Below are 275196 nucleotides of genomic sequence, written 5' to 3'. Positions count from 1 at the left end.
CCGTGTCCCAGAACCCACCTTGCCCCTTCCCAGAATCCACCTCTCACCCCCCGACCCAGAATCCACCTCTCCCTGACCCAGAATCCACCTTGCCCCTTCCCAGAACCCACCAGGTCCCTGTCCCAGAACTCACCTCTTCCATGCCCCAGAATTCACCTCACCTTTGTCCCAGAGCCTACCTCTAGGATGTCCCAGAATCCACCTTGTCTCTCTCAGAAACCACCTCTACCATCTCTATTATTGCTCAGAATCCACATCTACTGTGGCCCAGAATCTACCTTTACCATGTCTTAAAATCCACTTCATCCCTGTTATCTCCCCCCTTAAGTCCAAAGGAGGAAGAACTTTTATTTTTTTCTCTTTTATTCCGGATGCATACATTGGGAAACCATAAAATGCATCCGGATTTGCTCCAAGTGTGGGTAATCGACACAGGCATCAGATTTAGAAACATTAAACATGTTGTATCTTTTCACTGCCAGCCTCGGAATGGCTGAGCCTGGGTAGGGTGGAGAAGATGGGAGGGTATTTGGTGCATCTCACATTCAGAAAGTTGCTCAAATTTAGAGTTCTCCAAAGACACATATGTTCAGTCACTGCATCACACTGACAGGGATGAAAAAGAAAAATATTCTTCATACAGTTGTAAATGTGTGCTCCATTGCTGGATCACACCATCCGTAGTACATTATGAATTAATATTGTCTATAAATCTTGTAATTATCTTTGACCAGTGCAATTATTTCGCTCTGTATTTGTTAAAAGCATTTATTTGTTCAACGGCAAAATTACCACACACACACTTTGCTAACCCTGCTTGCCATTCTTTCCTTTGGGAGACCCTGGGAGGTGAATTCCCCCCAGAAAAGGGTATATGGGCCTTCCAGAGGGGGCTTTTGGGTGAAAGCTCATGACAAATTTTCACTGTGTTAATGGAAGAGTTGAGATAAGGGCCAAGTGCTTATAAATTGCCTGGCTTCAGCTTGGCTGTTACCCGCGTCCTCCTCCTCTCCCCGTTGTCTCTAGCGCAGTCATTCCCGACCCACTCTGAGGCTGCACAGCCTATCTTTACGCCATCTTGTACACTTGTGGGGTCCACCCAACTCCCTCCTCCTACAGATGGAGTCACTAGGGGTCCAGAGAGAAAACATGCCTTGCTCAATCAAGGTCACAGCAAGTCAGTAGGGGAATGTGTAGACCATCGACAAAATACTTGTTTGGTGGGTGAGAGAAACTGGTATAGTCACTTTATAGAGCAATTTGGTAGTATTTGCTAAAACAACAGCAACAACAAATATGTTTCCCCTAAGAACCAATAATTTCACTACAAGAGAAATTCTAGGGTAGATAAAGTAATAGTAGCATCTTCATGTTATATAATACTGGGCAGCTATTAAAAAGGAAGAGCTAGATGTATGTATAACAATATAGAGCTCCTGAACAAATGATAAAGCAAAAAAAAAAAGCAGAATTCTACGTGCAGTATAATTTCATTTACATAATATGCACATATATAACACAAAACGTTACTCTATGGTTTCTGTGGATGTATACACATATTTCTGTAAAAGCAGGAGAAAAGCACTGGAAGAATACCCTAGTATGCTGTCCTTTTTAAAACTTAAAATAATACAATGTTTGTAAATATAAAGACTATCCCTCAGAGAAAGCAACTTAGAGGGACGTCAAGAAGGAATGAGAATTGGACACAGTGGACAAAAGGAATTCCAGCATTTTCTGTAATGTTTTAACTTCATTTGATATTTTCAAAAGGATTTAAATGCTCCTGGAACAAAAAGCAAAAAGGACAAATGACTTATTAGGACTACCCTTCTTCCCTATCCCTCAACCACTCAGTTCCCTTTCCTTGAGAAAATCATTATAACCAATTTCTTACCCATTTTCCCAGGAAAATGCTATGCATTTGCAAATATACAGAAGTATTTTAACTTTAAAAAAAGGAAAAGACACGGATGGTCACTCTCACCACACCTACCCAACATTGTACTGGGCCTTCTCACCAGTGCAACAAGGCAAGAAAAAGAAATAGGAGGCATTTGGAAAAGTAAAAAAAAAAACATTCATAGTAGCAACAAAACAAAACTGTAAAGAACTCAGGAATGAATTTAACTAAAATGGGAAAGATGGGGGAAAAATGAAATAAAAATATTGAAGGGCACAGAATAAATTGTGAATAATGACAATGTACGCAAAAACTCCCAAAGAGACAACATCACAAAAATGTCAGTTTCCCCAACTGACCTATAAAATTTAAATCAATTTTTATGACAATCCCAATGTTTTTCATGCAATGAGATAAACTGATCTTAAAATTTATAGAGAAAAGCAAAGGGCCAAGAAAGCTAAAGACAAAATGAAATTATCTAATAAAAAATGAGCCAAGGATAAGAGCAGGCAAGTCACACAAGAGGAAACACAAATGGCCAGTAAACAACTGGGAAGGTGCCGTGCCCATTGTTCATCATGGAAAGGCAAATTAAAACCACAGTGAGATGCTCTTTTGCTTTCATCCTGTTGGCAAAAATTGAAAGGCCAGTTGACGCCAAGTATTGGTAAGGCTGTGGAGCAACAGGTGCTCTTGTACACTGCTGGTGGAGTGTAAATTTGCACAACTACTTTGGCCCTGTTTTGTAAAGTTTGAAGGTGTGCGCACTCCCCAATCCTGCCATGCTACTTCCTGGTATATGCTCCAGGGCACTGATTTTCAAACTGGGGGTTCCACTGATGGTTGTAGAATTGACAGAGTGAGTCATGACCACGATTTGAAACAACGAAATAGACAACAGACAATCAAAAATTACGGGAGTGTTTCTGAAAGTGTCCTAAGAGTACTGTGTGTTTGTGTGCATGCGGGTGTTGCACTGGGTCCCAGTGTAAAATGCATTTCTGATAGTGGGTGGCAGTCAGGTCAATTTGAAAGCCTTTGCCCTAGAGAACTTTGCAGAGTGGGACGCGTACAAGAATGTACATTGCAACATTTCGTGAAAGATTGGAGGCAACAAACATTATCAAGAGGAAAATGCACACATAAACTCATACAAAGGAATATGATGTAGCAGGTAAAGTGCTTGAGACAGAGCTAAATGTTTCAACATGGATAAATCTCCAAAATATAATGTTGAGCTGGAAAAGGAAGCAACAGATTGGTATTATAGCATAATATTGATATTAAGTGTGAACTCATGCAAAGAATACAATATGCTGTTTAGGGAATATGTATATAATATTATATGTTACATATGTGTACATATACACATAGATACATTCAGGAAAAATGCATATATTAATGTATGTATTAATAGTAAAAACCTTGCATGGGGACAATTAATGCAAATTCAGGATAGTGGTTATTTCTAGGGAGGGAGTATAGAGGAGAGGGAGTAGGATTGGGGAAGGGTACGTGGTAGGGGGGCTTCAACAATATTTTAAATATTTTATTCCTTTCAAAAACCAAAGCAACAAAGCAAAATGTTAAGATTTGCAAAGGAAAGTGGTAGGTACATAAATGTTTATCCTGTTATTCCTATGAATGTTTGAACTATTACACAATTATAAATTATAAGGAGGCAATTTTTTTTTTTTGTGGTACGTGGGCCTCTCACTGTTGCGGCCTCTCCCATTGTGGAGCACAGGCTCCGGACGCTCAGGCTCAGCGGCCATGGCTCACGGGCCCAGCCGCTCTGTAGCATGTGGGATCTTCCCAGACCGGGGCATGAACCCGTGTCCCCTGCATCGGCAGGTGGACTCTCAACCACTGCGCCACCAGGGAAGCCCAAGGAGGCAATTTGATTAGGTAAAACTAACTTTGTTTTTAAAGGTCTGGGTTGCAGGTTTCCAATATGACTTGAGCTACTTGGAGATTTTCAGAACAGCTGCTTCAACTGTGTTCCAACTTTGAGGTTCCTAGTAGCCCTGGTAGGGGCAACAAGAGAAAGGGGATGAAGGGAGTGGGGTGACAGGCACACGCCCAGGGTCTCTTAGTTGCTTGCCTCTGAGCAGCTGGCTTTTCATTGGCTTCTGTACTTGTATTTTAGTTCCTAAAACTAAAATAAGTTTGTATACCATTGCCCTAGGTTACCCCAAATAAAAACTAGGAAGCTTTGGGGGGAGTGGGGGAGGGAAGGATTGGGAGTTTGGGGTTAGCAGATGCAAACTATTACATATAGGATGGAGAAACAACAAGGTCCTACTGTATAACACAGGGAACTATATTCAATATCCTGTGATAAACCATAATGGAAAAGAATATGAAAAATAATATATATATGTGTAACTGAATCAGTTTGCTGTACAGCAGAAATTAATACAACATTGTGAATCAACTATACTTCAATAAAATTTAAAAAAAAAAAAGCTGGGAAGCTTTGCTCTGAGCAACATCAGGATAAGCCTGAGTCAGAAATCCTAGGGAATGAGTTTGCATATCTCTCCAAATAGCTTTATCGCATTGGATGATACACTTTGGTTGGTTAGCATATACAGAGGAGTAATTCTATCTGTCCAGAAAGCAGAGCCACACTTCCGCGTTATCAAATGCTTAATGGATTCCAAGAGCAAATCTAAATCACCTTGAGCTGATCCAATAAAGTGCTGCTAACATCTCTTTTGCGTCTGAACAGACGGTGAACTTCCTGCTTACAGTGTCAATAGGTAGAACCAGACGTGAGCCTGCTGCTGTGAAGACGGGGATAGCTTGCCTTAGACACTGGAGTAAGTGACTTAATTAAAATTTCTTCCCAAAGCCATCACCTGTTTCTGCCACTGTCTTCCACTGGGTCACCACCCAGCCCCCGCTTGACCTGGCTCACTGCCTTCATCTGGACTACACCAGTCATTCCTCAATCTCCAGAAGCTTTGGAATAGCTTTGGCTGGGCAGGGAAGGTAGGTGTGAGAAGCTATCAGCCTCTGCAATGGAAAAACAGCCATTAGAAGCATGAGCAGGTTTATAAGATCTTTAAGAGAATCAGCCCTCTACCAAACCTGGAATAGACTTCAACCTCTAAATGAACTAGAGTGTGTTTTGCTTCCTTTCCCACCTCTAAGAGCCTTTGTTGGTCACAAACTGTGACCAATATAGCCTTCCATTTGTGCACCCAGTGGGGGTTGATACTAAAACTGTTTAACAATCAGTACATCATGGCACCAACCATCAGAATGGATGCAGACTATTAAAAAACAGCCACGGCCATATCAATGCCACATCAGCCTCAGACCAAGTGGTAGAGAAATCTCATATTCATGGAATTCATCCAGGCTGCCTCTGAGCTCAGGAGCAGACATATCTTGAAACTCCCAGCTAGAATGGAGAAGCGTCCTCTCATTCTGAACCCACTTTTTCTACATTCCCAACAGAGGGAAGCTGAGAAGTCACCTGGGAAGACTATTTATTCTACACAGAATTGTTGAACATATACTCTGTGCTGTGCCCACTGAATATATGGCAGTGATTGAGTACTGGTGGCCTCTGTGTTAAATCCAGCATGAATATACATTCAATGTGGCCCAAAAGGAGCTTTTAAAAATTGTCAAACTGAAGGCAGAAGACCTAAATAGACATTTCTCCAAAGAAGACCTACAGATGGCCAACAGGCACATGAAAAGATGCTCAACATGGCTAATAATCAGAGAAATGCACCTCAAAACTACAGTGAGGTATCACCTCACACCAGTCAGAATGGCCACCATCAAAAAGTCTGCCAAGAATAAATGCTAGAGAAGGTATGGAGAAAAGGGAACCCTCTTACACTGTTGGTGGAAATGTAAATTGGTGCAGGCACTATGGAGAATAGTATGGCGGTTCCTTAAAAAACTGAAAAAGAGTTGCCATATTATCCAGCAATCCCATTCCTAGGCATACACCCAGACAAAACTCTAATTCGAAAAGATATGTGCACCTCTACGTTCATAGCCGCACTATTCACAATAGCCAAGACATGGAAGCAACCTAAATGTCTATCAACAGATGAATGGATAAAGAAGATGTGGGGTGTATATATATATACATACACATATATATATGAATATTACTCAGCCATAAAAAGAATGAAATAATGCCATTTGCAACTACACGGATGGATCCAGAGATGATCATACTAAGTGAAGTCAGTCAGACAAAGACAAATATCATATGATATCACTTATATGTGGAATCTAAATATGATACAAATGAACTTATTTACAAAACAGAAACAGACTTACAGACATAGAAAGCAAACTTATAGTTATCAAAGGGAAAAGGGTGGGGAGGGATAAATTAGGAGTTTGGGATTAACAGATACGCACTACTATATATAAAATAGATAAACAACAAGGACCTACTATATAACACAGGGAACTATATTCAATATCCTGTAATAACCTACAGTGGAAAAGAATCTGAAGAAGAATATATGTACTGTATACATACATATATATACACATATATGAAACCAAATCACTTTGCTGTACACCAGAAACTAACACAACACTGTAAATCAACTATACTTTAATTTTAAAGAATTGTCAACCTTAAAAAATTAGGAGATACCACATACAAACCAGGATTTCCAGCTTCTCTTGAAAAATGGCAATTTCTGGTCATACTGGGACTGATTTCTGCAAAACAGCAAACTGGCTGGTAGGAGGTTTGCTGCAGTCACCACCCGCTGTCTACCGCTCCCCAACACCAAGGAGGACTGTCACTTGCCCCCACCACTGACTCTGCACTGTGTGTGTTTTTATAGTAAGAACCATTTCTCTGCTTTCATGTCTCTGTCAAAAGTGGGAAAACAAAAGCCAGACCAAGAGAGCTGAATGATTTTTATTAGGCTTGGCCACTTCCCCTGTTTATGTTACCTGACATGTTCCACAGGCACTTGAGTTTGTAGCTCCCGGAACGAAACGATGCCAAAAAAAACTTTAAAAAATTTTAAAAATGAATTTCTGCCTCTGGGAACTTGCAGGAGTGAGGATTAAACTTGACAACCTTGGGACCTGGTAGCAGGCAGAGGGGAGGAAGGAACAGTGAGTGCAAAAGGCTTATAAGTGTGAACAATCTCGGCATGTTTAGGAAATGGCAGAAAGCCCATGTGGCTGGGGGAGGGGACAGGGAGCGTGCAGGGAGAGGGGTTTGGAGAGCAGGCTCAGGCCTCGTAAGCCCTGGGAAGGAGCTTGGGTTTTATTCTAAGTGGCTTGGCATGTGTTCTGCTCGACAGCCACAAAGGCGCCAAAGGCTCCTGAACAACACTTGGTTATTAGTCCTTGTAGACGGAGGTAGGTTAGAGGAGCAGTAACAGCAGGGGAGAAGAGGTGTGGGTCAAGCTGGCTTTTACCTAAGTGATTGGTATCACTCAGGTGCCCAGAAGTGGGGAGATGGCACACTCTCACTGGGTTTCATACCCACAAAAACAACTAAGTGAAGTGGAGCTAGGCAATCTACCTGAAAAAGAACTCAGAGTAATGATAGTAAAGATGATCTAAGATCTTGGAAAAAGAATGGAGGCACAGACCAAGAAGATACAAGAAATGTTTAACTATCAGCTAGAAGATTTAAAGAACAAAGAGAGATGAACAATAATTGAAATGAAGGGGCTTCCCTGGTGGCGCAGTGGTTGGGAGTCCGCCTGCCAGTGCGGGGGACACAGGTTCGAGCCCTGCTCTGGGAGGATCCCACGTGCTGCAGAGCATCTGGGCTCGTGCACCACAACTGCTGAGCCCACTTGCCGCAACTGCTGAGGCCAGCGCGCCTGGAGCCCGTGCTCCACAGCGGGAGGGGCCACCACAATGAGGGGCCCGCGCACCCCAGTGAGGAGTGGCCTCCACTCACGGCAACTGGAGAGGGCCCACGTGCAGCGGCGAAGACCCAACGCAGCCATAAATAAATAAATTTATAAAAAATAAAATAAAATAATTGAAATGAAAAATACACTAGAAGGAATCAATGGCAGAATAAATGAGGCAGAAGAACAAATAAGTGAGCTGGAAGACAGAGTGGTGGATATCACTGTCCTGGAACAGAATAAAGAGGTGGGTTTGATAAAGGGAGAGGGCAGAGTTTAAGGAAACCTCAAGGATGGTGCAGTACCCAGAGCTAGTAACAGGGGGAGCTGTTACCCCCTTAGGCTGGAAAGGACAGGGAGAGTGGTTACCAGAATCTAGAGATAGAGATATTGTTTAGAGAGGGTTGTACTCTTCCCATAAAGGACCCTGTCAGCCTGTGGGACCCCGCATACAGGAAGCTGGGAAGAATGACCTCACTCTCTGCCTGCCTTCTCATCTCCTGCTGGGGCTCTACCAACTGGACACCACAAGAGAGGGAGCCCATTGATGGAGATCACATAGGTCAGCCTCCCCAGGGGTGAGAACAGGGAGAAGGCCAGGGAGTGGATCTGGAGGTGCAAAAGAAAAATACCCAGTTCACCCTCCAGGACAAAGGAAATGGAAATTGCATCCCGATGTGGATGAGGGGCCAGACTCAGGTGCAGTGTTTGCTGACAATGGCTATCACCCAACATCTCCAACTTCAGGGCAGAAAAACCTCCTGGTTTCAGGAAGCCCAGGGACCCACCCATGCAAGGAAAACCTTCAGGATCTGCTTTTGAAGGTAAGCTATTTGGATGCGGACTCAGAACTGCCAAAATGGAGCAAGAGGCACTTTCGATTGGTTGGAAGTCCCTTGAGAGATGTCCCTCAACTGCTGTTACTGGAATTTGCAACTCCTGTAAAAAGCTGCCCCGGGCATGACTCACTGAGTTGATGTCCAAACCACTGCCTCCACGGCTCTCCAACCCAACCCGCTAGTCCCCTCCCTCTTTCTGCAGCTGCAATCTGAGAGGCAAACTTTGCTCCCTCCAGGGAGGGGCCCCCAGGACCTGGTGCCAGCTTCCTTGCCTGGCCAGCTGCCTTTGCACACTGCAGGTAGCCAGGATTTCCTGGATTCCAGGGAAAAAGAAGCATGTTGGAAGAGTCCAGACAGTAGACGTCTCCTCGTCGCAGGTCACATTCCCAGAGGGAGGAGGTGAGTGCCGTGGAGCCACAACTGGAAATCACCTGATCACTGTTACAAGCTCCGGCTCAGTAAATGAGTTTAGGACAGCTCCATGGAGCTAAGTCTTTTTCACATTTCTTTGGGGTTTTTTTGGCTGTGCCATGTGGCTTGTGGGATTTTAGTTCCCTGACCAGGGATTGAACCCAGGCCCTCAGCACTGGGAGTGTAGAGTCCTAACCACTGGACTGCCAGGGAATTCCCCTTTTTTGTATTTATTAACGAATTTGGTTTTCATGCATCTGGGAATTTGCAACAGCTTGAACCAGATGCTTTAGGGTTTAGTTTAGGTTTGTTTTGTTTTGTTGCAAGCTTCTTTTTTGCTGTCTTTTGGTCTGCATTTTTCCCCTGCTTCTATCAGCCCTGCCAGATTCTATCTAGCTGACCTGGCAGTGGCATGGGAGCGTGGTCAGGTCACAACGTGATTGTTATCAACTCAACCTGCTGGTCGACACATATGACCTACCTAGAATTGAAGGGCTGTATTCCAAGTTCCTCTGAGTCTTCAGCTGGCAAAGTTGTCATGATTTCCCTTAACCTGAGATGCACTGTTGAGAATTTTTTCCTTTATAAACTCACACTTCACTTGATGGAAGAAAGCAAGGAGCTTTAGACTCAGATCCAGGTTTGAATCCCATCTCCATCCATCACTGGCTGTGTGGCCTTAGACACAGGTTACCTAAGCTCACTGAGCCTCAGTTGTCCACCTGTCAAAATGGGCTTAATACCAACCTCATAGTATTGCTATAAGGATTCAATGGGATGACATGAATCCTTTATACGGTCTCGTTTAGCAGGTATCCGGTGTCTTCCTGTTCCCAGCCTCCTTATTCACACATTTTAACCCTTTTCATCCAGGCTGCTGCCTTCAGGATCTTGCTTAACCACAAGAGGAGCCGGCATGATTACGCAGTTTATTGCCGTTCACAGACTTCCCTACTCCTTGGAGCTCCAGCATCATCTAGCCCTTGCCAAGCCTTCTGCAGGTTGTGTCCTACAGAGTGTGATGTTTGGAGCACCATGTTGACTTGGGAAGATGGAAATTCAGAGCAATGGATCGGAAGTACAGTGGGTGGGGAGGGTGTGGGAGAGACTTGGGCGATCAGCAGGGGCTGTGAAAAACCATGGAACTGCTGAGAATGGCAGGAACAAAAACAAAGCAACCCTGATGAGGCTGGGCAGCAGGTGCTGCAGAGATCTTACTGGCACGCAAGACGCCCTCAGTATTGGTGAAGGAATGAATCTGGAGGATGAGGAAGAACTCAGGGAGTGGGCAAATCAGCCAGCAGTCTCAGGGCACTTAGAAAGACTGGGTTTCTGCTTAAATGCCACTGATCAGAGAGGACCTCCTTGTCCTTTGATATCCAACAGCACTTGACCCATCGTCCACTTGAGCCACTGTCCTTCCTGGCTCCCCTGCAGTGCTCATCACCATATTGCATATTTACTGTATATTTATTGGTTTGTTGTTTGGCTACTTCACTAGGATAGGAACTCCAGGAGGGCAGGGACTTGGTCTCTTTTGTTTTCTCCTGCATCTTCAGCCCCTACAACAGAGCATGGCACACAGCAGAGACTCCGTACATATATTTGAATACGTACATGATTGAATACATGAGAGCCATTACAGGGATGGGTGGGGTGGGGATGGGAGGACCGGGGAGAAAGACTTGCCATGGTTCTCAAACTTAGGATGCCTCAGGATCACCTGGGGCTGGATTAAAATGGGGATTGTCTGGTCCCACTCCTGACCAGCTGAATCAGACTGTTCTGATGCAGATATTTTGAGGACTCCACTGAGAAGCACTGGACTTGCCTTAGAAACTGCTGGATTTCCCCCACTCTCCCTCCTAGAATGATCCTCCCTTCACTTATCTCAGAATCACTTTGTGATATCCAAGCACTCGACTTAATAGCTCTTCTATATATATATGTCTTGATACATCACGTTGGTGAAGCCCACCCAGAATAACTTGATGAAAAAGAAGAGAGAACTTTCTCCAAACTGCTCCATCCCAAGATGATGCTCTTGGGCTCCCCAAACTCTCCTTCCTAAGAGTTCTACTTGCTGGCACACTATGAAAACACTAAATTTTAACCTTTAGCCATTTACTGTTCAGTACTTCATAGCCTCTAGTGTCTTATTTCTAAATCATCTTCTGTGTTTGAATTACTCACGTTAGGGAGTACTCTCGGAGGACGGGGACTGCAACTTTTATTTTCCATCTTTCCCTTAGTGCTGGCTGTCTGAGAGTCTGCTCTATGAATGCTCTTAACTCACTGGCCAATTAACAGCCACAGCTGGGCGCTGCATAAGCGCCTGAAACATGAAAATGATGATGAGAGCGATAACAATAACAGCTTCTTGGATATGAAGCCTCCAAGTGCCTTCCTTTCTAGAAGACCAATGACTTGGTAGAAGAGGAATTTTCCTATTGTTATGTAACTTTCACTGTTTCTTCACTACTCTTTGGCTTTCCTTCCTGCCCCAATAACATGATCTGTCCCTAAAGGAATTTATTCAGTTAGCCCCAGGAAGTATATGCCCACAGTATGAATGTTTAGGTCGACGCAGAAAGATGGGAATTTGCAGGGAGAACAAAGGGGGAGCTAATACTTTCACCTCTGCTGACTCACCTTACATTGAAGCAGAAATCGCAGGACAGATGGCTCTTGCCCTCTGAATTTGCAGAAATGTTATTTTAGTCCTGTGCCCATTGCTCATGATAAAAACAGTGGCAAAACAAATGAAAGAACCACCATGGCTTGCTGTTCGCTCTTGCTGCTGGTGGTGGTGGGGTGTGTGTGTGTGTGTGTTGCAGCAGTTTCATCTTTTATGAAAATGCTTCTGACACTCCTTCATCTCTGCCTCCCAACCCCAAACCAAAGATGACTCCTGTCTTTACAATTTCCATTGCCGGCCCCACTGTTCTCCCAGAGACCTTGTTTTGAATACTAGAAGCTAACGCTGATTTCTTCCACTCCCAAGTGCTTGCTGCGACCAGTGGACTCTACCTCCACTGTCTCGCCCACAAGCATCCCTCTTTCCCATTCTCTTGGCTACCACAGCAATTCTGATCCGCACCATTCCCCAATCAGTATCCCCTCCCCCCACATATCATAGACAATTTCAGCTTTCTAAAGCAACTCCCTGGTTTCAAAGGCTCCCAATTTATCTACCGAAAAGATATGCAGACTCACTGGCTTGGTTGTCAAGCCCTTGCAAGAGAGCCCCGACCTACCTGGCCAGGCTTATCCCCTCTACTCTGGCATCTAGGTATTTTCTCAGGTTGTCTCTATGTCCAGGGACGCTCTCCTTTAGTGTTATGTCTGTAGAAATCTTGTGTACTATTTTAGGCCTCACCAAGTGAGCATCAATGGGCTCTTCAGTTTAGCCAATCTTCAGTGAATCTCCAGACACAGTGCTAGGTGTTGCGGATTACAGAAATGAATAAAGCATGGCCCCTGCTCTCAGCGGAGTTCACTGTCTAGTAGGGGAGAGTGATGGGGGAGCATTCAATAAAGCTAATGGTTTCAATAATTCAGATTTTTGTGGAAGTAGAGAGAAGGGGTGCCTGACTTTGAACTTGTTTGTGGGGCAGGGATGGTGGGAAGATAGGGAAGCAGATATGGAGGGAGTGACACGTGGGCAGTTAGGTGATCATGAGAGGGCAGCACATAAGCCACCAAACGAGATGAAACAAGTGCAAGGAGGCTGTGGAGAAGCACAGCCAGATGCTCTATCACATGGGACATTTGTGAACAGGCTGTACAGAAACCCTGTGCCTCAGACCAGTTCACTGAGAGGAAGAGAGAGGAATTTTCTTCTGGCTCTTGATGCTCATTGGTCAAAGTTTATCCGACAGGGCATTGAGTCCCCACGTAGGCTTTTGGGAAGCTGCTGGGGAGGTCACATCCCAGGTCCTGCTACATGGAGCTTCATCCAAGCCTAGACGTGATGGGGAGGATCAGAGTCTTCAAGAGTCTGGTGTGCTCGTGGACCTGGGTACCAGAGCTGCCAGGGCTCCTACCATGGCAGGTACAACAGACGCTGTGTCTGATCCTAGCCTCAATCCAGGGGAGGCAAAGAAGCCAGCACTGGGGGGCAGTGGAGACTTCAGCTGTGGTGATGGTGGCTGGGCTTTCCATGAAGCAGAGCATCAACTGTGAGTGGTCCAGTCTACCTCTTGAACTTCTCATGTATACGTAGGCCTTCCCATGATACCTGGCTTCCAGACCATCATATCTGGTCTCAACTTTTTTGGAAGACAAGGCTACTTACTACATGGAGGGCAGATTTAAAGGGGTAGATTTAAAGGGATTTAAAGTCTGGGAGCAGAGAGATTAGCTAGGAGGCTCTTCAATTGTCTTAGTAAGAGATGATAAACATCTCAACTAGGATAGTGGTAGTGGTGATGGAGAGGAGAAAAAGAACCTGATAGATATTTGCCACTGCATTGTGGCCCCCCAATTCATACATTAACCCCAACATGATGGTATTTGGAGATGGGGTCTTTGGCAGGCAATTAGATTTAGATGAGATCATGAGGGTAGGACCCTCATGATGGGATTAATGCCCTTATAAGAAGAGACAACAGAGCTGTCTCTCTTCCTCTCCCCCTCTCCCCCCAGCCGCCCCCCTCCTCTCTGCCATGTGAGACCAGAGCAAGAGGGTGGCTATCTGTAGGTCAGGAAGAAAACTCACACCAGAACCCGACTATGCTGGCACTCTGACCTGAGACTTCCAGACTCCAGAACCAATAGAAAATGAATTTCTGTTGTTTAAGCCACCCAGTCTATGGTATTGGTATTCCGTAATATCTTATGGGAAATCCTAATGAACTTTCTGGCCAACCCAATACTTTGTTATGGCAGCCTGAGCTGACTAATACATGGGGGTTGAGGGAGAAGAAGGAATCAAAGTTTCCAAGAAACTTGATTCCAAAGTTTCTACCTTGGGTAACTGGAAGGAAAGATGGCGATTCCAACATGTGAAATGGAGAAGGCAGACGTTTCCCACTGTTTGAACCATGGGAAAAACCAAGAGAACAAGGCCACCATTTTTGAATGGCCCAAACAAAATCCAAAGTCCAGAATAGGAGGATGTAGTTGACACTTTTTATATCATAAGAGAAATTTCCAAAATTCCAGTTTGTCTAATTATTTTCTGAATCTATTTTTTTAAATTAATTGAGTATCTTCTTTAGGAGTTTAAAAGAAAATCTCATCTTCTGGTATGCCAATCTGACAAAGGTTAAAGAGAGGCATTATCTTTCATTTCACATTGCCGCCTTACAGACTGGATTTAAAAAATAGATATATAATCATCTGAGTTGCAAGGCTCTTTTTTAGCTCAGAGAGTAGGAGGTAGATTGGCATGCAAGAGGTTCATTTAGCAAGTATATTCCGAGTTATGTTGCCACACTGTCCTGTCAAGATTTAAATGCTGAGAACAGCAAACAGGCTTGCCATCCATAACAAAGTCATGTCTCAAGTCAGGAGCCCATGGATCACTGAATCTGCTTCACCCAATATCTCCCTGGGACCGATTTTTAAAAGGATAGAATCGAGATAGGATGTCGGGATCTAGAAATTATGTCAAGCCATTCTTATTATCATTCATCTTCCGTTGTCTTCTTTGCCAAGTTGTGCCATTGTTTCTCTTTCAAATCAGGTCTTAGAAAAATATATTGCAGGGACAGTTTTGGACATCTTGATTTGAAATTTCCAGCAGCTCTTTCAGTCAGTGCTTTTTCTGTTTCCATGGCAACCAGCAACGTTTTGAAGAGGCGGTGACAGGTTCAGCACAAACCAGCTACCATGGGGAGTATGTGTCAGTATGTCAGCTAAAGTCAGTGGCAAAATTACCACCTTCTGGGGCTTTCTCTGACATGGCCAACTTGACCTTCTAAAGAAAGAGAAACAGAATGATGATGACAAAGTCATTTCTGCCCCCCAGAATTCCGGGTCTGTATTCTGTTCCTCTCTCCATCACCAAGTCATTCAGTACTCCCACTTTGAAGCCACCAGCAGAGCAGATGTGGTGACTGCTGTCTGCAAAACATGCATGATCACAGGGCTAGAGAGAGGAGATAGCTCTGGTAAGGTAGGTGACTTGCCTATTGGCTGACATTTCCTGCCTTGTGGAATTCATTCCCAGGAACCCTAATGTGTCTTGCTAGGAAATTTCAGATTGGGTTCATTGCTTTAAGAATTCATGGGTTTTTTTTGTTTTGTTTTTTGCGGTACGCGGGCCTCTCACTCTTGTGGCCTCTCCTGCTGCGGAGCACAGGCTCCGGACGCGCAGGCTCAGCAGCCATGGCTCACGGGCCCAGCCCCTCCGCGGCATGTGGAATCTTCCTGGACCGGGCACGAACCCGTGTCCCCTGCATCGGCAGGCGGACTCTCAACCACTGCGCCACCAGGGAAGCCCAAGAATTCATGGTTTTTATCACATCAAAAAAATAAAATACTTGGGGATAAACCTTACCAAGGAGGTGAATTGCTAAGAACTATAAAACAGTAATAAAGGAAACTGAAGATGATTCAAAGAAATGGAAAGAAATCCCATGCTCTTGGATTGGAAGAATTAATATTGTTTAAATGGCCATACTACCCAAAGCAATCTACAGATTTAATGCAGTACCTATCAAAATACCCATGACATTTTTCACAGAACTAGAACAAATGATCCTAAAATTTATATGGAACCATAAAAGACCCAGAATTGCCACAGCAATCCTGAGGCAAAAGAAGAAAGCAGGAGACATAACCCTCCCAGACTTCAGACAATACTACAAAGCTACAGTCATCGAAACGTGTGTTACTGGCACAGAAACAGACATATGGATCAATGGAACAGAATAGAAAGCCCAAAAATAAACTCACACACCTATGGACAATTAATCTTTGACAAGGGAGGCAAGAATATACAATGGGGAAAAGACAGTCTCTTCAGCAAATGGTGTTGAGAGAGTTGGACAGCCGCATGTAAATCAATGAAATTAGAACACACCTTCTCACCATACACAAAAATAAACTCAAAATGGCTTAAAGACTTAAATATAAGATAAGACACCATAAAACTCTTAGAAGAGGACATAAGCAAAACATTCTCTGACATAAATCATACCAATGTTTTCTTAGGTCAGTCTCCTAAGGCAATAGAAATAAAAGTAAAAATAAACAAATGGGACCTAATCAAACTTATAAGCTTTTGCACAGCAAAGGAAACCATAAACAAAATGAAAAGACAACCTACGAACTGGGAGAAAATATTTGCAAATGATGTGACCAACAAGGGCTTAATTCTCAAAATATACAAACAGCTCCTACAATTCAATAACAAAACAAACAACCCGATCGAAAAATGGGCAGAAGATGTAAATAGACGTTCCTCCAAAGAAGACCTACAGATGGCCAACAGGCACATGAAAAGATGCTCATCACCGCTAATTATTAGAGAAATGCAAATCAAAACTACAATGAGGTACCACCTCACACCAGTCAGAATGACCATCATTAAAACATCTACAAAAAATAAATGCTGGAGGCGGTGTGGAGCAAAGGGAATCCTCTTACGCTGTTGGTGGGAATGTAAATTGGTACAGCCATTATAGAAAACAGTATGGAGTTTCCTCAAAAAAACTAAAAATAGAGTTGCCATATGATCCAGCAATCATATGATCCAGAAATCATATAACTCCTGGGCATATACCCCAGGAGTATAAATTATAGACAAAACTATAATTCAAAAAGATACATGCACCCCAATGTTCACAGCAGCACTATTTACAATAGCCAAGACATGGAAACAATCTAAATGTCCATAGACAGATGAATGGATAAAGAAGATGTGGTATACATATACAATGGAATATTACTCAGCCATTAAAAAGAATGAAATAATGCCATTTGCAGCAATGTGAATGGACCTAGAGATTATCATATGAAGTGAAGTCAGAAAAACAAATACCATATGATATCACTTATACGTGGAATCTAAAATATGACACAAATGTACATCTACAAAACAAAAACAGACTCACAGACTTGTGAGTCTGTTTTTGTGAGAGTTGTGAGAGTTGCCAACTTGTGAGAGTTGCCAAAGGGGAGGGGGTTGAGGAGGGAAGGTTTGGCAGTTTGGGGTTAGCAGATGCAAACTATTATATATAGGATGGATAAACAACAAGGTCCTACTGTATAGCACAGGGAACTATATTCAATACCCTATGATAAACCATAATGGAAAATAATATATATATATATGTATAACTGAGTCACTTTGCTGTACAGCAGAAATTAAACACAACATTGTAAATAAAAAAAATTCATGGTTTTCACATAGTTGCATGTAGCGGAGAGGGGCACACATTTCTCACAGACCCTGAGATTCTGCTGGATTTGGGGAGACATTCCTCGTAGGTGTGTGACCCACCTGTAAAAGTCCAATTACACGTGGGCTAGGTATGGGGCATTGTCAGCAGGAGAGCTGGTGACCCCCGTCTCCAGCTTCCTAAGGAGCTGGGTGTGGCACGTGTTTAAAAAAAAAAAAGAAATCCTCAATGAGATTCAACAAACACCTTGCCACTCTCACAAATGCAAAAGGAGAAACTGTTATATTTATTTTGCTCTAGATTTTATCAGCCATTTGGCCACAGAAGAAAGGCCTCTGTTTGCCTTGTCAGATATGCTCAACTTAGAATCTGCAGGAGATGCCACTATCCTCAAGGCTCTTACCATTTCTCTGCGCTTGTGTTCCTTGTCCTGCAGGCTTTCTCTGGAGCGCCCCAGCTATTGGCACAGGTGACAGGCCAGTGTCAGGGAATTAACAAACTCTGAGAGCTGCCATCATCCAACTGAAGGGAGATACGGGACAATTATCTCTGCGCTTGGAATGGGGAGATTAGGTTGTGTGTCTACACTGGCTCCAAGGGTTCCCAGGTGGAAGAGAATTTCTTTTTTTATAAATTTATTTATTTAGTTATTTTTGGCTGCGTTGGGTCTTCGTTGCTGCACGGCTTTCTCTAGTTGTGGCGAGCGGGGGCTCCTCTTCGTTGCGGTGAGTGAGCTTCTCATTGTGGTGGCTTCTCTTGTTGCGGAGCACGGTTTCTAGGTGTGCGGGCTTCAGTAGTTGTGGCGCGTGGGCTCAGCAGTTGTGGCTCGCGGGCTCTAGAGCGCAGGCTCAGTAGTTGTGGTGCACGGGCTTAGCTGCTCCGTGGCATGTGGGATCTTCCCAGACCAGGGCTCGAACCCGTGTCCCCTGCACTGGCAGGCGGATTCTTAACCACTGCGCCATCAGGGAAGTCCCAAGAATTTCATTAAGCAAGTTATGCACTTATTTAATGCACCTTTTACTGACTGCCTCTCTTCTCCTGACTCATTTCCCTACTGACCTGTGGACAGTTCCTGGGTGGGCTTTTTATATATTTAATTTTATTTTCCCACCAATTTTTAAAAATGAGGTGAAATTCACATCCTAACATAAAATTAACCATTTTAAAGTGAGCGATTCACTGGCATTTAGTACATTCACAATGTTGTTGTGCAATCTCTGATTCCAAATCATTTTCAGCAGTGCAAAAGAAAGCCTCACACCTATTAAGCTGTTACTCCCCCGCCCCACCCCCTCCTCAGCCCCTGGCAACCACCAATCTGCATTCTGTTTCTATGTATTTACCTATTCTGGATATTTCACATAAATGAAATCGTATAGTATGTGACTTTTTGAGTCTGGCTTCTTTCACTTAGCATAATACTTTCAAGGTTGAGTCACGTTGTAGGATGTGTCGGGACTTCATTCCTTTTTAAGGTGAATAATATTGCATTGTATAGATGCACCAGTTTTGTTTATTCACTTGTCTATTAATAGGTATTTGGGTTGTTTCCACCTTGTAAGCTATTGTAAATAGTGCTGCTATGAACATCCATGTACAAGAACTGGTTTGAGTCCCCGGTTTCAATTCATTTGGGCCTATATTACCTAGAAGTGCAATTGCTGCATCTTATAATTCAATGTTTAACTTTTTGAAGAACTGCCCAACTATCTCCACGGTGGTTATACTGGGGTTCAATTTCCCCACAACCTCGCCACCACTTACTATTTTCTGTTTAAAATTATGCCTATCCTAGAGGGTGTGAAATACCTCATTAAATACCTTTTCCGTGTGCTCGTTCCGAAACACATGGAAAAGTTTAAAAAAAGAACACAAAGCACAGAACACCCGTGTGCCCTCCGCTTAGCTTCAACAATTTGGATTTGCCGGAGTAGTTCCTGGTGGTGTCATTTAACCGGTTCGTCCATCTTGGGTATTTTCTGTAAACTGGGAGTTTTGTCTAAAAGCCTGAATAGGTTCAGGTGAAACATCTCAACTTAACATTTTAAATAATAATAGCAGACAAGAGTACTAGGCGCGTAGTAGGGGCCCACTGTTCCACGCACATATTCTTACCGAATCTCAAAATGACTCTGGGTAGAGGAGGCAGCAGTTGTTTCTACCTGTCAGGAATCCACAGCTGTCTCTTCTGGCCGCAACACTTTGATTTTCTTCTCAGAAACCACCATTCCTCCTTTGGTCCTCCGGCTAGGAGATGCCGACCGCAACCCCTAACACCACAGGTGCCCCTGACTAAGGCGTAACAACCAGAGTTGCAGTGATTGGCCAATGAGAGGCACGTGATCCGCTTGGGCCAATGAGAGCCAGCCTTTGTGCTACCGCAGTTCATGGAATAGAAGGCTACGCCTTTGACTGTAGGACTCACTGTAAAGAGAGTACTGCCAAGTAGTTGTGAAAGGGCATCATTTGTCAGATACACCCTGATTTCAGAAATGTTCAAATGTGAAAAGGAAAAATGTCTTACATTGCTGGCCATCTTGCCCTCCCTGGAGGAGAGCCTGTCTGAAGAGTGGAGAGGTGTTTCCTGGGGAGAGTTGCTTAACTCCCCACGTACTCTTTCCTCTCTTCTAATGGCCTAGGGACAAGCATTGGGAGGCTGCTGGCTGAAGCTCTGGATGCTCAGGAAACCGACCCAGTCTCGCCCAACACTTGCAGGAAATGCCCTCTACTCACTCATCTTTCCTGACGACCGGGGTCCTTTGGGTCCCCAAATTTACAGAGACTTCATGGATTCCATTGAGTGGGGGAATGGGGGGTGAGCGGGGGGGAGGCAGCACTAGAAGCAGCTACACACACAGTCCACAGAGACGGGTCTGTGATGGACAAGACATTCCCGTGGGGACTACAGTGGTGGTCAGGGCACTGGGAGGGAGGTCCCAGAAACCACCCTCCCCCAAAGATCTCCAGGCACTGGGCTCAGAAATCGGACTGTTTGAAGGGTGACCACTTAGCTGTGTGACACTGGGCAAGTTACCCAGCCTCTCTGAGCCTCAGCTTCCTTATCTATACTGGCTTGTCATTTACAAGGCTGCTGGGAGGCTTAAATGAGAACATCTCTACAGAGCTTATCACAACGCCAGGCACACTGTGAGCACTTACCACTTGTTAGCTGTCGCTCTGCCCAAGATTATCCAGACCTTATGTGTCTGGCCAGCCTTGAACCTAGGGATGTTTGGCTCTCCCGCTGTGTTCTTAACACCTCCCCAGGATCCTTTCACAGCCTAGATCTCCTCCCCTTTTCCCCACTCTTGTCACTCTCTTAAACTCACAGCTAAATTGTGACAAAAGAGGGATTTGTGGCAAATGGCTCAGCAGGATTTAGAAGCAACTGCTGGGCACATCTGCTGCACACGCTGACAGACTCCAGAGAACAAAGCTGTGACCACCTCAGCTCACCTCCGGAGTCTAGAGTGGGGGTGGGAAGGGAGGAGCTGGAGGACTGGGTGTGGGGCAACACCCATGGGGACCTCCAGGGGCCTCCCAGACCCTCCAGTTGTGTCTTTCAAAATCACAAAGCTTAGGAATGAGGTGTGTGTATGTGCTCTTTTCGTTGGAATCTCAAAAGTCAAAAGATATTTTTAACAGAGGTGGACACTGGAGAAATTCAGCGATGGCTGTGCAAGGCAGGCTTCCAGGCAGCCCAAGATGTGCGCAGCCTGACAATCTGGTCCCTGGGAGACGGAGCTGGTGCCGGGATGATGTGGGGATGGGGGCGGGATACAGACAGAGATGAAGAGAGAAACAGAGGGAGGAACAGAGAGATAGATACAGAGGGAAACAGAGACACAGAGAAGCAGAGAGGGAGAGAGACAATAAGAGACAGAAACACACAGAGAAAGGCAGAGAGAGAAAAAGAAAGAGACAGAGAGACAGAGACAGAAAGAATCAGAAGGAGAGAGAGGACAGAAAGGAGAGAAGAGGACATTTGTTAAAGAGAAAGAAAAGAGAAAGGCAAGAAAACGGAGAGAAAGAGCGGGGGCAGTGAGAACTTGAGGCGAGAAAGAGAAAAAGATTAAAGGGAAAAAGTAAACAGACGAAAGAAAGGCTGAGGGGAGCAGAGAAAGGAGGTGGGAGGGGGCGGGAGGGATCTGATTAGCCAGTGAGGACCTTTCCCCATTTCTGTCTCCTGTATTTTTCCTCTGGCAGGTGGAGCCCCAAATTAGCAATAATCTCATGCCTGTGGAAGCCCTGAACCCCAGCCCAGAATCCAGGCTATGTTAGAGGTTTATGGATCTGATTTTGTACTAGCTTTTTTCCCCACCAGTTTCCGCCCCAAAGTAGACCCTTCTCCTAGGCACTCAACGCTTGTTCATAGGCCACAACTTTGGGAAGACCCTGGGAGATACCGACAGCCTGGAACCGGGCACATAATTTTCAAAATGCAAACATGGGGCCCCTTGTTCAAAAATTATCAAGACCTTGACAGCCGATCATTAAACCAAGCATGGGGCTCTTCCAAGGGCAGGGCACCTACTCCCCTCACTTAGATGTGAGTGAGTGGGAGAGCAAGGACCCCAGGGCCTCTGGGAATGGCAAGAGGCAATGACTCTACCTTGGGTTTCTCTGTTAACTTCATTCATTCATTCAACAGATATTTAAGACTGTTAGCCTGTAGCTAGAGTCTTAAATATGGCAACAAACCCCTCCATTTCTCAAGTACTTTTCTGTGCTAAGCATTTTATGTGTATTATCTCATTTCATTAATAACTAGACAGTATGGCTGTTATTATCACCAGTCCCATTTTACAGATGAGGAAACTGAGGCCACTGGCTTAAGTCCCAGGGCTATTAAGTGGTAGAGCCAGGGCTGTCTGCCTAGAGCCCTCATTCTTTACTGTCAGGCCTGTCTGCCTCTATTCCTCTTCTGAAAGGAACAGGAGACAGAAAGTGAGGCTCAGTAGAAAGGAGCACCTGCTTCATGATTTCTGGTGAGCAGGGAAATTAGAGGGAGGAAAAGGGGAGTAGACTTTAAACAGCAGGAAGACTCTTCCACATAAATGTAGGAGTTTTCACATACTGGGGTATGGGCAGAATTGGCAGGAAGCAACAAATCATGGCCCCAAAGCACAGCCTGCCTGTGCCCTAGGGACACGGGAATGAGCAGAGTTCAGAAATTCAGCATCTGATGTGTAGTGAAAGCATCCGGTGCAAGGAATTACGGTTTTGTAAGTTTGGTTTTTTTCTCTGAAGTCGCTAACACACCGTGTCAGTTTGCCCTGCAGTGGGCACCACTTGATGGATGTGTCACGTCCTCTGGAACGGGGGTTCTTAGCCTGGGGGTGGGAGTGAGCTCTGGTTCTCCTGCATCTGGATGTAGCTTTCCTGGTGGGCGCTCTCCAGAAGCAGACCCTGAGTTAAGATGCCACTAAAAGTGGTTGTTTGGGAGGTGATACCAGGAAGCACCAAAGGACAGTGGGTAAGTAACCCTCAGAAGGGAAGGAAGACCATAAAAAAGTCTTATTATTGAGCACTGGGAACTCTGGGGACAGGATAGAACATACCTCACAGTTGTTCCTCCCAAGGGAAGTAAGAGCTGGGATAGTAATCCCTCAACTCCATCCCTCATTGGCTGAGAACTGCTCCCACGTATATCCCTCTAGCGCATCCAGATGCCCTGTAAGCCACGTAGAGTATATAATTCTTACCTGTGGGTCTTCACATTCAGTATACGAGTTATTACTAAATATAGAATTGTCGGTACACTACACAAATATTACAAATTTTCAGATGTAGATAGATGCTTTGTGAATATGACTGCAGGTGTGTGTCTGGGGGGAGAGGCACCTACACAAGACATATTTTCTCAATTACCTGACATACAAATAATAGTCCACTAGTAGTATACCTCTGAGTTTCAAGGAACAGAAACCCAACTCAAACTGGCTTTATCCCAAAGAGAAGTTTTGGTTCATATGATTGCAAAGGCAAGAGGAAGTGGGTCTGACTTTCAGTCCAGCTGGATCCAAGAGCCTCAATAACGTCACCAGGAATCTCTTTTTTTCCATTTCTGGGATTTGTTTTTCTTGGTCTTTTTTTCATTTACAGCCAGCTTTGTCCCACGTGACAGCAAGATGGCTGCCGGCAGGTCCTGGCATCCCTCCAGCAGCCTGGCAACTCCCACACAAAGAGTGAGCCTGTTTCCCATTGGCCCAGATTGGGTCATGTGACCATCTCTGAGCTAATTCTGGAATCTCTGATTGGCCAGACTGTGGTCACGTGCTCAGAGTCAGGCGGTAGGATGGCTCCACCCAAGCACGTGGACTGAGATCCCCTCTCTCTCGTGGTTCCCCAGAGTAAAATGGAGGAGCTATTACTAAAAGAAGGGAGCCTAGATTTCCATTACAACCAGCATGTGGAGTGCCCGCCACGAAAAAGGGACCTTCCTTTTGGAAAATGTTGGGATGTAGACCAAAATATACCAAGATCTTCCTAAAGAGACATACGGTTGGTTGCCATGATTTGGGGATAAAAGTATGGTTCTTGCAACATAATTTGATGAAATCATTTTGATTATATAAACCGCTGAGAGAATCCTCCAGTAGAAAATAGTTGAAATTCAGGAAGGAGGGAGTCGGGGGGGGCAGGGATGGGAACTGAGGCAGAGTGGATAAATATCCACTGTAGAGAAGAGGTCCAGGTAGAAGAGCCTCCCTGCAGGTGGGATCCCGCAGTACCGTGGGTTAGAGCCCGACTGATAAGAAAAGTGGGATTCTGGAACTGCTGGCAAAGCCTTTCAGATAAATAAGCACAATGGTTCCCTACTGATTGTCCTTGGCGTTCTTTTTAGCTTTTGACACAACACATTCTGCTGCAATAAACAACCTTGTACAAACATCCTCTCCCCGGTGCCTTGTATTTCTGTGGGATAAGTGGAACAAATTATGATGTCGCACACCATGGGCTATAACTCAGCTTTAAAATAATAACCTGGAGCTTTGTACAATGACCTGGTGAGATGTCCGGGATAGATATGTCCTCTCTCTCTCTCTCTCGATAAAAAAAAGCAAGGTGCAGAATTTTTTCTTTTTTTGAGGAAAACTAAAAACTTTGTGTTTGTATGAGCAAGGGGAATAGTGTGGAAGGACACTCATCCAACAGTGAATATTAATATTTTAAGGACATGGGACTAGAGGGCTTGAAAAGGTGATTAGCTTGCTTACTAGTCCAGTGGGCTATTTTTATACACGTATATATTTCACACGCAATCAAACAAAAATGTAAAGAGGAAGCCTGCCTTCTAAGAGGGTTGAAGATTGGCCTGCAGGTTGGGGGTTAGGGAAAATTGAAAAGGCATATATTGCTTTTATAGAAGAGGGAGGTAGGGTTGGTAGATAAAATGCCCAGTTAAATTTGGATTTCACATAAAGGACAAATAAATTTTAGCATAAGTATATCCCAAACATTGCACTCTCCCACTGGCCCAGCTTGGGTCATGCAACCATCTCTGAACTAATCATGAAACCTCTGATTGGTCAGAGGTTAGGTGCCCATAGGGTCAGAACTTATACTACAGATTTACACATATTTTTCAAAATCTGATTTTCAAATTTAACTGGGTGTCCTATAGTTTTCTTTTCTAAATTTGGCAACCCTGTGTGGAAGAAAGTAAGCTGTCTGGGTAGGGGGTGGGGGTAGTGAGCAGGGGGCCCCAGCTGTGTAAGTGGGAGAGCACTGAAGTTTGGAGAGGGAGAGAGATTACAACAGGAACCCAGGAATGTGAGACTCTTGAGGACAGAATTGGGGAAAGAGAATTTTAAGGAAGTTTCCTTGGGTGATGTGCCTCTCACTCAGTTCCCTTGAGAGACCATCAGTAAAAATTCGATTCTTTTAAGTCTTCTGTGGACTTAAGAGTGGTTGAGGCCTACACTGTGTGAGCCCCTGGTCCAAGGTGAGCCCATTTTTTAACCATAACACCTTCTGCCTGGATCTATTTCATGGGCAAGGAGGAAGTACCAATGAAGTTCGTTTCTCTTTCTCTGTCAATAGTCAAGGGCAGTCCACTCATCCTCCAAACTGAAAACTGTTGTATCAGAAACAATCCATTTCATCAGATGACTTTGTCCAAAGGGAATAACCCTTGTGAGGCAGTGAAGTGTGGCTGAGGCTGCCATCTGGTGGTTGAAAGGGACTCAGACGCTGGCAACCTTGGCCATGCCTTGCTTGGGCTTCCCTGTTTGGTTGATATTCATTTCTTCACAAATATTTAAGAATGCCTATATGTGCCAGGCAACCACGTTGCAAACAGTAGTATTAATAGCATTGTTTTAAAATGGGAATTTTTTAGTTGAGTGCAAATAAAAACTTATACTGGAAATGTAAGGAAATAAAAAGTAGGTCTTTAAAACTTGTAAGCTATGAAATTCATGTCTAAACTACTTTTTCTATCCTACGCCATCTTTTAGGGTAGAGGGTTCGTAAATCTTGGACAGAGTTATAACATGGAGAGGGAAAGAGTGGGGATCAGAGTGAGGAGAAAGGAGGGAGGGTGAGAAACTGGAAATGGAGGTTGGTGGGGGCACAAGAGCTGAAAAGTTGATAGAACTTTCCAGAAAGTGGCATTCATACCTTATCTTTGCTTTTAGATTCCATTTTGGTGAAATATTTCCTCTGTTTATACTGTTGCAGAACATACAGAACCATCACCTGTATTTATAGAGTTGGTTTCATGCATTATTATGCTTTACACTTGGGACAGATAGGTTGATGTTGGTGCCATCAGCGGGCCAGGGTTTTCTATCCACTTAGTGTCCATTCTTAGTGGCTTGCTTTTGTCCTCACGCTGGACTCTTCTATTGCAAGATGAACACTCAGGTCCTGAAGTATCATGGCTGGGTTCAGAAAGGAGAAAAGGGGGCTGGTGCTGTAGCAGCTGTGTCTGTCCCCTTTTATCAGGAAAGCAAACACTTTTTTAGGGCAACCCTCACTCTCCACACACACACACACACACACACACACACACGCACACAGAGCCAACTTCAGCTAATGCTTGTTGACCAGAATGGGTCAGAAGATCAACCCTAACAGCAAGGGAGGCTGGGGAACTGGGTAACAGGATTGTCATAATTGAAACCAACCATGACCCGTTGTTGGAAGATGGTTCATGGCTGCTCTGAACAAAATTAGGGCTTCATTAGCAGAGAGAAGAGAAGCAGATACTGGATACTGTCTGCCCCAGCATTCCATCACTTTTAGGACAGTCAGTAACTTTTCCTTCCTCTTTTATGCAGGGATTTGGAAGCCCCATAGCGAGGAGCTTCGCAGGGACACAGGAAGGCGACTCCCCGTTGGGGTGCGTCACTCCAAGACGCTGCTAATTGCTGATGGAGTCAAGATTCAGACCCAGAGTGGCAGCTCCTCACTGCTGCCTAACACAGCCGAACACCTCCCAGGACAAAACCCAGTGAGGCCGAGCCCCTGAGCTCAGGGCGGCCACAGGATCAGAGACTGCGTGGGTTCTGCGTGCCCCGGGAGGGAGCGGCACTGCTCAGGCTGGCTCAGGCAGTCCTACCCAGGACATCGACCAGGATCCAGACCTCCTGGGTCCCCTTCCCTCATGGATGAGCTATGTGGACTTGGGCAAGTGACTTAGCCTCTCTGAGCCTCAGACGCCACATCTGTAAGAGGAGAATGATAATAATTTTACTGACAGGAGTAAATGAGATATTAAAGGGCATCAAATAACTAGGAAATCTAAAACTATTCTAAAAGAGAAAGTGCGTTTAAAATGTAGAAAACAAAACAAAAAGAAGCAGCCAACGAATGCCAGCTACTAACTATTACCATGATTGTTATGATTATTACTATGTTATCCTGGCAGGGATCTCTTTGGTCACTGCTTTTTTTTCTCCCTCTCCTGGCCCAGGGCTGCCCATTCTGCTCAGTTTGTCTGAAGCACATTTACTAGTGCAGGTGGGTTCATGGTCTCGGGGGAAGCTCTGTCTCTGCACTATTGTTCTAAACTTGTAGGCAGCCAGGCCTGGGAAACAGAATCTTGGTTTCCGAAAGCATCCCAGGCACCCTCTGCCTTTCCGTTTTCTTTCTTCACCTTGTCTGTCCTTTCTCGGAATCTCCTCCGTTCCAGACCTGATTTTGAGTGACAGGCCCATGGATGATTCAGCCCCACCCTGGTCCTGCCAGTGGCCCCGCCCCACTGGTGAAACTGCTCTCCAGGAAACCTATCAGAAGTCCCACCCCTTCATTTTATAACGGAAGATGATTGGATAGCTGCAGGGAAGGAGCACGCCCGACGTCCACCCAGGATGCTGCCCTACGTGCCTCCCCCACTCCGTTCTCCATTTACTGTGAGTTGTCCCAGAGATGATAAGGCGAACTTGGAGCCTCCTTCCCCCTGATCCTTGAAAATTACCTAAATTTTGGATTGGATTCCCCACGTGGCCACCAGAGGGAGCATTAAACACAAAGTCCAGTCCTATCCCTCCCCTCCCTACCTACGTGTGGTCTGCCCCCTTCGGCCTCTCTGCCCGCCTCCCACCATGCAACCCCCTCTCTCCACCCTCCAGCCACACTGGCTGTCCCTCAAAGGGGACAAGCTCCCACTGGCCTCCCTCTGCCCCGAAGCTTCCCCAAACATCCCCGTATGGCTTTACTCTCCTTTCCGTCCCAGCTTAAAATCACCTCCTTGACCGCCCACCCCTAACCACAGCCGCACCTGGCTCATGCCTGCACTTGTCATTCCTGGCTCGTATCCTTGCTTGTGGTCATCTATAAGGATTTTACTCCTTTCTTCTGGGTACCACCTGGAGGATTGCCTTGTCAAATGGAGACAGGCCAGTGATGGCTAATTGTATGTGTCAATTTGACTGGGCTAAGGGATGACCAGATAGCTGGACAGACATTTTCAGGTGTGTCTGTGAGGGCGTTTCCCAAAGAGATTAGCATTTGAATTGGGAAACTGAGTAAAGATCATCACCCTCACCAAGGCAGATGGGCATCTTTCCAACCCACGGAGGGCCTGAAGAGAACAGAAGGCGGAGGATGGAGAATTTGCTGTCTGCTTGAGCTGCAGCATCTCTGCTCTCCTGTCCTCGGACACTGATGCTCCTGGTATGTCCTGCATGGTGGTATGTGACGATGGCAGTGGACATGTCTTGTTCCAAACATTCCCCAAATGTTCCTGGAACCATTCCGAGTCAGCAGTCCTGTCTTGGCATTCAAAGTCTCAGTAGGTGTCATCCCAGCCGAATCCCCAGAAACGGGGAACATTCCACTCATTGCCAGCCTGGAGCGTTTGTAACAAAAACCCCATAGCTTTGACTCTTTTTCATTTCTTTTATTAGCATCAATATATACAAAGTGGAAAATGACTTCATTTCATTATTCTAGCTTAGAAAGTTTGTTTTGCGTTTAATTCTATTTGGGCATAAAATGGAAATGAAAACTTCCCAGGAGAAAGCCTCCCTTTGGGGGTTCTGAACAACTCAATAAAACGTGACCTCAAATGACCCAGCGACCTCAAAAACATAGGAAAGTCATACCCTTTGGATTGACCAAAAGAAAGGTCATTTTTGCCCAAGGCTCACGCTCAAGCCTACATCTACCCACGTATTTGCCCAGTCCCGTCCGTCTGCTTATACAACCATTTGGATCACATAGCCACTTTGTTTCCTGCTGGGCTGTTTGGCAGTTTCCAAAGCTATCAGCCTGAGGTTCTGCAGGCTCGCCAAGGAGCTGGCTTCAAAAGATCATTTTTAAAGCATGTCCGTGGAACTAAATAAGGATGGCCATCAAGTAGCAACCAGAATACTTATGTTGGCTAAATAATTCTACCCTCTACCACCAATAAAAGCAGAAAGATGAGTCCCAAGCTGAAGAGGGTTGAGTGTGTGCATTTTTAAAGCACAGGGTGGTAGCTGGCAGATACAGCTTATACGAATTAGCATGTAATACGCACCATCACATGCATTCTTTGAAGCTCGAAATCTCTGTAAACATATTTCCCCGATGTTTTACAAAGAGTAGCTTGTAGGAAGGTTCAGTCTGTTCTCAAGTTTAAGATTGTATCCTGTTCAAAAATATTTAATCCCAGCGGGTTGTAACATTGAGCTTATTAAAAACAGACATGACATGAGCTGAAATGAGATGCCTGGTAAATTTTTGGCACGATTATTATGATCTGTTTTACCTTTACATATTACAAAGACACATTCAGGTATTTTAAAAAGAAAAATAGACACCAACCTGTCTTTCCCATCACACTGTACATTGTCAAGCTTGCATGATCCATCTTTTGACTAAAACAAACTTTTAAAACATGGTCACAGGTGCTGTATGACTAGGACAGAACTAAGACATTGGAATCCTGGAAAAAAAAGAAAAATCAACACCTCTCTACCCCATCCAACAGCCAATAAGAACTCCTGGGCATGGCCTGGCCCGTTTTAGGGAACAGGGTTAGAATAAAGATTTTATATTTTGTCAGTCTTTATGAAAGGCAAATATTTAGTGTTCATGTAACCACAGTATGTTCTAAAATTAAATATCATTAATAGAGTTCTTCATTCTGGATGACCCAGGGTTAGGATTAGAATCAGCATCAAATAGATATAAAAGCAGATTTGATTCTGCCTTCAAAAAAAAAGTGTGCATTATTTGCATTGCTGGTCTTTCTCCAGACATGACATTGCTCACTAATGGTCTGGAACACTTCTCCTCTGGTTCTTTCATAAAATGGGGTGGGCTTTGGGCAGCTGCACAGCAGCCTTTTATGATCTCTTGCTGTGCATCATGAATGCATGCTTGAAGGAGCAGCTGTGCAGGATTCTTTTCTGGCAGAAGGAAAATATTTGGGCCTCAGATCCCCCCAAGACTGAGGTCCACGGTCCCGGCTGGGAGGAGGGGATGTGCGTGTGTGTGCGTGGTGTGTGTGTGCGCGCGTGCGCAAAGCCAACCACCATATTCTGTTTCAGATGCTTCCTAAGCAAGCTACCAAAACATGGACTCCCAGCCATTCTCCCAAAGGCATGGCAGCCAGAAAGGTCTTGTTTGAAAACCAGCTGATTTAAAACAATTCTAGAGAGCATGGGAAGGCTCCAAAGAGTACCCCAAAAGCCACTGGGCCGGTGTGCCTCTCTGAGCCACTGGCTGACACTAGGGAGATGAATTAGCCTCACATGAACTTTTCCTTCCAAGCATCCTCACCCCTTGCCTTCTCTTTACACCTATATTTAGAAAAGAATCTTCCAGATAATCACACACTCACCAGTCCTACTGGGTTGAGGTGAAAGGGCTCTGATAAAATACCAGGATGCAGGATTAATGAGATGCTAAGAGTTCCTTTCTGGCCTAAAATTCCTCCTTCTCTCCTCACTGGAGTTCAAATCGTGTGATGTGGATGCCGTCGTGGCTTTAAGCCCCCCGTTCCTGTTCCTCGGCACCTCTGTGGTCAAGCATTCATGCCACCATCCAACATCCGGGCAGAGCTTCAGAGAATAGAAAAGTAGTTTCTTCTCATAGGACCCTCCCTCCCTCCAAAATACTTGATTGCAAGTGTATTCTGAAGGTGCCACCTTTTAGAGTGACAGTGCACTTGAGTCTCCCCTATTTTGAGGGCTCTGGCAGTGCAGCACCCCGGGAGGCAAACAGAGCTCACCCCTGGATTTCTCCCCTGCAACCCAAAGCCTCTTAACACTATGGACGGTGCTGCTCACGCCTGCAAAGACTACGGATCTATCATCGCAGCTTGAGGGTGGCCTTGTTGAACAAGGTGATCGATTCTGGCCCTTGGAGCATAAATTACCTGCCCTTTCATCGTTGAAAGAGTATCACGGAAAAGAACATTTTATTCTCTCGATTCCCTTAGCCAGCTTTCCCCCTCATCCACTTCACTGGAACTCTCAGATCTCTCATCTTCTCTGAAAACTTTCCTTCGTCATCTGTCACCTTTATAGAAAGAAAACATTTTCTTAGTTTGCCAGCATCCAGCAAGGCCAGGGTGGTGAAAGAGAATGTTTATGTAACACCTTTGCTGCCTTCAGAGGGGCCGTGGGAGGGAGGGGACGGGGCAGGTTCTTTTAGAAGCTGGGGAAATTGGAAGGGAGAAAACAGACTGGTTTTGGAGTAGTGCTGTTTAAGTCTCCGTGCTAAATTTCAACCCAAGTTAATCCAACAAGAAATACCCTTTCCAACCTAATCTTGGGACTTAGATTTGTATGAAAAACACCATGGGCATGGATCCTGAAGATGCATGCAATTTGATGCAGCCGTAGCATGGCATTGCTGATGGGAGAAACAGCTTGTTGTTGTTGTTGTTTCTCCTCTTCCCTCTACTGCTGCGTTTGCTATTTTACAGGTCCTCTACCTGCCTTCAGGATTGAAGCTGTACCACAAATTTGGCTGCAGCTGCAATACATTCAACCACATCTATTTCGATTTTAAATATAATAAATACAGTGAAGAAAACAGAAAGTCTTCAGTAAAGAGTCTAAAGAAAAGACAGCCGGCACTCTGGGCTTTCCATCAAATGCCACATGGTCTCTGGATGAATTTCTCGAGGAGGTTGTAGTTGAGTTTGTATTTGTAAGTTCCCTTCTCACGTGGAGTTCTCTCTAGATGGAAACTTCATACTCTCTGGTTTCCTGTGAGAGAGAGAAGCACAGATCTGTTGACCCCGTGTGGCAGAGTGACTCATGAATCGTTCTGGATCTTCACCCTTCTCTGTATCCAAGATACTGGACATAGGACTTTGCAGTGCTCTTTACTCTAAACTTGACTTGCTTTTACCAATGGGCTATGGGAAAGTGGGTCATAAGAGGGGCTTGAAAAGTGCCTGTTTCTGCTGCTGGTGTCCTGCCCTTCTCCCTTCACCATGAGTAGAGCATGCCTTGATGGTCTTTAGCACCAGCAAGAAGATGAGAGTCATGGACAGCAGAGCTGAGTCATCAGCCAACCACAGATGTGTGAGTGAGCACTGCCAAACCAGGACTACCACCCAGCTGAAACTACCTGGAAACACTGTCCCATGGACTGATGAGCAAATTAACGCTTGTTACTTTGAGCGACTGAGTTTTGGGATTGTTACTCAGCATTAACATAGTGCTAGGTGACTGATACATATACGAATAAGTCTTAATAAGGTCTAGTTTCTAAAGTGCTATTTTTCATCAGCTTGACCTTCTCTGAGGATTCAGAAACAAGCTATACACAATGTAAAATAACATATGACCTTGTCTTACCAGTGCCATATCTAAAATGACCACAACATGTAGGCAGCAACCAGTTCAATTTCTCCAATACTCATTGGAGTGTGTGTAATATACTCCAGGCCCCCAGGGCAGAGGAGTAGGGAGATATAAGAAGTCATAGGCTCGGCCCCATGTCACTGTCACGTGCTTTAATGGAGGTCTACAGTTCCCACTGGGGCAACACAGATAAGCAATTCTGTCTGTGCTTCATGGTAGATGGAAGTTTGGGGGGCAGGCTCCAAGGTGGGCCTCACGGTCCCCAACCTCCTGGTATTCACATTCCTTGTATGATCCCTTCCCCTTAACTGTATGCAGAACCTATGATTTGCTTCTAAGCAACAGAATACAGCAAAGGTGCTAGGATGTCACTTCCATGTTTATATTTTGTAGGATTGTGACCTCTCTCTCTCTCTCTCTCGCTGACTCTGAAAAATCAAGCTGCCATGTTGTGAGGTGTTCTATGGAGAGGGACACACAGAAAGGAACTGAGGTTGACAGCATGCAAGAATCTGAGCCCCTCAGTCCAACGACCTGCCAGAAACTGGATGCTATCAACAGTCATGTGAGCTTGGAAGTGATCCTTCCCCAGTCAAGCCGCAGATGAGACTGCAGCCTTGACTGGCACCTTGACTGTAGCCTGTGAGTCCTGGAGCAGAGGACCTACATGAGCTGTGCCTGGACTCCTGACCTACAGGTTCTATGGGGTAATAAATGTGTGTCCTTTAGGCTCCTAAATGTGCACAAATATTGTTACACATCAATTGACAACCAACAGGAGGTCAGAGGAAGCAGGAGTGAAGGAAGGTCAGCACGGACAAGGAACAAGTCAAGTTTACGCCCCCAATATTGGGAGATGATTGTACGTCATCACACAGTGAATTTGAAGGGTTGTGGTTTTGCAAACTCATGACCAGCCTTCTTGTTCTTCACACATGCCTCTGGGCCTTTGCATGCGCTCTCCTGTCTTCCTGGGGTCTTCTTCAGCCACCTTATATGACTCAGCTTTCTCAAAGATGAGATGAGACGGCCTTCTCCCACCCCATCATACACTCATAGCACCCTGTCCAATTTCTTTCATGGACCTTAAAAATTATGGTTTGTCGCAATCAAGATATTCACTGGCATATTTGATTGTTTGAGGTTCAAGGAGAGGCAAGAGAGTCTAACAGAGTTTGCATCCTGGCTGCAGGTTGTGTGTCCTGACTGTGTGCAATCTTTTTTTTTTTTTTTGTGGTACGCGGGCCTCTCACTGTTGTGGCCTCTCCCGTTGCAGAGCACAGGCTCCAGACGCGCAGGCTCAGCGGCCATGGCTCATGGGCCCAGCCGCTCCGCGGCACGTGGGATCCTCCCAGACCGGGGCATGAACCCGCGTCCCCTGCATCGGCAGGCAGACTCTCAACCACTGCGCCACCAGGGAAGCCCTGTGTGCAATCTTGATCAAATCGTTTTTCCTCTCCCTGAACCTCAATGTCCTCATCAGTCAATCAGAAATAACTAGAGAATCCATCACAAAGAGAGTTACAAGGATTCAAGGGGATTATGCATTTAAGGTGCCTGGCCCATAATATTACTATTACCATTACTACTACTACTACTACTATTGATATCTGTCTCTTTTGTGAGATTATAAGCTCATTAACGGAAGGACTGTGTCTATTTGGTTCAGCCGTGTCCCTAGTACCAACACAAGGCTGCTGCTCAAATGTGTGGGCATGGTGCACACTGCCATTCAATAAGGAATGTAGTTTAATAAGATGTTGGGAATGCTGCCCACTGCCACCAGGCCACTGCTGGGCTCTGACCCATTTCAGCTGTCTCTCCATGGGTCTCTGGTGCAGCCCCTTCTTTCTGTGACCATTCTGCTAAGAACAAAGAGTTACAGGCTTGTCATCAATTCCTAGAACGAGCTGAGTTCTCCAGCATTTACTTCAATAGGGGTCTTGGCGGGGATGAGACAGGAGGACCACTGGCCATGCCTTTCTGCCAGCAGCATCGTGAGCAAAAGGAAATTAAACCTCCCGTTTTGATGTCGATGGATTCAGAGCAAAGAGGGAGGCACCAGGGAGAGAAGAGAGACCCACTCACCCCTGTCTCATAAATGGGGTTGTCGAACTCGGTTTCCACGGTGATCTGGCTGTAGGGGTGGGAGTACATCAGGGGCAGGCGGAGGTTGGAGTAATAGCGGCATCTGGAGAAGAGACGGTGAAGGGAAGAGAAGTTACTTTTCCTGGACGAGGAGGCACCTTACAGTCCCACGGGGGAATGGTGGGTGCCACTTCCTGAGCATGGGCACCTCCATGGATAACAAGGAGGATGTGTGGAGACGGCCTCTCGTAGGTTAGAATCCGAGTGGGGTGAAAGCTGAAATCATAATTGCTCTCAATTTCTAACCCAGTCAGTGATCCTTAAAGCCCCGGACCTCCCCTTACTGGAGCTTAATGTGTTTTCTCCTGTAAGATGATGCAAGTCCCTCTTTAATGCAAAGAGCAAGCGCAATAATAATGAGCATTTATTAAGCATATACTGCGTTGCCTCAGAGCAGCCTTCCCTGACCGCCTATTTAGATCTGGTCTCTGTTCCCACACCGTCTCTTTCCTTTATTGTGTTTATTATAGTGTGTGATCATGTGTGTATTTCTCCTCTCCCCCTTCCAGACTGTGAGCTCCACAGGGACCATTTAGAGTAGGCAAATGCCTGCCTCAGGGCCTTTGCACATGCTGCTTCTCTGCCTGGAATCCTCCCCTCCCAGATATCTGCATAGTTTACTCACTGTTGCTTTCAAGCTCGTACTCAAATGTGATTTCTCACCGGGGCCTCCTCTACCCTCCCCCCACTTAAAATGCAACCACTGCCTCACCCCAGCTCCCTTTTTCTCTCTTCTAAGTTTTCTTTTTCTCCCTGCATTTTTCACCTTCTAATGTACTACTTACTTCTATATTATACTTTACTTATTGTCTCTCTTCCCCCATTAGAACCTGTGCCCCATATGTCAACGATTTTTTTGTTTTGATCACGACGATGGTCTTAGAGCCCAGAAAATGGCCTGGTACAGAGTCGGTGTTCAGTAATTGTGAAATTGAATGAATTAGTGAATATGCTAGCCACAGATGAATACCTTCCTTCCTTATTAAAGGCACATTCTATGATCCCCGACACCTGGGACACTGACATTAGACTGTCAATACATACGTGTTGAATAAGTGAGGGAATGAATGAGTGAATGAAGGAAAGAATGAGTCAGTGTGCCTGGCGATAGGAAATGTTTCTCTCTCCCATTAAACATTAGCTCTGTGAGGTCAGGAGAGTGTCTGTCTGATTTGTTGCTGCATGCTCAGCCCTCCTACCATGAAGGGTTGGCAGGCGCACGATCTAAATATTTCTCAGTGTTGAATTGAATCACATCATCCCTTCAATCACACAAATGCCACTGTCCCCAAGAGTGGAGACCCTGAGGCTCAGGGTCCAGTGACGAGCCCAGCCCCCCAGCACGCTGGTCGCTGAGTGGGTGAGAGCCCCACTCCCACCCGAAGCCCCATACCTGGTGATGTAAATGTAGGCTCCTCCCAGCAGTAAGGAGATGATGAGGACTGGGATGAAGATAGCCAGTGCCATGTTTCCCCCTTCCAGAGACGTCTCAGCTGCTGCTTCTGCTACTAAATGCACAAGCCAGTGAGGGCACCTGGCTCCCCGGGGAGTACCCGCCCTCCCAGCCCTGCACCCACTCCAAGACCTAATGTCACAGAGCCAGCCAATGGAGAACCATCTCCAGAAGGGAGAAGAGGCAGAGAGTAAAGGAAATGGTGCTGGTTCTTGGCAACAGAGCCCCAGACCCATTCCTGGATGGGGTGGTCATCACTTGAAATCTGGTTAAAATCCAGTTCCAGGGAAGACTTGGAGAAAATCCCCCATGTGCTAACTGGAAAGGCAGATTTGCTTGACAGTCCATGGAGAAGACAGAGTTGTGTCTAGACTGGCAGGTCCCTCCCAGACCTGCTCAATCAGACCCTCCAGCAGAGGGCGCTGGGCAGCTGGGTCAGCGCTCGGTACCTGCACACCTCATGACACCCCAACTGCACACCCCATGACACCCTAACCGTGAAGACAGTTTTCATCCTCAGAGGCCACGGCTGCACACTCTCAGGCAACCCTCTTGGCCTCACCTGGGGCCTCCCGCTACCTCCCAGTGGTTAGAGGAAATCACAAGAACTCTGATGCTTATTGTGGAGGTGGAGGGGGGGAAGGGGGCGTTTTCCGAGCAAGGCTTGAAGGCAGACTCCACATCCCTTCTGGACACATTTTCCTCTGCCGTTCTCCACAGCCACGTCTAACAGAGCTCGGCGTTATGCAAATCTGCAATCCGTTAACCACCACTCCTTGGGTCTGAAAAATCAATCTTAATACCCATGATGAATGTGCGAGCCCAGAACTATTATGATGGCCTCACACCCTCTGAGCAACCCAGGCCTTTGAGATGTTCTCATGGTCCACTGGCCGGTGCAAGACAGCAAAGGAAGGGCCTGCGTAGAGCCTAACACCACAGATGCCCTTCTTCTTCTAGCGGAGTGACTGATACATGCTCCCCACAGCCTACACATATATTTGAACTCCGGCTCTGTCTGCTTGGATTAAAATGTCATCTGTTGCAGAAGAGAGCAACTAATGACATGTAATTTCCACTGCCCCAGATTCCGAGTGAACAATTTATTGTCAGAAAGATAAGTGGCTCCAAAAATAATTTAAAAAACTGTCCAATTGGTTAAAACTTTTTTTTAACAAAACATGTTATTTTTTTCCTGATACGACAGCCCAGTGAGTGGTTTTGTACCAAACTGAACGAAGGTTATACAGAAATGCAGAACATTTTATGTGTGGGATGCATTGAAAAGGGAAGATAAAACAAAATCCTGGATCACTTTTAGCATCTGTTCCACATTAATATATCTCACTTGGTAATTTCTAACAAGAACAGAAAACAAGGGGGATCCAGGGACAGCTATTTTGGGGAAGAAAAAGATGGAGGGGAAAACAGACCACAGAGCATCCCCTGGGGAAGACCTTTCCCTTCCAAAACCAGGAGCTTGCTCAGCATGAAAGGTGAGGCATCTCTGGCTTTAGCTCCCCCAAAGAGCACCACATGGCTGAAAAGTTTTACAAGAGGGTATGTGTTTCTCAGGCACGTGAACTACCAGATGTTTTTACCTCGTCATCATGAACAGAACGGGCGTCAAATCTCTTTTGGGTCATAGTTAGGACTATAAGTTGCAAATTCAATGATTTTTTTTTTCTTTACAGTGTCATTTGTTTTGAAATTATCTTCAGCAGTGTGAAGGTAGAATTTTTGCTTAATTTTCTGTTAAGCGCCTCGATAAGGAGCTCCAAGGACCTTCCCTTGCTTTCTGCTATTAGCTTGATTTATGGGATTTTTTTCTTCATGGGACTCACCTTCTAAAGCATGTTCAAAGCTGTCTTGATTAACTGAAAGAGAAATTGGAGCATTGGTCAATGTCAAGTGAATTGACTCTGTTTGCATGAAGCACCCCCCAAATTAGGTGCAAAAGTCCACTCCATGCTTTGCTGTAGTGCTGTGGTTTTGTTTGTTAATTTTTTTAAATCTTAGGCTACTGGAGTTAGTGGAAATGCCTCATTCCCTTCCTAAGTTCCTGAGAGAAGATGAGACAGATATGAAAGGAAAAGGACAATAATTACTGAATACTCACCAAATGTCAGATACTGGGCATCAAAAGCTTTATATGTATTTGCTCACTTAACACTCACAACAATCTCATTAGGTAGATATTATTCTCATCCCCATTTAACAGATAAGCAAACAGAGGTTCAGAGAAGTGAAATGATTTCTCTGACACCACACCGCTCCTAAGTGATGGAGGCAGGATTTAAACTTGCTTGGCTTTCTTGGGCCTTTGCTCTTAACTACATAGTCCTGGTCTCTTCAGTGTTTTTGTGTTGGACCAAGGCTGATGAATGGCGAGGGGCAAGACAAAATTCCAAATCCGAAATCCTGAGCCCAGCCAGAGGTGAAACTGTTTTCCTGTTTTGAAATATACATTTATATGAACCTTTCTAATTTCACTTTTATTCCATATTGATTTGGAATATAGGGTTTTTATTCCATATTTTCATTCCTTCATTGCCATAGACTGGAACTCTCTGGAGTTGGTTTATTCCCCTGGATTCCCTGTACAGCTTCTCCGGAAGTTCAGGATGATGGGGGCCGGTGTCTTCACACTTTGGCATCCAAGTCATCATGATAGCTGAGCACAAAAACAGACCCACAGGGACGGGGTTCAGGAATGCAAAACCCCCCGAGTGAAGGGCTTCGATGCAAAGATTGCATGATAAGGTCGTGGGAGGAGCTGGCCCCCAAAGGCCCAGCAACAGCCGTGTCCTACATAATATGGAGATTTCCTAGTTAGAGCTTTGGTCAAAGTGACTCTCTGACTTTCATCGTTATCATGTGACGATAACAAAACCAGCCGACAAAAAAGCTAACTAACTAACTGACTGCAGACATCTCTGGAGCCAGGGCATCAGGAAAATGGAAAGATTAAGGCAGATGCTTCCTACCCAAGACATGAATGGGACCTTGATTACGTGTCTGGGAGGGCATGAGCTTCCATGAAATCTTAGAAATGGAAGGAAATGTTGAACCTCTGAGTGTGATCAGTGGGCCCCGGGGGCATGTGCTAAGAGGCAGCTTCCTGGGCCCTTTCCTGGACCTGCCAGGGCGGCGTCCTTGGGAACCCAGGGCCCCTGAGTCCCAGGGGGTGGCCTCACACTGGCGCTCTGTCATTTCTCCAACTCCAGACCACAAACGATGGACCCCACTTTTTTGGGGAAGAGGAAGTGATTTATTATTTCATTACAGAGTTGGCAGGGTGGGCCACAGGAGTGGAAGTGGAGAGGAGAGAAAAGGGCAATGGTCTCCCAAGACAATGTCTTTCCTGCTAGACGGTCTGTCGTACCTGAGGGGCCAGGACTGCCTCACCTGGTGGGGTTTCAAAGGCAGGGAATTTATAATTAGCAGAAGGGGGTTCAAATCCTAGATTTGTCTTGTACCAGTTGTGTGGTTTGGGGTAAGTCACTTAACCTCTGTGAGCCTCTCTGTCCACATCTGTGAAATGGGTATGACGGCCCACCTATCTCAGAGTATGGTCAAGAGGCTTCAATGAGGTGATGCAGGGAATATCTTTTTTTATGGGTACAATTCACATGACATAAAATTAACCATTTTAATTCAGTGTCCAATTCAGGGGCATTTAGTACATTCACCATGTTGTGCAAGCATCACCTCTATCTAGTTCTAAAACATTTTCATCATCTCAAAAGGAGATTCAGTATCAATTAAGCAGTCACTCTTCCCTCCCCACCAGCCCCTGGGGAGCTCTGAGTTCCATCTCTATGGATTTACCTGTTCTGGATATTTCATTCAAATTGAATCATACAATATGTGACCTTTTGTGTCTGGCTTCTTTTCACTGAGCATAACCTTTTCAAGGTGCATCCATGTTATATTATAGCATTCCTTTTTACGGCTGAACAATATTCCCTTATATGAACATGCCACATTCTGCTTATCCATTCACCAGCTGATGGACATTTGGGTGGTTTCCATCTTTTGTGAATAATGCTGCTACGATCATTTGTACAAGTGTTGGTTTGAATACCTGTTTTCAGTTACTTTGTGCCTACACCCAGGAGTAGAAGTTCTGGCCGGGAAAGTACTTTTAAGCCTTAACGCTGAACTTCACGAATGAGCATTTGGGGATCCGCTGAAGTTACGGGTTCCCAAGTAGACATGTAAAACTGCATGTTTTGGTCCCCCCCGAGGGAGGGAATTCAGAGCTTTCTGCCTGATTCTCAAAAGGGTATTAACACCATAAAAGGTTAAATCCACTTGCCTAAAGTGTTGAACATACTTAGGATATGATTATGAATTTCACACCTCAAAAATGCGGATAAATGGATCCAAATCTCACTAGGCGTGCCCTAACTTAATTTCAATGATGAGTGGTTCACTGATTCTAAAATACACTTCCCCCCCTTTTCACCATCTCTGAGATGGGGGGTGTCTCACAACCAAGTGGTTGTGAGAAGGGGGTGCAGGAGGCGGGAAACTTTTCAGCCACGCTGTCCAAGCAGGAGTCAAAAGCAGGCTGCCTCTCCTTTATGATAAAAACCTAAGCTCTTTCAGTAAGTAAAAACAAAAATGCTAAGCAAGGAGAAGGCACTGTGTCATAGTTTAATTGGCAGCCATGTCCTTTCTCAGCAGTGCAGAAAATAACGGTGGTGTCTTAGATTTAGTGAAACACAGTAGCCTGGCTTTTTTGAGCAAGTTTAGAATCGCTGCAAGTCAGTCTTTACACCTCTGGGTCCCTCATCCCCCGGGACTCCGGGGGTGGGGAGGCGGTGGTTTCTTTACCTTTACAGACGGGCAGTGGCCCATTCCAGTGGGATGGCTGTCCCAGGATGCATCGAATGGTCACTTCACCCATGAGCTCGAAGCCCTCATAGCACATGAAGGTGAGGGACTCTCCTGGCAGGTAGAGTCGTTTGTACAGGATTTGGTACCCATTTTCAGGTAACCCTGGGTTGTCACATGCGAGGGACTCCTCCGCTGAAATGCAAGCCAAAAGGAGCTCTGATGAGACGATGTAAATCTCTGGGGACTCCTACTCAGAGCCTGTGTGATCTGAGGCCAGTCTCTCCAGCATCATTTCTCTGCATCCCCACCTTGCACTGAACTGTTGCTCACTCCTCAAACTCACCTTTCCCTCTCCCACCTCTGGGCATGGGTTACACATGGGCACAGTACGATATACTAAGCTGTGGAATCTGGGTTAAAAATCTGGGTTCTGCTACTTACTAGCTGTGTGACCTCCAGCAAGGGCCACAACCTCTCTGAGCCTCAGTTTCCTCATCAGTAAAATGGCAATAACAGCAGTGCCTATCTCACAGGGACTTGGAAGATTAAACAAGATAATGTGCGCAATTGCTTAGCACGCCCTTGAAATGTAAGTACTCAGTAAATAATGGGCGGTGGTGTTGCTACATTATGAAATATTCCTCCTGCTTCTCACCTTATACCTCACCTGCCCACACAGCCTGGATATGTCTTGTTTTTCAATACTCAGTCCTCATATCTCCTCCTTCAGGAAGCCTTCCCTGACGCCCCCGACCCCTAATTGAGTCACTAATCTCTCCGGCTCTTCCTCCACCACAGCACTGCATACACCGTATTGTATTTAATTATTTACTATCAGTCTCCCTCACTGGAGATGAGCCTGTTCAGGCATGCTGGAAGCTCAGGGCCTGGTATACAGTAGGAGCATAAATGACCCTAACATGTACAGTAGGAGCATCATAAATGACACCTGCTAGCTTAAGACTTATTGGAGAGTCGAACCTGACAGTCTGACCCATTCCAGGGCCAGTGTGTGATCTAGTTCCTTTTCAGCACCTGGATAGACTGGAAAGCCAGCAAAAACTGCTGTGCACGCAGGACTACACGTCCTGAAACGTTAAAAGTTCTTATTATTAAAAAATTTAAACTGGGTAAAATCTACATAATATAAAATTTACCACCTTCACCATTTTAAGTATACAGTTCAGTCGTGTCAAATACATTCCCACTGTTGTACAATCTCCAGAACTCTTTATCTTCCCACATGGAAACTCTGTCCCCATTAAACACTGACTCCCCATCTCCCCTCCCAACCAGCCCTTGGCAACCACCATTCTACTTTCTGTCTCTATGACTCTGACTACTCTAGGGACCACACATAAGTGGAATCATCCAGTATTTGTCTTTTTGCGACTGGCTTATTACACCGAGCATAATGTCCTCAAGGGTCATCCATGCTGTAGCATGTGTCAGAATTTCCTTCCTTTTTAAGGCTGAATCATATTCCATTGTATGGCTGGACAAGCATTTTGTTTATTCATCCATCCACCAATGGACACTTGAATGGCTTCCCCTTTCGGCTATTGTGAATAATGCTGCTATGAACATGGGTGTGCAAATAGCTCTTTGAGACCCTGCCTTCAATCTGTGGCTAGATACCCAGAAGTGGGATTTCTGGACCATCCAGTAATCCTACATGTCACTTTCTGAGGAGCCACCATCCCGTTTTCTACAGTGGCAGCACCATTTTACATTCCCACAAACAGAGAACAAGGGGTTTTCTACGCCAAATCCTAAAACATTTTGTTCCTTCTGGATCTTGCTTTGCTGTACAAAGACCCAAGTCTTTACATATCACAGCTGCACCTGCCATACATGTTTCAGAGAAACAAGCTTCTGTCCACAGCTTCCAATACTCACTTGATTAGTGAAACTCGGAAGAGATGACATGCTGTCTCTTTTACCTGAAGGATTCCTGTAATATGAGTGATTTTTGCAACTTACTAGTGGAATCCCCCAGCTTGCCATCATCCTGACTCTGCAGGCCCTCGATTTAGAACGTGGAGCAGGTGGCTCTTTTATTATTTAACACCTGGTGATTCCACTGCGCTTGGAGAAGAGGCAGGGTCTCCAGACTGGGCTATTAGGGCTTTGTCCATCTGCTTCCTGCCTCCCTCTCAAATGGTTCCTCACTTTACATCGAACTAGTCACATTTTGCCAGATGGGTTACTCTGTTTCACCCCTTTGTGCTTTGCCTCTGCTGTTCCCTCTGTCTGAGATGCCCTTCCCCTTCCTATCTAAAGGAGAGTGACATAGATACACTACCATGTGTAAAACAGATAGCTAGTCGGAACCTGCTGTATATAGCACAGGCAGCTCAGCTTGGTGCTCAGTGATGACCTAGAGGGGTGGGATGGGGAGGGGGGTGGGAGGGAGGTCCAAGTGGGAGGGGATATGCGTATACATGCAGCTGATTCGCTTCATTGTACAGCAGAAACTGGCACAACACTGTAAAGCAATTATACTCCAATAAAAAGTAATAAAAAAGGAGAGTGCAGTGGAAAGGCTAAGACAGCCCTTGATAATCTTCACCTGCTGGTATTAACGCTCTTTGCAGCTCTCTGTAGCAGGACCTGGGACTCACTTCCAACCAATAAAGTATCGATACAGCCGAGACGAAGGGCTGTCACTTCCGTGAAGATGTTATATAAGACTGTAGTTCTGTCTTGCTAGCAGACTCTCCACTGTCTTTGGAGTAGGAGCTCCAAAGCTTGGAAGTGGATCCTTCCCCCGACTGAGCCTTCAGATGAGACTCCAGCCCCAGGTCTCTCTTATGAGAGATCCTGAACCAAAGGACCCAGTTAAGCTGTTCCCAGTCTCCAGACCCATAGAAACTGTAAGACAATAGATATGGGTTGTTTCAAGCATCTTATTTTACAAGGCAGATCTCAAGAATTCCCCCAAGGAGCCAGATCTGTCCCCAGCAGCATGAACTCCCCTGTCCTTGGAACCCTGTTCTATAACCTTCACAGACCTCCATCGCAGCTTCAGAACCTTTTATGGCGCTGTTTGAGTCTCACCTTGCCCACTCACTCCCAGGCTGGAAACTCATCTTACGTTCAGGTCAGGAATTCCAGTGCCTAGCACCTTGCCTGCATCACAGGAAGCACTCATTCATTCATTGGGTCAATGAATGTTTACTGAACACCTATTATGTGCCAACACATAAGTAGCACTGAGGACGCAGAGGTGAATGAAACAGATATAACCGCTTGCCCCATGGAAATGGTGGATGGCACATAGTAGAACAGAAGTCCCAACTAGACCCTATGTCTCTGTGAATTTGACCTACACATGGGCTCTACTTAGCTTGTGCAAATCAGGGTATTTCATGTAATAATCTGGATCTCTGGCTTCTTCTGAAACATTGGAAGGTAAGACAATACTGGGTTCACATAACTACATGGCAATGATTGTGACCTGGAGCCCAAGCACCCAACTCACATGGCGTTGAGTAGAAGCTGTCCGCCTTAGATAAGAAATATGTTCCCCAGTTAGACACAATCCTTACCACTCCCTATTGTTCTACACATGGTACCTGCCTGACATTTAGGAAGGCATTTTAATGTATCACCTTTCCAAGGAACAAATGAATGAATGACTATGTTTTAGTGACAGTAATCACCACTAATGAGGAATTGGGGCTTTGATCTCTTTGAATGGGTGGGTCAACAGGGACCTGGCTTAGAAGGTTCCTAAGGTTCCTAGGGTTCCAACCTCTTGAGGTTGAAAGATTTTTTTCTTTCTAATTCAATAGCAGCCTTCATCAGGGGTGAAGAACTGTTTTCCTCCCATACCTGCAATCCAGGAAGCCAGCCTGTAGAAAGGGACTTGCTGGGTCGCTGGGTGGCTAGGGGTGCATCTTGCACGACAATGCAGATGCACCTTGGCAGGTGCTCATGCTTTTATTCAGAAAACATTTAGCAAGTGTTTATTGCATGCCAGACAACGCACCCAGCAGCGGGGCCAGAAGGCGAATCAGACACCATTCTTGCCCTCCAGAGACTGTGGTCTCAATGCGCTAAGCGGGCAAACAAATGTAAACGGACAACTAAACAAAAAGAGACGGCAGTTGCTGTCAGAGAGAGAAGCTCAAAAGAGTTAGGGGCACCTGGAGGAGACCCCCTAAGTCGGCGGGGGCGGGGCTGTGAGAGCAGCTGAGAGAGAGGAAGAGATATTGACTAGCCTTCCCCTCAGTTCACACTCCCAGGAATGAGGTGCCAGGTGGTTCAGCCGATGCCTGACCAAAGCTCATCCCTCCACTAAACCAAGGTCATCTCTATGGTTGAAGTTCACCCACGGGCACTTGAGAACAGCCAATGTTACCATGTCTGGGCCCCCGGTCAAACCACAATGCCTTCCTTCAATCAATCACAGGGACCCTTAAAGACAGCATTGTATTATGTGTCCATGGAAGACACCTAGAAGGACTGGTAAGGTATCATTAACCTTGCAGAGTGTGCCTGGGGTATGAGCTGTAGTAAGGGAAAATTTTCCTTTTACATTTTATAGTCCTATATAGCATATTGATGTATCGTTTTAAAAACAGGTTGGGCACGCCTTACTTTTATAATATACACAGGTAATAACATCATGACCCAAACCCTGCATCCATGTCCTAGTGATTCCTCTGAAAGTTTGCTCTTCAACCTGGCTGGGCTCTGTGGAGCTGGGGTTGGCTTTTACTCACTGCTGTATCTTCAGCAGTCTGGCACACAGTAGGTGCCCAATAAATGTTTCTTGAAAGACCTTACATTAATTCAACTGAAAGATTACAGAATAGAAGTTCTTGGGCTCAAGTGCCTAATGGCCCGGGATTCAGATCCTAGTTATGCACCTGTGGGTAAGATATTTGACCTCTGTGAGCCTCAACTTCCTCATCTGTGAAATGGGATAGCTCATAGGGTTGCTATGATGATGAAATGAGCTCATGCATGTGAGGGTGAGCAACATATAGTAGCACCCAGTAAACGATGGTTATTTTTCTGGGTTTTACAATTTTGGTCATACTTTCAACCCAACTTTATTATTGTTTACTTAATCTTTTTAAAAATTTCTATTAACTTATTTTTCCATTTAAACAGTGTTACATAATTTAGCCTCACCCCCAAATAATAACATTCTTATAATCACAGGTTTCAAATGTCAGTTTTATTTTTAAAGATTTTCTTAACATTGAAAAGTTAATCTGGGCACTGTCTAAAGCCACACGGGTATCGCCAGTGGAGTATATAATACTCCTTGGGAAATGCAGCCCCATGCACTACACTTCACAGTTGATGAACTTCCAGAGTCTAAAATTCACCCTTTGGGTTTAAAAAAAATTTTTTTTCAGTCCAGCAGACATTTGCTCTGTCCCTATGTTCCAGGCTTGTGCTAGGAGCGGGTACAGAGCAGGGAAATAAAGAAGCATGGTTCCTATTTTCCCAGGACTCAGTCTAGTGGGGGAGAGGAACAGTTATCAGGTAATTGCAACCCAGTGCTTGGCAGCAGCTGTGATGGAAGAAACACAGAGCAGAAACCTCACTGAGTCAGTCAGAGGTGGGAAGGTCAGGGAAGGTTTTCAGAGGAAACCTGGAAATCTAGTGCTATACTGGGAGAGAGTGAAGACTCAGACCCCAGGTAAGTGCTGATCTGATTCCTTGGCTTCTCACCCTCCTGGGAATCCAGCTTCCCAGTAAGTGATCCTTAAGAGAAGATAAATCCTTAAGACAAACAAAACAAACAAGTGTATCACCTGCAGTGTAGCAGAGTGGCCAGCAGGTGGCAGTGGCAATGCAGAAGGATTTCCCTACAAACTTTCCCTGGAATTTTCATAAATGAACAGATTAATGAGTATAACAAATATTTCTTGAGCACCTTCTATGTGCCAGGCCCTGGACATACAGCAATGAGCAAGACAGACAGGGCCCCCGCCTTCATGTAACTTAATGTTCATGTATTCCACAGTATTTCCTGTACCAGGCAGTGTCCTGGCCCTGCGGAGATAGAAAGTGACAAAGGACAAATTCTTGGACCTGGAGGTAAAGGAAGAGACTGACAGCAGGTCCAGGAGGATGAAGGGGAGGTGTCCTCAGCTGTTCTCACCTGGCTTCATAGTAGAATCACCCTAGGTTATTCAGTGAGCCGGCTCTGCCCCCTAAGGAATTTTAATCAGTCCCCCCCAAATATTCTTATTAAAGCTCCCCAGGTGATTCTAAAGTCCAGCCAGCAAAGAAGACATACTGATGGCCAAGAGGCACATGAAAAGATGCTCCACGCCGCTAATGATTAGAGAAACGCAAATCAAAACTATAATGGGGTACCACCTCACAGCGGTCAGAATGGCCATCATCAAAAAGTCTACAAATGGGCTTCCCTGGTGGCGCAGTGGTTGAGAGTCCGCCTGCCGATGCAGGGGACACGGGTTCGTGCCCCGGTCCGGGAAGATCCCACATGCCGCGGAGCGGCTGGGCCCATGAGCCATGGCCGCTGAGCCTGTGCTCTGCAATGGGAGAGGCCACAACAGTGAGAGGCCCGCGTATCACCAAAAAAAAAAAAAAAAAGTCTACATATAACAAATGCTGGAGAGTGTGGAGAAAAGGGAACCCTCCTACACTGTTGGTGGTAATGTAAATTGGTGCAGCCACTATGGAAAACAGTACGGAGGTTCCTTAAAAAACTAAAAATAGAGTTACCATATGATCCAGCAATCCCATTCCCTGAGCATATATACCCAGAGAAAATTGTAATTCAAAAAGATACATGCAGAACCATTTACAATAGCCAAGACATGGAAGCAACCTAAATGTCTATCGACAGATGAATGGATAAACATGTGGAATACACACACACACACACACACACACACACACACACACACCCGCCCCCCATGGAATATTACTCAGCCATAAAAAAGATGAAATAATGCTATTCGCAGCAACATGGATGGACCTAGAGATGACCAAACAAAGTGCAGTCAGTCAGACAGAGAAAGAAAGATACCATATGATATCACTTATATGTGGAATCTAAAAAACTGGTACAAATGAACTGATTTACAAAACAGAAATAGACTCTTAAAGTCCAGCCAGAACTTTAGGGCTGAAGGGTTTAGGGCTCAGAACTGCAGCTCTGGTGTCTTGACATGGTTAAGAAATTAATAATTTAATCCACTGATTTCCAAAATATTCAAATACCCATTCTGTACCAGATGACTTGCAAATATTATTTCTAATCCTCCCCTAAATCTTTAAAGATGGTAACAGTACTGACCAGAATAGCCAAAATTTACTGAGAGCATCCTATGAGCCAGGCACTATTTGGAGTTTTTGTATCCATAAACTCAGTTAATTATTCCAACAACCCCAGGGCACAGACATTGTTATGACTCTCCCCATTTTATATCGGTGCAAATGAAGCACAGAACTGTTGGGTATCTCGCTGGGTAACCTGTCAAGCTAGTTAGTGGGAGAGATAGGATTCAAATCCAAGTGGTCCAAGTCCACTGTTAATCACCGCACCATACAGCCATTTTACAGATGAGGAAACTGAGGCTCAGGAGAAGGTCTCTTGTGAAAGGTCCCACAAGAAGGAAGTGGCTGAGTTAAGATTTGAGTCTTTCCCTCCAAAGTCAATCCAATTCAATTTTGACCCGACCATCAGTAAGAGTCTGAGAAGAATTCCACATGGAATTCCACCTCTGGCAGAAACCAGCTGTCTTTGAAGGCATCTGTATTTATCTTCAGCTCCCAGAAGATGGCAGGAAAGTGATGAGGGAAGTGACTTGAATCTGAAATTGGAGGCCGGGATCCACTGTGTTACCCTGGGTGAATCAATTCATGTCTCTGGACTTCGCTTTTTCCTGCCTGCTACGTATACAGACTGGACCAAGACCCCACTCTTAAGCTGAGATGTGGCTGGTCAATGACATTCCTACACCGAGGAGGCACCCACACTTTGAAATAAGATGGTTTAAGGCAGGTTTTCTCAGCTTAGATGCTGCTGACATTTTGGGCTGGGTAATTCTTTGTGGTGGGGTTGTCCTGTGCCCTGTAGGATGTTGGGCAGCATCCCGGCCTCTGCCCACTAGATGCCAGTAGTACTCCTCTTCCCCTGTTGTGACAACCAATAGATGTCTCTAGAAACTGCCTTTGACAATTGTCCCCTGGGGAGCAGATTCACCCCTGGTTGAGAATCACGTGTCTAAGGTTTAAACAATTCTGACGGCAATCCGTGTGATTTCAACCTGTTCTCTCCCAGGAATTCAAGTGGCTTGGACTGATGGTCTTATAGACATAACCACAAACCTACCCTCATTTTTATCTTCCTGCCATTTCTCCCCTCCCTTTAAGTACAGGAAAAAATGTACATTTTTAGAGCACATTTGTACGAAACGCTCAAAATCAGGTTTCTTGGTTATTGCTATGAATGATTTGTAATACACTCTACAGTAGTGGAGCAGTGAAACTGAGTGGTAATTAGCAACCAGTGTTAACTGAGCACTTATTAGACACCAGACACACTGTTATGAGTATCTATATTGATGGTTGGCATGATCATTCTTTCTGATGAGGACACCGGCTTTGGCTTCTTCAAAGTCACGCAGCTGGCAAGTGGCAGGGCTGAGATGCAAACCTGACCTGCTGGATTTGAAGTCCTGTGCACTTAACGGTTCTGCTATAATGAAGGGCCCTTCTCCTGCCCAAATTCCCCGGGCTATTGTGAATTGCTCTGAGCTACTGCTTCCTCAGAGACAGGAATTTTTAAATGAAGAAGGGCACCCAGCTAGGGCCTGGCATGCTGGCTGAGGTGAGGCCGCTGGGGATGATTCATCAATGGAAACTTTTACTGTGGCCACCATCTGGCCATGTGGCTTCTATCCAGGTCAGGAAATCTCCACATCTCGTATTTGTGGTGTTCTGGGGGCAGGGCTGTGAAGGGCCAGAGCCTCCTGGGGAATCCCTACATGCCTCCCTGAAGAGCCACCCATAAAACCCTCACTGTCTTTGTCAGAGCCTCATTACTTTTCATGCTGTGGTTTATGTCTTCTGGATGGGACCCCCAGCAGCCATCTACCATGTCGCCACCAAAGAAGGGAAGCTGCAATAAAGCCACGAAACTCAATAAAGACTGCATTAGTATTGCTAACAGGGACGATGACAGTAATAGTAACAAATACTGTCATTTTTTGAGCCTGCTGGGCCCAAGGGATACAAGAACCAATTGGATACATTCCTAGCAAGCAAGGTATGTGTTTGAGTCTCTGAACATATAAACAGATCATTTTGATAAGCTGCAGCAAGTGCTGTGTAGCTATAGGAGCCATGGGAGTGCAGATGAGAGAAACATGACCTAGCCTAGGCAGTCAGGGAGGCCCTTCTGGAGGAGGTGATACTGCAGATCCATTGTTATTTCTTTCATAGACTTGTTTCTCCTCCCCCATCTTCAATAGACCCCAGGCTCCCTGACAATGCAGATTGTGTCTGTTTATATATTGCTGCATTTCTGCCATATTTTCAGGACCTAACACCAGTGTTCCCAAACTATACACCATGATGCCCCCGGGTGCCACCATGAACTCACAGGGGTGCTGTGAGATTTTTAAAAAATGTTGAGGAGACACAGTGACATCTTCCAGCCTCATGTGAACTCTTAGCTTGAGAAAGTTCACAGTTTTAACATCAGATTGAGCTACATTCTTTTTTTTTGGGGGGGGGTGCATATAGATTGTAGTTTATTTACTTTTTTAAACATCTTTATTGGAGTATAACTGCTTCACAATGGAGCTACATTCTTTTTGATGATGCCCCATCTTTGCAAAGGTAGGTTTTCTGTGGTTGCTGTGCTAAAAAGCAAGAACTGTGACAAAATCAGTGTGGAACAGGAGATGCAGGTGGCAGAGTCCAGTTTGATGCTAAGAGTTTGAGAAGTTTGGCAGAGCCCAGCAGGCACACACACTCCCGCAGCAGTAGTTGGATTATTACTGTAATTGTAAATAAGTGTTACTTAAGAACGAAATAAAAATTTTACAATCTTTTCTCTCAATTTATGTGCATTCCTTTTTCAAGCAGCTCCTAAGTTGTCAGGATATAGCTGCTTATTAAGTGATTTGGACCTAACTGCTTAATAAATAGAATTGTTAGGTATTCTGGCCTAGGAAACCTACGAAACAATCCTGACACTCCAAAGATACTGTGAGTTGAGAAAGTTTGGGAACCTCTGTCCTAGCATGCACCTGCAGATAAGAGGACTTGTTAAATGACCAAATTACATCCAACAAACCTGCGTGGTAGGAAGCAGTAATCCGTTTTCACAGATGGGGGCCCTAGGTCCAGAGAGAGCAAGCTACTGGTCCAAGGTCACACAGCAGAGCTGGAGGTGGGTCTGACAGCAAATTTCAGACTCTTCCCTCTACCTATGCCTGACCTGTCTGTTCTTGAAGTGGCCTGGGGTAAATGGACCAGGAGTGAAAAGACATGGCTTTGAGTCCCAGCTGGACCAAACGATGGCGTTGGCAAGTGACTGTGAACAGAGGCTGCAGATGTCCAGAGCTTATACGATTTGCTTGTTGGTGGAAAGTCTTGGTCAATGGTAGAGCCCCAGAGCTTCACCCGGGAACCAGGGCTGCAGAGTCCGAGGTAGGAAGAAGACACTTTGGGGGTTAGGCAGGCTTTAGCTGGAATCCTGGGTTTTCCCCTTCCCTGCTGTGTGACCTCAGGAAAGCTGCTCACCCTCTCTGGGCCTTCTCTGCCTGCTTTTAAGTGGACATGCAAACCATTCATGCAGTTTTGTGAGGGTTAAATGTGTGAATGTTGGGGAAGGGCTGGGCACAGCCAAGGTGCTCGTCAAATCAGGGCTGTTTCCTTGGTTCAGCAGAAGAAACATTTTAAAGCTGTTTTATTGGACTTCCCTGGTGGCAGAGTGGTTAAGAATCCGCCTGCCAATGCAGGGGACAAGGGTTCAAGCCCTGGTCTGGGAAGATCCCACATGCCGCGGAGCAACTAAGCCGTGTGCCACAACTACTGAGCCTGCGCTCTACAGCCTACTAGCCACAACTACTGAGACCGCGTGTCACAGCTACTGAAGCCCACTTGGCTAGAGCCTGTGCTCCGCAACAAGAGAAGCCACCGCAATGAGAAGCCCACGCACCGCAACGAAGAGTAGCCCCTGCTCGCCACAACTAGAGAAAGCCCATGTACAGCAACGAAGACCCAATGCAGCCAAAAATAAATAAATTAATTAATTAAAAAAAATAAAGCTGTTTTATGTCCAATAACCTTGTTAAAAATACTCTCAGAACCCAGATACAACCACCCCCTCAGTCTGGGCACCTCGCTGCTAGAATCTGACTATCCTCCTGCCTCGTGTGTCATCTCCCGTCGGCCTCACCTGCCTGGATCAATGCTGGAACCCCATGCTGGGTTCTCCTGACATCTGAGAGGAGGATGGCGTGCCTCCTGACATCCAGCTTGACTCGTGAACTCATTAGCATGGGTGTCAGGAACAACTTCTCACCAGAGCTCTGCAGATCTTGGGGAAAGGCAGCGGCCCCGGAGGGACCCGGGCTGCTTCTCGGAAACCCAGCAGGTGCTGCAGCCCAGAGGGTCTTTGGAGGCTGTGCCTCATTAGTAAGGTGCCTTTTCTTTCTTTTAAAAAAATATTTCCACCTTTCAGTATTTTAAAGGGGAAATGGGAGTTGTATTTGCTTCTTGGGCTGCTGTAACAAAGTGCCACAATCAGGGACCGTAGGACAACAGTCATTCCTTGTCTCATAGCTCTGGAGGCCAGAAGCCCTGCTCCCTCTGAAACCTCCGGAAGGCGGATGCTTCCCTGCCTCTCCCTAGCTTCTGGTGGTCTCTGGCAATTCTTGGCATCCTTGACTTGCAGGTACAACACTCCCATCACTGCCTCTGTCATCACGCGATGCTCTCCCTATGTCTGTGTCTCCATGTGAGTCCAAATTTCCCTCTTCTTGTAAGGACACCAGTCACTGGATTAACACCCACCGTAATCTGGTACGACCTCATCTTAACTTGATTATATCTGCAAAGACCCTATTTCCCCAAACCTCATGGTTACAGGCCCTGGGGGTTAGGACTTTGACATTGTTTTTTGGGGGACACAATTAAGCCCCAAACAGGAACCAACCAGTCAGTGTCAGAACTTGGCCCAAAGGTCTGGGGACTGGGAAGGGATGTGATGGTGGCTAAGGGGTTAGGACCATAGACTACAATTCCACTGGGACAGCCCTGTGTGAGTTTGCGCCCTGCCACCCATGGTGAAATGATGGCGGCGCCAGGCTGGTGGAAGGGATGCTGGCCTTGGAGATCAGAGCCCTAAATCGGAATCCTAGCTCTGCCCACAAAGAAGTTTGTGACCTTAGTCATACTTCCCTTTGAGAATCAATTTCCTTTACATACCCCCCTCCACACATGCATTTATATGTGTGTGTGCACATATATACATTCACAAAAATACATATATATATATATATATATATAATCTAGTTAGCAATGTATTTTACACATGATAACTACTGTTATCTGTATTTTCCTCTGAGTTTTAGTTTCCTTAATGTATACGTGCATGTATATACACACATACTGTACACATATATACATATATGTTCACAAATACATATAACATGCTTAGCAAAATGTCTTACACAGTTGATAGATAACAACTATTTTTATTATCTGTAAAATGAGGGCAGCTGTGTTTTATCTCAAGGTTATCCTCAATTGCATTTTATCTCCCAGATTCCCTTCAGCTCTGAAATTCTAGGACTCAGACTAAATTCTAGGACTCACTCAGACTAAATTCTAGGACTAAGGGTTGTGTGGTCCAAGATTCCCTGTTACTTGTGCAAACAGAATAATAAGGTCTCTCCTTTTCTGTGCAGAGCTTTTTACTGCGATGAATTCCCACTTGTCTATATTTGCTTTTGTTGCCTGTGCCTTTGGTGTCATATCTGTGAAATCATTGCCAAGACCAATGTCAGGGAGCTTTTCCCCTATGTTTTCTTCTAGAATTTTTACAGTTTCAGGTCTTACATTTAAGTCTTTAACCATTTTGAGTTGATTTTTGTGTATGGTGTCAGATAAGGGTCCAATTTCAAAGAAAACAATCAGTGAGAGAAATCTTGAATGTCCTGAATGAGAGAACATATTTGCAAACCATGTATCTGATAAGGGGTTAACTTCCAAAATACATAAGGAACTCCTACAACTCAATAGCCGACAAACAAATAACCCAATTAAAAAATGGGCAAAGGACTTGAATAGACATTTCTCCAAAGAAGATATACAAATGGCCAACATGTACACGAAAGATGCTCAACGCCATGGTCATCAGGGAGATGCTAATCAAAACTACAATAAGATATCACCTCACACATGGTAGGATGGCTATTATCAAAGAAACAAAAGACAGCAAGAGTTGGTGAGGGCATGAAGAAGAGGGAACCCTTGGTGGGAATGCAAAATGGTGCAGCTGCTATGGCAAACAGTGAGAAGGTTCCTCAAACAATTAAAGATAGAACAAGCATTATGATCCAGCAATCCCTCTTCTGGGTATTTACCCCAAATAACTGAAATCAGGATCTTGAAGAGATTTTAGCACCACTGTGTTCACTGCAGCACTATTTCCACTAGCCAAGATGTGGAAACAAACATCACTGATGGATGAATGGATACAGTAAACGTGGTGTATACATACAATGGCATATCATTCAGCTTTGAAAAAGAAGGAAATTCTGCCATATGTGACAACATGGATGGACCTCGAGGATATTATGCTGAGTGAAATAAGCCAGTCACAAAAGGACAAATACTGTCTGGTTCTACTTATAGGATGCATCTAAAATAGTCAAATTCAGGGACTTCCCTGGTGGTCCAGTGGGTAAGACTCCACGCTCCCAATGCAGGGGCCTGGGTTCGATCCCTAGTCGGGGAACTAGATCCCACATGCATGCCGCAACTAAGAGTCCGCATGCCTCAACTAAGAATCCACATGCCACAATTAAGAAGTCCGCATGCCGCAACTAAGAGTCTGCATGCCACAACTAAGAGTTCGCGTGCCACAACTAAGAAGTCTGTATGCCGCAACTAAGAGCCCACATGAAACAACTAAGAGCCCGCATGCTGCAACAAAGATCCTGTGTGCCACAACTAAGACCCAGCGCTAAGTAAATAAATAAATTTTTTTAAATGGAAATTTATTTTAAAAAATAGTCAAATTCTTACCATATGATCCAGCAATGCCACTCCTGGGCATATATCTGGACAAAACTATAATCCAAAAAGATATATGCGCCCTTATGTTCATAGCAGCACTATTCACAACAACCAAGACATGGAAACAACCTAAATGTCCATCAACAGATAAATGGATAAAGAAGATGTGGTACATATATACGATGGAATACTACTCAGCCATAAAACAGAATAAAATAATGCCATTTGGGGCAACATAGATGCAACTAGAGATTATAATGCAAAGAGAAGTAAGTCAGAAAGAGAAAGACAAATACCATATGATATCATGTATCCGTGGAATCTAAAATATGACACAAATGAACCTATCTGTGCAACAGAAACAGACTCATGGACATAGAAAACAGACTGGTGGTTGTCAAGGGGGTTGGGGGAGGGATGGGGTGGGAGGCTGGGGTCAGCAGATGTAGGCTTTTATATATGGAGTGGATAAGCAGCAAGGTCCTACTGGATGGCACAGAGAACCATGTTCAATAGCCTATGATGAACAATAATGGAAAAGTATAAAAAAAAGACTGTATATATATGTATAACTGAATCACTTTGCTGTATAGCAGTAATTAACTCAACATTGGAAATCAACTATGCTTCAAAAAAAAATCTTTTTAAAAAAGGTCAAGGGGCTTCCCTGGTGGCGCAGTGGTTGAGAGTCCGCCTGCCGATGCAGGGGACGCGGGTTCGTGCCCCAGTCCGGGAAGATCCCACATGCCGCAGAGCGGCTGGGCCCATGAGCCATGCGTGTCCGGAGCCTGTGCTCCGCAACGGGAGAGGCCACAACAGTGACAGGCCCGCATACCACAAAAAAAAAAAAAAAAAGGGTCAAATTCATAGAACCAGAGAGTGAAACGGTGGCTGCCTGGGGCTGGAGGAAGGGGAAATGGGGAAATTGCTTATCAACAGGCATAAAGTTCCCATTATGCAAGGTAAGTAACTTCTAAAGATCTGCTGTACAACACCATGCCTCTGAGTTAATGATACTCTATTCTACACTCAAAGATTTGCTAAAAGGGTCCATTTCATGTTGTGTTCTTACCACACCCTCCCCCTTTTTGAGAAGAGAAAATGGGAACCCAGAAACATAAATCTTCCTCTAATAAAGGAATCAGATGTCAATTAAGGAAAATCTATGAAGTAGATGATGTACACTTAAATTTTTCATTTATTTGGGTCTGTGTGATAAATCCCTTTTGTGGGCTGAGAAACCTGAATTTATGGACTACCACAGGGGACCCTGGCCTTGGCTGCCTCACAAATAGAAGGAGAGGAAGGTCTCCTCAGAGTTTGAATTTGACCATGTTCTGTTCTTTATCAGAAGCAACGAACATCTCTGCTATTAATTAATTATGTGAATGTGAATTAATGCATGTGACTGCTCAGAATGTGCCTGGCATACAAAAAGTGCTCAGTAAGTACAGGCATACCTTGTTTTATTGCACGTTGCTTTACTGTGCTTCACAGATACTGGTTTTTTTTTTTTTTTTTTTTAACAAATTGAAGGTTTGTGGCAACCCTGCATGGTCAGATGAGGGTTAGCATTTTTTTTTTTTTTAAGCAATAAAGTCTTTTAAAATTAAGGTACATACTTTTTTTTTTTTTTAGATGTAATGCTATAGCACACTTAATAGATTACAGTATAGGCTAAATGTAACTTTTATATACACTAGGAAACCCAAAATTTTGCTTTATTGCAATATTTTCTTTTATTGTGTTGGTCTGGAACTGAACCCACAGTATCTCTGAGGTCTGCCTGTATCTGTTTATCCCATGGAAAAGGACAAGGATTTTCTTGCTTTCCAATTGTCTTCCAAACAGTGAATGCTTTTGTCCATCTAAATGGCAGGGCTGCTTGTTTGTGGCCATGAAAAAACTCCACAAAGCCTGTTTTGATACTTGTGAGAAGTGACAAAACACAGCTACTTCAGGAGAGAGTCACGTCCTTAAGTTACACGCTGTTCATCACATAAGATGTAGTTTACAATAAACATAAACATACAATAAACATCTATTCTTTTGTTGTTGTTTAAAGTCTGATTCCCCAGCACTATCGAGACCTCAGTGCAGCTCTGGGAGCTTGGGCTGCCTGTGCCCTTAATGGATCTCTTCAAAAAACACTCATAAAATAGCAGTGCAGCTGACATCTCTAAACCCCAGGTATCGTGTGAGGCTTTGTTCCTTCTGCAGAGCCTCACGCTTTTCTTAAGCAATGGGTCCGATCCCTGTCAGCACATCAGAAACCTTGGGAAGCTTTTGAAACTCATGATACACCCCAGACCAATTGCATCCGAATCTCCAGGGTGTTTTAAAACATCCTAGATGATTCCCATGCGCCATCGAGGCTGAGACCTCCCACCCTCCGCCCCAGACCCCTGCTCTCCACCTCCTCTGCCTGGTGAGAATATGCAGTTACTCTTCCATTCTCAGAGTGACCTTGGAAGCCTTTTTTTGAGTTCTTATGGTAGAGAACCCCCCAAAGTGTTTTTTTAACCAAACGTTTGCTTTGATGGCCCCGTAGAAGAGGTCAAAGAGAGTCTAAATCACTCTATTTACTGCCCTGCGGACTGCTCAATTTTAATCATTTAGAGTCAGGCAGGCCTGGGTTTGCCTCTGGCCTCCTTCTTAACTGACTAGCTGTGTGATCTGGGGCCATGATTTCACCTCTTTGAACCTTAGTATCCTCTTTGGAAGATGGAGACAGTACTGCCATGCTCACAAAGCTACCCAAGGAAGAAGAGAGGGAAATCTGGTAAAGGACTCAGCACACTGCCTGATAAACTTACCATAACTGTTAGAGTAGCCATGCCCTCAATCCCTGTTAGCTATTGTTGGGGGACAGCGATAATAAACGTTCCCAAGAGTGGGTACCGCCTCCTAGGAGCCCAGCCCTCCACCAGGAGTAAGAAGAAGCCAACCCCCAGATGCATCCCGGAGGCTCAAGCCAATAAAGAGGACTCACAAACACAGTGGGGCAGGCGAGAGGTCCAGATGGGCGTGCCGGTTTCACGGCTGTAGCAGGTCAGGAGGGAGCTCCCTTCCAGCACGAAGCCCGTGTTGCAGGTGTACTGGATGGTGGTGCCCACCAGCAGCACGGGGTCCGAAATCAAGCGGGTCGAGTGGTCTACTTCCCCGGGATCGGTGCAGTACATAACTACACGAGATAAAACCAAACCAGGTGGGTGTTAGGGCCTGATGACCACTGGTTTGCTGAGAACTACAGAATGATCTAGAACATTTCCTCACTTAGTTCTTTCCCTGTTTGAAAGACACTGCATGCGGCTGGAGAACAGGCCAGGACAAAAGAGACTTGAATTTAATTTTCACTTTTAGGAATTTGCCCAAAGAAATGTTTGCATCAGGGCCCAAAGACCCACATCCAAGGCTGCACATTGCACATAATAATATTATACTTGTAATGGTTAAAAAGCAATCCTTTAACAGAAGAGGAGTTAAATATCAGGCAGCAACCATTCCATGAAATCCTGACCAACCACGAATGAGAACAAAGTGCTCTTTCCCACTGCTTTCTTTGTAGTACTTAACTATAGGAAAATAAGCATCCATTACATTCTTTCATTCATTCACTCATTCATTTATTTGGTCTCACTGTGTCGCTTGTGGGATCTTAGTTCCCTGACCAGGGATCGAATCCCAGGCCCAGGGCAGTGAAAGCACGGAGTACTAACCACCGGACTGCTAGTGAAGTCTTAAGTGTCCATTACTTTTAAGTTAAAAAGTCAATATAGATAAAAGGAGAATAATAAACCAATTAAAAAGGAATGAAGTATGGAAAAGAGAGAAACTGAGTTTTAAATTGACAACTGTAATGTAAATTTTGCACTGTGACTCATGATACACTATTGTTAATATTTATGCAGAGAGGAAACATCTTAAGACTAAATAAAACCTATTTCTCATTGTGCTGCAAAAATAAAAATAAAAAGGAATGAAGCAGATCACATGTGTGATATGAAAAGATGTCTATTTCTGAATTGAAGAAAAAAGCTGTTGCAAGGCAGTTTCTAGAAACTGATGCCTATTATGGTAAAATATCTGTATCTGCAGCTATTTCTATATGTGTATCCATATATATCTCAACATACACAATACACACACACATGCGTATTTACGAATGTGTGTAACAGACAGATACATACATATGCAATTGGAGTAAGACAGAATAAACTTTTGAGAGTGGCCTCATTGCTAGAGAGCAGACCATAGGGATTTTCACTTTCTACCTCATTATTTTACTACCACTTGATTACCGTATATTTGTTACTGGCACAATTTTAAGATACAGTTATATATTTACATCTTTTAATGTCAAGAGTGGAGCTTAACCAATGAAAGGTGGTTATAACATTCAGGGACTTCTAGGTGGGACCCCACTGTTCTAGGAGGTTCTTCTGCTCTCATTTCACTAGAAGAGAAGCATTTTGGTGGGTCTGTGTCTTGAACGCAGAGTGAGCGTGGCACCCAGCCTGGGAACATAAACACACAGGCACACAACAGGCCCAATACACATTTATTTGCTCTACTTTGGGCCTTTTCTTGGCAAAAATTGAGGCAGGGGAGGGGACCCCCCCCCCCATAGAGAGCTAGTTATGTCCCCTCCAAGCCTTTAAAAATGTTTAAAAAATAATGATGATGATGTAGACTGCATTAGTGGGTTCGTGATGGATCTCTCTTAATTGTACATCTCACTGTCCATTTTTATTTTCTATCACAATCCACACACATACACACACCCCACATTCTGTTGCAGAACAAATCGATGTGTTTGTGTAGCTGGTTTTATGGACCTTCAGCGAGTTCTTTCATGTTTCCCACCATTATAATTTTCCTTGATGTTGGAATGTTTATGACAGGAATTGTATGTAGTCCCCCCATGCTCTCCTTCCCTGACAGCCTCTTTCTCTGCAGTACTTAATATTTCTTCTTGGGCAATTGGTGACTTAAGTCATGCTGAACAGATCTACCAAAGTATCACCAAGGATCCAAGGATTCCCAGGAAGAAGACTGCAGACTAGAGTTTTATGTAGGAGGTGGGAAGCAAATGGAGGAGGGGAGAGGCCAAATTTAGCTCCCCCCACCCCGATACTAAGACATCAGGGTAGAAACCATTAGAGGCACTTCCTGTCGCTACCCCTCTTCAAGACGCTAAACTCAGCTATCACTAGACCCACTTGGCCTGCACTGAGGCCAGCACTCAGGGGAGCAGGCAGAAGGAACCAGGGGACAGGGGGGGATGCTGTCTGGATAAAGTCAGCTACCTACCAGTGTCTACTTCAATGTAAATGCAAGAGAAAGACCACTGAAGGTTTAGAAACAAGGAGAAGTTTTCTTGTTTCTCTAGATACCTTCACTAAGGCATTGCCAGAAAATTCAAGCTACTTCTTTTAAAAAATTATCATCGATCAAACTATTTCCATTTTGGAAATGCTGAGAAAATAAAACGTGCCTTAAAAAAAAAAAAGTTGGCTTCCTACCATAGGGGTTTTGAACTGGGGCTCCTAGGGCCAACTTAGATTTGTTTTGCTTGGCTGCTGCAGGTATTTAACGACTTGAATTTGAATGATGTTTTTACACAGGCTACATATATTCCTGCTGACTGCAGTCCACACCATTCCCTAATGTCTCACACCCAGCCTGCTTTACTTATTTCCATTATCTGCCAGGCTTTTGAAACCACCTGAGTCTGAGATCCCTGCCCTTGGGCTACAAAACGACATTGGTGAACAGCACCGGTGTGTTGGTGGAATAGAAGAGAGGCCAGATTCTACACTGAATAGCTCCTCTGCATCCATGCAAAAAAATACTCCATGGGAGGGATTTTCCATCCAATGACCTAGAGGAAAACAACAAGACTACTCTTACTTTTCTCACAAAATGGGGGATCGCTGCTCCAGCTGAGGTCCCACTGGCAGGTGAGGGTGTCGCTCCCCACGATGTCATAGCCGGGGTCACACTGGTAGGTGATTCTGGCTCCCCTCACGAGCTCTGTATGAGAAGTGGTTTTCCAACCATTCTGGATCTCAGGCAAATCTGAGCAGGAGTCGTTCCTTGACACCTCTTTAAAACAAAAACATCATCCTTAGATGCGGAGGTGGCCTTGTTGCTGGGGGTTCCTTTTATGAATGTCAGACGAAAGAGAAAATAGAAGAAAAAGCCCCCAGAAGTAAGCAACACAACTTCTGAAATCCCTTAACCTGCAAGAACTCTTCTCTAGGGGGATTTTACAATGACTTCTTCCCATTTTGGATGTGGAACCTCCAGCCAAGCCATCAGAGGACTGCAGCCCCAGCTGATATCTTGACTATAACCTCATGACAGGCCCCAAATCAGGACCGCCCAGTATTAACTCCTGAATTCCTGACTCACAGAAACTGTGAGATAGTGAACGTTTATTGTTAATTTGGGGGGGTCATCTGTTACGTAGCAATAGGTTGCTACTATACTCAGCCTTATCCTAAGAATGTCCATAAATCTATGGGTTTGATGGATTAGTCATATACATTTTTGTAATGTAGACTAAGATAAACACGTAGCTATTAAGAAAGAAATAATTATTGGTTGCATTCTTCAAATCACATCGCCTACCATCAGCGAACATTAACCATACTCCAGAAAATGCTACACACAGCTTATCGTCACAGAATCTTCCTCTGGAATAATTCTGTTTTCCCCCTGCAAACTTTTGTTACTAAGGTAGCAATCCAAAGCCCACTATTATCACTCTCGCTTCTAAGTGCGCACTGCACAGATTTTGAGAAGAGGGCTAATTATGCCATGTAATTAATTTGCGGCTCTTATGTGCTTCTGGGGAAAGCAAAGCACCTCCATTGTCTGCAGGAAAGTCATTCTGAGAAACAAGCAATGGCTTTTCCCGGGATTTCATCATGATTTTATTTGGGGGAAGGAGATCTCCTGGGTGTCCGCAAGAAGAAGGGGAGCGGGAAATGGCTTCTAGAATTGCTTTGTGGGGAACAGGAGCCTCTATTTTTAGGCCTTTGAAAAATCAGCCAAGCCCTGGATTTGGGACACAGCTGCAAATGTTCAAACTCTGGATGAAAGAGGAGAAATGGGGGCAAATACGGGATATGTGGTCTGCCTTGTGCCAGATGCTTTGGGACTGAGAAAGGTTTGCTTGTCTGACTTTTCAAGATGAGCCGGCATGGCTATACATTTCCATGGGCCCTCCCGTCTCCTCCGTAGCATTCATCGCATTTGTCATTCTCAGCGGCTGCCACCATGCAGCAGAGCCTTGATTCAAACCTTGGCCCCACTGTCTACTAACTGGGTGGTTTTGGCTAAGTCACTTAACCTTCTGTTTTTCAGTTCCCAGACTCTACCCACAGAGACCCTGATTCAGGAGTCTGCATGTTCACCAAACACCCTAGGCAGAGCTTCTGGAATTATCTGTTCCTATGAACCTTTGTTAACTTTGCTTAGAATGAGAAAACTGGCCCAGGAGTCAGAGAACTTCCCTTCTAATCCTCTTTCTTTATTTTAGAAGCTGTGTGACTCCAGTCATGTCAATAAACGTCTCTGAGCCTCACTGTCCTCAATCAGAGAATGGAGACAAGAATCATGACCCTGTCTATCCCTAGAGGCAAGATGAAAACTAATTAATGTGCAGGATACGAGAGAATAACACTAAGACAAGTTATATGGTTTCATTGATTTGTTTGACTAAGATGTTGTGAGTGCGTACTATGTGCCAGGCACCAGGAATATAGAGATCTGAAGTCATGGTTCCATGCTCACAGTCAAGATCAGCACCATGGTACAACTTTTGGGCAAAAGAAATACCTAAATGTACTGAATACATACCACCACTTCACAGTCTTATGCTCATGGCAGACATCACTAATCAACCATAGCAATCTCTGTCTTTGAATCAAGCTGAAACCTCCCAATCCTTCTCAACACAACATTCCAGGGAGCTGGAATTGGAGCTTGATTGGAGTTGACCTACAATATGGAACTTATTTATTATCCTGGGATTAGAGGAATAAACATACAAGTGACCAATATCTCTTTGAAAAACACTGCTTGCTTATCTCTGCTTTTTAATTCCCTTCCCTCCCACGCACTTGACGACAGACAACAGCAAAACATAAGAAGCAGTGAGAAGAATGGGCCTTTGCTTCTGTCTGTGCAAAGGAGAATTATGGGAAGTCAGAACCATGTAGGCCCAGTGTTCTTACATGGAAGGTTCTGACAGCAATCAGAGCAGATAAGCCTCGGCCACTTTCCAGAGCTGGGGTCAGGCCTTGAGATCAGTGTAGGAGCTTTAGTATTCTCTAGATGAGGGGCTTCCCTGGTGGCGCAGTGGTTAAGAATCCACCTGCCAATGCAGGCAACATGGGTTTGAGCCCAGGTCCAGGAAGATCCCACGTGCCGTGGGGCAATTAAGCCCGTGCGCCACAGCTACTGAGCCTGTGCTCTAGAGCCCACAAGCCACAACTACTGAAGCCCGTGTGCCTAGAGCCCGTGTTCCAGCACAAGAGAAGACACCACAGTGAGAAGCCTGCACACCGCAACAAAGAGTAGCCCCCGCTTGCCGCAACTAGAGAAAGCCCGTACGCAGCAACGAAGACCCAACGCAGCCAAAAAAGAAAAAACGAATTCTCTAGATGACAGCAGAAACCCCTAACCCTTCCATCTGATCCCTCTACTGGATGGGAGTTGCATCTGTGTCTGGTTAAATCTAGACCCAGGGTAGCAAATACCTCGCCCGTGCCCATGACAGACATCACTAATCAATCACGGCATTCTTTTCCACTGACTTCAGGCATGGCCTCCTCTGAAAACAACATGGTCTTCAATCCAGGTAGTCACTGGCAATTGATTGACATCAGAATTAAATACAAAGGCCCACTTTCCTTCTCTGTGAAATTAACCTGTGTTTCTTTAAGAGAAATAAGAAAAAAGTTGAGCTGTTCTCCCTTTTTGTGTTACCCATATTAGCCAGGCTGTGTACCCCTGGGAAGCACTCTCTGAAATCCTGTGCTCATCAGCATATGATCCTGATATTGTCTGTTAATGGGACTCTTCCATTTTCACTAACTGGCTCAAGGGCAGGGAGAGAATTCTATTCATTCCTGTATCCTGATGACTAGGACAGGGCCTAGCATGAAATTTTGTGAACCAAACTCTCTGGAAAATGGAGATAATGCGTTTGAAGATGAAATAAAATAATATATGTAAGAGTGCTTGCTAACTGCAAATTGTCACATGAATCTAAGTTTCAGCTTCAATTAACAAGAGCACCTCCTCTTCAAAATATTGCCAAACTGAACAATGGCCAGGCTTTCTGGTCAACCTTGGGCAGCCTTGGATAGAGTCATATTTCTGCCATCAAGCTGAATGCAGTTTTGCAAGACTGACTCGGGCACCAGAGGAGACAAATGAGCAAAAATATGACCTCATCTTCCAGTAGGGAGGGAGGCGGGGAGGAATGGTCTATGGAGACAGACTGAAGCCAAGTCACCAGAAACTTTCCCTCCAAAGGCAGCCGACTCTGGAGGGCACATTGCCTGGACAGCCTCTGCCCAGGGCATCCCCCAGTGAACAACGCGTGGAAAGTGGCAGCAGTTACACTCTGAACATACCCAGCATCGCCATCAAGGGTAAAAAGACCCCTGAGTCACATAAAAAAAAAAACAGTGCTTGTGATTGCTTCTCTGAGAGGTACCTGCAGAGCAGAGCGGGGACAGGAAGTGTCCACCAGCTGGAAATAAAGAAAAGCAAGAGACTTATTTTCATATGCATGAGGCTCCTTGAGACAGCCAATGGTCAGGGAACTAGCCTGTATTCTGGAGGCAGGAGGAGATACAAAGAGAACACTTTGTATGAGCTAGAGATGGGCAAATCTTCAAGCCAAGGGGAAGAACCAAAGACACGGAATCGTGCTCAAGCCAGAGGGTCTTTGGTGGTGGCAGAGAGACTTGGCAGGATCAGTCCTCCTTTTCCCGGTTCCATCTTGGAGACCAAGACGTCAACCTCTTCCCTGGGGGGTGCAAGCAAGTCCCCTAACTGCTGGCTGAATCCTGCCCATTGAAATCCTCAGGAGGCAAGCACCCACCATCCTGGATGCCAAAAGAAGTTAGGTCTTCTCTACCTAACACTGTGTCTCCCAGGTTCTCTGCTATTGCCAAAAATATTGGGGGTAGAGAAACCCTAAGAGCTGGAAGCCTGGATGTGAGCCTCAGGTCCGCCCCTGATGATCAAGTCCCTCATCCTTGGTGGTCCAGGGCTTCTTGTGCTGTGACGAGACAGGGCTGGACCAGACACTGTCAGTTCAAGTCCCTTCCAGGGCTGGGATCAGTGGGACTTCACAGTGTTCTGGTCCCGACTGCTGGCGAGGATAGCAGCTTGGACTAGGGTGGTGGGCGTGGATAGACGGAGAAGAGGACTTGGATCTGAGACAGATTGTAGCAGTAGAGCTGAGCGGAGGGAATGGATACAGGGGAAGCAGCCTGAGAAACCAGGAGAGTCGTGGTCCCGCCTCCTGGGCTGGGCAGACAGCAGGAGCAGTGAGAGGTGGTGAGGGCAGGGGGGCAAAGAGGTCGCTCTGCTCTGTCCGTGCTAAACCCGAGCTGCCAGTGAGACGTGCAAGAGCGCGGTGAGCAGGGAGCTGGAGAGATCTGGAGTTCACGGGAGAGGTCAAGGCTGTAGGTACAAACTAGGGGTCAATGGAATATAGATAAGCATTGTTTAAAACCATGGGCCTGGATGACAGCACACAGAAGGCAGGACAGGGTCCAGGATGGGACCCTCCAAGGTTTAGAGCTTGAGCAGAGCAGAGGAGGGGGATGGAGCCAGGAATGAATAAGGGGGAGTTTCAGGGTGAGGAGTGAGGAGGGAAGGGTGTGGGTGGATGAAATAATTAAGAAGGGGGTACTGGATGGTCACGTGTGAACTTAGTTTGAACTTTATAGCAGGATTTTTTTTTTTTGTGGTACGCAGGCCTCTCACTGTTGCGGCCTCTCCCGTTGTGGAGCACAGGCTCCGGATGCACAGGCTCAGCAGCCATGGCTCACGGGCCCAGCCGCTCCGCGGCATGTGGGATCTTCCCAGACCGGGGCACGAACCCGTGTCCCCTGCATCGGCAGGCGGACTCTCAACCACTGCGCCACCAGGGAAGCCCAGCGGGAATTTTTTTTAAAGATGATGGGAAGAGAAAAGGTTTGGAAGACACATTGAGCAGCAAGAAAGAATCTAGAGTACGGGAGAAGAGTATGGAGGTTCCTTAAAAAACTAAACATAGAGCTATCATACGATCCAGTAATACCACTCCTGGGCATATATATGGAGAAAACCATAATTCGAAAAGATACGTGCACCCCAACGCCAATAGCAGCACAATTTACAATAGCCAAGATGTGGAAGCAACCTAAATGTCCATCAAGAGAGGAATGGATAAAGAAGATGTGGTGCCTATGTACAATGGAATATTACTCAGCCATAAAAAAGAATGAAATAATGCCATTTGCAGCAAAATGGATGGACCTAGAGACTGTCATATGGAATGAAGTAAGTCAGACACAGAAAGACAAAAATACCACATGATGTTGCTTATACGTGGAATCTAAAAAAAGGGTACAAATGAACTTACCTACAAAACAAAAATAAAGTTACAGATGTAGAAAACAAACTTATGGTTACTGGGGGGAAGGGGGGAAGGGATAAATTGGAGATTGGGATTGACATATACACACTACTATATATAAAATTGATAACTAATAAGGACCTACTATATAGCACAGGGAATTCTACTCAGTACTCTGTAATGGCCTATATGGGAAAGGAACCTAAAAAAGAGTGGATATATGTATATGTGTAACTAATTCACTTTGCTGTGCACCTGAAACTAATATAACATTGTAAATCAACTATACTCGAATAAAACTTTAAAAAAATAAAGTATGGGAGGTAGGAGAGAAAGGGCTGTCTTGGTTGGACGGGGCTTCAGGAGAAGAAGAGTCCTTAGGGGAGAGCCAAGCTTCAATTCAGGCAAGATGGCATAGGTAATGCTTTGAGAAGTTGCAAATATGGAAGAGTGTGTTGACGATATAAAGTCACAGCTGGCTGCAAATGAAAAATGATGAATCTTAAAGTTATGAGACATTATCTACTAAGTCCTGATATCAACCCTGTGGAGGAGGTATCACTATTTCCATTTTACAGATGACAAAAAAGAGGCTCAGAGAGGTTAAGTGACTTGCCCAAGGTCACACAGTCATCAATGATAATCCTAAGATTTGAACCCTTGTCCTTCCGACTAGAGAGACCAACCTCTTAAAAAAAACGATGTATATTTACCGTGTCAATATATTGAAAAACTCATGTAGCACAACCCTCCCCAAAAGACATATCTAGAAGAAATTGTCTTAACTTGCACCTAAACCCAAGGAGAAAAAGTGACTGGCTAGAATACTTACCTATGTAGTTCATGATGAACCCCTGGCCCTTCCCAAAGATGAGCCCGGCAGGGTCTGAGTGGAACTGGATGGTTAGGTCCGGCGTGGACGAGTACAGCTTCTGGGGTCCGCTGTTTCCAAGGTACTGCCCCAAGATGTGGGGCATGACCTCATCACCGTCGTAGATGGTCAGGATGTCGCTGTTGCTTAGGTTCAGGCTTGGGGGGCAGAGAGAAGAGGAGGGGTCTTGTGAAGCCAAGTTACAGGCATTCAACAAGCCTTTGATTTCTTTTTTCAAGCAACACTCATTTTCTTGAGATATACTATGTGTCAGATCCCAAGCTAGGAACTGGGGGTGAGGAAGGCACAGACCGAACCCGTGAACAGGATGTGATGGTCCTTCCTAAAAGCATCGCACACAGATCCGTGGATGAATTGGGCTTTTGAAGACTCATTCATGAAATGACCTTCCCAGCATGGAGCTCACTGCAGAGTCAAGTGCTGCATTGTCTGTAGAATTGCCTTCAATACCCCCGTCATTAACAACATTTTTTCCTGGGTGAAACTAAGTGCTGGGCATTGAGCCACCTGCTGGGGGTGTGACCTGGGTCTTCCATTTTTCTGTGATGCAGAGCACGCTGACTGCTTGCTAATGACAACTTGCATTCTTATAGTTGGCAAATTCCTCAAAATCAACCAGCTAATCTATTATGTTTAGGGGATGGAACAGAGAATGGGATGGAGGCACCTTATTCATGCACTATGCTCCAACCTGCCATCACTATTCATAGCATCACAGGATGACACACTTTTAAAGACCCAAACACAATAGAGTACCTTGACACTAAGTATTTGGACAGCGATGGACAGTTAATAATCCAGAAAGCACTTCAGTACGGCAAAGAAACCTGTGCTATGTTAGGTGTGCTGGATAAAATTGATCTGTGATTGTAGGAACGCCAGACAATTCAACTCCGGCTGCATCAATCATGGATAGATATTAACTTACGCCTCTTTCCTTCCTTTCTCCTTCTCCACTTCTCTCTTTCTTCCCTTTTTCTCTTGTGTCTTTCTCCTTTACTTGTATCCCCTCCCTAATATTTCCAAGCACCTACTATGTGCCAGGCACTGTGCTGTGATCAGAGGACACAAGGAGTCACAGAGCAGTGGTCTGTTTAGACGAGAAAGCCAGGGATTGTGGTAGGAGTTACAGTCAAGGTAGGTGCAGAAAAGTGTGTCTAACTCAGATGGGGGGCATCAGAGAGGCCTCCCTGGAGGAGGTGATCCTCAAGAAAGAGAAGGGGACCACTAGGCAGATAAACAGGAGGTGGGTGGAGAGGGCAGCGCCTGAGGCAGAGGGAAGAAGGGAGAGGGGTCACAACTCCTGAAGGAACTTGCCTGGTGGTCAGTGTGCCCGGCTTTGGGTACAGACATGGAAGCAGGAGTCAGACCATGAAGGGTTTAGAGAGACAAGTTTAGGTCACTTGGATGTCACCTTGCTGGGGATGGGAGACAGTAAAGGATTTTAAACAGGAGCATCCTGACTGAGCAATTCACTGCCAGAGGAGAGGCGTTCCAGGAAATGGCCTCCAGAGAAGTTCTTGGAACTGATGCAGAACCACAACCTCCTCCCACCCCACCCCTCATGCCCCCGCTTCATCCACTGCCCAAGGGCGGTGTCTGCTGCCACTCCAGGAGCAGGGAGGAGATGTGGAAACCACCCATGTTGTTGGTGCTTCAAGTAGTAAGAACAAAGCAACAGAAACACAAGGCACACTGCTGAAGGTCTGTTTCCAGAGCGCAGGGGACATATTTTATCCACCATAATTCCTCATGTCAAGTTGTCCCAACAGGTGGCTTAGGAAGATTCTAATTGTCCCCATAACCTCCATCAGCTTCCCCGGCACCACCCCCAAACATCCTCTCCTAATAAAAGCTGTGCGCTTGCTTTGCACACAGGGCTTCCAGACTAAGCTCCGAGACTCCACCTACTCCCCGCCAGTTTACAACCAGGCGACAGCCTCTAAACCCCTATTACATTGACATTCTGGAGTCGCCACCTTCTCTTGAACACAGTAGGTGCTCAATAAATGCTATGCTATGAAAGAGTCTGCTGGAGACCCTATCTGACAACAGAAATAGTAGGGTTGATGTCAGTTTTTGAACTATGGAAGAGCCTCTTAACTCTAAGTACCATGAAAACATCAATAGCTCATGAAAGTGCGGATTAGGCTAGTGCGAAACGTTGTAGATGACAGATATTTATTCCATAAGCCAACTTCACAGCGGATCTGCGGGTAACAGTGGGTTGCAGACAGTGTACAACTTGGCTTTATTCTATCATTCATTTCAGTGATCTCAATGCAGTAGAAGCATCTTCAAGGGTGCAAACAGCTTTCATGTGAAAACCCTAGCACAACTCTCTGTTCTTTCTAAAACAGGAAGGAGCAGTGCTCTGGAAAGAGCACACAGCCTTGGAAGTCAGAAAGCTCTGGTTTCATTCTTGGTCCGACACTTTCGTGGAGGGCATGTGTTTTCTCTGAAGTTCCTTGTGAATAGGGCTGAATATTTCCAGTCTATGTCATGGGCTTTCAGAGTGAGGTAAGGCAGGCAGAAGATCTGGGATCAGACTCTAGGTTCACTGATAGCACCTGAGCAAGTCTGGTCAAGTCATTTGAATGTTATGTCATGTTGTCATGTTACCATGTGCATCATCACCACCGTCACCAACATCATCATCACTATCACTGCCACCATCACCACCACCATCACCATCATCATCATTCTCTTTTTGGATTGCCATTTACATCAAATGACATCAGATGGCTTACGTCTGTGATTCTCAGCTAGAGGTGGTTTTGGCCCTTGGAGACAGTTGGCAATGTCTAGAAACATGGTTGTCCCAGTGGGGGCGGGGGAGGTATGCCACTGGTGAGTCCATGTCAGGGAGACTGTTAAACATCCTACAATGCACAAGATAGCCTTCTCCCACGATACAGAATTTGGACCACAATTATCTGGTCCAAAATGTCAACAGTGCTAAGGCTGAGAAACCCTTATTTATGAGAATGCATTTTGTAAACTGTGTGCAACAAACTATTAAATGCAACTACTCCTGTCATCCTGGAATTTCAAAGTCCCCTAAGCTAAGAATAAGCCAACAGGGACTAAGCATTCCTACTTTCTAAAGGAATAGACATGGCCATCGTTTAAGACTGGGTTCTGGGGACTTCCCTGGTGGCGCAGTGGTTAAGAATCCACTTGCCAATGCAGGGGACACGGGTTCGAGCCCTGGTCTGGGAAGATCCCACATGCCGCGGAGCAACTAAGCCCGTGCGCCACAACTACTGAGTCTGCGCTCTAGAGCCCACGTGCCACAACTACTGAAGCCCGTGCGCCTAAAGCCCATGTTCCACAACAAGAGAAGCTACTGCAATGAGAAGCCCGTGCACCGCAAGAAGAGTAGACCCCACTCGCCTCAACTAGAGAAAGCCCACACACAGGAATGAAGACCCAATGTAGCACAAAATAAATAAATAAATTTATTAAAAAAAAAAAAAAAAAAGACTGGGTTCTCCAGAAGTTGAGCCTGAGCAAAGATGTGAGTGTCTCTTGGAGTCTGGCTTATCTGGGAGGCCACCCCAGCCAGCACTGGTGGGGAAGTGGCACAGAAGGAAGGGAATGAGCCAATGCATGGTGCATAGATGGGCAAGTTCCACGGTGGGCAGTGGGCTCAGTCCTGCAGGAACTGTGAGAAATGGTGCAAAACATACCTTGGGGGAGAGGGAGCTGGGGTATTTATCTTCCAGCTCCCATCCCTCATTGGCTGAGGACTGCTACTAGGGATACTAAATCTCCAGCACTTCTGACTTGCCCATGTGGTACCAGAGAAAGCCTTCAGGTGAAGAGGGTTGCAGTAGGAAGCCATCATGAGTACACAGTGGCAAGGGCTACAGGGCTTGGATAAGACACCAATGGCATCTGCTACCACCATCTATGCAGCTCTTTCAATATGAGCCCTTCACCCACTTCTAGCTTAATGAAGGCAAGGAATTCATTGGGCCATCAAAGAGGCTTGCAGGGGGCTCCCCTGGTGACGCAGTGGTTGAGAGTCTGCCTGCCGATACAGGGGACACGGGTTCGTGCCCCAGTCTGGGAAGATCCCACATGCCACGGAGTGGCTGGGTCTGTGAGCCATGGCTGCTGAGCCTGCACATCCAGAGCCTGTGCTCCGCAACGGGAGAGGCCACAACAGTGAGAGGCCCAAGTACTGCAAAAACAAAAACAAAAACAAAACCAAAAAAGAGGCTTGTAGGAAAGGCTGCCTTAAGGGGCAGGTCACTGTGGGAGGGGAGCCAAGGGGAAGGGAGGAGGTATATCACCCTCATCTGTTGAACAGGGCTTCGAAGAAACTCTTGGTGGCTTGACAGTGACTGCATTTGATGTTCACCAAGAAAAGAGTAATGAGAAAAATCAGCCTGGAGCTGCCTGCCTACCTGGGGCGAAGCAAAGGGAGAAAGGGGGGGTGTTGGGAGTGAGCTACCCATCACTGATGGGAATGGGGATGCTTCCTAGGTCTAGATGTGAACCCTGATGAAGGCAGCCACTGTGCATCCCCTTAAAAATGGTCGCACTCTGAAAGGGCAATGGAATCCAGCAGAGGGGAAGGTCAAGTGCATCCAGGCTCTGCCCATATCAAGCATGCCCCGTAAGAGAGAGGAAAAAAAAAAAAATCAGCATTCTACATCTTCCATAATATAACAGTGCAGTGACATTAGACTGTCCTGTGAGAAAGAAGCAGCCCACAAGGCCCTTTCTCATTGCAGAATTCCCAGCCCAAGAAGCCCTGCTGAGGGAGGCATGAGCTTTTGAATATGAATAATGTTTAGAGCTGTATGATTATCAGACTGAACTACACTTCTTAGGACCAGAAGACCCATGAAAACAAAGCTTTCAGCCTGAGAAGCAAAAAAAAAAAAAAAAAGAGAAGGTATGGGAAGGGAAGTGGGAGAAAGAATGAAGTTACTCTCTCCTGTATCCTTCTGGATCCATCTTTTTGAGAGGCTGGTTCCCATGATATATACAAATGCTGATAATTCATTTTCCATCCCAATCCAAAGACGAGCCTGCATTTTTGCTGGCCCATCCAGCTGTGTTTGATACACTGAGTACATCCAGGGTCCCTGCCGCAGGGCCATCCTCAGCAGCTGAGAGGAAAAGGCAGAGACTTAACGGCAGAGAGACTGGCCAAAGGGCAGAGCAGGGTTTTCTGCCCAGGACGGAAGAGAGATGTCAGCCAGATACAATCTGAGGAGGTGCCAAGAAATCAGGGTGTCAGTTTTACTCCAGAACTAATGGGAAATGGAGTGGTTCCGGCAGGCAGGTGGGTTTGATCTGACTGGAATTGGGTGTAGCAGGTCCCCCACAGGGAGAATTCCACGGGAAGACAGAGCTCCCCAAGGCCAGCCCCTGCATGTGCCAGCCCCTCTTAACTGCCAGAGGGAAAGGCTTTCCTCGGGCACAGGGTCTTCAGCTCCTGCCAGAAGACCTCAGCCTCTGTGTCTCTTCCTACACCACGAGCCACTCCTTTTTCCTTGGTCTCTGCCATAGGCTTTTCTCCATCTTTCAGCTGGATTGTGGGGCAGGACCTCACGGCTTACTACCTCCATCCTTCCCTGGTCCCAATCCCTCTCCCATCAGCGCTCAGGGAAATCCTTCCGAAACACAAAGCTGGACCCTTCACTTGACAGTTCAATAGATGAGCAAACATGGTCTATTCATACCATGGAGTCTTATTCAGCCATGAAAAGGAATGAAGCACTGACACACGCTACGACATGGATGAGCCTTACAAAAGAGACAGTTTAAAAAAAATCACTACATGTTGTGTGATTCCATTTATAAGAAATATCCAGAAGAGGTAAATCCATAGAAACACAAAGCAACTTGGTGATTGCCAAGGGCTAGGGAGACAGGTGAGGAGGAAGGAGTGTGATTGCTTAATACATAGGGGTTTGTTTTGGGGATGATGAAAATGTGGTAGTTACACAGCACTGTGAATGCACTAAATACCCCCGAATTGTATGTGATAAAACGGTTCACATCATGTTATGTGGATTTCATCTCAATTAAAAAGAAAGCTACCTTACCTTAGGTAAAGTACAAGGTTTTGATCCCAGTGTCAAGGCTGTATCTATGTTTTCATCCCCTCCCCTCCTCACAGCCTCATCTCTCCAACCCAATATTCCAACCCAAATATTTTACCCTCCAGCCAGACTGAATTACTTGTCAATCTCGCCAAAGAATGTGGCCCTTGCCCACCTCTGGGGCTTTTGACATGCTGTTCCCTGGACCCTGTATCCTTCCTTAGCCTTCCCTCTCTAAACCTGGGTAACCCCTCCCATCTTTTACTCTCAGTCTTTCAAGATTCGCTCAGGCATAGAGCTCCCCCACCCGCCCTTGAGTCCGGACTGGGAGCCCCTCCGTGCTCACCCCTCATACAGAGCTCAGCACTTGTGCCCCAATGGCCTGGCATGTCTGCACGAGACCAGAGGCTCCCTGAGGCTGGGGAGCACGTGTGCCTGCTTACAGCTGTGTCCCCAGCTCTTGGCACAGTACTGAGTGTGTGCTGGGTGAATCAGCAGCAGCCCAGAGCAGTTGTCGGGTCTCAGCCTCAGCTCCCATGCAAGGCGGACTGTGGCTCTGATCCCGTCTCTGCCTGGGACCCTGACCCCAGGTGGATTCTTACCTGTACCAGCCTTGGGAGCGGGACTTCTCTGGCCCTGGCTGCTTTTAGGACTTGCTCCCAGAGGTTAATTTGAAAGCCCTAAGTGATGGGAGCTCCCCCAATGATTTCTGCCCCACCTGCCTCCTGGAGCCCTGTTGCCCACACCCTCCATTCTTCTTAGATATGCAGGTCACCAGAATCAAGCCTGATACCACGTCCCTATATGCCTGATAAGCCACTTCAATGTCAACCCATGACCCTGACCAGCTGGGTTCTAGTTTCCTCCCCTCCCCCACCTTGACCCTGCTCCAGGCACATCCCGAGACCCATCCAGTGCCTGAGCAAGCATTTGTGGGCACGCCATCCACCGCTTCCACTTCTGAATTCCTCTTTCAACTCTGCCCTGTATCAGAGCTGTAAAAACACCGGTCCCATGGGTGTTTTGGGACAAAAGGTCTACCAAGACCTCATTTAGCTTTTGAACAACAACACTGCCTACTGAGTATTAAGCACTCAAACAACAATAACCCTGCAAGCTAAGACTTACAACCATCCCCATGTTACAGATAAGGAAACTGAGGCTCAGCCAGGAGAAGCCACCTGTCCAAGGTCACGTAGGAATCAGATTCAGGACTCAAACCTAAGTCTGCCAAGCCAAAGCCTGAGATAGGAGCCACTATTTCATACGATGTCCCATGAAAGCCACATATACATGTGTCCAAAAAGTGTACCCAGACAAGGACCTACTGTATAGCACAGGGAACTATACTCAGTATTTTGTAATAACCTAAAAGGGAAAAGAATCTGAAAAAAAAATACAACTGAATCAATCTGCTGTACACCTGAAACTAATACAACTTGTAAATCAACTATACTTCAATAAAAAAAAAAAAAGTGTGCCCAGGTTCAGTCTTACCTCAGAAAATGCAAATTTAAAATTACAAATAAAGCCTGCAGGATGAGGAAGCCCTGTTTCACTGACACCCTGGATCCTGACATGTCTTTTGTTCTCATGACGTCATACCTAAAGTTCATTTGAATAATGAAAATAAAAACAAAAATAAACAAATGGAACCTAATTAAACTTAAAAGCTTTTGCACAGCAAAGGAAACCATAAACAAGACGAAAAGACAACCCTCAGAATGGGAGAAAATATTTGCAAATGAAGCAACGGAAAAAGGATTAATCTCCAAAATATACAGACAGCTCATGGAGCTCAATATCAAAACAACAAACAACCCAATTAAAAAATGGGTGGAAGGGCTTCCCTGGTGGCGCAGTGGTTGAGAGTCCGCCTGCCAATGCAGGGGACATGGGTTCGTGCCCCGGTCCGGGAAGATCCCACATGCCATGGAGTGGCTGGGCCCGTGAGCCATGGCCGCTGAGCCTGCGCGTCCGGAGCCTGTGCTCCACAACGGGAGAGGCCACAACAGTGAGAGGCCTGCATACTGCAAAAAAAAAAAAGGGTGGAACATCTAAATAGACATTTCACCAAAGACGATGGCCAAGAGGCACATGAAAAGATGCTCAACATCACTAATTATTAGAGAAATGCAAATCAAAACTACAGTGAGGTATCACCTCACACCAGTCAGAATGGCCATCATCAAAAAAATCTACAAACAATAAATGCCACATTCTTGGTGGGAATGTGAATTGATACAGCCACTATGGAGAACAGTATGGAGGTTCCTTAAAAAACTAAAAATGGAACTACCATATCACCCAGTAATCCCACTTCTGGGCATATACCCTGAGAAAACCGTAATTCAAAAGGACACATTACCCCACTGTTCACTGCAGCACTATTTACAATAGCCAGGACACGGAAACAACCTAAATGTCCAACGATAGATGAATGAATAAAGAAGATGTGGTACATATACACAGTGGAATATTACTCAGCCATAAAAAGGAATGAAACTGGGTCATCTGCAGAGATGTAGACGGACCTAGAGTCTGTCATACAGAGTAAAGTAAGCCAGAAGGAGAAAAACAAATACTGTATATTAACACATATATGTGGAATCTAGAAAAATGGTACAGGTGAACCTATTTGTAGGTCAGGAATAGAGACGTAGACACAGAGAAGGACATGTGGATACAGGGGGAGGGTGGGACGAATTGGGAGATTAGGTTTGACATAAATACAGTACCATGTGTAAAATAGCTAGCTAGTGGGAACCTGCTGTATAGCACAGGGAGCTCAGCTCAGAGCTCTGTGATGACCTGGATGGGTGGGATGGGGGGTGGGGTGGGAGGGAGGTCCAAGAGGGAGGGGATATAGGTATTTTATATATACCTATATATATATATATATATATATATATATATGGCTGATTCGCTTCATTGTACAGCAGAAAATAACACAATATTGTAAAGCAATTTTACTCCAATAAAAAAAATTTTTTTGTCTCCTAAACATTTTACATTTCTTGGTAACAACTTATTTCATTTTGTTGCCAATCACATAGGACAGAGAATGTGATAAAATCAGCATTAAACTGGTTGCTTAGTCTGGGTGGCTTTATTAGTGGAATGAGATTTCTGTTATGGTTTTGGAAATATTTTAAAAGAGTCTGGGAAGGATGCTTAAGAAACTGGTATAGCATTTGCCTTGAGGGAGGGGGCTGTTTGCTGGGAAGGGTGGGAAAGGACTTTCATAGTAGACCCTTTTGTACCTTTGGGTTTTGAATCATGTGAATGCTTTACCCTTTCAAAAGGGATAAAAACAGCCCGAGGGACCCTCATTATGGCTTTCACTAGGGTCTAGAGAGCCAAAGAGGTGAGGATGGAAGGCAGATTTGAATCTGACACACATTAGCAAGTATATCTTCTCTTGGCCAGCAGAAGGCAGTGTGCGCCTAAGCAAGGCATATGCTGCTATTCCTCTGCAGGGCGCCCCTGCTTTCCCATCCTTACCCCAGCTAACCAGGACCCTGGAAGTGGAGAGAAGGTGGTAGGTGAGCTGCAGTTAATATTCCACAGAAGGTGTAGAAAGAAATGATGGGCACCTTGCTTTTCTTTATTCCCCTCCCAACAAACATCTGACCCTTGCTTAGAAATCTTGCCTTTAAAAGTCTTTCCCGAGTAGTATTCATAAGACGATTGTAGGTAGACAAACAAATTTGGAAATGTCTAATGGTTATGCATTTATTTAAATGTGAATTAGAAAAATATATAAATATATGGTTTGCACATCCAACTTCTAATTTCACGGACATTATTTTGTTTAGAGGAAGCCAAGAGAAAAAGGCAAGCCAATTTAAAGGGGAAAATAAAAAGCAGCTGGTAGTAGATTTGGACTGTGGAAATAGCAAAAATTAGCCCACAGAATACAGCTCAGTTTCCCAGCCTTCCAAGACTTCCGTGAGCTCCACGGACGGGCCCCAGCCCACCTCTGCTGTCTCAAACATCTTTGGATACCAGATCCTTTGTAGCCCCTAGACCTGCCTTCGCCAGGCTGGTCCCCTGTATCTGGAATGCCTCTCCTCTCCTCTCCTCTCCTCTCTGCCTGACATCATTTTATAGGTCCTTCTGTGCTCCTTACACCCTCCTGCATTTATGGCCATATAATAACTAGCCAAGGCTTTCATAAGGCTTCCTCGGTGCCAGGAGCTGTTCCCTGCACTTCAGATGACCATTTCACTTTATCCTTAGACGAACACTCTAAGGACGACTATTCTCACCTGTTTCACAGATAAGCCAACTGAGCTACCCAGAGGTAAAGAAACACACTGAAGCTCAAACAGCTAGTCATACAGGAGAGCCAGAGTCTAAACCCACGTAGTTGGAAGGCAAGACCCCAGCACTGAACCACAGGACTCTACTTGCCCATGTCAGCTCCCATGTCGGGCTGCAAGCTCCCTGAAGGCACATGCCCTGTATCTCTGGAGCCCAGCAGGGCTTGGCACAGGTGAAATAAATGTCATTTACACGGATGAATTACAGTGAATTTATCTGTTTTTTCCAGGTGAGCAAACTGAGGGATTCAATGACTTTCCCAAGAAAACACCATCTTGCAATCAAGGCAGGACCTCCACGGGACAGCAGAGATTGGTGATTAAATACACCAGATTTAAATAAGGGAAAGAAGAGAAGCAGAAGCCATAAATGCAGCTGTAAGTGCACCAAAACTTTTATAAAACACTTATATTTTTTCTGAAGGCCTTAAAGACCTGTTTAGAATTCCTTTGTATTTTCTCATCAAATCCCCTCAGCCACATGGTGAGGTGGTTCAAGAAAATGTACTAATCCCATTTCACAGACGAGTAAACTCACGCCAGAAAGGCCCAGGTCCCAAGGCCTCTGCGCCTGCATGAAGCCACACAGCCAGCACCAGGTGCTCCTCCGCACCGTGGAATTGCTGAGGGGCCCTTTGGCCCAGTGCTAATTTGGTTTCAATTTAATTTGATAAAATGGCAGGCGGGACAAGAAACCATGTCACCTCCAAGGAACACAGAGAAAACCAATCTCTTTGGCTCCCCAAAAGGACCCATTAAAGCGTAAAAAATGAACAGTTTTCTCATTTCCTCTCTGTCCTTCCCCATGTCTTTTCCTTCCTTCCTCTCTTCTTTCCCCTCCAGATACTCCCCAAGCGCTGGTCTGTGTCGGGCTCAGACCCAGCCCTCGCCCAGTCCTGGCTGCACATAAGAATCTCTGGGGAGATTTTAAAACTCCCAGTGATGTCCAGGCTGGACCCCAGGCCAACTGGACCCTCAGCATCTCTGGGGGTGGGTCCTGTGCATCAGCGTTGCTGAAATTCCCGAGGAGGTTGTGCCGGCTGCCAGGACTGAAAGCCACTGCCCTGGAAGCTTCAGTGTGGATGAGACCCCACCTCTGTTCTGCCTTTCTTTCCTCCTTTCCCTCCACCTTCTTGCCCCTCCTCAACCAACTCCCCCAAAGAGACAGAGAAGAAAGAGACCCCCTCACCAGATGTGCCTTTCCTCTGGGACCACCTCACGGGCTGAGCTGCCACATCCCTGGACTGGGCCATCTCAGAATGCGGTGGGCAAAACTGCAGCAAGATCAACAAGGCACTTCCCACCCAGCACTGCAGACCAGGGGCAAACCCAACAACACTTTTCAGCCGCTTTGCTGCGAAAGCAGAAGGAAATCAGTCCTCAGCCACCCTGGTGTTTTTGCTCCATCTTGAGAGGCAGTGCTAAGAGAATGGACTCTGGGTTCAAATCCTAAGTGTGCTGGTTTCTAGCTGGGCGACCTTGAGAAAGTGACTTAACCCCTCTGATCCTCAATGTCCTCACCTGTGAAATGGGGATAATATTTTTGAAAGCTGCAACTAACATAATTAGTGCCAGGAATTCAATTAACATAGCATTGTTTGTCTTTGAAAAAATACATTTCCAATGAACTATACAGCCTGCTCAAGGGAGACAAGGTGTGGTATCAGGAGATCTCACTGAGGGCTCCTCCCCGCCCCCCCCCCCAGCACTTCTCTGCTCTGTGACTATGAACAAGTCGCTTGCCCAGCCTGGCCCTCAGTTTCCCCAGATGAAAATCTCAGAATCCACGAATTGTAAAAAAAAAAAATATATATATATATATATATATATATATTAACAATGGCTACAGTTTCCTTCTACTCAGAAGGTTGGACTCCCTACCCCCTCCTTCGATAGTAGTTAAGGGATGGATTTGGGAATTCAAGGATTCAGACACAGGCTGGTAAAGCTTGGGTTTCTCAGACCCAAGGGTGGTCCTTCCCTGACTTTCCTCTGTGGAGATGCCCACATCTCTCCCTCTTTTTGGATATGAGTTTCCCCAAATTTATAAAATTAGTGGGTGGGACCAGAGGCCTTCTTCATTTCAGGGCCTCTAAGTCAGGGTGAAAGAGCTGAACTTGAGAGAGTATAATTAAAGCATAATTAAATTAGAGCTTAAATAAGGGTATGTGTTGTGTGTGTATGTATGTGGTTTGTACGTGGTGTGTGTGGTTTGTATGTGCTATGTATGGTATGCGTGTGCATGGTGTGTGTGAGGTCTGTTCGTGGTGAGTGCTATCTGTGTTGTGTGTGTGTGGTGTGTATGATGTAAGTGGTGTGTGTGTGGTGTGTGTGATGTGTGTGGTGTGTGTGTGTAATATGTGAGTACACGCACACGCACACACACATGTGCAGAGGGAGGTGGGCCCAGGACTCTGCAGCACTGCAGGAAGATGTTCCAAGCTGTCACCAAGCAGGAGCTGACAGCCTTTGCATATGTGTTTCCTGTCACTCCGAATTCCCATCATGACACGTATTCTTGAAGGCATCACCTTGGACAGCCTGGTGTGGCTCGTCTGAGCTGCCAAAACACTCCCTGTTCGACAGAGCGCAGTCTCAGGGAGTGGGAGGAACTGTCCTCCAGGAAAAAAACAAACCGTTTGGAACCTCGAGGGCTCACCTGAGCTCTCCCTGGAGGCACAAGATGGGCGTGCAGGGGTTCCCCAGGCAGGGCCACACATCACAGGACCACGCCCAGGGCCTCTGGCGCCACCTGGCTGCCTGATCCCTCCCTCCACCCTCCGCCTATTGCCAGGGTGTGCAGTCTAAACCACAGGTCCGACCATGTCACTGGCCTGCTTAGAATCTCCAGGGAGGCTGGCTGCCATCAGGACAACGTGGTCCCACTACGTGAGGCGAGGCGGGGCTGGGAGGTGATGCAGGACGTGGGCTCAGTGTCACACAGCCAGGTCCAAACCTGGCAGCCACTGACCCTCCAAGCATCTGTGTCCTCAGCTATGACATGGGGAACGTCATCGTGTGAACTCATCAGTTGTTTACAGAAGTAAGTAAGTTGATGCACTCAGAAGAGTTTGGCACGCAGTGAGTTATTGTTATCTCCAGGCCTCGGACAACCTAACGCAACACCAGGCGCATGGTGGTGGATCCTCACTAAGCACTTGCTGGAGGGTAAGTGCTGGGGTCACTGTACGTCAGGTAGTTACCAGACAAGCAGCTGCAGCTCCCAGGATGTCACATCTAATTGCATCCGAAGGCCGTGGGCTCCTAGGTGTGCGCCAGCAAAGCAGGGGCCTGGCTCGAGACAGGGGGTGGTCCCCTCCCAGAGCTGCAAACACCAAGGCTGGGAAGAGCCTGGCATGGCTGAGGAGCAGAGAATGGGCATGTGCTGGGGGAGGACCTGTCCTGGAGCTTGTGTTTCCAAGTTACCACTAACCACAACAATCCCTTGCAAATTGGGAAAGGGGAGTGTTCAATCAGGTAGGGTGCCTGGAGAGTGCCTTAGGATGAAGCCACTTCATCCCTCAGTGTCAAACCAAAACCCCATGGTCAGGGGCAACGCGCGCACGCGCGCGCGCGTGTGTGTGTGTAGTTGTATAATGGAGCCCTATTTGTTCACACATCATGGAAGGAATTAATCACCCTCATCATCAGAGCTGCCAATTAAAGTACTGAGTGTGTGCACGGTATCAGGCCCTTGCCAAGAGTTCTACCTTTTCAAGAACTCTAAGAGGTGGGTACCACAGTATTACCCTCCTTTTAAAGATAGGAAACTGAAGCTCAGAGAAGTAAAGTGACTTATCCAAGGTCATACAGCCAATAAGTAGAAGAGTTAGGACCTGAACTCCAGACCTCCTACCACTGGCAAAAAAAGCCTATTCCTCTTCCTGAAAAAAACTCAGGATCTTCCCAGAGTGCCTCCCACAAGTAGGAAGCATCAGGTAGAGAAAGAAACATTTTCTGAGCTTTCTTTATGCCAGGCACCAAGCTCTGGGTAGAAATCTTGTCTCCTTCACTTCCTAGCTGTGGGACTGTAGGCAAGTTACTTCACTTCTCTGAGCCTTGGTTTCCTCATCAGTAAAATGGGGATAATGATGGCCATCTCCTAGGGTCAGTTGTGCACAGGGATGTCATTTGGAGCTTTGGACTAGGACCAGGAGACCCGAGTTCTAACCCTTATTCCTCTTTGGCTGAGGTAGCTTGAGTGTGAAAATGATTTCAAAGCTCTGCCCCTCTGTGTCCATACCCTTTGCAGGGAGGCTTCCAAGCATCTGCCACCAAGAGGTGGAGTCTGTTTCTCCTCCCCTTGAATCTGGTCTGGCCCTTGCTTTGTGACTTGCCATAGGATATGGCAGATGATGCTGAGAAAATTCCTAGTCTAGGCTCACTCAAGAGGCCTTGAATGCTTCTGCTCATGGTTGTGGAACCCTGGCCACTCGCCACAGGAAGGAGCCCAAGCTAACTGTTGGAGAATGAGAGACACGTGGAGCAGAGGTGAGCCATCCCAGGCTAGGGCTGATTAGACTGTCTGACAGCCAACCCAGCCCAAACATGTAAGAAAGGCCAGTCACGATTCACGGAGCCACCTACCTAACCCGCAGCTGCCCAAAGACATGGGAGTGAGCCACCTCAGACCAGAATAACCACCTTGCTGATCTGTATCATGAGAAATAATACAACTGAGTTTGGGGTAGTTTGTTACACGGCCACAGCTGACTGATAGAATGGTCTTGGGACAGTCTTTTCCCATCTCTGGGTCACAGTTTCCTCATCTGCAACAGGATGGAAATTGGGCTCTATGAACTGTGTTGTTCCTTAGATTCCCTAGAATGGTTCTCAGATTCCCTAGAATGTTTGGCTCTGGGGAAATCCCTTCTCCCTCCACTAATGGATTGGAAAGCTTTCATTTCTATTGTGGCCATTTCTCCCATGATTTCTGTTGGTGTCTGGATATCTGTGCTCCTGGGGGGCTGCCCTCAAGTCTTGACTCTCCCTTCTTGTCTGGCTCTTGAGCTGAGTTCTTTCCATCCAAAGCAGCTATATCTCTGTTTGATGGACAGAAGTGCCTCCGGACAGGCACTTAATTTTTAGGGCTTGGAATTAACTTAGCACAGAACAGGCTGGCAGCAGCTGAAGAGAAATATTCCACAGCTATCAATCATATGGTTACTGGGGTTTGTTATTAGGTTCTTTTATTTCCTGGTTGGAGGACTGTGCTGGGGCCCATAAACAGGGAGATATTTGGGGCTGTGCCCCACAGTGGAGCTGAGAAAGGCAAGCTGGAGCTTGGCTGAAATTCTGTTCTTCCAGAAACGTATGTAGGTGTCCAGGAAATGGGAGGAGGGCACCTCTCTGAGCCTCAGTTTCTTCTTCTGTAAGATGGGGCAAGGGATTTCTCCCTTGTGGAGCACCTCATTACCATTTATTGGGTGGTTATAACACCAGCTTTGGCCTCAGAGACCTCAAATCCTGACTTGGCCTCTTTATAGCTGTGTGACCTTAAGCAAGTGACTTCACCTCTCTGAGCCTCAGTTTTCCCATTTGTGAAATGGGGGTAATCATAATGTTATCACATAGGTTTCTTGGTGAGAGTTAAATGACTTTACATGGGGAAAAGCACTTAGTGACTGGCAAACAGTAAGCGCTCAATGAATTTAGACAATGATCTTGATGCTGATGATAACTGCCGTTATCATTCATGTAATAATTCCTGCCAAATGTTTAGCCGAAAATCTGGCATATAGTAGGGATGGTTATTTGCCTATTTTATGCCAGAAACCTTACTAAGAACTTTACGTGTTGTTTACTTAACATACACACTCACCATCTCTCTCTCTCTTTCATTCAACAAATATTTATTGAGCACTTACTGTATGCCAGGCCCTGGGGAGAAAGTAAACAAAACATCCCATTGTGAGGCAGGGATCACCACCTTCAGTCATCTGCCTGAGGCCGCAGACCCAATAAGAAGTACAGTCAGGCTTTAAAGGCAATTCTTTTTTGACTCTAGAACCTTCAGGTCTCCTCTGGCATGTGGCATCTTCAAGGTTGGCCCCTGGGCTCGGCTCTTGTGGCCACCCTCAGGCTATCTTTCAGGTCCTAACTCTGACTTGCTGTATGATGCCAGGCAAGTTACCTCCCCTCTCTGGGCCCCTCCCAGCTCTTCCATTCTAGAATGTCTTCTCCAACCATTCCTTAGTTCTTTTATTCTCCTTTCTATGTTTTACACTTTGAGAGAGCAAGAGTAAGGGAAAAGAGAGACTTAAGAAATCCTTAAGGATGTAAGAGATTCATGCTCGGTTGCATTTTAGGGTAAGCAGCAGATTCCTGATGGAGCTGGGAGGTACCTGGTGGGTTAGGGACTAGGCATTTGGGGTGGGAAGGAGGTTTAGCCTGGGGGCTCCTGACTCACCTTATGCACCCACCCCTTCTTATCTGTAATACTGACAATACAAGGCAGAGGGTTCTAATTAAGGCTGCAATTCAGGGCATCCACTGGGTACTTATTGGTCACTGTAACACTGTTTGAGTCCTTTGCTCACAAGGGCCCCTCAGGGAATGCCATTCCCCCATTACAGTTTGACCAATTGACACTCTTCAGAATCCTGCTTGGATGTCACCCTCTCTGTGACATTTCCACAATGTGCAGATAAATCCAGTGCCCCATACTGGCCCCACCCCCCACCCCCGCCCCACTCCTCCAGCCACAGCACTTTGCCTGCATCTTGCCAGATTGTTCATGGCCCTGCTTCCCTTCCTGACCTTTGAGTTGCTGGAGGCCTGGGAGCCTTCCTGCTTCATCACCGAGACATATAGCTGGTGCCCCCAAAGGCTGTTCCAGTCAATGAAAGTAGACGCTACAGTGTGTGCACAAACCCTGGCTCTGCCCTTCATTAGCTGTGTGACCTGGGGAAGCCGATTCACCTTTCTGTGCTGTCATTTCCAGATCCATAAAGCGGCGATGATAACAGCTGTCTCATGAGGATTCCCGGCAACTGCAGTCTTCATTTACCAAGTGCCAACTAGGTGCCAGACCCCACGTGATGTGGTTTGCATACATTATCTCTAAATTTGGGTAATTACCCCTCTGTAATTATCTCTACTCACATTAGCGCTAATTTATGTAATTATTATCTCTATGTAATAATGTTCACGTTCATTATTGCTCATGGGTATAAACGATGCAGCTCAGGGCCTAAAACACAGTAGGTCTTTCATAAATGATGGCTAATTAGAACCGTTATCCTAACACCCACAGCACCACAGACCTGCCCAGTGGATGAGGGGGAGAAAAGTCCCCTCTCGCCTGGCACACTCGGCTGATATCCTCATGACTCAGCAAACATTCCAGCACCTACTACGGGCCACCTACCCAGCTCGGTCAGCAGTGCAAACTCCTTCCCCTTTGCCGATGTGATAAATAACAACTGCAAACACTTAGGCCACGTGAGGGGCCCCAAGGACGGAATTATTTTTACTATCAAACCCAAATTGGTTTACTAAAACTGTCAGCGGAAACCGAGCAAGATAAATTAAACCCAGCAGCTCCGGGGCCTCATGCATTCTTCACTGGTGAGACGCTATTTTCACTCCCTCAGTGGGAGGAAGGGGGTGCCGGGTCCAGATGCCGCTCTGCCAAGCGTGAGCCAGGGTTTGCTGGGGAGCCTCGGGCTGGGACCCAAGCGTTCAGCTCCCTTCTGCAAAGGCTTAACCCTGTGAGCTCCTAAATCCCTTCCCCTGCTGCCGAGTTTGGGCAAGTCCAGACTCCCTCATGTGGCCTTCAAGGCCCTGCCTGATCCTACTGCTTCCTTGTTGATGCCACGCCTCCTGTATCTCTGAGCTCCAGACACACAGGGCTTCCCTTAGCTCCTCTCATGAGCTGGTGAAGAACACAGACCCTGGAGACAGGGCAAGCGGAGTTGGAATCCCAGCCATGTGATCATAGTCACTGTTCTACTCTATAAGCGTCAGTTTACTCCTCTGTAAAATGGAGATAATAAGAGGACCCACTGCACGTGCTTGTTGTGAAGGTGCCTGGGATGTGAACGCCTGGGATGCATTAAATGCTCAGCATATATTCCATATTACAGACAAATAACAAGAGAGTCACGCTTTCCTGCTTCTGGACCTTAGCACATGTTGTTCCTTTTGGCTGGAACACTGTTCCCTCCATCTTTGCTCATCTTCTATCTGTCCTTTGGTCTCAGTTCAGCATAGATCAGGGTTTTTCTGCTTTAGCACTATTGACATTTGGGGTCCGCTAAGTTTTCGGTGGGGGCAGCCCTGTGCATTGAAGGATGTTTAGCAGCATCCCTGGACTCTCCCCACTAGATGCCAGTAGCATCTCCCCCCTCCCAACACATACCACTTATGACAACCAGAAATGCCTCCAGACATTGCTAAGTGTCCCGGGGGGAGGCGCGCAAAATCATCCCTGGTTGAGAACCACCCACTTAGAAAAGCTGCTTTCTCAGGAAAGCTTTTTCTCCACGTCCTGCTAATTTATTTATTTATTTGGCTGCGTTGGGTCTTCGTGGCTGCTTGTCGGCTTGTGGGGGCTACTCTTTGTTGCGGTGTGCGGGCTTCTCACTGCGGTGGCTTTTCTTGTCACAGAGCATGGGCTCTGGGTGCGCGGGCTTCAGTAGTTGTGGCTTGTGGGCTCTAGAGCGCAGGCTCAGTAATTGTGGCGCACGGGCTTAGTTGCTCCGCGGCACGTGGGATCTTCCCGGCCCAGGGCTCGAACCCGTGTCCCCTGCATTGGCAGGTAGATTCTTAACCACTGTGCCACCAGGGAAGCCCCCTGCTAATTTAGATAAGGGTGTTGAGGGACATCTCAGAGGAGGCAATATGGGAGCAGAGACCTGCAGGAAGCTAGGGAGTGAGCTATATGGATATTCAGGGCAGAGCATTCCAGGGCAGGGTGGGGGTGGGGTGGTAGGAGACAGCCAGTGCAAAGGCCCTGAGGTATGTTTACAGAACAGCAAGGAGGCCAGTGTGGACAACAGGAGAGACCAAGGAGGAGAGTGGAAAAAAGCGAAGCAGGAGCCGTAATTAGGGTCAGATCACATAGGGCTTCTGTAAGAACTTCAGGTTTTACTCTGAAAAGAATGAGGAGCTATTGCAGGGTTTGAGGCAGAGTATGATGCGATCACTCAGGGTGCCGGGTTAAAAACAGCCGCCAATGGGACAAAAGCAGGAGCAGGGAGACAAGTGAGGACGAGACAGCGGAGGCTTAGGCCACGGTGGTGGTGGCAGTGGGGGTGTCAGAGATGCTTCAACTCCAGGCAGATTTAAGTCCTGAGTAGAATCAACAGGATGTACTGAGGCTCTGAGTACAGATGAAGGAGAAAGGGAAGAATCCTGTTCACAGGGAGTGTGCTGGAGCCGGTGGCTCCTACTGGGCCATATGGGCTGACTATTAAATGTCCAGGCATTTGGTGACCCTGTTGGCTTTGTGTTGGTTGCTTGATATTGGCCACAGTGGGAGTATTTACACCATGGAAATTGGCAAATGTTGCAAATCAGGGAGTTGCTCCCCACCCACTTGTCAAGGAAAGCCGTTGTGGAACGCTGACCAGTGTTCTCCTGCTCTAGAATAACTCCACATCTTTTGGGTCTGAGCAGCAGGCAGGATGGATGACTCCTTTCTGAGATGGGAAGATGAGGCGAAATAGGTTTGGAGAAAGAGAATCAAGGGTTTAAGTTTGGGGACACGTTGTTGGAGATGCCTCTTAGACATCCAAGTAAGAGGTAAGAAGGCAGGTGGAAATAAGTTGAATATAATAGCTGCATCTTCCTTCTAGGATAACTTTGAGGAGTAAATTAATTAACGTTTGGAAAGAACTCTGCAAACAGTGAGTGCTCAATGATGAAAATGGCTTTCTTTATCACCTCCATTAGAAAGGATTTAGACTTGTGGTCCCTCAAGTCTGAATCTGACCAGCAGATACTTTTTGGAGAGGAGGGGGCATTATTTTAACAAATTGAATTTATGTTAGAGAAACGCAAATCAAACTACAATGAGGGACTTCTCTGGTGGTGCAGTGGTTAAGAATCTGCCTGCCAATGCAGGGGACATGGGTTCGAGCCCTGGTCGGGGAAGATCCCACATGCCGTGGAGCAACTAAGCCCATGCGCCACAACTACTGAGCCTGCGCTCTAGAGCCCATGAGCCACAGCTATGGAGCTCACATGCCACAGCTACTGAAGCCCGCGCGCCTAGAGTCCGTGCTCCACAGCAAGAGAAGCCACCACAACATGAAGCCCGCGCACAGCAACAAAGAGTAGCCCCTGCTCACCACAACTAGAGAAAGCCCTCGTGCAGCAACAAAGACCCAATGCAGCCAAAAAAGAAACTTAAAAAAACCTACAATGAGTTACCACCTCACACCGGTCAGAATGGCCATCATTAAAAAATCTACAAATAACAAATGCTGGAGAGGGTGTGGAGAAAAGGGAACCCTCCTACACTATTGGTGGGAATGTAAATTGGTGCAGCTACTATGGAGAACAGTATGGAGGTTCCTCAAAAAAACTAAAAATAGAGTTGCCATATGATCCAGCAATCCTACTCCTGGGCATATATCCAGACAAAACTATAATTCGAAAAGATATGTGCACCCCTATGTTCATAGCCACACTATTCACAATAGCCAAGACATGGAAGCAACCTAAATGTCTATCAACAGATGAATGGATAAAGAAGATGTGGTGTACACACACACACACACACACACGTACACACATACACACACAGTGTATACTACTCAGCCATAAAAAAGAATGAAATAATGCCATTTGCAGGAACATGGATGGACCTAGAGATTCTCATACTGAGTGAAGTAAGTCAGAAAGAGAAAGACAAATACCATATATCACTTATATGTGGAATCTAAAATATGACACAAATGAACTTATCTATGAAACTAAACCAGACTCATAGACATAGAGAACAGACTTGTGGTTGCCAAGGGGGAGGGGGATAGAGGAAGGGAAGGATTGAGAGTTTGGGATTAACAGATGCCAACTATTATATAGAGAGAATGGATAAACAACAAGGTCCTACTGTATAGTACACGGAATTATATTCAATATCCTGTGATAAACCATAACGGAAAAGAATATGGAAAAGAATGTATATAGGGTAGCCTATACATATATATGTATATATAACATATATACGTGCATATATACGTGTATATGTATATATATACACATATACATGCACATATATATGTATATATATACACATATATACATATGTATACATACATATATATGTATATGTGTATATATATGTATATATGACAGAATTACTTTGCTGTATGCCAGAAACTAACACAACATTATAAATCAACTATACTTAAATAAAATAATTTTTTAAAAAATTTGAATTTAAATGATGTTAGGTGGGGATGTAGTTCCCACTTCACCACAGTTCCCCCAGCTCTACATTATCTCACACAGCCCCAATTCCCATTTTATGATACTTGCCTGACCTTGCAGGAGTCAGCGTTTGCATCCTCTCTGTTCAAGGCAACCTGTCCCTTTGCAGAAGAGTGTGAAGCCCAGAGAGGCTGGGTGACAGGTCCAGGGTTGCTCAGGGATCACTGTCAGGGCACAGAGGAGGGAACCCAGGGGTCCTCTCTCCTAGCCAACACTCACATCTAGAGTTGCCAAGATGATCAGAAGAAAGTGCCCCCTGCAAGGGTTCCTTTTCTGATGCTAATGCTGGTGGTGGCCTGGCTTTGGGGAAGTATTTCTGCTTAAATGTTCCAGTTTCCTGGATGGGCTGCTGCATCGTGTGCTTTGTAGTGGAAGTAAAACCCCATCCCATGTTGAGATGAAGGTTAATTGAATATTTGATGCCTGGAGGGGATGAAAGCAGGGTTCCCATTTTCCTGTTTCCTCTTCCAGGCCTCTGACACCAAGGGGAGACGTGGGTCAGTCTTGGTGAAGCAAAACCACCCGTAAGGGATGCATGCTGTGAGGAGAGGATGCTGAACTGGTCAGAAGGGAGGGGACCACAGACTATGTCTTGGGGCAGGGAGCTGGAGGACCTTCAGCAGAAGCCAAGATATCAGGAGTTGATTTCCTCTTCTCCTGGCTGAAGACTGAGGTGGTTTGCCCAGCAACTTCTGGTGGTGAGGTGCTCATCAACTGGGACCATAAATTTATATTTGTCATGAGGGCAGTGGGGAACCATGGAAGGCTTCCTGGAGGAAGGAGCTTTAGAATGGGGTTTCCTACCACCAGAAAACTACTAGAGCTCATCAATGAATTCAGTAAAGTTGCAGGATATGAAATTAGTATGCAGAAATCTGTTGCATTTCTATACACTAACAACAGAATATCAGGAAGAGAAATTAAAGAAACAATCCCATTTACCATTGCATCAAAAAGAATAAAATACCTAGAAATCAACCTACCTAAGGAGGCAAAATATCTGTACTCAGAAAACTATAAGCCATTGATGAAAGAAATTGAAGATGACACAAACAGATGGAAAGATATACTGTGTTCTTGGATTGGAAGAACCAATATTGTTAAAATGACTACACTACCCAAGGCAATTACATATTCAATGCAATCCCTATCAAATTACCAATGGCATTTTTCACAGAACTGGAACAAAAAATTTTTAAATTTGTGTGGAAACACAAAAGACCCCGAATAGCCAAAACAATCTTAAGAAAGAAGAATGGAGCTAGAGGGATCACAATTCCTGATTTCAGACTATACTACAAAGCTACAGTAATCAAAACAGTATGGTACTGGCACAAAATCTTGAAAATAATTTCCCTCTCGCCAGGCTCCTCTGCAAAGCCAAGCAGCACCCACCCAAGTCATGCTTCCCAGACAAGCGGGTTTCTACTTCAGGTTTGAGGGGAGAGCTGACCCCCAGGGTGCATCCAGAGAGGCTCTTCCAAACTTGGCATCCCCCCACTGTCCTAGCCACATGTCTGGATCTGCTGGACAGCCCTTTCTTCTGCTTTTCTAGCCACCACTGTGTGTCTCTGTCCCCTTCTCCTGATTCCTGGGGAGTTAGGGAAAGTTCTGGATGGAGCATCTAATAGGTACCCCCACTGAATATTGGAAACAGCCATACAGCCAAGTAAATCCATTCATGACAGCATTTCTTCATTCAGCAATCATTTTCTGAGCATCTACTATGTGTCAGGCTCTGTGTTAGACCCTGAAACAGAGATAAATCAGACCAGGTCCTGACTGCAAGGACCTTCTGGTCTAGTTGAGAGAGAGAGATAGGAAAATAAACTACTGTGGTACAGAGTGTACATGTTATATTTCTCTCCTCCTCCTGACCATACTAGCCATTCGGTCCTCTGAAAATGCTGTGCCTGCTCTTGTCACAGGGCCTCTGCATACTCTGCTCCTTCTTGGATGACTTCACTCCAATTCATCCTTTAGTTCTGAGCTTTGTCAGATCCTCAGCGAAGGCTTTTCTGACCTTCCTCTTTATATCAAATCCCCGTTATAGAATCTCATGGCATCAGGCACCTTTCCTTACAGCACTTAACAAAGCTACATCGAAGCAATTCCTCACTTAGTGCCCGTTTCCTTAGACAACTGACTTTCCTGAGGATAGGAACCCCTTCTGGGTGTGTACGATGTTGTCACTTCCTCACCATAGGGACCCCAGTTCTTTGCACAGTCCCTGACACGCAGTAGATGCTTAATTAACATTGGTTGAAACAATAAAGCAGGAGCAATTTCTTCCCCAACTGGCTGGCCTGGGGGGGTCCACCCATCATAAACACTCACAATTGGATATCTAAGAAGATCCGCTTCTCCTCCCCTACGTGGATCTTCCAGACACAATCTTCACCTTCCACGTAGGGCTCTGGCCAGTTTGGGGACAGCACCACACCGGCCACAGCAGAGAGCTCCCCACCACACATGGCTGTAAAGACACAGACACACACACACATTATTCATAAGGAAGCAGATATGGTGTAACAGTTAAGAGTGTGGTCTATGAAGTCAGACAGTCCATACATGTGTGCGCAATGATTAAATTAGGACTGGCCACCTGCCTCCTTTAGCTGAAATTTGGCAAAGGTGGGGCAAGGACATTGTACTGTGGGTTCTGCATCCATGGATTCAACTGACAGGGGATCAGAAATATTTGAAAAAAAATTCCAGGAAGTTTCAAAAAGCAAAACTTGAATTTGCCACTCACCGGCAACTATTCACATAGCGTTAACATTGCATTTAGGACATTCCCATAGCATTTACATTGTATTTACAACTATTTACATAGTATTTACACTGTATTAGGAATTATAAGTAATCTAGAGATGATTTAAAGTATATGAGAGGATGTGCCCTTTTATATAAGGGGCTTGAACATCCACGGATTTGGGTATTGGGGGCGCGGGGGGGGGTGCCCTGGAACCCGTCCCCTGTGGATACTGAAGGATGACTGTAGTTCTTTCAGGACGAAGGACAGAGTTCCAAGTTTCAAGTGCATCCTTAATAGCCCTCCCCTTGAGCAGGGTGAATAGTGGCTAGAGATGGTACATTCTAGTCAGAGGGACCTGGGTTCGAGTCTTGCCTCTGCCATCCGCCTCTTGCTCTGTGACAAGGCATGTAAGAAGTTCCTGGAGCCTCAGATGCCTCCCTCTGTACAGCAGGGAGAAACACCAGTTGCTGACTTCACTGGGTTATTCTGAGGCTTAAGTGAGCTCATGGATGTCAAACACAGCACAGCGCCTGGCACAAGGTAAGCATTCAGTAATTCTTAACGTTACTGTGGAACGCCCTGGCTCTGAACTGGAAGCGGAGATGTGGCCGCACCTGGCGCCTGGCCCTTTAAATTTCACTCTGTGTTTACCGCTTTGGAAAATTCTCAGTGTGGCAGAGGCCAAAGCACCAATAAATTCCGCTCTCTTAAACCAGTACATTTAATACAGGGATCAATCCCTCACCACGGCAAGGCTGTGATTTCACGCCAACCACCATCCAGGTGGCGGCTGCCAGGAGCCAGGGCTCTGTTCATTACTCCACATTCCCCACATGGGTCCAGGCTTGGGGTGGCTCAGTGGCCTTGAACATGGAGAAGTGGGGGGGGGGCAGGGCACTGGGAGTCCCCGTAGATGAGGATTCCATACAGCTGACATTGTCCAAAGGGGCTCAGGGCACAGGTCTCTGAGAACAGAGAGACCTGAGTTCCATTCCCACCTCTGCCAATTACCCTCAGTGTGTTCTGAAGCATGTCACGTCACAGCTTGTTTCCTCATCTGTACACGGGATCAATAATAATATGCACCTCACAGGGTTGTAGTGAGGATTAAATCAGATAAAGCACAAAGTGCCTGCAACACAGTTTTTTGCACTCCTATTAACAACTGTTATTATCATTATCATTAATTAGACTCAGGGCTGCCATGTGCTGCTGGGCGGGTTGTGCATTGCACATGTCTGCATAGCATAGGTAGGAGCTGAAATCCATGCAACGATCTTCTCACCAAGCTGTGCGTGATGGGGTCTTGTGCCTGGAGGAAGAGGCAACTTTTCAATTTTATCCATTTTGTGATTTTCTCAAGGACCAGCAGCAAACCTGACCCAAAGGAGGGTGAGCTCCAGAAAGGATTCTACTCCTAAAGTCGGTATATAAGCTGGGTCTTTCATCTGAAGGGGTGGACGGGTCTGGGGTGCCCTGGGAGGAGGGCTGTGACCCACTCACCTCTGCACAGGGGCTCCGTGTCGTTCCAGTATGGGTCCCGCACGTTGATGCACTCAATGATGGCCGGGCCCTGCTCCAGGGAGTGGCCGGGGTCACAGGTAAACTCCACTATGGTCCCGATGTTATAGGTGGGGTCGGACGTGGTGAAGTTCCCGTTCTGAATGTAGGGCTCATAGCAGTGGCCTTTCTCAAAGGCTGGGGCCAGGACACAAAAGAGGGCAGCCACTCAAGTGAGTCAGGGGTGGCTCACAGGGCTGTGTCTCAGAAGCAGGGGCCCCTCTTGCTGTCCAGGGAAGCCCCAAGGGAAAAGGGTACCAGACCCCACATTCCAGTTCCCATTGACCTGCTGAGGGCCCTTAGGCCATTCACTTGGCTTCTCGGGCCTCATAATCTTCATATCTAAAATGGGAACAAGAACCTCTGCTCTCCCAACCCCGCAGAGGCAGCCTTTGGAAGTCCAAGAGTCACTCTAGCTACGGCTTCTCCCCCATCCTTTGCAGGTCAGATTTCTACCTCCCATGACCCGGCCGCGCCATGCTTCCCCTGCTCCCACGCTGCCACCCCAGGAGACGGGGCAGCCTCCGGGACCCTCACCCTCGAACCGGATGTTGAAGGCTGAGGCCATCCGCCCCTGGTCAGACATGAATTCGATGCAGATGGTGTGGCCATCACTCAGCAGGCCCTCAAAGGGGACATTCTCGGTTTGGAGGGAGTCATAGAGAAGAGTGGACTTGTTGGTCAGCCCACTGTAGACCATCATCCTGGCAGTGGGGAAGGAGACAAGAGCCAATGTGAGGTCTTCTTGGGCCGCTGATGCACAGCAGTGGGAGGTGTGTGCTGTGACCACCCACTCCGGGGCCTCAATCCCAGACTCACATCCCGATTTCACCCCATACTCGCCCGGACACTCTGCTTCATCTATTCGAATTTGTCTCCCTTTCTGTACAATGCTTGTCCCAGACTCATGGATAGATTCTGAGCTCTTAAGGAAGGTGCTGGGTGTGATGTAATGACCAGACGAATTAATAGATACTGATTATTATTACTAACTGAGAAGCTGGGATGATTGGGCTAATATCATTCCTGAAACACTGATATATATATATATATATATATATATATATATATATATAATCAGACAGAGTTCTGACTTTAACTTCTGAGCTGAGTGACTTTGGACAAAAACACTGCACCCCACTGAGCCCGTTTCATCTGTAAAATGGGTACAAGCACACCTACACCAGAGTGTGGGGATTAGAGACCATGGATATAAAGTGCGCAGGGAAGAGTAGGTATGCAGGTCAAATGACCAAGCATTGGACCCCTACTAGACTTTGTCACTGATTTTTATCTCCTAAGACCACCGTGCCTGGAGTCAGGAGTCCCAATTTCTAGTTCCCAGTTCCCTACCCACTGAGCTTACAGAAGTCTCAACACATCTTGTGCCTCAGAATCCACAACCTTGAAAAGAGGGATCACAATGTCTTTCCTACCTATCTTACAGGGGGACTGTGAGAGTACAACATGGTAAAGTGTCCTGAAAAATGAAAGGCATCAGACAAAACGTTGGTATTCATTTCTACTGTTATTAAAACCCTTTGGGGACTTCCCTGGTGGCACAGTGGCTAAGAATCCGCCTGCCAATGCAAAGGACATGGGTTCGAGCCCTGGTCTGGGAAGATCCCACATGCCGCAGAGCAGCTAAGCCTGTGTGCCACAACTACTGAGCCTGCGCTCTAGAGCCCGTGAGCCACAACTACTGAGTCCACGTGCCACAACTACTGAAGCCCGTGCGCCTAGAGCCCATGCTCCACAACAAGAGAAGCCACCACAATGAGAAGCCTGTGAACTGCAAGGAAGAGTAGAGAAAGCCCACGCTCATCGCAACTAGAGAAAGCCCGCACGCAGCAATGAAGACCCAACACAGCCCCAAATAAAGAAATAAAGAAATAAATTAAGAAAGAAAAATACAACCTTTGGCACTTGGCTCTTTGCTAGCCTTGGTATTTTTTTTAAAAGTTACGCAAGGGGCTTCCCTGGTGGCGCAGTGGTTGAGAGTCCGCCTGCCGATGCAGGGGACACGGGTTCGTGCCCCGGTCTGGGAAGATCCCACATGCCGCGGAGCGGCTGGGCCCGTGAGCCATGGCTGCTGAGCCTGCGCGTCCGGAGCCTGTGCTTCGCAACGGGAGAGGCCACAACAATGAGAGGCCCACATACCGCAAAAAAAAAAAAAAAAAAAAAAAGTTACGCAAAAATGGGGAAGAAACCAGTACACAAATTGGATCACTTATTTTTCTGGACTCATAAACAGGCATTTTTAATCCTTTGAGGTTTTTTTTTTTTTTTTTTTTTTTTTACTGTGACCCATAAAAAGGGTTTATCATATGAATTTCTAATGTCACCAAAATGCATAAATGTTAGAGTCACAGTCTGTTCATTTTGCCATGTGTCCACTGTGGCTGGGATGAGGAGGGGGCTGAGGTAGAGGCCAAGGGCCATTCCGAGAGTGGGGAGGGGCCTCTTCACAATCTTCTGATCCCTGCTGATTTTGTTGTCTCTTGGGGGCCATGCCCCAGGACTCCTCTTTCAGAAAACCAATGCCTTTTGCTCTAGAGCAAACTCTCAGGATCTCAAAATCTCTAGTCAATTAATCTTTCAAAAACAGCAATTTTCTACTTATGTTCTCTAGAATGTCTAAAATAGTAATAAAAATCTATACATAGTCTATGGTCAAATGGGTTTGGGAAATGCCAGGTTAAATAAAAATTAAACATTTTTTCCCTTGCAGGACTTGTCAGTGCCTTTGCCAGCTAATGTGCATTAGCACCTTCCAAGACAGAGACTGTGTATATATTGTCTCCCAAACATGTTTGACCAGAGAACCCACCTTCTGTGCTGCATACTATGGGACTGGAGTTTAGGAAGACTTCATTTTGGGGGGAAACCATCTTTAAAATCTTTCTTCATTTCTCTCCTCTACTCAAAATCCTTCCATGGCTATCTATAGCTTATAGAGGCAGCCTGGTATCCAAAGCCCTTCAGAAGATGATCCCCATTTACCTCTAATCTTTGCCCATCCACCACTCCTACTCTCCCTGCTTAGGCTACTCTACCCACTCACTGTACTTTGGGTTCCCTGATCGAATCTCTTTCCAAGGTTTAGATCAGGTCCCATTTCTTCTCTTTTTAAAATTAATTAATTAATTAATTTAGGGTCTTCATTGCTGCGTGCAGGCTTTCTCTAGTTGTGGTGAGCAGGGGCTACTCTTCGTTGTGGTGCGCGAGCTTCTCATTGCAGTGGCTTCTCTTGTTGTGGAGCACAGGCTCTAGGCGTGTGGGCTTCAGTAGTTGTGGCAGGCAGGCTCAGTAGTTGTGGCTCGTGGGCTCTAGAGCGCAGGCTCAGCAGTTGGGGCGCACGTGCTTAGTCGCTCCACAGCATGTGGGATCCTCCCGGACCAGGGCTCGAACCCGTGTCCCCTGCACTGGCAGGCGGATTCTTAGCCACTGTGCCACCAGGGAAGCCCCACATCTTGTACTTTAAAGCAGTGATTTATTGATATGGAGTTGTTCAGGATAAGGCTGGACGACTTGGAAGGAAGTAGACTCCAGAGTTGGGTAACTTATTTAGTTTTCTGGTATTTTCTCTCAGAATCCTTTCCTAGAGGTTAATGGTCTAGGTTTGAAGCTTCAAAGAAGCCAAGACACTATATAATTCTAAGATCAACATCGGACAGATTCCAGAATTCTAAGGTGCTGACATGCTGTCGGTGCCCTACCCACATCCCCTCAGCACCATTCCTCACCTATTTTCGGATGGTTTCCAGAGTCTCTGAGAACCAGCCAGCTCCAAGGGTGGCAGGCAGTGCTGGGGAATCAGTGTGTCCAGGAGCACACCTCCTCCAACATGGATGGTGGGGGTGGATAAATACCCAGCTCCCTCACCCTCCGATAGGAACGCTCTGAGCCCTGCTCAACACAGCTTCCTGGAGGCCCGCAGTAGATAGAGACCCAGTTGTCTCTGCAGTCACCTGCCTACTGATACATACTGTATCTACTCCCTTTCCTTCTCTGCTTATTTTCCTGGTGCTTTCTAAGATCAGCTCCCAAACAAACCACTTTCTCTCACATCTTTGTCACTCTGTCTGTTTCCAAGGGAACTCAACCTAAGACAGCAAGTCTAAGCAGCTAAGACCCTAATTTTCTAGAACATTCCAGAATATTCTAGAATAAGTTCTCAGAGTTTTCAGGTTCTGGATTCTGTGCATATAACTTAGCATCTACAGACATACTCTTGGTTAGATGTTGTCTTGTATCTTCTCTAGTTCCTTCTGGTACATAAGTCTGGTTTTTCCATCTCAACTGCCAGGAACCAATGTTTCCTACTTCTCTCCTGTTCTCTATGGAGCCTAATACATGACTGGGCACAGAGCAGATGCTCAGTAAACACTCCCTCCTTCTTCAATTGCAAAAAGGGATGTGCAGGAGAAGGGATGAGGCAGTTCGAGGTGGGGGAACTGGATTCCCTTCTTGCGTCTCCCCCTACCCTGCTGTGTGACTAGGGTAAGCCCCTTCCCCTCTGTATGTCCTAGTTTCCTTATGTGTAAGAGGAAGAGATCGAAGATGATGGTCTCTAATATCCTTGCCACCCTCCCCAGCTCTTCCTTTCTTGACGTCCATGAGGCAGCATTTTAGTCCTTTCAAGACTCCAAATCCCAAGCCACGTTCTAACACTCTGGGAAGGAATGAGGCTGGCTGGGGACCCTCAGAGTTTTACCTGTCCTTCTCGTGCAGTGACAGCCTCTCAAAGTGCAGATGCAGCTTCTGGCCCTCTGGAGCTTCAATTGTCCACATACAGAACTGGCTCCCATTGGCATTTCCAGAGTGACTTGGGGACAGGACGCGGCCGATGGTGGCGTTGTGCACAGCCCCTCCACAAGGGGCTGGGGTCAGAGAGTAGGGGTGGGTGGGCAGTGAGAGGATGCAGAGAGAGACAGAGAGAGAGAGAGGAAGTGAGGGTTTCATCCTTCCCCACTCCCCACCCCTTCATGGGAGGAAATAGGCTGGGGAAGAGAGAAACCATGGGAAAAGTCCCATCCTCCTGAGAGAGGTTCATCCTGTTTGACAGGAGGTCTAATTCCATGATTAGAACCATTGCCATGTGCGTTCCACAGTGGGGAATGAATGGCTGTGATTTAAGGATTCTTCCATGCGCTGGCTGCGCCCTGATTCCTAATTACAAAATGGTAATTAAGAAGGACATAAATAGGCAGTTCTCAAAAGAAGAAATATACTTATATTACTTAGTAAGCACTCAAAAAATACAGCCTCACTGGTAATAAAAGAAATGCAAATCTAAACTATATTCTATCTTTTTTTTTTTTTTTTTTTTTTTTTTTTTTTTTTTTTTTTTTTTTTTTCTTTTTGTGGTATGCGGGCCTCTCACTGTTGTGGCCTCTCCCGTTGCGGAGCACAGGCTCCGGACGCGCAGGCCCAGCGGCCACGGCTCACGGGCCCAGCCGCTCCGCGGCATATGGGATCCTCCCAGACCGGGACACGAACCCGTATCCCCTGCATCGGCAGGCGGACTCTCAACCACTGCGCCACCAGGGAGGCCCTATATTCTATCTTTATCCACCTAATTGGTCAAGATAAAAAGCAGCAATAAACTGGGAAGCTATCTCCAGTGATGGGAAATGGTCACTCTCATTCAGGAGTGGTTAGAATGCAAGTTGCTGTGGCCTTTCAGGAGGGCGATTTGATGAAAAATCTGGAAAATATGTTCAAACACTTTGACCTAGTAATGAAGGTTCTGGGAATTTACCTTAAGAAAAGATTTAGAGAGTTTCACAAAAATCTATGAATGAGGATGTTCACTGCCAGATTGCCTCTAAGAGCAAAAAACGAGAAAGAACATGAATGTCCGCGTACAGATGCTTGGTGAAATAAATGCATGTCATTCATACAGTTTTTAAGAACCATGTTCTCAAAGAACTTGAGAACATAGGAAAATATTCACTATATTGTAAGTGGGAAAAAAGAAGCTAGAAAATGGTCCACTATATCTATTTCAATGAGCTATATGCAAGGATCAATTGAGACCAGGAATATAAAAGTGATTTGCTACAGTCTTCAACACTTTCTTGGAATTTTTTTTTTTTTTAACCAGAGCCATGTATTACTTTTATCATAAAAGTTTAATAAATATTAAAAAGTGATTTGTGAACTAGAAAGAGTCATACAAATGTGGGGAGGTAGTCTTATTTTTAGGAGATATTTGGTTCTCATTAAATATTTGCTGAATGACTGCATGACTAATGCAGTCATGCATCAGTGACGTGCACTGATGAGAAAGGCAGATAGCTCCCTTCTCTGCTCTGGACTCTGCTGTGACCTACAGCAAAGGTACTACCAAGAAGTCTTGTACAGTAGTTCTTTCAGGACCACGGACAGAGCACTGGGACGCAGGCTCTCCAGCTACCTCTCCTGAATCCCCATCCAAAAGTGAAGGTTCAAATCTGGCCAGCGCCACTTATCTGCTGTGGATCTAGGACGAGCCATTGAAGCTCTCTGAACCTCTAGGTCACTGTAAAATGTTAATAATAATTCCACCCTCTTTCTGGGACTGTGGTGGTTAAGTCAATGAAACACTGCATGTAGAGGGCTTGGCGTTGTCCCTGGCACAGAGTAGGTGCTCAAAATGTAGCCAGCATTACTGTCCCATAGCTCAGGAGCCGAGGAGATGGAGGACACTGTCCCTGGTGGGGGGCGCCGGCCACCTGTCCCCCCCGAGCTGCCGCTCATTTGCGGCCTCTCTGCTCCCATTCCTTGCCTTATTAAGCCGACTGATGGCTGGTATCAATTTGCCAGCCGCGGCTCCCCATCCGTCTTTCTTAGCACAAATTGAGGCTTAATTCCTCTCTGATTTCATACATAGATAAAAATTAACGTGAGGGAGGCCTGGAGACCAACTGCCCTATGGTTTGAATTTTTCTTCTTTGTTAAAAAAAAAAATTCTGAAGAGCCTTGGGGGAATGATACTGCAACAATTAAATCTGAGAATTTATCATCAGCTCTCATTTGCATTTTGAATTCTACTGACTATATGAATGCCTGGAGGGCAGGAGTGATATTTTCTTATTCCCAGTAGTCTCCTTGTACATGACTCATGGCCTGGCACAGAGTAGGTGCTCAGTTAATGTGGGCAGCCTACACTTTCCTGGCCATGATCAGGACTTTTGAGAATCTAATAGAGATTTGCTCTCTTGATAACTGAGGATGGTCAAGGTTATGGCCACTGGGGCAGACAGAGTGTGGTACAGAGTGCTTCTCAATCTATAATGCGCACATGACCCACAAAAGGAGCATTTTAAATGTAGATTTTGATTCGCTTGGTTTTGTATGGGGCTTGGGATTGTGTATTTCTAATAAACTCACTGGTCTGCAGATTGCACTTTGAACAGTGAAGGTGTAAGGAAAAGAGCTCGGGAGAGAAGGGTTCTGGACTCAGTTCAATTTCTATCTGGTGACTTTGAGGGAGAAACTTCACCTCCATGGGCCTCAGTTTCCTCATCTGTAAAATGGGGATAATTGTTCCCACCATGTAGGATTGCTGTGAGGATTTATCAGAGCCCTGGCATATGGACTGGGCTCAAAATATGGCAGCTGTCATATCCAAAGCACAAGCAACAAACAAAAATTACACAAATTAGACTTTGTCAAAATTAAGGACACTATCAAGAAGTGAAAAGACAACCCACAGAGTGGGAGAAAATATTTTCAAATCATATATCTGGTAAGGGTCTAGTATCCAGAATATATAAAGAACTCCTACAACTCAAGAAAAAGACAAACAACCAAATTTTAAAAATGGGCAAAGGAGTTGAATAGACATTTCTCCTAGAAGATATACAAATGGTCAACAAGCATATGAAAAGATACTAATGTCACTAGCCATTAGGAAAATGCAAATCAAAATCACAGTAAGATACCTTCACACCCACATTATTATATGGCTATAATAATAAAAAGAAGACATGGAAAATAAGTGCTGGTGAGGATGTGGAGAAACTGGTACTTTCATACATGGCTGGTGGGAAAGTAAAATGGTGCAGCCGTTGTGGAAAACAGTTTGACGGTTCCTTCAAAAGTTAAACGTGGTATTACCATATAACCCAGCAATTCCACTTTGGGGTATATACCCCAGAGAAATGAAAACATAAAAACTTGCATACAGACATTTATAGCAGCATTATTCCTAATACCCCCAAAGTGGAAACAATTCAAATGTCCACCAACGAATGAACAGATGAAATGTGGCCTATTCGTATCATGGAATATTATTCAGTCATAAAAAGGAATGAAGTTCTGACAGACGTTACAACGTGGATGAACCCTGAAAACACTACGCTAAGTGAAAGAAGCCAGATACAAAAGATTACATATTGTACGATCCCATGTATATGAAATGTCCAGAATAGGCAAATCTATAGAGACAGAAAGCATATTGGTGGTTTCCAGGGGCTGGGGACAGGGAAGAATGGGGAGTGACTGCTACTGGGTCCAGGGTGTCCTTTTGGGGGTGATAAAGATAGTGGTGATGGTTGCACAATATTGTGAATGTACTAAGTATCACTAAAGGTCAATTTTATCATATAACAAAACTTTAAATGGCAGTAGCCATCTGTATTTGGAGGAATCTCTTCCCTAAGGTCAATCTTAATACCCTGGGGGCTGGTCTCTCCCCTCTTAAGTGGACCATCCGTGTTTGGTCTGGCTGAGGCTGGCATGTACCTGAGCAGATGGGTTCCTGGCTGCTCCAGTGGGGCTTGGAGGCATTGATGCACGTCAGCGTCTTGGCACCCTGGAGCTCGTAACCCAGGTGGCAGTGGAAGTGGGCCACCCCACCTGAGTGCAGGTCCATCACCATGACATCCCCGTAGTCGGGCCGGCGGGGAAAATTGCAGCTCAGCATGAAGGCTGGGAAGAAATGCAGGGGCAGACAGTCATCTCTCAGAGGGGGAGACAAAGAACATGACCCACATCCTGGGAGTCAATTTTTGCTGAGGAGAAAAGATGAGGCCCCTGAGGACCCTGGAGTGCTGGAGGAGGGTATTTTTGTGACTCGAGTTGATCACGTGGTGCTGAGACTGCCAGATGAGCACTTTTTTCTAGGCTCAAAGCTCCCCACCCTGCCTAACCATAGACGGCAGGTTTGGGGTGACAAATGTGTTCCCATCTCTCCCTGGAGACAGAATGGCCTTCTCCTTGAGCACAGGAGGGACAGGATCACCCAGGTAGGTTAGGCTCACCTGCAGGCTCACCTGCACGAACAGCTTAGGTGTCTGATGAAAATGCAGGCTCTTGGACCAGAGTTAGAATAACCAGTTCTTCAGGAAATGCCCAAGATATGAAAGCTTGGAAACAACTGTCCTGGGAGGTAAGGGCTTGGGCTCTGAGGGAGATGGATGTGAGTTTACATTCTCTTACTCCATCGCTCAGAAACTGTGTGACCTTGAGAAAGTGACACAGTGCCCTGAGCTTCACTCTCCTCTCTGTGATCGTCCCTGTTTCACAGGTGGCGGTAAGGATTACAGGTGAAATGCCAAAGAAGGGCCTCCTTAGCCCAATATCTGGTGCACAGAGCTCACTGGATGGGGTGGTAGAAGGGTGTACGTGACCACGCTGAGCTCCTTGAGTTTCATTTTCCTAAGAGGGTGCTGAATCCATCCTAGCTCCACCACTAGACTACGGTCTGACCTCTCCTGCAGCCTAGGATATCTGCATTCCCAGTTACTATGAGGAAGACTAAATTCAAGCTCATGGCTCAATGAGCTATTTTTTCCATTTTTTAATTAACAAAGATAACAGACGGTAGGCTGCATATTGAGAAGGTGTAAGGAAATGGACACTCCTGTATACAGTCGCCCATCTGTTTCAGAAACATCCAAGGGGAAATTTTTTAATGAATTGTTTTTCCAGACATTCAGTCAATGTGACGTAAATGTGAATGGCTTTCCATCTCCCAAGGTGTGGCTAAGGGCTCCCCTTCCCCGTCATATACTTGGCAAGGAGCCAGGGGGAGCTCCTGGTAAGGGAAGTAACCGGAGGTCTTGGGAACCGCCCAGGAGGTGGGGAAAATGGGATGACATTGAAATGAGAGAGAGAAGGAAGAGAGAATGGGGGTGGGAATGAACAGAGGGAGGGGAGGAAAGAAAGATATGGAGGAAGCAAGAAAAGAGGGAGGAGAAGAGAGGAGAAAGGTGAACAGAAAACAAAAGAGAGGAGACTAGAAACAGACAAAAAGGAAAGAAAGAAACAGTGGAGAAGAAGAAAAAAGAGAGAAGGACTCCAGTAGCAGAGGCTCTTTCCCAGAAACCCACGGACTCTCATGGGATTTGTGTGTCAGATTCAGGAGACATGAACTTGAATGGGAAAAAGGGGCTTGCTCATTCTTCATTAACCTTTTACTTAACAATGATACCTCCTTCAATCACAGATGTAGGCAACAATCTGTAACATAGTCACAGAACATGTGACTTTGTCACCAAGAGAAATCATAGATATTTTCATATCAAAATGAATATCTTGACATATTTCTTATGCTCCTTTGGAATTACAGTAATTATCAGAGCCAATGGGAAATATTTAATGTGTTAATAAAGAAGCACATAGATGATATCACAGATGAAAACAGTATTTTGACAACTGCTATTAAATATGAATGGCTTCCTTTTGAATTGTATATATTTTATGCTCTTAAAAACACAAATCTAAGAAGGGGTTCACAGTGTTACCAAACTGCCAGAGAGGGTCCCTGGCACAAAAAGGGTGAGAATCCTTGGCTCCAGAGAGAAAGGGAGACAAAAGCTACATCTCAACAGCCTCAGCCTGATCTTACCCTGGTAGTGCAGCTGGAAGGTCCCAAGGCCATCGTCCTGGAAGGTCCGGAAGTAGACGGAGATGGTGTTGGTGGGGCTTCGGATCACCTGCCCCTCTACCAGGAGGGTGTGGTTCGCCAGAATGGTCAGGGAGGGGCCGTCCACCCCACGGATGGAAAGCAGCTCCCCCTCGGACAGGTTCACACTCTTCACCTGGAGACAGGTAGGGGTAGACAGAATCTGAGTCGTGTTTGAGACAGGGCATCTGTTAGCCCCCTTATCTGAGTCCCATGAAAGAGGCTTCTGGATGCTGGCAGCCGAGACAGAGTCTTCTGGAGCTGGCAGGTGGGGGCAGGGGTTTGATCAGCTTGTGCCTGAGGTCCCATCTCCAGGGAGACAGAAGGCATTTCACCAGAAGGTAAGCTCCAGGGAGGCAGGAAACTTTCCATGCTGCTCAGGGTCCCCAGGGCCTAAAATCGTGCCTGGCACATAGTACGTGCTCAATAATCTTTATAGACTGACTGAATACACTCTTGCCCTTCTGCATAAACTGGTGAGGGCGTGGGGGGCCTCATCTCTAGGGCTTTCTCAGGCCCACTTTCTTTTCCTCCTCAATGGGGGCTTCAATGGCAGAGGCTCCTCAAAGCCCCATGTACTTGGTTTGCCAAATCCACTTTCCAGGCTTGGGAGAAAAAGAAGGGAGATACTTTACTCGCAGACAAGGATGCTGAACAAATGGAGCGGGGCTGGGGTGGGGACCTTAGTCAGTCCCCAGTTCCCAATATGAATATTTCTGCTTCTCTTAGTGGGGCCTGGGGCCCCAGACCCTTGCCTCTTGTGTAAGCAAGGCAGGCATTACTGACAAGCCTTTCCTCTTTCAGGCCATACACGTTACTCTCTTTTCTCTTTGATGAACGCCTACTCATTCGTCAAAGCCCCACTAAAATTACCCTTCTCCGTGAAACCTTCCCTAACTGCCAAGGAGCCTGCCTGTCTCTCCACTGTGATTCCACAACATCCACTATGAACATCTACTACAGACCATTGGGAGAAGCATCCCAATGTCTTCCACGTGTGTCTATCTCAATCACAAAACGGCAGACTCCTTTAGGGCAGGCACTGCATCAGTTTTACACACCATCCTGTCCCCCACTGCTGTGACTGGTACAGAGTAGGTGCTAACGAAGGAATTCTACTGTGCCTGATAAAAAGCTCCACACAGTATTAGACAGAGTGGGTCTATTCAAGTGGAGGAAAGTGTTCATCAAGTGCCAGAATCAGCTGGATGGCAACTTTTCTCCAGGTTAATTCCATGAACATTTACGAAGTACCTACCATGTGCCACATGCTGTGCTAAGCTCTGGACACAAGTTCTGCCGAGAGGCTTACCTGTCATCCTTCCTATACAATCAGAAAACCTTCCTAAAGTAAAGTTCTGCTTATGTCATACAACTGACTCTGCTTAAAATCTTCTGGTGGCTTTCTGGCTTCACTTCCACCCTTTCTTCTGTGGGACAGTGAACTGGACAGTTCACCACTTCCTGGCATGTCATCTTACTTCATATCAAAAAGTGCTTCTAAAGATGGGGAGGTCAGTTGGGGATGGCCTGGAACTAGGGTGGGGATAATTGGTAACATGCATTGAGTGCCCGCTCTCTCTCCCTTAGGCTCTGGATGAATGCTCTCTGTGCACTGTCATATTTATTCCTCCCTGAAACTCTGTAAAGTAGCAACATATTCATCTGTTTTACTGATGGGGAAACTGAGGCTCAGAGAGCTGGAGCCCCTTACCCAAAGTCATATAGCATTAACTGGTAGAGCTGCGACTTAAAACCCAGATGTTTGAGCACTATGCCACCCTGCTTTTCCATTCTTAGTTTGCAGCCAAAAATTTATGAATCAAATGAGCCACATGGGGCTTCCATGACTATGTGTGTGTTTAATAAGCAGGATATCAGAGGACTTTCCTTCTGGGTGTAATGATTCACAATTTATCAACACATCCCCTTCCCTCCATGTGTGTCAAGCTATTTCAGCTGTGCCCTGAGTTGGGAACTCCTATTCATCCACCAAAGCCCAGCTTAAATTGCCCCATAGGGCAAAGCCAGAACCATACTGGTTAGGATGATAAAAACAAGCCTGACTCAGACAATCCTTCAGAGACTTCCTGCTGGAAGAGGCAGCCACTGCAGGGCACCTTTCAGGGGTTACCTGGAGCTCCACCCCATAGCCAGTGTACACTGTCACGTTGTACGTGCACTCCAGGAAGTTGTTGAGGGGCAGCGGTGGGTAATCACTGGAGTCGATGTACCCTTCAGGATCGGAGAAACTCACACTGCAGAGAGCTGGAGGAAAGCACTGTCATTAGGACACAGAGAACAGCTCAGATGTCATCTCTCAGATGGGCTGCGGGCTGGATCTGGGCCTCCGAGGACACCTGTGTTCTCCTGTCCCCACTCCTCCCACTGCTGTTCATTCTCCTTCAGCTCCAGAATCAACATGATAATCAAATAGCAGCATCTGACACAGAATGATAACTTACTACATGCTGCTAGGCACCTCATCGGTCTACAGGGGTGACCCCATTCATCCTTGAAGGGACTGATATTTCATTCTTATCTCAGAGATAAGTAAAGCAGAGCTCAGAGAGGGTGCGCATCTGGGCCAAGCTCACACAGCGAGCAGGAGTCAAACCTAGAGCTCATACTCTTTCCCAAGCGGTCACATTGCATTTGTCCAAAATCAATGTATGATTGACAGCTGATGTCTCTCCTCTGTGTTTGAAGATGGAAAAAAAGACAGAAGAAAGACTGGAACACAGACGTGCATTTTATCAAGTTCATGTAACGGTAAAAGCAAAAGCACCTTGAAAGGCTAGGGCCTTCTAGGTAGACAAAAGGATCCTGTTCCAGGATGAAAGGTTTTGAATCCTGCTGTTTAGCTGTGTGGCATTGGGCAGGGTACTCGATGTCTTATGGTCTCAGGGGTCTCATCTCTAAAACAGGGATTTTAATTCTGGGCCACAGGGTCAAGCTCATAGCTAGGGCTCCATAGATGGTAACCAAAGGTGGGACATGGACCTCCCCGGCCCCCCTCTCCCATGCCCTGCACACAGCAGGTGCCTCATCGCGGTTCTGGGAGGGCTGGAGGGGTTGGGGGCTGCACACCTGGGGCCTGCTCAGTGGTGATGACCGTGGTGGTAATGATGGTGGACGTCGTGGTCTCCTGGCTTTCCTCCGAGGCCGACCCGGTCAGCTCGTTCTCACATTTGTCCATCAGGGTCATAGGGCTGGCATCCCCTGGGGGAGCCTCGTGGGCCTCCTCAGGCATGGCGGGCGCCCCGGGGTCGGGGCTCTGGGGGAGCGTGTGGGCCACCAGAGGCTGCGAGGTGAAGGGGGCGATCTGTAGGGGCGCGGGCGTCGTGGGGACTGCACCTTCCTTCTGCTCCAGCCAGAGGGGATCCTCCGAAGACAGCGACAGTGGGTTGGTGTCCTCCCCTGCGGAGGCCACGGGGTCCTGGTCCCCAGGTGGGCGGGGCTTCTCTGTGGCAGAGGAGAGGAGACCCAGGCCCGAGGATGCTGGCTGGGACGCCGCCCTCTGCACGGCTGCTGCGGTGGTGGCCTTCGGCCTCAGCTGCTTCCTGGTCAAGTTCACCTGCTTGAGCGAAGGCGGCTTCTTCGTCGGGGGGAAGGCATGCCTGGTGCCGGGTTCCTCTGGAAGCGGAAGCAGCATGGACGTGGCTGCGGAGTCTTGAGGTGCGGAAGGGACCATTCCTTCCAACTCTGGCTTGCGAAGCTCGTCCCCTGACTGCGCTGGATTCAGAGGGGCCGTGGTCACTCTCTCTTTGGGGGTCTCTTGGCTCAGACTGCTGCTCCCCAGGGCTTCCGAGGGCAGAAAGTAAGTACCTGAAGGGCCAGCATCTCCCTCCAGTGGCGCATCTTGGAAAGAGAACGGACACCAGTTAGCTTGGGGCCAAGGGCTTTAGGTCCTCACCTGGCAGACGCTGAGGGTGGCCTCCCTGAGGTGGTACCCAAGGCTTGCTAGGATGCTGGTACAGCCCAATCAACCAATGTGGGGCTGCCTCCTTTCCTTCCTTCCTTCTTCCCTTCCTTTCTTACTTCCTTTTCCCAACCAGGGAGACTGGGGTTGATCATGGCCAGCCTGAGCTAAGCATTAGAGATACAGAAACCAAGGGCACAAGAATTTCACAGTCCAGTTACATATGCCCTGGGAGGGGGAATAAGAAAGTAGAAATAATCATATTTGATGTGATAAACGCTTAGAAAGAGAAAAGCTTTGTGTGCTAAGAGGACAGGCCCCTAACCCAGTCTGTGGGGCAGGACCACCATGTACAGCTGGGCAGGTTGCTCACTGCACAAGGCTATCCCACTAAGAGGATGAGTGGGGCTGTAACCAACCCAGTCTCTTCTCTAAGCTGTGTGCCCTGACTCAGGGCTATATTATCCTGGGATTGGGGGAGTTTGATTTTTTTTTGTTTTAACTAAATAATGTACAAGTGACCTTGTGGGAAACACACGAAGATTTGAGGATCCAGAATCATGAGGCAGGTTTAGAACAGAGGGGTGTGGGAAGACCCGAGGCCTGGCTGAGGTGAGCGCAAAAGAGGAATGAAAGAGAACAGGGGACAGAGGTGGAGGGTGATTAGAGAGAGAGCTGGTGAGGTAGGGAGGTCGGGGCCAGTCTCTGGTGGGCCTTGTACGTCCTGTTGACTCCTTGTGATTTATTTTTGTCTTGAAAGGAAAACCACCTAATAATTTTAAATAAGGGCTGGCCCAGGCTACTGTTTAGCAGAATCATGCCTGAAAACAGCTGTATCTACTTATCTGAGACCCAGTTCTGCCAACTGCAAGCTGGCAAATGGCTCTACCTCTCCGAGCCTCAGCTTCCTCAGCTGTAAAATGGGGCTATTGTTCCCTATTTCATAGGGTTTTCATCATTCAAGAGGTTGATTATGGAAAGCATGTGTACATGTACGTACATGTGGGTCCCTCACCCACAGAGTGCCTGGTATGTATCCGCTGCTGTATCCGTCATCGTTTTTTATACTCTTGTCATTATAATCGTGCCCTCAGCAGGGGGCTGGAGCAGTCAGAATGTTCCCGATAAAGATCTTGAGATACAGAGGAATTACGTCCTGGGGACAAAGGACTGATAGCTGTCCTTGTCAATTTTCCACAGAAAGACAACTCACTCAGCCAGTCTCAGGTCCCTTCAGCACTGTCATTTAAATTTATTTCCGTAGCCGTTGGAAAGGCTATTTTACTTTCATGGAGTCGGCAGTGGCAGTGGCTTAATCTATCTGGACTGCAACAGTGTGCAACTGGCATCAACAAATATTCCTGTTGTGTAACATTGATTACCAAGCCAGTGTACATTCCAGGCCAACGATGGCACTGGGGCCAGATCTGACCTGAGGACAGATCCAGGTCATTCAGGCGCCAGGCAGGTTTCCTGGTCCAAGGTGGGAAGCATGGAGGCTTTGGGGTTAGACCTGGGTTCAAATCCTGCCTTTGACAGTTACTAGCTGCGTGAACCTGGGCAAGTCCATTAAGCCTCTTTTGTGTAGTAGAGACACTCCATCTACCTCATAGGATCAGATCAGTTGTGGGCTGCTTGAAGGCGGTGACTCTTATGCTCACGGTCACTTTTATCAAATGATTGGTATTGACCATCTTTGTAGACTGTCAAGTGAGAAGGTGATAAGACAAAAACAATCGAGGATGAGGGTTCAGGACACCTGGCTCCCAAGACCCAGCTGTGGTTTGATGCACAGAGCTTGGATGCAACCAGGGGTTGGGGGACCCGGATAGCGGTCCTGTCTTGGCCACTACTCCCCATCATTACTGGGTGGGTTTCCTCTTCTCTCTGTGTGTCAAATGGGCAGCCAGACTAGATAAAATCTAAGGGTCCTTCCAGCTCTGACTGTTGATTTTTGAAACAATCAGGTAACTGGCAATTATTCTTAGAGCTTGTTGTTAATCTTGCTAAAAAGGGCCAAGTGACAACCTCAGTCCTGACACTAGCTTGTGAGTTTTGTTGGGTCCTGTGGCTACATTAGTTTCAGCCAGTCTTTTCACAAAAATGCCCCCTTGATCACAAGGGGCTGGAGGAGAGAGAGGAAGTGGAAGAGGGAGTGAGAGATAGAAATACTTGGAGAACAAGTTGTGTCAAAGGTGATAAAAGATTACAAATGACATAAAGCACATCAACGTGCCTTGGCTATAATAAGAGTGATATTTATAATATTTTATTTCTGATCATTTTATTGAGTGCTGAATATGTGCAAAGGCATGGGCTACATGCTTTGTAGCACAAAGGCATGTGCTACACGCTTTCTCACCCTTATTAATTAGAAATTATTATTTCTATTTTACGGATGGGCAAATGGAGGCTTTGGGATATTAAATAACTTTCCAAGGTCATACAACAAAGCTGGGTTTCAAACCTTGGTTTTCCTGATGGCAAAGACCACGCTGCTAGCCTTCAAGAAATATGGAGTATTATCACTTGCAGCCTCTCCTCAGCTTGAATTGGCCTCTCCCCACAAAACCCCTCTCTCTAAACCCTTGGTCTGTTTGCGTTTCTGCTGGGTGGGCTACAGCGTTTTTCAATCCCCTAGATGGCACCCCCCAACACCAACATGTTCCTGGTTAAAATAAGAATTTTAACAGATCGGATGGGTCTGGTCCCCTCTGCCAGACCCATCACATCTGGATCTCCTCCGAGCCCACTGAGATCCAGCACAGCCAGGAAAAGCAGAAGGAAATACAAGAAAGAGGACCCTGTAGTCAACTTCCTCCCCCACCCCCAATCACTGCTGCCACCTCCGGGGTCCCCAGGGAAAAACTGGTGCCAAGCTCAGCAGCTAGAAAGCATTTTAGGAAGCGGATCCACTGGACTGCGTCAGCCCTTTCTCACTGAACACCTGACTCCCAAGAAGAGTCTCAATATGCACCATGTAAATTCATCTCCCTGTCCCTGATGCCTCTTCTTACTCTTCAGAGCTCACACACGCTGGGGTCTTGCTGGCTGGCTCCAAACTGAAGGCCATGTTCAAGAGACAGATGAGTATATTCTGTGATCTGCAAGGCACGCAGGCCGTGAGACCCGGCCTTTGTTCTCAGCTGGGACGCTGGCCAAATGAGGGCCATGTGTAACCACATCCCAGTGGGAATTAGCCAAAATTGGATTCCATGGCCTCAGAGGTCCAGAGACTTCACTTGCTCAAACAGGCCAGCTTTTCCTGGGGCCCCAGTGACCAAGAGGAGTTAAATTAACTCCTCTTTCCCATAGCACTTAACTTTTTCAATCATCGTAGTCACGTCTGGCTGGTTCTCCCTTTATCGTGGGTGCTCAGTGCCCCACTGGAATGCTGTCAATCAACTGATGAGTGAAAGCACTGGGTGCTGACTCTCTTGGCTGGTTGACCCTCAGCATGAGAGAGTCAACACTCTAGGACATGGTCCCTGCATTCAAGAAGTTAGGAAGGCATAAAAACAGGTCCTACTGTATAGCACAGGGAACTATATTCAACATCCTGTGATAAACCGTAATGGAAAAGAATATGAAAAAGACTATTTATAACTGAATCGCTTTGCTGTACAGCAGAAATTAACACAACATTGTAAATCAGCTATACTTCGATTAAGAAAAAAACGAAGTTAGGAAGGCAGACGCACAGCGATAACCCAATACCGGTACCAAACCGAAGAGATAGAGCTTTAATTACATCCTTATGCTGCTTTCTCTCTCAAGACAGAATGGAGCAACGTTGAAGGCAACTGAGCATTTGTTCTGCTACCCAAGTTGTGGGGGAAACACATCTCCCTCTCTCTTTTTTCTAACGTTGATGGGGAGATGGGAGGTTAGCCTGGGAAGCATCCCACTGAAGTCGAAAAAGCACAAGCTCTGAAGCTGAAGGTCTGTATCTTAAATGCCCGCAGAATGGCCAGGAACAGCCTGGATTCTAAGCAATAGCACATCACACAGGCACGAAGGGATAGAAGAAGTGGAGCAAACAGAAGCCGGACGATGCTTCTGCTGTAATGTTCTGTGAAAACAGCGGGACGTAAAATTCTACGGTGTGGATGCAAATGACTAGACACAACCAACTCAGACAAATCGCAATCAGAGAGTCATTTTTTGACTTGGAGGAGAGGCCCCCAAGTGTGATCCTGGTTGCCTCTGGGTGGTGGGCCTTTCAGTGATGTGTTTTCTTCCTTCTACTTTTTGACATTTTCTAAAATGTGCATAAGAAGTATTCAAAACTTTCTTAAGTGAAGAAAATGTTATGAAAAGAACAGGGTTTAAATGCTGCCTTGTGATGGAGAGGAGGAGGGAAAGCAGACAAACATTTGTAATCACAGAATTGCTTCATTCACTAGTCATCGAACCCCTTTGGGATGCAGTCTCCCGGTGGGGATGAAGATAACTCTTCTCTCACTGGACTCGTGAATTAGTAGTCAAAGTGACTACTTTGAGGAAGTAGGAATGGCAGGTGGATCAATGGATATCTTTTTGATAAATGGCAGCACAAAAATGTTAGTCACTGTTCTCTTCAACAATATTCATATCTAATTCAGTGGTGCTTTCTTGTACCTTCACCTTCCGCAATAAGGACTTGCTCAGCCCACGCTGGTGGGTTTGCTTGGCCCCCACAGGGACAAAACCAAAAACAAAATGTCACCTCTTATAGATGGAAAGTGCCCAGAGGAAGGACTTGAGGTCCACAGAGGGAAAATGGGCTGCCCAGGGTCACACAGCATGTTAGCGGCCATAACAACACAAGGCTATTTGAGGCTTGAAAAACCACATCAAAGCACATCAGAAAAAACCAGAAACAAAGAATGTCAGTTCATCCCGTGCCTTCTACATCTGGGCTGGATAGTTCTTTGCTGTGGGGCGAGGGGCTGTCCTGTGCATTGCAGGATGTTGGGCAGCATCCCTGGTCTCCACTGGCTGCAGGCCAGCAGCAACCTCCCCCCACCCCCTGTGTGACAATCAGAAATGGCTCCAGACATGGCCAAATGTCCCTTGGGCGGGGTCGGGGGAAGCAAAAGACCCTCTAATTGATGACCATTGGTACTGCCCCCAGAACTGAATAGACTTCCCCTCCCATTCCGGGGGTTGATCTGCTTTGTTTTGCTTAAATCATTGAATTTTAGGGCGGAGAAGGTCTTAGGCTAATCCTCATTTTACAGATAAGAACATTGACATAAGTGAGGGCTGTATTTCTTTCTCCCACTCACATTTGATCATTCATTCATTCAGCGAGCACCTACCATGTGCCAGACACAGGCAACAGGTGCTAGCATCCAGAGGTCCACCTTGGACAGCAAACAGCCAGAGTTGATGAATACGACCCATTCCTTTTGGCCAGACCCAGCTCACTCAGCCCTGCGGGAACAAGGACCCTCTGGACTTTGAGAAGACTTTCTGGGACAGAAAGGGCAGAGATGGGGGTGGGCTTCGGGTGCCGTGGGGTTTCATCTAGGGCCTCAGTCAGAGCCCTCTACCTGTGCCCGGGCTAACAATACTGACATTCAGATGGTGACTGACACTCTGCAAAGTGCATTCCCAGCTGCGATCTCATTCCAACCACCAAACAATTCTGTGAACTTGGCATTTTGTTTTCCCCATTTTATAGATGAAAATAAAAATCAAGCCTCAGAAAGAGGAAGTAACCTGTCCAAGATCATAGAGCAAATTGGGGGAGGATGAGACACGTTCTGACCTTGTTTCCCGTGTCCTTTCCTCTTTTCCACATAAAATAGTTTATTTGAAAAATGCAAGAATACCTGCAAGGTGTAAAATCAGAAGTATCAGCCCTGTACCACCCCGACCCATCCACCAGTCCTGCCTTCCAAAGGGAACCCCTGTTAATAGGATCGTGTTTAATCTCCAAATAAAATGCACTGATATGAAAATAATAAAGCACTTTCACCTGAAAAGGTGTGGCAGCGCGTAGGGGTGTGGGGTTGAAGTCAGGATTGCTTGGGCTCCAGACTCAGCCTGCTGCTGACTGCCCACGAGACCCTGGACGGTCCCTTCCCTTCTCTGGGCCTCCCTGTTCTCACCTGTAAGGTGGGCTCACACCAGCCTTATCCCTTAGGCTTGTCAGAGAGTAAGAGGAGACCATGAGTGTACGGCACGGCTCACAGAGCAGCTGTCAGCCCTCACAAAGCACTGTCCTCACTGTCAACCTAAATACTCACAGAGTCACGACAGCGTATATATTGCTCTGGCACTTACTAAGAAGAGTGTTTTGAAAATATTCCAGCCGTTCAGAAAGAGTTGAAGACTAAGGCAACGATACTCATGTGTGTAGACCTTTAGCTTGAGAAACAGAAGGCAAACCAGTACAGTCAATCGCTGTTGGTTCCTCCCTACCATCCTCTCCTTCTTCTCCACCTCCTGGGAGTAACTACCGTCCTGAATTTGGCCTTGAGCATTCTCATTTACTATGTGCATTATGTATATTTTACTATTATTATTAGTTATTGTGTACATTTATTTATTATGTGTCAATATCTCTGAACAATATATTGTGCAGCCTGTTTTAAAACTTCATATATGAATCCTCCTGCAACCTGCTCCTTCCTTTCCTTTCCTTTCGTTCAACATTTTGTGAGATTCATCCACGTTGATAAGTGTAGTTCTGATCAATTCATTTTTCACTGCTGTATAGTATCCCATTACATTAGTGCCCCACCACCATTTTTTCACTTAAAATCCATCATGGCTATCTTTCTGTCAGCACATATGTGGCCACTTCATGCTTTTTTAACGGCTACATTAAAATATAAACACATATATTATTGAATCAGGCTCTTAATCAATTCATATTCAGGTTGTTATTCTCCACCCTGTCTTCTCAAATAACACTGCAATAAAGACATTCCTTTCGTGAACATGTCCAGGTATTTCTTCAGGAACATGTACCAGAAGTTGTATTGCTCAGCCAAAAGATTTACATATTTAACATTTTGATCAATGCTGAAAAAACACCTTCCAGAATAACCTAAACTTGTTTATTTACCCTGACACCTACTCTACACAACAGTGCTGTTGCCCTCCAGCTCTGTCTATGCTTAACTTCTGGTGACTGTTAACTTGACCATCTACGTTGGAATCTGGGGCAGTTGGACCCAGGCATAGTGGGTTTCTAGAATGCACCCCCCACCCCAGGTGATTCCGAGGTGCTCTCTTGCTTTCTCTAGTTGTTGCTGCAGGTGTGCCCACGGTTGGTCCTGACCTTTCACCTGCCTCACCACACTTTTACTCCAGAGCACCCAGGAAGCCCACCCCACCGTAGCCAGACTTTGTATCACAGATCAGGCCGGGTATTTCTGGCACATGAGGGCTAGCAAGAGAGTGTGGATGCAGTGGCTTGGTAGCAAAAGAAGTTCCATCTAAACAGCTGTAGATTTCTAGGTAGATGGGCTACTTGGTCAGGTCCCCAAACAGAAGGACAGTTATGGTCATGACACCCAGTGGGACAGTACAAAGTGTTCACAGTACCAAGTATTATTTCTATTAGCAAAAATCTGGAAACCATTTACCTGCCCATCTATAGAGGGCTAGTTAAATGACTGTAGAAACACAAGATGGAATACACGCAGGGTTCAAACGGATGAGATGAAGTCACTGGTGAATTACATGGTGAGTAACCTGGCAAAAATGTTCAGAATTACATCTCCCCTTTGACTCAAGTCCACTTCTTGGAATTTATCCTGCAGAGAGATGTCTGCCCACGTGCAAAATGACATACATACAAGGTTAAGCAATGCAGCACTCTCTGTAGTAGCAAACGACTTGGAGACAAACGAAGTATCCATCAATAAGGTTAAATCAATTACGGAACATCCAGACAGAATGCTGTGCAGCTGCAAGAAAAGGATGGCGAAGCTATCTATGGACCAAAGAGGAGAGATGGCCATGGTTTGTGTTAGGTTAAAACGCAAAGTGCAGAACAGTACACAGAATTTGTTGCTTTTTGTGTAGAAATGGGGAAAGAAAATAAAGCTAGATATGTTGGCATTTGCTTATATGTGCATAAAGAAACTCTGAAAGGAGGCACAAGAAACTAATCATGATGGTTAGAGGGGAGGTGGGACACTGGAAATAGGATGGCGAGTAATGGTGGCAAGGAGAATTTTCACTACATACCTTTACATCAATACATATATATGTATCTATGTGTATGTATATGTATATATGCATATATAGCTGTGTGTCTGTATCAATAAAATATTACCTATTCAACAACTATGTAACTAATTTAAAAATAACATAAAGAACAGCAGAGCTATGTGCCAACACAATTCAGTGTGAGGTGAAAAAAATCAAGGTAGAGTAGGGGGTATAACAGCTCTCATGGGAGTGAAAGGAATACATTTGAGCAAAGTAATGGGAATTGCCTTAGCAGAGCAGGACTGAGGCTTGCAGTGGGAGAGGGAACCACTTTTTACTGTGCATCATTTTTTAATAATTTGATTAATTTGCCATGTGTGTGCTATTTTTATAGCAATACTAATTAGTAATAGTACTTAACTCCCTGAGGTTTGCCACCCCAATTTCAGAGGAGGGCAGAGAACAAACCCCAACCTTTCTCAGGGTTTCAGACGGCTCTCACATTTCCACAGGGGGTGGGGAAAATGTGCATCACTCCAGCAGGGAGTGGTCCACTCCTCCATCTCTCCCTCACTTCTCCTGAGAGAGGAGGGATCATCTGATTGGAGGTGTTAGGGAGGGAGGTACTTGGGATATCTGATATCCGTGGCATCCCGTTTCCAGGGCAACAGCACTAGACCAAAAAGCCAGCAGTGGGGCTCCCCCTCTGTCCCCCTCTTTTCCAGACTTCTCTCCTTGGGCCTGGGCACGCTGAATCAAAGCCACTTGGGGAGGACAGGGTGTAGGTGTCCATCTATGGTCTACAGCCCAGCTTCCTCAGTAATCAAGCTGGTCCCATCTGGCTCCTTGGGTCTGTTTTTCCCACTTGGTTAAAATCAGCGAAGAGGACCACTGAGGTGGGTGACGACCATCCCCACCCTCTGCGCTGACTAATTAGAGCTGAGACTCGGGAGAAACTTCGCATGGGCCTCACTGACTTGCTTATTAATAACATTTAGGTTAAACACAAGTCATCTGAACTTCACCTAGCACTTCACGCTCTTCAAGGAAGTCTTGACTTTGCAGTTTTATCAAGGGACCCATGGTGGTCTTCTACTTTGGGCAAGACAGATGGGAATCCTCATACACAGGTAGACGGTCAGCCGCTGCAGATTTCCCACCACACCTCCAAAATCGATCCCCAATCAGGATTTGTACCAAATGAGTCCTTGGAAATGATCAAATCATCTGGAGTGGATGGCGAGTACTTCTAAGATGTAAATCAGGTCATAGGATCTCTTTGGTTAGAACCCATCAGTGGCTGCCCATAACACTGAGAATAAGATCAAAACTCCTTTCAGTGGGCTTCAAAGCCTTCTGGGTCTAGCCTTGGGCCACGCCCACCCCCACCCCCCGGCCAATATCATCTCTTATCATGCTTCCCCTCAAACTACAGTATGACCCCATGCACTTTTTTTCCCCTTAAAACTTCCAAATTCATTCTGTACCTCAGGGCCTTTGCACATGCTGTTCTCTCATTCTGGAACTCTCTTTGATATCTTTGCTTGCCTGGCTTCCTCTGGTCATCCAGGTCTCAGCTCTCCTTCTCCAAAATCCCCTTTTTCACTTTCTGTATCATTCCTTTCAGAGTGCTTCTCACAACCTGAATTAGTCTTGGTGATTTGTTCTCATGTTCACTGTCTCCCACGAGACAGTCCACACTCATGCAATGTCACCTCTCATGAATACGTGTGTCCCAAGTGTAGAATAACTGTGACATTCAGAAGCTATCTGAGGACCACAAGACCCCCCTACACTGTTGTCCTCTGTGTTGGGTTTGGTCTTCCCTGTATCTTCTTGAAAAGCTAAGTTAATGCAGTGCTGAGTGCACAGTAGAAGTATATAAACTTTATTTATTTTACTATTATATCCCCCACCAACTACCATAGTGTCTTCCATGGAGGAGAAATCGAAAAAAAAATTTACTGAATTCATCAAGGAAGGAAGGCGGTAGAGAGGGAAGAGTGAGGAGGATGGGGAGGGATGGGGAGAAGAAAGGGAAGCTGGGACGGGCAATGCATCTTTGGATTTTGTGCAAAGCTCTGCACATGCTAGACGTCCAATGGATGTAGCGGGTGAAGAAGAGAAAGGGTGCTTTGGAACACTTAGCAAGAGCTTAGGAGATAATGAAGTTCCCTTCAAATCCAGAAATTCTAGAATTCTGAATGTGGCCGTGCCTGGGTGGTGGGGAGCAGGGTGTAGACATTACTAACGAAGGCCAAGTGCCCTGGCCTCATTGTGGTAAAAGCTACTCTGGTCCAGTTCTCAGCCTCTCATAGGTCCACTGTTCTAACTTCCTTCCTTTTCTTAATCTCTATTTTATTTATTTCCTCTCTGATCTCTATTATTTCCTTCCTTCTGCTGACTTTAGGTTTTGTTTGTTCTTCTTTTTCCAGTTCTTTTAGGTGGTAGGTTAGATTGTTTCATTTGAGATTTTTCTTGTTTTTTTGAGGTAGGCCTGTATCACTATGAACTTCCCTCTAATAAATGATTGCTTTTACCACATCTTATAGATTTTGTAGGGTTATGTTTTCACTGTCATTTGTCTCAAGGCATTTTTAAATTTCCCTTTTGATTTCCTCGTTAACCCGTTGGTTTTTTAGTAACTCCCTTCCTTTTCAACCAATTTTCTCTTCAGGACTGAAATGGACAGATTTCTATTCCATGTCCTCCCTCCACCTGGAGATGAGTTAACTGACAGGGGAATGAGTGTCAGGAAAAAGGGAGGAGGCTAGGATCATTGACTGACCATCCGTGATTCAACACCTCCATCATGGGGGCACAGGAAAGGCCCTCCCCAGAGGAGAGGAAGGAAAATCCCTCAATATGGGATAGGCATAACCCAGATCATCTAGCCATCCTCTCCACCAGGCTCAGACATTCATCACTCTGAAAAAAAATCACCTAAGGAGATTATTTCCGGGAGCACTGAGTAGTCGCAGACAGAGCATGGGAAACGTCCAGGGCAGGCACCAGGGTTCCATTCCACACAGTCCAGTGGGGAGTTAGATGAGCTCAGGTTTTCATTTTTACAAGGCACCAGAGAACCTGAGGGCCTCCATGAAAGATGCAAAGAGAGCAAGTTGTACCTTAAAAAAATATTTTTAGCTATCCTATTATTCCCACAACATGGTTATGAACACCCTGCTTCTCTTCCGGACTTTGCTTCATAATTCCAGCGCATTCTACCCACAGCAGCCAGAGGGATCTTTCTAAACCACCCCCTTCTAGTGGCCAGTAGTCTCTCCTGGATTTCCTGTCCTTCCCTTAACTCCTCACACTACCGAAAAGATACTCCTGGATTTTATCAACTCCTACCAAAAAGAAAAGCTACAACATAAGTCACACTATCGTGCTTGTCTGGCATCTTTCCCATTCTTCCTTACTAGAAGTCAGTCTCCCGAGGACAGCAATCACACCTGCCCTATTCATCACTGTCACCCTAGAACTTATTCCATGACCATGAGCCTGACACACAGGAGGCCCCTCATCAATAGCTACTTAATGAATCATGGTTATGCCTGCAGCACCGTGGAGAACAAGACTTGGGGTCTTAGATCAAGTCCACCTCTTTAAGTGAGGGAGTACAGACCAGTAGGCAGTTAACACTGCTGGCTACCATAAAGGGAAATCCTCAGTCAACAAAGATGCTTTGGTCTAAGGTTTCGAGGCTGGAGAGCTGTTCTAGATGAACATACATACCTACTCGTTCTAATTACAGAAGATAATCTCATCACGGTACAGAGAGCAGGAAGGCAGCCCATTCCCATCAATCACACAGTTGACTTTAGCAGTGGGAGGGCAAATAGAAACCCACCTCGTGAATTTGTTTGTCTGTCTCTTCATTTCCCTGGCACAGCCCAATATGCCATAATCATACAGATGGAGGGGAGATTTTGGTGTGATGTACGTATCACCCCAAAGAGCACACCAACTGCACCTGTGAACAGACACTCTGAACCCACCCCCCAGTCTGCAGCAGAAGCCCAGGGACACCCCGACCCACCTGAGTCTGCAGCAGAAGCCCAGGGACACCCCGACCCCCCTGAGTCTGCTGCAGAAGCCCAGGGACACCCCGACCCCCCTGAGTCTGCCGCAGAAGCCCAGGGGGCTGCAGGGGACTTGGAGCAGGTGTTAGAAGGACAAGTTTGTACAGGCAAGAAAAGACTCTTTCAGTGTTTCGGCTGCAAGAGTAATTATCCGATAATTGTCCTCTGTGAGCTGGCTTCTCCCCCACAAATGGGCCTCCTTTGTAATTCATGTTGGGTTCAGAAAGCGTTGAACGTTCTTTTATGTCCAGTTGCGTCTCATCAGAGCGAAGGCTGGGCGGTGCATCCATCTTCCCCGTGAATGAGCCCAGATAGCTGTTGGCACAGGGGTGCAATCCTGCCTTTGTCTTTAACAATCTGATTAACTGTGGCTGACATCAGTGCCAACTGATTAGCATTTAAACGCTCTTCTCCCTTCCCACCTCCATCCCCCTGCCTCCAACCCCAACTCTATTCACATCTCATGGTGCTGCGAGGCGATTTCTTGCCGGTAGCGAGGGGGAGAGGAACACATTGTGATTTATTTGTGTACATGAAATTCATTGAGTCATTGAGAGAGGGCTGGGAGACAGACACACAAGACAGCTCTGAGAGGAAACTCATAGTGGGAAATCTGTCTAGATTCAATTACCTATATGCTCGCACGAGCAAATATAATACTTGGGAATGAATCCAGATGGTCCGTGAGTGAGTTTAAAAGATATCATGAGTAAGCTCACAATTTCCCTTCACCTGTGTGCTCAGATCTGCAGACAAGAATGAAGAATAGATCGGCATCCTGGGATGCTTCTAAGACATGCTCAGAGTGGAGAAGATCCAGGGAATCAGGAGAGCCGGGTTCAGGCATTGGTTGTACCACTACTTTGCTATCTACCTTAGGCAAATTCCATCTCTCAAAGCCTCAGTTTCTCGCTCTGTGAAGTTAAGACCGTCATCTTTGCCTGGTCAACCTTAAGGAAACAAAATTGGGGCAATGTGGAGGTGAAGTAATGTATAGGATTGAGTTTCATAATTGTGAGGCTTAATTTGTTTCATTAAAGAGCTGAGGGCAGGGGTCTCTTCAGACAGAATACGGACAGCAGTGGCTTTATTTGCTGGGGACCAACAAAACATTTTCATGGCTTTACCTGAGGCATTAAAATGCTTTCCCGCCCTTTTCCTGAAACATAGCTATTGTTATCTTCATTTTAATGATGAGGAAACATGGGTAAGCGGCAAAGAGCTAGGATTTAAACTAGGGCTGTCTGGCCCTCAAACCCATACCTATATTTCTTCTGTGTCTCTCCTCCAGCTGACCCCTGACCCTGGCCTGGCTGCTTTCCAGAGAAAATGTCAAGTGCTACCCACTACCAACAAATTAGCATAGGATCTACTCCAGCTAAGGGGTCCCCAGAGATGGAGGAGGATGCTGACTGTGCCCCATGAATAGCAGAACACTGGTTGCTCTTCCTAAGGCCTGGACTACAGAGAAAAGTGGGAGAATGGCTTCTACAAAGGCAGAACCCAAAGAGGCAGGGAAGATGCCCCCAGCATTCCCATTTCACAGGTGGGCAAACTGAGGCCTGTGTTGCAAAGGAAAAAGCTCTGGATTAGGAAGGTCAGGGTGCCTTGATAACTCACCCTATGGCCTTCTGTAAGCCCACTCTCATCTCTGGGCCTCAATTTTATCCTCTGTTTAATGGAATCATTTCTTCAAATAAAACCTTAAGAGGAATGACAATGTATAACTGTGCAGTAAAGGATTAACTCAGCCGATCTAGGTTGTCCATACACTGCACATTCCAAAGACAGGTTTGGCCCTTGCCCCTGGTTCCTGGGACATAACCTTTAAGCCCTTGGAATATCCTGCCTGATAAGAGCATCTTTGTTTAGCTGGGGGCATTGGGCCTCACCATGTACTCTATGCTACCAATGTGATTTATGGTGGGGACCTTGGGGTTGGTACCAGTTTCACCGCTAGAGGGGCTGGAGACTAAGATCAGCCACATGGATGGTCAGTCACACCTAAGTGATCAACCCCCAACAAAATGCCTGGATACCAAGGCTCAGGTGAACTTTGGTGGTTGATAATACTCTGGGTGTTGCACAACGGTGTTTCGGGAAGTAAGCACTGTGTGCACGACTCCACTGGTAGAGGACACCTGGGAGCTTGTGCCTGGGCTCTCTTGATCTCCACCCTCTGCGCCTTTTTCCTTTGCTGATTTTAGTCCGTATCCTTTCACTGTAATTAACCAGGACTCTGGATATGATGGCTTTTCTGAGTTCCATGAGTCCTTCTAGCAAATTACTGAACCTGAGGGTTGTCTTGGGGATGACTGAACCCCCATAATCAGCCAGAAAAGGGACCTCATGGGTTGAATCAGGAGTGGGGGTGGCAGTCTGAGAGCTGCCCCCTAAACTTCTTCCTTATCCCTTTGGTGATGATGGTGAGGAGATGACGGAAGCTAAAGGTGGTAAGTGCCTAGTACATGCCAGGTCCTTTACATCCATGCTGCTAGCTGGATCATTTCACCTACTCTTCTCAACACCCTTGAGACATAGGTAATATTATTACTGAAACCTAGCAGGACCCTGTGGGGCTCCTGGGCACGGAAGCCTTTCTGTGTCCCCTGTTTCTTGTTTGTAGGAAATGGGCTTCAGGCTCCATGACCTTCCCTGAGTTCCAAAGGGCAGGTTCAAACAGCTGCTAAGCAGGGAAGGGAGGGGATGCACAAGGGAAGAGCAGTCAAGAAACAATAGTGCAGCCTTGGGGCAGGGTTCTGGTTCCACCTCGAGGGATACACAAAACAGTATCTTTGAGTTCTTCTGCAGAAATAAAACCCCCAACAAATGGAAGATGTTAACTACTTGATGAAGCATTCTTCATAACCTCAAGAACCACAGAAGCTCATCAGGAGACCACCTGAGGCCAGATTAAAGGAATATAGGCCCTGCACACATCCTGATCCTTATCTGCAACTCACCCTTGAACAATTGATGTAAAACTCCACCAAATTCCCCTGGGTTGGGACACACAGTTTTGAGGGCAGGAGCCTGCTTTGTCCCCCTTTGCCTGGCAAAGCAACAAAGCTATTCTTTTCTATTTCACCCAAAACTTTGTCTCCAAGATTCAATTTGGCACCAGTGCACAGAGGCCAAGTTTCGGCATCATTACCCACCCACCCACCCTCCTTTTACGGATGAGAAAACTGAGACTCAAAGAGGTTTGGTTTACTTGCTGAAAGCAAAGCAACTAGTAGCTGGTGGGGTTGAGATTTGAACATAATTTGTAAAGCACTTGGAAGGATGGTCTCTCATATCCCTTCCAGATCTGATGTCTTAGAGACAGGTGATTTTAAGGGACAATTTATCTTTTGGGGCATGGTTGAAAATTCTGTGGCTTGGAGGAAGAAATAGTTTCTACTTATCCCCCGCTTCATTCTGTGGCTTGGAGGAAGAAATAGTTTCTACTTATCCCCCGCTTCTCCCCTGCTCTCTTTCAGGTGACTTTGTCCATGCCAGGTCCACACCTGCTACTTTCTAGGTCAATTTCAACAGGGACTTGGGCTGGGAATAGGAGAAGCCATTCCATTCCGTTCTATCCTATCCTATCCTACCCATCCTATATCACTCCATCCCCTCCCATCTTACCCATCCCATCCCTCTCATCCTATTCCATCTCATCTCAGCTCACCCATCCTATTCCACCCCACTCCAATTCAGTCCATCCCATCCCATCCCAACCCATCATGAGGTATTGAGCACACACTGTGTGTTGGGGGGATACAGGGATGCACAACACATCACCTCTACCCTCAGCCTCACACAGGTCAAGGTTCTCTCCAGGCAGATGAGCTCAGTGCATCCTGGGGAGTGGGTTGGCACCATCCAATGCCAAGCTCCAGGCTCCTCCATTCTCTAACTCCTGAGCCTTGATGTCTGCCTCCTGGAGTCCAGCCAGCCTCTGCCCAGAGCCTAATGAGCTCTTGCAGCCAACAAGAACAATGCCTCGGGTGTGCATGGGCCTGAGGCCGAGGCAGTGCACAGAGCCTCTCTTCACTCCCAGGCCCGCCCGCTGGGCAGGTGGTGGGCTCGGGGCTTGGGGGAAACGCCAGAGTGGGCGGATTTGATGGTCCTCAGAGCGGCCACTGTCAGCCCCCGAGCCTGGCGGAGACTGCACAGAGAGCCTCAGTGCCCTGGTGCCCACCTGGCCCCCTTCACAGGCCCTGTGCCTGCACACACTGGCGCCGGGCCATCTCCCTGGGGTGGCGGGGGGAAGATGTCTTTTATTCACTCAGCAGCCAACTCTGCTAAGGTTGGCTCAGCACATGTGGGGCTTGTGACACAGGGAAAGAGAGATGGATGCACAGAGATGAAGCAGGAAAGATGCCAGTCTCTCCTTTTCATGAACAATAACCGCAGCTTCATTCACAGTACCACTCCTAATTTTTACCTAATGACAGTAATGGCCGCCACTTTTGGAAACTTATGATGTGCTGTGTTTCACATGCACTGTATCATTTAATCCTTAGAACTACTCTGCAATAAGGAGGCTGTCTCCCCATTTTGCTGATGGGAAAACTGAGGTTCAGAGAGGGAAAGTCACTCACCCAAGAACACACTGGGAGAGGGTGGTAGAGCAGGGATTCAAAACCAGGACTGTTTGACCTATGAGCCCCTTAACTTCTAGCTCTCTTCCATTTCAGGTCCTGTTTAAGGCATTCTAGGTACATTATCTTATTTAATTTTCACAGTAGCAATTTGTTCATTCATCCATACCCTCATATAGTCATTCAACAAACTCCCCAAGAACCCACTGGGTGCCAGGCACTGTGCTCAGAGATGTGGAAGGAGGTATACAATATGTTGGAAGCAGTCTCTCTTCTCAGAGTGGGTGGAAATGAAAGGGAGGGGAGCTAACTCCAGAGCCCCTGCTTTTCCTTTCAAGGCACCCACATCTGTCTTAGGTTATGGGATCAGGAGCAAAGGGTGACCTGAGGTTTGTCCCTGACCTCTGCCTGGACAGTCTGAATTTCCCATTTGGCGTAAGATACCCGGATGGAGACTCACCAAGTGATAAGAGAACTGGGTGAGAGCTCGAGTCTCTTGTGCCCAACACTCACAGTGAGGATGGTCATGCAGACCATATTTTGAGTCTCTTAGTCCCAAACCTATTTTTTCACCCTTTTCATAAACTTTACTTGAAGTATAACCTATGCATAGAAAAGTGAACTTTCTCAAGCTGGACACACCTGCACAGCTAGCAACCAGATCAGGGAGCAAAACACTGCCAGTACCTATGGTATCTTCTGGTCACACCCCCCCCTCAAGGTAAGCCCAATTTCGCCTTCTATTGTGGAAGATTAGTTTTGCCTGTTTACGAAGTCATTGGGTAATTATGCAACATGTTCTCTTTTGTAACCAACTTCTTCCACTCATTATATTTATCCACGTCGTTGCATGTAGTGGTAGTTCATTCCTTTTTTATTGCTGCATAGTATTCCATTTTGTGACTATACCATACATTACCCATGCTACTGCCGTTGGACATTTGAGTTGCTTCCAGACCTTGGCTATTACGAGCAGTACAACCATGAACATTGTATTACATGTTTTTTTGGGTGCACATGTATACCCATTACTGCTGGGTATATTCCCAGCGGAATGCTAGTTGCACAGTATGGCATGTTCATCTTTAGTAGATACTGCCAAAGATTTAGTCCAAGTCTTTCAACTTTGATGAAAAAACTATTCAGCTGCTTTCCTACGATGCTGTAACTAGCAGACCAACAGAAACCTAATGTTGTTTATAGAAATACTACTAATAATGACTATTTTTATTGCTGTTCTGTTGTTCCTATCCTTCCAGGACTTGGGAACAAAAGCACATGCTAAGCACCAAATGAATGGTTTGGATAAAAACCTGACCCAATAGCACATCCAGGGAGGCCAACCGGACATTACTGCAATATCAATTTCCATTTTCCAAGGGTTGGCTGGCCACGCTTCCTCCTCATTTTGGTGGTCTGGGTCATTAGTGGATGTTTCATTATACCCTTGAATGGGGATTGCTTCTTGCAGCTCCCTCTTTAACTAAGCATAAAATGAATCCAGGGGGCTGGGGCTTGCCTGTAATGAGGTTTCAAGACAGCTGCCCATGTAGAGGGGCAGGAAGGCAGGGGGCAGGGGGCAGGGGTCCAGGCATGGGAGGAGTTGCAAGCATCCGGGAGACACCAGGGAGGGCCTCTCCATGAGAGCCAGCCTTAGGCAATCAGGCTTTAAGCTGGAGGCAATGCACCCACTATGTACCAACTTGACCTCCTCTTGAATGAAGAAGAGATGGAGGGGTACAAAGATGAAACTGGGCAATTTGCAATGGTCTGAATTTAAATCTCCAAGAGGTCTTAATCCACATCTTCCCTCTTCGGGGCACCGGAGACATCCACAGTTTCTATTCAGCACACTTGCCTCTTACTTTTTTTGCCACCTTGTCTCTGCTGGTGTCGTTCTTCCACCAGGAATTCTTAACTCCCTGACACAGAGAAGCTCACACACACATCACAACCATCAGCACCAACATGTGTTCCCAAAATCTCTGCCGCATCTGCTATTACAACTTAAGCCTCTTGCTTTTGCTACTACTGTGTTGTTTTCTTATAGATGCAAAGGAATCCTTATTTTTTCCTTGCAGAAATTGAGGCCAGGGAGGGAAAGTGATTTATCCAGTGTTACCCAGGAAGTAGTGAAGATGACAACAATGACAATAATAACATCTCATTAATAATAATTGAACCCTTACTATGTACCAAGAACTGGGCTCAACACGCCACGATGCATTATCTTATTTAATCCTTCTGTGTCAGGTCCTGTGTTTTGTCCATTTTATAGACAAGGAAACCGAGGTTCAGAAAACTGAAGTTATTATCCTGAAGCTTCTGAACACAGGCTTAGCACTGGCCACGGGTTCATCCAACTCTAGGGCAAGTTTTTTTTTTTTTTTTTTGCAGTATGCGGGCCTCTCACTGTTGTGGCTTCTCCTGTTGCAGAGCACAGGCTCCGGACGCGCAGGCTCAGCGGCCGTGGCTCACGGGCCCAGCCACTCCGCGGCATGTGGGATCTTCCCAGACCGGGGCACAAACCCGTGTCCCCTGCATCGGCAGGCGGACTCTCAACCACTGTGCCACCAGGGAAGCCCTAGGGCAAGTATTTTTAAGGACTTGTTGTGTTCTTGGCTCTGGGACACCTTCCCGGGCCTGTCCTTCCTGACGGCATCCTTCTCCTCGGAAGGCCTCTCTCCCCTCTCTTCCTTTGTGTACTAGGCTTGTAACACAGGACTGACAACTCATTGGCCACCACTGGAATGACACTGGTGGGTGAAATAATACAATACTGATCTTCCCATGGTAGACTCTATTCCTTGTAGCCGAGTGGAAGGGAGATTAATGCAGGACCCTGGCGGATAGCAAACAGCATCTGTAAGGCTGCTTCTGTGACAAGCTGGATAACATGCTTTATTAGCCTCATGACAAGACAATGTTTTACCATAATTTTTGATCAAAGACTGGGTGATGTTAGTGTATCAAAATAGGTTTGGGAGGCGGTCACACTGTGTAAGTAGCAAATGAAAAATGTAGTCAGTGGCAGGGGCTGGCAGGTTGGAGACAGAGGTTAAACTCTGTTTTCCAAAGGGACACAGAAAACACAATGAATGCTTACATCTCCAAACTAGGAGGCCGGGGTTCCAATGCTGACCTTGGGACAGTGTCGGCCACACCTCCTCACACTTCTATGCCTTCATTAAAGTTCTCGATCCTCTGCCAGACAGCCCTGGGCATTGCCTTCTCTGAGACCAGTGTTTCTCCAAAGATCACTTGCACCAGAATCTCCTGGGCTGATTTTTAAAAATGCAGATTCCTAGGTTCATCTCAGACCCAGTAAATTAGAATTTTGGGGGTGGGGGGGTGGAACCAAAAGGAGTCTGCACTTTTACCAAGTCCCCAGATGAGCCACATGCTCATTGATGTTTAAGAATCATTGCCTTTGGACATATATTCAATGGAATATTACTCAGCCATAAAAAATAATAATACCATTTGCAGCAACGTGGATGGACCTAGAGATTGTCATACTGAATGAAGTAAATCAGACAGAGAAGGACAAATATCATATGATATCTCTTATATGTGGAATCTTAAAAAATGGTACAAATGAATTTATTTACAAAACAGAAATAGAGTTACAGATGTAGAAAACAAACTTATAGTTACCGGGGATAAGGTGGGGGGAGGGATAAATTGGGAGATGGTGATTGACAATATACACACTACTATATATAAAATAGATAATTAATAAGGACCTACAGTGTAGCACAGGGAACTCTACTCAATACTCTGTAATGGCCTATATGAGGAAAGAATCTAAAAAAGAGTGGATATATGTATATGTATGACTGATTCACTTTGCTGTACAGCAGAAGCTAACACAACACTGTTAATCAACTATACTCCAATTTAAAAAAAAAAAGAATCACTGCTTTTGGAAATTCTGGGCATGGAGAAACTTACATCCCATAATATCCCCACAACCATGTCATCACACCAGTAAAACTGCATTTAACTGTGTTACAGTTAATCAGGTAATCTTTTTATAGCACTTTATCATGTACACTGCAAATTCACATCCATTGTCCTCTCTGGCCCTAGAACAATCTTCTAAGAAATTGTCCTTCCCATGTTACAGAGGAGGAAACTGAGGCTCAGATATGTAAAGGGCTGTGCCAAAGGCCTTACTACCAGTACGCAAAGCAGCCAGCATTGATTCCCCTACTTTCCTTCCAACACACCTTGCTCTCTTGGATTTGCCCTAGGCTGGTGGTTCTCAGCTGGGGGTGATTATGCCCCTTAGGGGACAGTTAGTCATGTCTGGAGACATTTTTGATTGTCACAACTGGGGTGGGGAGAGTCACTGGCATCTAGTGAGTAAGGGCCAGGGATGCTGCTCACCATCCTCCAGTGCACAGGACAGCCCCCACCTCCAAGAAACATCCAGCCTAAATGTCAGTAATGCCAACGTGGAGAACCTGGACCTACGTACCCTACTTTGTCCCACCCAGATTTTAAGTTCACTGAGATGCTTCTGGAGAGTTTTGGCTCTGGATCCCTCTAGTTGCTGCAGGGAGCATGGACTGTAATGAAGAAAAAGTAAATTCTGGGAGACCAGGTTAGGCAGCTTATTTAATCGTTGCATGACCTTGGCCATGCGACGCCCCCCTCCCTGCTGAGCCTCAGTTTCCACTTAGGTAGGACAGGCGTAGAGTGATTAGGCTAGATGAGACTCTTCTATCACTTTAAACGTGTCCTGTGATCTAATTATGCCTAATTTTCTGTTAATGCTGTGTGACCTCTTTTGGAAGGCGAGACAAGATCTGAGTCTGGCTTTATGAAAGGCAAAGTTGTGCATTTTGGCCAATCCCTCTTCCCACCTCATCAGCCAGATTTGCTCCACATTAAAAAGGAACTCCCAAGGCAGAGAATGTTTTGGAAGGAAACTCGATTGGAATTTAATTGATGGCCCGGGCGATATGCCACAGCCATTAAATTACCCTGAAAAGCCAGCCCATTGTTCTATACAGAAGCAACATGGCTTTGTTTGGATAATGCCATGTGTGTGAATTCAGTTTCTTCCCCACTGGACCCACTGTGAGTAAAAGCCTCTCTTTGATGCCAGTAGGCCAGATGCAGGCCAGCGGCCCTGATGGCCTTCACTCACATCCTGGCTGGAAGGGTCTTGAATTCAGCAGAGCCTCCAAATCTAATTCCTGCCCCTTACATTCTCCAGGCACCTTCCCTGCAGTCCTGGTGATCCTCTTTGATCTGACCACACCATCCCCCCCCTTAAACCCCCTCCATGGATCTCTGGCATCTATGTCAGCCATCCCCAAATTCTGGGGGCTATAGAGAGGTGTGCCACAAAAGTATGTTTGGAGATGCTTCTCCTCCTCTTGGACAATGCCCACTTTCATGGTAAAGGCTCTAGCAAATCCTGCGGCAAACAGAAAATGTGTCCAGCTTGATTTAAACCACGTTTCCCAAGCCATCTGCATACGGATCCCCCTCCCACTCTCGCCTTTATCCACATCTCACTATTTATGTCTCGTAAAATAGGCTTCCACAGAATTCCAGGCTGGGAAACAGTAATCTATAGAGAAGTACAAAAGGCTTTTCATGGACATGTCCTATCCTCCAAGCACTCACCCTACGGCCGTTTCCAACTCCTTGATATTTCCCCAAACCCATGTTTTGGAAGGGTAGGCAGTAAAATACAGTGTTTACAACTAAGCCTGGAGTCAATGAATCACTGATTCATATTTTTGACATTTCCCAGCAGTGTGAGCTGAGAGAGTTAACCTCCATGACCTCAGTCTCTTTACCTATGAAATGGGTATAAGAGCACCACCTCACAGGGTAGTTGTGAGAGTTAAATGAGCAGATGTACGTAAAAAGCTTAGAAAATAGTAGACCCTCAATAAATGTTAGCTCTTGATTTCATTACAGACGGTCCCCAACTTACAATAGTTCGACTTAAGACTTTTGTACTTTACGACGGTGTAAAAGCGATACATATTCAGTAGGAACTATACTTTGAATGTGGATCTTTTCCCAGACTAGCAATACGTGGCCCAATCCTCTCTCATGATGCTGGGCAGCAGCATCAAGTCACAGCTCCTAGTCAGCCACATGATCACAAGGATAAACAACCAATACACTTACGACCACTTAGTACCCATACAACCATCTCATTTTCACTTTCAGTAGAGTATTCAATAACTTACGTGAAATATTCAACAATTATAAAATAGGCTTTGTGTTAGATGATTTTGCCCACTCTAGGCAAATATAAGTGTTCTGAGCACATTTAAGGTAGGCTAAACTATGATGTTTGGTAGGTTGGGGTATTAAATGCATTCAAACGTATGATATTTTCAACCTACAATGGGTATATTGGGATATGACCCCAACCTAAGTTGAGAAAGATCTGTATATTGTTATAACTTCTTACACATTATTCCCTCTGTTGGAAATACCTTCCCACTTCTTGGCCATCTGGTAAACCTCTACTCCATCTTAAATGTCTTGGCTCTAATATCATCTCTCTGTAGAGCCCTCTTTACATCTGTTTGGAAGAGACAGGTGCTCCTTGCCCTGTTCTCCTCCATCAACGGGGCTGTTTGCCTTCTTTCCTTCCTTTATTCATTTAACTGAGTCCCTGCTCTGTGCCCGCCATTCTCCACACAGGGGACACAGTGGAAACCGGACTGATTTGGTCTCTGACCTCCTGGAGCTGAAAGTCTAGAAGGAAAGACAGATGTGCAACAAAGAATGACACAGAAAATTAACTGCCACCAGGATGAGAGCTATGGGAACACTTACCAGGGCTCTGGTTTCTATTCTTGCTCTTAGTATGCTGCATTTTAATGATTTGTTTTCAGGAACATCTCCCCCACCAGACAGGGAGCTACTTCAGGGAGCCTGACTGAAAGCCTGGAACATAGACGATGCACCTGCAATGTTTACTGAATAGGGGGAGGGCCTGGGAGCAGCCGAGGTTGGGAATGACCCTCATCCCTCGGTCCCCTTTGACCTAACATACCTGCCAGCTACTGGGACATCTACCACTTAGAACATCATAAACCCAATTCCTTAAGGAGAAGAGAGAATGACCTGGTTTATTCTATTTGAAGAACTCAGAGTTCCCAGAGCCCTGGGTGCCTCTCAGAGCTCCATTTTTATTTCTAAAAGAAAAATAATAAACCAGGTTAGTGCTAAAGAAGATGAATAGGAACAGAAACAGGCTAACCTGCAGTCTGCCACTCTCCGAGGTGCTATCCTTGTCAGTTCCAGGGAGAGGGAGAGAGAAAAGACACAATTCTTCAAATAGCTCTTCTCTTTTTTGGGGAATATGTAATCGTCTCAGTTAAAACACAGACCAGAATACTTAATGGCACGGAAATTGATTTCGATGCTATTTAAATAATTTCCCACTAGGGAAAACAGGTATTACTTGGCCTAATTTGGTGGAAGCATTCATTTCCTTCCCAGCTCAGAACTTGCATGCACGAGGTTCTGCTTGCACAAAGCAGATCTGAATTTGTGTCCAGCTCAGAGGACTTTTCCAGGGGACTGGAAGGGTAAGGAGCCTAAGGCTCAGGTCAACCAGAGACGTGCACAGGATGCAAATTTAAGAAACCTTGCCCCAACTACACCATCCTCACCTCCTCTAGTGTGTTTCCATGGGAAGGATCTTCCGGCGAGTGGGACTTGTGGTCCTGCAGCACTGCCTATGATGTCATTGAGAGTAGGGGCTAAGTGGAGGAGGGGGTCAGTGATGCATGGTCCTATATGATTCCTCCAACTCTAAAAACACATCTAGTGCAATACAAGTGCGCATGTCAGTTCTTTCTAAATTGCCTTTCTTGGCAAGACGGTACAAGGAAGGAAATGAACCTACATAAGCTGCTCACCAAACACTCTGCTAGGCACTCACAGCTCCTCTGTGCAAATTCCACATCAGAAACTATCACTGGCAAAGGGAAACCCATGCAGAGGTAGGCAAACCACAGCCTATGAGCCAAATCTGGCTCACCATCTGTTATGGTAAATAGCTTTATTGAAACAAGGCAATGTTTTCTCTTTCACATATAGTCTATGGCTGCTTTTATGCTGCTATGGCAGAGTTGAATAATTGTCTCAGAGACTAAACGGCCAGCAAAGCCTAAAATATTTACTATCTGGCTCTTTACAGGAAAAGTTTGCCAGCCTCTGGTTTGAAGTATGAATATGTGAAATTACCATTTTAGTCGTGAAAAGAAGAAAAAGGTAAAATATCAGCAATTTCATGTGGTTCAGTCTAATGCTCTGTTTTACTGTTAAACCCCACAGATTGCAGAGCTTGCTTCATTCATCTTCCTCATTTGTATTTGTGTAGTAAACAGAACTAAAGCTCAGAGAAGTTAAGTGACTTGCCCAAGGTCACACAGCTGGAAAGTGACAAGATTAGGACACAAACTCAGGAGCCCAACTCCAAGGTAACTACCCTTCCCGCTCCCTGTGGCTCCTCCCAGGGAGCCCTGACAAAGTCTATGCTCTGTTGTCAACCTCTGTGCCCTCGAAGTGACCAAATATTAACATCCTCCCCCTCAGCCTCAGAGTCTGCCAAGAATCCAGAAATGAGATGACCCTGAGCTTATTCTTTGTGTTACTAGCAGTAAATGTTGTGATGGGAATCCTTGATCTGAGAGACGGCCAAAGGTCATCTCAGCTGTCTATGTTGAAGGGTTTGGTGTTACCTCAAGAGCAATGGGGGGTTTTAAACCTGCGGTGTAGAGGCGACATAACTAGATTTACAAAGACCACTCTACTTTCTGGCTGGAGCTTGGAGGTGGGGCAGGGGTAAAAAGCAAAGAGACCAATCCAGGTGAAAGATGAGGAGGTCTGGCTAGCAGTGGAGGCTGAAAGGTGAATTAATTTGAGATAGATCTTCTTAGAGTCAAGAGGTCTTGGGATTGGACTGGATGTGGAGAGGGGAAGGACTGAAAGAGGGAAAGGTGACAAGGATGATGCCCAGGCTGGTGGACCACCGAGAAGGAAAATGCTGAGGGAGGACTAGTGCTGGGAGGAAGATGGGGTTTGTTGGGTAGGTCACTGCAGAGGGGGGAAATTGTTATCTCAGTTGGCTGTTGGAAGAATACGTGAGATAATGTCTGTGCAGAGCTGAGCACGTAGTGCTCCTTACATGCACAGTTTAAGAAAGTGAAAGGATTTCAACAAAGGCACGTGGCAATATGGAGAGAAAGGGTCTTCTGGAGTCAGAGAGACTGGTGTTCAAATCCGGAGGCTGCCACTTACTCACCAAGGGACGTAGGATACTTTTCATTTATCTGAGTCTTGGCTCCTCCTCTGATGACACGGACACATGGATGGGTAGACACTGTGCTAAGTGATTCACGTGCCTGTCTCCACTGACCCTCACACCTGCCCTGGCAGGCAGAGGCTACTACTGCCAGCCTTGTGTGATAGATGAAGACCATGAGGCTCAGAGAGAAGGCACCAGCCCCAGGTTCCACCACAAGCAGTGGAGCTGGACTTTGAATCCAGGCCTGAGGGCTCTACAGTGATTATGGTATCCAGGTAATAATATCCACCCCCTTGTGGTTGTGCGAATGAGATCAAGGGAAGGGCTAATGTGGTGTTTGGCACCCAGTATAGACCACAGGGGGCACGGAAGTGCTGAGTGGTATCAAGTCCTTCCCATAAGAGTTTAGGGGAACAAGGGGTAGGTGCCCTGGGAGGCTTCTTGGAGGAGGTGGCGTTAGATCTGAGTCAGAATCGTAGTCAATCTAGCAGGGGACGTCTATGGGAAGAGGGGAAGATGCCTGTGGAAGCTCTACAATGCAAAATGAGTCATTTTGTAGGTTGAAAAGGAACCAAAGTTCTTTGTCTTGTGCTCAAACCATCCCCTCTTCTTTTTGATTGCTTTGGAATTCTAGTGACCTCAAGTTGGTCTCTCTTTAGGGACTGAGCTTTGTCATGATAAATAATTTGGGCTTCACATTTTGGGGTCTTGGCACCCCCCACCCCCCCTCAAACTCTGAACACGTTGGTCCTCTCTGTCTCCATTGGCTACCTTTCTCATTCAGATTTCAGGCTATTTGCTTAAACATCACCTCTGCAGCTTTTTAGACTAGGTCAGTCCCCATTACATGCTCCCTGAGCTCCTGTGCTTCTAATTACTTGCTCAACATCTGTCTCTCCCCTTGGAAAGAAGCCTGAGAGTGGAAACAATATCTATTTTTACAAAACTAGAACTAGCAGCAGCTCTGAGTCGGGCACACACAAAGGCTAAATAAATACTTGAATAAACAAATGAATGGGTGCATTTGTATACCTCATCCTGGTTCCCTGCCACATCTGGATTAATATCTCTCCCTTCCTTCCCCCCCAGGGCTTTCTACAGATTGCCATAAGATGATATGTGGCTGAGTCTGACATCTACTACAATAATCCAGAAGTCTCATATTTACCTCCTAATCTAGAAGGGTCATGGATTCCTTTTTTAAAAATGTCCATCATTCTAGCCCTGGCCACCAGATTACTATTCCTGGAATTCCTCTTTCATCCTAGTACAACCCAGCTCCCTCCCCCTGGAGATAAGAATCCAAATACTCTCCCTAGGCTTTTCAGACCCTCCAGTCCTGGACCAAACAAACCTCTGCACTATTATCTCCTTCTGACTCCTGACCACTTAGGCTCACACTTCCCCACCCCTGGCACACTCACACGATTGAAATCCTGGGGTCCCCTTTGCTGCTGTTCCTTGATCAACCCGACCTCCTCCTCAAAGCCATCCCCAATCACCCCGGTCCAAACTGACTTCTCTGAAATACCTGTATCCATTCTGTCTGAACCATCTTTTTTGTTGTTTTATCTGTGTCTACCCTACCACCTCAACTATATTCTTTGAAAGAAGAGGAGGCCTTGTCTTGGCCAACTCTGTATTCTTACAGCAAGTAGTGCTGTATGCTTAGTGGGCACATGTTACTAACCTCCTGTACGTAACACCCATTCCACCTACAGCTACTTGTTCAATGTCTGTCTTCCCCCTTAGACTGTAAATTTCATGAGGGCAGAGACCTGATTCAACTTCACACCTCCTGCTTTCTGATCCCTTGCAGAATCAACAAGTGTTTATTATGAATACACAAATACGTGCCTCACACTGATGTTTACCTTTGCACTGTATATCTTTTATTCCCTACTTAGATCCCTAAGGATGACAAATCAGCATATGGGCGGGGGCCGGGGAGATGAGATCCCTACCCAAGTTCCCAGGGTTGGGGGAAATCATCTTGTAATTGTTCAAAGCATAATCAAACCTTCATAAAATTAAATACCTGCATGGTCACGTATAAGTCATGGCTCAGTTTTTTTCCTTCAATAGCACAGAGATCAAAAATCTTTTTTTTTCAAGAAGTTGAGAGAAACTATGAGCTCTGGGAGAGAGATGAGAGACATGATCTGTACTCTAGGATTAGAAGGTACTTTGGTACGCTGAGCACACTGATATTTCAGGACAACGGACAGCAGCTACCGCACCCCCCCACCCCCACCCCGCCCCACAACAGGCGCCTCCTCTAAACAGTGGGCAGTTCCTATAGCAGATAGTGACTTGAAGGCGTTGTGCCCTTAAGACCTCCTACCTCTGTGTTAAGACACTTCAGGGTGTCTCTCCAAGTCCACTCTCCCCTTTACCCTCCTGACCCCTTTTCCTGCCATGCTCTCTCCTGCTGTCCCATTCTTAGAACTCAGTTTTTGCCTTTTCCCTAACGATCTGTGCTTTTGCTCTTCCTTGGTAGGCTCTGCCAGCTGAGTTAAGAAGGAAAGCCAGAGAGCGCAGAGGAGTCTTGCTGCTGTGATCCCCTGGGTTCCTCACCTTTACCTGCACCTCAGGTTGCCTTTCAAGGCTAAACTCTATTTTGAACCTCATTACTGTAGACATAGGAGGTTTTTCCCCAACTCTCCAAGTTTGTCAAGGATAGAGGGAAACAGTAATCATCATCCTGCCTGTCTTGGTGCCAGCCAATTTCATCTTCATATTCTAACCCTAATCCTAACCCAATGCTCTTTTACTTCTCTCATTTGGGATGAAAATATAATTTTCTTCTCACTTCAGCAATTGTGGAGGTCCTAACAGAAGCCAGGATTCTGGAAGTCTTCCATTTCTGCTCCCTCCATATTCAGTCAACCACACAGTCTTGTGATTGTTCATTCTTTCAACTTTACCACTTCCTCTATCCGCATCCGGCCATGCCCACTGGCTCAAGCTACCATCATCTTGTGCCTGGGTGATTATTATGGCCTCCTCACTGGTGGCCCTCACCCCAGTCTTTCCCTCCAAAAGACCCTCCTTTCATGGTGATTTTTCTAAAATTCAAATACAACCATAGTACTCCTCTGCCTAAAATCCTTCAGATTTTACCCTCAAAATATGGTTTGACTCTTTCGAACATTGTGTATAAGGTCCTTCAATTCCAGTGGAAGCCTGCATTTACAGCCTCAACTCCCCCTGGGTCCCTACCCCAGATCCTTTATGATTCAACTATTCAATGATACAGAATTAAATATACATTTCTAGACACATGTAGTATAAGAATAGTGGTTAGGAAGATAGGTCTAACAGTCAGACTGCCTGGGCTTGGATCCAGTTCTGCAATTTGCTAGCTGTATGTCATGTCCTTGTACACGTTTCCTCATTTAAAAATAGATATAAAGCAGAAACTAACACACCACTGTAAAGCAATTATACTCCAATAAAGATGTTAAAAAAATAGAAAAAAAATGTAGTGGCACCTACATCAGAAGGCTGTTGTAGCATCAATGAGATAATTCACACAAAGGTCATAACACAGTACACACCTTTTTGTAAAATATTATTACACATGCTGTGTTACGTGCCTTGGTCCATTCTGGCACTTTTGCCCTCTCTTCACCTGGTTAATTGCTAACTCCTCCTCTTGAACTCTCAATTCAGGGAGCACTCTCAATGCAGGAAGCCTTTCTGGATTCTTGGACTGGCTTAATGACTCCCCCATCCCTATTCACTTCTCACAGTGTCCTGTAACCATCTGTGCATCTGACACGTGCCGTGTGAGTTAAGCGACTGCATCTTCCCCTTCTCCATCTTCAGTGCCTGGACTACACTTGGGTAGGATCTGCCAAGTGAATGGACATGTAAGAATCTAACTCTCCTATGAGGCTGTGTGTATCTCAACGGTAGAGGCTGCTGCTTCTCTCCCCCTCCCCCTCCCGCAGCTCTCCACCCAGACCTGGGCAGAGTGGATGCTCACAAAAGACTTTTTAGCTCAACTGAACTGGAAATGCCAGACTCATTCCAGGAGTCCTTGTGCGGCCATCCTGATGGAGGCGGGGGGCAGCTGGTTCGCAGGAGCCCCAATAAAGCCGGCTAGCGTTGGTATAAGCTACTTATTCTGAAAGAACTAAAGCTAACCTTTCCCAAGCAGTCTGGTCAGATTCTCGTTTCTAATACAGATGCTATCAGGGTCCTGGATGTGATAAACTCTCCGGGGTTTCTCTAAGTCTTTGTATGCTGGCTGGAGTTAAATGCGTGTTCTCCACTCCCTCCAGATCAGCGAGCTGCAGACACACCGTGACTGCAGGGAAAAAACTGGATTCTCTTTGTGGGCTGGAGTCACGGAAATGGTGGGTCCCTGGCACCCCCTGCTCCCATCCCCCACGGCTGCCCCTCTGCCGTCTTCAAATCTCAGCATAAACATCGCCTCCTCAGAAGGGCCTTCCCCGGCCATCTTAAGTTAAGAAGCCTTTATAATTTTACCGATGCCCCGTTTACTGTGAGTCCCACAAGGGCGGGGATCATCCCCGTCTGGTCTTCCGTTATATCCTCTGTGCCAACACAGGACTTTGCACATAGTAAATCCTCAATAAACATTCATGGACTGGATTAATGGATAGGAACTGGGAGTGCTGGGAGACCCCAGGGAATCGTCTTGGTTCTCGGACTTCTTTCCTCTCCTGTAAAGGGAGAGCGTTGAATGGGATTTTCTGGGGTTCCTTTTGAGTCCACTGTCTATGAGCTTACAGGAATGAGATCGGGAAGAGAGCAACTCACACTGGACGTCTCTCTTCTAAAGCTAGAGCCTTGCCAGATGTATTCACCTAGATTGGGATTTCTCAACCTCAGCACTCTTGACATTTGGGCAGGAACATCCCTGGTGGGGGTGGGGGTTGGGGCAGGGGGCTGTCCAGTGCATTATAGGACGATTCACAAGATCCCTGGCCTCAACCCATGACATGCCAGCAGTAGCCCCCAAACAAGTGGTAACAACCAAAAATCTCACCGGACATTGCCATATGTCCTTTGGGGAGCAAAGCTGCTCCCCACCCCCCTGGAGAGCTCCTGGCGTAGCCCGTGGAGGCCTGAGAATCACACTGAGGAGTCTGGACTCTCTCCTTCACCAGGAGCATGTTTGCCCTTGAAGGACTCTCAGCAGGTGACAAGCTGCCTCCCTGGCAGTGGACCTCAGACTTGAGCAGGTATCAGGATTTCCTGAGAGGACCTGTTAAGAGCCAGACTACCGGGTCCCACTCCCAGAGTTTCTGACACAGCAGGTCTGGGGAGGGGTTGGAGATTTTGCATTTCTAATAAGGTCCCAGGTGATGCTGATGCTGCTGGTCCAGGGACCAGACTCTGAGAACCGGTGCCCTAGGGCAGTGGTACCCTACCCTTGCAGTACACGAGAGCCACCTGGGGAGGTTTTACCAACTCCTATGACTCGGCCACACCCAAGCCCACTACATCAGCATCTTTAGGGTAGCACCAAGGCATATGTGTTCCTTAAAGCTCCCAGTGTTACAGACAAGCCCAAGACCTTCTGCCCTACGGCACAGGGAGAGCCGTGAGCACCTCCTCCATGTTTTCTACATTCTGTTCATTCAAAAGGAGCCTTTGGACCATGCTGGCTGTGGGGAAATGCTGGAATGGAAGAAACCTGTTTTCTATTCATGTGTGGGTGCCCTCCTCACTCAACTGGCCTCTTACCCACTTCGCTGATTCACTTGTTAGCTCATCTCCTTGTCCCCATGTGTCTTTGTTAGTTTCTTCTTTCCTGCACACGCCCCTTTCATCCCTTAGTACCCCACTGCGTATCTGCATCTTACTCTTCACCTAGTCTCATTCATTTCCCTCCTGCCCACCTATCTGTTCATTCTCCTCCCCTTTCTTCTCTTCGCTCCTTTATTTTCCTGTCTTGCTTCTCGAGCAGGGAGGCAGGACCTGGACGACTAAGATGGCAGACCTTTGCACAGGGAACTCTCTCTCCTGCCCCCCTTCCCTCCCTCCTCCCCTCCTGATCCTCCTTGAGGTTTCAGGGTCATCATCCCTTCCTTCATCTCCCAGACCAGCTTGAACCCCTCTCATGTGCACTTATACCCCTACAGCTCCCACAGATGTTGTTTTACAATGATTTTTAAATTATGTGATCACCGTTTGTCACTTGACGCCATGAGGGCGGGGGCCCTGTCTAGTCTTGCTCTCACTGGACTCCGGTGTCTAGCCCGGTGCCTGCCCTTGTGTTGAATGAACGCCGCGAGTGTGCCTGGACACCTGCCACAGGGCACCCTCCCCTGTCTGCATCTGGCAAGGTCCTTTGTGCAGGCAATTGGTGGACATGGAAGTGACAGCCCCAGGACTCTTTTCCCAGCAACTGTGGGCCCAGACTGATTGCGAAATTACCTGGAAAAGACAGAGACAAGGCTCATCCCCGCTATCTTGGCAAAAGTTATCCCTGGTAGTCAAGAGCCATTTCTCAAGCTGGTCTCAACTGCTGTATTTCAACCCAGGACGTTGAAATGGCGAGCTGTCTGACATTTACCCGTCAGGGTGATTTCAGGTCTCTCTCCAGGCCTTCCAGGCCTCCCCACATGGGAAAGCTGTAGGGGATTAGCACAGACTTCCTAAAGCATTAACCAGACTCTTAGGAGGAGCAAAGGGCAGGTTTGTAAATGCAGGTGCCTGGGCTTTAGGTGGACAATGCCTTACGATGCCTTCATATCCCTAGGCCAGAGGAAAATGGGCCGTGGGAGAGAATTCTTAAGTGTTCTTCAGAACTGGTCTGCACAGCACACCCCATGCTGGCTCCTCAAGCCCAGTTAACCAATGCAAGTTAACTGTAGAAACTGGAAGCTCCGACTTTCTCACTAGCAACGAGCTCGAGGGACCAGGGAGTAGAATTCTGAGGACAGGAATCAACAGATGAATGGATAAAGAAGATGCGGTATACATATACAACGGAATACTACTCAGCCATGAAAAAGAACGAAATAATGCCATTTGCAGCAACATGGATGCAACTAGAGATTATCATACTAAGTGAAGTCAGAAAGAGAAAGACAAATACCATGTGATATCACTTATAGGTGGAATCTAAAGTATGACACAAATGAACCTATCTATGAAACAGAAACAGACTGCTGAGGGGGAGGGTGTTGGGGGGGATGGAGTGGGAGGTTGGGGTTAGCAGATAAAAGCTTTTATATATAGAACGGATAAACACCAAGGTCCTACTGTATAGCATAGAGAACTATATTTGATATCCTATAATAAACCATAATGGAAAAGAATATAAAAATAGAACGTGTATATATATGTGTGTATAACTGAATCACTTTGCTGTTCAGCAGAAATTAACACAACATTGTAAATCAACTATACTTTTTTTTGTGTGTGTGTTATGTTTTACTTTTGATGCTTCTGTAAGCATGCTTTTTTTTTGCTGCGTTAGGTCTTTGTCACTGCACACAGGCTTTCTCTAGTTGCAGAGAGCAGGGGCTACTCTTCGTTGCAGTGCGCAGGCTTCTCATTGCTGTGGCTTCTCTTGTTGCAGAGCACAGGCTCTAGAGCGCACGGGCTTCAGTAGTTGTGGCATGTGGGCTCAGTAGTTGTGGCTTGCAGGCTCTAGAGCGCAGGCTCAGTAGTTGTTGCGCACGGGCTTAGCTGCTCCGCGGCATGTGGGATCTTCCCAGGTGAGGGATTGAATCCGTGTCCCCTGCATTGGCAGGCGGATTCTTAACCACTGCACTACCAGGGAAGTCCTCAACTATACTTTAATTGAAAAAAAGAATTCTGAGGTCAGGAAACAGCCCTCACATTCATGCCTGGAGACACCCACCCACTGACAAAGAGCCATGTAGGATGTCCCCCTGCCTTGGCAGCTGTCCAAGGTTCTAGCTTTGCTGGGGTTGTCTTTCAGACCTTTCTCCCTATGACCCCTGACATTTTACTTCTTTCCCAAAGCCCCCCAGATGGGACAGATACTCAATTCTTCCTAAATGACTGCTAGTTGGGAGGGGAGGTCCAGAGGAAGCCACTGCCTTTGGAGTATTTACCACGTGCTCAGCTCAGTACTCTGCTAGATGCTTCATCACATGTGTTGATTTTGGGGGGACATATCTCCCTCCTTCCCTCTCTTCCTTTTCCAGTGCTAGCTTTAGCTAATGAGCATCTTCATGCATACAACTTCTGCTACCATCATATCCACTGCCAAGCACAAATCCAGAATGAAATTCTTTGGTCAAAGGGCATGAAGATTTTTACAGCTCTAGCTGAACGAAACTGCCACACTGCCTTCCTAAGGGGTCTTTCAAATTACAAACATCCTTGCTCACCAATGTTACAGTAACCTTGCCAGCACCCAGCCTTATTGGTTTAAACATTTTAAGCTAATTTATTCAGTGTAATGTGGTCCCTCAAGGACACTATCAGGTGCATTCACTTGACCTCTATGAAGGATGAACATCTCCCATGAGTCTTCTACTCGTGGTTCATGTTGGTGAATTATTTAATTATGCACTCTATTTGTGTTTTGTGGTCTAGATTTTTAAAAGGATAACTCTGAATAAATTATAAATCTGTGTTTATCTAATCTTTTCTTTTTCATTATCACCCATCCCAGCAGGGTTTTAAGATAATTTTTTCCATGAAAATTTAATCCTGCAGCTAGACTATATATCTCTTTATGTACTGTACATAGATCTGTGCTTTATACATACACAGGACCCCAAGAACTAATCTTTGTCCCACTGGGTTCAATATTGCCCTCATTAAGAATGTATGCAACAAACTAAATTCAACTAAATAGTTTAGTGAAGTAATAATGAACTAATGATCCTGAATTAAATAATAATTCAGCTAAAGAGATTAACTAAATTCAACAAACATTTCCTGGGTGCCTATTATGTACCAGCAACAACTTAGTCACTGTGGATTCAAAAACGAAGAAAGCAAGGGTTCTACTATCTTTTCATCTGCCATTTTTAATGCAGATGAGGATGTTGAGAAAGGGCATTGTAAGTGGGAGGAAGGATGGACAGCCTGAAGAAAGGTCTGGGGACAATCAAAACAAACAAACAACAAACAGCAATAGTAGCAGCAATGACAATAAAGCAGGTGAAAGGTTTGTAAGCAGATGCATTTCACGCAGGAGCAGAAGCTGGACCAAGGATTACACTGGAGACATCCTCCCAGTAAATAAGGGTAGTCAGCCCAGTGGACAAAGGGGGACCTAGCGGCAGGAGGACCTGGTTCCAAGCCCAGCTTGGAACTGACATGCTGTGTGATTCTGAACCAGCCACGTCACTTTGCATTCCAACTCTGTAAAATGAGGGAGACTAGTAAGACCCACCCCTCCAGGTAGGTATGAGGATTAAATGATACAAAGCTCCCAAAACTCTTAGCACAGTGCCTGGCCCAGAGTTAGGGCTCAAAGACTGTTTGCTATCATTATTAATATCACTGTGTTAATTTCAAGAACATTGCAGGCTGTCAGACACTTGGTGAGGAATGGCTCTGCCAAAAGGTTTTTCAAGGGTCTCAGGTAGAGTATGACCTTCAGGTGTGAAACCACAATAAGTACATAAATAAGTACCAAATAAGTACATAAATCACTAAAAAGCTCAATACCACAGTTCGTTTCTCCCTAACCCTTTCCTTTTTTCTTATTCTCTAGCCCAGTGCTTCTTAAACTTCAATGTGTATACATGAGTCACCGGGGATCATGTTAAAATGCAGATTCTGATTTGGTAAGTCTGGGATGAGGTCCAAGATTTTGCGTTTCTAACTACTTCCCAGGGGATGTGCTGCAGACCATCCTTAGAGTAAGGCCGCCCCCGTGGGTCTCCATGGGGGTGGGTGATCTCAGGTCATCGCTTTACATGGGGGTGCTTCAGATGATGGGATTGAGCTCAGGACTCTGCAAGCCTCCAGGGGATGAAGTGGGGGAGTGGAGAGCAGACCCCAACTGTGTCAGTGCACAAGTGGTTGCATATAGACCTACCCCTTTGCTCCAACAGACAAGATCTGAACACGTGTTTGGAGACAGAGGCCCTCCCTGGCTCAGGGAGTGTGAGTCTCCCTGGCCCTGGGGTGAGGCTTTCCAACTCCACAAACACCACTGCGTCCCGATAATCACAGCCCCTCTGCAGGGGCCACCGACTAAGGGCACTTTTCTGTCTTACCACGCATTTATCCTGAGATAGGCCAGCACTTGTCATATTCCCATTTTGCAGAGGAGGCAACAGGTTCAGGAAGGTGAAGCGTACGGACCCAAACTCTGCTGGAGGGGCAGAGACGGGATTTGAATGCAGAGCTGACTCCGAATGCGCTCCAACCCCCTGACCTCAAATATTCACACAGCACAATGCCTGACTCCCTCCCAGTCTTTGCAGGCCCTGGGGTAGCCTCTGGGGATGCAGTGCTGAATTAGAAATGCATGGGCATCAGCGGGTTTCATATTCACTAGCCGGGCAGCCTTACAGGGCAACTTCTGCCACTGGGTGGTTTGCACCAAGCTTGTAGTAGGAACCATCACGTGGGGTTCTTGGCCTCAAAACCAGATTTCCTTTCCATCAACACCCCGAAAAACAGGGTTGGCATTTCATGCACCATCAGCTGAACCTTTGGTTTTCAGCTGAAAACCCCACCCTCAACCCCAAACATCCCATCTTGCTACAAGCAGGAGAAAAGGCGCTTCTCCAGAGAGGGCCTGAGATGCAAGAGGCCAGAGTCAGAATCCTATGCCCAGGTCCCAGGTCAAGTGCCTGATGGCTGTGCAGCTTGGGGTGAGTTACTTTGCCTCTCTGCACCTTACTTTGTCAACTGTGAAAAAGAGATAATTATAATAATCTAAATACCAACAGTAATTCCCACTTATTAAATACTTAGGCGCAAGGCATTGTGTTTCCTTAGTTAACCCGAATCGTGACTCTGTGAGGTAGTAATGTCATTATTCCCACTTTATAGATTAGGAAGGTAGTGTAATGATGTTGAGACTGAAGGGCTTTCTGGGTATTCGGTGTGACAATGTGTACAAAGTGCCCGGTGCGCAGCAGGTCCCGTTGCTGGGTGGTCGTCAGGGCCTCTGTCCAGCTATCGCACTGTCACTTCGTCCATCCCCTGCGATCCTGTGGACACATAGCGTCTTCTGCATCCAGGCTGGTGGCCCGTGACGGAGGCACAGCGGAGTTCTGGTCGTCTTGCTCAGAGTCAGGTGTCCAGGCATGATCCCTGGGAGACCATGTATGTGCCCAGCATCATTCTAAGAGTTTTGCATGGATCATCTCACAGCACCCACCTAGCCACATGCAAGCTTGTATTATCTCGTCCCCATTTTATAGGAACCCAAGGCCTAGAGAGGGCATATTCATTTCCTGCTGCTGCCGGAACAAATTACCACCAACTGGGTGCTTTAAAATAACAGAAACTTGTTCTCTTGCAGATCTGGAGGCCAGAAGACCCAAATCAAGGTGTCTGCAGGGCCAGTCACCCTCTGAAGGCTCTAGAAGAGATTCCTTCCTGGCCTCCACCAGCTTCTGGGAGCTTCCAGTCATTCTTAGCATTCCTTGTCTGGAGGCTAGAAGTCTGAAATCAAGGTGTCTGCAGGGCCAGGCACCCTCTGAAGGCTCTAGAAGAGTTTCCTTCCTGGCCTCCGCCAGCTTCTGGGAGCTCCCGGCCATCCTTGGCACTCCTTGGCTTGTAGCTGCATCGCTCCAGTCTCTGCTTCCTTCTTCCCTGAGTGTTCCTATCTCCTCTGCATCTGCACACGGCCTTCTTAGGAGGACACATGTCTTTAGGGCCCATCCTAGTCCAGAATGACCTCATCTCAACCAATTAGGTCTCCGAAGACCCAACTATCCAAGTCATATCCAAGTAAGGTCACGTTCTGAGATTCTAGGTCGACATGAATTTGGAGGGGGCATGATTAACCCAGGAGAGAGGGTGATGTGTCTGAGGAAGTGGCGGAGCTCAGGCTTAAACCCAGATTCTGTAAAGCCCAACTCTGTGCTTTCAGCTATTCCACTAATGACAGACTTGGGACCTCTCCGCCCTACTGATGCCCCTCGTCTCCTTGGATCTTATGTGCGCCTGAGTCAAAAAAAAGGTCTGGGCAAAAAGAGGAAAGCCAGGCAGTCATTTCACACCATGGGATGAGACTCTGGGCTCTTCCTACAGCTATGACAGAGCTACCTCTGCCTCTCCACTCAGACAGCAAAAAGCAACACAGTCTCAATGCTTGAAAAATCCCTCCAGAGTTTGCAATGCACTCACACACGTAGCCCTGTGTGAATGGTCTCCTGACACCTTCACGTGGTTTGCACTGTCAACCCCACTTGCCTGACGGGAAAACTGAGACCCAGACGGTGTCATCCGGAAATGCCTTGGAAGATGGAGGAAGTCCCAAAGTGCTGTGCTAACGAAGGGGGTTATTAATAACTAATTAAGAACAGCAACAACGACGCTAATAGTTGCTGCCCGTTACTGACGCAATTCTGTGCAGTAAACATTTCCAGGCGCCTCGCTAAGTACTCAACCAATATTATCTCATTTAATTCAATTAGGGACAACAACCCAGGAGAAATGTCGTCAGTTAACTGACTCTGTTGCTAGAAGGTCTGCAGCTCTGATGCTCTCACATCTTAGACATATTCATTTTCTTGCTTTGGGTGTTGCTGAGTAAAAGGGAGAGAGAGAAAGACTGGGGCCAGGGGAAGATAACTGGCTTTTCCACTGAGACACACATGAGAAGGTCTGCTTCTACCTTCCTCTCCAGATGAATGGCTCAGAAAACACCATGCCCCCTCCTCCTCTCCTTCCCTCTCTCTGTCCCTTTCAACCAATGTGTCACCTGTGTGCCACTGGATGAGGGTTAAGAATATAGCAGTGAACTAAACCTGTTCTATGAATGTGCTTTTCTTCTACAGGAGGTGGAGGGCATGTCTCATACATGTCTGAATTCGGGATTCTCAATCGCATTTAGCATCATCTAGTTTGGAAATGGACATACAACCCACACCTGGTGTGGGAACTCAGGGACAGGAGGTTTGGGTCAATTATTAAGACTCAGACAAATGAACATTTAAGGATTAACCTGCCTAATTACTCTCAATACCCACAAGCAATCCTGTCTTGATGTACATATGATATAGTATTTAATTTCCATGAGCTCTTTCCTATAATTATGTCTCAAAAAGGAAGATGAAAGGGTGCTGCATTGTCGGCTCTGGTATAATAATTTCACATTCTCCACTAAGGGGACTACTTACAGGACTCATGATCTTTGCCCTTTGCAGAAGGGACCAACAGAACAGGGGTTATAATAATAGTACGAATACTAGCGATAATACAGTAATAATAGTAACAACAACAACAGCAATAATAATCGGCCTAAGAGCTTGCAGCACATAGGAAAGTGTAACATCTCCATGTGGCCTAAGGACAGCGGAAAGAAGGGAAGTGACTCTCTCAAGGTCACACTCCCGGCGGTGGCCGGCCTGAGAGGAGGACCTGGTGTCCTGATACCCAGGACAGCATTCTTTAATAACAATGCCGAAGAAAGCAATAACCGCTAGCATTTGGTGCTAATTCCCCTGGGCCAGGCATTGTGTAGGGAGCTTGGCAAACAGTACTGCAAGTCATCACAAGAACCCTGAAAGGAGGCACTGTCAGCCCATTTTCCAAATGCCCTAAGCCCCCATGGGGTAGGATGTAAGCCCAGGGGCAAGGGCAGGCTTGGGAGAATCCCTGCCTGGAGGAGGGAGGAGGAAGTGCTACAGGGGCATTTCAAGGGCTGCCCGGGAGCCCATACCCCAGTTCCAGCAGAACAGCTTTGCCCGACTCTCTCTACCTCTCCTCTTCCAATCTGACTGCATTCCAGTCTATCTAAAGTCAAGCTTTCAGCTGCCAGGGATGCTGGCTTCAAGGTCCACAGGAATGATGCCCGGGGAATTGCAGAGCTACCTTAGCTACGGGCAAGCAAAAGTTGCCATGGAAACCCTTCATCCCTTCCCAGACCTGCAGCCCATTCTCCCTCCCTCGCTTCCTTTCCACACAGGGGCTGGGTTGACTAGAAAGCCCAGATAAAGGCAGGTCACAACTGCAGGCTTTCCTTTGATGCACACTTGTCTCCCGGCCTTTGGCCTCCTTCCAATCCATCCTATACGTGATGCCCTAATGATTATCTCTTCTCCAGTTCAAATCATGTTATTCCCCTGCATAAAACCTGCCATGGAGCCCCAGTGCCTGAAGAAGCAAGCACAAACTCTTTGTTCTGATATTAAAAGTGCCCCCTTCTTCATAATATAGATACACATAAGCATGAAAACCCCATCAGTCCATGGGCTCCAAGATGGACCAGGTCTCTCTTGTTCATTGTTGCTTCCCTGGTGCCTAGCACAGCTCCAGGCTCACGGTAGACACTCAGGAAGGAGAAAAAAGGAAGAGAGGGGAATGAAAAGTGAAAAATGCCAATTTCTCCTACCCTTAGCAGACCCTCTGCTTCAGTTGTCCATGAGACAAAGTCAAGTTCAACATCCTTCCTCAAAGCTCCTCCTCCAAGACCAGGCAGGTCTCCATCCCAACTCTTTCTGCCAAAATCCTACTCACCCTTAGAAGGCTCAGCTAAGCCACCACCTCCTCCAGTAAGACTTCCTAGATGCCCCTTTTAGAACCAATGTCTCTCTATTCTGGAAGCTCACTGGGGCGAGCTGTGTGTGTGCAAAGCACCTTTGCCTCTTCTCTGTAAGTCCTTTGAGTTTAGGGAGCCTGCATTCTTCATTTGCCTCCTGAGCACCTCGTGGTGTTAAGTTCTAGTCACTGGTGCACAGGAAGCAAATATATTTTGGATTTATTTGCATCAAAGGCCATTGTGACTTTCCCTCATTCCAGGGCTTCTCAGCTTCCACCCACACGCCACTTGGGCGATGGGCCACTCTGCTGGGTTTTCTTCTCTGGGGGCCTTAACGGGTTAAGCAGAATCACCAGAGCAAGTCCTCTGATGAACTTCAGTGCTCTCTCTCCTCTTCATTTAGTTGCCCTGCTACCAGCCCTGATCCCTTTGCGATCTGTTTTCCATGCGTCGGCTAGAGTGATGCTTATAAAACCTCAGCCACAACAAAGTCACTCCATGGCTCAAAACCCTGCAATGGTTTCCCTCTCGTTCTGAATAACAGCTGAAGCCGCCGGTCTCTAAGATGATAGCTTGCCCCGTATGGCTGATCTTATCTGCCCCCTCACTCTCAGCTCCAGCGCCCTGGCCTCCTTCCACATCCTGAGCACAATGCTGCCTCAGCGCCTTTGCACTTGCTCTTCTCTCAATCTGAATGCTGTTCCCTCAGGTATCTGCATGGCTCATGCCCTCATTCACTCACTCTCTCTGCTCAATGTCACCTCCTCCCAGAGGCTTTCTTTGCTCACTCATCACCTGAAATCCTCTTTACCCTTCATAATTGCCTTCAAGTAAGGTGGAACCTCCCACTCTCTGACATATTCTCTGTATGTTTGTTTACCTTCTGTCTCCTCGCAGTGGGTCAAATTGTCTCCACCAAAAAGACATGCTCAAGCCCTAACCCCCGGTACTCGTGAATGTGGCCTTATTTGGAAATGGGGTCTTTGAGGATGTCATCAAGTTAATATGAGGTCATACTGGATTGGGGTAGACCCTAATTCAATAACTGGTGCCCTTACAAGATGAGAGGAATTTGGACACAGACAGAGAGCTGAGCATGCTGTGGGATGGCAGAGAGGCAGAGACTGGAATGATGCATCTACAAGCCAGGGATGCCAAGAGTTGCTGGCGACCACCAGAAGCCTGGAGAGAGGCACAGAATAGATTGTCCCTCAGGGCCTCCAGAAGGAATCAACCTTCCCGATACCCTGATTTCAGACATCTGGCCTCCAGACCCACGAGAAAAGACATTTCTGTTGCTGTAAGCCCCCCAGTTTGTGGTGCTTTATGACAGCAGCTCTGGGCACAGACACACTTCTTCACCAGAATATCAACTCCATGAGGACAGGACCACACGTCTGTTCCCTGCATCCCCAGCTCCTAGACCAGCGCCTGGCAAGAGTAGGTGCTCTACCTGTACTTTTTCAGATGAATGAATGAATTCCTTTGGCAAGTCTTCACTGAGAACCAAGTCCTGTGCTAAGCTCTGAAGAAGTTTCTCGTTAACCCAAGACTGAGTCCCAGCATGTTCTCCAAGGAGTGATCCGCTCCAGAGTAATAGCATGATTCCTAAACCACTTTGCCAGGTTCTCAAGCACTTTCAGCCCCATCACTGCACATGGCTCTCACCAATCAGCCAACAAACTCAAGATGTATTTATCATCAATATCTCGATTTTCCAAATAAGGAAGAAAAGACTCAGAGAGGTAGAGAGATTTCCCCAAGATCACCCAGCCAATGAGGGGCTTCAACCCAAGGCAGCCTGCCTCCTACAGAATGAGATGGACCCGGGACTTCCCTGGCGGTCCAGTGGTTAAGAATCCACGCTTCCAATGCAGAGGGCATGGGTTCGATCCCTGGTCAGGGAACTAAGATCCCGCGTGCCACGCACTGCAGCCAAAAAAACAAAAACAGAATGAGACAGACCCAAGGCCTGGAGGGTATTGGCAAAGGACAGCCTCGGGAGGCAGTGTTAGGATGTTTATTGAGTGCCTACTCTGTGCAGTGAGCCTCTGTGCTGGGCATGGCACATGGCCCTGTGGACTGAGACAGAGGTGGGAATTGTAGCACTGTGGTCCTAGCAGCCAGTCTGGGCAGCAAGTCTGAACGCCAGCTTCAGGGGGAGCTGTGTGATTTGGGCGACTGACTCCCCATCTCTGAGCCCTGGGGACACCAGTGAAGGCATTTGCATCTCCCCGTCAACCCCCCAAAAGTCAGTTTTCCACAAGCCTCTCAGGTATGATGGTTGTCATCGATGTGTACACCAATCCCATAACACCTAATTAATCACAGAATCTCACTTTTAATAGCCTTGAGGAAGCCAGGCTCGGACCCCGGGGCTCCCTTGTTCCTTGTGCCTGGGTACATATGACTTTTGAGCCCATGACGTTGACAGAGAGTAACGCCAGCCTGTGGCATGAGGCAAAGGGCCTCCTCTTAAAATAAAACAGGAGCCTGAAAGCCCCAAAAGCTATTTTTAAGGGAGTCTAGAAGTGTTTGTTTGTTTTAAAAATATCATGAAATGGTTATTACCAACTTTTTTTTCTTCTCCTCCCGCCTTCTTCCCAAACAGGTGCAGTAAGATTAGTGGTAATTTCAAAAGCAGGATTGCATCTGTGTCAATTTCTCACTAATGAGCAAAACATGCCATGTAATTGCTATGTATTGAAGGAGGCAACAATACGTTTTCGGCGGCTGTTTAATATGCCGGGGCTTGGTTGAGCAGATGTTCTGAGACTCGCTTTCGAAGATGGAGGAGGCAAGCCCAGAGCAAGAAGGTGACATTTCCCTTTCTTCCTGCTCCATCCAGTGCAGGGCCCCTTGGAGGGCATAAGACAAAGCCAAGAGCGTGTGACACAACCTGTGCTTGATTCCCGGAAGCAGAGCTGATAGGAGCTGGAAACGGGCTGGGGCAGCACAGGAGGGGCGCAAGAGTGCCCTGGGGCACTAACCTCTGGATCATAACAAGGTCTTATATTTGGACTTTTCAGCTACCAGGATGTCCCCTGCTAGCTCTGTGAGCCTCTCTGAGTGTCAGCCTCATCAACTCTCGAACGGGGATCATAATACCCCGACGTAGCTCGTGGGGATGAAATGAACGAACAGCCGGGGATGCCCATCTCTAAAGTGTCCACATGACTCACTCCCTCAACGGTCTGCTGCAACAGTCACCCTCCTCTGTCTGCACGCGGCAAGGTCCTTGGTGCTGGGGAACTGGTGGACATGGACAGCAAATATCACATCTTCATGAGACCTTCCCTGACCACCTCCCAGCTCCCAGTGAGGGCGAGGCTTTATCATCTGTATTTTTCCTTTCACTGATGAATTCCAAGTGCCTGAAACAGTGCCTGGCGCATAGTAAGTGCCTGATTCCTCTTGACTATACGATGCCTCTGGAATATCTACCCTAGGACCCATGACACAGCAGTAGCTCTGTAAATGGCAGCATAAAAGTTATTATTTAAATTGCTCAGAGCAAAGTGTTACATTAAGTGCCTGCCGCCTGCCAGGCACAGGACCAGATGCTTTTACATGAATTACCTTCCCACTCCTCCCAACAACCAAGTAAGGCAGGTACTGTTATCACCCCATTTGATGGAGCTCAGGGAAGAGAGACAATGTGCCCACATTCACACAACTGTCAAGAGGCAGGGGCTGATTGCACATCACTCTGTGCTGAGTTCCAAGTCCCTTTTCAGGGCCAGCCCTGTCTACCAGTTGCCCAAACAGAGAAGGCCCCTGATGAATGGGACTTCCCTTCCACCAAGGAGGAGGGGTGGGTCGTTGGAGCCTTTGCAAGGAGGAGTCAAACATGAGAGAAGGGGAGAGGGCACACGAGACACAGGGGACAGCATGAGCAAAGGCATGGGGGTCAAGCCAGATGCATTTCTCATGCGGCTACTCTGGGCCCCGCCCTGGGGAAGGTACAGGGAGGGCTACCCAAGGAGACCCACCCCTGCCAGGGGGAGAAACAGCACCTGAGACACACCAGTGAATGATAAGGAAGGAACAAAATAAATCCCATGATTCAATGATATTTGTAGCTCAAGAAGCCCCAGCCCGTGGCTGGTGGAGGGAAGCCGCCCTCCCTGAGTTAAGCTGAGGCTGAGCTGCAAGTGGGGGCCCGAGGGGGTGCTGTCAGAGGTCGGAGAGGGAAGAGGATGACATGGAAATGAATGGCTTCCTGCTTGGGTCTGCATGCAGCAGCCCAAGGTCAAGCTGGCAGGTTTCAGGTGCATTTCTCCAATGTGGAAAGTGACACGAGAGAATGTTTTATGACCTCAGTGGCTCAGGCATCAGAACACCACGGTGGTTTCATGTTAAGACACCCAAGTGGGATAAACTGCCCCTTGGGTCTGAGGAAGAGGCAGCACGTGGAACTGGAAGGATTTGGAGGCTGGGGGCTGGTCTCGTCTTGAATCCATCCCTCTAGTGGATGCAAAGTCAAAGAACTTGGGCTCTGGAGTCCTGGAGGCTTGGGTTCAAGTCCTGGGGGCTTGGGTTCACAAGCCTCTGTTTCCTCCTCTACAAAGTGGGGGTTAGCACGGTCCCTCCTCGTGGACTGGATGGACAAAATGATACTTTGTGAACATTGAAGAAATAGGGGGCAGACGTCTGCCTGACGGTGCTCAGAAAGGCTGTGAATGAACGTGTCAGTCAATGTGCGAGACACTACGGTGTGTGCTGGGGACGGGGTGCTAAAGCCACTGCCAAGGGCTCACCCCACCCCACCCCCAAACTGGGTGCATGCTTTCTGTAGTTCCTACTCAGCAGTTAAAACGATGTGTTCTAAAAACAAGAACAGAATGACATGCTCTAGTTATTTTGAGAGGCAGGCTAACCTAGTGGTTTGGGGTCAGATGGGGCTGGTTAGACTCATGATTCCTTCCTGGCTGCCTGGGCCTCCACTGAGGCACACACCCCCCTCGGAGCTCCAGGCTCACCATCTGCACACCGAGGGTGAAAACAGGACCCATCTCACGCAGCTATTGTGAGAATAAATGAAGTAACGTGCGCGGAGCCTGGCTTACTGTCAGCACCCGATCAACGGCCACTAGTTTTGCTCTGATTGTTGTCGTCGTCGTTGTTGTGTGCACTTTCTCGATCTCGCTTCTTACGCAGCTGCCTCCCAGGGAAGCAGGGCCTGAGTTTTACTCCCCTCTACCATCTGCAAGTCATCAGAACCGTGCCCGCCTCTTTGTAAGGTGCCAAGTTGTGAAGTAAACGAAGGAGTGATTGAACGAAAGCCATCTTGTCGTGGGACCATCTTTTTCAACACAGTTCCCCGACTTCTCCATTCTTCCAGATGGAACTCGTATTTTTAGCTCTTAAGCTTGCGTCTGTGTTTCCTCTCTTGGGTGCCTTGCCCAGTGGAAACTCACAGTAGGTGCCTATGAAATACCAGCCTACACGCCTGGGCTTTACCTTGGGCTACACTGTGTCAAGGATATAACCTTGACATCAACAGCACAGGGCTCCGAGCCACACCTAAGCTACCTTAGTTAGCCCTCCTGCCCCTTTGACTGGTGCCTGCCCCTTAATTAATAACGGGGACATGGTTTGCTCAAGCCCCCGCCTCTGTCCATCTACCTACCGTCCTGGGTTATCGGGAAGACCCCACAGCCCTTGAACCTCCTCCCAAGACCTTGGGTCCAACAGCTCCTCCATCAAGAATAATCCCAGGCTGCCGGCCTGATGGTGGAAAATGAATATTCTGGCCGTTTTTCAGTTTCCAGATTGACTGGGGACAAACAGGAACTCGGCCCCCTCAACCAATCATCCAATGCAGTCAGCTGTAACTAGGTATACACTTAAACAGGCGGTGTGTGAAATAGCACACCCTCACTCTGCTGATTAAAAAAAAAAAATCCCAAATCCTTATTCCCCGCAGTCACTGGCTTGGCTTGGAGGCCGGGGAGCGGGAGGGATGGGTTAGGGGAGAGATGGGACCACCTTAATAGCCACAAACATTTTAACATTAATGGCCCCCTCACCCCACTGTATACTATGAAATATGTTTTGTCTTCCACAGTGCTTTGGTGAAGTAATAAATCATTCAGTTCCCTAGTTTTATTAATCAAATAATAAGAGTAACACTTAAATAGTGTTTGCGGGCCTCCCTGGTGGCGCAGTGGTTGAGAGTCCGCCTGCCGATGCAGGGGATACGGGTTCGTGCCCCGGTCTGGGAGGATCCCATATGCCGCGGAGCGGCTGGGCCCGTGAGCCATGGCCGCTGAGCCTGCGCATCCGGAGCCTGTGCCCCGCAACGGGAGAGGCCACAACAGTGAGAGGCCCGCGTACCGCAAAAAAAAAAAAAAAAAAAAAAAATAGTGTTTGCTTTGTGCCAAGCACTTTACATGTATTAACTCATTTCATCCTCCCAGCAACCCTACAAGGTAGGTACTATTATCGTGATACCCATTTTACAGATGAGGAAACTGAAGCACAGAGAGAGAAAATAACCTGCCTGGGTTCACCCAGCTGGTAAGTGGTTCCAGCTCCCGCCCTGATGTCTTTGGACATCTTCATGCAAACACGTACTGGGAGTCTCCTATTTGTGAGGTGTTGCACCAGAATCTGAGGACAAGGGATCCAAGACCTGGTCCCTGTCCCCTTGAGGATGCTGTGGGGAAAGCAGACTTGTAAACAAAGACAGGAAGCCACAGCTGGCATGAAGAGTACTATCTCAGAGGCAAGTCAGTGCTGAGAGCCTTCACAATTCCATTAGATCCCCGTGACAACCCGATGAGGTAGAAACATGATTACCGTTGTTTGACATGTGGGGAAATGGAGGCCCAGAGAGCTGCGTTCATGCTTCAGGGAAGTGGCTGATCTGGGATTTGAAGCCAGGTCTGTGTAACTCAAGATCCCACTCCCTAGAGGGTCCCCGGGACACTGGTCTAGAAGGTCAGTAGAAGCTTCTGGAAGGCAGGAGGGTGAGCTGAGAACTGGGTGAGGCAGATGATGAACGGGGAGCAGGGAAGGGTCTCCAGCAGAATCTGGATGTGAGAGAGGCTGGTGTGTATGGGGGGCTGGCGTGTAGGAGGGGGTGTTTATGAGGGAGGGGCGCTGGTGAGTGTGGGGATCCGGTGTGTATGGGCTTCTGTGTGGCAGAGAAGAGAGCACTTGATCTTAGCCAAAAGGCCAAGAAGCGATGAGAAGAGAGCAGAGCGAGGCTGGAAGGGACATGCTGGCAGTGAGGTCCTAGCGGCTGGCAGTGCCCATGCCAAGCTGAGCCTCAGAGGTCAAAGTTAGGGTGTCATCCTGCAGACAGTATTGACGAATTTTCAACTCGAATAACCTGATCTTTGAGCTAGCAGATTCAGCCTAGTTTTGCTAAGTATAGAATCCCCAGCAGGGTTTTCAAAACCCTTACCCTTTTTCTAAGACCCTCCCCCATCACTCTTTTCAAAGACCATTAGCATCTGGGGACCCCAGACCGGAAACCCGCAGTTTAGTTGATACCTTTTTGAATGGCCCTTTTGAAATGTCACAACTGGAATTAATCAAGTCCACAAGCTCAAAAGGTTTGACCCACCCCCCGTCCCAATTCCATTCCTAATACTTAATGTTTCCGTTCCTAGCCAGATAAACCAAATATATAAATAAATGATTTTTTTAAAAAAGTCATCTGTAATTATTAGAGAAAGGCAAATCCAAACTACAATGAGGTACCACCTCACACGGGTCAGAATGGCTGTCATTAAAAAGTCTACAAATAACAAATGCTGGAGAGGGTGTGGAGAAAAGGGAACCCTCCTACACTGCTGGTGGGAATGTAAGTTGGTGCAGCCACTATGGAGAACAGTGTGGAGGTTCCTCAGAAAACTAAAAATAAAACTACCATATGATCCAGCAATCCCACTCCTGGGCATACATCCAGACAAAACTATAACTCAAAAAGATAAATGCACCCCTGTGTTCATAGCAGCACTATTCACAATAGCCAAAACATGGAAACAACCTAAATGTCCAACGACAGATAAATGAATAAAGATGTGATACATATATACAAGAGAATACTTCTCAGCCATGAAAAAGAACAAAATAATGCCATTTGCAGCAACATGGACTCAACTAGAGATTATCATAGTAAGTGAAGTAAGTCAGAAAGAAAAGACAGGGACTTCCCTGGTGGCACAGTCGTTAAGAATCTGCCTGCCAATGCAGGGGACACAGGTTCAAGCCCTAGTCTGGGAAGATCCCACATGCCACGGAGCAACTAGGCCTGTACACCACAACAACTGAGCCTGCGCTCTAGAGCCCTTAAGCCACAACAACTGAGTCCGTGCGCCTAGAGCCCGTGCTCCCCAACAAGAGAAGCCACCGCAATGAGATGCCCGTGTACCGCAACGAAGAGCAGCCCCCGCTCACCGCAACTAGAGAAAGCCCGTGCGCAGCAACGAAGACCCAACGCAGCCAAAAATAAACAACAACAATAACAAAAAAAACCATATGCTATCACCTATATGTGGAATCTAAGATAGGGCACAAATGAACCTATATACAAAACAGAAACAGAGGGGCGGAGTCAAGATGGCGTACTAGGAGGACACGAATTCGCGTCTCCTCACAACTGGGGCACCTACCAGGCACCGGTAGGGAACCACTGACACCTAAGGGGACGGGAGGAACTCCCAGTGACCGGGTAGGACATGGGGTGTGGGGGGAGCGAAGGGGGAAGATAAGTGGAGGTGGGACGGGATGGCGCCCCTGAGGGGTGGCTGGGGGAGGGGAGGAGTTCCTACACCCAGGGGGACCCACCCACGAATAGGGGGTCCAGTGGCGGCGGGGGAGACCCTGGGGAAGGGGCACGCAGAAACAGAAGGGAACGGGGCCAGTGCTTTCCCTGTCCGCTTAGGCACCGGGGAGCCTGCTGGGCTCCCAGGCCTAATCCTCTGCCCTCGGAGCCTCCCTCCTGCCTGGCAGATCCCAAGTCCCACCCCTACACCCCCACCCAGGGCCCCACCTCTACAATTGGAGACCCCCTCCAACCCCTGGGCCTAAACCCCACCCACACACCCTCACTCAGGGCCCTACCTCCAAACTCCGGAACTCCACACTCCGGACACCCTCCTTTCCACGTGCTGCCTCTCCCCTTCTGCACAGGTCCTAAGCAGAGGCCCCGCCCATGCTTGAACGTTGCCCCACCCAGGCCCCGCCCCATGCTCAAACATCACCCCCAACCTGCCTAGGTACCGCCCCACCCTAAACCCCGCCCCTGCCTAAGTTCTACCCTCCCCCCCCCGCCTAAACTCCACCCCCATAGCCAAGGCTTTTTTTTTTCTTTTTTCCTCTTTTAAAAAAAATTTTTTTGCATTTTATTTAATTTATTTTTTTATACAGCAGGTTCCTATTAGTTAGACATTTTATACATATTAGTGTATATATGTCAATGCCAATCTCCCAATTCATCACACCACCACCCCACCCCAACCCCTCCAATTAAGATGGACTTAATTGATATTTATAGGACATTCCATCCAAAAACAACAGAATACACTTTCTTCTCACGTGCTCATGGAACATTCTCTAGTATAGATCATATCTTGGGTCACAAATCAAGCCTTGGTAAATTTAAGAAAACTGAATTGTATCAAGTATCTTTTCCAACCACAACGCTATGAGACTAGATATCAATTACAGGAAAAAAATGTAAAAAATACAAACACATGGAGGCTAAACAATACACTACTAAATAACCAAGTGATCACTGAAGAAATCAAAGAGGAAATCAAAAAATACCTAGAAACAAATGACAATGAAAACACGACGACGCATAACCTATGGGATGCAGCAAAAGCAATGCTAAGAGGGAAGTTTATAGCAATACAATCCTACCTCAAGAAACAAGAAGAATCTCAAATAAACAACCTACCTTACACCTAAAGCAATTAGAGAAAAGAACAAAAAAACACCAAAGTGGGACTTCCTGGTGGTACAGTGGTTAAGAATCTGCCTGCCAATGCAGGGGATACGGGTTCCATCCCTGGTCTGGGGAGATCCCACATGCCGCAGAGCAACTAAGCCCGCGCGCCACAACTACTCAGCCTGTGCTCTAGAGCCCGCGAGCCACAACTACTGAGCCCACATGCCACAACTACTGAAGCCCAAGTGCCTAGAGCCCATGCTCAAGAGAAGCCAACGCAACAAGAGAAGCCAACGCAATGAGAAGTCCGAGCACCGCAATGAAGTGTAGCCCCTGCTTGCTGCACCAGAGAAAGCCTGCATGCAGCAACGAAGACCCAACGCAGCCAAAAATAAAATCAATTAATTAATTAATTAAAAAAAACAAAGTTAGCAGGAGGAAAGAAATCATACAGACCTGATCAGAAATAAATGAAAAAGAAATGAAGGAAACAATAGCAAAGATCAATTAAACTAAAAGCTGGTTCTTTGAGAAGATAAACAAAATTGATAAACCATTAGCCAGACTCATCAAGAAAAAATGGGAGAACACTCAAATCAACAGAATTAGAAATGAAAAAGCAGAAACAACAACCAACACTGCAGAAATACAAAGGATCATGAGAGATTACTATAAGCAACTATATGCCAATAAAATGGACAACCTGAAAGAAATGGACAAATTCTTAGAAATGCACAACCTTCGAGGCTGAACCAGGAAGAAATAGAAAATATAAACAGACTAATAATAAGCACTGAAATTGAAACTGTGATTAAAAATCTTCCAACAAACAAAAGCCCAGGACCAGGTGGCTTCACAGGCAAATTCTATTAAACATTTAGAGAAGAGCTAACACCCATCCTTCTCAAACTCTTCCAAAATATAGCAGAGGGAGCAACACTCCCAAACTCATTCTACAAGGCCACCATCACCCTGATACCAAAACCAGACAAAGATGTCACAAAAAAAGAAAACTACAGGCCAATATCACTGATCAACATAGATGCAAAAATCTTCAACAAAATACTAGCACAGAATCCAGCAGTGCATTAAAAGGATCATACACCATGATGAAGTGGGGTTTATCCCAGGAATGCAAGGATTCTTCAATATATGCAAATCAATCATTGTGATACACCACATTAACAATCTGAAGGATAAAAGCCATATGATAATCTCAATACATGCAGAAAAAGCTTTTGACAAAATTCAACACCCATTTATGATAAAGACTCTCCAGAAAGTAGGCATAGAGGGAACCTACCTCAACATAATAAAGGCCATATATGACAAACCCACAGCCAACATCATCCTCAATGGTGAAAAACGGAAACCATTTCCTCTAAGATCAGGAAGAAGACACGGTTGCCCACTCTTACCACTATTATTCACCATAGTTTTGGAAGTTTTAGCCACAGCAATCAGAGACGAAAAAGAAATAAAAGGAATCCAAATTGGAAAAGAAGAAGTAAAACTGTCACTGTTTGCAGATGACATGATACTATACATAGAGAATCCTAAAGATGCTACCAGAAAACTACTAGAGCTAATCAATGAATATGGTAGAGTAGCAGGATACAAAATTAATGCACAGAAATCTCTTGCATTCCTATACACTAATGATGAAAAATCTGAAAGAGAAATTAAGGAAACACTCCCATTTACCATTGCAACAGAAAGAACAAAATACCTAGGAATAAACCTACCTAAGGGTACAAAGACCTGTATGCAGAATACTAAAAGACACTGATGAAAGAAATTAAAGGTGATACAAACAGATGGAGAGATATACTATGTTCTCAGATTGGAAGAATCAACATTGTGAAAATGACTCTACTACCCAAAGCAATCTACAGATTCAATGCAATCCTTATCAAACTACCAATGGCATTTTTTTTTTTTTTTTTGCTGTACGTGGGCCTCTCACCATTGTGGCCTCTCCTGTTGCAGAGCACAGGCTCTGGATGCACAGGCTCAGCAGCCATGGCTCACGGGCCCAGCCGCTCCGCGGCATGTGGGATCTTCCCGGACCAGGGCACGAACCCGTGTCCCCTGCATCGGCAGGCGGACTCTCAACCACTGCGCCACCAGGGAAGGCCCCCAATGGCATTTTTCACAGAACAAGAACAAAAAATTTCACAATTTGTATGGAAACACAAGACCCCGAATTGCCAAAACAATCTTGAGAAAGAAAAACGGAGCTGGAGGAATGAGGCTCCTGGACTTCAGACTATACTATAAAGCTACAGTAATCAAGACAGTATGGTACTGGCACAAAAACAGAAATATAGATCAATGCAACAGGACAGAAAGCCCAGAGATTAAACCCACGCACCTATGGTCACCTTATCTTTGATAAAGGAGGCAAGAATATACAGTGGAGAAAGGACAGTCTCTTCAATAAGTGGTGCTGGGCAAACTGGACAGCTACATGTAAAAGAATGAAATTAGAACACTCCCTAACACAGTACACAAAAATAAACTCAAAATGGATTAAGGACCTAAATGTAAGGCCAGACACTATCAAACTCTTAGAGGAAAACATAGGTTGAACACTCTATGACATAAATCACAGCAAGATCCTTTTTGACCCACCTCCTAGGGAAATGGAAATAAAAACAAAAATAAACAAATGGGCCCTAATGAAACTTAAAAGCTTTTGCACAGCAAAGGAAACCATAAACAAGACCAAAAGCCAACCTCAGAATGGGAGAAAATATTTGCAAATGAAGCAACTGACAAATTAATCTCCAAAATACACAAGCAGCTCATGCAGCTCAATATCAAAAAAAAAAAAAAACCAATCCAAAAATGGGCAGAACACCTAAATAGACATTTCTCCAAAGAAGATATACAGATTGCCAACAAACACTTGAATGGCTGCTCAACATCACTAATCATTAGAGAAATGCAAATCAAAACTACAATGAGGTATCACCTCACACCTGTCAGAATGGCCATCATCAAAAAAATCTACAAACAATAAATGCTGGAGAGGGTGTGGAGAAAAGGGAACCCTCTTGCACTGTTGGTGGGAATGTAAATTGATACAGCCACTATGGAGAACAGTACGGAGGTTCCTTAAAAAACTAAAAATGGAACTACCATGCAACTCAGCAATCCCACTACTGGGCATATACCCTGAGAAAACCATAATTCAAAAAGAGTCATGTACCACAATGTTCATTGCAGCACTATTTACAATAGCCAGAACATGGAAGCAACCTAAGTGTCCATCAACAGATGAATGGATAAAGAAGATGTGGCACATATATACAATGGAATATTACTCAGCCATAAAAAGAAATGAAATTGAGCTATTTGTAGTGAGGTGGATGGACCTACAGTCGACAGAGTGAAGTGAGTCAGAAAGAGAAAAACAAATACTGTATGCTAACACATATATATGGAATCTTAAAAAAAAAAAAAAAGGTTCTGATGAACCTAGGGGCAGGACAGGAATAAAGACACAGATGTAGAGAATGGACTTGAGGACTTGGGGAGGGGGAAGGGTAAGCTGGGACGAAGTGAGAGAGTGGCATGGACATATATACACTACCAGATGTAAAATAGATAGCTAGTGGGGAGCAGCCGCATGGCACAGAGAGATGAGCTTGGTGCTTTGCGACCACCTAGAGGGGTGGGATAAGGAGGGTAGGAGGGAGATGCAAGAGGGAGAGGATATGGGGATATACATGTGTACATAGCTGATTCACTCTGTTATACAGCAGAAACTAACACAACACTGTGAAGCAATTATACTCCAATAAAGATGTTAAAAAAAAAAAAAACAGAAACAGACTCACAGACATAGAGAACAGACTTGTGTTTGCCAAGGGGGAGGGGGGTGGGGGAGGGATGGATTGGGCGTTTGGGATTAGTAGATCCAAACTGTTACACATAGGATGGATAAACAACAAGGTCCTACTGTATGGCACAGGGAACTATATTCAATATCCTGTGATATACCATAATGGAAAAGAATATGAAAAAAAAGAATGTATATAATTGAGTCAGTCTGCTGTACAAAGCATTGTAAATCAACTATGCTTCAAAAAAAAAAAAGGTCGTCTCTTTTGGAGAGCTGCTAGAAATGCTGGGGCCACACTGGGAAGATCATACATCATTCAGGCATGAGGAAGTTTCAATAACACCAAAGTTCTCAAGCAATTAGAGGGTCGGCCTCTCTGTTCAGCTCCAGAGACCTAAGGGGCTGGCAGCTGTGACTCTCCGGAGATGAGCCTCGTACCATATCCCAGTCTGTCTTCAAACTCCAAACACAATCAGGGGCTGGATGACAGGTCTAAAGGCAGAGGTAGCTTAAAACTTTTCCCTATGTCAACCCGGAGGGACTGTCATAACGGAGAAACTGCTGGACCGGAAGGTGAGCTTTGCAGAGGGTGGCGAGGATGACATGGAGACAGAGCCACTGAGAGGTGGGGGGAAACCCAAACGTCTCCTCTGCGAAGGGAACCTGGAGGGCAGGGCAAGATCTATGCCCCACATATGCAGAATTGCCATACTCCCCCAAAAGGGCCAGGTTTCCCCATCCTCGAGGGCTTTGCTTAACCCATGTCCTTGGTTTAGAATGCCTTCTCTCCCTTTCACCTGGCTAATTTCTATTTATCTTTAAAATTCAGTACAGGTGTCATCTCTTCCAGGGAGCCTTCCTTGAATACACACCCCCATGCTCCCATAGCCTCTGTGCTCCCACATCACAGCTATTGGTTCGTATCTCTCCCTCTCTGGCCTGACACCTCCCCGAGGACAGTGGCCATGGCTGTGTCTTACACGTTCTTGTGTTCCTAATGCCTACCGTGGTAAGTATTCAGTAAATGTCTGTTGAATGCATGAATGAAAAATTAGATGAATGAATGACTACATGGAGTTTCCATGACAGTGATTCTCCAAGTGTGTTTGCCTCCAGGGGACATTTGGCAATGTCTGGAGACTTTTTTGTCTGTCATGACTGTGGGGAGGAGGGGGAGAGGGACCAGGGATGCTATTAAATACCTTACAATGCACAGGACATGCCCCCAACCCCCTTCTTGCCCCATATAAAGAATTATCCAACCCAAAATGCCAATAGCTCTGAGGTTGAGAAATTCTGCTGTGTGTCAGGTCCTGCATCCACTGCTGTAGGAAATGGGAAAGAAGGCAAAAGCACAATCCCTGCCCCTACTAAGTTTATAATCTGGCAAAGCACATAAGAGCAACATCTGAGCAACCACTAGAAAAAAGAATAGGACAGAAACATTTATTGAACACCCCCTAGCATCAGGCACTGTGGGTAGCTCTACCCTGTCAAACTCCTATTTATCCTTCAAAATCCAGCTTAAATATCACCACCTCCAGGTAGCCTTCCCTGACGTCCCAACCCAGGCTCAGTCTGCCCCTTCTCTCTGCTGCTGCAGTTTCCACTGTACCATCCCGTAATTATTTGTATACATGACTGTCTCCCCTCCAGCCTGAGGATAGGGTCTGTGTCCTAATTGCCTTTATTTTTCTGGTTCCTGGAGAATAACGAGTGGTTTACTAAATGTTTGGGGAAATGAATATCAGAAACAGAACTATTGCAGCCTTCAAGCCAACAGTGGGGTTTCCCTGCCTTCTGGAACCTGGGAGAGGCCTGTGTAAGGAAGACCACGGCTGAGATGTCCAAGGGTACAGGTGAGATCCACCCCCAGTCATGACTGGCCACGGAAGAGGAAGGCTGTTCTGGGCTGTCACTACTTTGTCATTGACTTGGCTGCCAAGCCAGAGACCAAGACGTTCTCCCAATGAGCCTGTCAACTAACAAACTATAAATTAAAAAGGAGGAAAAAAAAAAAAGGTCTTCTAATTCCGACCCACTCTATTTTTTACTCGCAGCTGCTTGGGAGGGAATGTACTGTGACTTTCAGATGGAACATTTCTTTGGCTGAAGTTCCCCTCTCTCTGCCTGCCCCATCATTTCCCATTTCACCAGGGTCCAGCCTGGTGGGAGCCGAGGGCGCATGGGCTTTGGGGTCTGAATTCTGGCTCTGCCACCTCTTAACCATGTCTCTCTGCACCTTCCTTTCCTCACCTACAGAATCCTAATATCTTAGCAGTTCCGGAAAGCACTGAGGCCTTTGGGGTGAAAGGTTCTCCATTGCCCTCCACGCCAGCATCTCCCAAGTAGCCACAGAGGATCTGAAACCACCTATGGGATGCTTTTAGCTCAAAAGGGAGGCAGGACTTCTGACCCCTGGAAAGGAGCCTCCCCATCCTAGCTCCCAATTCCCAATCCTTCTCCCTCAATATTCCCTTCCAACCTTTAGAGAATATTAACACTCTGATCTGTCCAAGATAAAGGGTTCTCAAACATCACTGAGCCATGCAACTCTCCCACTGTACAAATGACGAAACTGAGGCTCAGAGAGGGGAAGAGAGCTTAGCTGGGCCACACAAAGAGGTGTGAGAGGTGCTGGGCCCCTGGGCCTCACTCAGTATGCTGCATTTTCCCTTTCATAGTTATAACAATGGCATCTAACATTTGTTAAGCGCTTGCTAATGTGCCAGGCACTGAATTATCTTAACACCTTGTGAGGAAAAAAATACCCATAAAAGGGAAAATGGATAAACTGAACCTCATTAAAATTAAGAACTTCTGTTCTCTGATAGACACCATTAAGAAAATGAAGACAAGGGCTTCCCTGGGGGTGCAGTGGTTGAGAGTCCGCCTGCCAATGCAGGGGACACGGGTTCGTGCCCCGGTCTGGGAGGATCCCACATGCCGCGGAGCGGCTGGGCCCGTGAGCCATGGCCGCTGAGCCTGCGTGTCCGGAGCCTGTGCTCCGCAGTGGGAGAGGCCACAGCAGTGAGAGGCCCGCGTACCGCAAAAAAAAAAAAAAAAAAAAAGAAAATGAAGACAAGCCACAGATGGGGAGAAACTATCCACAGATCTCATATCTGATAAAGAATTATAACCAGAATATAAAAATGATTCTCAAAACTCAATAGTAATAAAATAAGTAATCCCCCAAAGGGGTAAAAATATTTGAACGGGCACTGTAGCACCCAAAAGATACATGGACGGCAAATAAACTCATGAAATGATGCTCAACACATTAGTAATACGGGAAATGCAAATTAAAATCACAATGGACACTCTGACACACCTACCAGAATGGCTAAAAATAAAGACAGATAGTAGCAAGTGTTGACAAGGAAAAGAAGCACCTGGAACTCTCACATGTATGTGGTGGGATGTAAAATGGTACCAATCTGGAAAACAGAAAGTTTTTTAAAAAGATAAATGTATACCTACCATGTGATTAAGAAATTCTACTCTTAGGTGTTTATCTAAGAAAAATGAAAACCTATGTCCATATAAAGACCTATACACTTGTCCATAGCAGCTCTATTCATAATAGCCCCAAACTAGAAATGACCCAACTATCCATCCACACGTGAATGGATAAACAAACTGTGGGTAATTCATATGATGGAATGCTGCCTGGCAAGAAAAAGGGATGACCTCTTGATACCCACAAAAACATGGATGAATCTCAAAAAACACGATACCGAGTGAAAGAAGACAGATTAAAAAATCAGAGTACATATTACATGATTCCATCTATAGAAAACTCTAGAAAATGCAGACTAATATATAGTGACAGTGGCAGCCTGGAGAAGATGAGGGGAAGGATGAGAGGGAGGAATTTTTTACAAAAGGGCATGAAAACTTTTTAGGGGGATCGATGTGCTCATTATCTTGATTGTGGGGATGGTTTTATGGGTGTATGTGTATCTTGAAACTTATCAAATTATTCATTTTAAACATGTGCAGTTTATTGAATGCCAGTTATACTTCAGTAAATATAGCAAAAAAAAATTTTAAAAACCTATGAGGAGTAAAGCAATGGTGTTTTACTCCTATTTTATAGGATAAACTGAGACTCAGAGAGGTTAGGTCACTTGCACAGGATCACCCAGATAGTAAGTGGTGGAGCTGGGACTCAAAGCCAGGAGGTGGTGACTAAGAAGTCCCACTTCTCGATCGCCAGGCCAGTCTGCCCTCAGCTCCCAGTGGGTCATGTTATCTGTCATATCGTCCATAAGGTGAGAGAGAGACAGAGAAAGAGCGAGAACAAGAGAGGGAGAAACACACACACACACACACAGAGAGAGAGAGAGAGAGAGAGAGAGAGAGAGAGAGAGAGAGAGAGAGAGAGAGAGAGCATGCATGTCTTTTGGAATTCCTTCCTCCAATTCCTCTCCACCCCACCAGCTTCCCCAGACTATCATGGATCTGCTTTCTGTTACTATGCATTCGTTTGCATTTTCTACCATTTTATATAAATGGAATCATGTAGTGTGTAGTCTATTTTTTTTTGCTCTGGCCTCTTTCACTCAGTATAATGGTTTTTGAGATTCATCCACATTGTTGACAGAGGTGGGGGGAGGGAGGGAGGGAGGGAGGAAGGGACAGGGAGAGACAGAGAGAGACACCTGAGGAGAACAGGGGAGTCGGTTTCCCTAAACTCACCACTCTCCCACAACCGCTCCTGACCCTATATAACACTGTACAAGGCACCCACCCATCCCACACGGTCCCTCCAGCCTGAGGTGCCACCACCCCTCTCCTGGCTGATTAGTAACTGGGGGCTGTGCTCCCCAGAGTGTGGACTGACCAGCATCGAAGCCCGTCCCCACCCCCGAGCTTCCTCCCAGGGCGGGAGCGTACTGGGGTGCTTGCCCCTGGATGACTGGGCTCCCTTCGGGTCCCGCCTCCTTTCTGTCCACCTCCCCTCCCCCGCTAGCCAGCCTGTCTTCGCTTGGTGCCTCCCAGGCTGGGGAGGCTTCCCTGCTCCTGGGTCCTGACACCTGGGCTTCCCAAGGTGGTTGGAGGGGGTCCTTAAAATGTCAAATGGTGGCCCCGTGCCCCCCTCGTGGCCTCTGGTTGCACTGAGGATAAGATCAAACTCCTTCACTGGCCTCAGAGCCCCATGTGGATGGCTCCTCCCAGCTTCCCAGCCCTGCCTCCTGCATTCCTATCCTCATTCCCAAGCCTGGCCCTCCTTCCTGGAACCTTCTTCTCCCAGATCCCTGTGCAGCTGGCTGCCCCTCATCGCCCAGGTCTCAGCTCAAAGAGCACCTTCTAAGAGGGGCTCCAGACCACCTTTGTTAGATATCACACATACATGCCCCCGACGCTCATGATTACAACCCACTTGCTTTGTAGTGGTCACAATCTGAAATGACCCCACTTACTTGTGGCTTTACTCGTTTGTCATCTGCATCCTGTGTTTAGATCAGAGACTTGTATGTACTAAGCACTCAGGAAATACAGGTGCAATAAGGAAGGGGCGTCTGATCTGGCACATTCACCCCAAGCTTGGAGAAAACCTGTGTGACATTGGTCCAAGTACTTAACTTCTCTGCGCCTCAGGTTGCTCATCTATAAAATGGGCATAATAAACTTCCCTTCCCCATGGTGTTGGAAGGCATGGGGCCAAGCACAAGGGGTGCTATTAATACATGATAGACCCCTTTATTAGTAGTATTATTTCTTCTTTGGTTGTGAGGGGTTGGTAGATGGACTTGGGAAGTTACTGCAGGACCCTCTGAGCTCCCAATCCTAGACAAGCATCCACCTTCCATCTGCAAGGATGTTCTGGGGAGAATCGCTCCACACGACAGGATGAGGCAGCTCCCAGAAGAGTCTGCATCTGAAGAGAGTAAGCGAGACGGCCCTGATGAAGAGACCCCGTGAGAGACAAGGGGAGATTTCAGACAATCTCTAATTTGTATTCTCCACTTGATGCAAAAGGACACTGCATCTCTAAAAAGGGAACAATCAGAGATTAGGGAAGATTGCTGTGAGAGAAAACCTTGTTTAAATCTATTACTGAACAAAAATGGTCTGTGGGTTTGGAATGGAAAATTTGTGTTTCTGGTCCCATCTTAGATTAACCCATGGCAGAGCGCCACTGAGTCCATGAAGGGGGGAGGACAGAGTCTAATGGCTGATATTTAGACTCCGTTTCTAAAACCCCTGTGCTGAGAACAAGCCTGCTGTATCCCTCTGAAGTGCCAGACCACTACCTGACATGGCCATCCCCATTTTACAGATGGGTAGACTAAGGCTTACAGGGATGCAGTAGTTTGGGCAAGGTGATACATTCAGGGCAGAGCAGGCTGAGATGTGAACTCATGTCTCTCTCTTTCTAGAGTCTGAGCTCCTGGCATATGCACAGATGTGTGTGTGTGTGTGTGTGTGTATGTGTGGGCACATGCACGTGACTTAATGTCTTTTAGGGCAGGAGGGATCTCAGAGGTCAGCTCATAGGGCCACTTCCTTTCATAGATGGGGAAACTGAGGCTTGAATGAGGGAAGGAATTTTCCTGGGAACTTGCCCAATTGATGCTAGAAGGATTTCAGGAATTCTGATTGAACGAGTGCCTACTAGGTGCCAGGCACCTTGCTAAGGCTTCCCATTGATCTCCTCATCCATGCCACTAGGAGGAAGGCACCATGAGTCCATTTGACAGCTGAGGAAACTGAGGTTCAGAGAGGCTAAGTCATTGCTCAAGGTGACGGAGTAAGGAGATGGCAGAGCTGGGATTCAACCCCAGGTGTGTCCGAGTGCTTCGTGGAGAGCTGTCTGGGGACCTTCTGGCAGGCAGCCCTCCTCCCCATACATGTGTCCCCCAGGGCACCAAGCTGGCTCCCAGTGTCTTCCATCTCCCCCACACCCACTCAGGTGAGGGCTAAGGGCCAAAGCTGGCTTGGAATTGACCTTGACTGGCGGCCGCTTGCTTAGCCACTGGGGCTGGAGATTCTGCCCCATGAGAGCAGGGGAGCCCAGAATGGTTTCTGTCTCCACCAAGATGCAGAGTGAGATGGGAGGCGAGGGGGTGATGGATGACCTGCTATGGAGCCATTAGCTTTGAGGCAACACTGAGGGGTGAAGAGAACCAATTTGGGCAACGAATCTACCTCTAGGGCCATTCTTTAGTGGAGTAGAAACTGCACCCGTAGTGCAAACTCACGCTGGACAATGACTGCTGGTCAGAAAGAGGGGTCCCTTAAAACAGAAAACCCTGCATAGCACTGGAGATAGAACTAACTCCAGTGGAATCTAAAAAAAAAAAAAAAAAAAAAAAAAGACACAAATGAACTTATTTACAAAACAGAAATAGACCCACAGACATAGAAAACAAACTGATGGTTACCAAAGGGGAAAGGGATAAATTAGGAGTTTGGGTTAACATATACATACTCCGATATATAAAACAGATAATCAACGAGGACCCACTGTATAGCACAGGGAACTATACTCAATATTTTATAATAACCTATAAGGAAAAGAATCTGAAAAATAATATATATATATATATGTATAACTGAACCACTTTGCTGTACACCTGAAACTAACACAACATTGTAAATCAGCTATACTACAATCAATCAATACTAACTCCTAGCCTGGCCTGGGGATGACTGGTCCCCCCAGGTTCCTTGAACACCCCAAACTTGTCCCTTCCTTAAGATCTTTGTTTTCACGACTCCCTTCCATAGAATATCCTCCCCAGTTCTTTCCAGGGCTCCCTCCCTCTCTTCACTCAGGCCTCTGCTTTAATGTCTCTCTGGAGCCTCTCCTGGCCACTCTGGTCACTGGTCACTCCGATCAGTTTCCATTTCACTTTTACTGAAGAATTTTCTTCAAAGTCCTCATTTCAGTTGCATTTTCTATTCCTCTAGCTGTATGTTTCATGTTTCTTATCTGACTTATTCCATTAGAATAGAAGGGCCACAAAGACCAATATCTTGCCCATCTTCCTCACCCCTGTCATCCCAGCCCTCAGCCCCAGGCCTGGCACAGAGTTGGTGTTCGATAAATATCTGTTGAATGAATGCATGACCTACCCAAGCTCCCACAGCACATGAGAGATGGTATAATCAGGGCCAGCTACATGGGGGAGAAACCCTTTTCAGTCTCTTCTACCTTTATGATCAAAGAACAACCCTCAGGTGGTTACCTTCCTCCTCACTCAGTTTCCCCAGTCACAAGCAGGGGCTTGGTGACACTATTCTCATGGGCCACCAGCTCTGATTCTGGAATCTTTGAAACAGCAGGTTCTTGCCTTAGTCATCCTTGGTGCTGTAGCCTGTAGGCTGAAGTGGAGGACTGCCTGATCTGGGGATGCCAATGCCAGGGACACAGCTCAGCCTGGCTCCTATGTGGCACACATCTTCACGGCAGCTGAGGGCTTTGTACATGGCTTGTCAGGGACTGCGCCTGGCAGCTTATGGCCAAAAGCGATACTGTGTGCATTAAGAACAAGTGCAGGGCTTCCCTCGTGGTGCAGTGGTTAAGAATCTGCCTGCCAATGCAGGGGACACGGGTTTAAGCCCTGGTCCAGGAAGATCCCACATGCTGTGCAGCAACTAAGCCTGTGCGCCACAATGACTGAGCCTGCGCTCTAGAGCCCGCAAGCCACAACTACTGAGCCCGTGTGCCACAACCCATGAAGCCCACACGCCTAGAGCCCGTACTCCGCAACAAGAGAAGCCACCGCAATGAGAAGCCTGTGCACCGCAACAAAGAGTAGCCCCAGCTCACCGCAACTAGAGAAAGCCCGCGCGTAGCAACAAAGGCCCAATGCAGCCAAAAATAAATAAAATAAATAAATTTATAAAAAAAAAAAAAAAGAATAAGTCCAGGGCAGAGAAGGAGGGCTTAATTTAGTGAGGTTTGTTTGGGCTTTTGTCATCTTCTGGAGCATCTGCAGGCCTGACTTGCCTATCCTGGCAGAGCAGGGGGCATTGATAACCATCTGCACCTGGCTTTGTACAGCCCCAGTCTGGTGGCGATGAAAGGGCTTCGTACGTTCTCTGTCCTGGCAGCACATTTGAATCACCTGCAGAACCTCGCCATCCCTCATTCCCCATTGCCAGAGAGTCTGTCTCAACTGATCTGGGGTGGGACCCAGACCTTAATGTTTTGTAAGAGCTCCCCAGGTATGCTGAGGCATAGCTGCAGTTTAGGACCACTGGTTACCTACACTGAGGCGGCTGAGTCAGGATCACCTGGAGGATGCTTGTTAAATCACAGATTACTGTGCATCATCCCAGACCTGCTGAATCAAAATCCCTGTGGGCAGCGGGTGGGGTCCAAGAGTCTATATCTTCTAATAAGCAGGGGGATAGTTATACACATTCATTATTTTGATTGCTTTTTAAAAAGTTTTATTGTGGTGTAACTGACATACAATAAACTACATATTTAAAGAGTACAGTTTGATACGTTTTGATACACCTACATCTGTGAAACCATCACTGCAGGCAAGATAGTGGACCTGTACATTTTCCCCAGAGGTTTCTGTGTATGCACCTTAAACTTTGAATTTTACTGGCTCAGAAGAAAAACTCAAGCAGGTGAGCACAGTAATTAAGAGGGCAGAGTTTGGCTTCTGAGGGAGTTGGGTTCCTGTTCTGGTGCTGCCATGTACCAGCTGTGGGACTCCAGGGCACTTGCCTCCCCTCTCTGAGGCTCAATTTCTTCATTGTGATGGTCCCCAATTCACAATGTCATTGGGAGCATTGAAGGAGATGTTTGGAGAGCACCTTGCTGAAAGTAAGCCCCCAATCAGCACCGCCATTAACATTAGACCCACCATCACCTCCACTCTCATGGCGGGCTGAGAGGAGGGGCAGAACCGGGAAGGAGAGAGATACTTGGGAAGGGTGAGGGGTACAAACGGCTGAGTGGCCTTGTCTTCTCCATTGGGTGCCCAGGGCCCGGTACCATGCTGGCACGTACTTGGCTTTCAATAAAAATGGGTGGAGTGACAAACGGCATGCTGCCCAGCACTTATGTGACATTGGGGTGGGGGTGGGGCGTTGTAAAGTTTTCTCTTTCCTCCCTGACTCCACCCACACCTTCATTCACCTTCTCTCCCAACCAAATTCCCCATCTCTGGTTTGGGTCACAAGCCTGCAAGCCTGGCCCTCCATCTCCCCAGACTCTAATTTTTTTCGGAACATGGTTACTTCCTCGGGAACACCTACATCTATTTTCTAGCTCATTCGTTTCTCTTCAAAAGTTCATTTGTTTGTGCTTTTGCTCATTTAGTCCATCGTTCAGGCAGGCAAGAATCTGCATGTAATCATGTCTGCACCTCTGCGGGAGCGTGCCTGTGTTATCCTAGCGCTTAGCCCCACGGTGGGAGCACCGATAAGAGCCTGTTAACCAAGTGAGCAGAGAGGAAGCCGGTTCCCTGCCCCCGTGCTGTACCCAGGAACAACTTTACAAATGCATCTGATTCTCCCCTGTTCTCCGCTCCCAATAAGTCTGGGGTCTCTGCCCCTCCCCTGGTCACTGGCACTTCAACTTCACCACATGTTTGTTTGAATCTTTTCTCACCAACCGAGCTGTCAAATCCTGGAGGGCAGAAGCCACCCTGCAGACCTTGGCCCCTGAGTGCCTGTCACAGAGTCTTGTATATAGTCAGCACTCAGAGCGGCAGGTGGAGGTGACAGAGGCAATCACTCATAATCATAATACCATCAACTCCCATTTATTGAGCTTCTGGTACTTTCTACCCATCACCTCATTAGACCCACAGATGAGGATGATGTTATTTCCCTGGTTTCCCACTTGAGGAAACTGGGGCTCAGAGAGGTTAAGTGGCCACACAGCCATCAACAATGGAGCAGCAATCAGAGCCTGGATCTACTGGATTCCAAGGATAGTGCTCTCTCCATCCACTCATTCAGTATACATTGCTGAGTGTATGTGCCAGGCTCTATGCTAGGGATGTGTGCAGAGCAAAAATGTTCACAGTTCATGTCTTTATGGAGCTTGTATCAGAATCTTATGGAATAAGGTGCAAGTCCTATGGAATTAACTCAGTTACTGCTAGTTGCGCGAAGCCACAGCCCATGGCAATAAGAGGTCAGTGGTAAGCGGACCAGGGCTGATCCAGCCACCCCACAGTGGCAACAGGGAACCCCAGTTCCTTCTCTCTGCTCTCCCATCTTTGTGTGACTCCACCCTTCATGGCTGAAAGATGACTGCTGCAGCAGTCTTCACTGGGTTTGTACTCTAGCCAGGGACAACAGGAAGAGGCAAAAGGGCAAAGGGCGTCCAAGTTGAATCTGTCCTCTTTGGAGAATCTTTTCTGGAAGTCTGAACAGCACCTTCTGCTTGCATCTCATTGGCCAGACAGTGTCACATGGCCATTTCTACCTGCAAGGAATTCTGGGAATTCAACTATAGCAGAGAACGGCTAGAGAGGACAGGAGTGGGCTCGGTGTTGGGTAAATCCGTCGATAGTTTCAGCCACAGAGTTCGGGCTGATTTTAACGGAATAATCACAGAAAAAAATGACGGTGCAATTACTAGCTGAGATAAGGGCTCTGAAAGAATGAAATATGATGCTCTGAGTATATTTAAGTTTCTGATTTCAAAGGCAAAGGGCACACAGTTGCTTTGCAGAATTGATGCTTGAGCTGGAATTTGAAGGATGATTTCACCAAGGTGAACTTGATGAAGGTAGGAGGGAAGTATGTTCCAGGCTGACGGAACAGCTTTTGCAGCAGTGAGAGGTGGGCAGGGACCCAGACCCTACTGGGAACAGTAGGTTATATTCATAATTTCAGTCTTTATTCTGAAAGCAGTGGGGAGCCACAGAAGGGTTTTAAAACAGGCAGGTGGCGTTGGCAGATCTGTGTTTTGCGAAGATGGCTGTGGCAACAGTGTGGAGAATGGATTGAAAGTTGGAAACCAAAAGACCAGCAAGGGGACTGTTGCCATTGGCTGTGTGAGAGCTGATGGTGGCTACAACTCAGAGGATGGCAGCAGGGATGGAGAAAAAGTGAGCAGCTTGAAGAAATATTTAGGAGGCAAAAAGGACAGGACTTGGAAATGGATCGGATAAGGGGAACGAGGGAGAGCAAGGAGTAATAGATGACTTCCAAGTTTTTGTCTCGCTCAAGCGCACATATGGCAGCACCATTCACTAAGCCAGCAAATACCAGAGAGAGAGGACCAGGTCTGTGGCATGGAGGGGGGTGGGGGGGCAACAGTGGGTTGAGGGGTGTGAGCCGAGTGAAGGGTTGGTACTGCGTTAGAATTAGAAGCCATCCTTTCTTTGCAAATCCTTCACCTTTCAGGCAGCCATGCTTAGCCCCGTTTGTTCCTAAATGCAGCTGCTTCAGGGTTCTTGTTGAGTCCCATTTACTTACTTTCTGTCCAGATTGCAAATTGCCACTTCGGATGGCAACAATTTTCCTCAAGTGCATCCCTAATCCCTCTTTCTCCTGATGCATTACCCCAACATGACTAAAAGCATCACCTTGTTGGTTCTCTTCCTTCCTGGAGTCACTTAGCCATGGATGCTGGACCAGGGTCACTGTCTATTTCTCCTTTTATATGTTCAGCTTGTCCTTGAAAAGACCCCTCACCCTCCTTCTCAAAATCAGCCAGCCCCGGAGTCTAATGGCTTCTGACAGGCTGAGTGATCCCACTGTTCGAAACCAGTAATATAGGAGCACGTACTGGCTTGGCAGTGGTTTTGATTCTTATTGTTATGTGGATGGCATTGATTAGGGGAAGCAAGCCAATCTCTCTGACTGAGTCAGCTTCCTGACCAGTGACAGGCTCGTCCTGTGTTTGGCGTGACAAGCTATCTATCCCACAAAGTTACTGCTAGCCATGCAAAGTTCCTGATAATCAGAAAACTGAAATTGCTTGAGTCTGGGATAAATTGGAGCATCCTCTGATGCCCTGAATTGTAGGATGGCTGGGACAAATCTTTTCAAGTAGCTTTAGAGTCATTCCACCACAAACTCTTCAAAGCATTGACCTGTCCCCTTTGTTTAGAGTAGCGTATTTGTTTTAGTAAGTTCTTTTCAGATCCCAAAGTAAAACGTGTTCATTGTAGAACTTTTGTAGTAATAGCTAATGGCATATCTAAAACAGATTTCTTTTTTTTAATGTATTTATTAATTAATTTATTTTTTGGCTGCGTTGGGTCTTCGTTGCTGAGCACGGGCTTTCTCTAGCTGTGAGCAGGGGCTACTCTACAGTGCGGTACGCAGGCTTCTCATTGTGGTGGCTTCTCTTGTTGCAGAGCACGGGCTCTAGGTGCACAGGCTTCAGTAGTTGTGGCACATGGGCTCAGTAGTTGTGGTGCACGTGCTTAGTTACTCCACAGCATGTGGGATCTTCCCAGACCAGGGCTTGAACCCGTGTCCCCTGCATTGGCAGGCGGATTCTTAACCACTGTGCCACCAGGGAAGTCCCCTAAAACAGATTTCTTAGAGCCTAGCTGATTTTCAGATGACTGCAGACCCACCTGAGTTGGGGGGGTGATTTGTTATGCAGCATTATCAAGGCAACAGCTGACTGATACAGGTATTAACATCCATCTAGCTACTTAATCCCTAATCTAGGGGAGGCAAACATACCTTGCATCTGTGTGCTTTCTCCATCACCACTGCCACCACCTTAACCCTATGTCAAACATCTCTAAACTCTTATCCAGATGATAGTGACAACTTCCTACTTCTCCCACCTTACCCTTCTTCAGTCTATTCTCCAGCCAGTGGCCAAAGTGAGTTTTAAACAATCATATTAAATCACCCCCTGCTCTAAACCCAAGAGACTTCCCCTTGCACTTAGAAAAAAACTCAATCTCTTTGCCATGGCTTTGAAGGCACGAGGTGATCTGTCCCTGCCTGCCTCTCCGATACCGCCTGTTTTTCTTTCTCTGTCACTAACCCTGGTTACAGAGAACAGAGATGGGGCAGGGCCTGCCATCCTGACTCCCAGTCCAGTTCTCCTTCTGCTCCACAGAGTAACTGCTCATCGGGGTAACAAGCGTCCTCAAACCTCCCTAACTCCTCCTTGGTTGCAGAACTGCCAATTTAGAAACATCCAAGACAGTGAGGATAAGTCGACTGCTTCCTCATTTCCCTCCCACCTCAGTTTCTGCCTCCAAAAGCTCTCTCGCGATTTACAGCCTCCTCAGATTAATTGTCAGCAGCAGCCAGTGCTGTTAGGGATTTTCCAATTGGACTCAGGATGGTGCATTAAGTCAGCTTTTTTGTTTTCTTTTTCCTTGAGACGTTTTACTCGATGATGATAACCCACTGGGTGTGCCACTGATCCCTCAGTGCTTAATAACAAGGCCACTTTAATAGTAATTAATTCTGATATTGAATATATTTTCCATTAAAAGCAGAAACGACAGATCAGATTTAATGAGCTATGAATGATCAGACCCAGACAGTACCAGCTTTGCTTTACAAATGCCGACTATGCCCCAGACTCTCAATTTCCCACCTTCTCCCTATCCTGGGGACTTAATTATAGCAACAATGAGGACAAGGATAATAATTATTACTGTCAACATTTATTATTTTCCATGTACCAAACACTATACTAAGCACTTTACCTGAATTATCTGAATTAAAACTCACAATAATCTTTTCACGTGGATTCTCTTATTATCCCCAGAGAAATGAAGGGACTTTCCCAAGGTCACATAGCTAAGAATCATCAGAGCCAGGATTCAAACTCGGGCTGAGCATAAAATCTGCATTCTCCGTCCCTAAGCAACACTTCCTCCCACTGAAGGAGAGGCTGAGAAGCAGATATTCTGTGTCATAAATTATGCTTGAAATTCAACTTGAGAAACTCAAGTTACTCTACAATGTAATTAAAAATACAGAGCGAAGTAAATCAGAAAGAGAAAGACAAATACCGTATGCTAACACATATATATGGAATCTAAGAAAAAAAAATGTCATGAAGAACCTAGGGGTAAGACGGGAATAAAGACACAGACCTACTAGAGAATGGACTTGAGGACATGGGGAGGGGCAAGGGTAAGCTGTGACAAAGCGAGAGAGTGGCATGGACATACATACACTACCAAACGTAAGGTAGATAGCTAGTGGGAAGCAGCCGCATAGCACAGGGAGATCAGCTTGGTGCTTTGTGACCACCTAGAGGGGTGGGATAGGGACGGTGGGAGGGAGGGAGACGCAAGAGGGAGGGGATATGGGAACATATGTATAACTGATTCACTTTTGTTATAAAGCAGAAACTAACACACCATTGTAAAGCAATTATACTCCAATAAAGATGTAAAAAAATATATATATATATAATGAAAAAAATAGATTGTTTTTGATACAAAGGAATTACCGTGGCTTATGTTGCAACATCTCGCTTTGTGAGAATTTCATCTATAAGGCAAGAGATAGTACTTGAAATATCATTACCTTTGGATTTAGACAGACCTGGGGTTGACATCTAACTTCTTAGCAGTTGCATGATCTCTGACAGGAGACTTCGTTCACATATAACCTATTTTCTCTCTTTTTCCACACACCTCATCTCACACCACCCTAACAGACGCATTTTGTGGATAGAAGATGAAACATCCAAGGGAAGAGTTGAAAGCCTATCAGGTCTGGGGTGAGCCGCCAGGACCAGAGGTTATACTGTCTCCTAATGGTAGAGACAACCACAAACGACATCACAACCAAAGGAAGAGCTTCACATCTTACAGATCAGGGTTTCTCAGCCTTGGCACTACTGACATTTTGGACTGGCAGTTCTTGGTTTGGGAGACAATCCTAGGCACCACAGGAAGTTTAGCAGCATCCCTGGCCTCTACCCACTAGATGCCAGTGGTCGCTGCCCAGTTGTGACAACCAAAAGTGTCTCTAGACATTGCTGCATGTTTCCTGGGGGGCAAAATTGCCCCCAGCTGAGAACCACTGCTACGAATAAAATTATAATGGCAACAACATGTCATGTGCCAGTGTTATTAGGGATTCCTACTGGGTTTCAATATGTAGTATATTCTATTTCCATGAATGAAAAAATATATTTTTCCTATTAAGCCATTTTAAAATCATTTTCACCACATGTATGATGAGGAGGCTCCCCTCAATTTCCCCTGTAATATTGGAATTGTTCTTATACACCAGCAGGTTTTGTTTCACAGCACATATGATGGTTTCTCTCTCCAGTTCACAGCTTCCTTCTCTAGAATGACAGGCATAATACCTAGCTCTAAGGACTGCTGGAAGGTCCTATGTCAAGTGCCTCGTATACAGTAAAGGTTCAATAAATGCTAATTTCCTTCTTCCCCTTGAGCCAGCAAGGACTCCTTCCAGAGGAAGAGGTAAGTGGTGCAATGGAGGAAAGCTAGTGGGGCAGTGAAACTGGAGCCCTTGGTCTGTGTCCTGGCCCTGTCACAGTCTTGCTGTGTGACCTTGCATAGGTCGTTTACCCTCTCTGGGCCTCACTTTCCCCAATCTGTAAAGTGAAGAAGTTAGACTAGAAACTCTCAAAGGCCCCCAAGCTCTGAACTGTAGGTTTCTACAAAGCTGTGCATGGCAGTAGTTCCCTAAGTAAGCATGCACTAGAATCACCTAAGCAACTGATTAAAATGCAGGTTCCCAGGCCCTGAGCTTAAGTGTTTCTGATTTAGGGAGTTCTGATGGAAGGGGTTCTGGGTCCACGCTCTGGGAAATCCTATCATCACCTACTGATAACCCAAGAGCATCAGAGGCTCCACAAGCTTGTTGAGAACATGCACTGATTTTTCATTCTTTTCTGCAATACACTCATTTCTGAAAAGTTGGCCTGGATAAAATTCTTGGCAAATCGAATGTGTGTGTGTGTGTGTGTGGTGTGTGGTGTGTGGTGTGTGGTGTGTGTGTGTGTGTGTGTGTGTGTGCGTGTGTGTCCGTCCTGCAGAGGAGAGATGGTAGTTGTCTTTTAAAACCTCACAATGTTGTTGGGTTGAAGAGATGTTCACAGATCACAACAATAATACCGGTGGCCACTAACCTGAGCGAGGGCTCGCTATGCCCTGAGTCTCTCAGGAAGCTCGCTGCACACCTTCTCATGGGCAGTCTTCCTGACACCTCTACGGGGCAGTGACAGTGTCTCTATTTCACGTAGAGGACAGCGGAGGCTTCAGGAGTTGGAATAACTTCCTGTCATTTTGTTAGGAAGTGGCAGAGCCAGAATTCCTCCTACAGCCCCATGACTAACCACTGCCCAGTGCTAACAAGCACTACGGCTGGTTTCAATCGGGGCAAGTGACACTGGGTAACCAAGATGCTCGCAGGCAGTTAGACAATGGGAACACACCGTGTTAGAAAAAAGACCAGTCTCTGTGGGCTGGAACAGACAGCAGAGGGAGGATTTAATGGGGCCTTGAAGGCTGTGGGGAGAATCAGATGGGCAAGGGCAGGGGGTCAGCTGTGGGAGTGACAGAAGGAATTTGAGTTGCATTTCATTCTTTATTTGTTCAACATTCACGGACTCTTCCAAAGGAAGATCACCTATTCCTCCCTCTCTCCATTCCTACTCCTTTCATTTTCCCCTTCTTCTTCTTTTTTAAAAAATATTTATTTTATTTATTTGGCTGTGCCAGGTCTTAGTTGTGGCACACAGGATCTTTTAGCTGCAGCATGTGGGATCTAGTTTCCAGACGAGGGATCAAACCCAGGCCCCATATGCACTGGGAGTGTGGAGTCTTAACCGCTGGACCACCAGGGAAGTCCCTCCCTTCTTTTCTTTCCTCTCTTTCTGCTATCATCCATCCAGCCAGGCAGCCTCCCTTCCTTCCACCCATGGATCTATCTATCCATCCACCTATCTATCCATCCATCCACCCACCCACCTTTCCTTCCATCCATCTATCCTTCCACCTGTCTATACATCCATCCATCTATCCATCCATGCTGCCTCCCTTCCTTCCTTCCATCCATTTATCTATTCATCTACCTATCCATCCACCCTCTATCCATCCATCCATCCATCCATCCTCCATCCATCCATCCATATATCCACCCATCCATCCTGCCTTCCTTCTGTCTATCCATCCAACCAGTCATCAATCCATCAGTCTAATATTTATTGTGTGATATAAGCCAGAAATTCCTCTTCTTTTCCGTCTTCCCTTCCCTCTCTTCCTTTCTTCCTCCTTCATCCCTTCTTCTATTTCAACATGTATTCCCTGAGCATTTACTGGGTGCCAGACTTCATGCTAAGCCCTGGGGATACAACGGTCCCTGCCCTGGAAGACCTCACAATCTAATGGGGGAGAGAGAGGCAGGGGATTGTGGGACTACATGGCAATTCCCATCACAGATTCTGCACACGCTACATAGGGTGACATCCCAGGGATGAATTTCAGGTTGAGGAAGAAGCCTGCACAGTGACTGTCCCGTGATCTCACCTGGCAATAAGATCTGGTGCCCCCCAAGACAGCTGGTAGAGTGGAAAGAGCTGGGAGGACACACCCTAATGCTGGGGGTACTCCTGAGCCTCAGTTTCCTCATCTGTACAGTGGAGACACAACAGCTGCTCTGTCTGCCTCAAAGAGATGTGGAGGGGATTGAAGAGGACAGGGTCAGTGAAGGTTCGTTATTATTACTATCTCTGACTTAAGATTCTATGCAAATGTCAGCTCCACTGGTGGCGGTTTGCCAGTCTTGTTCAGCACTGCAGCCCTAGTACCTAGAACAGTGCCTGGTACATAGCAGGTGCTCAGTAAATATTTGTTGAATGAACGAATGAGTGTATGATGATTACCATCTGGCAGATATGGCATCTGTGGCCAGAAGGATGGAGCCACGTGCCCACAGTCCCACAGCAAGTAGGTGGTGGACCCAGGGTTCTCACTAGACCCATTAGACGCCAGCATTCATGCACTTTCCACTTGCTGTGAGGCTTAATTCTACCACCAAAACTCACTGGTATCACTCGCCCAGCCTCTTCGTCACCTACGTGGTGCCCTGGTGGATGGACATTGTTCTAATTATTGTCATTGCTGTCACTGGGCATTGCATGTCCCTCTTCATTGCCAAGGACAAATCTGCCCTGTTCCCACAGCCAGAAGCTTTAATGAGTACCCCTTGGGCTTCTGCTTAATTCTTTTTATTGGTTTTTCTCACGGCATGGGATTAAGAAAAAATGCTTTTAGAAAGTGGAGGATTTCCCGGTTTACGTAGGTTCCCTGGGCTCAGAAGACAGATTCACAAGGGAAAGGTTGTTGACATCAGAGACGAGAGTTCATATGGAAAACAAAGCAGCAAGTCATCTGCTCAATGACAAGTTCTAACTGCTTAATTCTTTCAAATTGGACATATATAGAACAGATTCTGTAAAAAAAGGCACATAGGACTCTATCTTGTTTATGTTTCCACTGTGATGCTATTCACATCCTACCTGCTTTCCTACTGACATTTGCCAGGAGTGAGGAAAACTTACATTTTTCCCCCCAACATCTTCTATGAAGAGAAACTGGAAACATTCACAAGTTTTGCTTCACTTAAACATTAAAACCTAAGTGTCCATTGACAGATGAATGGATGAAGAAGATGTGGCACATATATACAATGGAATATTACTCAGCCATAAAAAGAAACGTAATTGAGCTATTTGTAGTGAGGTGGATGGACCTAGAGTCTGTTATACAGAGTGAAGTAAGTCAGAAAGAGAAAAAAAAATACCGTATGCTAACTCATATATATGGAATCTAAAAAAAAAAAAAAAGATTCTGAAGAACCTAGGGACAGGACAGGAATAAACACACAGATGTAGAGAATGGACTTGGGGACACGGGGAGGGGGAAGGGTAAGCTGGGACAAAGTGGGAGAGTAGCATTGACATATATACACTACCAAATATAAAATAGATAGCTAGCGGGAAGCAGCTGCATCGCACGGGGAGATCAGCCCCGTGCTTTGTGACAACCTAGAGGGGTGGGATAGGGAGGGTGGGAGGCAGACGCAAGAGGGAGGGGATATGGGGATATATTATACATATAGCTGATTCACTTTGTTATGAAGCAGAAACTAACACACCACTGTAAAGCAATTATACTCCAATAAAGATGTTTAAAAAATGGTTAAAATGGCAACTTTTATGTTATGTATATTTTATCAGAATTAAAAAAATAAATTTAAAAAGAAAAAAAAAGAGTTTAAACAAAACAGAACAAAACAAAAAAAACCCACCCTGCGAGAAAGGCGATGGGATCCCTACTCTGTCAGCTTAGAAAAGTCATGTGTTTGTTGGTGCCAGAACCAGGACTTGAATCCAGGACTTGTCCAATATTACAGCATGCTGCCTCCATCAAGACATGTGAGAATTCTGGCTGTGGCCAGGGAGTCATCTTTGGCAAAGAAACAGAACAAAGCCCACTGCTCTTTGCAGGGCTTGGATACTTACTTCACCTCTTTGAGCCTCGGTTGCTGCATCTGTGAAATGGGGATATTACTAGTACTACAGAGGGCTTTGGCTGGAGTTGAAAAGGGACAATGAAATGGAATTTATAAAGCACTTAGCACTGCCTGAAACATACATGCCCTCAACAAAGGGGAGACCTCAGTTTCCTCTCCTACTTGATGGTTATTTGCACACCTGCATTTGTTTCCCTACTCAACTGGGTGTTCATAAAAGGCAGGGAGCATGTCTAATTTACCTCTGTGCCCCAGCATCCAGGAGACTGACTGATCCCCAAGAACTGTTTGTAGAAGGAGCAGTGAAATGAACCTCTGTGTTCATTTCCTGTCAGCATCTGCCTCAGAATGCCTCCCACGTTCAGGATTCAATTCACCTCTTATGAGAAAAAGCCAGGCTCCTCGCCTTCTATCGCAACAGGTGGCAAAGGGATTTTAGAAGCTGTTCTATGGCAAGTCTAAGTGGAAATCCCTTGGGGAGGAGATTTCCCATAGAAGCACGTTTTCCAGGCCCACTCAGGGCCCCAGGAGCCCATCTCGGACCAGCCCTTGGAGGCTTGTCATCTGTTTTACAGATTAAGACAGTGAGGGCCAGAAAGGGGAAAGGACGGGCTCATGGCTGCACAGATAGGAACTGGTTGGGTGGGAACTCAACTAACTACACAATTAAATAATCCCATCATTAATCTGGAATCACAAAAGGATGGATACCCCAGAGGAAGAGAGAGAGCTCTCTGTGGAAGTGACAGGTTGAGATCTGAAGGAGACGTTAACGAGGCCAAAAGGCAGGGAGGAGCATATGAAGGGAATGTTTAGGAAGAGAGAACAGCAGGTGCAAAGGCCCTGTGGTGGGAGGAGTCAGCGTGGTCAAAGCAAACAGAGTGAAGGGAGGATGTTAGCAATGCAGTTGGAGACAGAAACAGGGGTTGGATCATGCATGTTTTGAAGTCCTGGGGAGGAGTTTGGGTTTGGTTTCAAGGAGGGTTGTGAGCAGAAGGCTGACACGATCAGGTTGGGGGTTTTCAAACATCCCTGTGGTGCTTGGGGGAGGGGAGGATGGGGAGTTTTTGAGTCCCAGCCCTGCTGACTAGTGGTGTGACCCTGGGTGATTGCAGGTCATCACACCGGTTCTTGAGATTGTTGAGTAAATGAGATAGTAATTAACGAGTTACTATAGTCATCACTAGTCAAAAGAGCTAAGAGTCAGGAGTCCTGGGTTCAAATCCTGATTCTGCTCATGTACCCCTCTGGGCAGGCAGAAGAGCCCATTGATTAAGAGCTCTGGCTTTGACACCAGAAACCTGGGATCCAGGCCAAACCCTGCCACTGACCTCCTAGTTGCATGGCCTTCAGCAAGTGACCTTTCCTCTCCAAGCCTCAGTTTTCCCATTTGCAAACTGGGGACAATAGTAGGAACCACTTCATGGGGTGGTTGTATGAATTTAATGAAAATTAGTAGCTTAATGTCTGATAAGTTATGGCCACTATTATTATTATTATTATTGTGGTCAAGTTCTATTTGCAGTAAGAGCAATGCCTCTACCTCCTAGATCATTTTTTTGAACAATAAATGCAACATCCAGAACCTTGGGGAAGGGTCAGCTGTACCGTCAGGTGTTGAGTGATTTCTTGGGAAAAGTTCTAAGACAAGGGAAAGACTGATGTAGCCAAAAGAACTGGATTCCTTTCCCAGCCCCTCCACCAACTGATCACGTGGCCTTGGCAAGGCCCCAGCTTTCCCTGGTTCTGTTTCTTCCTCTCTGGGCATTGCTCCCAAAAGGAACTGTCCCTTTAACGAGCTGGCTGATCGGAATGCTCTAGGTTGGGGTCAGGAGGATGGGAATCACTCAAATCCAATTTCCGGGGCTTCACCAAGTGCTCCTGTCACTTGATAAGGAGAAGCTGGGACCTCAGCTTTGCTGGTGTCAGAGAGAAGTCGGGATGGTTTAGCACCTTGCAAAGCTCGCTCACCGTATCTGGCTCTGCAGATAAGGCCCAGCTAATCAGACAAGTTGCCCTCCATCTTTCCTCAGATCCTTGTTCACCGCCAGCAGCCAAATGGCCCTGCTTTCTAGAGGTGAACATATTTGAAATGATCCCTGACAAGACATTGGAAATGAAAACTTGATCCTAAGCCCAATACAGGCTGCAGGGGCCTAAAGTTCAGGCTGTGAAATAAAGGCCTAAGGAATTCCTTTTATCCATTCACTTCTTTTTTTTTTTTTAACATCTTTATTGGAGTATGATTGTTTCACAATGTGTGTTAGTTTCTGCTTTATAACAAAGTTATACATATACATGTTCCCATATCTCTTCTCTCTTGCGTCTCCCTCCCACCCTCCCTATCCCACCCCTCTAGGTGGTCACAAAGCACTGAGCTGATCTCCCTGTGCTATGCGGCTGCTTCCCACTGGCTATCTATTTTACGTTTGGTAGTGTATATATGTCCATGCCACTCTCTCACTTTGTCACAGCTTACCCTTCCCCCTCCCCGTATCCTCAAGTCCATGCTCTAGTAGGTCTGTGTCTTTATTCCCGTCTTACCCCTAGGTACTTCATGATCTTTTTTTTTTTTCCCTTAGATTCCATATATATGTGTTAGCATACGGTATTTGTTTTCTCTTTCTGACTTACTTCACTCTGTATGACAGACTCTAGGTCCATCCACCTCACTACAAATAACTCAATTTCGTTCCTTTTTATGGCTGAGTAATATTCCATTGTATATATGTGTCACATCTTCTTTATCCATTCATCTGTTGATGGACACTTAGGTTGCTCCATGTCCTGGCTATTGTAAATAGAGCTGCAGTGAACATTGTGGTACATGAATCTTTTTGAATTATGGTTTTCTCAGGGTATATGCCCAGTAGTGGGATTGCTGGGTCGTATGGTAGTTCTATTTTTAGTTTTTTAAGGAACCTCCATACTGTTCTCCATAGTGGCTGTATCAATTCACATTCCCACCAGCAGTGCAAGAGGGTTCCCTTTTCTCCACACCCTCTCCAGCATTTATTGTTTCTACCTTTTTAATGGTGGCCATTCTGACCGGTGTGAGATGGTATCTCATTGCAGTTTTGATTTGCATTTCTCTAATGATTAATGATGTTGAGCATCCTTTCATGTGTTTGTTGGTAATCTGTATATCTTCTTTGGAGAAATGTCTACTTAGGTCTTCTGCCCATTTTTGGATTGGGTTGTTTGTTGTTTTGTTATTGAGCTGCATGAGCTGCTTGTAAATTTTGGAGATGAATCCTTTGTCAGTTGCTTCATTTGCAAATATTTTCTCCCATTCTGAGGGTTGGCTTTTGGTCTTGTTTATGGTTTCCTTTGCTGTGCAAAAGCTTTTAAGTTTCATTAGGTCCCATTTGTTTATTTTTGTTTTTATTTCCATTTCTCTAGGAGGTGTGTCAAAAAGGATCTTGCTGTGATTTGTGTCATAGAATGTTCTGCCTATGTTTTCCTCTAAGAGTTTGATAGTGTCTGGCCTTACATTTAGGTCCTTAATCCATTTTGAGTTTATTTTTGTGTATGGTGTTAGGGAGTGTTCTAATTTCATACTTTTACATATACCTGTCTGGTTTTCCCAGCACCACTTATTGAAGAGACTGTCTTTTCTCCATTGTATATTCTTGCCTCCTTTATCAAAGATAAGGTGACCATATGTGCGTGGGTTTATCTCTGGGCTTTCTATCCTGTTCCATTGATCTGTATTTCTGTTTTTGTGCCAGTACCATACTGTCTTGATTACTGTAGCTTTAGAGTATAGTCTGAAATCAGGGAGCCTGATTCCTCCAGCTCCATTTTTCATTCTCAAGATTGCTTTGGCTATTCGGGGTCTTTTGTGTTTCCATATAAATTGTGAAATTTTTTGTTCTAGTTCTGTGAAAAGTGCCAGTGGTAGTTTGATAGGGATTGCATTGAATCTGTAGATTGCTTTGGGTAGTAGAGTCATTTTCACAATGTTGATTCTTCCAATCCAAGAACATGGTATATCTCTCCATCTATTTGTATCAGCTTTAATTTCTTTCATCAGTGTCTTATAAATTTCTGCATACAGGTCTTTTGTCTCCTTAGGTAGGTTTATTCCTAGATATTTTATTCTTTTTGTTACAATGGTAAATGGGAGTGTTTTCTTAATTTCACTTTCAGATTTTTCATCATTAGTGTATAAGAATGCCCGAGATTTCTGTGCATTAATTTTGTATCCTGCTACTTTACCAAATTCATTGATTAGCTCTAGTAGTTTTCTGGTAGCATCTTTAGGATCACTTACTTCTTTATGGGGTTTCTCCCTACCTCTCACAGCTTTGCTCTCCAATTCCCTTTTGGATGGGGTCTCTCCTTCTCTTCCTTTCTCTTATCTCTTCCTGTGTCTCCATGAGGGGCCAATTTTCTTTTGAGAACAAGAGGAATTGCCTCTGCCATGTTGGTTCGCCAATCCAAGATGGCAGGAGTGGTCCATCAAGAAAGTAGTCCATCAAGAAAGGTCTCCAGGCAAAGGAAAAGAAAATCAGGGCCTTACCTGTATATGCAAAACTGTATCTAAGGCCAAAATTGAACCATACAATGATCTCATTTAACATTCTAATTTTTTAAATTAAAAAAAATTACAATAGGTATTTACATATATATAATTCAGTTCTAACCAAAAACCACCCATGTAACAATTGATAGAAGTTCGGTTCTGAGAAATGTTTCTCTTGAACCATTTTGCTCTCCTCCTTTGAAGAAACCATTTCTTTAGTTCAATAAACACATACTGAGGGCCTGCCTAATTTATACCTAGTCATTCACTTTGAGCGCTTATATGCCAGGCACTCTAAATGCATCATCTCAGTTATCACCCATGCAACCTCATGAAGTAGGTGTTACTGTATTTCACCGATTCTCAGGTCCACATTGACTGACAATTTAACATCTCTGAGATGAGACACATCTCTGAAATCTGGACACACAGTATGTCTTTGTCCCATTGGCTGCATTTTTAAATTCCTTAGTGACTCATAAAATATTAGGTATCTTATAATCAATGCCATCTTAGAGTTGATGAAATATTTTACAGTGGAGGAAACTGAGACTCAGACAGTGAAGCCACATAGCCAGCATGTGACAGAGCCAGGATTCAAGCTCACATCCTCTTCCTACACAGCCCCAGGCCCTCAGTCACCCCAACTCTGTGTCCACCCCTGGGGCCCTGAGGTCAACAGATCTTGCCTAAATTGTTAGAGCTAGTCCTGTCTGGATGGTTAGATTTGTAGAAATCTAGCAAAATAACCTTGTAAGTGACCTACTTTAAACCCTTCCTCTTCCAAATGACTGGCCAAAGGGCTTGCAGCAAAATATTGAGAGGAAAGTGGGACCAGGATCCAGACACATGACCTCCAGGCATATGATTTTGTTCATCAATGTTAAGAGTTCAATTTCCAACCGGCCCCTGTCTGTCCCCCAAACCACGTTTCTGTGTTCTACTTTTATCTCTCCCTTCTCGCTAAGTGTAAGCTGTCCACTCTTCTTTCCCTCCCTTCCAAATCTGAGCCAAATGGCTCCAAATTCCTTTTGTTGAGGTTGGTTAAAAACAAGGTGTTACTGTCTGTTCACACCTTTCCTCTGGGCAAGCTGCTTCCTCCCTGAAATTCCCTCTGAGCTCCAGCCAGCAAATTCTCATACGTCATCCTCCAAATGATATTCCTGCTTTGTATAGTTCCAGGTTTTAGTTCCCTCTTCTTTTTCATCACAGAATCTATAACCTTGAATCCTGGGTCCTGCAGCATATCTGGGCAAACAGGTCTCGATGTGAACAGCTAACATTTATTGCCTCTTTCCATGTGCCAGGCCCTATCCTAAGTACTGCATGTACATCAGCACATTTCATCCTCAGAATGGCTCTGTGTGGCAGGCTCTATCACTGTTTCCATTTTTCAGATGGCCTCAGAGAGGTGAAGGGACCTGCCCAAGGACACACAGCTAGGTTTCAGATAAAGTTTACTCCAAAGCCTATTTCTTAACCACGAGACTTTACAACTTTCCCCTCCTTCAATGCTTTAGGAGGTCGTTGACCCCAAAAGTCATCCATTTCTCTTGTAGTTTCTTTTTCGGTCCTCACAATATTGCTGTGGGTACAACTGAATTCCAAGCAAAGTGTGGGTAGAAAATGGCATCGTGTAGGCCCTGCATTGCCTCTGGGCCTTGCACAACACTGGACATGTCACATGGGTCCAATCCATGCTATTGCCTGAGTTATTCAATCCCCCCTAATTTAGGAACTTTGACTGAGTCCAGCTGTGTGCTGGGTGCTAGGGAGAGAAAGGAAAGTTGAAGCTCTGTTCTCATGGAAGAAAACAAAGAAAAAGTAAATAGGAGTTCTTAACCTGGGCCGCACAGATAGGCTTTGGGGGGGATGTGGTCTGTGAACCAACTAAATTTTATGCCCAGTGGTGTAGGGTGTGTGCATTTTGGGGTGACGGTGTCCATCCCTTTCAGTTGGTTATGATCCTCTAAACAGATACAAATCACATGTGTTATGACAGTTCCCATGAAGTTCAAGATAAAGTGGAATGCATCATGGTTTCCACCCTGCAGATGGGAAAGCTGATGCCTGGCAGGGTAAAGAGACATGTCCAGGGCCATCCAGCCTGTGCCTACAGCCAGGAACTGAATCCATTTCCTTGCTTCCTCATATTAGGTTTCTGCTGTTCTCTTTTGGAATTGCAATCAGCCAGGGGTAACTGAAAGACAATTTCCCCATGATGAAACAGCTATTTTGCTTTAAAAACAAACTGGGGGTCAAGGAGAGGGTTATGTGGACAAATTAAGCCTCATCGCAGTCACACAATTCATTGCAAGTAATTCTGACCACTGGTGGGAGGGGCTTAAGGCCCCTCAGCCCACCCCCACTCTGGGATTTAGGACCCAGCCCTCCTGGGTGCTCAGATGACTGATACTGTATTGGGCTTTGGTTCTGGCAGCAGGGTTTCTGCCTCTGTCCCAGGCTCAGCCCGTGTCTTATCAATTCTGCTTAGTCTTGCCAATCCCTGTCTCAAGGGCCAGAGTGCTGAACCCAAGGCTGGGGTCCAGCTTCCTGCTCTACTCTCACCCTGATACTTGGCCACCACCTGCAATCTTCCTCTCCAGGTATTGTATTTTGCCTTTCTTCTCATCTCCAGCTGCATCCCACCTGCCACCTCTCTCTCTCCAGGGGGACCACCTGCTTCAAAGCCCCCTATCGTCTCGGGCTGTGCCTGGTTATGTCCCATTCTGAGCCTGTTTCCTCACTTCTAAAAGCACTGGCTGGAGACTTCCCTGGTGGTGCAGTGGTTGGGAATCCGCCTGCCAATGCAGGGGACACGGGTTCAATCCCTAGTCTGGGAAGATCCCACATGCCGCGGAGCAACTAAGCCGGTGCGCCCCAACTACTGAGCCTGCGCTCTAGAGCCTGTGAGCCACAACTACTGAGCCAGCATGCCACAACTACTGAAGCCCACGCGCCTAGAGCCCTTGCTCCACGACAAGAGAAGCCACCACAATGAGAAGCCCGCGCACCGCAACGAAGAATAGCCCCTGCTCGCCGCAACTAGAGAAAGCCTGCGCCCAGCAACAAAAACCCAATGCAGCCAAAAAATAATAAAGAAAGAAATTTTTTTTTAAAAATAAAAAATATATATTTATTTTTTTATTAAAAAAAAAATAGGGCTTCCCTGGTGGCGCAGCGGTTGAGAGTCCGCCTGCCGATGGCAGGAGACATGGGTTCATGCCCCGGTCCGGGAAGATCCCACATGCTGCGGAGCAGCTGGGCCCGTGAGCCATGGCCGCTGAGCCTGCGCGTCCGGAGCCTGTGCTCCGCAACAGGAGAGGCCACAGCAGTGAGAGGCCCGCGTACCGAAACGAAAAAAGAAAAAATAAATAAATTAAATAAATAAATAAAGCGGTGGCTGGAGCAATGGTTTTTCCAACTGTTTTTAACTATAGAATCCACTATTTCAGTGAGATCATGAATTGTAGCATAGAAAGATGATAAAAATGGGATTTTCTGGCTGACTCCACGGGGCTATGAAACCTTTAAATTTTTCTTAGGATAAAGCCCAGGGCCCATACCATGATCTGAAAAGCCCTGCATGGCCTGAAACCTTCCCATTTCCCTGTTTTATCTCAGTCACTGACCTGCTTCTAATTCTTTACACGACTCATGTTCCCTCCACCCCAAGCTCTTGAATCCACCATCCTCTTTCTCTGAAGCACTCCCTACCTGCTCCCCTTCACCTCGTTAGTTTCCATTTGTCCTTTGGATTTTATCACTTAACCAGGAAGCCACCAAGCCCAGGCTGGATTCTCTGACATACGAATGCATGGCCTCAGTGCCCTTCTCCTCTCTTTTATGTCTGACTTTCTTTCTGAGGGCATGGATTCTGTCTACTTTTGCTCACCACTGTCTACCCATCACAAAATAGCTTTGATGAATATTTTATGAATGCCTGAATGTGATGGGAAGCTCAGAAGCCCCCTGGGCTGACCATCGACTTCTCCAATTTCCAGTGGATCCTGATGGAAAAACCCCTGGACTGAATCACTTGTATTTTTTGAGCCTAAAGCTTTCGAGAACTATGGTTGCAGTCCTAGTGCATATACAATGAAATAGGATGGGCAGGTAGGCAGAGTGGGTCTTCCTTCCTTTAGACTTTATCTTCTGGGCCCAGCTCAGGATCTAGGGCAGGACGGGGGTTGGGTTACATTCTTGTTCATGGCCTTGTTTCCGATGACACTGCTCTTCAGTGAAATGGCAAAGACTTTGGCCAACACCACTAACAGCCCAATCTCATTCCAACCGACTCCATCAACTAAATGCCTTGGCAGGACTGAAAGTTGACTGTAGCAAAACCTCTTGAATGAAAAAATAAAAAATCTTGAACTAGTCTTTCCTTTCATGGGGTGGAAATTTCCATTACAACAGTACAGATCCGGTTAGCTTCTGTGGTTCTCTTCTCCAAGAAATGGAGAAACCCGGGCAAATCTATGGGGGAGACCAGAGCTTGGGGGATAACAAAGCTTAGGGGCAGGGTTCATAAGGTCAGATGCCTATAAAAACTGAGAGAAAATGCATATGAGTGAAGTGGACAGTATGGCATATCAGGGAAAAAACCCATGCCAAATTAAGGGGCATGCTCGCCTATTCACAGTACAGGAATGTGGGTTCTGGGTTGTGAACTCTTCTGATTTTTCTAGGGATGCCTGAACTTGGGATTTTTCATGCAAACGTCTTCCACGTTAAGTGCTGGAATAATTCATTGAAAATATAAAATATTTCCTGGCCAAAGCTAAAAATGCATGTGGGTTAGTTTTGGCTTGTAGACTCTCTCTTCTGATTAGAAGCTTGGAAAAAAGTCCAACTTCCTTTGCCTCCCCAGGAGTCCTTTGAATTGGAATCAGAAAACCACGGTGAGAAAGGGGGTGGGAAAAGAGGAAATGTGGGTGAGGGTGCTAGGCTGGTGTATGAGTGTATGGACACCCACTCTCCCAGGCAAGACACAAAAGAAACTGCCTCCAGGGAAGCTGACTAGACCATCATGGTGTGTCACTGACATCGGAATTACATTAAATTATCACCACTCGAGTGCCTTCCGCTGTTGTTTGTGTTCCAAAATATCCCAATGAATTTAAAATGAGTGCTATGCTCTCTTAAAGGAAAAAAACCTAATGTTCTGTCCTTGATCAGAACCCACTCAGGAAAATGAGTGCTCTGAATGGGAGCCCTCCCTCCTCCTCTCTGGGGGAGAGAAGGAAACAGGCAGAATTGAATAAGGCTTTTGATTAGTTCATGGAAAAGTTTTTTTGTTTGTTTGTTTGTTTTATTATTGCTTTGTCTTTCCTCCAACAGAAATTGACCTGATAGATCTCAGAGGAGAACCAATGGAAATATGTGGTGTGTGCATTGGGGCGGAGGGTGGGGGAAGGGTAATGGTTTATATTTACTGAGAGGCTTTCCAGGTGGTGGGACTGTGTTATGCTCCCACCTTGGTTCACAAATGAATGATATTTTTTGCTAAATAGGTGTGTGGTATCTGCAGCTTCACAGGATGTATTTTTCCACTGACTGACCTCCTTCCCTCCTTCCCTCTTTCCTTTCCTTTCCTTCCCTTCCCTTTCCTTCCCCTTCCTCTTTCTCCATCCACTCCTTTATTCAGTAAACATTTACTGAGCATTCTCTCCCTCTCAGGCACTGTGCTGGGCAGAAGGCATAAGATACACCTAATTCAATCACATCAGCTGCACAGTTAAGTGACATGAATCTATCTACATGAGCTCAGATAAAGAAAGAAAGTTAAATAATTTGGGCAACTTGGCTTAACGTTCTACAAGATGACTACTGACTAAGCAATAGGTCATGAATATCTGCCACTCTCTTAGTCTCCATCCTCTTGCGCCTCTCAAAGTGTGAGCATCTTGCAAAAAGGGAGTGATTTTAGATCGCAATGTTAGAAAAGTGTGGTGGTGGATTCTGGGTTTTCACTAAAACTCATTTCCTGCTCCTCCTGGGCATAAAGCTAGACTCCACATCCTAGCCTCCCTTACAGTTAGGTGCTGACTGAGTCCTGCCTATGGCTGCGTCACTTCCAGACCCAACGCATTAAAAGCCCCTGTATCATCCTCCATATTACTCACTTCTCTTCCAGATGGATGCTGAGGACCCATCAAGGAGCTCAAGACCCAAGGTTCTTGGTAGAGCCCCAAGAGAGAAGGAATTTACATGCCTGAATGTCCATGAGGAAGGTTACTTGTTGACTTGGAATGTCTTCAAGAGACATTTTACAAGCAAGATAAACTTTTAAGGCTCTAAGTGCACAATTTGGGGGTTTGTTATAGCATCTTGCATTACTTACCCTAACTAGTATATCAGCTCTTTCACCAAACGAAGAACTGATCATCTGTGGCAAAACTGGATTAAAATCCGGCCATACTGGACAGATAGGGAGGAGGTGTGTGGTTCTCCAATGTGGCTCCATGCTATGTAATTTTTTTTAACCTTATAAGCCGACCTTAGAGCCTTGACCATAGATATAAGGTGTGACTTCTCTATATGGAGCATCCCTGGGATAGTTCATACACAAGGCAATTCAAACTGAGGCAATGATTTGGTCAGCTGAAGAAGTAAACACCTCAACTCCCATCTTCCCAACACGTATGACTCATAACAATTTCAGTTACCTGGGCCATTTCTGCACAAGCAGATGTTTACCTAGCTTTCATCGACAAAGTGATTATAGCAAAGAATGCCCAGGCATTCTTTCAGAAATCCACTCAGTCCTGTCCTGGGGTCAGGGTGGAACTCAATTCACCCCAATTTCCAGCCCATGTGGTTTTATTACTCATCTTTTTTTTTTTTTTCGGTACACAGGCCTCTTACTGTTGTGGCCTCTCCCGTTGTGGAGCACAGGCTCCGGACGCGCAGGCTCAGCGGTCATGGCTCACGGGCCTAGCCACTCCGCGGCATGTGGGATCTTCCTGGACCGGGGCATGAACCCGTGTCCCCTGCATCGGCAGGCAGACTCTCAACAACTGCACCACCAGGGAAGCCCACTCATCTTTAAATAGAGATAAAAATACCAGTTTCAAAGATTGTGTGTTAAACACACACACACACACACACACACACACACACGCTACTGTGGCTCATACACAGTACCCTTCTTTAAGTCAGAGCCCAAGAATGATCCTTCAGAGATCGAAGACTAGAAAACTTTAAAAAATGTAATAATATGGTGATGATGTTGGATAACTGACCCTCCCTCAGGTAACAGCTATAAACTCCAGAGCCACTGGAAGGTAAACAAAAATACACAGACTTGTAAGAGAGTCAAAACTTGAAAGAAGTAAAATAAACAAGGGTTCAATTGTTTGTTTTTGTGGCTTTTAGCTTTAGGGCAGGCTGAAGTCAGTGCTACTTGGGAAAGCCAAAACTCCAAGAAAAACTTATAGTCTAAGGAGGAACAGAGGAAGGAAAAACAAAGAGGAGAAAAACAAACAAACAAAGCTACTAAAACAGAAGATTCAAATTCACCCACATCAACACATACCTTAAATGTTAACATGATGACAGGTGCCATTTACTGTGGACCTACTATGTGCCGGGTGACTTATCTGCATTATTTAATCTGATCCTAATAACAACTTTGTGAGAGAAAGTCAATTTCATGGTGATGAAGGAATCAAGGGTCAGGGAGATTAAATGTCTTGCCTAAAGTGTGATGTTAATAGAACCAAGATGTTAGGTCTGACTGCAGAGCTTACGATAGTTCTATAGCATCCTGCCTCTAGGGTGGTTATCAGTACTGTGGTGTCAGAGTAAGAAAAACGGAGTGCTGCATTGCCTCTTCCTTCCTACCACCTCGTGACAATTACAGTGGGTCTAAGTGACTGGAAAAAACAACAGGAAAAGAGCAGCATAACAGAAGATACCTGTCCCAACATCTACCTTCAGTGAGTGACCTCATATGCCAACCCCTCGTAGAGCTCATATTAAAGTTTATGCTGTTTGCTTTAAACAAAATCTTAGATGCATTAAGAAGGAAATAAGGGTTGTCACGGTTCAAAAAACACTGGATTCACTCCATAGATACCTATTAGGAATAAACTGTCCCTGGAGTTTTCAAAATAAATTATTGTGGCTTCATCAGGCATAGGCGATTAGCTCTAAATCCAATGCTTCAGTGCCATTTTCAATTTTCTGTTCACAGAGATGGCTCAGTTTCTCTGGGTTCTTCTCCTTTCTCTGATAGTTTAGCTTACAACAGGTTCCTCTAGGTTATGTGACAGCACCTCAGAGGGGTACTGCTCCCTATTTCCTAGAATATCCTGATTATCCTTAGTTACCATGAAGACAATACAATATGGATGCTGGACCATCTTGCTGTCTTGACACAGTGCTCAGCCTGTTCCCTCTGGGTTTTTGAGGTTTTGCGTGTTATTGGTGGCTGCTTAGTGCTAGTCAGATGGCTGTAGTTTTGAATCTTGACTCTCCATCTTATTAGCTGTGTAACCTTGGCCAAGTAATTTTACCTTTCTGGGTTTTTGTTTTCTCATTTTCAAAGTGCAGACAATAATAACAGTACCGACTGCATAGGACTTTTGGAAGCTTAGGCGAGACAATGTCTGTAAAAGACCTACAGTGGCTGGCATATAGGACACGCTTCATTAAAAGTTTAAAAAAACTGTATGCTCTGCGGAACTGTTGTGCCACAGGTAGAGGAAAGAGCTACTATCTCTGTCCTGGGGTAGGAACTGAGAGGAAAGGAGATGGTTCTGTAAATCTTCTCAGGGGAGGGACGACTTGGGTCGAGTTCTGAAGGGTGAATGGTGGTTTTCTAAGTGGGCTGAGTGGAGAGATTATTCCAGAGAGGAGTAAGGACATTTTCAAAGGCTTCTGTGGTAGAACACTGCCTGGAATGACGGGAAGAAAACTGGAAACTTATGTTATGATGAAGCTGTGAGGGGGCCTATTTGTGCAGTCAAGGATTTGAGCACTCACTCTACAGGAGAGGCTGCCAAGATGTCGAAGGCCGAGAGGGACACAGTGTAGGCTCTCTGGGGGAAATCACTCCAGCAAGAGGGTGGAGGACGCGTTCCAGAGGCATAACAAGGAGGCTTGAAGAAGCTTGAAAGGTCTGGCATGATGGTTCCCAAGAGTGAGGACGGTGACCTGAACAGGGTAGTGGCCGTGAAGGGTGAAGAAGAAAGGATGGACTTTAAAATCACTCCAGAGGCGACTAACTAGGTGCCGAAAAATACTTGAACAGAAAGAAGGCTTGATTCATTCTCTTGAAGAGGAAGAGATTCTGCTAAATTGATTTCTGAAAGGACTCACAGGAGAATTAAAATTAATTCAAGAAGAAAGCAATTTGGTTCGAGCCATGGTTCTTAAACGTCAGTGTGATTGGTTTGGAGGAGTTGTTAAAATACAAATTCCAGGTCCCCTCCCTCAAAGATTCTGGTGCAGGAAGGCTACGATGGGAAACCATTAACCACATTTTTAGTAGGTACCCCAGGTGAATCTGAGGGAGGGGGACCCAGACCGCCCACTTTGAGAAAAACGGGTTTAGGGAAAGAAGAGTGACAGTTAGGGTGCAGTTAGAGAGCCAGGCAAGACTAAATTGAAGCAAGGGCTTTGCGGGTTAAGCAATCAGGGAACACTTCAGGAAGAAGGTCACTTGTGAGTTGATGAGTTGACTATTAAAGGGCGAGAGGAGGAGTGGGGAAGACATTCAGGTGAGGAATTTACCAGCAATGAGAAGACCATCCTGGCAGATGTTAACTCATAGAGGATAACCCTGAAGGGCAAAAAGAAACCAGACTTGAAAGAAGCTTGAATGCTAGGTAAGCAGTGGTGGTGGCTGACAGGAGGTGCCAACGACAGCCATATATTCTTGAACAAGGAGAGGCAGTGAAATCCACCAAATAAATGGAGTTCCACCTCTCTTTAGATCTGACACTGAGTTAGCTCTGCCAATTATATCGATGGAAAGGAATAATGAGGGGGCAAACAAAGACAAGAGGGAGTCAGGTCCGGTGGTTCAGAGATCTCTTGGTTACATGATATGAGTCTGTTCGCTTGGAAGCTCACGAGTCACGCTGGTTTAAAGTGGGACCTTTCACCAGAGAGAGACAGAGAGAGAGAGCTGGGCAGGGGCAGGACACAGAACCACAGCATGGATTTCTGTGAAGCTTCTTAAGAAAGCTATTAGAAGGTCCAGAAAATGGATCCAGGAGGTAAGATCCTGGAACTACAGCTCATTAGAGCATCTCTGCTTCAGTCTCTGGCAAACTTGATGAGCTCCAACCTGCCTGGAGCCTTCTCATATACTGTTCCCTCTGGCAGAACACTCTTCCACCCTCCATCTAGTAAACTGCTTCACATCCTTCTACTCTCAGCAGAAAGATACTTCCTCAAGGAAGACTTTCCCAACTCCCAGACTGGATTAGATGCCCATTTTAGAAGCCCTCCAAGCAATAAACCCAGGTGGTTAAGAACATAGGCTCTGGAACCAAACTGCCTAGATTTAGGTTATGCCACTTAGCTGCTGTGTGACCTTGGGAAAATGCCTTAACCTCTCAGAGCCTCAGTTTCCTCATCTACACAATGGGGATGATATTAGTAGCATATGCTTCATAACTTAATGTGATTATTAATTGAGTTAGGGCATGTAAAGTGCTTAGAACAATGACTAGCACATAGCAAATGCTACATTGGTGACACAGCTATGTTAGAGTCCTCTGGACTAGTTTTTTCCCAAGCACTGTGTTCTTGTCACAATGGTAGTAATCATTATGTGTGCGAGCAACTGTGTCATGGCTGACTCCCCACATAGATTAAAGACCCCAAGAGGGACCATGTCTGCATTGTGTCCTGCTGTGATTCCAATCCCTGCACATACTAGATACTAAAATAATATGTATTGGATGAGTGTTCTAACCAAATCTTCATGCTGCAGATGAGAAGGCAATGAGATACAGGGATGGAAAGTACTTTCCCAAGGCCACAGAGGGAGTGGGTACTAGGATTGCAGAGTAGGTTCTAGAATTAAGGTGCCTTAAAACTTGGAACCTTTGGGGAGGCATTTTGGAAATTTTTAAATTCTCCGCTCAAATCCTGGCAGTAAAACCCTTCTTGCCTCATAATCACAATGCCCTCCTTGTCAAAAGTCAGAAAGAGAAGTTGAAACATCATTTTATGCTCTCTCTCTCTCCACTTCTGTTCCCCCTCAGCTCCTGGGATCTACGTCATACAGATAGCCCAGTCTGGCCCTCACCTGGAGGCGGGGCAGGCAGGATGCCGTGACGGTTCAGGTCTTTAGTGAAACATACCTGGCTTCCAATCCTGGCCAGCTGTGGGACCCTGGTCAAGTCCTCACACCTCTTTGGACCTTTGTTTCCACATCACAGCATGGAGGTGATGAAGTGTCCATATCCTAGAGGTGTTGACAAGTTGAGATGATAAAATGCTGCCTGGCATGCAGTATGTGGTTAGTAAGTGTTCCTGTGGTTATTACATCCTTATTTTACACAGGGAAACTAATCCCAGGGAAGGAAGGGTTGTGACAAAGGACAAAAACGAGTGATTTGATGCATCCATTCAAGAGGCTTGTACCAACCCTTCTATTGCCTACTGCTTGTCAAAGACATGAACAAGAGACAGCCTTCACCTCGAGGGGCTCAGAGACTAGTGGGAGAAACAGAGATATAAGCTAATAGTCACAACATGCATCATGGCTGCTATCAAGAAGGGAGATACCTGGGACTAAGGGAGCATAAAGGTCTCACCTAAGTGAATCTGGAGGGTTCCAGGAAAGGCTTCACAGAGATGTAAGGACAGGCCACCCAGGTGAAGGTGAGAGATGGGAAAGGGCATTCCAGGCAAAGGTGTATGGCATGGAGATGAGAGAAAGCAAGTTGAGTGTCAGCTTGATTTATTCCTCAACAAATGTCTGTGGGACATACTTCTGTACCCACAATGTTCTAGGTCCTAGAAAGATGATCTAGACACTGACACCTTGATTCATAAACCAATCACAAGGGCAGAGGCTCTGAGTTGCAGGCACAGATTTACAGCCAAGCTGCTTCTCGCCAGGGCAACCCTAGGAATTGCTCCACCAGGGGGAGCTGCGGTCACAATCTGTCCTTAGCTGTTTGACTAGAAAAACAAAAGCAGTATATAAAGAAACCTAAAAATTAAAATTTAAATCTAAAAATTAAATAGTGTTGTATAAGTATTACAATTAAGGAAAATTATTGCAGCTCCGTGTAAATTTTTAAATTATTTCTATTAAACATTAGTTCATGATGATTAATGATTCCTTGCATGCAAACTCGATAATACGGTGAGCGGAGAATATTCTAAATCACCCAGGGACTGATGGTTCTTCCAAAGGTCCCCTCTATTTCTGTGTGATTGTGACTGAAGAACAGATCTGCCCTTCCAACCACATCATCATTAAACTCTCCCTCTCCTCTGCCACTAACCTCCTCAGAAAAAAGTAAGACATACAACTGATGAATTGTTTACTGGGAGAAGAATATCAGAGTTAACCCCTGTTACCTCCCTGTCCCTCTAGCTCAGGAAGCTGTGTCTGACAATGGCCTCAAGGGAGCATTCTGGGGAGGAGATGGGCGGCCTTCTCATCCATCAATCTCAAAGGTTAGGAACATTCCTGAGACAGCCCATGCCTCCTTCAGTGTCTGTTAGAGAACATGCCAGCGCGAATTTACGGAAACCCATGAGGACCTTTGTGCCTGCTCGGCTGTACCATACTGTGGCTAGGGAGGTTGGGGGAAGGACCTTTCCATTTGTTTACTGGGATCATCGAGCAACAGATCCTGCTTTTACATGAATCAGAAATTTAACCATTTGTTTAAAGGGATCCATGGGAATACAAACACAGGTATGAAGGAAGATAGAAAATGGACCCCTCAGGTGTGGAGACAAAGGAACCCTCCTACACTGTTGGTGGGAATGTAAATTGGTGCAGCCACTATGGAAAACAGTATGGAGATTTCTTAGAAAACTAAAAATCATATCTTATATGGTAGCTATCATATATGGTAGCTGTATGATCCTGTAATCCCACTCCTGGGCGTATATCTGGAGAAAAGCAAAATTCAAAATGAAACATGCAGCCCAATGTTCACAGCAGCACTATTTACAATAGCCAGGACATGGAAGCAACCTATATGTCCACTGACAGGTGAATAGATAAAGAAAACGCGGTACATATATACAATGAAACATTACTCAGCCATAAAAAAGAGTGAAATAATGCCATTTGCAGCAACATGGATCGACCCAGATACTGTCATACTGAGTGAAGTAAGCTAGACAGAGAATGATAAATATATGATATTGCTTATGTGTGGAACCATACTGCCTTCCTCACCTCCTACGACGACCCCTTCTCGAATAGAAGAATACCGCATTGCTCCTGACACAGTGAGATCCTGGCCAAGGAAGGTAACGCTGGGGAGGCAGTGGCCAGTGGGGACTCCACAAGCCCTGACCACTGATCTGTGATGGGATCAGAGAAAGAGGGAAGACCCCTCCCTCCCCCATTAGCCTGTGAGTCCCATGAAGGCAGAGGCTGTGTGTCCAGCATCAACGACCAAGCCTGGCAAAGAGCTCAAAACTTATTGAAAAGATGGATCCCGTGCACATAAACTCACACACATATACATGCAGAGACATATACACACGCACAGACATACACACATACACATGTAAACATATATGCAAACAAACACATATATATCCGAAGTTCTAATATTAGAGAAAGAAAAGGAGTTAAAAGAAAATATATACGTTAGGAGGAGAAGGGAGAAGGAAGGAGAAGGATTCAGGAAGTCTTGGGAACCAGCTACATTTCCATCTCACCCCACCACTTCCTATCAATGAGATCTTTCCGTTTCCATGAAATGGAAATAACAATAACAGTACCATGTTCAGAGGACTGTCGTGAAATTTCAAGGAATCCATCCAGATGAGGTGCTTGGCCCAGGACCGAGCTCATGATAAGCACAGATTAAAAGTGGTCACGTACAAGAAGTGTCAGGCTCACAGGTGTGCGGGCGGTTCCCTGCAGCTGCCAGCTCCCCTTCCTTATCTTCACGTGTTTAGTTAAGTCTAAAGACCCATGGGGGCTGAAGCTACACAACTTCCATTCTTGCCATGCTATAGGAGGACTCTACCCAATGGCTGAGTACGAATTAGCAGAAGAGGATTCACCAAACTGCTAAAAAGCCGCACCGACAGTTTGAAATTAATCCTTGCCTCGGGACCTGGATGTACCACTCTTCGCTTAAGTTTTGCCGCATAAATGTTTTGGAAATATTCAGAGGTAATGGGACTGCACATAAGAGAATCAATTAAATTAACCTTTCCCCCAAAGCATCAGGTAGACGAATCAAACCAAGGTAATTAAAGAGATTGCTTTTGCCTCTCTTTTAAGTTATAATTTTGTACAAAATAGCTCCCGACGTCATCACACTGCGGGTTTCCTCTCTCGGATGAATAGACACAAATTAAATCAGTTCCCAGACATCCCCTCCCTCCCAGGCTGTCTATCCTGGAGCGAGCAGGTTTGAGATTAGCCCAGAGGGTGAACACTAGCGGGATATTGGTGCTACCACAGCCCCTGCTCAGCATCAGGCCCCAAACAACTTGAGACCTGGGTGTGGTTCTCCATCTACATTTTTTTTTTTTAAATCACAGGCTCTAACACAGTGATTGGTACAAAAGGTTGGTTGGAGATTGGCAATGCGTTGGTTTTCTCCATCGCTAATTTGCAAGCGCTTTGGGCCAGTGTTTTCCATTCTCTGGGAATCCGTTTTCTCATTTCCCAGTGGTCAGACAACTCTGATTTTAAGGACTTGTCCAGAGCTGATAATCTCTAACTTGTCTTCAATAGTCTAGACTTGCTATGAAATTTCCAATGACTCTCTGATCACTCCAGTGTCCTTCCAGGTTCTTGAGCATAACTCCCCTAGGACTTGGGAAGATGAAACTCGTTTTCCCCAGTAGATTTTTCCTCCTTCTTCTTTAATTATAAAATCTCCACATTTTAGCTGCAGACACGACCATCTAGGATATACTGAATACTACAATTCTCAGCCTCACTTGCAGCTGGGTGTGGCCATGGGGCTATGTTCTGGCCAATGGGAAGTGATAGGTATGACTCCCGCTGAAAGCCCTCAGAAGGAAGTGTCCACCACTCCCTATTTTTACCCCTTGCCATTGGCTGGAAGGTGGTATAAGGACAGGAGCTGGAACAGCTGTCTTTGAAGATGTGAAGGAAGGTCCAAGTTGAGGATGCCAGAGCATCCTCTGAGTTGGAAGGAGCCTGGGGTCCCTGGAGATTCCAGATCTGTCTTGTTATCTCTGGACCATCCACATTGATAGAGAAACAGAGTACTGTCTTAATTAAGCCACAAGCATATTTTGATCTCTCTGACGTAGCAGTTGACCCAATATTATTAATAACTTATACAGCCTGTAGAGGTGAGTCTTGCTTTACCCAATAATAAGATTCTGGAAATGTGTGAGTAAATGGAATTATTGTGCCTTCAATCACATTTTCAATGTGCCCGGAGAAGCAGTATGTTGGGGTAGTCAAGAGTAGGATTTGGGAGTTAGGAGTGAAGTTCACCTCTATTGCTATCTGTGTGGCCTTGGGCAAGTTACTTAGCATCTCTATACTTCCATATTCTTCATTTACAAAGTGGAGGTGTTTGTATTCATCTCACAAGATTCTTGTGAAGATTAATTGAGACCTGAATGCAAAGTCCTTAGCTTGGTACCCCGCACTGTAGTAAAGCACTCCATAAATATTCCATGGAATTATCTGGGAAGTGAAAAAAACAAATGTCCCAGAATCCACCAGCACAGATTCTGGCTCCACTAGTCTCAAGTGGGGTCTTGGTATCTATGCATTTTAAAGCTTTCCAAGGGAATCCCCCACTGCGGGGGAGAGGGGGGAAATGGGGGGGGTAGTGCATGGGTTGATCCCTGGTCAGGGAACTGGGATCCCGCAAGTCGCGTGGCATGGCCAAAAAAATAAAGTAAAATAAAACTTTCCCAGTTCCTTGAGTAGTTGAGAACCACTGAATTAAAGGAATCTAGGGGGAGAGCTTTCTATAAATCAATTCCTGATTTGCCCATCATGCTAATACAGCCACACCTTTCGGATGAGTTGTCCTTACCTTGCAATCCCTTTCTGTTTCCCTTTTGTTTTTTCCCCCATCATCTCTGTATACATGCTCTTCCGGCTATCACTGTTCACAGCATGAGCTTCCAGAGGAACCCCTGAGTCTAAGTTACAGTCTCAGCCTGATTCCAGTGATAACTAATATCTACGTATTGGGTTGGCCAAAAAGTTCGTTTGGGTTTTTTTCCATAACGTCTTATGGCTTAAGTTTTATGGGCTTTCTGGAGCACTTTCATATATATCATGCCACTAGATCTTGGCCACAGCACTGCAAAGCACTTAAGACTGGTTTTACCATCATCATCACCTCCATTTTACAGGTGAAAAAACTGAGGCTCAGAGTGGTTAAATAATTTCCCCAATGGGAGCCCAGATTTGAACTAAGTTTGGTCTGATTTCAAAGCTTGTGATTCACTCCTGAACCCCTCTGCTTCTCTAATACTGCATTGTGATTACTGAAATGAGTCATTTCTTCATTTATTCAATACACGTTTGTAGTCTCAAAGACCAAAGAGATGGATAATTCCATGAGCTAATGAAACCCTGGGTAGACCAGTAGCTTCTCCCTATTTGCCCAAATCCAGCTGTGAGTTTGGTGCGAGCTTCGGGGGAAATCCGAAATCACCAAAGCCCTCTGGAGTATCCACAGAGGGAGGCTGGACCATGCCAGAATTTCCCAGGAATTCCATGCGAGGAAAGAAGACTGCCCTTTTACCGCTCTCTCCAAATCTATCCCTTATCAGATGAAGGCATTCTCTTTAGTCAGAGGAGCTTGAAAGCTACTGCAAGGCCACTCTCCTGTCTAACTTGCCCAAGCCAACTGCAGATCAGAAACATTACGGTGAAAAGCCCCTGTCATCTAGAAAGCCTGCGTTCCATTTGCCAAAAAAAAAAAAAAGTTTCTCTTACACATTATATAACTCCAGGGCGGCAGTTGCTTAGCAACTGAGCCAAGTGGGCTGGGCTAGGAGGAGTTATTAACTCTTCCTGCAGTCAACTGACATTGTTGAGTCTTCCTGGAAGGCCACCAGCCACCCTATTTTCCATAACAGAAAGCTCATGACATTCATCTGTCCTTACACCAGGACCCCTCCTGGCTCTCTTTTCACCAGAATTCAATAGGTGACAGTATGCAGCTTATCTAGTAAGACCAGCCTCAGGCTTTCCCCAGCCCATGGAGAGAATCTATTGAGAATCCACTTGGTCATTTTAGCTACATGAAATTGAACACCTGGCAAGCAAAAGAAGTTAAATGCACATTGCCACATCAGCGTATACACTCATTTTAAACAGGAATTCACAGAGCACCTACTGTGTGCCAGACCCAGTGCTAGGTACCGGGGATCGGCAGTAAACAAAATCATCAAAAGCCCCACCCTGATGAACCTACATTCTAGTTGGGGAGAAAGATGGTACCTATGGAAAGAAAGAAATAAACAAGCTACTTCTGTTTCTCATAAGTGCTTTGAAGGAAATAAAATAAGGGGATGTAATAGAAAGAGCCTAGTGTACATGTAGGAGGGGGTGTATCTATATCTACAGCTATCTGTATGCACCCACCTAAATTTATCCACCTATAAGATGTGTCCACATTCTGGACACACCGGGTTGCTGCTGATAGACGTCTTCCATTCAGTGTCAGCATTACAAGAGCTCTAGAGCTGCTCTTGTTCAATCTCAGAAATCTTTCCTATGCCTGTAAACGGTATCATCCGATCCAGCCAGTCACTCAAGCAGTAACCTGGGGGATACTTTGATTCTATTTTCTCCCCTTTTCCCACATTTATCCAACAAATCTATTGACTTTGATTTAAAAACAGGGGACTTCCCTGGTGGCGCAGTGGTTAAGAATCCGCCTGCCAACGCAGGGGCCACGGGATCGATCCCTGGTCCGGGAAGATCCCACATGCCGCAGAGCAACTAAGCCCATGCGTCACAACTACTGAGCCTGAGCTCTAGAGCCCTAGAGCCACAACTACTGAAGCCCACGCACCTAGAGCCCGTGCTCCGCAACAAGAGAAGCCACCGCAATGAGACGCCCGCGCACCGCAGCGAAGAGTAGCCCGCACTCGTTGCAACTAGAGAAAGCCGGCGCACAGCAATGAAGACCCAACGCAGCCAAAAAAATAAATTAAAAAAATAAAATAAATAAATTTTAAAAAAATAATAAAAATTAAAAAATAAAAACAGACCGTGAACCTGCCACTTCTCTCCATCTCCGCAGCTTCCATGCAGGTGCAAACTGCCACTTTGCCCCTCTGGATGACTCCACAGCTTCCCTACCGGTCTCCCCTTACAGTCCCTTCTCCACCCAGCAGCCAAAGTGAGACTTCAAAAAGGGAACTCAGACCCCATCACTCACTCCTCTGCTTAGCACCTTTTAGTGGCTTGCGTCCCACTGTTCTTAGATCGCCTCCAAACCCTTACTGCAAGGCCCTGTGCGTCCCAGAGCCTGGCTGCTTCTCTCGACCCGTTACTGACCATGCCTGCCCTCATTTACCAGACACAGCGGTCTTGGTTCTGAGTCAAACAGGACAAACTCATTCGTTCCTCAGGGCTTTTGCACATGCTGTTTCCTTTGCTCTGGGCCTGACAAACCCCTACTTATCTATCAGATCTTAGTTTAAAGGTTGCCTCCTCAGGGAGGCCCTCCGGGACCACCTGATTCCCCCATGCCAGCACCCAGCTTGATGCCTCTATAGCACTTTTATTCCTATTTGTAATTGTGTTGTAAGCAGCTTTTGTCAGGAAAGAGCTCTCTACAGGGAGGTCCCTTTTGTCTTGTCACTAACCTTAAACCAGGCACCCCCATGCTCTACTCATCTCTGGCTCTGGCATACCTTTCAAATCTTTTGGCCACACAATACCTTGCCTCATCTGTTGGCTCTTTCCGTAGATCAAAGAAGCAGAAATGAAGAATAAGTAATTCACAGATGACCAGATCTGTTCCCTCACTTCCCCTTCGGTAATCTCATGAACAAACTGTGAACAAGAGAGCATCTAAAGAAGAATCACAAGAGGGACTTCCCTGGTGGCACAGTGGTTAAGAATCCACCTGCCAATGCAGTGGACACGGGTTCGAGCCCTGGTCCGGGAAGATCCCACATGCTGCAGAGCAACTAAGCCTGTGCGCCACAACTATTGAGCCTGCGCTCTAGAGCCCGTGAGCCACAACTACTGAAGCCCGTGCACCTAGAGCCCATGCTCCGCAACAAGAGAAGCCACTGCAATGAGAAGCCTGTGCACCGCAACAAAGAGTGGCCCCTGCTCGCTGCAACTAGAGAAAGCCTGCGCGCAGCAACGAAAACCCAATGTAGCCCAAAATAAATAAATAAATATATTTTTAAAAAGAAGAATCACAAGAAGTTGACAAGCCTGCACACAGTGGGGGATAGCGATGACTCTGACCCCCTATCTGAATGATTAACTTAGACTGTGTCCTTTTTTCTCTTTAAAAACTTTCATGCCTGAGCATAATCTTTGGAGCAGGTTTGTGGGGGACACTGAGTCCACCATCTCCCCAGATTGCCGGCATTCTGATTAAAAGGAACTTTCCCTTCTACCAACATCTGTCTCTCTCTCTCAAGTACTGATTTCTGAGCGGCGTGCAGCTGGACCCGATTCGGTAACAGTGTGTGTGTGTATAAATATATATACTTAACTTGCTTGTTGTTTTTCTCCTCTTATAGACTGAGCTTCATGAGGGCGGAGACCACATGTATTTGGTTCCAACAATGTCACCAGCATCTGTCCTGGAGCATGGCATATATAGACAGTGTTTAGATGTTTCTATTTTCTAAATGAATGAATATAACATAATAAAATAGCTAGAATTTGCTGAGTGCTTACAACTTCCCAAGCACAATGCCAAGCACTTAACACAGAATCTCATTTAATCTTCAATGATAACCCAATGAGATGGGTGTTACTATCCCCATTTTAGAGATGAGTAAACTGAGGTTCAGAGAGAAGAGCTGATAAGACCAAGGTCACACAGCCAGGCAGTCAGTGGCTAGGCTGAAATTAGAACTAAGCTTACTCTGACTCCCAAAGCTGGACTTTTCAATCACTATAGAATTCCTAATAACCTTGAGGAGTTTTATGACGCTTTTTTCACCCTTCCCTACTTCACTGTATGAGGAATATTTCACCCATAGGCAGCAGGCCTATCAAAGGTAGTTTGAGAGTCTGAGATGGCATTTCAGGTGAGCTCAGTCTGGCCAGTCTTGTAAAGTCAGGCAAAGTCCAGTTATCTGAACAACCAGAGCAGAGCAGACAAAGGGCGAACGAAAATAACTCCCCTCACGGAGTCATTCCTGATTGTGCGTGGGAGGCTTTGCAGGACATCTGACGTGCTCTACAGCACGGAGCATCTCCCTATTGCTTTATGCCCAGCACAAACCTTGATGAAAAAGAATATGTCAGTGGAAGTAGCTGGCCCTAAACAGGCGGGGGGAACTTGGTTTGGATTAAAATACGATAATGCAAACAGCTCTTTCTTCGGATGTTCTGAGCCCCTCAGTCAAGATCCTTGCATGGATTTGTATCCACCCCAAGTCCTTTCAGGTGGGAACTCTTCCTATCCCCATTTTACAGGTGAGAAGATGGAGAGAGACAAGGGTCTGCTCCAAGTTGCACAGCCTGTAAGTGGTGGATCTGGGGTTCCAACTGAGGTAGGTAAAGACCCAGAATTCTCTTTCCTATACCATCAGGAATACCCCCATACCATGAGCCCCCAACCCTTTTCTAAAGACCTATTGCATTGCCCAATGGTAGATTCATATGCAGATTCCTAAATACCATGAAATGGCCAAGATGAAACAGGTACTGCGGATCACAGACAACTGATGTGCAGTCCAAGCTTGTCAACCAGTGAGTGTAAGGTAAGGCTCTCTGAATTCAGGGGTGGGGAGAGACAGTCACATACACTTTTTTTTTTTTTTGCGGTACGCGGGCCTCTCACTGCTGCGGCCCCTCCCGCTGCGGAGCACAGGCTGCGGACGCGTAGGCCCAGCGGCCACGGCCCACGGGCCCAGCCGCTCCGCGTGGACCCTCCCGGACCAGGGCACGAACCCGCGCCGCCCGCATCAGCAGGCGGACTCCCAACCACTGCACCACCAGGGAAGCCCTCACATACACATTTAATCCACATCTCCTTTGCTTCAAGATGCACTAGTTATAACAAAGATCTAGTTATATCAAAGATCATCATCTTTGACAATACCACTGTCTTCTAAAGGCCAAGAAGGTCAACAGAATGAGCTAGCCTGTATAAAAGCACCCTAACCTCAAGAATGCCTTGCTTTTCCCATCTGTGAAATAGGAATTTCAGGAGTAGAGTCTAGTTGCATCTAAGATTGCTTTTAGTCCCAAAGTTCTCACCTCCAACCTTCGAGTTTGCTCTTCTCTGAGTCTGCAATGCCCTTCCCTCTCCTATCTCTGCTAAGTTTTACTCATCCTCTGGGACTCAGCTCAGGGCTCGCCTCCTCTGGGAAGCTGGGTCATGTGCATCCCTGGAGCTCTGGGGCTTATTTCTACCCTGGGACACATCGCTATTTGTCAAAATTGTCTGCTTATACATCCAACCTCCCCATAAGCCTCTGAGACTCTTGAGGGCAAGGATTCTGTCCTAGACAACTTCTTTCCTTCAACAGCCAGCACGGTTCCTGACACTCAAGAAACACCCAGCACGGGTGCACTGTATACACAGCACCATAATCTCCAGCACGGTTATTATTCCTGGGAGAATTTGACCCAAACAGCCACAGGGAATTGAGCAAAATGAATGCCATGGCAAGTCTAATGCCATGGTGGGGTGGGAATGGGATAACCAATTTTCTCTACGCATCTCCTCAATGTTCAAAAATGTCAAATGAAGAAAAAACCAAACTGTAAAAACAGTACCTTTTCTGTGCATGCATTTCCCACTATTTTAGGACAATGTAAAACAACAAGATTGAAGAAAAACATCAAGCCAGGGTGAGCTCTTGGCCTTGACACAAACTCGCTTTGTGACCTTGCATAAGTTATCTTCCCTCTCTGAGTCCTACATGCTTCATCTTTAAGTAACGGAGATGGACCAGGGTATTCACCAAGTGCTCCGATTCATATATATTCCTCAGGGATCGAGCCATGGTTTTTTTCACATGGATTTTCTGGTGACAAATTAAGGGTTTTTTTTTTTTTTCTCCTGGGGAATTCTCTCATTTTTCCGTGTTCAAAGACACACAAACTGGGCTTCCCTAGTGGCGCAGTGGTTGAGAGTCCGCCTGCCGATGCAGGGGACACGGGTTCGTGCCCCGGTCCAGGAAGATCCCACATGCCGCGGAGCGGCTGGGCCCGTGAGCCGTGGCCGCTGAGCCTGCACGTCCAGAGCCTGTGCTCCACAGCGGGAGAGGCCACAGCAGGGAGAGGCCTGCGTACCGCAAAAAAAAAAAAAAAGACAAACTGCTCACAATTCCCTGCTGTTGTAAGAGCAATTTGCCTTCATTATTCTAAAGCTTTCAGCATTTCTTGAAACCACTTTTTATATGGAAAAAAACTGTTCCTGATGTGATCACAGGAGATAAATCTGCTATTTCACATTTTCAAAAAGGAATCAAAATGCTCCCTACTAGAGTAGGTACTGATTACAATTTATGGCGAGGGCTGAAAACTGCTTTTATCGTCCTCTTTCATCTGTCCAGAATTATTCTTTCTATTTAGGACAGGAATGACTAAAGGGGTGGAGGGTGAACGTGAAGAAATCCCTTTGGTGTGATGTTTATACTTCATTTTGTGTTTCTTTCATGAATCACATTATCTTGGGTTGACCAGATAGCTCATTTGTATGACCTCCCCTTCCTTTCATTCGACTAGGAACCCAAACAAGATAGGAGGGATAATAGAGGACTTGGGAAATGGGCCTATTTTACCCATTAAGGCCTGAGGCCTACAAGCTTTTTAAGAGCCCATGAAAACATCTGGGAGCTAAAAACAATATATTGCCTCCAAAATAATAAAACTGCACAAGCAAAATTAATAAAGGCTCAACTTAAATGGCTCCATAACCATACCATTATGTCAATCTTAGTATTTTTTAAATTTAGTGTTCACGAAGTTTCATTATATTTGAAAAGAGCTGATGGGTTCAAGTCTCATTTCATAAGGAATGTGAGTATGTGTGATGATTTTTTCAAGAAATTACAGATAAACGTAAATTGAGAGAGTTACTGTGGTAACAAAATAATTCCAAAAGTATAACTTTAATATTTCCTTTAAAATGTTATAATAAAAATGCATTTAAGGGCTTCCCTGGCAGCTCAGTGGTTAAGAATCCACCTGCCAATGCAGGGACACAGGTTCGAGCTCTGGTCAGGGAAGATCCCACATGCCACAGAGCAACTAGGCCGGTGCGCCACAGCTGCTGAGCCTGCGCTCTAGAGCCCATGAGCCACAACTGCTGAGCCCGTGAGCCACAACTACTGAGCCCGTGAGCCACAACTGCTGAGCCCACATGCCTAGAGCCCGTGCTCTGCAATGTGAGAGGCCACTACAGTGAGAGGCCCACACACCACAACGAGGAGTGGCCCCCACTCGCCACAGCTAGAGAGGGCCCACGTGCAGCAGTGAAGACCCAATGCAGCCAAAAATTAATTAATTAAAATAAATAATAAAAAATGCATTTAATTTGTATGATGCGATGTGAGTTTGGGGCTCCAAAATAAGACTTCTTAGGGCAAACCAAGGTGTTAAAATGGCCTTCCATAGGATGAGTTGATGAATGGACAAGTTGATAGACGAAAAGACAAATGAATGGATGCATGGATGGAAAGACAGATGAATGGATGGATTCATCAACAGGTGAATGGATGAAAAGATGGTTGGATGAATGGACAGCTGTATATAAGGACAGATGAACAGACAGGTGGATAGATGGACAGATACATCAATGGATTGATGAATGGGTGGACAAGGATGGATGGATAGATGGATGGACGGGTGGATGGTTGGTAGGACAGGTGGATGGACGGACAGATAGATGGATGGATGAAGTTACTTGCCCAATATCTCTCAGTGAGTTAGTGAATGTGCCCTGATTCCTCACTTTCAATCTGTTATTAAAGCCATTTAAATTTAGTCACAGTTCCTCAAGCACAAGGACTGGAAGGGTCCCGAGAGATCACCTAGTACAACCTTCTCATTCTACAGATGAAAATACTGAGGGTCAGAGAAAGGAAGAGACTCAGCTGACGGCACATTTCCTTTATTCTAATCAAGCAGGAGGTTGTTATTTAAATGTTTGCCACTTGGAGAGACCTGGCACACGCCTATTTCTCAGGCACCCTACATATTTATAGGATAGTGTTTCACAACTGATGGCAACTTGCTGCTAAACTGGCAGGTCTCTGTCTTGCCAAGCCCCACAATCCTTCCCGCACACTTTCCCTGCTGTCTTCTGAAAAAGGCAGAATGGTGAATGGCAGTGTTGTGTCTGGGTCCAAACTACTTTGTAGGCTCTGCTCAGGAGAAACACCTCTGCTTAACTCATGCTCATGCCATCTTACTCGTAGTACATACTCTGTCCCCTCCTGAGTCCTTCAGGTGTCAGTTGAAACATGGTAGGAAAAAAAAGAAGCTCTTGGTCTCCTGACATACTGGACTTGACTGTGACTTTTCTCTTGGTGACAGCATTTTGATTTTCCTTTGGGAGGCCTCCATTCCTCCCTCTTAATCCATGTGTTGGGGGAGCTCAGGCCTGGCCAATCAGGTCCTACATCACTCCAGCTCCAGTGACTGGTTCAAAGGTGAGCACATAAACCAAGTCTGACTATATGGTTTACACATATATTAGCCTACTTAATCCTCTCTACCACCCTGTGAAGTAGGTACTCTTATAAATCTCTTTTAAAGATGAGGAAACTGAGGCATGGAGAGATTCAATAACTTGCCTGAGATTGTAGAGCTGATAAATGTCAGAGATGCAACTTGAACCCAGGTGGCCTGATTTCAAGACAGCATGCCTAATCTTGCAATATCTTGCCTTTAATATTTGGTGTATATTCTGTCTTCCGAAAATACCAGTTGATGGGTTTTATCATAGATGCTGAAAAAAAATATACGTTTGCTCCCATTAAGTGCTTAGTTTACAACTTCAAAGTGACAATCCTCGGTGAATTGGACTGAATGACCTCAAGTAATTTCATACATATGACAACTCACTTTTCTGGAACTTTACTTCCTGGTAGCCTCAGCTAAGTGGAAGCTGCTAAGAACGAAGAACGAGTGAAAAATGAAAGCTTACAGTAAAAAATGTTGCAAAGGGTGGGTGCTAAAGCTGGCGGAAGTTATCCATAGAAGAATCCCTCACTCTGATTTTGCACACTATTTTTACATGAATGTCATCTATCTTCTCAGCTTAAAGTAATTTAGAAAATGGCAATCTGGGAGGCACTCAGTGTAGCATTGTGGAGTCATTGACTCATGAGTTAGACTGATCTAGAAGCAAATCTCAGCCATGAAACTGACAGGTAAAGGAGTTTGCCTCTCTGAGCCTCAGTTTCCTCATCTGTAAAATGATGGCAATAATAGTATCTACCGCACACCATTGCTACGAGAAGGAAATTACATGATTGGTATAAAGTGCCCAGCATATAGTAGGTCGTTGATAAATTATATCCATTATGATTGGCCAACGATAAGGTTTTCATCCCTTCTCAGGCTCAGTTTCCTCATATACAAACTATGGATTATAACAGGAGTCCCCCTGGAGTATTTCTCAAGGTTGCTGGATAGAGTAGTAAGATAACAGAAACAAAAATGCCTTTTAAGTGGCCAAAGGCTACTTAAGTGTAAGGTACAGTTATTACTTCTAGAGCAGTAGGAATTATACTACTGTTAATACTTGGTACAATTAATCATCATTACGACTACTGCTATTATTATTGCTGCTGCTACTATAAAAGAATATAATATTAGTCCTTAGGTTCCTGCAATATTTCACGATAACCTCCTGGATTAAGAGTGACCACACTTGGGCTTCCCTTGTGGCGCAGTGGTTGAGAGTCCACCTGCCGACGCAGGGGACACGGGTTCGTGCCCCGGTCCAGGAAGATCCCACATGCCGCGGAGCAGCTGGGCCCGTGAGCCATGGCCGCTGAGCCTGCGCGTCCGGAGCCTGTGCTCCGCAACGGGAGAGGCCACAACAGTGAGAGGCCCTGGTACCGCAAAAAAAAAAAAATTCAGAGTGACCACACTTGAAATGAACACCCAGAATTGTGGCCTCTCTATCGAACCTGAACCAATAGCACCTCCTTTGTACCTGAAATGAATTTAACAAGGGTCCCTTGGCATGAGGAGATACAGACATAAACTGAGTATAGAGAGGTGAGTACCTAGCATAGCAGTTCCCAAGCACATGGCAATTGCACAATAAATTCTATATGGTGAATGAGTACGAGAGGTAGATTAAAGAAGGCGGCCAAGACTCTGCCATCCAGAATGAGGTTTGTTTCCCCTCCCCTTGCATCTGAGCTAGCCTTGTGACTTGTTTTGACCAACAGAAAGCAATGTGCAACTTCTAAAGCCAGCCCTTGCAAGATCTTTAGCCTTTGCTCTTGGAACACTCCTGCTTAGAATCCAGCTGCCATGCTGGGGGAAGCCCAAGCCACATGGAGAGGCCACGTGAGGGAAAAACTAAGGTGGCTCTGGTGATAAGAAGCTCAAGTTGCCCAAAATATGGATGAGCCCCTTAGACCTTCCAGACCAGTCAAGCTGCCTGATGACCATGGCTCTGTCCAACAGTACATGGACCAGAAGAATCTCCAAGCTGAGCTCTGTTAAACCACTGAATCGTTTGAGATAATAGATGGTTGCTATTTTCAGCCACTAAGATTGGGGGGTGGTTTGTTATGCAGCAATAGCTAACTGAAACAAAGTGGGTATCAGTGCTCCAGTGAGATGTTCCTAACCCAGCTTCAAGGGGTGGGGATGGCTTCCCAGAAGAGACAGCATGTGGAAGTCGTACAGGACTTATGGGTGATGCAGGCACGAAAGGGCCCTGGCTCTCACACGAGTCAACCCTCTTCTCTACATGACGCTTTTGAGTCCTCCAAGGTGGATAAGTGACAAGAACCAGGATTTTTAAATCTTTTCTCACCTGAATAATTGTTTCTCCTCTTTAGGTATCAGCCCCACTTCCCCGGCTTTAAATCAAAATGACAGAGCCTCCAAATTTGTTCAGGTGCTCACGCATTTATAAAAATGTCTTTTGCTGGAAAAGTCCTGGTATGTCTAATTTCTGCCCCAAGCACATTTTTATAGTTAAGCTATAGTATGTCATTTAATTTACCCTGCAATGTCAGGCCTCCATGAAACCGAGAGCTGGTGATAATACATATAAGATCTTTTTTGGACAGTCTGATCAGGGACTGAGAGGAGGGGAGGGGGGGCATTTCATCATCATTTGTCCAAATTTATATTCTCTTCCTCCGCTCTCTGCTGCTTTTTTTGTGTTCTAGCCACTGCAGGGAGGACAAAGAAAGCCTTTCAAAGCACCTGACCAGGTTTGAGGAGGCAAGCGTGTGGATTGGTTGGAGGTCCGAAACACTGCTGAAGGGTCAAGGGCTGGGAATCCGTGGACTTCTGAGCAGACTCAGAGCATCACCCTCACTTCCATTGTGCTTGGAGAGATTGTGCCAGGAGGGGTGGGCTGGGCTGAATGGAATTCAAATGGTTCCAGACCTTCCAGAGAGGCAGGAGACAGGTGGGCCTGTCTCGTGGTAGGGGCATGAGGGGGTGGGATACATTCCTTCAAGTCCTACCTGCAAGGGCTTCCTAAATAACCCTCCTCCACTTCATCAACAGCTTTCCAAACCAGATCAGGCCACCCTCTGGCTCACAGTGGCTTCTAAGCACAAGAGAACAAACTCCCAGTGCCTCCTGGCAGCCCTCCCTGCCCTACGGGACCTCTTAATGTCATCATGCCCACTTTCTTCTCAGTTCTCCACACTCTGACCACAACGGCGTTCCGTTAGTTCTTTGAATGCCCCGAACTCTGGCGACTTACCCTGGCCAAGGCCAGAGCTGGATCCTGGCTGCTAACACATCTCTGGCTCAGCCTGGCCCCTGCAAGAGCAAAAGTGGGGGGGAGGGCTGATGGCAGGGATAATTCAAGTCAGGGAGGCCGGCCCTGTGCACAGCAAACCTGGGCTGGTGAGCAGGAGGCTGGGTGTGATCGATCCCAGGCTTCACGGGACCGGGACTGCCCCTGGGGAGGGAACACAGAGTAGACTCCCACCGTACCCATATACCACAGAGAGGCAGTGGATTCTTTTAAAGTCCCTCAGACTCAAATAGAAATCCCAGCTCTGGGTCTTTCTAGAGCTGTGCGACCTTGAGCAAATCCCTGACCCTCTCCAAGCCCCAGTGGTGACTGCTGTCAAATGGGCATAATAGTCTCTAACCCGCTGGACCATGATGGGGGCTTAAATGGGAGTAAAGGGTGTAGCGTGTGTCTGGCATATAAATGGTAAGCATAATTATCATGAACAAAGGAATCATATAAGGTCATGGTTTAGGGGTCAAATAATCCAGGCACACTTTATCGATGCACCAGAAATCTCCAGGTACAGTGGGTAGAGCTTCTGAGGCAGTAGGCAGGGGTGCAGCCCAAGTATTTGTGTCTTTAAAGGCTCCCCAAGGGATTTTAACTCCCTCTTAAGTCCATTTTGAAAACTACTGATTCAGCCCAGGCTGCTAAATTTAGAGATGGAGAAACTGAGGCCCAGAGAGGGACAGCGATGGGCCCAAGGTCACACAGCACATCTCCACACACACACAGCTCCAGAATGCAGATATCTGACCCCTGGTTGGGTGGTCTTTCTGCTAGTCCATGCCAAGGAGTTAGGTTAAACCAAGGTGCCTGGCTCTGGCTAAGCCCCCGTGGGCAGTGTGAGGGCTGCCCTCACATACTCAGCTCATACTCTTCAGAGGTTATAAATACTCTCAGGGTCCCCAGCTCTCTTTTTAACTTCTTCATGTATACAGCGCCCTGGGAGAATATCTGAAGTTCTTTGGAAACTCTTTATCTTGTTTATTATCACACACTGACAAGCTGAACCCTTTCTCTCCTGTTGCAGGGCTGGGCCATCACTTTTACCCCATTATGCAAATAACAAGTGATGGCTGTGGGGGATGCAGCCCACCCAGCACATGGATGGATATTTGATGGATCAATGAATGAATGAATGAATGTGCTGAATCAGTGAATAAGTGAATAATCACCGAGAGTAAGTTCCTTGAGGGCTGGCACTGGCTTTTGTTCCAGGGCCTGGAGCAGAGCCTACACAGTAGACACTCATTAAATATTTGCTGCTTGTGGTGGAATCAGTGAATTTCCAGCACCCTCCTGGGAAAGACAGATGCCCAAATAAAAACTGAGACTAGTACAGGCTTATTACTACAGCAGGGGTGCCAGCCTGGGGCCTTGGGGCCAGCACAGGGAGAGGGAGGGGGAGGGGACGCATTAGGGAAGGGACCCCGGAAGTGGGTACACGGTATTGGAGACTGGGGAGGGAACCAGTGAAGACAGCCTGACTTGGGCTAATTCTGGGCCTTGTTCCAGTCACAGAAAAGAGGCCCAAGAAACAGAAAAGCAAGTTACGGACCAATATGGAGAGCATGGTACCAGGTTGTAAGAATTCAAAGTGTATATGCTGGGACTTCCCTGGCGGCCCAGTAGTCCAGTGGCTAAGACTCTGCACTGCCACTGCAGGGGGCGGTGGGTTCAATACCTGATCAGGGAGCTGAGATCCCGCGTGCCGTGTGACGTTGTCAAAAAAAAAAAAAGAGTGTATGCCCAAATTGAGGGTCATTCTATAAAACAGTAGGTCAGTCCTCTTCCAAAATGTCAATGTCAGGAAAAAGGGAAGCCAAGGAACCGTTCCTCATCTGAAAAATAGGACTCATTTTCTTTTTTTTATAAATTTATTTATTTTTGGCTGAGTTGGGTCTTTGTTGCTGTGCGCGGGCTTTCTCTAGTTGCGGTGAATGGGGGCTACTCTTCGTTGCGGTGTGCGGGCTCTAGGCATGCAGGCTTCAGTAGTTGTGGCACACGGGCTCCGTAGTTGTGGCTCGCAGGCTCTAGAGCACAGACTCAGTAGTTGTGGCGCACGGGCTTAACTGCCCCGCGGCATGTGGGATCTTCCCGGACCAGGGCTCGAACCCGTGTCCCCTGCATTGGCAGGCAGATTCTTAATCACTGTGCCAGCAGGGAAGCCCAGGACTCATTTTCAATATCACTAGCCTCTCAAAGTTGTTTGTGACCATCTAATGCAATAACAGGTACCCTCTGCCACATGCATACAAGTAAATGACTATTTTTATTACTACTTAGAATAAAACTACTCCAGGACCTGAAAGAGGTAATTTGTTTATGGCCAAACCTCATTAACTGATTGTCCAAGTTTATGCTTTATAGACATAGTGGGTACCTAATTTACGTATATATACACACTCAGGTACATCTATGTAAGTCTCTGCAATTCAGGGTGTATTTTCCCACATGCCTAAGAGAATGCAGCACCAACATAGTTGCCATAAGTGAAATCAGTGACATTGCTCTCAGCAGGCCCTGACGGAGCTCTCTTGTCTGTGTCTATGAAGTCTGGAATGGTTCTTGAAGGTTTTCTTCAAGGGGCACACTTATGTGGCCCATGAAAGAGCATCTACTAATTTTTTCTTTTAGAAATGAGGGTGGGTGAGACCAAGCCAGTTTGCTTTGTGTAGATATTAGCCAGGACCGCAGGCAGTGCTCTGGGAATTGGCAGCTCCCAGCCCTGATCCCTTGGAGAGAGCTGCCCGCTTGCCTGGAAATCATCAGGGCAACACGAGAGAGAATGGAGGAGAGAAGAAAAAACTTGCATTTTTGACTCATACTTGAGTTTGAAGAATGATTAGCTGTTGGGACTTCCCTGGTGGTGCAGTGGTTAAGAATCCGCCTGCCAATGCAGGGGACACGGGTTCGAGCCCTGGTCCAGGAAGATCCCACATGCCGCAGAGCAACTAAGCCTGTGCGCCACAACTACTGAGCCTGTGCTCCAGAGCCCGCGAGCCACAACTCCGGAAGCCCGGGCACCTAAAGCCCATGCTCTGCAACAAGAGAAAGCCTGCACACAGCAACAAAGACCCAATGCAGCCAAAAATAAATAATAAAATAAAATAAATTAATTCAAAACAAAACAAAAAAGAATGGTTAGCTGTAAGTTCTTTCAGGACAAGGATATGTTTTATTCATCTATCTCTAGCCCGTGCCAAGTACCTGATACAGAGTAGAAGGTCTTGAAGGATGAGAAAGTGGTCTTGAATGAATGAATCAGTGAATCCTAATCCACCACCATTTAGCCATCTGAGCCTCAGTCAGCTTCCTAATCTATAACTAAATGGCTATAACAGTCACCTTTGAAGTTCTGCTAATAATTAAGCAAAATCCTACAAATGAAGCCCTAGCAGGGATTCTAGGGCATTATAGGAGCTTGTTTCCTCCTCAGCTTTTCCAGAGGTCTACTTTCTTTGGAAACAGGGCAGGGGCATAGTGGAGAGACAGACAGATAAGACCCAGACTTTGCCCTCTGGAAGCTCCCGACCGCAAGAGGCCTCAGAGGACCAGGCCACACCCAAGTTGTTCCTTGTCTGGGCTTTTGTGGCTGATGTGAGATGAACCTTGCTCATAAAAAACTGGCCAGGGAGTGACGGCTCCACCCACTCAGATCCCTGCATTCTGCTTAGAACCTCAAGTTTATTAAATAAGATAATAAAATACCTTAAATCGGGAAGCACAGTTTAGATGTGGGTGCTGTAAAGTCAATACACCTCTGTGAATTCCCAAAGACCATTTTATCTGTGGGGTTCATGCAATTGTGAATTCTGTCCCCACTGGTGAGGTAATTTATACACCAAGTCCCTCTTCCTCTGTCGAGACTCTTGGGAAAGGTCATTCATTCATTTATTCATAGCTGTATCTATATCGAGTACCTAATTCCTGTCAGGCACCATGCTAGCTCTTGATGAACAATTCCTTCTTTATTTCAAATAGATGAAAAAGGTACAGTTATTTTCCCTGCCCATGCTTTTTCCACAAGGCACAATCTGCCAAGGTTATGCAGCTAGTAAGTGATGAAGCTAGGTCTCAGACTCTGGTCTCTGTGCCCCTAAACTCTGAGCTCTCGGCCACTGCCCCACACCCAATGAGCACCTGCTGACTGCACGACGTGCCATGCTCTGAGCCAGATGTTGGTGACACAGGCTTGAGGAGTTCTTAGTCTGGGAAGAAAACAATCAGGCCTTAGCAGGCATGCTGATATTAAGCATTTCCTGAGCACTAATTAAGAATGATTACACTTCAGCAGTCATTCAACCAACAACTGTGCATTTATTGAGCTTCTGTTTTCTGGAGATGGACTGTTGAGAGGCGGGGACTGAGAAAGAAATGTGATCTATTCCCTGCCTTGGAGGACCTCATTGTCCTGAAGGGGAGAAAGGCTTTCCAATGCTTGCATCTGAGGGGAAGTGATTAATGATGATGATAGTCCATTGATCGTGCATCCCATAACCAGACACCTGCTATGTCCTAGCACAAGTCTAGGTCCTGAACTCGAAATCACTCCATGTGGGTACACACTGATAGTGCATCCTTCTGACTTTCCTGTGACATCAAGGGTAGGTCTAGATACATGTTTAATTAATGAGGAGGGTGATGATGATATGTGTTATTTTGTATATGTTCCTATGCTTATTGAGCTCCTACTATGGGTACCAACCACTGTTCTACAAGTTTTATAGGATTAACTCACAGCTCCTTGCTACAATCCTATGATATGGGTCCATCTGTCATGCTCACTTCACAGCTGAGGAAACTGAGACCTAGAGATGTTAAATAACTTGCCTAAACTTACACAGTTGAATTAACAAGAGAGGTCTGAGGCTTTCTTTAAAAACAACCACAAGAAAATGTTGTTTCTAATGCCAAGGCAAGTAACAGTATGCAAATTAGCCCCAGCACACCATTTTTTTATTTATGCCATAAATTAGGCAAATTTCCCTTCCAAAGCCCTGGAAAATGAGGCCTGATTCCACATATTTTGCATTCATTTCCAAGGTGGTTGGCCCCCAGTTAGCTTTACAGCTCAGTAAACCTGCTCTAAAGAGGGGCACAGAAGTGCAGGCCTCATCAGCAGGCTTTAGGGAATGAGAAGTGGGAGAGGCACTGGCCCTCTCCCTGTGCAAATCGCTTTATAGTTTAGTGATGCCCTTCCACATTCAGGGTTGCCACATACAGTTGCATAGGTTGTGCACTGCTTAACTTCAGGGGAGCCCTTCACATACACTACAGTATGAATAGCGCCTCCTGCAGTTGTGCATGGAAGTGACCATATGCATTGCATTCTCACAAGCTACCCTGTGGAGGGAGGCTGAGGAAGTACTCTGTTCTCGTTTTGCAGATGGGAACCAGGGAGCTGAGCTGATGAGAGGACTTCCTCCAGCATCACACAGCACATAAATGGCAGAGCTGGGATCCACATTCAGGCCTGTCTCAGTCCTAACCCAGGGCTGAGTTCACCACTCTCAGAAAGTTCACTCCGAGTACGTTCTTTTAAACACCTCCCTATTTCCATAATGTTAAAGCTTTGGAGAAATCACAACCTTATATAATAGCCGTGTTACTACAACCGCCCATAGAACAACATGTTTGAAAAAGCACACCCTGTTTTCCCACTGGCCTCCATCACTGCTTCTCAAGACGTTGTCGTCATTCCGAAAGAACCTTTCACAAGGATGGGGAGGGCTCCTGGGACCCTATCTTGAAGTTTCTCTTCACTTTCTACCCTAGCTTGATTTTCAGAGATGGTGGATCACCTTGAAATGCCTAAATACACCAGTTTAAGAGGACCCCTCTCATCAACTTCCGCCCTAAATTGTTTTTCCCTAAGTTTACCCAAATGATGTAAAGACTGTATATTTCCTACATATGCTTTTTGCTATGCCCCCTAAATCTGAGCCATTCATGGCCAAAGAATGCCTTTCTTTCTCTCCTTTCTCTCTCTTTCTTTCTCCCTTTCTCTCTTCCTTCCTTTCTCCCTCCCTTCCTCCTTTCCTTCCTTCCCTCTTGTCACTCATCCACTCAACAAAACGGCTGAGCATAGAGAGATAATAAGAGTCAACCCAATCAACAGACACTTACAACACATTGTGATTCTTTCCAGCTCCCTGGATGTGTTTATCAGTGAGGTCACAGCTTGATGAATATGGATGTACTAGAAAACGAGTTCCAGAGCCACATCCTCACAGTTAGAAGGGTTGAGGAAGCAGCTATCGAGGGCAGCGGAGCAAGTGTGTGAAATGTCATTAGCGGTGATTACTCAACCCAAAGCATAGACCTGAACGGCCCCATGTTATGCCCCACGCATGCTTATCACCCCAGCCGCACATGACTGGATCAAACATAAACTGCCAACCTTCCGCCTGAGCAGGACAAGCCATATTCCTCTTAGGAACCTGAACCAGGAAACATGAAGAGGCTGAGTGTTAGGAGGTCTGTCTGGACTGCCATGGTCTAGAGCAGTACCATCCAATGGAGCTTTCTGTCAAGATGGAAACCTTCTTTCTCCATGCTGTCCAATATGGCAGCCGTTGGCCCCACAGGGCTACTAAGTACTTGAAATGTGGCTAGTGGGACTGAGGCACTCAAATTCTAATTCGATTTAATGAATTCAAATCTAAAATTAAACAGCCACACGTGACTAGTGCTTTCCACAGAAGGCGGCACACCTGTAGAGTTTGAGCTGGAAGAAGGGTGGGTATGAGCCCCTGTATCCACCCATCTTGCCCTCACCTCCAGCTCCTGGATCATCCCTGGTGTCCTCTCTGCCCAAAGCTGGCCCTGACCGCATCATCTATGCCTCCTGCGACCCCTCCCTGGCTCTCTACACCCCACGCCCCTCGCTGGGTTTCTCAATCAGCCACTCTCTACAACCCATGGTGAGAGCAAGGAAACCCAGGAGGGGCACCTGCCCTGGGACCTGCACCTCTCTGAGCTTCCCTGGCTTATTCTCGCTTGCTTGACTCGAGCCATCTTCTCGGATGGCACCACTGTGAAGCCACAATGGCCCGCATGTCAGTGGAGGTGATGAGGGAGATGCACAGTGAGTGAGCAGAAGGGGGCACAGGCAGTGGAGAGGGAGTCAGAGGCAACAGATGCACACAGAGAAGCAGATGCCATGAAAGAGAAATGCAGAGAGGAGCCACGCCCTGCAACAGCCTTGGTCCAACATTTGAGGTATCCTTTGAGCGAGCCTTCTTATTCTCGAGCTATCCTGAGCAAGTCTTTGTTCTGTACAGCCCAAAGAAATTGTGGTTCCTCCCTTGGGAGCCAGCACGGATTTGGGAATTTGAGAATCAGCTCAGAGCAACAACAGCAGCAGCAACAAATCATCACAATCATCTCAGAGTGAAGTGACTTATCTAAGGTCACATAGGCTGGAATGGATGTCTCTGATTCTAGAGTCTGTGCTCTTCAATACACTATACTGCCTTGCCCAGTGGGGCTCCTGATCTTGGGTCAATGCTTCGTTTCAGCATCCTGAACTCACTGATGCATGAGCTAAGCTTTGGCACGTGCCTACCCCCAAGCTGGGAACGGGTGAGACAAGCAAACTGTCACAAAATGGATCAAACCCACCCTTCTTCCTTCTACGACTTGTCCCAAGCTCCACATCCCATGTATTAGACTGTATCCACCCACCTTGCCCTCACCTCCAGCCCCTGGATCATCCCTGGTGTCCTACTTGCCCAAAGCTGGCCCTGACCACAACATCTATGCCTCCTGCGACTCCTCCCTGGCTCTCTACACCCCACGCCCCACGCTGGGTTTCTCAATCAGCCACTCTCTACAACCCATGGTGAGGGCAAGGAAGCCCAGGAGGGGCACCTGGCCTGGGACCTGCACCTCTCTGAGCCTCCTTGGCTTACTCTTGCTTGCTTGACTTGAGCCATCTGGTTGGATGGCACCATTCCCAGGTGCAAGCTGGTCCACTGATGCCTCGAAGATTCAGGTGCCAAGTCAGCACAGGAGGGAGGTAGAGCTTGATTTCAGCTTCTGCTGAAGCTCCTTTTATGCAGCCACTCCGCCATGGCCACATAATGTAAATATCCAATGTGGGTAAGGGATGCCACTGGTTTAATGGAGACAGATGCCCTTAAGGCTGTCATTGCCACATCTCCTTGGATATCAGAACATATGCTTGAGGACAGCTGGGATTCTATGGTTCTTAAAGAGGAGGGAGGGCTTCCCTGGTGGCGCAGTGGTTGAGAGTCCGCCTGCCAATGCAGGGGACATGGGTTCGTGCCCCGGTCCGGGAAGATCCCACATGCCACGGAGCGGCTGGGCCCATGAGCCATGGCCATTGAGCCTGCGTGTCCGGAGCCTGTGCTCCACAACGGGAGAGGCCACAACAGTGAGAGGCCCACATACCGCAAAAAAAAAAAAAAAAAAAGAGGAGGGAGTCACTTTAGAATGGGAGTGAGAAGACACAAGTCAGAGGTTCCAGTTCTGGCTCTGCCACTCACTTGCAGTGGGATTTTGAGTAAGTCAGTCCCTTCTCATCTTTGGGTCTCTTTCCTCAATAAAATGAAAATATCAGGGGGAGGGTTGAGGCAGGTGGGGAGCCTGAAGAACTGCTACTATCTGATGAATATTACAGATCCCAGGAAGGGTAGCTTGTTTATTTTTTTTTGCAGAGCATCTCTATACCAAGCCCCCCTCCATCCCATGATCCCCGGGAAGTGGGCAGAGAATAGACCATGACCCCCAAATGAGGCCCAATGCTGGCTCAGAGTGACAAAGCAGCTTGTCCAAGGTCACGCATCTAATGAAAAGCAACAGAGTTACACTCAGGTTGTTCTGACTCTAGAGCCTGGGTTTTCATTCACTTTGCTATTCTTTCCCAGTTTTCAGCTGGGCATTTGTTGTTTTTGCAGCTGTCAGGGAGCCAAGAGAAAGCGGAGTCTACAACAACCAGTGTGGTGTCCAGAAAGTTCCTCATATTAAATGAGCTAAGCCACAGGGTAAATAATTGCAACCAATATTCCCGTTGGAAAGAAAGGTGCCCTCAGCAAGCACTCAATGAAGGGTCCATCTTGTGGCCATGTGTCTGCACAAAGGTGGGTTTTTTCTCTTTACAAAATTTCTCTCCTCCCTCATCTTCTAATTTTCCTTTCTCCTTTTCCTATTTGTAGAATTCTTCAGTGAGTTCACATCTATTATCTCATTGATTTTCCTCATGGCAATCCTATGAGGTAGGACACTATTATTAGTCTCATTTTTCAGAGGAGGAACCAAGGTTCATACCTGCTGCCTAAGACCACACAGAGGTAGGAGAAGGAGTCGGGAATGAAATTCAGATCTTAGGACTCTACCACCTCACCGCTAAGATTAAGATGAAAGGTCGTTTAACAGAGTAAATGCACTTACACTGGGTTAGATACAGGCTAAGAGAGCTATGGATGAGTATGATTCAGCTGAGGTTTCTGGAAAGTTCATTGTCTAGTGGGAGGGAGGCATGTAAACTGGTAACTCATCAGTGTGTGAGTTACGCATAATAGGGGAATAGAACGCGTTGAGCGGGGAGACAGAAGATCATTCATGACTGCTATAAGGAGGAGAGAGGCAAGGGAAGGTCTTATAGAAAGAGACAATTAGGGACTAGGTTTTGAAGGATGAATAGAAGTTCACCAGGTGAACAATACTAGCAATAATGGCAACTTTTTATTGAGTGCTTGCCATGGGCTACACATACCTACGTACATTCTTGACAGTCTTTCAAGGGAGACACGACCCTCCCATTTTACATATCAGGCCAGAATAGGTTCAGAACGCTAAAGCAAATAGCTCCAAATCACGATGCTAAATCAGCTATCTGGGAATTTAATCTGGTCCTCTCTGAACTCCTTCAGCCTCCTAGGATGACAGTCCAGGATGAAGGAACAGCATGAGTAAGACAAGAAGGATACTTCACCCAGAAGCCATCAGGGTGAGTATGAACTCTTTCTCCTCTTTGTGATCTGCTGTGAGTTACCGGGCATCTGCCACTAGGTGAGATATCTCCCCTCCTGGAGGCCAGTCAAACCGCCTTGATTTCTGGATTTGCATCAGCTCTTATTTAGCCATTGCTATGTGATACCTATATGCTCATACTCTAGCATCTAGAACAAACCTGGGCTTTGGAGTCAACCAGTCTCGGGTCTGAATCCTGACTCCATCATTGCTTGCCCATGACACCTTAAGCAACTCCATCATTCACTGCCATGACACCTGTATGTTTCTAAGACTCAGCTTCCTCATCAGTAACATGTAGTTAGTGACATCATCTGATAAGAGTTGGGTGAAGATCAGCTGAGTGAATACAGAGTAAGCACATGGACGGTCCTGTGGCACAGAGTAGCCCACGCTCAATGGCAAATAGCATGTTATAGTTTGTAATTCTCTCATAACAAGCCCAGGAAAAAACACATGGTGGGTGTTTGGGGTCTTCAGCTTTCCGTGCCAGCACCCACTTCCCTGAAGCTTGAACTCCTGGCATGCATAAAGCATCTTGACTCCTGCGTCTCATCCCAGCCCTGTGAGGACAGCTTTGTGTATGGGGTAGTGGTTACTGTGATCCATTTTACAGATGGGAAAATTGAGGCTCATGGCTAGGAGACGGTTGAGCTTAGGTCCTGAACTCAGGGGCTTAGAGAAACCAAGCTACACTGTGAGTTCTCCATGAATGGTTGAGTGGCCTGGGAACATGAGAAATTACAAACAGCCACAGCTTCAAAACCAACCAATGAACCAGCTGTATCTCCCACCTTCTTTCATGAAGTCTCCTTTCCCTGCCTGGGAAGAATAACCCCTATGCTTTTTTTTTTTTTTTTTTTTGAGAGCTATTAAGAGCTTGGGAAAATCCTAGTTGATTTTGGTTTCTGTCCTGTCAGTCTTTGGAGTTGGGTGAGCTGGGGTTTGGACCCACCCCGCCTGGATGCACACTAACGGTGAAACATGCTTTGTACACATTTCATTTGGAAACACAGCAGGACCCAGCTTGGAAGGCGCTATGCCCAGCAGTCAAGCTCACAAACGCAGTAGCTAGGCTACCTGGATTCAAATCCTACCTCTGTAACCTCCTGGCTAACAACTGTGAGCTTCCTGAACAGATAACGGCCCCTCTAAGCCGTGGTTTCCTCATCCACACAATGGAGAGAAATGGTGGAAATTAAAATAACCCATGTAAGGGCTGAATATATATTAAGTACTCATTAGATATAATGATTATGAATTAATTGCCTACACTTTAATTGTAGCCTACTTCACTTTACGACTCACTTCAATTTGACCAGTTTCACTTGAGTGCTTACAATGTGCCAGGAACTGTGTAGGCACAGGAGATACATCCAACACATACTTGACAAGTATTTATTGCACCCTCCCCAACCCAGGGGTCTGCAGAATTTGCACACGAGCTTGGGGAACGCTGCAAGTAAGAGGCAGTAGTGGGGCATGGTTCTAAAGGATTCTGGCTCAGGCCTGGGTTTGATACTAGACTGAAACCACTTCTTGGCTTTGTGACTTTCAACGCATTGCTTAACCTCTCTGTGCCTCGATTTCCCCGACCATAAAATTAGGAAAATAACAGCATCTACCTCATGGGGCTGTTGTGAGGATGCTCTGAACAAATCTATATAAACCACTCATCACGAGGCTTGGAATGAAATCAACACTCAATAAATGCTGTTTTCATCACTGACATAGTCCCAGCTATGGTCTAGTAAATTACGTCACATTGGTCCACTGACCTCAGCCCAATGCATCACCCTTTTACCCTCCCCTGAAAGCAGCCCTGTTCTCTTCCCAATCCCCACCCTCCACCACCACCAAAGGGTTTCAGAGGAACTACAGTAACCAGAGGATTATACAAATATGCAAATCCTGTAAAGCAATGTTTACTCAGGGCTGTGCACTGCTGTCTATACTCAGCATCTGCGCTCGGCTGTCTTCGGAGAGGATTCCGTCGGTGTCAGCACAACCTCTAGTGGATAACAGTGAACACCGCGGCTCACAGGCCTTTGTTGCAGCTCTCACCTCCTCAGCAGCCCACGCAATCCAGGGGAACGCCGAAAAGGGTGGGCAGATCCCAGGATCCTTCTACCCTTCTCACGCGTGCGCGTGCGTGACTGCCTCCCTTCCCTGCCCACTCGCTCCTGTTTCCCCAATTCCACAGGCGTGTGATGTGTTCCGAAAGTGAAGCCTTCTTCAGGATCATCATTGCCCCAAAGAAGAAATCTCCCGTGGCTGCTGGTACCTGTCACATCCCTTCAGGGCCAGCTCAGATGCTATTAACTTAGGGAAGCCTTCACTGACTACCTCTGGCCAGCATTAAACACACCCACCTGTGAGATCCCTGCACTCTGATTACAATCACCCCCTCCCAACATGTATCCCATGGTGTGGACACTGGTGATTTACCTGCAGGTCTTTCTTGCTAGGCTGCCATTACCGGGATAAGGACCTCATCATATTATTCTGTGTCTCCAGCACCCAATACAGGGCCCGCTGCATGCATAGGAAGTGCTTAGTAAATGTTAAGTGAATGAAAGGATAACTGTTTTTGACAGAAAACTCTCTTCTTAGGTCTTCCTTCCAACCACTATCCTGCTATCCTGTATCTCTGGTACAATGAACTCTGCTTTCTGGTGGTAATGTTGAGGGTCAAAGAGATACAGTATGAGAGTGTGAAAAGAAAGGGAGTCTGCACCAGGTCATGCAAATTCCTCACTTGGGCTACTCATTACCCTACCTCCAACCCTTCTACTTGGGCCTAAATTATCCAGATATTTATTCCAACATTTCCAACACCAATTTCAAGGATCTGCTTTCCAGGTGCCTACTAGCAGGGGCAATTTGCTCTTTGGAAAGTAGGGAAGAAAAGGGAGAAAACATTACTTGAGCATCTATTACATGCCAGGTGCTTTACAGGTATAAGTGTTATGTAATCACTGCAACCATCCTTCCAGGCTGGGACCATTAATCCCCACCCCACCTCCATCCCCATCCCACAGGTAGTGAAATGGTGGCCCAGAGAAGATCGACCTGACAAAGGTCACACACTCATAAACAATGCAGCTGGGCCTGACCCAGGTCGCTCCGATTCCAAAACCACATACTTCTTTTCTGGAACCCTATAAATCTAATCCCAGTGGCCAGCTGAGTCAAACTCCTCAGAACAGCCTTGCCATGGCCTCTTTGGTGTTTTGCAATTTGGCTACATGAAGGAAACCACAAACTGGTATTTAAAAAAAGGGCAGTTGGACTCTGTATTCTAATGATGCCTTCCTTGGAGCATCCCCCCTCCCTCTTTTCACCTTTCCTTCCTCTTTTTCACTGCATATATCAGGCACCATCAAGTAATTTTTCTCTTAGAAATAGGAGAGCTCCATTCCACTGACCTCTGGCATTGCACACACCTGGTGGTTCCAAAGGTCAGAATTCACCTCTTCTGCCCTCAATCACCAACCGTAGCTTTGAGCGCCCCTAGTGGAGGTCTGTGCCAATGGCACGTTGCAGAATGTGGACCAAATATGAGGACCAGTAAATTGAGCCCTTCTGAATCACTTTTTGAATAGCAGGAATGAACTTGTGAGCAAAACTAGAAAACAAACCGCTCTGATTAGGAAACATCCTTTTACCTGGGAAGAGGAAGGAAAGGAATATACCATTATTTTCCTAATGTCCAGCTGAGACATGTGAACACAAGAATCCCTCAGGCTTTGATAAGGTGGCCCCAGCAGGGGCGGCTAAAACTCCACAGATTAAAAAAAAAAAAAAAAAAAAAGCCGATCCACCATGAAAATAGTCTTTAAGTGAATCTAACGACAGTGTACATTAGAGACTGGAGGAAGCCGCAAATTTGAGTCTTATTAAGCAATATTGAATTTATTAATTCAAGGAAAAAGAAAAGAAATTAAACTCAGGCTCTGCAGTCTTAGCACGTAGTTACAGCTATACCCCATGTGCGTATCTTAGACAATAAGAAGCCTCTTCAAAAACAAGTTATATTTTATACTTATTCATGCCTTACGGCAAAATGGCCCAGAGAACCACGTGACCTACATAAGCATTTAGCAACAAGTCTCTTTCAAGTACTGTATTTACAAATCTCCTCACTGCACCACAAACAGAAGGACCGGCTTGCAACACGCAATGAGACGAATGGGTCTCCATCTGACATTAGTGGAAGTTGGGCTCCACGTTAAAAACAGAATATACTGTGGAAGGTCAATTGTTTCCAAATGCTCATAGGCTACCCTTACTCCCTCCTTATGACTCACAGTCTTGGAGTCAGAACCACACCGTTATTAATGAACCTTCTGAAGTAGTACACCGGTTGACTTTAATTTGGCAATGACCTGAAGTTAATTAAAATTATATGCTGGCTAGCTATAGAGCCGAGCAATTGGAAAAAATAATGTAAAATGTCTTAATAATTAAAACACACACACACACACATTTTGTGTTTGAAGCCAGGGGAGGAAGCAGGATATGAAATCCTTGTCTTGGATGACAATTCAATATGTGCCATTAAGACATTTTTCCTGGAGGGTGGTATATTGGAGAGTGCCGTCCTCAGAGGTAGAATCACTTTAGAAAAGCCAGCAAGCCACTGGGTAGCTTTCAGATTCAAAAGGGGGGTGAGGGAGGGAGATCTGGACTCTGTTCAAGGCCACCAAGCCATTGTTGGAAAAGACAGCTAATTAAGAAAGGGCATGCTGTGGTGGAAACGACTTATTTAAACCGATTCTCTTCTCCCATCTTTCCCTGAGAAATTGTCCAGACCTGGTGTAAATTGTGAATATTACTGCCTCATAAAAGGGGGGTTCTTTAACGATATGCTTTGTTAAACAAAAGGTGATGAATTATTTCCTTTGCTCTGTACTCTGGGCTCCACATTTAAAGAGAAAGGGGTGGGGGATAAAATGCCTGATTTATGCTCAGGAGGGCACTCCAGGCCGTGGGGAAGAGTTGAAGAGAAGGAGACCCAGGGCCAGAGCCCGCGAGCGGAGAGCTGTCCGCGGCCTTCGGTGCTGAAAGCAGGTGCGCGCGCCAGGGGTCCACAATTCCCCAGGGAGAAGGGACACCGCCTGTCCCCTAGCTCCCGGTCAAGACGGTCCAAGCCAAACACGGGGCTCCAGATGGACAGAGTGCGCGCCCTCCGGGTTGTCTTCAGTCTGGGGAGACCCTGCATTGCCTGCTTTTTCCCACGTGAGGGGCGAGTTACTGGGAACAGGAGTTGGACCTTTCAAAAGGCGAGGTCTACGAACGCTTCCCACCACTCTGGGGTCTCCTAGTGGCCTGATCAAACCCTCGAAGCTCTCCGGGTTAGTTTTGGATGAGTTCGGCGCCATACTCCCCTTTCCATCTCAAAGCCCCACCCACCTGACCACCCTCCACAATTTTCCCTGGGGAACCTCAGCGGGGTGGAGGAGAGGGTGCGGCTCCAAGTCTGGGAAGAAGGAGCCGCCATCCTCCGCTGAACTTGGACGCGCCCCCCGCCCTTCTTCCCAACCGGCTAGCACGTGCCGGGTGAAACTAGCAACCCCCGCCCCGCCCCCAATTCATAGTAGTGTTAAGAGACACCCGGCTGTTGAAGAGAGAAAAAAGGGGGAAGTCCGCTCACGTTCCCGCCTGTGACCTAAGATCTCCTCTCCCTCCCCCGCTAAGTTCTGAGAACCCGGAGCCCCCTCCACTGGCCTCCAGGCGAAAGCCACACCCAAGTTCGGCTTCCAGACACTTGGTTGGGATCGGTCCAGGGACCCGGTCCCTCGGGGCAGCCTGAACCAAAAGGAAGCAAGGGGTCCTAGCGTGGGAGGACGTGGCACTGCGACGGCCCCCAGACGCACTGTTCGAGTCTAGTCCTCACTTGCACGGCGGGTCCCCTGCCCCCGCTTCTCGTCCTCTCCCTGAAAGGGTGAGAATTACCTGGCACCCGGCCCCGGGTGCGGCTGCAGAGAGCTCCGGGAATCTGGGGTCTGGAGGCGACCCCGCTCCAAGGAGATTCTCTGGGGCTGCACAGGGGAGTCAGCCGCACAGCCGGGAAGGCAAAAAGGGAGCCCGCGGCCGAGGCAGGAAAGCGCCCGAGTCCTTCAGACACATCCCCGCCTCCACATTCCCAGCAGCCCGGGCCAAGGGGACGCGGTTCCTAGTCCCGAATTTGGGCAGCCGCCCCCGCTCCACATCCCTGCAGACGTGGAGCGAGTCGTCTGGGCCGGCTAGGACCCCCAGCCGCCCCGCACTCGCGGCAACTTTGCCCCCTCCCCCGCCCCGCCCCTCTGGGCGCTCACCTTCTGCCGGAGCGGCCGCAGGGCTTCCCAGGAGCAGAGCGAGGAGCAGCGCGATCCCGCCGAGTCCCGCGGCGGGCGGCCGGGCCGCGGGCATCTTGGCTGCGGGGGGCGCTGAGCCGCGGGCTGCGGGGCGGGCGGGCGGACGGCGCGGGAGCCGGGAAAGGAGAGAGGCAGCGAGCGAGGAAGGGAAGGTGGGAGTCGGGGAGGGGGCCGCGGGCCGGGGGCAGCCGCCGGAGCCCCCCGGGCGGACGCGCTTCAGCCCCGCGAACGCTCTGGCCGAGCTGCGCCGGGCGCGGGCGGGCGAGTGAGGAGGAGCCGGCGAGCGAGCGAACGAGCGAGGCGCGAGCGGGAGGAGGGAGGGGCTGGGGCCGAGTCTGTGCCGAGCCAGCGCGGGGAGGAAAGGAGGGGGCGGGCGGGCAGCGAGCGCAAGGGGCCGGCCGCGCCCGGGGTGCCAGCCTCCTCTTCTGGCCGCTGGCCCGTCGGCCCTGCAAAGTTTAACGCCGACTCCCCTCGCCTCCTGTGGGCCGAGCGTTTTCTCTTGGCGGATGCTCACGGCAGCCCTGCGCCGGCGAGGCAAGGCTGGAGAGCGTCCGGACCATTTTCCGGACGGTGAGATGGAGGCCTCAAAACCGAGCGCAGCCCTCAGCCTGTGCGCAGCCTAGAGCTTTCCATCGCTCAGCCTTTCGGAGAGATCCCAATTTCAGCTCTCTCGGCCCCAGCCAGCCTCTTCCCTGACAGCCCTCCGCATTTCCAAAGTGAGTCCCCATAACCTAGAGAGTCTCAAACTCTGTGGATCTGATGAGAGCTGTCAATCTCCCTAGAAGGATACAAATGGCCACAAAATTGTGCATCCAGTACCCGGGGGCTTTGTACACCCCTGAAGCCCAACCTGAACATTTATCCATGTTCTAATCTGAGCACCGTTTCTCACATTCCCATTGTTAACGGGGCACCAGAGCTCGCCAAGGCTTCCTCTCAGCTCAGTCCTTTAGCCCTGCTGTACTCCTTCCCCCATCTGAGCTGGAGTTCAAGGCCTACTGTCATCCGCTTTGCTCTTGCCCAGCCCTGATTCTCAGCAACTTGTCTTTTCTCCACAAATAGGGGTGATGGGGGGAGACAGGCAGATGCTTGGGGACAGGCAGTGGCTGGATGGGGGACAAGCTTGCACCCACTCCTGGAGACTCACTGTGTGGACTACTTTTGCAGACCCAGCCAGCTTCCCAGGCCTCTCACCCCAATTTAGAAAGCCCTCCTCCTCCCTCCCCCCACTCCACCTTGCCACACTATCCCCACGTTGCAGCCTGAGCAGGCAGAGGAGCAGATGGAGAGAAGGTTGCAGGCAGCAGCGGGGAGGAATATGTCTTCAGCAGAGTGGAGGAGCTGGGAGTCCCTATAAAGAATGGGTGGGGGAGTTGCATACTGGGTGGAGGAGGACAGGAGGGGAGAGGGAGCACTCTGGTCCAGGTTTCCAAAAGACCCTCCACACCCAGAGCTCCCCCAGTCACTCATGCATTCAATGTTCTTTTACAGGGTCCTCACTACAGGTCCAGATCTGCATCAGGTTCTGGGGGGTAGAGAGCTCCCAATAAAACCCAATCAGTGGCTGCAAGAAGTTTCCATTCCTGGCAGTAAAGCCAATCGGTTTTGATAAAGAGGGAGACTGAGGCACACGGTGCCCAAGAGCTTATTTCTCCTTTGGGGAAGATGAAGCATGCCCGTTGCTTTGCTGGATTGGGTGGGGGGCTCTGTAAGGTGTGGCCTTGCCTGTCTTGCTCATCACCATCTGCTCAGTGCTAGCATCCAGCAGGCTCACAATAGTACTTGCTGAATGGAAACATAAACAAGCAAGAAAGACGGAGGAAAAGGAAAAGGGAGAAAGCAAGGGAGAGGAAAACAGAGATAGGCCAGCTCCACACCTGGAAGCAAGGAAACTAATGTTTATGAGCATCTACTGTTTGCCAGGTGCTATAATGATATAATTTCACAATGATCCTGCCAGTGAGGTGTGATTGTCTCCATCTGACAGGTGAGCACCTGAGCCCTAGAGAGTGGCACAACCTAGCTTAGGTCACTTGGACAGGATTCAATGCCAGGCCTGAGTCCACAGTTAGAACCCACTGCATCTCAATATGCTATTTCCCAGGTATTTGATGGCTACCTCTATGCTATGATTCCATGATGTTCCCTGCTGCTTCAAAACCTCCTTGTTACCAGGAGACCACAGTGAATAAAAGTCTACCATCAGAGACACTCCTTTTGGTAAAGTCATGGGGCCTCTAGAAGATCAGTTGCTTGCATGCAGGTGTCTTATGTGGCAGAAGTGACACTGCAAACCCTTAACTCATTGAACACATGGGCAGGGACTTACTCATTCCATTTGCCAGCTGAAACATGGCACAAAGTCCTGAGAGAATGGGACACAGACCCAGTAATCTGAAATTGGATGGTGGGAATATAAGGGGATTCTCTAAGAGTAATATCGACATATTTTTTTTCCCCAAGAAGAAATACCATGATAGGGATAGAACTCTGCAAGGAACCAGAGCAGCTTGCAGATGAAAATCTTCCCCAAGCACAATTTCAATACCCATATCACAGATGAGGAAACTTCAGGAAGGCAAAGTGACCCCCTCAATATCATGTACTTGGTCTACCTTTTGTCCAGGCTTATGCTCTATTACCACAGGGCACTTCTGGCCTCGATTCTGGCGTCAGGGTGGACTTCCTGCTACCCACTGCTGCCTAGGGAGAGAATCCCAGATTCTCTGCAGAGCAGATGACGTGTGCTCACGACTCTGTCTACTTTATATGTTGCCACTTGATAAATCAGGTCTTATGCAGCTAATATTGGTCCAGTGGAGACAAAGAGTTAGATTCTAGCCTCACCTCTTCCTGCTGGGTAAGGAGGGCAAGTTATTTAACCTCTCTGAGCCTTATATTCCTCTTCTGAGGAGTAGGGATAAAAATAACACTTACCATGTGGGGTGACTGACACAAGTGGATAATATCACTGTGACATGAGGAGATACAATAGCACTTATTTTATAGGGTTACAAAGAGTATCCCTTGAACCAGTAAACTAGAGCCTTTAGCCCAGTGCAAACCATAAGGAAAACACTCAATTTCATTCTCAAATGTTTGGTGTTGTGAGCCAGAGAGTACTGGGATAGGAGTCCTGAGTTCCGATCTCTTTTCTGCTGATATGCTGTGTGATCTTAGGTGAGTCGCCAGCTTCTCTGGGACTCTGTTTCCTTATCCACCCATCCACCTATCTGTCCATCCATCCATCCATCCATCCACCCACCCATCCACCCACTCATCCATCTATTCCATCTATCTATCCCATCTATCTGCAAATATTGTTTGAGCATCTACTATTTATTGAGTGACTACTTGGTGCCAAACTCTGTGCAAGGTGCTGTGGATACAGCAGACTCCATCTCTTGCTCTCTAGAGCTGATAGTCTAGTGAAGTCTGGTAACCTGTGTGCCCACATCCTTTTCAAGATTAATGTTCTATGCCAGGGGAAGCAGAGTGGTTAAAAGTGGGCTTTGAAACCTGACAGAACTGAATTTGAATTATTTCTCTCCTACTCACAGCTGTGTGACCTTTAACAACTGTCTTAACCTCTCTGAAGCTGCTTCAGTGAAAGGTTGTCATTTAAGATTAAATGAGACAATCATTATAAAGCACCTAGGATAATGCATGTAGCACGTAGTAAACTCTCCATTCATCTGTCCACCCATCCATCCATCTATCCTTCTATCCATCCATCTATCCATCCTTCAACCAATATTTTTTGAGCAGCTTCTATGTGCCAGATACCGTTTTCGGCACTGGGGATACACAAATGAATAAAACAAAGTCCCTGCTCTCTGGAGCTTACCTTGTCAGGTGAGGGACAGACGGTAAAACCTCAATAAGAATTTCAGAAAGCTCTATGAGGCAGATAAAACAGGATGAGTTGAGAGTAAACGAGGCACATTCCTTTTTTTTTTTTTTTTTTTGCTGTACGCGGGCCTCTCACCGTTGTGGCCTCTCCCGTTGCGGAGCACAGGCTCCGGAAGCGCAGGCTCAGCGCCATGGTTCACGGGCCCAGCCGCTCCGCGGCACGTGGGATCCTCCCAGACCGGGGCACGAACCCGTGTCCCCTGCATCAGCAGGCGGACTCTCAACCACTGCGCCACCAGGGAAGCCCCCGAGGCACATTCCTTTTGAGCGATCAGGGATGGCCTCCCAGGCTAGGAGACATTTAAGCAGAGGAGTGAATGGTGCAAAAAAGGTAACCAGATGAAGATCTGGGGAAGAGCATGTTCTAAGCAGAGGACACAGCACGTGCAAGGCTCTGAGACTGAAAAAGCGCCGTTGCCATAAATGCTAGCCATTGTCGTCATATTTCTCTGAGGCCATTTTTCTGTCTACGCAGATCATAATTAACCAGGGGCTTGACTTGGAGTGTGCCAGATAGTCTATACTCAATAATTATTACTCTCCCCATCAACATACAATATAGGAAGTGTCCATTTTTATTCACAGCCCTGCCCCACCCAAACCCAGCATCAATTTCTCCCCCTAGGAACATCTGGTATTGGAAAAGTCTTTATCACTGGGGGGGGGAAAAAAAAAGAGAAAAAATCTTTTGTCTTGGAGTAAAAATGGAATATAAAGGAGACATACTGAAAGAGAGGGAGCTAGTAAAAAGGAAAAAAAAAAAAAAAAAAAACCCAGCAAGAGTAGAGTCCAGGGGACAAGTCCACCCTGGGTCTTTGAAAAGCAGGCAAAGCCCCAGAGCAGCATGTTCTCAGCATGTGTTTCCAAGCCCGTCTTCACAAGCTGAGCCTGTGCAGCCCCCACAGGAAGCCCGTGGCTATCACATCACTCTGGTCAGATGCCAACAGGGGCACATGATCAACTGTGGCACAGCGCCCCCGTCCAGTGCATCGACGTTACCTGGAAAGAAGCAAGCATGCCTCTCGGATTTTCCTGAAAATGCTGGGTCTGTCTCTATCACCTGTCCTGGCTCTTGAGGAATGCCCACTGCACAGCAGAGAGTTGCCTTTATTTTTAAACTGAAAGTTTGCAGAATACAAAGTGAGCCTGCAAGGTGGACCTGCATTCTCCAGAGGCCTGTCTGGCCAGACAAGGAAAACCAGGACACTGTTAGAGACAGGAAGGAGGCTGAGGGAGAGGGACAAACACATAGGATCTGATGGGACCCCCACGGTCAGCTTCCTGCAAACCCAGCCGGGAGACTGTCCTGGGTTTCGGTTTTTGAGTCTCAAAGGTGAGGAAAAGAAATCAACAGAAGGTACTGTGTATGTTTATATACCCTGCTGGCACTATCAACGGTGACACACACATTTTTCAGACCACGAAGAACAGCCTATACCTGCACAGAAGTACACACCTGTGGGCTATTCTAAGACTTTCATATTTGGTGACCCTATGAGCACCTGAGTCCTTTGGAATCAGCAGGTTTACCTGGAGTCAGACATGTCTGAGTTTGAGGGAGTCAGAACTCCCTCCTCTATGTGTCACCTCTGAACTGCAGTTTCCTTGTCTATACGAAGCAAGGGATGTAAGTAACTACTCCCAGGGCTTTTGTAATAGTAAGAGACAGGATGCATGTTCAGTGCTGAACCAAGTACCCAGGCTGTAGAAGGTGCTCAGTAAGCGGGAGGAATTATCACGTATTATACAGACTGTAAGTGAAAAGACACGGGCCAAATGCCATAAAAAGCTCTTCTCTAACAGGATTTATTAAGTGTATTTCTGTATGCCTAGAACCAGAGGAAAGTCCAGCTGGGGTTAAGGGTATATAGAATCAGTAAAACACCCAAGCCCATCAGGGACTTAGCCAATCTAACTCATTTGCCATGTGACTCGCCTCACTTGAAATTAAGCAAGGCGGTACTGCTCTGTTCAGTTGCAGAAACATCTCTAGCCCTTCGCCTTCCTCTCCTCTCTCACCATTCTCTTCATAAAGGAATATTGAAATACCAGGCTCTGTCAGGTCCCTGCTGACCCATAACCTGACCTTTCTTCCAGCTCCCCAGCCAAAGCCCAGCCTTTGTCCCCAGGAGGACAGGAGGGCGGGAGAAGAGGACTAATGTCTGATGACCCTCTGAGGCTCTGTGTTTTTCCATTACCCCACGCTGTTCCCCAGGAGGAGCACCACCTGGCACCAGCAGGAACAGGGACCAAGGGATTTCTCTTTAGAGATCACGGATGGACTTGAGTCCAGGAGCCCAAGGGAGAGTGGGCAGAAGTCGGAGAGCCCAGAGGCTGCCCCACTGACTCCTGTGCGATGTCTGTAAGTCCCTTGCCCTCTCTGATCCTTAATTCACCCATATGAAAAAGGAAAATAATTAGGAAAAGTGATCTCTGAAAGCCCTCCCAGGTCTGCAGTTCGATCATTCTGTGGTAATAGCTTCCACACCCAAGAGATGATGGGCTGCAGATATCCTGGTGAGAACATAAGCTGACGTTTTCAAGCAGCTGCTTTAGAGTTTACTCTTCAATATCTCATTTAATCCTTGCAACCACCCTAGGAGTTTGTATCATTGTAACCCAAACTCCTACCCTAGCCTACAGGGTCCTCCAGATCTGGTCCCTTTACCCTCTCTGACCTTTTCTTGTGCTTCCCTTTATGAAGGTCCATCTGCAAACATTCCAAACTCAGGTCTGTCTCTTATTCTTTGTGATTGCTGATCCCCTGCCTGGGAGGTCTTTCCTCCTGATAGGTACACACGTGGCTCATTCTCACCCTGTGGTCAGCCAGAACGGCACCTCCTTGGAGGGAACTTCCTCAGTTTTAAATCCTTTTAAGCACGTATCACTCTCTAAAATCACCTTTCTTATTTCCTTATGTTTCCAGGTGTACTATCTGTGTTCTCCCCCTAGATTCTAAGGAGGATGAATGATGCAGATGAATAAATGGAGGCTCAGAGGGGTAATGAAATTTGCCAACAGTCACCAATCAGTGACAGAACAGGGACTCAAACCCAAGGCTGGAGTTTATAACCACTTGACCATACTGCCTTTCAGTTCCGGGAACAGGGGATGCTACCCAGCCGTGAGATTCTAAAGCAGCGGGAGTTCCCAGCCGGAGACATGACCTGAGTGCCAATGTCTGAACGTCTATGAAAATTTCAAGTTGTTTCAAGAGAAGGCGATGTTAGCGGCACCGTTAAAGCCTGCTGTTCCCCATCCCATCACTGCCATCCCCACCTATTAAAATAATGGTATGAAAAATAAACAGGCTTTATGGACAATTTTACACAAATGGGTGCATTGTTTGTTTCTCTTACCGTTACCATGGCAGTAATGTTCTCTGGATAACTTCATGTTTCTACAGGATGGAAGGGAATGGAATAAAATTGCTTGTGGAAAAATTGCCAAACAAAGGCTTTTTCCTCTTCTGGATGCGCCACCCCCCAGCACTCAGAGGCAGCCGCATTCTGAATACTTGTGCGCGGGATCAAAACTGCCTCATGACCTAGAGCCTGCCATGGCTCCCTAGTGCCAATAATGTGAAAGCCAGGGGTCCTGGCATGGCCGTAAAGCTTCTCCTGTCTTCCACTCCTGCCCTCTGTCCTCCTGTCTCCTCGACCTGCCTGCAGGTGATCCCCCTCCTCATTCTGTCCCTCTCCCCTCGATGCTTCACCCATCGTACTGTTCCAGCCTCCTGGGTGACCCTTCTTCTTTCCACATCCCTGCTGGGCCAGCTGCTACTCAGTTTTTCAAGTCACAGTTGAGGTCTGATGCTGTAACCGCACCTCCCTCCTTCCCCACCCATCCCGCAATCTGGATGAGATATTTTCCTCCCAATTTTTCCCATGGTCCCCTCAAGCGTAGCAGGATATGGTCACCCAGACACCACGCTGTTGGAGGGCAGGAACAGTGCTTGATTTTACCAGTGTGCCAGGAGCACAGATAGATGCTCAATAAATGCTTGTCGAACCAAATTAGAAAAAGGAAAAGCAGCTGGTCTGAGAGGCTGTCTAAAGGCACGTTGTCTTGAGTGTCTCTCATTCTTTGGCAATAAATGTGGGGGGTTTAAATCAACACCCTGAGACAAAGCAGTGCCTTTCAACCTTGGCTGCACTTTGGAACCACCTGGGAGCTTTCACAGATTCTGATGCCCAGGCTGCATCCCAAGTGAGTTACATCAGACTCTCTCTGGGAGAGATCTCAGGCATCCGTGTTCTTTAAAGCTCCCCAGGTGACCCCAGGGTGCAGCCGGGAAAAGAGCCACTGGATTCGAGGTTCTCAATCAGAGTCCCAATCACAGTTCTGTGTGAATGTGTGGGACCAGGGTCTCCTGCGGGCAGAGTCCAAGGACCCAGAGCCAGGACTGAGCCAAGATCCCCGCACTGTGTGCATGGCAGGCGGCTAAGTGCTTTCCACACTTCACATCAGAATCCTCTCTCTAACCTATGAAGTTGGCATTATGAAACTGAGACTCAGATACTTGTGAGATTGCCTACGTTCCCATGTCCAGGCAATGGCAGAGACATGATTTGAACCCGGGTCCATCTGAACCCAGTGTCCAGAGCCTATGCCCTTGAGTATTTCTTGAATGTAGGCAGGGTGGGGCAGCTGGGAGGAACTGCAGATGTTAGAAGTACCCTGGCCACCCAAGACAAGCTCACTGCAGAGGAGTTCCATCTGCCTCTCTCAGGCTTGGGTAATGCATTTCCCTCCCTCTCTGCTCCTTGTTTTCTTTTCTTCTTCTCCCTCCGTCCCTCCCTCCCTCTGTCTCTCTCTTTCTCTCTGTGTGTGTCTCTGTCTGTATCTCTCTCCTTCCCTGCCTCCCTCCTCTCTGTCTCTCTCCCTTCTTCCCCCACCCCCAGTTCTTCTGGAGCAGTGGCTGGGAGCAGTAGAAACAGCCGGCAGCTTGGGCTGCCCGAGGTCCCTAATTAGAGCAGCATGGGAGCTGGGATGGGGGAAGGGAACTGGTGATTACAAACCACCCTGTGAGGCCACAGCCTCAGCAGTTTCCAGGGCTGGGATGCAGCATCCCCAGGGTGATTGTTTAGGATTGGAGGATGAGTGCTGGTGCTCCCCACACACAGTGCTGACTTGGCATCCAAATGGCTCCTTTGCACTTGTTTTCCAGCTGATGTTTATTGTGTGCGTTTTAAGTGTCAAGTCCTGTCTCCACAACAGCCCTATAAACCAAGTCACCTGCAAAATGGAATTTGGAATACAAGAACAAGAGAACGCACGTTTCCATTTTCCAGATTTTGCTCAAATCTCAGTGAAGTCTTCCCTGTCCAAAGAGTTTTAAATTCCAAGCCCTCTTTATCCCACCCCTGACACCACATGCTACCCATCCTCCTGTACTGCTTTATTTCTCCACATACTACTTCTGAGCATCTGATTACTCTATATTTTTGTCTGTGTTATTTACACCTGCCTCCTCCAAACACAATTATCAGTCTCACAAAGGAGAGCTGGGAAAGCAGGTCTGAGGACAGCATCACAGCAGTTCTGGGGATCTAGGAAGCTGGAACCCTCCTAAGTCCTTTAAAGAGGCTGCACTTGATATGAATCACTACCCGGGTTGGGTCATGTGACAACCTCTTGGACAGAAGAGGGTAAAGCCTTTTTTTTTTTTTTTGCCTGCATTGAGTCCTACTTGCTGCTTCCCCTCCAGGGAAGCCCCAAGAGGGTAAAGCCTTTTGATTGACAAGCCCACCAGGCCTGCATCCGATGAGTGGTTCTTAAAACAAAACAAAACAAAATTTTGGTCTGTTTTTTTCAGTCCTGTATCCCCATCACCTAGATGTTCATTTGCCCATAATTGGCACTCACAGTATGTTTGTTGAATGAATAAATAAGTTTGCATTTTACTGGGACTTCCCTGGTGGCGCAGTGGTTAAGAATCCACCTGCCAGTGCAGGGTACATGGGTTCGAGCCCTGGTCTGGGAAGATCCCACATGCCATGGAACAGCTAGGCCCAGGCGCCACAACTACTGAGCCTGTGCTCTAGAGCCCGCAAGCCACAACTACTGAGCCCAGGTGTCACAGCTACTGAAGCCCACGCGCTTATAGCCCGTGCTCTGCAACAAGAGAAGCCACCACAATGAGAAGCCTGCACACTGCAATGAAGACTAGCCCCGGCTCTCTGCAACTAGAGAAAGCCCACACGCAGCAACAAAGACCCAATGCAGCCATAAATAAATAAATAAATAAATATTTTTTTAAAAAAAAGTCTGTGTTTTACTTAACCTCAGTTTTGTTTTCTTAGGCCATCAATCATAAATGTCATTCCAAACTTAGAGTAATAGGGCAACAGAGTCCAGCATGGTACCCAGCACATGACAGGGGCTTTGTCAATATTGGATGGAATTCATTATTATGTATTACTTAACACTCTTTGATGAAAAGGAGCTGATTCTGGCTAAATTCATCCAGAAAAAGGTGGGAGAGCTTTGTCAGAAGAATAGGAGTATCTCACAAACCAAAGAAGAGTTGGGAAAGCAGGTCTGAGGACAGCATCACAGCAGTTCTAAGGACCTAGGAAGCTGGGACCCTCCTGAGTCCTTTAAAGAGGCCGCACTTGGTATGAATCACTACCGAGGTTGGGTCATGTGCCCACTTCTTGGACAGAAGAGGGTAAAGCCTTTGGATTGACAAGCCCACCAAGCCTGAATCTGATGAGTGGGTCTCAAAACAAAACTAAGTGTTGATACCAAAATAAAGATGGGTGTGAATTCCGGTCAGGGGAAACACTGGATGCCTATGATATCTGACATATCAATTCCATTGGGCACCCCAGTATGAGCAGGATTCTATGTGGCTGTGAATGGCCCATGCAAGGACCCTGTTACTTTGAGTTTTCCATGTCTCTTTCTCCCAGTCACCTGTGTTGTCCGAACAGTGAGGGGCCAGCTGTAGGCTGCATCGATGGGCATAAGCGTTATGGGAAATCTCTGAACTTAGAAGTCCCAGTTCCCCTCCAGTCTACCTAAAATCGGTGCCAGAAAAAAGGTGCATCCGTCAGTCTGGGAATGGCCAATAGCCAACAAGCCATTAGTGCATTCAGAGCAAGAGGCACAAACAAAAAAGTGGATTTCATGGCAGAGACCAATCACTGTATTCATCAGCATAAGCTAGGTTATGTTGCTGTAACAAAGAAGCCTCAAACTTCCAGTAGCTTAATGCAACAATGGTTTATTTTCCACTCACACAAGTCCAACAGGGATTCCACTGCTCTCCAGGACAGCTGTCCTCCCTGCAGTGACTTGATGATTTGGTAACTTCCATCTTGCAGTTTTGTTATCTCTACATGTGGTTTCCCAGCCACCGCTCTTTAATTGCCTCCAAACAGAAGTGACATATTTCTGCTCACAGTCTACTGGTCAGAAGGAGTCACACAGCCTCACTCCAACTGCGAGGGAGGCTGGGAAATTCAGGGGACCACATGGAATATTTGATGAGCTCTACTATCTCTTCTGTATACACAGATGGCAGAAACACTTCCCGGCAACTAAGGTCATGACAGTGCGACACAGGCCTTGCAGGAGGCGGCACAGAAAAGCCTCTGAGTGAAGGCTGTGATTTGAAACCTGGGGATTCTTGCTTTTATATTCTATACATGCCTGAGCTACACCACCACCAAAGCAACCTGTTGAGTGGATGGGACTGGATATTCGAGATGGAGAATCAACATGGCTCACATGGCTAGCTCCATGCCAGACATGACCCGCATCCTTTGTCACATTCCCAACATCCCCTTGAAAATTGTGCTCATTTTACAAATAAGGAAAGAAATATAATGACTTGCCTGAGGTTGCATACATTATAAGTGGCACAGATTAGAGAGCTACCTGAATCCAAACTCATGGTCTTTCCCCTACACCATGAAGCTCAAGAGTCATAGCAGATATTACAAGAGTCTTCTCTTTATTGGATGAAAATGATAATGATGATGCTAATGGTGATAAAGATGATGGTGGTGATGATGATGATACTGATGATGATAACAACTCCTAGTTATTAAGGTGTTACTTCACGTTGAAAATGTGTAATCCCATTAATTCTCTCAATCATCCTGTGAGATAGGTTCTACCATTATCCCCATTTCACAGATGAGGAAACTGAGGCTCAGAGAGGCAAAACAAAGCCTGTTCAAGATCACACAGCTAGTAAACAGCAGACTTAAGATGTAAACTCATGGTTGCCCAATTTCAAAGCCATTCCATCCTACAGAAAAGAGAATGATTCAATTCAACTGGTTTTGTCTACATACCTCCAATCACCAAGTTTGACTAACTGTTTTTCTTTAAACCGACCACTTCTTGTTTAGGCATTTCTTAGATGTCTTCACAACTTGCATCTTCTTTCAAAACACTTCTTAAAAAGGAATGTGAACAGTATGGTCTGCCCCACCTAGGATCCAGAAAACAAAGACAAACGCCTTGATTATGTTCCCTGTAAAAAGATACATCCTCACCTCGCTGTCCTTAACAAAAGACAGAAGCTAATTAAAATTTTCACTAGCATTTACAGGCTCAGTTTTTTGTCTTTTTTTTTTGCGGTACGCGGGCCTCTCACTGTTGTGGCCTCTCCCATTGTGGAGCACAGGCTCCGGATGCTCAGGCTCAGCAGCCATGACTCATGGGCCTAGCTACTCCGCGGCATGTGGGATCTTCCCGGACCGGGGCACGAACCCGTGTCCCCTGCATCGGCAGGCGGACTCTCAACCACTGCGCCACCAGGGAAGCCCCAGGCTCAGTTTTAATTGTACCAGATCTATCTGAATTTACTGTAGCCCTCTGATTAACAGGGAAAGAAAATCAATAAGCATACCAAAAAATTTGAATGTGTTATATGACTAATTCCAATTTTATGTTATAATCGTGTTTTAATGTGGCTAATTACCATAATTAAGCTGCCTGTGACAGCACTGGTTGGGACAGAAGCTGTTACTATTCTAAGATAACTTGTGGAAGGCTTTTCCCAGATTTTGGGTGCAATTTGCCATTTGGCTGGTTTGGGGTGCTATGGGGGTGGGAACAGTGTGTGTGTGTGTGTGTGTGTGTGTGTGTGTGAGAGAGAGAGAGAGAGAGAAAGAGAGAGAGAGAGAGAGAAGGAGAGAGAGAGGGAGGGAGGGAGGGAGGGAGGGAGGGAGTTCTTGGAGTCCTAGTTCTGCCCAGGAAAGCCTTGGCTCTAATGTTAAAGCTGAGCCAGGTATCACGTCCACATCATTTATCAAATATTTATTCACTGAGCACTTACTATGTGCCAGGTCTTTTGATGCACTCTGGGAACATGGATGAAATTTTCTTGTCCACTGGGGTGAGTTAGCCATTTAACAATGAATTACATTAAGGGGGAAATACCAGGTGATAGGACAGTGGTTATCATTATCTACACACGCAACGTGATGGAGAGGTCTGAAAGGCTTCCCGGAGGAAGCAAGTTCTTAGCTAAGACATTAAGAGTCTCAGGAGTTAAGCAGATAGGAGATCATTCGTAGGACATCATTCCTGGCTAAGAAAGCAGCATTTGTAGAGACCTCGAGTTGAAAGGAGGCTATCTATTTTTTTTTTCTTTCCTCTCTCCTTTCTTTCCCTTCCATCCATATGGAAAGTACCACTGACTATGTACCAGGATGTAGACTTCTAGCTCTTGACTCCTTTAGATGGTGCAGCTCTTGCAGGAGCAGGTGAGGACCACATTGACTAGCCAGGATTAACTCCGTCCTGCCTGAGAAAGAACAAAGAGGAGTTTGGAGATTAACTGCCAGGATATTCAACCACAGGGATCTGTAGTTCCCAACCTTTAATAGTCCATGGGATCCAACTGCGAGACTTGTTGACCATACAGGCTCCTGGGCCCCACCCCAGGTTGTGGTTCAATGGGCCGAGGGTGGGGCCTTGGGATCTGCATTTTAACTGGTATGATGATGATTCTGAAGCAGGTGGTCCACAGGGCTCCCTGAGAGAAACACCACTTGGGCCTAATAACCATCCTTTACAGATGGGACAACTGAGGCTCAGGGAGAGATTTAATTTGCAGTAACGTGTATGATCAGAACCCAGCCCTCCACCTTGCGGGCCAGAGCTGCCCTCTGCTAGAAGAGGGAAGACATCATAAGCTCCCAGGTACTTGTGCATTTGAGGCACACCCTCTGTTATTGACAGGAACTAATGGTGGTAATGAACTAAGGCGACCTGAGTTCACCCAATAATTGCAAACGAGGCAAAAAGAGTAAATATAATCCTCATTAATGTAAAGCAGCCTTCACTACAGAGATCTTATATGAATTTTAAGCACAGGCAGACTAACCACATCCTTTATTTATTCATTTAGCTTTCAGGAAAAAAAAATATTTCAGAATGCTTATAAAATACACCCAGTATGAGAAACCAAAGCTATATCAAGTTCCCCAAATTCAATGTACGTAACTATATACTTGCATTAAGATGAATGTGGACACAGGCACATACCTATCTAGCCACCTTAGATGGTCACCTGGACAGAGAAGCAAGGGGTGAGGAAGAGAAGGTGTGAGAAAAAAATGCAGCAGGATGAAATAATACAGATGGTATAATGTTAATTGGATGCAGGATACAAAATTCTATACGTACATTACCGCATAGGTATAAAAATAAAAAATGCAACTATACAAGTCCAGAAAAGAACAAAATAAGAAGAAAAAAGAATTTCCAGGTAATTAAATTTGGGGCGTTTTTTTTTAAGCATCACTCCCCATCCCCCTCCCCCCCAAAAAAGTAAAGAAATTGGGGAGAAAAGAATATAAGAATGTAATAGCAAGAGAGAGTGAAAAAGAGTTTCTCTTCTGGTAGGCATCCCATAGGCAGGGATTCTACAACTTTCTTGGAAATGAGAATTATCTGGAGGGTTTGTTATAATGCAGATTCCCAGGCTCATCCCTCAGAGATGTTGATTTTTAAGGAGTTTCTCATGTAGTTCTGATGTACATTGTGATTAGGACACAACTTGGTCCCAGACAGTAGTAAAGCCTGCCCTTAGCCCCTCTTCCACCCAGCACGATTTGATCAGGCCTGAAATCCCAGGTAGAATCTATTTCCTATAACAAGTCTATGTTGAAATGTAATCTCCATCTCGGGGGATCAGCTATTAAAATTGATCTTTATAAGACAGTGTGATAAGGTGAATCAGACCTTTAGAACTTTTCCTGATACTGGGTTCATGTGCTAAGAAAAGCAAATATTTATCGACTGCTTATGTGCCCAACGCTAAGAGCTTTCAACGTTCCAGGAGGTACTACTCTGATTATCACCATTTTCCAAAAGAGAAAACTGAAGCACAGAGAGGTTAAGTAATCCACGCAAGGTCACACAGCTAGTAAGTGGAAGAGCCAGGTTGTGAACCCACATTATCATATAATATATTAATATGTTACCTCTCCCCAATAGAGACAAAAGGAAGAGATGACATTATGACTCTGGGAATCCAGAATGAGGGAAAAGACACAGCAAGAGAAGGTAAAGTAGGAATCCAACCAAGTCTGATAACCGTATTTCCCAAGCCAAAATTCCTGTGTGTGGTTAGACAAAGAAAACTTCTTTTTTCCATTTAACAAAGGTCTGAAGATGTGACCATGCTTACTTATCTTCTTAAGGAATAGGATATATTGAGATGAACAAAACTATGTGACTATATGGAAATGGGACTGGATCTCTCAATCAGGATAAAGATAAGGGCTCTGGGTATGGAGGGTACAAAGGCCTGGGGTGGGTCTGTAAAGAAATTAGGATATACCCTCGGAGTGTTTTATTTTAAGCTCTCTGATATCCGGCAGACTTTCCCCGTAATCTGATGCTGTAAAGGAAAGTGCTGAAATATACTAGATGAATCAGAAGTATCAAGATACCAGTGGTGTTGCATTGTATGGATAGATCACAATTTGTCTTCGTCAACTCACCTGTATGATGGGCCTTCAGGTTGTTTACTTTTTAGCTATTACAAATAAAGATGCTACCAGAATTTGTTTACAAGTCTTGGTGAGGCATGCGTTTTCATTTCTCTTAGGTAAACCCCTAGGAGTGGAATGGCTGTATCATACAGTAGGTGTATGTTTAACTAATTAAGGAACAACAAGATGGCCTTCCAAAGTGGTTGCATCATTTTACATTTCCGCTAGGAGCTTGTAAGAGTCCCAGTCACTGAACACCCATGCCAATCCTTGGTATAACTCAATTTTCGAATTTAAGCCATACAGTGGGTGTGTAGTGGTTTTAAGTTTCATTTCCTTAATAATTAACTAATGATGATGAACATCTTTTCATGTGTTTATTTGACATCCATATATCTTCTTTGGTGAAGTGTATGTTCAATTCTTTTGCCCATTTAAACTTTGTTTTTGGGGAGTTCCCTGCTGTCCAGTGGTTGGGACTCTGTGCTTCCACTTCAGGGGGCACACGTGGGTTTGATCCCTGGTCAGGAAACTAGGATCCTGCAGTCTGCACGGAACGGCCAAAAATTTTTTTTTTTAATTATTTTTGTATTTTTAAATGATTGTGTTGTAAGAGTTCTTCATATGTCCTAGAGACAAAACCTTTGTTGGATACATGTTCTCTAAATATTTTCTCTCAGTTTGTGATTTGCCTTTTCATTTTCATAAGTGTATCTTAAGGAACAGAATATTTAAATTTCGATCTTATCCAACTAAATGATCTTTTAGTTTGTGATTTTTTTGTGTCATATTTTTCAAACTTTTGCCAAATCCAAGTCCACAGAGATTTATTTTCTCTTATGTTCTCTCCTGGACGTTTTATAATTTCAGCTCTTACATTTAAGTCTATTATCTATTTTGAGCAATTTTTGTATCCGATCTGAGGTAAGAGTCAAGGTTCTTTCATTTATTTATTTTGCATATAGCCATCTCATTGTTTTAGCACTATTTAATGAAAAGATTGTCCCTTCCCCATTGAATGCCTTGGCAACACCACTGCAAATCAATTGATCATACATGTGTGGGTCTATTTCTCAACTCTCTATTCTATTCCATTGATCTATATGTCTGTCTTTAGGTCAACACCAAACCGATACTGTCTTGATTACTGTAACCTTATGATACACATTAAAATCAAGCAGTGTAGGTCTTCAACTTCGTTCTTTTTCAGAATGATTTTTGCTCTTCCAGGTTCGTTGTTTTTCCATATGAATTATATAATCTTCTTGTAAATTTCTGCAAAAAGTCCTGCTGAGGTTTTACTTGGGATTGCATTGAATCTGTAGATCAGTGTGGGCAGTGCTGACATCTTAACAATATTAAATGTTCTGACCCATAAATGTGGTTTATCCTTCCATTTATTCATACCTTCTTTAATTCCTCTCAACAGTATTTTATAGTTCTCAGAGTAGAGCTCTTAAATATCTTTTATCAAATTTATCATTATTTCACATTTTTCATGCTATAGCAGTGGTATTATTTAACTTTCAACTTCCAAAGGATTGTTAACTAGTTTATAGAGATACAATTCATTTTTTGTACAATGACCTTGCTAAACTCACTTATTACTTTCAGTAGCTTCTTTGTGGATTCCTAAGGATTCCTTTGTAAAATCTCTAGCATTTTCTATAGAGACAATCATGCCTTCTGCAAATAATGTTAGTTTTACTTCCTCCTTTCCAATTGATATGCATTTAATATCTTTTTTTCCCACTTCATTGCCCTGAGTAGAACTTCAAGCAAAATGTTGAATGGACATGATGAGTGTGGACAACCTTGCTTCATTCCCGATCTAAGAGGGAAAGCATTCAGTCTGTCACCATTAAGGATGCTGTTAGCTGTAGGGCTTTTTCTTTTTTTTTTTTTTTTTGGTAGATACCCTTTATCAGGTTAAAGAAATTTCTTTCTATTCCTGATTTGATGAGGATTTTTATTAGGAATGGATATTGAATTTTTGTCAGATGCTTTTCTGCATCTACTGAGAAGCTCATTTAATTTTCCTTTTTTAAATTCCTTAATATGAATTCCATTTATTGACTTTCAAATCATGAAACAATCCTGAGTTTCTGGCATACACTGCACTTAGTCATGATGTATTATTCTTTTTTATACATTGTTGGATCCGATTTGCTAGAACTTTGTTAACCATTTGTGTGTCTATGTTTATGACTGATATTGATCTGACTGTAATGCCTTTGTCTGATTTTGGTATCAGAGTAATGCTGCCCTCATTGAATGAATTGGGAAGTTCTTTTTTCTCCTATTTTCTGAAAGTATTTGTATTTAATTGTATTATTTTTGTCCTCACACGTTTGGTAGAATTCACCAGTGAAGTCATCTGGGCCTGGAGCATTCTTTGTAGGAAGATTTCTAGCTACAAATACAAGTCCTTTAATAAACGCAGTGTATTCAGGCAATCTCTTTTTTCTTGAGTGAGCTTTGGTAGTTGGCACTTTCTGAGGTATTTGTCCATTTTACCTAAGTTGTTGAATTTATTGGCATAGAATTATTCATAATATTCCTTAATTTGCTTTTTAATATCTAAGGTATCTGTAGCAATGCTGCCTTTCTTATTCCTTATATTAGTAATTTGTGTCTTCTTTTTCCTGATTATTCTATCTAGAGGTTTACTACTTTTGTTAAACTTTCACAAAGAACAAGCTTTACTTTCATTAATTCTATTTTTTTCTATTTTATTGATTTCTGCTCTGATCTTTATTATTTCCTTTCTTCTGCTTACTTTGGATTTAACTTTTCTTTTTTTAGTTTTTGAAGGTATAAACTGAGGTCACTGATTTCTCCTTTTCTAACGTAAGTGTTTAACATTCTAAATTTCTCACTCAGTACTGCTTCAGTGGCATCCAAGTTTTGATATGTTGCCCTCTTTAAAAATTCAGTTCAAATGTATTTTTATTTCTCTTTTTTTTTTTTATTCTTTGCCCCATTAGTTATTTAGAAGTGTGATTTTTAGTTTGTTTGTTTGTTTTTGCGGTACGCGGGCCTCTCACTGTTGTGGCCTCTCCCGTTGCAGAGCACAGGCTCCGGACGTGCATGCTCAGTGGCCATGGCTCACCGACCCAGCTGCTCCACGGCATGTGGGATCTTCCCGGACCGGGGCTCGAACCCATGTCCCCTGCATCGGCAGGCAGACCCTTAACCACTGCGCCACCAGGGAAGCCTTAGAAGTGTGTTTTTAGTTTCCAAATATTTAGAAATGTTCCAGATATCTGTTAGGGATTTCTAATTTAATTCCACTGTGCTTAGAAAATACGCTTTGTATAATCTGAATCATTTTATAGGTATTGACTTGTTTTATGGCCTATAATACAGTCTATATTGGTAAAAATGCTCCATATTCATGTACAAAGAATTTGTTTCCTGCTGTAGTTAGGCAGAGTGTTCTATAAACGCCAGTTAGATCAAGTTGGTTGATTGCGTTTTTCAGTTATCTACACCCTTTTTGATTTTATGTCTACTGTTTCATCAATTATTGAAATAGGGATGTTGAAACTGCCAACTATAATTGTGGATTTATCATTTTTTTCTTTTACTTCTATCAGTTTTTCGTTCATATATTTTGCAGCTAATATTTGACTTTTTGAAATAGCTTTGTTGAGGTATAATATACAGACCATAAAAATCATCTAGTTAAAGTGTACAATTCAATGATTTTTAGTAAACTTATAAACTTGTGCAACCATCACCACAATCCAGTTTTAGGACATTTCTAGCACACCCAAAAGACCCCTCCTGCCTATCTGCAGTCAATCCTCCATTCCTACCTACCTTTAGCTCTAGGTAGCACTAATCTGCTTTCTGTCTCTCTCTAGATTGGCCTTTCCTAGACATTTTATGTAAAAGGAATCATATGATATGTGACCTTTCGCATTTCTCCACTTAGCATAATGTTTTTCAGGTTCACCCACGTTGCAGCATGGATGAGTACTTCCTTTTTTATTGCTCTTTATTCCATTGTATGGATAGATGACATTTTGTTTATCTACTTGCCGGTTGATGGACATTTGGATTGTTTTCACTTTTTGGCAATTACAAATAATGTTGCTCTGAAGATTCGTGTACAAGTCTTCGTGTATTCACTTCTCTTGGATAAATTCCTAGGAGTTGGATTGTTAGGTCATATGGTAAGTCTACGTTGAAATTTGTGAGTAACTGCCAAACTGTTTTCCAAAGTAGCTGTCCCATGTTCCATCCCCACCAGCAATGTAGTTCCAGTTTCTTTACACACTCACCAGTGCTTGCTAAAGTCTGTCTTTTTTTTTATTATGAACTGTTTTTTGACCTATTAAAAATGGCATTTCACATGATTCAACTTATGAGTGAGGCAGGAGATGGATGGGCCCCAGGCTGATGAGCAGCTGGAGTTTGTCCCCTGTGGACAGATACTCCAAGATAAAGATAATAGCAGGAGGGAGGAGGAGCTGAGCCCTGCCCAGATAAAAGATATAGACTCACAGCCAAAGCAAGACAATTGGCCAGAGGAAACTTGGAAGAAATGCCCCATATAAGTGATTCAAACTACCACGAGGGTGCGACTCTCTCTCTGAGCTCGCCCTTGTGTATCTATTCACACAGTACTCTTTTTCTTCCTAACAAACACTCCACTTGTTTCACTACTTTCTGTCTCTTTATGGAAGTTCATTTCTACAAAGCCAATGGGCCAGAACCCTGTCACTGGCCACTGGCCCTGGTGGTCTAGTGGCTAGGATTCAGCACTCTCACTGCCACGGCCTGACTTCAATCTCTGGCTGGGGAACAAATATCCTGCTTCAAGCCACTGCAGGCCGAGGCCACCCAAGATCAATACTACCAGCCCATTATACAGATGTGGAAGCTGAGACTCAGAGGTAGGAAGTGGCAGAAATCTGATTCCAGTTCACATTGGTCTATCATGTAGACCCAAGCTTTATGAGCTGCCTGTGGCTGCCACCCTTTCTCATTGGCAGCTCAGCCCTGGCTTTCCTTTCCAGTCACCAGGGGGCCAGGCTCCCATCTTAGAACCCCTTTCATCTGTTCTCTCAGTCCCTCTGAAGCCTGACTCGGCCTGTAGGTTTGCTGCCTTGACTTGGCTACAGAGAAAGACCTGCTCCACGCTTGCCGCCCCTGCAGGACTGATGCAGAAGGAAATCAGTGCTTGCTTAGGTGTGTCTGAGTCCCGTGGGCTTATTCCCAGATGGGTACGCATACCAGGAGTTTCTCAGCTTCTGCTTAATGCATCCCCTATAAATTGTGAGATAAGCTCATCCGACATTACTGTTACATTACTGTTATAAGAAATCTTCTTTCAGGTTTGTTAAATTTGTGCTATTACCTGGGGAAGAACAAATATATATATAATATACAAATATAAAAAGTATATATATGTATATTTTCTCCAGCTATTTATCAGCTGACACTTTTCTGAAAACACATTAATTTAGAAACATGCTCTGACACCCCAAACCTCTGCGCAGTGGCACCACCTCCCCACCAAAGCCTTGGAAACCTGGGCGGAAACCTGGGCTGGCCGCTGATGAGGTTTCCACTGGTCTGTGGGGAAATGAGAATAATGTAGAGAGAGTACTCAGAAAGCCACATTCATGTAATTTAAAGGGCTCTCCTCTACCCTGCGATTATGCTTTTCCCCTACCTTTTAGGTGCTAAAATGCCTTTGCTTTATGAGATGATGGTGGTAAGAGATGGGAGTCATTTTTATAAGAAAATGGAAACACTATGTCAATCCGCATGTATTTATTTTAATTTTTATTTGCTTACTTTTTTGACTTATCAGTGATGTCCAAATGTCTGGGAACTACTGGCCGGGTGACCCAGGGGTGGGGGAAAAATTATACAGACCTGGCTTTCAATGTGGCTTCACCACTCTGTAGCAATTTGATCTTGGGTAATAATAATAACAGAAACAAAAATAATGGCAGAAATAGACATTCTTGGATATCTTTTTATGTGCCAAGCACCTTTCTAACTACCTTATGTTCATAAACTAATTTGGTCTTTATGACACCCAAGTAAGAGAGTTAAAACTACCAGGATAGTAGTGAGTCAATTAACATGACAAGACAGCTATTTGCCTTTGGGCCAGGTTCCTGGCACAGAGCTCCTAAAATCCTTGGAATTTCCTGAGTGATAAGCATCTTCTGTTTTAAGAAGTACCTAGATAGCTTCAGGATGGGGGCTGGTCCACAGAAAGACCTTGATTAGAAACTTGTAACTTTCAGCCCCACCCCTCCCAGAAGCAGAGAGGGGCTGGAGAATCATCAGTAGCTAATGATGTAATCAATCACACTTACTACTGAAACCGCCATAAAACCCCTAAGTGATGGGTTTCCAGGTTGCTGAACATGTCAAGGTGCTGGGAGGGTGGCACACCCACTCCAGAGAAGGCATGGATGCCCTGCACCCCTCCCCCACACCTCGTCCTGTGCATCTCTTCCATTTGGCTGTTCCTGAGATGTATCTTTCACAATAAATCAGTAATAATAAGTAAAACACTTTCCTGAGTTCTCTGAGCCATTCTAGCGAATTATTCAACCTTGGAGGTGGGGGTTGCTGGGCCCCCGGAATGTGTAGCCAAGTTGGGTCGAAGTGTTCATAACCTGGGGACCCCCGACTTGTGACCAGTACCCAAAGTGAGGCAGTCTTGTGGGACTGAGCCCTTAACCTGAGGAGTCTGCATTGACTCTGGGTCATCAATGTCAGAACTGAATTGAACTGTAAAACCCCCAGTTGGTTTCAGAGAATCAGAGAGTTGGCTGGTGTCAGGAGGGAAAAAAAAAACACCTGTCTGGAGCCAATATATTGCCTGACCAATTACCAATTAATGTTTTATATATATATATATATATATATATATATATATATATATATATATATATATATATATAAAAAAAGATATAAAACATTGTTATTGTTAATTGTTAAATATTTAATGTTAAACATTAAAACATTAATATATATATAAAACATTAATGTTTTATATATTATAAACACACACACACACACAAACACACACACACACAAATTAATGTTAATTCCTTCCCCCCTCCTTTTCCTCCAGACAAACCCTCTAAATTTCTCATAAAGGCATGTTAATTGGTTAACGACTTGGGTTTGGGGATCTAACAGATCTGGACGTGAGTCCAGGCTCCCCGCTTTCTTGGCCGGGAAGCTCCTGGGCAGTTTGCTCACACTCGGGCACCGCAGTGGCTGAAGGCTGGAGGGCAGCCGAGGACAGTTTTCACTTTGTATAACATTCGTCCTCTGCTGGGGGAGAAGTCCAGAAATGAGAGACTGGGAAGGAGTGTCTGAATTTCGCTTCTCTGTTTTTCTCCTCCTGGATGGGATCCACCACTGACTGCAGTGATGTGTGACTTATCGAGTCTCCTGCCCACCCTCCGCCTGGCAGAGCAGCTTCCCTCCAGCCTCACGCCCCCAGCCAAGCTCAGCCCCGTCATCAGCGCTAACCCCAGCGGAGGGAGGCCTGGCCAGCCGCAGTGGAGCGTTAAGGAAAGCTTGAGTCAAACTTCATTTCCTCTTGCCCAGGGAGCCTAGGCCGCCACAGGCCAGATGCCAGGCCAGTGTGCTCCTGGCAAATGAGCTTATGCTGCGTGAATTCACCACCTGCAGTGCCCAGGCGAGCAGGCATGCATACACCCACCCTCTCCCCTGCCATCAAAGAGCCCCCAGGGACACCTAGCTTGATGCGCATTGCACAAATGAGAAAACTGAGGCTTGGATAACGCAAGGTTGCCTGCAGAACATCCTAGAGGGGCTTAAGTCCAGACTTCTTCCGATGCTGATTGTCCTTCCTTTTATGCCATTTTTTTTTTCTTGTTTGCTCTTAGGTGCAAATGACTCATTAAGCAAGCTCAAAATACAGCACTCTCCTTGGAGAGCCTTGTGCAAAGAAAGAAACACAGCAGCTGGAGGGGAGGATTTTAGAGGCACCAGGATTGTCTTGCAGGATCTTGAATGGTACCAACTACCATTTTGTGAGCATTTAGGAAAGCCAGGGGTTGGGCTTTCCATAAATCATCTCATGTTAATCTTCACAACAACCTAGCAGGGAAAAAGCCAACAGTTCCCAATTCACAGATGCAGAAACTGAGGCTCAGAAAAGAAAAGCTCAGGATTGCACAGTCAGGAAGTACAAGGGTGAACATGTGAACTCAGGACTGTGGCTTCAGAACAAATTTCCCTGAATGTCAATACACATGGCAGCAACCTGTCCCTCCTGGGGCTGGCCCAGAGGGTGTGCTGCACAGACCCGGGTGAATCTTTGGTATCCTCTCTCCTGCACACATGGGGCATGATGCTGCTCACAAAGGAGCTATAAATACGGCACAACAGAACTTTGCACCTCCAGTGGAAAGTGTCCAGCTGGGGAGCAAGGACACCTGGCTCTGTTCTTGGCACCGTTACTCAGTGGTTACTCTTTTCCTCTTTAAGTCTGAATTCAAATTCAATCAAGGAGGGCAGTTAATTCCGACTTGTATGCCAGCTCCTATCCATTGCTAGTTGCTGTCTAGAGTGTTGTATTGAAAAGAATCTTGAGGCTCAGCAATCTATTTGTAATGTCTGTCACTACAGAGGCGGAGGCTGGTGTGTTCCGGGGCTGCTCCTACACTGTGCTTTTGCAGATCCCAAACCAGGGGCTCTCTAAGATCCCTAAAAAGAACCCCAACCTCCTGTGTCAAAGAGCTGGTTGCTTGCACTTGAGCACTAGGCAAGGGGGGCGAAGACCTTAGGGTTGCCAGATAAAATCTGGAAGTCCTGAATTTTTATTTGCTAAATCTGTCCTACAAGACAGATTTACAAGAGCTACAAGAGCTACAAAACCCTACAAGAGCTACAAATTCAAGAGACTCCAAAAGTCTGTCTCCAGCAGCTCAGTTTAATCTCAAAGTTAGCCACAGTTGATATATAGTCACAGTTGGCCACAGACTTCTGTGCACTTTACTCTTCATTATTCACTCAGCTTAGCTCATGACCCTCTTTGTGAACAGAGGTAGAGCCGTCCCTAAGTATCTGCAGGGGATTGGTTCCAGGACCCTACTCCCCTACTCCTGTGGATACCAAAATCATGGACGCTCAAGTCCCTTATATAAAATGGTATAGTATTTGCATATAACGTATGCACACTCTCCCATACACTTTAAATCATCTCTAGATGACTTATACTACCTAATACAATGTAAATGCTGTATAAAGAGTTCTAAATACAAAGTAAATGCTATATAAACAGTTGCCATGGCACAGCAAATTCAAGTTTTGCTTTTTGGAGCTTTCTGAAAGCAATTTGTTTTTCATATATTTCTGAATATGGTTGAAACTTTCTCTTTTTTTTTTTTTTTTTGGATGTGTGGCATGCAGGAGACCAGGGATTGAACCCGTGCCCCCTGCTGTAGAAGTGCGGAGTCTTAACCACTGGACCTCCAGGGAAGTCCCCTGAATATGGTTGAATCTTTGGACATGGAACCCAGAAATACAGAGGGCCAACTGTATTAACTTTGCTAAGTCAAGGCAACTGAGTTACTTTGGGGTGGGTGTTGTTAGGGTTAGGGTTAGAGATACTTCTGGGGGCGAGTATTTAAACTCAGTTTCTTTTGGGGCAGTTACTGGGACAATTCAGGATTCTTCTCCCTCATCCCCTTTGCTTATCCCTGGGTGCCATCTGAGTCCAGAGAAGGCTTCTGTCCTGGCTGGCCTCTGCTGACCTTGTGTCAGGCCTCAGGGGTCAGCCTTCACCTGGCTGATGCCCGAAGTGCACCAAGGCCTGCAGCTGTAAGGCCCACATGCCACTCTTCTTGGTTCCAGCTGGGGGGCTTTGGTTTTACTGTACCCCGGGAGCTCTGAGAGGTTGCCTCAAGTCTAGACAACTCCCTGGGTTATTGCTACTCTATGGTCAGGAGCCATGTTGATTTCAGGCTTACCTGGGAAGCCAGGAGCCCTGGGACGCATCTCAACTTAGGGAGGTTTTAGTGGCCCCTCTGTCTCTTCTTCTGCCTAAAGATCAGGACCCTGGGGTCCTTGTCAGGACCCTGCTGATTCTTCTTTCCAGCCCACGGACATGGAAGAATGGATATTATGCCTTCACACTTTCTTCTGCACTCTGATTTATGCCCCAGGTTCTTGATATTTGAAGCCAGCATCCAGACTTTTTTTTTTTGAAGGCGGGTTTTTTTTTTTTTTTTTTGCTCAAACATTTGACATTTTCAGGTGAAATCCATGGTTTTCAACACCACGGTTTCTGCTGTAGATTCACAAAAGTCTGCCTAAGAACTCTAAGCCAATACTTTGATTCTCAATTTCTTTTGCCTCCCTTCCCTGAGGGCAATCTGATAGGATTCCTCTCTGCTGCTGAAAAGGTAGGCAAAAGGGGCACAAGGACTTGAATATAAATACAGTTTTTAATATCAATATACTAAGCTGCTATGGATACATTCAGAGTAAGTTATGAAGTCCACAAACCGAAAGGATTTTACCTCCCACACAAAAAAAGATCATGTAAACATAAGCTGTGTATCTCATCTGACTTACTTCCAGGGAGGCTCACATATCTGTGGCTAGGATCCTGCTTTCCAGAGGTATTTCCATCCATCCATCCATCATTACCACACTGTGAAAAGACTCCCCCAGACTGTATTTCTAGAGTCTCAGTACCAACTGTTCACTCATTCTCTCATTGATTCATCTTTTCATCTGCAGGATTTCTTGTGCCTGCGCTCTGAGTTAGGGACCTCGTGACAAACCAGAGGCAGCCTCTGCCCTCACAGAGCTCACAGTAAGTACAAAGCAGTCTTGGGAAATGTTCGGTGAGTGAATGAGCAGATTCTCCTTGGATATCCCCCTTGGTTACTGTGTTATTTTACTAGAGCTCCCATGACAAAAGAGCATAGACTAGTGGCTTAAACAATAGAAATCTGGTGTCCCAAGTTCTGGAAGCTAGAAGTCCAAGATCAAGGTGTCAACAAGGATTGTCTCTCTCTGAGGGCTGTGAAGAAGACTCTGCTCCATGCCTCTGATCTCGTTTCTGGTGATTTTCTGGGGATCTTTGGTGGTCCTTGGCTTCTAGAAGCACAGTGTCGACCTCTGCCTCCATCTTCACGTGGCATTCTCCCTGTGTATGTGTCTGTGTCCAAATTTTCTGTTTTTATAAGGACACTAGGCATATCGGATTAGGGCCCACCCTAATGATCTCATCTCAAGTAACAACATCTGCAAGGATCCTATTTTCAAATAATGTCACATTCTGAGGTGTTGGGGGTTAAGACTTCAGCATATAAATTTGGGGGGACACAATTCAACCCAAAACAGTTACACGTGGGCTCACGGTTCTCATCTCAGAATGTGGATGAAGAAAGTCACCTGCCATATCAGTAAACAAAGGATGCTGTGGCCATCAAGCCCTCAGCCACTGCAGCTGCCCCTGACTGTGCATCCTGAGGGGATTCAGGATGGAAAAAAACAGGATACTGGCCCTGGACAGCTAAGGTGCATGTCAAAGGAATGATTTCAATGAGCCCAGACTCTTGGATCTTCCCATACATAGAAAAGAGCTAAATTCAGTAACTTGAGATGTCTGTTTTTTCTTTAATTAACAGTCATCTTTTGTTGTTCTAACTACCTGGTTTTTGCTGCAAAAACTATTATATATCCTGGTTCCTTCCTTACCTCTTCAGAACAGTCCCTCAGAGCTTTCTGAGAGGCTGTCTCCTGGGCTTAAGTCCTCAATATGTCCACCAAATAAGACATAATTCTCAACTTCTAGGTTGTGCATTTTTTTTAGATAAGTGCATCTTATCAGTTGATAAGACTCAAGGTCCATGAGGACAGGCTGTACCTTACACTTTCGAATCCCCAGGAACTAGCAGAGGACATGCCTGTAGAAGGTGCTCCACCAATATGTCTTTAGCCTGGGAATTATCCACCAATTCATGGAAGGAAAAATGGATACGGTGAGGTTAAGGACTTGCTCAAGGTCAAAGGTGCAGCTAGTGTGAACATATGAGAGTCTGTGAGTGTGAGTGTGTGTGTGAGTGTGCATTTGAGTCAGTGTGAGTCTGTGAGTGTGAGATGGCGCACGGGAGTATCAAGGGCTTGTGAGTGAGCAGACGGCTGTGCACGTGTGCAAGGAAGTGTCAGCTCATGAGTGTGTGTGAGAGGCGGTGAGCATGTGTGAGAATGTGGGTGTGAGCGTGTGTGGGTGAGCGTGTGGGAATGAGTGGCTGTGTGGAAGCGTATCTGTGCACGTGCATGTGTGCATGCAGGGGGAGCAGTGACTTCCTCGAAGAAGGCTTCCAGGCGTGGCCACGGATGGAGAGAGTCAGCCGTGCAGGGAGGAAGGGGAGGGAGGGAACTCTAGACCCCGCAGTCTCCTGCTCTCCCTGGCCAAAATGCCACTCTTTTCACAAGCTCAAACCTCAGCAAGACGCCCGTTAAAACCCAAGAACAAGGTTAGTGCACACGCACTGTTGAATGTTTATGTCCAGGAGCATGAGAGCCCGTACACATCCCCCTATACACAGCTGTGGAGAGATGTGCGTGTATATACAAATGACAGAAACAGAGAGGGTGTGGGGAGAGATTCAGGACTCCTAGTTACCCCTTCCTGAGGTGCATGTGATTGATCTCAAGGATACAAGGGCCAGTGGTAGAGTGACAAAATTGTTAAAAGGTTTTAATCTCTTAACTCCAATATCTAGCATTGGTAATTATGGCCTTTTCATACCCAAGTTAGGAAGTTAAAGTAAGAAACAAACACTGGTGGTGGCGAGGACTGCACTTCCGGCAGGTACCCTGCACACGCTGCTGTACTCTTAGGATAATTTACTCACTGACAAACATTTATTGAGCACCTATTCATTGCCAGGCCCTGGGGTAAGTCCTGGAGATACAGTAGTGAATATGAAAGAGTCATTCATTCAATCATTCACTCATCAAGTTTCCGACTGCCTTTCTGTGGTTCTGAAACAGAGCAGGACCCTGTGAGGCCCTCCTAGCAAAAAAGCCTTTCCGTGTCCCCCATTTCTTGTTTGTACAAAAAAGACTTTCAGCCTCCCAGACCTTCCCTGAGTTCCAAAGGATAGACTCAAGCAGTTACTAACTAGGAGAGTGAGGAATACAGAAAGAAACAATAGTGCAGCCATAGGACAGGGTCCTGGTTCCTTCTTGGGGGATGTGCATAACAATTTGATACAGACCTCTGAGTTCTTCTACAGGAACTCAGGCCCCCACCCAGATGGAGGATGGTAACTTCAGGCTGAGCATAAGATTCCTGGAGCACCACCCTCTTACCTCACCACCAACCAATCAGAGGAGGATTACATGCCCTGCAGCCCTCCCCACAAATTCTGCCCATAAAAACTTCTTCCCTGAAACCCATCAGGGAGTTCGGGTCTTTTGAGCACAAGCCACCCATTCTCCTTGCATGGCCCTTGCAATAAACGTTTCTCTGCTCCAAACTCTGATGTTTCGGTTTATTTGGCCTCACTGTGTGTCAGGCACACGAACTTGGGTATGACAACACTCCTGTACTAGACACTGAGGCTACCATAGGAATTCACATCCATTCATTCAACAAATACGCACTGACCACTCAACTGTGTGCCCCCAGAGAAACTCATTCATTCATTCACACATTCATTTATTCATTCATCAAATTTACGACACCTACCCTTGGCTCTGGGCTAGACACCCAGGCTGCCACAATGAATCATGCAGGGATATGCCCATTCGTCGACAAATGCTCACTGAGCATCTACTATGTGCGCAACAGATGACTCATTCGCCCACTCAGCCAATATTTATTGGAAGTCTATTCCCTGTCAGGCCAGTACCAAGTGCTGATGATTCAGTGGTGAACAGACAGACAAGGTCCCTGCCCTCAAAGCATCTTGCAGAGTCACCCCTGTGGTCGGGGCTTTACGGGATTAGGGGTCCAAAGGAGAGAGACCATTCCAGGGGTCAGGGGTCCCCTCAGGAGCTGATGGTGGGGACGAGGGTGGGACCGCATCTTCCAGCCACCCAGAGCCTGTCTCAAGTGCATTCCTCATATGTGAGTACCCAGGGAGACCACTGCGCACCAGGGACGGGGCTGCGCCCTCCTGCCACTCCCTGTTGCGCTCTCTCTCCGCCTCAGGTGCAACCCTTTGCTCCCTCCAAGCAGTCCGCCTTCAGCCTACCGCGTGGACATGTCCGCTGCGAGAGCGCTGTCACAACAAACATCCAGCTCATCCCTCTCCTCCTGGCCTCGGGGACTCGGCCCTCCAAGCCTGGCCGAGGGGACCACACATCTAAGAACAGCACTTGACGCTGCAGTCAAGACTCACGGAGCCCCCATGCTGAGCACGCAGATCAAACCCCACACTACCTCCCCCTCCAGGCCAGCAGCTTCCGGCTCTGGCTCTCCTGCAAGAACTCTGGCTGCAGGCAACTTCCCAGGGATTCCAGCGTTTATTTTTGCCGGAGCAAGCTGATTTCTTTCCCCTCTTTTATTCTCTCAAGGTTTTGTTCCTGGCTCAGTGACTGGAGATGCTCTGGCTTTGCCGTCAACCAAAATGTGATTCAGTGCAGGGGGAAAGAAAACGAGCAAAGTAAAGACTGCAGCTTCACAGAAAATAGGTTTTTAGTCATCAGGAAAAAGCTGTAGTGAGGAATGGAAGTAAAAAAAAAAAAAAACTTTGAACTCTTGTGGCAACATGCCTCCCACTTGCCTACAGGAGTCTACTTGGGGTCCAGCCATTAGGAGGCTTGTCAGGAGGGCCCAGTAAAGGGGTCTCCAAACAGTACTTGATTGTTTGATTCATTCATTCATTCATTCAATATTTATTGAGCATCTCTTACATTCAGGCACTGTGTTAGGTGCTTCCAATACACTGATAAAGACAACAGACTTGCTCCCTGCCCTTTGAATCTTACAGTCGTGGGGTAGAGACACACTATAAAAAATTACCCAGGGCTTCCCTGGTGGCGCAGTGGTTGAGAATCTGCCTGCTGATGCAGGGGACATGGGTTCGAGCCCTGCTCTGGGAAGATCCCACATGCCGCGGAGCAACTAGGCCCGTGAGCCACAACTACTGAGCCTGCGCGTCTGGAGCCTGTGCTCCGCAACAAGAGAGGCCGCGATAGTGAGAGGCCCGCGCACCGTGATGAAGAGTGGCCCCCGCTTGCCACAACTAGAGAAAGCCCTCGCACAGAAATGAAGACCCAACACAGCCATAAATAAATAAATAAATAAATAAATAAATAAATAAATAAAACGAAAGTCTTATTAAAAAAAAAAAAATTACCCAGCAATGTACAGAATGGAAGAAGTCTTTGAAAATTGTCTATCTGATAGGGGTTAATATCCAGAATACATAAAGAACTCCTACAACTCAACAACAACAAACAACCTGATTCAAAAATAGGACTTACAAAGATATCTCTCCAAAGATGATACACAGATGGTCAATAAGGAAGTGAAAAGATGCTCAACATCACTAATCATTGGGGAAATGCAAATCAAAACCACAATGAGATACCACCTCGTATCCATTAGTATGGCCACTATCAAAAAACCAGAAAACAAGTGTTGGGTTGGTGAGAAATTGGAGCCCTGTGCACTGCTGGTGGGAATGTAAAGTAAGTAAAATAAGCCAGTCATAAAAAATACTGCATAGGGCTTCCCTGGTGGCACAGTGGTTGAGAGTTCGCCTGCCGATGCAGGGGACACGGGTTCGTGCCCTGGTCCGGGAAGATCCCACATGCCGCGGAGCAGCTGGGCCCATGAGCCATGGCCGCTGAGCGTGCGTGTCCGGAGCCTGTGCTCCGCAACGGGAGAGGCAACAACAGTGAGAGGTCCGCGTACCACACGCACACACACAAAAATACTGCATAGGACTTCCCTGGTGGCGCAGTGGTTAAAAATCCATCTGCCAATGCAGGGGACACAGGTTCGAGCCCTGGTCTGGGAAGATCCCACATGCCGCAGAGCAACTAAGCCCGTGCACCACAACTACTGAGCCTGCGCCCTAGAGCCCGTGAGCCACAACTACTGAAGCCGGCGCACCTAGAGCCCGTGCTCTGCAACAAGAGAAGCCACTGCAATAAGAAGCCCGCGCACCGCAACTAACAGTAGTCCCCACTCACCGCAACTAGAGAAAGCCCATGCACAGCAACGAAGACCCAACACAGCCAAAAATAAATAAATAAAATAAATAAATTTAAAAAAAAATACTGCATAATTCTACGTATATGAGGGACCTAGAACAGTCAAATGCAGAAAGACAAAAGTAGAATTGTAATTGCCAAGGTCTGGGGGAGGAGGGAGGGGAGTTGTTTGATGGGTACAGAGCTTTAATTTTGCAAGATGAAAAGAGTTCTAGAGATGGATGGTGGTGATCTCTACACAGCAATGTGAAGGTACTTAGCACTACTCAACTATGCATTTAAAAATGGTTAAAATGGTAAACCTTAAGTTATGTGTATTTTATCACAATTAAAAAAAAATTACCCAGGGCTTCCCTGGTGGCGCAGTAGTTGAGAGTCTGCCTGCCGATGCAGGGGACACGGGTTCGTGCCCCGGGTCTGGGAAGATCCCACATGCCGCGGAGCGGCTGGGCCCGTGAGCCATGGCCGCTGAGGCTGCGCATCCGGAGCCTGTGCTCCTCAACGGGAGAGGCCACAGCAGTGAGAGGTCCGCGTACCACAAAAGAAAAAAAAAAAAAATTACCCAAAGGCATGGTTTTAAACTATAACAACTGCTATGTACGAAAAGCCCAGGGAGCTTTTGACAAGGTCCACCAGGGAGGGCGTTCAGATCCTGTTTTGTGAATGGTCAGGGAAGGCATCCCTGAAGAGGTGACATTTAAGCTGAGACCTGGATGGTGAGAAGTCCAGAAATCAAAGAGGGAGGAAGGGCACTGCTGGCAGAGGGAACAGCATGGGAAAGGCAGATTTAAAAAAAGATGAGATATTACAGCAGCAGGTGAGGTGACTTCAAAGTCTAATGGGAAATAACTGGAAGGTTATAACCAGATTCACCATGACTAGATTCTTACTTTCAAGTGCTGACTCCAACTTCATTGAAAAGAGAACTCTCCTTACCATGTGATCCAGGATTCCCACTCCTGGGCAAATATCTGGAAAAGATGAAAATTCTAACTTGAAAAGATGTATGCACACCAATGTTCACTGCAGTACTATTTATCACAGCCAAGACATGGAAGCAATCTAAGTGTCCATCAACAGATGAATGGATAAAGAAGATGTGGTCTATATGTACAATGGAATATTACTCAGCCATAAAAAAGAATTGAAATAGTGCTATTTGCAGCAACGTGGATGGACCTAGAGATTATCACAGTAAGTGAAGTAAGTCAGACAGAGAAAGACAAATATTGGATGGTATCACTTATATGTGGAATCTAAAAATAAATGACCTTATTTACAAAACAGAACCAGACTCACACACATAGAAAAGAAACTTATGCTTACCAAAGGGGAAAGTAGGGGGAGGTATAAATTAGGAGTTTGGGATTAATAGATACACACCACTATGTATAAAATAGATAAACAAGGACCTACTATACAGCACAGGGAACTATATTCAATATCTTATAATAAATTATAATGGAAAAGAATATGAAAAAGAGTATGTATATATATGTATAACTGAATCACGGGAAACTAACATAACATTGTAAATCAACTACACTTCAATTTAAAAAGAAAAAGACTTCTGCAGAATGGACTGTAGGGGCAAGAGCAGAGGGAGGGAGACCAATTGGCCCAGACCAGAGATGATGGGGTGGGGGGGTGGGGGCATGCAGGGGCGGCCATGGAGGTGGAGAGGAGGAGGCAGATTCAAGAGACAGGTTTGAGGGGAGAGAAGCCAGTAGCTGGTGATAGGCATCGCTCATGAACAAGGAATTGGAAGCCAGGTCTCTGACGGAGCCCCTGGGATCTGAGGTGGGGAAGAAGGTCAACCAGAAACAAGTCGCAAGGTCAGAACTGGAAGCAAGGAAGGGCACAGGGGGTGGGGCCAGGGGTCCAGTCAGCACATCCACGGCCCCCTGCCCCCCATGCCTGAGGTCTGCTTGTATGGACTTCAGGGTACCGAGGCAGTCCTGATATCCAGGAGGGCTGGAACACCTCTGTGTGTTTACTGCAGCTGCAGCAGCCAATTCTGCAAGGCAGGAGAACATCCTAGTGGGATCAACCCACATGAGGCTATCGTGGAAAAATTCTAAAGACTGGTTCTGTTTAGGTGGCTGCTGTAAGTGTCCTATTCTTATAATGCTGAGCTCGTGAGAGCGAATGACCACCTGAAGTTTTCTGCGCTGCTATGGTAACCCTTCCAGGTGCTGGAAATGAGACCCTTTAAGAATGGAGGAGACAAAATTGGCAGTATCTGAGAGAAAGATGGTTCCCCCGACCTTGGGGAAGAAATCTCAATCTAGGGTTATTAAAAACTTGCACTGCTGTTCTATAACGAACGTGTTTTACTTGTGTGAAAAAAGGAAATAAAGAGAAATACACTGTTGGTTTCCTTCACTGCCAGAGGCCACCTGTATCGATGCAAAAGCAACAGGGGCAGGCAGATATCAAGATTCTTTAAATTGTTTATGACTTTGGTTGCAGTAACTGTATTTCTGAGATTCTTTCTTCATGAAATGATCCTCAGTACGAAATACAAGCTTTACAGACACAAGCATGGTCGCTGGAGTGGTACTTGTAGCAAGTAAAAAATTGAAAACAGCCTAACTGTCCAAAATAAGGGCCAATAAATCCTGCCCCCTTCTGCTCATAACGGAATATTATGTAGCCACTCAAATTGATGATTACAAAGTATGTATGCCAACCTGGGCAATGCTTATAATACACAGGAATGCCTGGGTAATTGATCTCAACCACAGAAAGACAAATCCACAACAACAAAAATAATGTTCTAAACAAAACCTGAAGGAAATGTATCAAAATATTAACCACCCTTGTGTTGCAGGGATGGAACTGATGATACTATTCTTTGTTCTGCTTTCATTTATGCAACAATATTTCTACAATGTGTGTGTTTGTGGTAATGGGGAAAGTTATTTTTTGTAAGAAAAAGGTTTTCCAGTTAGCTTCCTACTGGGAAATGACCTGAGCTCTTTAAGAAGCCAGGTCTTCAAACATGGACGCAGGGTTCAAGGTGATGGAGGAGATGAAAGCAGTGCAGGGAGTTATGTTTCATGGTGATCATGAACTTGGCCTTGGGCTTCGTGTTAGACAGGGCTTGAGTCTGGTGAGGCACCTTGCTGACTATGTGACCTCGTGTAAATGACTCCACCTCTGTGAAGACTTCTTTCTCCCCTGCCACATGGAGATAACAGTACCCCCTCCATAGGGCTTGTGAGGATTATTTGAAATGACATGAGGGACCACTTAACCATACGCCTGGCACATAGACTGCCCTCCATAAACATTAGCTATTATTAATATTGTTATTGCCAAGGGACAGGCTTGATGGGATGTCTGTAGAAACAGTTGACAGCCAAAGAGTCCAGATGTCACTGGTCCAAGAGAAGCAGGCTGTGTAGGCATTTTTGCTCTGAAAGGAAAGCGATGTTGCCATCAACACTCCATGGAGCTTTGTGAAGGGAGGTAATGGCTGAGGCAGCAACCGGGCTAAGGGCCCCCCACCTTCCTGGGAGCTGCCGAGGGCATCTACGAAAGGGTCTGCATCAGACGGACCCATGGTCACTGTCACGTCATGGAGAAACGCCTGACTGAGGCCACCTTAGCATTTCCCTGTGAAAAACTCTTTTCCTCCATCTGGGGGTCACAATCTCGCAGTTCTGTAGCTCCGCACAAGCTGTCTCCTTCTCTCTGAATGTGCGTCCCTCTGCTTCCACCTACTGTGAACTCCTACTCTTCCTTCAAGACCTGGCTCAAATGTCACCTCCTCTGGGAAGCCTTCCTTGAATGCACTATCCTAGAATGAATCACCTAGAATGAATCACAGATAATGCCTTTGTACCTTGTACACCGTTAGAGATAAATGTACTTCTATGATAACCCATGCTTTGCTTCTCCATTGTAGCTCTTGTCATAACTATACTAAAACAATTCATTATGGAACTGTCTATCTAATGCCTCTGTGAAGGCAGGGATTGCATCTCTCTTGTCATGGCTGTTATCCTTAGCAGTCTCTGGAACACAGTAGTTGTTTAATCAATACTGAATAGATCAGTCTCGGTTGCTCAATTTTAGGTATTCCATGGAATAGGTTTTCTCAGACAGAAGGAAAGCTCTGGCAGGGCTGGGATTGTGTTTGTCTTGTTCATTACTCTTTCTCCTATCATGGACTTGGGGATGCACCACCCAGATACCTCTCCCAGTGCTGTTGGCAGGCAGCGCTCTGCTCTCAGTCCCATTCAGGGAAGACTTAGCTGCAGAAAGCTGCCTCGTCCAAGGTCATGGTCTTCTCGGGGTGGTCACACCCAGTGAGTGATTGGTATGGTCCAATTTGGAACAATGCTGGAAGGCTATCCCAGCTCCAGGGCCCTCAGGGGGTTGGTCAAGGCTGGTGTTGGTCTGTATGTGGCTTCTCCTCTCTCTGCCCCGGCCTGCATTCTTCTCCACCCTTCTACAGGTGATCGTCTCGAGGGCTTCTCTTTACTGCCCGTGAACCCTGTCTCAGGCTCTCCTTCCCCAAGAACCCGCCCTACCACATCTTCAGTCCCAGGATGGTTTGGGGACACTGAGTAGCTACTCACTAAATATTTCCCAAGAGAATAGATGGATGAGCGAATCCCCTGAGTGAATGACTGCTCTGTCTCCCTCTCCGCCTCCCCCTCCAGCCCGTGAGCTCACCACGGGGGCAACTGTGTTTCCTTCATCTCTGTAACCTCAGCACCTAGCGCCATGCCAGGTATACAGCAGCTGCTCCATACGTGTTGGAGGAATGACGGACACATGAGCCCCAAAGGAGGACAGCTTTGGGCCAGAGAGTGGGGATGGGTCAGCATAAACCCGTCTCCACTCTCAGATCTTAAATTTAAAGAGGTCTCTTGGCAGCTTCCTCGCCAAAGATGGGATAGGAGCACCGTTTCTAGAATGGTCAGGTGGGATTGGTGAATTTCCTCCTCCGCTTTCCTTCTCAAAGGCTCTTTTAGTTCCATTTGTTTGAGGAATAGATGTTAGCTCAGAACACAGCCGAGTCTGGTAACAATAAACACCTCTTTAGAAATGAATTCCATTACTTGTGGTCAGCTTGAGGTTTGCAGGCCATAGAAACAGGTCTCAGCAGGTTCGGAGTTGTGTGGGATCAGCACCAATTGATTCTGGCAATTAACACGGCAGTTCTCCCAAGCCCAGACCCGTGAGAGGCTGTGCCTCCCACCGCAGCCTGAGTCGGGCTGGTCCAGAGGCAGTCAGCGCAGCAGACAGCTCCCAGACTTTGAGGACCTATGGGCCATCTCCCAGCTGCGTGATCTTGGGCAAACAGCTTCACCCCACGGAACCTCAACCTCAGTTACCTTCCCTGTAAAATGGGACGCGCCAGGCCTCCTCCAGGACAGAAGAGAATGGTAGTCCTCACAAGCTAAAGTTTGATTCAGATAAATGGGGTCTGAATTCCAACCTTGACCCTAGCTCAGCTGTGTGACCTCAAGCAACACGCTCACCCTCTCTGAGCCTCAGCTATTTCACCTGTAAAATGGGACTGATAATGCCTTTTCTTAGAAGTCGATGTGAAAATTAAGATTGTATTAAACCTGACTGAGTGCAGGTTTAATACAGGTTTGCTATTATAATAATTCAGGTTATGGATTCGGTTCTATTGTTGAGGCAATTATTTTGGAGCCTCTGTGGAGTCCACAAAGTAGCTGACAGAGGCTGTGCCACGTCCCCATCGCTGTCTGGCCCAGTTATTTCTTACCAACCTGCATCATTTAATTTTTTTTATATTACACTTCCATTTTCTCTGATTATATAAGTAACACATGTTCATTGTAGTATATTTGGAAACCACAGAAAAGCACAAAGCAGCAAATAAATATCACCCAGAGATTAACACTGCTAACACTTTGGCTTATTTTTCTGCTCTGTGTATTCTGTGCCACGTTCACATATGCATACGTATGTAAATACTGGTGCTTCCTCCCTTAAGTTGGGTCATATGGTATCACATGGTATAAATCAGATTGTAACCTGCCTTTTTCACTTAATAGATTATTTTCCTGTGTAATAAAATATTCTTCATAAATGTGATTTTTAATCTTTCATGGTATTCTATTTTATGGATATACCCTACTTCTTTAACCATTTTCCCATTAAGGTTTCTCCTCACTCCAAATTGTACTATTGTAAACAATACAGTGATGAACATCTTTGTGGCTAAATCTTTGTAGGCTCCTTAGAAATATTTGTAGGACAAATTCTTCAAGGGGAATTGCTGGGTGAAAAGACAGATATATTTTAGGCAGGATTCATGCAGCCATGATTCCTGTATAATATGATCTATTTGCAGATTAAATATCAACATGATTTCTAACTATTCTGTTTCCGAAATGCCCCCCAGATTTACCAATATTCATGCTTTCTAATTATTGCATGGGTGTGCAGTTTTCTCATACCATGCCAACATTAGCTATTAGCAGTTTTTTTAAAAAAAGGTTTGCCTAAAGTGTGTTTTTAAAATACAAAAATCAACCCATACTGGATTCCCCCACAAGTTTGCTCTGTGACCTTGGGCAGGTCACATCCTTTCTTTGGGCTTCAATATTCTTATCTATCAAACAAAGGGGTAAAAAGTCATAGGATTCTCTTGATTGTAAGTGACAGAAGCCAAATCCAATTGACTTAATGCAATAATAATCATTTATTGGTTCACATAACTGTGAAGTTTAGGGAGGAGGACTTCAGACAGAGCTGCATCCAGGACTCAAACAACATCATCAAGAAGTAGCTGTTTCTGTCTTCCCAAGGTTCTGTTTTGGTTTGCTTCTTGGGAAGGCACCCTCCAGGGAATCACCTCTGGCACTCCCAAACTGACATTCTCCCAGCTTAGCAGCACCTCTTTTGTAAGAGAGTCCCAAGATTCATTCTGATTGGGCCAGCCTGAGTCATGGGCCCATTATAAGCCAATCATTGTGGAGAAGGAGGCTGGACTATGCTGATTGACCAGACCTAGATCTTAGACTCCCCCTGCCGGTGGGGAATGATGGCTCCCCAGTGAAAATCAGAGTGGTGTGACCAGAGCAGGTAGAATCAATGCTGGGCTGGCAAATCAGACCTGACAACCTCTGAGGATCCTCTAACCCTGATATCCCAGGAGTCTGAGGCCCTGGTTTCCCCCAGCACATCTCCTGCAGAGGTTTTTCATACCAGCTTTCTCTATGGGCAGTGTCTCCTGCCCATTAAACTCATGGGTGCCTTGTTTCAGCTATCTTTGCTTCTAGGGGCAGTGGAGCAGGGGGGAGGAGAATTACCGTATAGATTTATGGACCTCTGCTCAACAAACAGGGCCCTTTCCCTGCAAAGGCACAAAGCCAGTCTCATAAATATTAATCAGAAGGAAACGGCAATCAACTCAAGTGGGAGAGGAAATGGAAATTGCTTTTTCCCTCTCTAGGACATAAAATCAACATTTATTTGTTGCATGACCAGAGGCTGTTGGGTGGGCTGCCTACCTCTTCCAGATTTCATTCATTCATTTACTTATTCATTCATTCATTTATTGTTCATTTTTGGCTGCATTGGGTCTTTCCTGCTGCATGTGGGCTTTCTCTAGTTGTGGTGAGCAGGGGCTACTCTTCGTTGCAGTGTGCGGGTTTCTCACTGCCGTGGCTTCCGTTGTTGTGGAGCATGGGCTCTAGGCACGTGGGCTTCAGCAGTTGTGGTGCATGGGCTCAGCAGTTGTGGCTCACGGGCTCTAGAGTGCAGGCTCAGTAGTTGTGGCACATGGGCTCATTTGCTCCGCGGCATGTGGGATCTTCCTGGACCAGGGCTCGAACCTGTGTCCCCTGCATTGGCAGGTGGATTCGTAACCACTGCACCACCAGGGAAGCCCCTCTCCCAGATTTCAATGATAATCATAATAGCAACTACTATTTATGAGGCACCTACTATGCGCTGCACTTAAATGTGGCATTTCACATACATTCATGTTAACTCCTGTTTTACACATGAGGAAACTGAGGCTCTGGAAGTTTAAGTCACTTGATCAGGAAGACACAGCCAATAAACAGCTGAGTCGGGATTCAAATCCCATCTACCTGATCTCAGTGTCTGAGTCACTGCCCTTTAATGGGCTGCCTCGGGCTTCTCAGGAGGGAGGAACTTGACTATCCTTTGAGTTTTGGGGATACCGGAAATCAGACTTCTATTTTATATACACAAACAGCAGGGATAGTAGCAAAGGGGATCCTGGCTGCTTTTGTAAAAAGTTGTCAACATGCGGACCTCACAGCCTGAAGGTTCTGGAAAGATCTGCTCTAGCTCCAGCTTTGGGCAGAAACCAGGTGCCAGGTTTATATTAACTATGCGTTTAAGTAAATACCTAATGGAATCTTAGCTAACTTCCTCTTAACCAACTTGCCATGTTTACAGACATTCATTCTCTCCACTAAACATGACGGGATGCCCACCACCCTGTGATAGCTACAGACACGATTCTCATTCGACGGGACACTTGGCAACCCCCCTGCCGAGTTGTACGCGTCCTCCAAGTCAGTTGTGTCTATTCCCAAACCTGTTTATGCCAGTTGTACTTGTTATTATAATTATACAATTTAATTAAGTAAACCGATTACATTAAATGTAGTGTGAAAAGAAAAGAAAATGTTGCTATGAATAGGAAACTCAACGCTATACAAAACCTCAGTGAAAAGGAGAGTTCCTGGGGGAAAAAAAAAATCCTGCTATCGGGCTTCCCTGGTGGCACAGTGGTTGAGAGTCCGTCTGCCGATGCAGGGGACACGGGTTCGTGCCCCGGTCTGGGAAGACCCCCCATGCTGCCGAGCGGCTGGGCCCGTGAGCCATGGCTGCTGAGCCTGCGTGTCCGGAGCCTGTGCTCCGCAACGGGAGAGGCCACAACAGTGAGAGGCCCGCGTACCGCAAAAAAAAAAATACTGCTATCAAATTAGGCGTGGGAGGTGACTGAAGGTTCAGAGTCAATGCATAGCAACCAGTGGTGGCTTTGCAAGAGAAATTATAGGAAGCCTTAATAGCAAAAACATACTCAGGAAAAAAGCCTTCCCTTCTGTCATAAGGTTAGTGAATCTATGCCCATGTCTTTGAATTAAAAAAAAAAAGTGTTAAGGAATTTATCATTTTCATTCTCAGGGTTTTTTTTTGTTTTTTTTTTTGCGGTACATGGGCCTCTCCCGTTGCGGAGCACAGGCTCTGGACGCGCAGGCTCAGCGGCCATGGCTCACGGGTCCAGCCACTCCGCGGCATGTGGGATCTTCCCGGACCGGGGCACGAACCCGTGTCCCCTGCACCGGCAGGCAGACTCTCAACCACTGCGCCACCAGGGAAGCCCCATTCTCAGTTTTAACCATGTTCCTTTTGAGTCACTGAATTACTGGCCCTACTTGGGTTTGGTAAGACGGCTCCTCTGTATACACAAGATAACCAGTTGCAGAAGGATATGGGGAGGGACTTCCCGGTCCAGTGGCTAAGGCTCTGCGTTCCCGATGCAGGCGGCCTGGGTTCAATCCCTGGTCAGGGAACTAGATCCCACATGACACAACTAAGAGCTCTCATGCTGCAACGAATATTCTGCATGCGGCAACAAAGATCCTGCATGCTGCCACTAAGACCCAGCGTATTAAATAAATATTAAAAAAATAAATAAAGGAGGATATGAGGAGACAGGGGCATGAAGGAAATCAACACATTGGAAATGAACTCAAACTTCTCCCCTTTCTCCCGTCATAAACACTTTCCTTCCTCTGGAAGGATGAATGGTCCCTGCATCTGCCAGGATGCTTAAGCCAAAACCCCAGGATGCTTAAGCCAAAACCAGGTGTCATCACAGACTTTTCCTCCCTGCCTTCACCCACAGCCAAAGTCCCACTGATGCCGTCTCCCTGCCATCTCCCAAACCCACCCTGCCCTCCTTCCAATCCCCCTTTTTTCTCCCTCTCTTCCTCTCTCATTTCTTTCCATCCTTCCTCCCTCCTTCCTTCCCTGCTGTTCTCTCTTCCTCCCCTCCTTCTGCTTGCAAATACTATGGAGTCTCCTCTATGTACCGGCTACTCAGTTGACTCTGGGGAGGCACTAATAAG

General features: G+C 46.2%; 1 protein-coding gene across 1 annotated transcript; it reads right to left on the bottom strand.

The window, feature by feature from the left end:
- Positions 1-31997: 31997 nt before the first annotated feature.
- Positions 31998-233061, bottom strand: SEZ6L (seizure related 6 homolog like; the record flags this gene model as incomplete). Its single annotated transcript, XM_081252580.1, has 17 exons — positions 31998-32034; positions 34726-34828; positions 36179-36293; positions 38083-38115; positions 41081-41275; positions 58332-58523; positions 61253-61447; positions 67825-68021; positions 92054-92192; positions 93978-94172; positions 94572-94738; positions 98752-98917; positions 102768-102953; positions 104875-105067; positions 107066-107199; positions 108022-108792; positions 232968-233061. 17 exons carry the CDS (start codon positions 233059-233061, stop codon positions 32005-32007), a joined length of 3105 nt encoding a protein of 1034 aa, XP_081108706.1. The 3' UTR covers positions 31998-32004.
- Positions 233062-275196: the final 42135 nt, after the last annotated feature.

Source organism: Mesoplodon bidens (assembly GCF_964165515.1).
Source record: "Mesoplodon bidens genome assembly, chromosome: 13".
Classification (NCBI taxonomy): Eukaryota; Metazoa; Chordata; class Mammalia; order Artiodactyla; family Ziphiidae; genus Mesoplodon; species Mesoplodon bidens.
Note: the sequence above shows the minus strand (reverse complement) of the source record. Positions and strands in the feature narration are given on the sequence as shown.